We start from the raw sequence: 257753 nt of genomic DNA, 5'->3' as shown, positions 1-257753 counted from the left end.
ATCGCAATGAGAAGCATGAACACCACGACTAGAGACTGGCCCCTGCACAGCCGAAGACCCAACACAACCAAAAATACATACATTTAAAAAAATAATAATAAGGGAAAAATAGGAGATGGCTTCTTCCCTCAAGGAGACACGTCACTACCAGCAGCAGCACCACCACCACTGCTACTACTAAGCCTCACACAGGAAGTGTTCTCTGAGCTGAATTTCAAAGACTAGGTAGTAGTGCACAGGTGAAGAAGGAGGAGGCAAGGCATTCCAGGCAGAGGGAATAAACTCGGAGGCATAAAGTGTGGATTGAATGTCTGGTGTATATAAAGTATAAAGTAATTTGGAGATAGGAAATGATGAGGGAATTTGAAGACACGTTGTGAAGAACTTTATATCATGCTTAGGATATTGGAACTTTGTCTCCAAAACAGTGGAAACCTAGGTTTTATTCTTGTTCAACTATTTATATGCTAATATATTACTGTTATATAATAATGTTACAGGCAAAAACTAATTCTGACTCCATGTTGGAACTGTTTCTTGGACTTGCTTTTGTTGATTTTGTTTTTGTTTTAATTAATTAATTAATTTTAATTGGAGGCTAATTACTTTACAATATTGTGGTGGGTTTTGCCATACATTGACATGAATCAGCCATGGTGTACTTGTGTTCCCCATCCTGAGTGATTTTGTTTTTATAATTATACCTGAAGGCCTGCCTTAGAGAACCCTGCCCCTCTACTGGACTGTGAAAGTGTCTTTGTTTAGAACTCTGTCCAACTGTAGATGGCAGGAAGGAAGAAATTAATATACCCCCTGACAGAGGCTTAGGGCTTCCCTTAAGGCTCAGATGCTAAAATATCTGCCTGCAATGCAGGAGACCTGGGTTCCATCCCTGGGTCAAGAAGATCCCCTGGAGGAGGGTACAGCGTTATAGCAACCCACTCTAGTATTTTTGCCAGGAGAATTCTATGGACAGAGAAGGCTGCTGTCCATGGGGTTGCAAGCAGTCAGATACGACTGACTGTTTTTACTTTGTTTCCTCACCTCCCCACGTCTCAGATCTAAAAAAGAACCTTTAATCTAGACCTCCGACAAGATGGTTATTTTGAGATATTAGCCTGCCATTTTCTTGCTCAGCCAGCTTTCCCAAGTAAAGTTGTATTCCTTGCCTCAACATCTCATCTCTGGGATTTATTGGCCTACCATGCAGGAAGAAGAGCAGGCTTGGACTCGGTAACAATAATACAAATATAATAAATAATATTTTGTATGATCATATATAATGTGATAAATTATATAAATATTAATATATTTGTGTAACATTATTATATGAATTTTTTTTGTAGTTTGTTATAAAACAAGAAGGAAAATATCTACATACTACTTTTCTGGCCTAAGAAGTATTTTTCATGGAATTGAGCTCTTTGCTTTAGAAATCATGACTCACTTGCAAACAATGTGTTGAACAAAAGCAGTGCAAGTTCAGCTCAGTCATTTCAGTAACTGCTTATTTTTGGAATGCTGCTCCGAACATTTCAAGGAGAGATTGCTCTAGCAAGACCTGTACGCACAGTGGTAAGATATAGGCAAAATGCTTTTTACTCAGTAAAGTTCATGAAAAAAAAAATTCTTTTTCAGAGGAATGTTCAGTATTTCAAGTCAATTTGTACCATGTTTTATAGATTTACTTGGACCTTAAACTGTTGTTTTATTTTCTTTGTTTAAAAATTAAAAAAAATTTATTTGGCTGTGTTGAGTTGATTGCAGCACAGGTGAACTTTGTTGTGTCATACAGGACCTTCTGTTAAGGAGGTGCAGGGACTTTCTAGTTGTTACTCTCAGGCTTGGTTGCTTCACAGCATGTGGCATCTTAGTCCCCCGACCAGGGATCGAACCTGTGTCCCCTGCATTGCTTCCCTGGTCGCTTAGATGGTGAAGAAATCTGCCTGCAGTGCAAGAGACCTGGGTTCAATCCCTGGGTCAGGAAGATCTCTGGAGAAGGAAAGAGCAACCCACTCCAGTATTCTTGCCTGGAGAATTCCCTGGACAAAGGAGCCTGGCAGGCTTTCATGGGGTTGCAAAGAGTTGGACATGATTGAGCAACTATCACTTTCTCCCCTGCATTGCAAGGTGGATTCTTAACCACTGGACCACTAGGGAAGTTCCAAACTGTTCTTTTATTTTTATTTTATTTATTTATTTTTTTAAAGACAAATTTTTAAATTTTTATTATTATTATTTTTTTAATATTCACCATGTATTTTATTTTAAAGAATACCATATTTTTCAACAGCAGAAATCATTAAGTACAATAAAAATGGAAATTAACCACAAAATGACAACCAAAAGCAGCCCAGACTCTGTTATTTGGAGTCTGGAGATTTGAGGATGCTTTTATTCATTTATTTTTTCCATTTATTTTTATTAGTTGGAGGCTAATTACTTTACAACATTGCAGTGGTGTTTGTCATACATTGAAATGAATTAGCCATGGATTTACATGTATTCCCCATCCCGGTCCCCCCTCCCACCTCCCTCTCCACCCGATCCCTCTGGGTCTTCCCAGTGCACCAGGCCCGAGCACTTGTCTCATGCATCCAACCTGGGCTGGTGATCTGTTTCACCCTAGATAATATACATGTTTCGATGCTATTCTCTTGAAACATCCAACCCTTGCCTTCTCCCACAGAGTCCAAAAGTCTGTTCTGTACATCTGTGTCTCTTTTTCTGTTTTGCATATAGGGTTATCGTTACCATCTTTCTAAATTCCATATATATGTGTTAGTATACTGTAATGGTCTTTATCTTTCTGGCTTACTTCGGTCTGTATAATGGGCTCCAGTTTCATCCATCTTATTAGAACTGATTCAAATGAATTCTTTTTAATGGCTGAGTAATATTCCATGGTGTATATGTACCACAGCTTCCTCATCCTAGATGCTGATGGGCATCTAGGTTGCTTCCATGTCCTGGCTATTATAAACAGTGCTGCGATGAACACTGGGGTGCCCGTGTCTCTTTCAGATCTGGTTTCCTCGGTGTGTATGCCCAGAAGTGGGATTGCTGGGTCATATGGCAGTTCTATTTCCAGCTTTTTAAGAAATCTCCACACTGTTTTCCATAGTGGCTGTACTAATTTTCATTCCCACCAACAGTGTAAGAGGGTTCCCTTTTCTCCACACCCTCTCCAGCATTTGTTGCTTGTAGACTTTTGGATAGCAGCCATCCTGACTGGCGTGTAATGGTACCTCATTGTGGTTTTGATTTGCATTTCTCTGATAATGAGTGATGTTGAGCATCTTTTCATGTGTTTTTGTGCCATCTGTATGTCTTCCTTGGAGAAATGTCTGTTTAGTCTAGTTCTTTGGCCCATTTTTTGATTGGGTCATTTATTTTTGTGGAGTTGAGCTGGAGAAGTTGCTTGTATATTTTTGAGATTAATCCTTTGTCTGTTGCTTCGTTTGCTATTATTTTCTCCCAATCTGAGGGCTGTCTTTTCACCTTGCTTATAGTTTCCTTTGTTGTGCAAAAGCTTTTAAGTTTCATTAGGTCCCATTTGTTTATTTTTGCTTTTGTTTCTAAAATTCTGGGAAGTGGCTCATAGAGGATCCTGCTGTGATTTATGTTGGAGAGTGTTTTGCCTATGTTCTCCTCTAGGAGTTTTATAGTTTCTGGTCTTACATTTAGATCTTTAATCCATTTTGAGTTTATTTTTGTGTATGGTGTTAGAAAGTGTTCTAGTTTCATTCTTTTACAGGTGGTTGACCAGTTTTCCCAGGACCACTTGTTAAAGAGGTTGTCTTTTTTCCATTGTATATCCTTGCCTCCTTTGTCAAAGATAAGGTGACCATAGGTTCGTGGATTTATCTCTGGGCTTTCTATTCTGTTCCATTGATCTATATTTCTGTCTTTGTGCCAGTACCATACTGTCTTGATGACTGTGGCTTTGTAGTATAGTCTGAAGTCAGGCAGGTTGATTCTTCCCCAAACTGTTCTTTTAAAATACTGTTATGAGAGTCAGGTTTCTGTTTTTATTTATTTATTTTTAACTAAAGGATAATTGCTTTACAATATTGTGATTTCTGCCATACATTATGTTTTTATTTTTATTCAGCTGGCTTCCCAAGCATTGGTCTTGAGAATTCTGCACCTTCATTAGACAATTATTCCCTGGAGTATGCACATAAAGTTGTCTGTGCAAGAAACATCTCAATGGAAAACTCCACCCCTGGAATTTGGAAGATCTATCCTTTTGACTTTTGACGTGGGTGACCATTTGGAACCATCGTGAACACTTTGAGGGGCTCACACTGTCTAAATTGGGAGGGTATTTCTTGCCAGGCTTTTCCTCCTCATCTGTCTGCACCTCAGTTTCAGCTGCTTTCAGAAATACTTGTCTCTCTTTTTGAGATTCTCCCTAGGGTCATCGAAAGTAAATTTTAGAGTTGCCACATATTTCAAATCAGGCTTACTCCAGACAAACCTCCCAAATTTGGTGAAAATCAACTCAACCATAGTTGCTCAGTAACAGAAAACTAGAAACATGAGTTATAAATTTATTTTCATTACTAAATAAGAACAACAACAACACAAATTTACCTTAACAACAGGTAACAGAAGAACAACAAAAAGACAAAGAGAAACCTGAAAACAGAAGAGGGCCAGGGGAGAGGGGGAGGCAGCTATGGCAATCATGTGAGAAATGCTCAGGCCCTAAAGGACAGTGCTTTTGATGGGTTTATGTTCTTGTAACAGAGTGAGATGAGCACAGCCCTTAGCAGGCAGCCATTGCTGGCCTCATTACTTTGCACCCTGTTACTAGGCAACAGGTCTCGCTCAGCGCCACAGTGGGCCCTGTCCACAAGCAACCAACTGTCAGTGAGTGACCGTTAGATGTCCTGCTCAGCTATTGGTCAGTGCTGCAGTGGGCCCTGTCAACAAGTAACTGTCAATGAGGGACCATTAAGGAAGTGATTCAGCCAAGGGTCAGTGGTGTGCTGGTCATCAGGTAGACAGTGAGGTAAGAGGCAGATTCAGGCCTTATCCTGGAGGCCCTCCAGCTCACCCAGCCTTGGGCCAGTGGATGAACTGGAGGGCCCAGGGAACAGACTGGGGAATACATCCTGCAGGCCTTCGGGGCCCTCACTAAGGCCCTCCTCTAGCCTTGGCCTATGCCTCGAGGGGTGGTAAATCTCTCCCCCATCCCTGTCTCTGTGACCTAGTAGCAATGGTCGACTGCCTCAGTTGCAGTTCGTGAGACCTGGTCTCTTCCATTTGGGTGGCCTGAGGAGACTGAGGGACGGTTGGGTTGGATGCCTGGCTCCCTCAGGGATAACAGCTGAACAGGGATAACAGGGCGTGGGAACAGGCTCCTGAAGGAGCTGCCTCCTCTTAACCAGGACTGGCACCTTGGAGAGGGAAAGTTGGGCCTTGGGCCTTTGCCCTTTCTTGTCAGGACACAGAATAACAGAGATTTGCAGGAACATCATTACCTGACCATGACCCAACCTCAAGAGCAAAGGATCTGACACCAAGAAGTTTGCAACAACTAACCACACGCCTCCCTTAGCTTCTGCTTTTAAAGGGGCTTGATGAAAGCTTTCAGTAACTTCCAGATGGGAGGGCATGAGCCTCCCACCTTTTGTATGAACCTGTAATAAACCTTTCTCTGTCCGAAATGCTAATGTTTTAGTATTGATTGGCCTTACTGTACGTCGGGCACATGGACTTGCGATTTGGTAACATTCCCAAATTGGTCCTATATACCTCAACTTGGGCTCTGGCCCAGCCAAAGTCGCTTGCCTTACTGAGGAGGGTTCTTTTTCTGTTTGGATTCGCATGACTAACAACAAAACTGATGCTGAGACTGAAACAGCACACACTGTAATCAATGGCCAGAGAATGAGAAACAGTAACTTAGCTTGAGACTCAGCTTCTCAATCTACCTGATATACCATATATATAGGAGCGTTGAGGTAAAAAGAGGGAACTGAGTAAAGAGAAGGAGGAGGATTTCGCTGGTTGTCCTGTGGTTAAGACTCCCCCCTTACACTGCATTGGGTTGTTGGGATCTAAGTTCCTGCAAGCATGGCCAGAAAAAAAAAAAGAGGGAGGAATATTTATGACACATCTGAGAACAGGGATGTGATATGCTTGTGAAGACAACAGTCTTTTTATAACACTGGATTTCAGTCCTTCAGTGGGCTTGCTTGGCTGTTGCCACAGCAACTGTCAACTGTCAGATGTGTTATTTATCACACAAATATATTACCATGAACATATAAGGAGGGTCTACTGGAGGCTTTCTACCATCTTGGACCCAGTTGGTTCTAACAGATTTTGGTGGGCTCTTGTTTTTTTTTTCTGGTTTCTTCCTGTAAGATAACACTTCCCTGCAGCTTAGTTCTCTCAAGGAAGGGGGAGGATTATAGCTGAAGGCTAACAGCCTTGGTAACATTTGGAGAGGGGAAGGGGCAGATGTGTAGGAAATGTAGGGTGCAGAACTGGCAAGTTAAATGACTTATTATGAGAAAGAAGAAAAGAGGGAAGAGATTATTAACAGTAAGCACTTAGCTATGCTGAGCATTGAAGTAGCCTCTTTATATACATAGACACATTTAATGCGCCCACAGATCTCTTACTGAAAACTTGGCCTCTCTGTACACCGATGCTAAATCAGATCTTGGAAGACAGAGTTTTGGGGGAAGTAGAAAGTTACAGTGGCTCAGTCGTGTCTGAATCTTTGCAACCCTGTGAACTGTAGCCGATCAGACTCCCCTGTCCATGGACTCCTTCAGGCAAGAATACTGGAGTGGGCTGCCATTTCCTCCAGGGATCTTCCCGACCCAGGGATCAAACCTGGGTCTCCTGCACTGCTGGTAGATTCTTTACCATCTGAACCACCAGGAGAGAAGAAAAAGGAGAAAAGGATAGCCTTATTACTTTGCAGGCAAAGGGAGAAACCCCAGGTTTCTGACTCAAAAAACTACGTTTCAACCCCAGAGAACTTAATGAGGCTTTTTATAACAGTGGGTCAAAGGTGGGGTCTCAAGACTTCCCTGGTGGTCCAGTGGTTAAGAATCTGCCTGGCAATGCAGGAGACATGGGTTCAATCCCTGATTGGGGAACTAAGATCCCACATGACTTGAAGCAACTAAGCCTGCTCACTCTGGAGCTCAACTGCCCCAATTAGAGATCCCACATGACAATGATGCATGCTGCAACTAAGACCTAATACAGCCAAATATTTAAAAAAAAACAAACACCCCCCCACACCCCCCTCATCTTTAACGAGATTATAGGCTTCCCTGATGGCTCAGCAGCCAAGAATCCGCCTATAGTGCAGGAGATGCAGGAGATGAGGGTTTGATCCCTGGATCTGGAAGATTCCCTGAAGAGGGAAATGGCTACCCACTCCAGTATTCTTGCCTGGGAAATCCTATTGACAGAGGAGCCTGGCAGACTATAGTTCTTGGGGCTACAAGACTGCAAGACTAAACCACCTGACAAGATTAGGGTGTGAACAAGGCTCTGCACTCCCTTAATCTCAGGTGGTTGGTTTCCTAATCTTGAAGATCTTCTCTGGTCCCTTTAGTCTTGCCTCAGGTGATTTCTTGGCTGCTCCTCCCTTGATTAGCAACTGTTCTAATCTGCCCTTTGGAATTCAGGGAAGGTCATAATGGCTGGAGAAATGGCTCCCTACAAGAAAGGGGAGATAGAAAGGCCTCTATCCCTGGGAGATCCATAAGGCCCTACTTGGTTTCAGATCTGAGAGACAGATCTCTATTTCACAGTTGGGGAAGTAGGCCTAGGTAGGGCCTGATACTATTTCCCTACACGAGGCAGGCTGAGCCATTTGCAGTTAATGTGAGCAAATTTTGTGACAAAATCTAGGACACAAAAGCTGTACTTGCTTTCAGCATAATAAGGGCAAAGTTATTAGATGAGTTGAATAAGACCAAAGTCACACTGGGCTTCCCAGGTGGCACAGGGGTAAAGAATCCACCTGCCAATGCAGGAGACACAAGAGATCCAGGTTCTATCCCTGGGTTGGGAAGATCCCCTGGAGGAGGAAGTGGCAACCCACTCCAGTATTCTTGCTTGGGAAATCCTGTTGACAGAGGAGCTTGGTAGGCTACAGTCTATGGAGTTGCAAAGAGCTGGACATGATAGAGCGACTGAGCACACATGCAGAGTCACAGAATCAGAAGGGCACGTTTTCCTTGAGTACCAGAGGAGTTGGTCTGCAGAAAGAAATTAATTTTCAGGGTGGTGAATTATGGTAGACTTGAGGCACATCAGGCCCAAACTAACAATATCTCATCTTTGGGCTCCTATCCATGTCCATTATATTGGCCAGAACTCTGTTTCAACAGGAGTCAGCAGAAACAAAGTAGAAGAAATCTTTTAACACTCAAGAGAAGGCTGGCACAGAGAAAAATTTGCAAGCCTAAAGAATGGATTAGAGGGCTGGGTCTTCATTGTTCTGGGAGGGGAGGTAGGGTTTGAAGAAGATGGGGGAGGGGCCGTGGAAAGACTTGAAGGAGAGAATCTCTGCTGGAGGAAGAGGTCTTTTTAGAAAACTAGGGTAACCAGTTAGGAAACCTTACGAAACCTTAAGCAATGCGGTTGAGCTCCTCTGACGGTCCACGGGTGCACATTATCCAAACCAAGGACAGAAATGTCAGTATCTTCGTTACTGCATGTGATTTTGGGCTCCTCCTCTGGGCCTCCGGTGAAGAGTTCCTGGGTCTGGAAATGGCTGCGGCAGTGGTGGACTTTGGGTTAAGAATAACCCCCCTCCTTGGTCAGTGGATGGGCAGTGGTCCAGATGTCTACTGTGGACAACAGGTCATCGGAGGCACCAACCGGCAGACAAGACCCAGGCGGAAGCGACTGTAAGGCTTAGTCCCTTTTCCCCATTTCTGAGAGTGGCTAGAGAAGTAGGACACAAGGGGCTGTCGGTGTGGGGAAGGGCTGGCAGTTACTATTTGCTGATGAGGTCCTGAGATTCTGACTAAAGTTTGTAATTCCATAGCCTTCCCACTGTTTCTGGAGGGTGACTGACATTTCAGAATTGGGTTTGTGGGGGTGCAGGGAGAGAGGCAGGAAAAGGAAAAAAAATTGTGTTGTGGTGGTGTACTACACTGCTCTGAGACTTGATGCCAATGTTTCTCTAATCTTAGTGGCCAGAACCTGGGAGGAGCTGCTCTTCTAAAGCAGCTCGCAATTTTCTGACTTGTGTTTTAATGAAGACCGCTCTTTTGTGTTGGAGAATTCCTTCCCTGTACTTGAGGGGTCTTCTTGGTTTGGCAATAGCAAAGACCAACTTCTTTAGTGGAATGTACAGTTGGGACACAGCTGAAGTGACCTGTAGAATAATGCCGATGGTAATCTCCTTTTGAGTTAACTTGAGTTGGGGTAATGTTAGAAGGGCAATTATCTTCTGTTGGTTACCTGTAAAAATTGCTGAGAAGAGCGAAGAGATGAAATTTTGGGAAACAGGCTTTAGATGCTGCACTTTTTTATTTTTTACTGCACCGTGGGGCATGCAGGATCTTAGTTCCCCAAATAGGTATGAAATATGTGCCCTCTGCACTGGAAGCAGAGTCTTAATCTCTGGATGGGGAAGTCCCTAGATGCTGTACCTTGTAAGAGCCATTTCTAAATCTTTTCAGCTTTGCAATTCTCCTTTTATTCCCACATTATCTGTAACAGCCAGGTGTTAGATATATTTTAGGGCACTGTAGGAGGAGCCCGTGTTCACACTTAGAATTTGCTTCTAGCCTCTAGATACTGCCTCCATCTCCCTAGATCAGTGTGATGATAGCCACTGGAGGGTAGCTGGTGGTTCTGGGACTCTAGCGGGTGGCTTGCAGCAGAATCCAGGAAGAGTGTTTATTGAGCAAAGGATGATGCTATACTGAGGAGTGCCTATGTTGAAGTTCAAGCAAGTCTGAAGTCTGACCTTAACTGAATTGAGGATCAGATTAAGGATCAGGTGCATACAGAGACGGATTTTTGTAGGGCATAAAAACTTTTTGAGGATTCTCAGGAGTGTTGGGGGAGGGGACTTGCTTTTCCATTAAAAAGGATGGGCCTTTTTCTGTTGTAGATAATTAACCAGAACTAGGACCTCTAAAAAAGAGAGGGAGAGTAGTTAGTACTCCCTGCCAGCTCTGGGGGGACTAGTAGGCCGCAGGTAACTTTTCATCCTTAAGTTTCTGTGAAGCCTTCCTTGAGTTCTGTCCTTCACTTCCATAGCCAACTGTTTTCCTTTCTCTGGTTCCTACTGCACTTTGTACTAAAAATTAATTGAAGTGTAGTTTACGTACACCCAATTATCTTGTATTGTAATTTGTAATCATATCTCTCCCAGTAGACCTCAAGGGCGAGGGACTGGCGCTGGTACACAGATCGCGGTTCAAATTCCAGCTATGCCACTCTTTGACTTTAGGTAATCACTTAATCGCTGTATGCCTCGATTTCCTTATTAAAAATAGGCACAAAAAGTAAAAAATAGAAATGGGCACAAGGCTCCGCATCGCCTGCCGTTGCTGGGAGAAATGAAGGTGACTGCGTGTAAAATACCAGGCATAAACTATGTGCAAAACAAACGGTAGGGTAAATTAAAAGGGGAAAGGCTAGCCACTCCAGTATTCTGGCCTAGAGAATTCCGTGGACTGTATATTCCATGGGGTCACAAAGAGTCGGACACGACTGAACGACTTTCACTTTCAGTAGGGTAAACACTTGTTAATTAACGTGCACTTAAACGTTTACTGATAAACCCCTTGGGTTTCCAGGCCTGGAAGCGCTCGCTCTCTGAGAGCCCTCACGTGCGACCTGTGGGCCTTGTCCCGCGGGCAGCCTCAGGACTGGCTCTGCCCAAGAGAAAGCCCCGCCCACAGCCCTTATGATCTCGTGAGCGATTGGGCCAGGACCAGCTTACAGGTTGCTAGGCTAGGGAGGTGGAGATCTAGACTGCGCCTGCGCAGATTGAGGGCTAAAATGCTTTCCGGTCGGGCGGGAGGAGGTGACGTCAGGAGCGGGGGCCCGCCGGGGCCGCCTGTAGCCCTGGGGACGTTGTATCTGTGGGCTCTAGGATCGCGTCACAAGTCGGCGACTGAGCTGTGGCGGCGGTGGCCGAGGCAGCGAAGGCGGCAGCGGCGGCGACAGCTCTGGGGTTTGCGTCTCGGGGTGTGTCGGCCGCCGCTGCTGCTTGGGCCTGGTATGTACAAATGGCTGGTTAGGATTCTCGGCACCATTTTCCGTTTCTGTGATCGGCCGGTGCCCCCTGCCAGGGCCCTCCTGAAGAGGCGGCGCTCGAACAGGTGAGAGGAGAGGGGCCCGAGCCACGGCCTGGCTCTCCCCCTCCCCCACCCCGGGTTCGGCTGGCGTCGCGGTGATCCAGCCAGGCAGGCCCCGCTCGGCGGAAACAGGTAGCTGGGCGGAGGCGTTAGAGGTGCGGGTCGCGGGTGGCCCAGTGACGTAGTTGCTTCTCGGCGCTGTGCAGTTGCGACTCCTGATGATGGAACGGGCCAGTGGTCGGTGATGGTGAATATCTTTCTTGTCAGAGTCCAAGCTGGTTTCTATCAACAAATGGGGTTTTTATCATATTTTGCTGCTCTTAGCTTGAAAACTTTAAGTTGAAGGAATACTGTGTCTGTGTGGCTCATTGTTTACAAAACACACTCCCAAGTGTCATCTGTGCATAGTAAGTGCAGTTAAGGGAAGTGAACTTCATAGTTTGCGCAAAGCCGTTTTGACTACACTTAACTGTTCTCTTAACACCAAGACACAGTAGCTGTCTTGTTTGGAAGGCAACTGTCAGACTTTGCGTGTGTGTGTGTGTGTGTCTTGCTGGGGAGGGAGGGAGAGTGATCCTGTGCTTTAGCATTAGGGTATGAGAAAAAGGTACTTCATTTCTTCAGAAAGATCCCTAATCTATACTCTAAAAGTAAAGTTAAAATTTGGGGGAAACTAAAAGTTGTTCTTAGTATTTGCCTGTTGGTTTGTCCAGTTTCATAGTGTCTACGACCTTCTTTAAGAATTAATCCAGAGGGGCTTCCCTGGTGGCAGAGAGGTTAAAGCTTCTGCCTGCAGTGCGGGAGACCTGGGTTCGATCCCTGCGTCGGGAAGATCCCCTGGAGAAGGAAATGGCAACCCACTCCAGTATTAAAAAAAAAAAGAATTAATCTAGAGAATAAAATACCATACCAATTCTATACATAACCCCCCCCCAACTTTTAATGATCAACTGTTAACTTCATTTATTAAGCCCCAAGATCGTTAGAGGGTGGTTTCTTGGAGCTTGAGAGAACAAGGTGATTATTTACTCTGTGAGTTTAAGAATGCAGGTCATTGGTGAATTAGTTGTGAACTAAAAATTCCATCATGTGTTCCAGAGAGGTCAAGGTTTCAACATATTCTTTCTACCTTTCTGTAGGGTTGATACAAGGATCATTTGAGAACAAGTTGTAAAGTGCCTAAAATGATGCTTAGGGTATGTAAGGGTAGTGTTTATGTATTTTGTCCCAAGGGCCTTGTGCAGAGGCTGATGTGGATAGGCAGTTGCTACTTATTTATTGAATAGAGAAATGTTCATTTCCTCTCCCGGGTCCTTTATTATTTTTACTGCGAACCTCTACTGGTCAGGAAAACAGTGGCTTATAGATCAAAATCCTGTTCTTTACCACACATCCTTAATCTAAAATAACTTTTAAATGTAAACGATTTTTAAGTCCATCTTTAGAAAGATAATTATACCATGAACTTTTAACTCTCTTGAAGCATAGGCCCAAAAATTTTCCTGAATTTCCAAATTCTTTGTTATCACTAGTAATATAGTTTCCATGATAAAAATGTAGTTAAATATACACCTTTTTCTGGCTGAGAACTATCTTTTAAGGCATCTTGTCATCTTGTGTTTCCTACTTCTATGTGTAGTAGAAAATTACTTTCTCTTGGGGGGGAGTGTCATCTTTCAAAAGGAAATTATTCTTAAATCATTTCTGTAAAGAAAAGAAATAACATAGTCCTAAGCTTTTACCTATAATTCCTTTACTAGGTAAGTGATTTCTGGTCAGTTCCATGATTGTATTTTAGCCAGACTACAAGTTGTTATATAATAGGGAGTTTTGGATCTCTCTCATGTAGTTGAACCATAGTGTTACATCCTCAAATGCTAGAGGCCTACTATATCGTAAACATCAGTTGGATCTCGTGACAAAGTGAATGGAAGATGGTGTATGAATAGTAAGCTTACTTATAGAAATGCATGTGTGTGGATATTAATATATGCCTATATATCTCTCTTTTCTCTTTTTTTCAGCACTCTGTTTTCTGCAGTGGACACTGATGAAATACCAGCCAAAAGACCAAGATTAGGTATTAAATATTAATTTTAAAAGTTAGTTTTTTAAGTAAGAAAAATATATGTGTGGACAAATTCAAAAGATAAAAAGTACATACAGTGAAACGTAAGTCTCTTTCCTCTCCCTCTTCTACTCAGTTATCCTCTCTAGAGGTAACCAGCATTACCAGACACTTAAGTATTTTTCCAGATAAATGAGTCTGTGTTGAAAGTCCACTTCAAAATTCATAATCTTCCTATAAAGTAAAGGTCTTCAGATAGCTGAGTGAATCAGTTTAAGCTGTTGCCTCAGATTGTTTCCTTCTCTATATCTGAAGGACTAGACATCATTTGGTAAAAGATGTAGATTAGAGGGAAAAGGCACAGAGGACTACTATAGTAATATTTTCTTCTTTCTCAAAAATGCGTGTTAATTGAATCTACCTCCAGATGAGGTAAAGAGTGGCCCTGTCTGTGTTAAGATTTCATTTAAATCCAATGAGTGCTTATTGAGCCTGTCTTACTGTTAAGCAATGTGTTAGGCTCCACAGGAAATATGAAAATGAGTATGACAGGGTCTCTATTTTATGTACCTTAAAATTGTAGGGGGTGTCTGATTATATAGTGGGGGGTTTTAAGACAAGTATTATAAATAATACTAATGTCCATGAGGATATGATAAATGATACAAGAAAGGTAGTAACAAAATACTGTCCAATTTTCTTCTGGTTAAGAGTATCAATATATATTTGATGAAGGAGCTAATATGTGAGATGAGTCTTGAAGATGGGATATCAACAGAGAACAATAGGAAGGAAAAGCATTCTAGGCAGAGGGAACAGTATGGGAAAGTTGTGCAATTCAGGAAATAGCAAATAAAACTTAGGGGAAAAGTTGACAAAAGAGAGAGTTCAAAATACAGAGGGACTTTGACAGGAATTTATACTGAATTCATTAGGACAATATTCCCCAAACATAGGATAGCTAATAATTCACGAAATGATTTTAGGAGATCCAGCATTCATAGCATTAAGTAACATCTGAATTATGTTATAAACTATTCATATTAATAAAAATATTGCATCTTTTTCAGTTATTTTAATTTCTGATTATTTTAAGCAGAAAACATGTTAATTTAATGCTATTGTGTATTTAAAACTTGGGTAATACATGTTGTGTGCATGCCAAGTTGCTTCAGTCATATCTGACTGTTTTTGACCCTATGAACTGTAGCCCACCAGGCTCTTCTGTCCAAGAGATTTTCCAGGCAAGAATACTGGAGTGGGTTGCCAAGACTTCCTCCAGGGAATCTTCCCCTCAGGGGTCTCCTGCATTGGCAGGCGAGTTCTTGACCACTGGCGCCACCCAATTTTCCCTTTTTTAACAGGCCCAGCTAGAACTTTATATTGTGTTTTCATTTCATCATAAGGCAAGTGAGGTTTCTTTACATTAATGGTAGCAATATAAAGTAACCTTTTATAAATACATTTGTTTAGCCCCCGCCCAAAAAGAATCAATTTTATTTGTTTAGCCAAAAAAGAGTCAATTTTATAGAAAAATGTAAATAAACAACTGTATATGGTTAAAGATTTGATAGTGATAATGGAGAAGGTTCCTGCAATAATTTTGGCAGTTACCTATTTGGACTTCTATGTTAAAGTTCCCTCCCTCCTTGATTTCCACAAAATATAAAGATTTTCTGACTAGAAACTGTAGAAGGGAACTTCCCAAGGGGGAAGCAATGGGTAGCAGAGACAATACTTACTGGCAGAGCTTGTAAAGGTCTCTAGCAGTCCTGGCCACTCTCTACATTGATGGCTATTAAGCACCTCAAGTGGGGCTACGAAACTGAGGAACTGAACTCAATTTTAATTGAATTTAAACTTAGGTAACCACTTGTGGATACTGGCTACTATATCAGACAGTATGAATCTATTGGTTGCTTTGGAGAGAAGAAAAGGAAGGGTGAAAATGAGGAGGAGCTTGGAATTGCAGACTCATGATCTTACAGATGAAAGGGATTTGAAGAGGTCTATGTAGTGTAGTTTCAGCGAAATAAGATGGTCTCATCTTCATTTTACAGATGAAGTGGACCTTCTAACTTGCTCTCTCTTTTTTAATCTATGAAATCTTTTGACATAATTTTGGAGTACATTCAGATTTTGACAAAATATGTAGGAAAATATCACAGTACATTTTGTGCCCACTATTTATGTTAAGAGTACCTCCTGCCCTCTGGGGTCTGGATGGCAGTTTGGATGATAAATACCAATTCCTGAAGTCCTTTTTCTCCCACTTACAGCTCAGGAGAGTGTAATCCCTCAACATTATTAGAGGGTTAACCTGAAATTCTTTCCTGTTCCTAAAATGAGAAACAAGACATTTGCAAATTTTGGTACTTCTAACTATTCTGTAGTGACAAATTACTTAAAATTGGATTCTGCTTTACCTATTTAGCACACCTTTCTTGTTGTTTAAATTATTCACTTATCTTTCTGGAAAGTATTTTATATCTTGTATGTTCTGGAGTGCTTGATGTTTAAAAGCCACTGTTTCACTTTGAGGCTATTTTTCTGTGAAGCAGAATGTGGTTCTAAAGCACTCCAAGCTAGTGCTTTAGAATACCGTTAAATACCATTAATTAGGAAATAGAAAAGGAATTGTAGAAAACGAATCAGCAGTGTAGGAAGTGAGAAAGGGGTAGTGAGCTAAAAGGAGGAAGTGGGGAAAGCATTGAACTCTACCCCTCCCCCTTATTTATTTACTTACTTAGTTTGTAATCTTTATTTTTGGTGACAAGGAGGGATGAGCCTGAGATCTTTCATCACATCTTCTCCAGTATAGGCTAGCCTTGTTTCCATCATGGTTGTCTAGGAACCACGTATCTTATACTTCACTAATTTCCATCCTGAATGTAGCCAAGATAGAATAGGCACTAGGTAAGTTGTTATTTAGGTCAGCTGTACTGGTACTTGCCTGAAAAGTAAGGACAAATCAGTGAGTTAATGATAATGCTTCCTATAGAATTCTGCTATACCTAGTAGCTTTATGCTCCATCTTGTCTAACTTATGCCCTTATTTCTCTAGGAAAGATTTATTTTACAGTATATATTCTGGGGAATGCATTGCTTGGAAGTTGTCATTTCAGGCCTTTATTGTGTGTATGAATTGGTATGTAATTTGCTAGGTGATGATTTCATGCTTTTGTAGCCTCCCAGATACTTTACTAAAAAAACCCAAAATCACAATGCTGGAATTGCAGATATTCAGATATGAGAAAAATTATTTTTACAGGTACTTTTTTCTCTCAGTGGTTGAAGACAGGACTGCTAATAAAAATTGAGAGAGGCCTTTTCTAAGATACAATTTTTCTTTTGTTTGAAGCTTAACTACACTATATTTACATGTATATGTAATCTATATTACACTTTCCAGATTGCTTTATTCATCAAGTGAAAAACAGTCTGTACAATGCTGCCAGCTTGTTTGGATTTCCATTCCAGCTGACCACAAAACCCATGGTAACTTCTGCTTGTAATGGAACACGGAATGTGGTCCCTTCAGGAGAGGTCAGTGAGGATAAGGTTTCATTGGAGCTACCGATTTTTGTACTTAATCATTAAAGTTAAATTTTAGAAATAGTCTCTTTTTATGAATTAATGTGTAGAACGACTTCTTTCTGAAATGTTCATGTCTTAATTAGCCTTGATATAGTAATGAAATAATTAAAGGTTAAGAGATTATAGATCTAAAAAATGTTTATAAAGAGCCTAATTACTAATAGAGTTGACCCCTGAAGAATGCATGAGTTATGGGCCCCACCTCTCCACACAGTCAAAAACTCGGTAGTTGGCCTTCCTGATCCATGGTTCTGCTATGTCTGAAGTCTCGCATCCATGGATTCCCAACTGGTAATTGTGTAATACTGTAGTGTTTACTATTGAAAAAATCCGCATTTGATTGTATCCACGCAGTTCAGACTCTGTTGACCAAGGGTCAACTCTACATCTGCTTTTTCATTTGAGTATGTGTGAAGAATCTTCAATTGTTACTTTTTATGTCATTTTGTGAGTCTTCACAGATTAAACCTTTGGTCTAATTGATGAAATTTCTTCTGTAAGGTAACTAAATCATTACCAACAGAATGTTTTTTTTCATATTAAAACTTATTTAAATTCTAAGAGTTATTACAGAGGTGATTCTTTTTGATTTCAAGGTATTTTCAAACTCCTCATCTTCTGAACTGACCGGTTCTGGATCCTGGAACAACATGCTAAAACTGGGTGAGGTGGTCAAAAATATTTCTGTTTCCCATACCTTCTTCCACTTGTTTTCTCTGAGTTTTGGGAATATGAAAGGAAAACACTGATTTGGCTTTGGATGAGAGCATAGATATAGTCTCAACCATTCTAAAAAGCCAATAGCTTTCCTGTAGTATTGTCTTGGATTTACTGTTATGATTCCTATTTGCTTTATCAGTGTCTTTAATGTGACTTAGATCAGGGCTTATGCATTAAAAAGAAAAAAAACAATGTTACCTGAGCGCTTACTTTATGTTAGGCACTCTGCTAAATTATCAGGAATAACAAAATAATAAAACCTTTAGTAACAAAATAACAATAGTAAAACTTTAATAGCAAAGTAACAAACAAATAACAATAAAATAGCAAAATAATAAAACCCTGCCTTTGAGGGACATCATCTGATTGGGGAGTAACCTAAGGTTCCCAGTTCTCATAGTTTTGTGGATTAGGAATCTCCGTATCATCCTGAGACCCCCAAACTGAATTGTAATTATTTTATATATGATGTAAAATGCTCTGACGGGAAAAAAATAGGAAGAAGATAGAGTCCTGAAGATGACTGTGATCTGTGGTACACAGACAGGCCTGTAGAGTTTGAGAGAAAGAGGGAAAAAGCTTTTAGAGAAATTGTGTTCAGATGGTGTTCAGAAATTGTGTTCAGAAAATTGACATATAGAGGAGATACCAGATTTATGTTGTGTCTGAAGTGCTAGCACTATGTTTCTGTGGGTATGCAGAGCCTATTGGGAGAAGCCCAGGTATTCCTAGAGCAGATTTCTTGTGTAAAGAAATCCACAGTCTCTAATCTGAAACACTTGGAGATGTTTTTGGGAATTCCAAATTTTTTCTTTGTTTATTTAACATTACTTAAAGAATCCCAACAACCCCGCCTGCAATGCAGGACACCTGGGTTGGATCCCTGGGTTGGGAAGATCCCCTGGAGGAGGGCATGGCAACCCACTCCAGTATTCTTGCCTGGTGAATCCCCATGGACAGAGGAGCCCGGCAGGCTACAGTCCATGAGGTCACAAAGGGTAAGACGTGACTGAGCGACTAACACACACAAAAAACCCCACAGAATTGAACATTGATTCAAGTCAGGCTTTACACACAAATGAATGCAGGTCAGTTTAAGTTTTGCTGCTACTGACTTAAACAACTTCAGCTTTAATCTCTTTGCACTCCAAGGCCCGATAGTAGCTCCAGCAGAAAATGTGGCTGAAGTATATAGTGACCATCGCACAGGTATTGGAAACTTCCGGTAAATGTAGTAACATAGCAGATTTTCATTTAAAAATACTTCTGTTTTCTAGAGAAGAAGAAACAATTTTAAAAATTTACTCAATTTAACTAGATTACAAAGAGTTTATAATCATTGAATTCCTCATGCCTCTTGTTAGCCCCAGCAAGCAAAACCAGTAGAGCTTTCCTATGAATTATTACTGCCTACCTGAGAGCAAAGACGGATAAAACGCTATTGCTTTTCCTTTAACTTTTACAAAATTTGTGCTAGATAATAACAATTTGAAAAAAATAAAATATTTAGTTCTACAGTATAGACTGTTCACGGATTTTCTTTTCTAATGCATACTGTTCACAAGTTTCTTTGTGTTTTTCTTTTACAATTACAAATGGTTTTTAAAAATAGGTAATAAATCTCCTAATGGAATAAGTGATTATCCAAAGATCAGAGTGACAGTAACTCGAGATCAGCCACGCAGAGTCTTGCCTTCCTTTGGGTAAGTGTTAATTCTGCCCTTCTGTAAATGGAAACTTGGTAATTTTTAAGTGCTCATTCTTGCTGGGCATTTTCACTTTTATTCTGTTGTGTAATCTTAGTAAATATAAGTACTTTGTGGTTAGTAACTTGCCAAATAATCATATAGCTGATGAGAGACTTGTACTCAAGTATGGGTTACTTTTTCTACTGTATCATATGCCTATATAATTTTGAAAAACTTTTTTTAAAAATTATTTTTATTTGTAGGCATGCTGTGCAGCTTGTGTGATCTTAGTTCCCCAACCAGGGATCAAACCTGGGCCCTCGACAGTGAAAGCATGGCATCTTAATCACTGGACTGCCAGGGAATTCCCTTGAAAACCTTTTAAAAAAGAATTGTCACTCAAACTTTTTTTGAAGAATAATAAGCATCCAGGACAGTGCAGAAATCATGTGTGCAATGAACTATTATTATTCTATTAGTAATTTTCTTCTCCTATGTTCTTACTTTCTAGAGTTTCTGTTGCTTGGATATTGGACCTCAAGGATTGATCTAATATAATTTTTCTATATATTCTCTTTTGTTGTTATCCTTGCCCTTAAAAAAATCTTTTATTAAAAAATATATACATATGGTGTATACATACACATATATGCATGTATATATTTTTGGCTTCATAGTTTTTAATTTGTAAGCATCCTCCCCCTCCCTACTCCCCATGACTTTTTCTTTCTCCAAGCATTGAATTCTTAATACAGAACTGCAGTAACTTTTATCTGTCTAAGCTATTAATTATTTTAAAATTACTTCTCCTTGTTTTGCCTGCTTCCTTTGAATTCCTCCTCCCGCTTTGGTTTATTTTGGTCTTAGCTTTCTTATTCAAATACCTGATAATCCTTGGCTATCCACTTAAGTTTGAAAATGAGACACTAACTTTAAAAAGTAAGGCTCCCTGGACTTGGATAAATGGCTGATTATAGGGTTAGGAGAGATAATAAAAAATGATCATGGAACATGTTGTGCCAGCAATTAAAGGAGGCTTCAAAATCTAGGGACAGTTAAGCATCAAATTTTATTCATTTCATCTTTATTCGACAGGAATATAGATGTGTTAATAAATAAATACATTGTGAGAGGAAAAGACCTTTAAGCTGGATGCCAACTAATAAGTTTAGAAGGAATGATGGAATTAGAAAATCACCATCTTGTAACTATCACAGTAATAACTGATTTAATAACAGGGATCATCAGTTAAGCTGGAGGTAGTAAGTAAAAGTTTGATGGAGAAACCTGCCTGACACCACAACCAAAACAACAAAGTTTAAATCACCTACTGTGGGCACACTGACGTCTTGGCCTCCAGATACATTGCACTGAGCAAGACATCATCACCTACTGTAGTATTCCTGCAAAGATAATAATACGAATGTAATTACAAGAAAACTGGTTAAGCTGAAATTAAAGTTAATTCTACAAAACAGCAGGCCTACCTATACTCCTCATCTACTCTTCATTCGAACTCTTCCTCTAACCTGTGATTATTTAGAAATATAGAATTGTTTAATTTCCATATGTTTGGGCCTTTCCAGACATTTTTCTGTTATTAATTTCTAGTTTAATTTCATATGGTCAGAGAATATGATGTCAGTTCTCTTAAATGTTTTAACATTTGGGACTTCCCTGGTAGTCCAGTGATTAAGACTCTGTGCTTCCACTGCAGGCGGCATGGGTTCAATCCCTGGTTGGGAAACTAAGATCCTGCATGCTGTACAGTGCAGCCAAAATATGAAAAATAAAAATAAATTTGTTAACATTTGTTTATGTACTAGAGTATGTTAGTTTGGGTGTTATTCAGTGTGCATGGAGAAGAATGTATTGTGCTACTGTTGGTGGAGTATTCTATAAATATCAGTTACTTTGCTGATAATGTCTATAGGTCTTACTGATTTTCTGTCTGCTTTTTTAATGATTGATGAATATAGTGTTGATGTTTCGTGCTATAATTGTGGAGTTGATTATTTCTCCTATTCAGTTATGTTAGTTTTAGCTTCATGTATTCTGAAACTCTGTAGGTGAATAGATTTGACCTAGACCCATCAGTTGTTACCATTCTGCCTGTTTGCTTTATCATTCTGTGTTATATGTACATAATACTTTTTTCCTGATTCATTTGAGAGTACATCTTAGACTTATACCCCTTTAATCATAAGTACTTGACTGTTTATTTCTAAGAATGAGGACCCAGATTACCAAAATCAGAATATTTAACACTGATGTAATACTATTATATAATCTTATTTAAATTTCTCTATTACAGAGATTATTTTTTCTGGCCCACAATTCAGGGCAGGATCATGTATTATATTTAATTTTCATGTCTCTTTGATCTCCTTTAATCTAGAGCAACCCCACAGCCTCTCTTTGTAATAGCATGAATATTTTTAAAGAGTACAAAGCGTTGCTTTTATAGAATCTCTCTTAATCTTGTCTGACATTTTCTCATAATTTGTTTAAGATCATACAAATTTTTTTGGTAAAGATACTGCCTATGTGATATAGTGTCCTTTCTTTTTTTTTGGCCCTGCCATCAAGCATGTGGGATCTTAGTTCCCCAACCAGGGATCCCTCCCACGCCCCCTGCAGTGGGAGCTTGATGTCTTAACCATTGGACTGCCAAGGAGGTCCCTGTTGTGTTCTTTGTTAAATACCATATCAGGAGTAGTATGATGTCAGTTTGTTTCATTATTGGTAATGTTAGGAGAGGCAGGGTCTGTCCCCCAGCAACAGTGACTAGGTGGGGGTTTCATGGCTTCTGATTCTTTAGCATTTATTAATTTACTGTTCATTAGTTTGCTATTCAGCAGACACTGATGGAGTGCCTTTTGACTTAGCTCATGTACCAGGATACAGTGGTGAAAGGATGAAAGCTCTGTCTTCATGGAGTTTAAAGTTTAGTGTGGGTTGCAGACATTAAACAATCACACCAATACTTAATTACAATGGTGCCAAATGACTAAAGGAAAAGTGCAGTACCAGAGGAGGGTATGTAGTGTAATAGGGAGCTGAAGCCAGATTTGGAGTTGGAAAACTGGGCATGAGGAAGAAGGCAAAGGCTTTCTTGTGGCAGCCCTGGTGGCTCATTTTAATTTTAGTAGACATTTAAATTTAATAGACATTCCATCACAGATTCTGTGGTGCCCTCTGCTCCAGAGATTTGATTTTTGTGAATGGTAGTTGTCAGGAGCAAGCTTAACCTGAGACAGCTTAATCACAGGATGGCCTGGAGCTTAAACTCCAGCAATTTAAGCAGTTTGGGGGTAACTGTTTTTTCTTTTCTTATTTTTCTCAGTTTTACTTTGAGCTCAGAAGGTTATACTAGAAGACCAGGTGGCCGTCGCCACAGCAAAGGCAATCCAGAGAGTTCTTTAACGTGGAAGTCTCAGGAGCAGGTTGTAACAGAGATGATTTCTGAAGAGGGTTGCAAGGGCCTGAGGCGTCCTCATTGTACTGTGGAGGAGGTAAGGCCTTTAGTGTGATCTCTTTAAAGTAATTTTAGGAATTGGATGAGTATATATTCTGTGGTACAAAATTCAAAAGATATAAGTACAGGGACTGTAAATTTCCCACTCTCCCTCCTATATCTGGCTCCTGTTTGATACTTGTATGTATCTTTCTAGAGATATTCTATAGTCAATTTTCAGGTAAAAGAAAAGAAAAGGAATCATGTTAGGAAAAGATATGATTATAGATTTCTTTGTTTTTAGATGCCTGAATTATTCTAACTTGTTTCTTTCATAAGCTTTAATAACTGTGATTAAGTAAGGAATGTAAACGGTGTATGTCTTTTTTTCCCTTAGGTTTTCAGGGCACTTAGCATGATGTGTTCATCAGCAGTCTTCCTTTCTTTCTTGAAGTCTTCACTTACTTTGGGAGAATTTAGAATTATTCCTGTCTCTGGCATTTCCCCTAGACCATCACCTATTGTAATTTGCTAAATGGTTTTCTCAACCACTTAATTTAGTTCATCAAAGAAATACATATTTGGGTCCCAGCAACTCAGAATTGAATAAAATATTGTCTCTGTTCTCTCGGAGCTTATACATTAACTGTTGTAGTCAGAAAAAATGTAAGCAGCAAAAGCAATGGACCGCAGCCCTGGAGGGGGTTTTAAGGAGAAGTATTAAAGTGCTTTAATATCTCCTAGATGAGAAGTCGGGGACTGAGAAGATATATATATATGGGGATATACAGTCTGTATTCTAGAAATATTGTGAGGTAATATTATCAAGGACTTATTTATTGATTAAGTGTGATATAAGTTTAGATGGAAGAACCTGAATCCCAGATTTCAATCTTGGATAAGTATGTGCCAAGATACCCTAGGTGTTTAGGGGAAGATGATGACTTCAGTTTTGGAAGTTTAAAGTGCTTGTGAAACACGCAAGCAGGCATATCCCTTAGACTCCTGGATATGCGTGATGGGAGTTTTGAGAAGAAGACAGGGCTAGGGACACATTTATGAATCTTCTGCATATTGGTGTTTGATAAATCAAGGGAGTTGAAGAGATTACTCAGAGAATGTAGTGTGAGAAGAGATAATCTGCAGAACCATCAACAGTTAAAGGCAGGAAGAAGAAATAATCTACACCGGAGACTGAAAAGATAGTCTTCAAGAGATTAGGAGAATTTATTGTCCAGGAAGGCAAGTGAAGGTAGCAGGGTGATAAGCTGGAGAGGTCAAGTGACAGAAGGGCTGAAAGAGTGTCTATTAGATCTGGCCATAGAGGGTCATTGATGTCTTTGGTAAGAGCAGTTCCATTTTGGAAGTTGAATGTTCTGAATATGCAAGTGGATTATTTGTGCTGAGTTGGTTAACCCAGTTCTACTGTCAAAAACTCATATGCTATCAAGGTCCAGCAGATAATATAAATGAGTGAAATGGGCTAAAGTGAATAGCTCACCAACAGTTCCCGTTTGTTAATAGCAGTGTTTCAAAAGGGGCCAGATTTTGGGGGGATTTCTCTTTTCAAGTTATAAAATTGGTAAGTAAAATTAAAGGAGTTAAAAGAACACTGAGATAAAAAAAGAATGTGCTGGTGAATGAAACATTCATGAGCTGCATTTGGCCTCTTAGTCTTTGTTTATGATTTGATTATAGGTTTGATGTGCTAGTAGTTATCTAAATGCTTTCTTTTACTTAGGGTGTTCAAAAAGAAGAAAGAGAGAAATACCGGAGGTTATTGGAGCGACTTAAAGAAGGTGGTCATGGAAACTCTGTTTCTCCTGTAACTTCAACTCATCAAAGGTAAAGATGAGCTAACAAGACAAATGCTTTGCCAGACGACTTTTTTTCTTATTTTTGGAGAAGGGATTGTTGGGAAGGGCTTGTTGAAAAAAGAGATTAATACTGAGAGCCCTATTATTTGAACATTGTAACTAGTGATGGTTATATAGAACAGTGGTTTTACAAAATATAATTTTCTGTTAGCTTTAGAGTCCTTTGTTCAAGTGCATTCTTCATGAAACTCTGATACAGAAAAGTGAAATCATTGGTTGAAGTTGGGTTCCCAGGGAGCAGAGCATTTTTTCAGCCTCCCTAACACACATTTCTCACAATCTCTGTCTTCCTTTTTCCTCCTTTTCTCCCCTGCCTTTTCCTCCCTTACCTCCCCTTATTCCTCCCGCCACTGCCTCCACAGACACATTGTCCCTAAGGCATCTTAGTGGATGGATCTTAGCACAGTTGGAAACTCTCCCTCCACTCTGCAGATAAGACTAAAGTCACCCCAAGTCATAAAAAATGTTCCTTGTAAGACTGCATGTTACTTAAATGTGCTGAGTCCACCAAATAGTTGAGAATGGTAGAAGGGATTTATGTCTGGCCTTGTATTTCTCTGTAAAAAGGGGACAAAGATTATGTGAGCTCAGGATTGAGGTCTACTTGATAATTAATTCTAAGTGGTGTGAGAATACACAGAAGGGGATCCCAGAAGATTATGTAACAATAAGTTGAAAAAGTCACAAGACTGTCTAACTTGTTGATTGCAGAAATAACAAGGGATTATTTGGAAATTTTAACTTTGGTTGTGAACTTAAAAAAAATTCTCAGTTTAGTCAGTCAGAATGTTCCTGTTTTTTTCCATTTTGACTAGTCACTGTTGGAAGCAGCAGTATGAACTATTGGTTTTGTCATTTGGCTTCTAATGTGTTGTTTTGGGATGCACTTCAGTATATCATTTAAAATCTTTTATCTTATAACTTGGGTATTATCATTCTGAGATTTTTCAGTCAAGGTGGCTGTGGGCATTGAAAACATCCAGTTTTATGGTAGAGAAACTGGAGGTTAGATATCTTGGCTTGAATATTAGAATCAGGATCAGACTCCTTTCATCCTGGTCTCAGATGATGCTATATTGTGATCTCTCTCTTGTGAGTTGACATTTCAGGGTAATCAGTAACTCTTGTCTGGAGAAGTTTGCCAGGTAGAGACAGTGAATACTTATGATAGATTTTCCTTTTATATCTGATCTTCACTTTTTGTGTTTCTAAGTTCTCAAAGAAGTCAGATGGACACATTAAAGACCAAAGGCTGGGGGGAAGAGCAAAGTCATGGACTCAAAACAACTCAGTTTGTTCCAAAGCAATGTGAGTTCCCAGATTTAGCCCTATCTTAATATCCTTAATACATTGAACTTAGTTCAAAAGCATATAAAATTGAAAAATGACATACTAGTGAAAGATGGTGTACCAAACTTTAAAACATTATCAGACCCCAGGCCGTTGACTTACCCAGTACTAGTAGTTTAGTAAGAAAGTTATTTCAAGTTAAAGCTGATTTATAAAATAACCTCTTGGTTATTCTCCTAGCTCCTGTATTGTAGCATATATTTTGTGAGCCTAAAATTAGTTTTGTTGTATTCCTATATTAATATCCTTGTTTTTTCTCACTTGCTATTCACTAAATAACACTAAGTAATAGCTTACTAAATAAGCAGATGTTAGCCAGTTTACACTAAAGATTATATGTAAAGGAGAAAGAGATTTATGCAGCATTTTTAAGCAACTTAATTTGTATAAACAACTAATGTCTTTGGAATCCATTTTAGCATTTCAGTGTTAATGAGTATCTTCATACTTTGGAGACTGTAAGGTGAAATACTAGCTATAAGATTGATTAACAAAGGAAACACTTTTTTTTTTTTTTTTTTTTTTACCGTTCTCACAGATAGAGTTGTTGAAGCAAGGGGACCTCTGTGTTCAGTGAGAAGTGAAAAGAGGTACACGGTTCGGTTTATTCTAACTTTTCTTTTGACATATTTTCTTTCTTTCTTTTTTTGGCCGCACTGCTCGGCTTGTGGGATCTTAGTTCCCCACCCAGGTATTGAACCCGTGACCCCTTCAGTGGAAGCGTGGAGTCTTAACCATTGGACTGCAAGGAAAGTCCCTGACATTATTTTCTTACTTTATAAACTATATATAAGAGTAACCACATCTGTGAAACTGTGAACTCTCCTCAGCTCTGGCAGTCAGTCAGCATATGTGGGTATATAGGTAGCTTTTGTGTAAGATGCCCTACCTAGCTTGGGAGGGTGCCCTTCTCTCCTAGACATTAGGAGTTGGGAGGCATCAGTGAGTGCTGCTGAGATAAGACTGTGGGTGTGGTGGGTAGTTCTGGTGATCAGCGTTTCAAGTATATGAACTGTGAAGGCAGTTCTATGTGCCTTAGGATTTTAGATGCTGGTCCATTTATAGCAGAGTATGGTAAACTGTGGCCCAAATCTGGTCTGCCTGTTTGTAAGTAAATTTTTATTGGACACAGTCATGCTCATTCATTTACATGCTACTTATGGCTGCTTGTAAACCACAAAGTTGAGATGATATGACAGAAACCATAAGACCTGCAAAGCCTAAGATATTTATGAGCTGATCCTTTTTGGAAAAACTTTGCTAACTTTTGGTTTAGAGGACTATATAAACTCAAGGCAATATTTGTTACTAATTATTAAATCTTATTTCTAAAACTAGTTTAACATGTACCAGATTAAAATCATCCAGTCTGTAATTTCTCAGTTTTTTTCCTCAGGTGTTCAAAGGGGAAAATTTCTGATACAGAAAAGACAGTTGGAATCAGACTAGAAAATGAATGTGTAAGTAGAAACCTTAGTTAAATTTTATGCCTTTGCTTCTTTCATGTGACTTACATTAAAATTTTGGTGCCCGTGAAAAATAAGAAAGATGATATTTGATTTCTAATTCCATTATTTTGCTTGAAAAAGCAGCAAGCATTGAAGATACACACCTTTGGCTTTCTTCTAAGTTGCCAGATTTTTATCTCTGTGCAGTAGCCCCCTTTGTAAGAGAGATCGACTTGGCTCCATCTCAGCCCTTATCTGTGTTGCCCTGGCTTCTTTCGGAGATTTTTTTAAAACCGTACATCTTTGTGCTGTGTGTGCTAAGTTGCTTCAGTCATGTCTGCCTCTTTGCGACCCCGTGGACTGTAGCCCGCCAGGCTGCTCGGTTCATGGGATTCTCCAGGCAGGAATACTGGAGTGGGTTGTCATGCCCTCCTCCAGGGGATCTTCTGGACCCAGGGATTGAATCTCTTATGTCTCCTGCATGGCAGGCGAGTTCTTTATCACTAGCGCCACCTAGGAAGCCCATGCATCTTTAGGGAAAATATTTACTCAGGACTTTTCAGATTCAAGATTTTAAGATTTCATATTTACTTGAAACTGTTACACATCTTACAAATGTTGAGTTTTAAGCCAGCCTTTTCACTCTGCTTTTTCACTTTCATCAAGAGGCTTTTTAGTTCCCCCTTACTTTCTGCCATAAGGGTGGTGTCATATGCATAACTGAGGTTATTGATATTTCTCCCTGCAAAAACTTGATTCCAGCTTATGCTTCATCGAGCCCAGCATTTCACATGTTGTACTCTGAATATAAGTTAAATAAGCAGGGTGACAATATACAGCCTTAACGTACTCCTTTCCCAATTTTGAATCAGTCCATTGTTTTTATACTAAGAACAAGTTTACTTAGTATAAAAATAGCAGTGGTTTATTTTTATTTTTGTTTTTTTAATATAAAATTTTTATTATTTCTTTTTAGCTGTGCTATGTCTTCGTTGCTGTGTGTGGGCTTTATCTAGATGCAATGAGCGGAGTCTACTCTAGTTCTGGTGCTCTGGTGTGCAGGCTTCTTATTGTGGTGGCTTCTCTTGTTGCGGAGCAAGGCTGTAGGGCGCTCGGGCTTCAGTAGCTGTGGCTCACAGGGGCGTAGCTGCCCTGAGGTATATGGGATCTTCCTGAACCAGAATTCGAACCCATGTCCCACACATCGGCAGATGGATTCTTAAAACCACTGGATCACCAGGGATGTCTACCCGTGGTTTATTTTGAGTGATAGGATTATGGGTCCTATATTTTGCTTTTTTAAAGTTTTTCAGTATATCTTTTGACTATATTATTTTTAATTGAAATAAGAGAAGTGAAAATCAATTTTCTTGCTGCTGCTGCTAAGTCGCTTCAGTTGTGTCTGACTCTGTGCGACCCCATAGATGGCAGCCTACCAGGCTCCTCCGTCCATGGGATTCTCCAGTACTGGAGTGGGTTGCCATTGCCTTCTCCAAATTTTCTTGCTACCTCCTGGGAAAATGATGAATGTTCTGTTTCATGGTTTATAGTTGAAGTGTCCTGTTGTGAACCTAGGTCTTGAAGTTTTTATTCCCTCTTGCAGGGACAGGCAGATAACGCTTTTTGTACTTTACTCATTTGGGGATTTACTCATTTTCTTTTCTTTCAAAATAATGGTGCTGTTTTATATTTCATGTGTTATGTATGTGTATATGTACAAGTATGCAGCATGTCTGTAAAATATGGGGATTTTTTTAACCAGAGGAGGGGACTTCAGCTGGAACCCGACCTGTCTGAAGAAGTGTCAGCCCGACTCCGCCTGGGCAGTGGAAGCAATGGCTTACTCAGGAGGAAAGTGTCAGTGCTTGAGGCAAAAGAAAAAGGCTGCCCAAGCAGAGAGCGGGATAAAAGGATGGAGGACCTTCTTGAGCTCACGGAGGTATTGTTTCTTGTGTTAACCCAATAAGGGCATGTTTTTAAATAACCTTAGTTACTCAAGGCTTGAGTGCATGTTTTGTTTTGAGGAGTTTCTCCAGTCTAGGGAATGTATGTGTGAAGGAAATCAGGCCCAAGGGCGGGTCAGTTACTTGCTACACTGATCATTAGTGATCTGTAAAAGTGGCCTAAGGGATTAGATTAATTTCAGCAAATGTGAGTGGACAGAATTGTCACATGTCTTGGAATATAATGGTCTCTTTGTAGATTCTTTTTCTAAACTTAAAATATTTTGAGTTATATAGTATGAGTTTGACATTATGAAGGGATTTGTTGCAGTTTTTTTGTTTTTGTCTTTTTAACATCTTATTTACTTATTTTTGGCCATGCTGCACAGCCTATAGGATACCAGTTCCCCAACCAGGGTTGGAACTGAGACTCTGGTAGTCAAAGTGCTGAGTTCAAACCACTGGACTGCTAGGGAACCTCCCCTTCATTACAATGTTTGTCAAGTGATTATGGTTCTCTAAAATGCCCCTTTCATTGATCATTGTACAACAAACAAGTAAAAACTTGTAGAAAACAAGGAAATGAAGGTAGTTAAAAAATTCTCATTTTAAAAGTGAGCCCACATTTTGACTTCTCCATTGTTGTCTTAGCAGATTGCTATTCAGTGATTATCTGTTGAGCACTTATGATGTATTGGGCATGCAGGTGGAGAGAAAGATCCATAAAGTTGCAAAATTGTGTTTAGTGGTAGAGGAAGCAGAAGTGAAAATATTTGGATGAAAGTTTCTAGTTGGTTTGTAGATCCAGGCTTATAGCATAAATTTATGTGTATCTGTGTAATTTTTTAGAAAAATGATGCCATCTATTCAATAAGGACTCAGTTGCCAGGCTGCTGCCTAGTTTTCTAGTTTCTGGTTATTCTCTTCACATCAAAAATGGATAGAATGATCTCTTTGATGCCCTAATTTTATTACTTTGATTTTTTTAAAATCAAGGTTCAGGAGATAGTTAAGGAAAGCATGAAAATGCTTTGATAGTGTTGTGAAAGGAGAAGAAAGTTCTGGAGTTAGACACTTCTGGGTTCAAATCTTGCCTCTGTTTTTTAATCATCATATGACCACACATGTAACCAAAATTCCCTGAGGTTTACCTCTTCTATAAAATGGTGACAGTACTTTCCCCACAGATAGGGGTTAATGACGTACTTCAAGCATCTGGTACGTGTTTGGCTCATAGTGCTCCATAAATGGTAGTAGGATAATTGAGACTATACTTCAAATGCTTTTACCCAATAACTTTTTCTAGCAGCTGATAATTGGACTGGCATTCATATAACCATTAGTAAGACTGCTTTGTGGTCCTGAATTAAAATCTTTTTATCCTTTAATTTAGTAGGTCTTTGATAGTTTTTCTTAAGGGTCAGGTATTACAGAGATGAAAAGCTTTTTTCAACCTCAGACTTTCGGTATTTGATAATGGTTCTTTATTAAAGTAACAACTTCTAAAAAAAATAAAGTAACAACTTCTGGACTTTATAATTTAGGACATGGAAAAGGAAATCAGTAATGCTCTAGGCCATGGCCCACAGGATGAGATCCTAAGTAGTGCTTTCAAATTACGAATCACTCGAGGAGATATCCAGACCTTGAGAAACTATCACTGGCTCAATGATGAAGTAAGTTGTCTTTTTTTACCCCTTGGGCTATCATTATGCTTAACTCTTTTCTATCTGTAACATCGTGGTTTCTACACAGGAGGGATTGGTAAGGTAGCTTTGGTTTATCTAAAAGAAAGACATCTTAAACCTTGAAAAGATAGTTAATTCTGATTGTTTACTGCCTTTAATTAGCAATGTTTCACTTTTCTGCATCTGTGCTTTGTTTCATCTACATCTTCATTTATTAGTGACATTTTTATGAACCCTGGGTGCAAATGATGAAGGAAGCAGACAAGTGATCATTTATTTTAGATGAATTCTTATAGGAGCCTTTTTATTTTTTTCAATAATAAATATTTTGATCATTCTGTGTGCACTATATGTTTATTTATTTCATTTGAGTGATAAATATAAAAATTTGCCTACTTGTATCCTTACGTATTCAGCTAAAGCTAGGTCTTAATTCTTAACAGTTTTCTAGTTGATCATTTACCCAGCCATGCAGCCCCCTGCATTTTCTCCCTTTGCCTGCCTTCCCTCTTGCCATGACTCATGGCATATAAACACATTCCTGTAAAATTAGAACATTTCTGTTTCATATTATAAATGCAATATGTTTATTATAAAAAAATTAGAAAATATAGGAAAAGTGAAGGAACAATATTATCATTCAAAAGTGGCACAGGTCTCTTGTAATAATCTATAATGGAAAAGAATCTGAAAAAGAAAATTTGTATGTAGAATTGAATCACTTTGCTGTACATCTGAAACATTATAAATAAACTATATTTCAATTAAAAATGATTAAAATTACATATTTCTGTGAAAACAAAAAATGGCACAACTCAAAAGCAGATAAAATAACTATTGGTGTATTTCCTTCCAGTGAGCTTTTAAAAATTGAGGTATAATTTATGTAAAATTCACTTCCAGTTAATATTTCTGCATGTTTTATGTGTGATATAGTTACATACACCTTTTAGTTGTTGCAGAATTTCTCCTAGAGTTCTTTCTTTCTCTTGGCTCCCTTACTCATATGCCTCAGAAGTACAGTCTCATTCCTTCTTAATCCCTCCTATTTTGCACTGATCATTTTTTGCTTTCCATCTTCTGTCATAGATAGCTCTTTTATCTCCTGTCCCTTCCCTTAGTGTCTTATTTCTAATTCATCCTACAGGTAGAGATCGAGTTTTGATAATGTACTTGCCATATTCCAATGTTTACTCTCTTGGTATTATAGGTCATTAATTTTTACATGAACCTCCTGATGGAAAGAAATAAAAGGCAAGGGTATCCAGCACTTTATGCATTCAGTACTTTCTTCTATCCGAAATTAAAGTCTGGGGGTTACCAAGCAGTGAAAAGATGGACCAAAGGGGTCAGTCTCTTTGAACAGGAACTTATTCTGGTGCCTATTCATCGGAAGGTACATTGGAGCCTGGTGGTAAGTTGAGAGGCTTAACTGTTGGAGTTTGGATAATGACTGTTTTGTTAAAAGCAGGAATACCTCAGTAATATTCCAGGCTTGGTTACAGGCCACCACTGTAAAGTAAATATCTCAGTAAAGTGAGTCACATCAATTTCTTGGTTTCCCAGTGCTTATAAAAATTATGTTTATACTACACTGTAGTCTGTTAAGTCTGCAGCCGGATCATATCTAAAAACCAATGCATATACCTTAATTAAAAAATACTTTATCAATAAATACTTTTTATGCTAACCATCATCACGTGAGTCTTCAGTGAGTTGTATAATCACCTAGGAATGAAGAAATTCTCTTACATAACCATAGCATCAAAGACCACCTCACAGATCACTGTAACAAGTATAGTAATGATGAAAAGTTTGAAATGTTGTGAAGAATTACCAAGATACGACACAGAGACGTGAAGTGAGCAAATAGACACTTCCTGTTAACTCTTCAGTGTTAGAAAAATGACACTGATAGACTCACTCAATGCAGGGTTGCCACAAACCTTTAATTTGTGAGAACTACAGTATCTGCCAAACACAATGAAATGAAGTGTGCCTTTAATGAAGGTGACCCTTTTCTGTCCACCGAGAGTCCAGTAGTATATGTTAAAGGCATACTCTGCAGAGTCGCATCTTAGTTCTTTAATTGAACAGTTTTGAAAGCTATAAGAGTCTGTAGTGGAGGAGCTTTCAGTTTTAGTAGAAAAGAGTTTTAGTACACATGGGTTATTTTATTACTTTTGTTTAGAAGATGATAACAGGTTTATTGTACAAGTATAAAGAAAAAGGCAAAAAAAAAAAAAAACACCCCAGAATGCAGCTCATCACTCTGAAAGGACCATTAGTGTTTTGAGGAATAAATTTCTAGGCCTTTCTGTAGGAATAGAAAAATATAATTTTATAGGCATGGAGCTCATGTCATTTGTGATGTTTTATGAAAAATATGTTTTAGAAATCCATTCATGTTGGTACATATATTGATGTTTAAAAGATGCTTTTCTTTTTAGAAATAAAATTCTCCTTGTTATGGTTGTTTCTGGATGTTGCATTTTTCCATTATAGGCTATAGACCTAAGAAAAAGGTGTCTTAAATATCTGGATTCTATGGGACAAAAAGGCCACAGGATCTGTGAGATTCTCCTGTAAGTAAAGGCTGAAAGCTTCACTGTTGCCTCAGTATGCCCTTCGTTATGTGGTTGGTTCTGTTTAATCCTTGGAAGCTCCGGTGTACAGTAGTCTAATGTGTAGCGAGGGCTGTCTTCTCCATTGTTCAGGACTTGACTTGCATCTGTCTCTTTGTCTAAAAATAACCCCAAAATCAGATCTTTACTGAGAAATTTTATATAGTTGCATCATTGAAAACAAATTTGTCATATGTAAAATATATCTTGTTAGAATCCTACAATTTGAATTCGATTTCTCTGGGATTCCTACAACGTGGGAGACCTGGGTTTGATCCCTGGGTCGGGAAGATCCCCTGGAGAAGGAAATGGCAACCCACTTCAGTATTCTTGCCTGGAGAATCCCATGGATGGAGGAGCCTGGTGGGCTACAGTCCATGGGGTCGCAAAGAGTCAGACATGACTGAGCGACTTCATTTCACTTCACTTCACTTCTCTGGGGTTCATACACTATTCTGAATGTTGTAAAGAGCCGTCAGCTGGGGAGAATTAGTTCTGTCAATTCTTTTTTTTTTTTTTTTAGTTCTGTCAATTCTTAAGCCCACTCATTCATGTCCCTGTGCTTTCCATGATAGTTGGGTTCATCTCTTAGAGGTAATTTTTAAGTTAAACATATGGTTTGTAGGCAGCTATTTCAATAATAATTGCTAGAAACCTGCCTTTAAAGCATAGCCACTTATTAGCTGTGTAAAGAATAAGATAAGAATTTCACAGGGCGGAGGCAAAGCAGTGAAATGAGTGTATTTTGAACCCCTTATGGTCACTGGAAGCAAATGCAGGTTCCAGGTTTTAATAAGGATACTTTGGTAAGGAACTTGTTAAATGAATGACATGAAGAAAAGTCATTAACATTAATCAGTTCTTTGTTATATTATTTAATATAAAGATTCTTGTTCTATATAGGTGTTGAATAAAATACCCATAAGAATAAAAAATATAGGGAAGATTTAAAAAATCATAAGGTACACCAGATTGTCTATAAAGCAGTTATTTCCTTCTAGTCTTTTCTGCTAAGATGTATGTAAAATGTGTGTAAATAATACAGGTGCACATACATGGACACATATATTATCACATACTTAAAAATGTTTTCATTGGATTCATACAGCAGAGGTGCTTATAACATTATACAACAAAACTTTACTTTTATAACATTCATACTTTTGTTCCCCCTCTGTCTTTTTTAAAATATGTAAAGAGTTCAGCTTTTTGGGCATCTGAGGCCCCCTCCCTTTCCTGATGCCTTTAGTCCAGCTTTTGTATTTTTTTTCATTAACACCTCCCCACTCCAAATTTTTAAAAAAATTTTTCCATGACAAGAGAAAATAATGAATAGACTTTTTTGTTTTTTGGGTTAAGCTTTAGATTGCTATCTTCTCAGAACCAGTTTTCACCTCTTTGGGAGTGATACTACTGCTTCCTTGTAGAGCACATGCCCTAGTAGCACTTGTATCTTACATGCAGGTTAGCGTGAGAACAGAGATGCATAGGTTAAATTTGATATCCCTCTGGCGATTTGGATAAAATTAATTACTCTTAGTACTTTAGTGTATAATCACCTAGGAATGAAGAAATTCTCTTACATAACCATATGCCATTATCACATTTCAGAAAATTGACAGTCACTAATGTGTAAGATGAACTTCCCAGGTGGCACAGTGGTAAAGAAGTTGCCTGCCAGTGCAAGAGATGCAGGACATACGGATTTGATTCCTGGGTTGGGAACATCCCCTGGAGAAGGAAATTGGCAACCCACTCCAGTATTCTTGCCTGGAAAAATCCCATGGACAGGGATTTTTCCTGTCCATGGGGCCGCAAAGAGTTGGGCATGACTGAGCTGGGGAGCTTCGGTCCAAGGGGTCACAAAGAGTTGGGCATGACTGAGCACACATGCACATACACATACACATACATGATGTGTAATATAAGATTCATGTTCTGATTACATCAGATATCTTACAGCTTCTTTTCCCTAATTCAGGAAGTCAGTCAGGCTTCATGCATGTACTTAATGTCTCTTTAGTCTCCTTTAGTTTAGACTAGCCTTCCCTTTTCTTTTTTCCCTATAGCAGTGCCTTTTTTTTTTCTTTTAAGGCCTCCAGGCTAGTTGTCTTGTTTTAATGTATCTATTATTAGTGAGTAAAAGTAAGTTATAAATGAAGTACTTTTTTATTTCATTAGAATAAAATGTGTGCTTTAAAATGGAGTGGAGGAGAGAACTAGAAGAACGAACAGCAAATCATTAATAAAAAATATTTCCAGAGTGGTTATTATGAGGTCTTTTACATTATGTTTTAACTTTTAAAATATAACCTTGTATAATTTGAGAATGGTTCTCTGTTAAATATCACGGTGTCTTTGTAATTAGTATACTAGGTGTCTACAGGGATTCATCAATATATTTCTTTGCTGTTTTTTCAGTCAGTATTTACAGGATGAAAGTAAGACCAAAAGAAATATTGACCTGAATCTTTTAGAGTGGACCCACTACAGCATGAAGCCACATGTGAGTGATGATCTTTGTATTTCAAATACTTTGTTGCATTTCCTGTCAGTAGCATATTATTTTGACTTGGCTTTCTTCCTCCCCTTATTCATCCTTATGCATTCATTCTCCTGAGGTGTATGTCCTAAGAATGATCTACTTCTAAATCTTTAGAAATTCACTTAACCAAGATGTTTGCTTTTAAGCCTTGATCTTGTTTCTTAAATTATAAATGTTAAATATCTGATAGGATGACTCAAAAATGGAAGAAGATTTTTTAAAAAAAAGATGCAAGTCAGCTACTTTTCTTGGTTGGCATTAATGGGAACTTCACGTTCCTGTTCAAACCTTATCTGAGAAATTTGTATACTTAGATCTTAAGGGTTCCATGCTGTGAGTCCTCAACAATCAGGCGTGCTATTTGTGAATGTTCTTTGAATCTTGTCAGATTTGAATTTCATTCCAGGTTTAAAACTGCATACATCATTCAGTCCTAATGGCTCCTTTTTGAAGTCAGCTACATGAGTTCAATTTTAGCCCTAATCTGTGTGTAATGGCTCAGTTCTCTTTATCCAAAAGCAGTTTCATTTATAAGTTGAATAATTAGAAGAGTAAGTATTGAAATTTCCTGAGGAGAACACAGAAAAGAGTTTGTAGGATGAATAATTGTGTTCTGGAATGGAAAATGTAATAAGACATTCTTTGTAGTGGAATCTATAGTTCTCTGCATTTGTATAGTGGAATCTATAGTTCCCAGCATTCTGAGAGATGCTGGGCTCAGGAGAAAAGTTTGAGGTACCTTCCATATGTATGCATTTTCAGCCTTTTCCTTTTTACAGTAATACTTTGTATTTCCTTAAATCCAAATTGAGTTGTCATCTAGTATGTTTTCCAGCAGTGGAATTAGACTCACTTATACTTATTCTCCTTATGCTTATACTCTTGTGCTCCTTATAATTGACCAAGTGTGTAAGGGGCTGGCCAGCATTAGTTCAACACGAATTTGGGAATGTGTGAGTTTGCTTTACCTGGCTTGGAATCCAGCACCTTTGGTTTATGATGCCCTTGAGTTGTGCTTGCAAGCAGTAAGCTCTTTTGTTTTTTCAGGACAGAACTGTGCTCTTAAGGCAAGATTTCCTGATTGGTTAGAGCCTTTCAAGAGGCTTTTTCTTTCTCCTGCTTGCAGCTGTGGTGGTCCAAAGCAATTCAGTTCAGTCCAGTCGCTCAGTCGTGTCTGACTCTTTGCAACCCCACGGACTGCAGCAAGCCAGGCCTCCCTGTCCACCACCAACTCCCAGAGTTTACTCAAGCTCATGTCCATTGAGTCGGTGATGCCATCCAACCATCTCATCCTCTGCCTTCCCCTTCTCCTGCCTTCAGTCTTTCCCAGCATCAGGGTCTTTACCAGTGAGTCAGCTGTTCGCATCAGGTGGCCAAAGTGTTGGCGTTTCAGCTTCCACATCAGTCCTTCCAATGAATATTTAGGATTGATTTCCTTTAGGATGGACTGGTTTGATCTCCTTGCAGTCCACGGGACTCTCAAGAGTCTTCTCCAATACCACAGTTCAAAAGCATCAATTCTTTGGCCCTCAGCTTTCTTTATAGTCCAACTCTCACATCCATACATGACTACTGGAAAAACCATAGCCTTAACTAAACAGACCTTTGTTGGCAAAGTAATGTCTTTGCTTTTTAATATGCTGTCTAGGTTGGTCATAACTTTCTGTCCAAGGAGTAAGCGTCTCTTAATTTAATGGCTGCAGTCACCATCTGCAGTGATTTTGGAGCCCCCCAAAATAAAGTCTGCCACTGTTTCCGCTGTTTCCCCATCTGTTTGCCATGAAGTAATAGGACTGGATGCCATGATCTTTGTTTTCTGAATGTTGAGCTTTAAGCCAACTTTCTCATTCTCCTCTTTCACGTTCATCAAGAGGCTCTTTAGTTCTTCTTCACTTTCTGCCGTAATTGTGGTGTCATCTGCATATCTGAGGTTATTGATGTTTCTCCCAGCAATCTTGATTGCAGCTTGTGCTTCACTGAGCCCAGCGTTTCTCATGATGTACTCTGCATAGAAGTTAAATTAGCAGGGTGACAATATACAGCCTTGACGTACTCCTTTTCCTTTTTGGAACCAGTCTGTTGTTCCTTGTCCAGTTCTAACTGTTGCTTCCTGACCTGCATACAGATTTCTCAAGAGGCAGGTCAGGTGGTCTGGTATTCCCATCTCTTTCAGAATTTTCCACAGTTTATTGTGATCCACACAGTCAAAGACTTTGGCATAGTCAAGAAAGCAGAAATAGATGTTTTTCTAGAACTTTCTTGCATTTTGATGATCCAGCGGATGTTGGTGATTTGATCTCTGGTTCCTCTGCCTTTTCTAAATCCAGCTTGAACCTTGGAAGTTCATGGTTCATGTACTGTTGAAGCCTGGCTTGGAGAATTTTGAGCATTACTTTACTAGTGTGACGAGTGCAGTTGTGCAGTAGTTTGAGCATTCTTTGACATTGCCTTTCTTAGGGATTGGAATGAAAACTGACCTTTTCCATTCCTGTGGCCACTGCTGAGTTTTCCAAATTTGCTAGTATATTGAGTGCAGCACTTGCACAGCATCATCTTTTAGGGTTTGAAATAGCTCAACTGGAATTCCATCACCTCCACTAGCCTTGTTCATAGTGATGCTTCCTAAGGCCCACGTGACTTCACATTCCAGGATGTCTTGCTCTAGGTGTGTAATCACACCATTGTGATTATCTGGGTCGTGAAGATCCTTTTTTGTATAGTTCTTCTGTGTATTCTTGCCACCTCTTCTTAATATCTTCTGCTTCTGTTAGGTTCATACCATTTCTGTCCTTTATTGAGCCCATCTTTGCATGAAATGTTCCCTTGGTATCTCTAATTTTCTTGACAAGATCTCCAGTCTTTCCCATTCTTTTGTTTTCCTCTATTTCTTCACATGGATCACTGAGGAAGGCTTTCTATCTCTCCTTGCTATTCTTTGGAACTCGGCATTCAAATAGGTATATCTTTTTCTCCTTTGCTTTTCTCTTCTCTCCTTTTCACAGCTATTTGTAAGGCCTCCTCAGACAGCCATTTTGCTTTTTTGCATTTATTTTTCTAGGGGATTGTCTTGCTCCCTGTCTCCTGTACAATGTCACGAACCTCTGTCCATAGTTCATCAGGCCCTTTGTCTATCAGATCTAGTCCCTGAAATCTATTTCTCACTTCCACTGTATAGTCACAAGGGATTTGATTTAGGTCATACCTGAATGGTCTAGTGGTTTTCCCTGCTTTCTTCAATTTAAGACTGAATTTGGCAATAAGGAGTTCATGATCTGAGCCACAGTCAGCTCCCAGTCTTGTTTTTGCTGACTGTGTAGAGCTTCTCCATCTTTGGCTGCAAAGAATATAATCAGTCTGATTTCGGTGTTGACCATCTGGTGATGTCCATGTGGAGAGTCTTCTCTTGTGTTGTTGGAAGAGGGTGTTTGCTATGACCAGTGTGTTCTCTTGGCAAAACTCTATTAGCCTTTGCCTGCTTCATTTTGTACTCCAAGGCCAAATTTGCCTGTTACTCCAGGTGTTTCTTGACTTCCTACTTGTGCATTCTAGTCCCCTATAATGAAAAGGACATCTTTTTTGGGTGTTAGTTCTAGAAGGTCTTGTAAGTCTTCATAGAACCATTCAACTTCTTCAGCATTACTGGTTGGGGCATAGACTTTGATTACTGTGATATTGAATGATTTGCTTTGTAAACGAACAGAGATCATTCTGTCATTTTTGGGACTGCATCCGAGTACTGTATTTTGGACTCTTTTGTATTTTGACTATGATGGCTACTCCATTTCTTCTAAGGAATTCTTGCCCACAGATATAGTAGATATAATGGTCATCTGAGTTGAATTCACTCATTCCAGTCCATTTTAGTTCACTGATTGCTAAAATGTTGATGTTCACTCTTGCCATCTCCTGTTTGATCACTTCCAATTTGCTTTGATTTATGGACCTAACATTCCAGGTTCCTATGCAGTATTGCTCTTTACAGCATCAGACCTTAACTTCCATCAGCAGTCACATCCACAGCTGGGTGTTGTTTTGCTTTGACTCTGTCTCTTCATTCTTTCTGGAGTTGTTTCTTCACTGATCTCCAGTAGCATATTGGGCATCTACTGGCCGGGTGAGTTCCTCTTTCAGTGTCCTACCTTTTTGCCTTTTCATACTGTTCAATGGTCTTCTCAAGACAAGAATACTGAAGTGGTTTGCCATTCCCTTCTCCAGTGGACCACATTTTGTCAGAACTCTCCACCATGACCCGTCCGTCTTTGGTGGCCCTACACAGCATTGCTTATAGTTTCATTGAGTTGGACAAGGCTGTGGTCCATGTGATCAGATTGGTTTGTTTTCTGTGATTGTGGTTTTCAGTCTGTCTTTTCAGTCTGTGGTTTTCAGAATGTTTACAACATTCTCCCTCTGATGGAGAAGGATAAGAGGCTTATGGAAGCTTCCTGATGGGATAGACTAAGTAGTAGTCTTAGTTTTCTTGCTAGGGAAGAGAAGTCAAACTCTGCAGTGTTGAAATAGGTTAGTTGTATTGTAAGCATATTTCCAATTGAGCCACCCATAGCTCTTTTCAATATTTATAAATTCCCCTGAAACAGTTCTGACTAGAATTCGTATTCCTGGTAATACATCTTCTTTCACTTTGGTTTGTATGAGAGGTGAGAGATGGAATTCTCACTTTTCTCTTTACTTCTAAAAAACATTTTCTATGAGGGTCACATACACCATATCGTGGGTTGAGTTTTTATAACACATAAAGACTAACTGTGTTTGTGTGTGTGTCTGTGTTTGTATAATACCAGATTGAACATTGACCTTTAAAATATTGTTTATCCACAGTAATGTTTCAGAAAAGTTAAAGGAGTTTGTACTTGATGAAATTTCATCCCTTCCTCTCTTCTTTTTTTGTAATTATAGGAGATTCCTCAACAGTTGAATGGGAGTGATTGTGGAATGTTTACTTGTAAATATGCAGATTATATCTCTAGGGACAAACCTATCACATTTACTCAGGTGAGTGAAGACCCCTGCTTATCCATTTACTTGTTACTAAACAAGGTAAACTCAGAGCATGTTACCTCTGCTTGGCTCACTTTAAACTCTTAATCATGGTAGCTGTGCTACTATTCTTGCTGTAAACCTTGGCCGTAGTCCTGCTCTTGCTAACATCAGGTTTGTCACTGTATATTCTCTCTTTTATCCTAGTCGTTGGTGACCAGTGGGACAGTCTTCATATCTCTGAACTCCAGTGTTGACTGGTTCTTGAGTATTAATGATAGTTTTACCCAAAGAAGGAGGCATGTTAGAATATTTAATAGCATGGAGGAATCAGGCCTCTTGAGAACTTAAGCTGCAGGTTTAAGACAGAGCTGTGAATGTTTCTTTTCCCTTCTGTTCTGATAATTTTTGGTTCTCCATAGCTCTGCATTTGAGTGGAAATTCAAATATGTTGGGAACTGTTGAGAATTTATGTTAGTAATAGTGGATTCTCAGTCTTTTCCAACAAATGACAACCTCCTTTAAAAAATAGTTTACTTAAAAAAAAAAAAAGTTTGCTTTAACAGACCTCATTTTGATAGCTACCACATTGTATGTATTGAATAATAGGACTAATATTAATCCCATTCCAAGTTTTTGAACAGAATGCACTAAGGATCCCATGCTGAATTGATACAATTGGTTAACTTCAGCAGTTTTACTAAGAATAAATGTGCAGTATTTTTACTACATGTTTTGAGCTATTAAAATAATTTACAAATCCATGTGTTAAAACTTTTTAGGCCTCTCCACACTATTTTATAGGAAAATGGTATATCCAGATACTTATAATGAAATACCTCAAGAGTATAGACTTGATTTCATCAGAAGAGTCATAGGTGATTTTGGATTTGTCTTGCTTGTTGTTGCTTTGAAAGTTGGCCCATGTGATGATTATCAGTTAAAGCAGAATATTAAGCAAAGGATTTCATTTTTTGATGCCTCTAAATAACAAGGAATTATTTATTATTGGACTTGACATTTGAAGGAGAGAAGTTGCTACTTGAACAGAATTTGCAATGGAAAACATTTGATACAGCAGAAACTTGTAGGCTTGTTTTTTCTGTATTTAAATAGAGTTCATGTTTTTCTCATAAGAAAACAAAAAGCGTCCATTTTAGAATGGTTTGAAAATACATAAGTAAAAAAGTTACTTTTTTTGCTGCCACTTAGCTGTTTCCCTTTTTGGTACACATTTTTGTTATGAAGCTGTTATTGGACTCTTGTATAATTCTGCATCCTGCTTTGATTTTCCTTAATATGTAAAAATACTTAGGATACATACAATAATACATATTATAAACCTTCTTTTTTTATGGCTTTATAAATCTGTACCATGGGGTAGCACAGTCAAGGCTTACATAAAGAACACGATCATCCTACTTTATTTACATGCTACACCTAATGGTTGTTGATGCCCTGGCACTTTCACATGTAATGAATATGTTGCCTGTGGATTGTCTGCAGCACCAGATGCCTCTGTTCCGGAAGAAGATGGTGTGGGAAATCCTTCATCAGCAGTTGCTGTGAGAATGCCCCACCCCGTCTCTCCAGCTGCTGGTGGTTCTTTCATGGACGGACGTTTCCATATACCTCATGCATTGTGGGTTAAGAAGTCCCTGCATCACCTCTGTTCTCTCACAGGTACTGAGCTGTCAGAAGTGCATGAAGGCCTCTCTCTGCACCCTGGTCCTGACTTGGTGTGCAGCAGGCTGCTTGCAACCCTTTTTATAAGGCTGTGCCTGCTCAGAGCCCTGGACTATCAACCCACACAAGAACATACGCTAATTAATACTTTTTTTAAAAGATTTTTTTTACCCCTATGAATGTGGGAAGTGCAGAACTTATTTTATGATTTGTTTTTTCTTTATGTTTGTTCATGTGTATTCATTCACTCACTCATTTGCAAACATGATGGGCAGTGGCTGTTTTCTGCTGCTCTTTTAAAGTTAACTCTAAATTACTTGTTTGAACTATTTATTTCTGAAAGGAATGGTGATCAAGCTGCTGTTCCTGCTAAAGATCCTGAGGGAAGTCAGTGGGGGAGGAAGAAAGAGTTAATTAGCCTCTACAGCTAGAGCAGTAACTGCTGACTTGAAGCAGGAGGTCTTCTTTCTTTTGAGACTTGACAGTGCCAGGAGAGGTGCCGTGGTGTAGGGCTCTGGTTGCCTTTCAGAGGAAGTCTACACTACAGCATTGGCATGGTGTCATGAAAAAGTGGAACTATGGCCCAGGAACTCTGGCTATCTAAGTGTCTTCAGAAGAGTGTCGGAGTCATCCTAAAGAGACTTCCCTTTCTGGAAATGAGGTACTTTCTGGAAATGAGAGACTTGGCTACTCTTAAAACTGGATTTGAAGGAACTGTAAACCCTAAATCTTCATTTTGATCCCAAATCTGGTTGTGTATAAGCCTCAGATATGTAAGGGAAGGGCTGGCCTGAGCTGTTGATTTCAAAGGATACTGTTCAATTTAAAGCTGTTTTTTCTCAATGTTTTTTTTTTTTCCTTTATATGAAGTCGAAATTAAGTTTTGTACTCATTAGTACATCTCCCCATTCCACCCTTACTGAAATCTGTGCAAGAAAATTTAGTACTTGGTTCTGAGGTTGCCAGTTCTACAGTAATCTATTTTGCATATGAAAGTTTGTATTTAACTGTTTTGTTCATTAAAAACCTTACAGTGGTTATGCATATTTAATTTCAGGAAATTTAGAGTTGGTCAGAACATATTTTGCAAAATCTAGTGCCTAGTGTTGCTTTTTTGATGTAATAAAAGGTTGTCTGGCAGAACCTGAAAAGTATACGCTGAAATGATTTCTAACCCTTTTCCTACTTCCCACACTTGACCTAGTTCACAAAAGCAGGAGGTCAAACCGGAAAAATTGAGTGCCAGTTGTTGCAGAGGCATACTCTTGCAGGTCGTTTTCCCTGAGATGTGTAAAAGTCTTGGTATAGGACATGGGGCTGGTGGTACGGGTTGAAACTGCTGTGCCTACCTGGTGGTCAGACCAGAGGACGTGTGCTTAGGCGATGATGAAAGAGGGAGCCAGTTGGGCCGAGTCTTTCTCAAGCTGAGGCTGTTCAGAGAACTCTTCTCGCAGCCTCCATTCCTTTCCTGAGGCTGCTGGAACTGTGCCAGTGAGAATTGGGATCAGGCAGCTGGCACAGCCAAAAAAGGCCAGAGAGGTACTGGGTGAGCAATACACTGAACACCCACTTGACACTAGTAGGTTTCACCTGGAAATTTAGAGCCTCTGTTAAGATTTCCTCCATGTGGGGTAAATCCTGTTAGGAATGGCAGCCCAAATGAGTGATGCTGGGGGCTAATGTATTTGTATTACAAGTATTTGGAGTGGCTTCTTAGAGCAACATTCACTGATATTTCCATTAATGTGACTCTGCTGTTAATCTCCCAGGACATAAAGAAATTGATGAGAACAGAGTCAAGTTGAAGAATGCCATTCTTCTTAACCCTGAGTTTCTGAATTTAATAGGAGACACCACAAGCCATGCTCCTCTAGACACTGACATTTCTCTCAGTATGGAAACTTGTAGGTAATAGAATTTTATTATTTTCTTTTCTTTTTTGGCTGCACCCTACAGCATGTGGTACCTTACTTAGTTCCCCAACCACGGATCAAATCTGTATCCCCTGCGTTGCAAGTGTGGAGTTTTAACTATTGGACTCCAGGGAAGTCCTGGGAATAATACCTAAACAGTTTGAGGAATGCAGCCAGCTAATTGGTAGCACATTATTAGCATTAAAGTCAGTGAGATATATATATATATGTGTGTGTGTGTGTGTGTGTATTTATTTATTTATTCCAGTAGCTTGGGGGTCTGAAAGAAAAGTTGAGTGAAACATTGTTTTTGTTTTGGCATGCCTTGTGGCTTGCAGGATCTTAGTTTCCCAACCAGGGGTTGAATCCGTGCCCCCTGCAGTGGAAGCATGGAGTTGTAATCACTGGATCATCAGGGAATTCCCACCATTCTTTTTTTAGTAGGCAGTCTCCTAAAGATTAATAAACAAGGGAAAAAAACAACCACTGGTGAACACATGTCTTTCTTTGACCTTTGAGCTAGAAGGAGACTGGGGATATGAGGAAGATGTTTGGAAAGCCCCATATTCTGCCTCAATTACCTGAGGCTATTAGAGCTTCTCATCTTTCTGTCCTCAGATCCTAAGCACAATGTGGGGAAAGCCATGTTGAATGGTGGATGTTTGCCTGCGCTGTGAGGAGTTACTTGGTGCTCAGACCAAGGTGTGGGTGCAGGGAGAATGTATCCTTGGAGTTACACTGAACCTCAGATACAAATAAATAAATATGATGGAGAAATTTAGGTTTGTAATAACCTTAATACTACAGGTAAGCTACTGTTTAAACTGGCTTTTGTGAACTGATTGGGAACTTAATCTCTTTAGGATAGTTTCTTGGTACCCAATATTCAAACAGATTTTTGGTACTTGTTTGTAAGTTGGGGATCTGTGTGACTATTGCTTTGATTTTTTTTTAATTTACCTAATATATACAAGAAGGGTTTAGGTGTTTGAAATACATGCTGACTTTATCTGTTTACCAATAAGTTCTTCTCATTAATTCAGTGAGTTTCAAAATATTTTGATTGCAACCCATAGCAATAAATGTATTTTATATTGTGACCAGTACACACATGCACATATTTTATGTGATTATATATGGACAAGTTTTATAAAAAATATCTTTAATACATGATAGTTTTCTTTTTTTATTATTAATTTGTTAATCTATTTTTTGCTGCACTGGGTCTTTGTTGCTGTGCATAGACCTTTCTCTAGTTGCAGCAAGTGGGGGCTACTCTCTGGCTGTGGTGCACGGGCTTCTCATTGTGGTGGCTTCTCTTGTTGCAGAGCACAGGCTCTAAGGTACGTGGGCTTCAGTAGTTGTCATGTGGGCTCAACAGTTGACCCATGGGCTTGGTTGCCCTAAGGCATGAGGGATCTTCCTGGACCAGGGGTCCAACCCATGTCCCCTACATTAGCAGTCAGATTCTTTACCAGTAGACCACCAGGGAAGTTCCTGATAGTTTTCTTAAAAAAAAAACAAATTCTTTAATGTGGGTTGTATCTATCACATTGATTTCTCAACCCACTAATGAATAGAAATCCAGTTTGAAAAACACTGCTCTAAAATGAACTGATAGCAAGATGAAAATTATATTTAAAGCTTGAGACCACAAAAATACCATAAATATGGGGTTGTTTTTAGATGAATCCATCTGAATCTAGGGAAACAGGCCAGTTTTCAGACCCTCAATGGAAATATGTGGTGTAAGCAATCCTTGTTCTTCCAGGTTTTTACATTGGAATTCATAAAATACTTTTCAGTAGATGTATTATTGAGTCTATGTAGGTTGTTAAACAGAGGTTCTATGGCTCAGTGAATGAGTGTACCATATCTTTTTCTCCTGGGGATGCATAGCAAATGTAACAAATTAAGATCTTAACCTAGTGTGTCTGAAAACTTGGACATTGACTCTTCTCTGTGTGACACTTGTGGAACTGTTTTGTGGAATACAGTTTGGCAACTGCCAGAGAAGCAACATAGAGTTCTCGGAATCATATGCTTCAGATGTCCGTCCCGTCCCCCATCTGCCCATCGCACCCCACCCCCAGGCCCTCACCCAGCACACAAGTCTGTGCGCTTCCTTAAGGGCATGTGGTGATCACAGTCTGTGGTACCACTTAGTTTTCTTTATCTGTCACAGGTGTTCACAGTAGAAAAAAAAGCTACTGATAAAAGGTAAAGAATAAGAGTTCTGCAAACTCACCACCCAGAGTGAGTAACTCTTTTAACATTCTGGTGTATATCCTGAATTTTGGTATATACTCCTTCATGTTTGTATGAATAAATGTGTGTGTTGAACACGCTTGTGCAAGTAGATTTTTTTTTTTGTTTGTTATTAACAAATACGGAATCATACTATATATGTGGCTATATAACCCCCTTTCCATAGTTGCTGTGTAGTGTTCCAGTAAATGGTTATAACATAATCTGTTTAATTGACATTGTTAGACATACCATCTTGCAGTGTTTCGATTATTCTCTTATGAGAAATTCTTTGCACTCGAAGTTAAAATTGCATATATTTTTTTGAAACTCAGATAAAAATTACCCATTGGTATTTTGACTTTTCTGGCATAGGCTGATTGTATCTGTATGGATTTTAATTTTACAATATTTTTTATGTGTAGGTCTGGATAAGTTAATTCTGAGGGATTTCATGTCTCATTTTAGTGGACAATTTTATCTTTTTTCAACTGCTTTACCAAAAAAATTTTATTATGAAAATTTTAAGACACAATCATTACTACCTTTCAGCAGTTGATAAAATGTGTGGCTAATCTTGATTTACTTTTTTTTTCATGGAAGGGGGAGGGTCTTTAAAGTAAACATGTCTTTCTACCAAAATACTGATGTCTCCTAACATATAATAACTTAAAAAAAAAACCTTTGTAATTTTCACACCTAACAAAATTAGTAAGAATTTGCTAATAGCATTAATAGTTCATATTCAAGTTTCCCTGATGGTTCAAACTGTTTCCTTATATTCTTCTAATCAGGGTATATAGTCGGCTGAACGTGACACCCCCCCCCCCCCCGAACATGTGTCCACATCCTTATTGTGGGAACCTGTGAATATTACCTTCTGTAGCAAAAGATGTGATTAAAGATCTTGAGAAAAGGAATTTATCCTGGATTGTCTGAATAGACCCTAAGTGCAATCACATGCCTTATAAGAAAGAAGTAGGCAGTTTTGAGATGAGTAAGGGAGGCATTGAAATGGGCCTTGGCAGTGTTTATTTTTATACGCATTTTTAGGTGTAAACAAAATCTAGAAAAAGATACCCAAGAGTTAATGGTTGGCTGGACAGGCTGTGTTGCTTTCTAATTTATAAACTTGTGCTTGGAGTTCTATTGTTTTTTTTAAAGAAGAAACAGTAACACTACAGAACAGAGGCTGGAATGATGCTCCTGCAAACCTAGGAAGTCTGGAGCCACCAGAGCTGGAAGAGCCTTCAGAGGGAACCTGGCCCTGATGACACCTTCATTTCAGACTTCTGGCTCCAAAACTGAGAGAATCAATTTCTGCTGTTTAACCATCCATCAAATCTTTGGTAGTTAGAGCAGTCTCAAAACACTAATATGGGATCCAGTAAAAAGGACACCTTGCCGTTGGTTATTATATCTCTTGAGTCTGTTTCGTTCAGTAGTAATCCCTCTCCTTGTGCTATTAGTTATTAGAGAAATTGAGTGTTTCTGTGGAAAATCCCACTTCTAAATTTGGCTTATAGCTCCTTGGTGGTGTTTAACGGTTTCCTCTGTCTCTTGTATTTCATATAAACTGGTAGGCTTGATCTAGAGGCTTGATCAGCTTCAGGTTGAATTTATTAGGCAAGGGTCCTTCATTATTTGTCTTACTGTATTGCATCACATGATACATAATGTTTGTTTGTTCTACTTACTGGTGCTAAGATCTCTAATTCAGGCTGTAAGAGTTCCTATTCATCTTTATCCTCTTGGTCTTAATTTTTTTTTAAAACTTAATTGATGCTCTTTTATTAAGAGGTACAAAATGGTGATTTTCTAATTCTGTCATCCCTCTATGTTAATTACTTTGAATTCTTCTATAAAGTAAAAGTTCTAATCAGCTAACTTGGTTACCCTGAAATGTACTTCATCTAGGAAAAACATGATTTTAAAACAGTTCTTTATTAATATATTAGCTATATTCCCTGTGCTATACAATGTATCTATTCATTAGGTTGTCTTTTTTTTTAAAGGTTTTGTTGTCGTTGATGGTTTCCTTTGCTGTTTAAAATGTTTTAAGCTTATTAGGTCCTATTTGTTTATTTTTGCTTTTGTTTCCTTTGCTTTAGGAGGCATATCCAAAATAACACTGGCTCTGATTTATGTCCAAGAGTGTTCTGCCTATATTTTCTTTTAGGAGTTTATGGTTTCTAGTTTTACATGTAGGGCTTGAGTTAATTTTGAGTTTATTTTTATATATCATTTGAGAAAATGATCTCATTTTATGCTTTTACATACAACTGTCCAGTTTTCTCAGCACCACTTATTGAAGAGATCGTCTTTTCTCCATTGTGTATTCTTGCCTCCTTTGTTGTGGATTAATTAACTGCAGGTGTGTAGATTTATTTCTGGGCTCTTTTCATTCCACTGATCTATGTGTCTGTTGTACCAATACCATTCCCTGGTAGCTCAGATGGTAAAGAATCTGCCTGCAATGCAGAAGACCTGGGTTCGATTCGTGGGTTGGGAAGATCCTCTTGAGAAGGGAATGGCAACCCACTCCAGTATTGCTTGGAAAATCCCATGGACAGAGGAGCCTAGTGGGCTATAATCCATGAGGTCACAAAGAGTCGGACATGACTGAGTGACTAACAACTTGATTACTGTAGCTTTGTGTATAGTCTGAAGTCAAGGACCAAGATACCTCGGATTCTGTTCTTCCTTTTCAAGATGATAGGGATTGCACTGAACCTATAGATTGTCTTGGATACTATGGTCATTTTGACAATACAATAAGTCCACTGCATACAAACCTTCAAATGCAAACTTTCAAAGTTGTGAACATAGGCTCTCCGCCATCAGGCATGAGTGAGATTGCAGCTTGCCCTCCATCTTCTATTGCTGACTATCCTTCAGCTCTGCTGTCTCCCGCCTCCTCCAGTCTTGGCTCTTTACTCAGTGCCAGCTCCTGTATGCCAGCTGTTGTACTGCACTACTGTACTTTTCAAGGTCCTGTACTATAAGATTAAAAATGTTTAGTTTTGTATTTGTGTGTACATTTTGTTTAAAACTTTTTTTGGAGGGGGTGGGGTTGGACTGCACAGCCTGTTGGATCTTAGTTCCCTGACCAGGGATTGAACCCAAAGCCCCAGCAGTAATGGTGTCAAATCTTAACCACTGGACCACCAGGGAATTCCCCAAAACATTTAACTTCTTTGTTCATCCATTCTTCTCCTGTGTTCTTTGATCATCTTTGATAGGGCCATGTCATGTGGCTGGCTAGAGAACCCCAAGGGGCCCTGGGCTAGTGGTGGCTCTTGGGCAGAGCTGGGTTTAGCAGGGGTGGTTGCAGAGTCAGTGTTCCTAAATATCATGTTGGCTGGCTGGTGGGTGGGGCCAGTCCCTGAAATGGCTTGCTTTGGGTTCTGGGGTGTCTCAGGGCTAGTGCTGACCCATTGGGGTGCAGGGTTGAATCCTAGAGTAGCGGGCTGAGTAGTCCATGGTATCTCAGAGGTGGTGTTGGCCTTCTGATGGAAGGGGCTAGTGCTTGGGTCTCCTGGGCCTCTGCTCCCTGTTGGTGTGTTGTCTCGTTCCTGACAAGGCAGGCTGCGGGGCCCTGTGGTTCTGTTCCTGCCGTCCATCCACTGGTGGAGGGTTCACGATCCCAGAGATACTATGCTGGTGCCCACTCACCAGGGCATGAAACTGGATCCTGGGGTTAGTGTTGGCCCACTGGTGGGCAGAGCTGGGTCCCACATCTCTGCCTGCAGGGTCTTGAGTCTCATACCTGTATACTGGGTATGCAGGGCTAGGTCCTGGGTCCTCTGGTGGCCAGGTCCTGGGTCCTCTGGTGGACAGGGCTGTGTCCAGGGGCAACTGTGGGCTAAGGGGGTCTTAAGGCAGCCTGGCTGCCCATGGGTGGGGCTGTGTCCCCACCTGGCTAGTCACTTGACCTGAAGTGTCCCAGTACTTGTGTCTACAGACTGGTGGGCAGGGGTGGGGCCGGCTCCCGAGGCTGATAAGCTAGAATGAGGATTCCAGAATGGCACTTGCCAGCACCAGTGATCCCACGGTAGAAGGAGCACTCAGAGATGGCTGCTGCCAGTGTCTGTCCCCAGGGTGAGCTGCAGTTGCTCCCTACCTCTGCAGGAGACTCCAGGTTCAGCAGATGGGTGTGACTCAGGCCCCTTTTTAGATGACTGCTTCTGCCTTGGGTCTTGGAGTGTGTGATTTTGCGTGTGCCCTTCAAGAGTGTAGAGCTCTCCAAAGTAAGCTCCACTAACGTTCAGTGCCAGACATTCTGGGGGCTCATCTTCTCAGTGTACCCCTGTGTTGTTGAGCTTGATGTGGGGCTCACACCCCTTGCTTCTTGGGGAGAACCTCTGCAATTGTGATTAACCTCCCATTTGTGTGTCACCCACCCAGGGGTGTGGGTCTTGACTATATTGCAACTCTGCTCCTTCCTGTCTCGTTGTGGTTCCTTCCTTGTATCCTTATTTGTAAATCTTTTCTGCTAGACTTCTGGTTTCTCTCATTCATAATTGCTCTGTAAATTGTTATTTTGCAGTGCCCATGAGAGGAGGTGAGCCCAGTCTTCCTACTCCTCCTTGGCCAAGCCATATTTTGTTTTGATTAATTTTATTCTTTTTGATGTTCAAATTACCCCATTTTAAGTTCCAGTGTCCCTTTGACGGAATCCCACAAGTCTGATTTTGAACACTTCCTTCTTAATTGGTATGATAAAGGCCCATCTTACACATTTCCTGTCCTAGACCTGGAGATGGACATTTAGTAAAGGGTTTATTTTAGTGAGAAATTCTAGAGATCAGAATTTGGGGACTATTAATGCTGATTATCATTGGATTATTGGTCTTTCTAGGCCTTTACAACAGATTAGGAAATACTTGAAAGTTCAAATTAAGATTTTAAGGTTTTTTATTTTACACTGTAACATTAAAAATTTTGATTGTTAACAATATCAACATAATTATTCATCTTACCCTGTGAAATACAATAAGATAACTTGATGGAGTTTTTTCCTGAGTGATTATGCCATCAAGTTGATACATAGTTGGGTTTATTTGCTTTTGCTGTTTATGGATTTGCTTCTTGCTTATGTTTTTAAATTATGTAAGACATAAACATTAGCCCATGAGCAAAAGTGTGGAATAAAGAACGTTCACAGTTTTGCCTTTCTCTTTCCCTATGTAGATAATTTTGTTTTAGCTTCTAACTGTCCCCTTTAGGGGGAAAAAATACATACACACACACACACATTTGTATTTCTTTACACTAAAAAATCATATTAAAACTACTTAGGCTGATTTTTTTTTTTAAACCTAATTTATTCTTGATGTTACTCCTCATTCTTCTGTTCCTTTTACAGCTTCATAATAATCCATTGTTTCAGGGTGCTGTGGTTCATTACCAGTCCCCTCACGATGGATGTTTAGGCTCAATCTTTTTCTGTTACAAATAATGCTATATTGCATGTGCCTGCATGTGCCTTGTTCATGTCACTTTCTATTTCTGCTAACACATCATCTTTGGGATAGCTTCCTAGAAGTGGGATTGCTGGGTCAAATATCTAGCATATGTAATTTGCCAAATTTTCTTCCCCAGGAGTAGCATCATTTTATATCATGCAAAGCCTAAAATATTTACTCTTACTGTTTACAGAAAAGGGTTGTCAACCCCTGCCTTACAGCATTTCACTCCTTAGCATCCAGCCACCGTGTGGAGAGCATCAAAAGGGTAATGGGCTGGGCCCAGGAGTGGCAGAGACCACTTAAGCTCCCATTCCTTTGGCTAAAACTCAGCCTCATGTTCATATGGTACTGCTTGGGCAAACCAGGATACAGTCTGGGTGGGGGCCTCAGTAAAAGAGACTGGGTTTTTGTTTGCTGCTAGCATAGTACTACTATTAGCAAGTTTTGTTTTATTTATGACCCTTTCATTTTTTCCCCGCCCCCCTAACACAGTGTCCCCATATACATTTTACACATTTTTGGTCTTTGTTAACAAAATATGTATTTTGGAACTTTATTATTATTATAACTATTTTGCTTCCTCTCCAAGGATAAATTTTGGTATTTAAATTCAGTTTTAAATGGAGTTATAATTCAGCTCTAAATTTATGTTTACAACTTAAATATTTAATTGGTTTCATTGCTCACATCTAGTTTAAACATGAGTTTTATTTGGCTTCATTTTTAGATAGAAAAATTTTCATATACTTATTTACAAGAGAAATATAGAGTACTCTTATCTGAATCCTTGCATATAGGAATTCTTCTGACGTTTTCACACATGGAGAACTTGACTGGGTATAAAAATTCTTGAGCCATGGCCCTTTTTCTCCTCAAAACTTGCTTTCTGGCTTTTAGTAGTGGAACAGAGATATATGAAACTAGCTTTATTTCTGTTTGTTGTTTTGTAAGTAACTTTTGGGGAGGGAAGGGGGGTCTGTATCTAATTACAATTTTAGTTCTATCCAAAAGATATGCCAAATCTATCTAGATCTTTAGTTTTTGTATGGTTGTATTAAGAGGTTAGTTTGTTGATATAACAAAGGGCATATTAATAGTGGCTTAAGAAAGATCAGATTTTCTGTCTCACATACCAGTTTAAACCTAAGCAGCCTAGCACTGCTGGGGCAGTGGCATGATTATGGGAGCTTTCCTTGACACTGGGCTTTTGTTTTGTGTCTTGAGATGGCTGTCCCAGCTCCAGCATGGTTCTCACCTCCACATCTGCATTCCACCCAGTGGGAAGGGGGAAGTGGTGGGTGCATCTTGGAGATGGCAAGTATGCATTTTCCTTTTTTTTTTTAAGAAGTGGTTCCGTCAAACTAGACCATGCCATGCATTGAAGGTTTCCCATTCTAATTCTGTAAAGCCTGTAATTATTGTTGATTTCCCTTGCTTTTTGGTGTTTAGCTGTTTTTGTTGTGAGTCTGTTTTATTCTTTCTTGATGTTTAATGAGAAAGAGGCCATTTTTTACTTGGAAGTCTATTCTTATACGTCAGTTAGAATCAGACTTTGTTGTATTCAAATTTTTGTTTTAGTTGAGGAGACATGCCTCCAAGAGTCTATGAGGTGTACAAAGTTATTTAGCTGGTGTACTGGGCAAGCAGGGAGCAAATATCTGGGCCTGGGCTCCCTTTTTCTCCTGATGAGAATGTGAGACCTGTAAAGATCCGGTACAAAGTAAGGGGCACCCATTTCTGCCTTCAGCCTGCCCCATAGCAGAGTAAGCTTTCTTCACAGCTTCTTGCTGTTTGCTCTTTGCTGAGCAAGGCCTACCATGCTGATCAGCAGTTGCTGTGGCTTTCGAGGGTGTAGGATGCAGGAGCTGGGGCTGTATTCCTTCACAGTATGATTTTTCAGATCTGAGAGAAAGCAAGTCCTAGAGATGAAGGATGACTGGAGGAACTGAGAGAAGGGAGGACAAGGCAGCTGTCTTCAGGCATTAAGTAATATGGAGTAGGTTTGGTGTGTGATGGTTGTAGGGTGAGCAGATTTCCCACCAGAAGACAGATCTATGAGGCTAGGCTGTGCGTCGACATAACTGTCTGCCTTAGAAGTCGCAGTTCCCCGTGTTGGGTGACTGGGCACTGCCAACAGTTTAAAGGACACTACTCCTTACTAGGAACGTGGATCAAATTACCCCAATAGTCCTTTCCCAATACTGCTGCGCTGTGAATGTAGAGTTGAGAATAGGTTTTGCCAGGTTCAGTGAGGGTGACTGGAAGTAGTTTTATAGCTGTTGGAGGATCAGGGACATTCAGGAGTCACAGAAGTCAGGCAGTCTTTCATATTGGAAATGGTTGAGATTATAGATAAACTGGGATAGGGGTCAGATTGAGTTTGGTTTTACAGAGTTTGCCCTGATCATCAGAAGTTATTGGAGGCAAATGGGGATATTCTTCACTGTTTATTGTCAGCAACATCCCAGAGAGAAGATTAGATCCTAAAATGGGAGCAAACCAAGGACCCTGAATCCCTGCTTTTACAAGAGAATACAGAAAGATCAAGGTCAAGTTAGAATATTGTTTTGTTCCATGAGGTTTCAACCCTTGCCGGCCAAATCAGTCAGAACAAGAGCTGTTAAGAGCACTCATTGCTTCTAGAGACAGTGACTTTATGTGGCTGATGTGAACTAGAATAGAAAATTAACTCGCATATGGTAAGTCTTGAGTTTTTAATCTACCAACACTTTAAGGGGAATGTAGAGAGGAAATAAAAGGCAGCAACTGACAGTAAACATCAGGGATTCACTTGCAGTGTTGTTAAATATTAGCAGGTCAAAGAAATCTCCATTAGGCTTGAAATTAGACAGTGAAAGATTTCAATGCACATACAGTTTAGGTTCTGGGCTTCGCTCATCATCGTTCATGTGAATGTCCCTCCCCAGGGTGCATGAATTAAGACTATGCCAAATGCTTTCCATATTTCCTAAGTCCTTATCCCATCTTTGTCTACTCAATCACCAAGTCATTTACATCCTAGTTGATGCCAGGTTATCCATTTTCCCCTGCTTCCCTTAGAAAGTCCAGTGTTTCCACCCTTGCTTTCTGTCCTATCAAGATGCCTTCTGTCTAGGGCTTATCATTTCCTTTTTGAAACCTCTCCAAACGTCTAACTATTCTACTGATCCTTTTTCTTATGTTCTTAAGTTCTCCCTCTGTGCTGGAGTCCTCTTCTAATTTGCAAACAGCCTCTTCCATCCTTCCTTTCCATGGCTCCGTGTTGGAAGAAGCCAGATTCTCCAGAGAGAATAGGCAGAGTAGGAGAGAAACGAAGCAGGACAGAAGGGATGTTGAGGCCTACACACCACATCTCCTGAGACACTGAACACAGGGCTTCTGTGGAGGGCTGGGGTGAAGGAAGTACCTTGTCCTTTCCGTTGCCAGGCATGTTGTCTCTCTTCCTTTCCCTCACACAAAAATAAGCTCTTTCCCTGGCCAGGCTTAAAAGTTTCTTTAGGACAGGGGTTGGCCTTACATAGTTACTACACAGTCAGTATCCAGCCCTCTAGTTCTGTGGCTCTCAAACTTCAGTGCACATTGGCATCACCCAGAGAGCTCCCTGAAACACCCTCAGAATTTCCGACTCAAGGTAGATCCCAAGAGTCTGCATTTTCAAGTTCCCAGGTGATACTGATGCTGCTGGTCTGAGGACAACAGTCTGAACACCACTGACCTAGTGTAGCTTCTCCCTGAGACGGGCCTGGAGAAGCCGGCCTCCTCAGTGTAGTTTCCCAGTCCTGACAGCACATGCCACCCATTTCCCCACAGTCCCCTCAGGCAGAACTCGGCTGATGCCTAGGGATGGGCGATACTTAGTAAAATAAGAGACGAACACCAGGATCTGGTTAGCTGGATATATTTCTTTTTTTTTTTGTTTTTGTTTTTGTCACAGAACACTGTTTGCAGTAGAGGAAACTGGCATTGCAGTCTGGTGGTAAAATGGCTTGTTCACATAAACCAGTACATGTTCATCCTTTAGCGCAAAAAGCCCTAATGGCGCGTACCCTATTGAAATTCAGGACATCTCCAATATTTTCTCTCTCTGTTTTTCTTTGTCATTTTTTTTTTAATAAACATTTTCAAGGTTTGTCCAAAAGAAGGCCATATAGGTTCTTGGCTAGCGGAAGACAATTCAGAACAGTTGTTGCACACTTGGACTGTCACCTTCTCCAGGCTGGCAGTTGATATTTTTTTTTCCAACTCATTTTTATTAAAAAAATAAAAAAATGCTCCAACTATCAGTTTTACAAAATCTCTAAGGGAAACACAAGAGCAAGGTGCTGAGGTAAAAAACACCTGAGGTAGCTTTTTTTGTGTGTTTTTCTCGTTAAAAAAATCTGTAAATTTAACGCCCTGGGCCAACGACCTCGTGTAAATTGCTATTTTCCTCCATATTTTTTTAAAAAGAAAGAAATCATTTCGCTGAATATTGATGGCTTATACACCAAAATGTAAAAAGACAAAATACATTCTTTCTTTGTGGAATTTTTCTTTTGTTTGTTTGGTTGGTTTGATGGGTTCCTGTTTTCCTCTTCCAAAATGCTAGGACAAGTACCATTGACTCTTGTTCTTTTGAGTAACCAAGTGTAAGTTGAGGCTGGTTTGTGTGTTTCGCTTTTGTTCCTTTTGTGTGATGTGATACTCAGAGCACTGCTTTGCCTGGGGGGTGCGTAGATATGGGAATTGAGACAGAGGGATGAGGGAATTAAAAAGAATGGGGATGGAGAAGACGGGGAGGGAGAGGGGACGGGGGAAGAGATAAACAGAGAGAGACAGAGAATTATATAGCAGTATGCAAAAACCAGTTTAAAACCTGTGAAGCAAAGAGAAATGGGTGTGAGAGTTAGACAGGGATGAAGAGAGACAGAGTTTCCTCTTCAGAGAGACGGTATCCCTTCTGTTGACATACACAGGTGATCCAGAACTGCTGTGAGTGTCCTTTCGATGAGATTTCCCTCCAGGTGAATTTTGTGTGGGTGGCCTTGAAGTTCCTTACTAAACCATTAGACCTCCCAGAGGATGACTTTATTCTTTAAAGTCTAGAAAAGCCTGCTTTCTCTTGAAAAAGAAAAAAGAATTAATAATTGATTAAAAAAAATTGGAGTTAGTTGAGTTATTTGATATATTATTTCTAAAATATATTAACGCCGCAGGCACCCTGTGTAACCCACAGGCCACATATCTTAACATCTTTCCCTTCTAATATGTACATACATGTACAGAGACAATTTTCCACAAAAAGAAAAGGGTGTGAATTTTGCTTTGATTTGAACACGTTCACCTATGTTAGTTCAACTAAAAGGGATAGCGTGGTGGGAGTTGAGAGATCCGAGTGGATGGTGAAGTGGATGGCTGGGAAGCCTGCAGAGGCCCCGGGGGAGGCGGGAGGCTGGGCCTCGACACAGCTGCCCTCCCGCCTCCCTTCCTGCCCCCCGGATTCTCAGGGCCTCTGCAGAGCCCCTGGCGCCTCCGCAGACTTCTCATTCCTCAGGATGGTCTTTGGTTTGCTCCCGATCTGGCTGGCTGTGTTTGGTCTCATTCTGTCAGGTGTTGGAAGGGCTACATTCATCCGTTGTTTGCTGGTGCCTGTGGGAGCCTCACTTGCTGCGCTGTGAGGCGACTCCCTGAGGATATTTCTGCTCCTGCTGCTTCACCTGCTGTACAATTTCCCTGATCTTGCGCTGTGCAGTCTGCAGCAAGGGAGAGGAGGGGGGTGGGGGGAGAAAAGGAACCCAGTTCTGAGGACAGGCAGAGGGGAGTGGGAGAGTGGGCTTGGGACTTGTGGGGAGGAGGTGGTAACCTCAGACTCCCGGCAGGGAAAGTGTCATCTGGACTCTACTGCAGTAAAGTGGCAGAGTTCCCCACCCCCACCCCAAGGCTGCTAGGTGGAAGGTAAGAAAGTGGGATCCCAGGAACCACAACCAGGGCATCAGTGACTCAGGACTCTGCAGAGGTCAGACAGCATCGTCCCTCCTAGCTACACTCACTCCAGTGTCCAATGCTGCCCCCCACCCCGCTGCCTTCCTAGAGTGTGGTGTATAGCGGGGATATGACAGTCAATGACATGGGGAGAAAGTGAGAAACTGGCCCAGACACTAACTCCACCCTGAACAATGGAGAAAACACATGAACCCACACCAGCCCTGTCACCCACCCTGGCGCTCCTTTTGCAGGGAGAGCCCTGCCATTGAGACCTGTGCCCAGGGCTGGGAGGGGGGAGCCACAGGGGCGACGTAGCCGGTGACTGTAGGAGTCTCAGAGTGCCTGTGGGTCATGGGGCTGCGGCAGCGTCACAGGGCCTGACAGAGCATGGCATTGGGAATGTGGGCTCACACCCAGACAGACCTGGCATGTCAGTGGAGACTGCCTCTGCTCCTTCAGGATGGGGACTGGACTCTGCTTTGTCCCACCCCTACCCCATCCATAACAAAGCATTAGCAAGAACCAGGTCACATGATGCTGAGGGGCTGGCCCTTCTGACTGGACGAGCAGCAGCTGTGCGGAGCTCTGAGTCTTAATGAGGGGTGTCGTGCAGCAGAGGCGAGGAAAGAGAAACACGGGTTTCCTAGGATGAGCGTTTAACCTGTAACAGTGTCATTGTGGCAGCCAGGCTGGTCCTCAGGGTCCAAGGGTGACCCTTCCTGGTAAGTGACTCCCGGCAGGGAAAGGCTGCGACTGAGGCCTGGTCAGGAGGATGAGGGAACGCAAGAGCTTGCAGTCCAGCATTTGAAAGGCTGAACTGTACTCGCTTGATTCCAAAGCTCTACGCCCTTCCTCAGCCTCCTCTAGCAGAGCCGGGAGAGCAACAGTAAGCTGAGGAACAGTCGCCCCTGCCCTGTTCCATCTGCATGGGGGGTCAGGGCAGGGGCGTGCGCAGGGCCTGGGGCCACCCGACAGGTCACCAAGAGCTTAGAGACTTGACAAGAGATTAGCAGGAGAGACTGGACGCTCACAGCACAGGTACCTGACTGGCAAAGAAATGCCCGATAATTCTGACAATCACTTCCTCATTTTCATCTGGTGTTTGGTCACGAGGCACGATGACTTCTGCACTGGTTAAGTTCTGCAGTTCATTCACCTGTGGAGGAAGAAACCAAAAAACGTGTGACTTGCTTCATTGCAGTATCTCCAAGGCATGTCCGAGGACCTGGGTGGAACTCTGGTCCCTATTCTTTCCCGCTGCTGTGTGTGTGGGTTTCCAGGGGCAGGAGGTGGCTCCCTGTCTTCACTTCCCAGCTTGTAGCCCAGATGCAGCTTGTCTGGACTCAGGACCCTGGTTTTTCGGGGTCTGGCTTAGCACTGTGAATCTGAGGCCCGCAGCTCTGGATGATGCTGATTACGTTTTTGTCCTAGCAGAGTCAGGGGTGGGGGTCTGAGGGAAGTCGGGCCAGGAGACAAAGCCAGCTCAGAGCACACTCACGGTTTTGCCGCCCTTGCCGATCACACGGCCGGCTGTAGAGGAGGGCACTCGGATGTGGGCTTCCAGCTTCACCTCCTCTTTGGGATTAAAGAAGTTTTCTTCTTTCAGTTTCCCAAAGATCCGCCCCTGGGCCTGAGAGAGCAAGACATGTCAAACTGCTTTAGCAGCACTGCTGTGGGAACTGGTGAGTCCAAGGCATGGCACAACCCCAGCCCCATGCTCACCAGGGCCCGCTCAGCTGGCTCAGGTGGGCACACGCCTTCCACACCCAAGTGCACCTTGCAGACATGCACAGACACTCCTGTGTCTTCAGGTCTGCACACGATCGCACAGGGAGCTTTCTGTGTGTAGGGACAGGGTGGAACTACCTGTAGTCTTTGTATCCTGAGCACCTATAAATATTTGCTTGAATGAATTTGTTCAGGGAATTCTTAACTTCCTCCCACCCACAGTATGTTCATAAGTCTGTTATTAAAGGATGGAGGCAAGGGTGGTGGTGACAGAATTTGCTTTTTGAGATCTAATTCCAGAGGTAGTGTAGCCAAGAGCTTATTATTCTTTTTAAAATTTGAAGAACTTAAAAAGTATTTATTTATTTAATGGCTGCACTGCTCGGCATATGGGATTTCAGTTTCCTGACCAGGGGTCAAACCTGTGCCCCTTGCAGTGGAAACATAGAGTCTTAACCATTGGACTGCCAGGGAAATCCCTAAAAGGATTAAAAAAAACTGAGATATAACTTACACAACCTAAAATTCTGCACTTTCAAGTGTACACTCCAGTGGTTTTTAGGACATTCATTACGTTGTGCAACCACCACCACTCTTCAGAACGTTTCTATCCCATTCCCCCAGGTAAAACCCGTACCTATTAGCAGACAGTGCCAGTTCCTCCCCTCTAGTCCCTGGCAACCATTAAACTACTTGTGTCTGTATGGATCTGCCTTTTCTGATGTTTCACATAAATGGAATATACCATATGTGGCCTGCTGTGTCTTCTTTCTCTCACTGGGTGGAACGTTTTCTAGGTTCACCTATGATGTAGTGTGAGTCAGAATTTCACTCTTTTCATGGCTGACTGATATCCTATTATGTCATTATACCACATTTTGTTTATCCATCATGAGTTGAAGGATTATTGTCCTTGAACATTTATACATGTGTTTTTTTCTCAGACACATTTTAAATATTTTTAATATGAATTATATTTTTATAAATATGTTTCTTTTAGAAAACTCAATTTATAATTTTCCTAGGGGTGAAAAGGTAAAAACAAAATAGTGCAGGAGAAGGGAGACAGCTGGCAGAGTATTAACAGAAGGACTTGAGCTCACCTCCTCTCACGAAAACACCAAAATCACAACCAACTGCTGAACAACCATCAACAAAAAGACTGGAACCTTTCCAAAAAGATAATCTGCATCCGAAAACAAAGAAGCCACAACAAGATGGCAGGAAGGGTGCTGTCACAATATAATCAAATCCCGTACCCACCAGGCCACCCACAAACTGGAAACTAATTATACTGCAGAGGTTCTCCCAGAGGAGAGTTCTGAGCCCCATGCCAGGCTCCCCAGCCTGGGTGTCTGGCATCCCAAGGAGGAGTCTTCATAGCGTTTGGCTTTGAAGGGCCAGAGGCACTTGAGTGCAAGAGCTCCACAGGACTGAGGGCAGCAGAGACTCCACTCTTGAAGGGTGCACACAAGGGTTCATGTGCCCTGGGACCCAAGGCAAAGCAGTGACCCCACAGGAGTGAGTCAGACCTACCTGTAGGTTTTGGAGAGTCTCCTGGGGAGGCGGGGATTGGCTGTGGCCCACTGGGAATATTCAGCAGAGGCCCCAGGGAATATTCCTCAACGTGAGCTCTCCTGGAGGTCACCATTTAGTACGGAGACCTGGCCCCACCCAACAGCCTGCAAGCTCCAGTGCTGGGGATGCTTCAGGCCTACCAACAGGGTGGGAACACAGCCCCAGCAATCAACCAACACAATGCCTAAAGCTGTCCTGAGTCCACAGGCACCTCAGACATGCCCTTTGACATGGCCCTGCCCACAAGAGGGACAAGAGCCAGCCCCATCCACCAGCTGGCAGGCACCAGTCACTACCACCGGGAAGCCTATACAAACCCCTGAACCAACCTCACCCACCAAAGGGCAGACATGAGAAGCAAGAACTACAATCCAGCAGCCTACAGAAGGGAGACCACAAACACAAAATGAGACAGCAGAGAAGTATGTTCCAGACTAAGCAACAAGATAAAACCCCAGAAGAACAACTAAATATTGAGATATCGAGATAGGCAATTTACCTGAAGGTAGAGAAGAGACTACACATGGACATCACCAGATGGTCAATACCAAAATCAGATTGATTATATTCTTTGCAGCCAAAGACAGAGAAGCTCTATACAGTCAACAAAAACAGACTGACTGTGGCTCAGATCCTGAACTCCTGATTGCCAAATTCAGACTGAAATTGAAGAAAGCAGGGAAAACCACTAGACCATTCAGGTATGACCTAAATCAAATCCCTTAAGATTATACAGTGTAAGTGACAAATAGATTCAAGGGATTAGATCTGATAGAATGCCTGAAGAATTATGGATGGTGGTTCGTAACATTGTACAGGAGGCAGGGATCAAGATCATCCCCAAGAAAAAGAAGTGCAAAAAGGCAAAATGGTTGTCTGAGGAGGACTTACAAATAGCTGTGAAAAGAAGAGAAGTGAAAGGCAAGGGAGAAAAGGAAAGATACACCCATTTGAATGCAGAGTTCCAAAGAATAGCAAGGAGAGATAGAAAGCCTTCCTCAGCGATCAATGAAAAGAAATAGAGGAAAACAATAGAATGGGAAAGACTAGAGATCTCTTCAGGAAAATTAGAGATACCAAGGGAACATTTCATGCAAAGATGGGCTCAATAAAGGACAGAAATGGTATGGACCTAACAGAAGCAGAAGATATTAAGAAGAGGTGGCAGGAACACACAGAAGAGCTATACAAAAAAGATCTTCACGACCCAGATAATCATGATGGTGTGATCACTCACCTAGAGCCAGACATCCTGGAATGTGAAGTCACGTGGGCCTAAGGAAGCATCACTATGAACAAAGCTAGTGGAGGTGATGGAATTCCAGTTGAGCTATTTCAAATCCTGAAAGATGATGCCATGAAAGTGCTGCACTCAATATGCCAGCAAATTTGAAAAATTCAACAGTGGCTACAGGACTGGAAAAGGTCAGTTTTCATTCCAATCCCTAAGAAAGGCAATGTCAAAGAATGCTCAAACTATGGCACAATTGCACTCATCTCACACGCTAGCAAAGTAATGCTCACAATTCTCTTCAACAGTATGTGAACTGTGAACTTCCAGATGTTCAAACTGGATTTAGAAAAGGCAGAGGAACCAGAGATCAAATCGCCAACATCGGTTGGATCATTAAAAAAGCAAGAGAGTTCCAGAAACGCATCTATTTCTGCTTTCTTGACTATGCCAAAGCCTTTAACTGTGTGGATCACAACAAACTGTGGAAAATTCTGAAAGGGATGGGAATACCAGACCACCTGACCTGCCTCATGAGAAACCTATATGCAGGTCAGGAAGCAACAGTTAGAACTGGACATGGAACAACAGACTGGTTCCAAATAGGAAAAGGAGTACGTCAAGGCTGTATATTGTCACCCTGCTTATTTAACTTATATGCAGAGTACATCATGAGAAACGCTGGACTGGATGAAGCACAAGCTAGAATCAAGATTGCTGGGAGGAATATCAATAACCTCAGATACGCAGATGACACCACCCTTATGGCAGAAAGTGAAGAAGAACTAAAGAGCTTCTTGATGAAAGTGAAAGAGGACAGTGAAAAAGTTGGCTTAAAACTCAACATTCAGAAAACAAAGATCATGGCATCTGGTCCCAGAACTTCATGGCAAATAGATGGGGAAACAATGGAAACAGTGGCAGACTTTATTTTGGGGGGCTCCAAAATCACTGCAGATGGTGACTGAAGCCATGAAATTAAAAGACACTTGCTCCTTGGAAGAAAAGTTATGACCAACCTAGCCAACGTATTAAAAAGCAGACACATTACTTTGCCAACAAAGGTCCATCTAGTCAAAGCTTTGGTTTTTCCAGTAGTCATGTATTACATGGCTTTACAAACATGTATTACCTGGCTATTACAAACAGTGCTGTGATGAACCAGTAGTCATGTATGGATGTGAGAGCTGAGTGTTGAAGAATTGATGCTTTTGAACTGTGGTGTTGGAGAAGACTCTTAAGAGTCCCTTGGGCTGCAAGGAGATCAAACCAGTCCATCCTAAAGGAAATTAGTCCTGAATATTCACTGGAAGGACTGATGCTGAAGCTCAGTACTCTAATACTTTGGCCACCTGATGCAAAGAACTGACTCATTTGAAAAGACCCTGATGCTGGGAATGATTGAAGGTGGGAGGAGAAGGGGACGATAGAGGATGAGATGGTTGGATGGCATCACCGACTCAATGGACATGAGTTCGAGTAAGCTCCAAGAGTTGGTGATGGACAGGGAAGCCTGGTATACTGTAGTCCATGGGGTCACAAAGAGTCGGACACGACTGAGCGACTGATCTGAATCTACCTGAAAAAGACATTCAAAATAATGATAGTAAAGGATGACCTAAGATTTTGGAAGTGTTTGTTTAACAAAGAACTAGAAGATGAACAATAGCACAGAGGTGAACAATATAACTGAAATGAAAAATATACTAGAAGGAATCAATAACAGAATAAAGGAGGCAGAAGAATGAATAAGTGAGTTGGGAAACAGATTGGTGAAAATCACACTGTGGAACAGAATAAAGAATGAAATGAGCAAGTCTAAGAGACCTTTGGGGTGACATTAAGTGCACCAGCATTCACATTATAGGGGTTCTAGAGGAAGATGAGAGAGAGAAATGGCTTGAGAAAATAAAGTGATGAAAGGGAAAAACCTACAACAAAGGATAGCCAGCAAGGCTCTCATTCAGAATCAATGAATAAGTCAAAAGCTTTACAGATAAGCAAAAGCTAAGAGAATCCACTACTTTATAACAAAAGCTAAAGGAACTTCTCTGTGGAAAAGCCCACAACTAGAAACAAGAAAATTATGAGTGGGCAAGTTGACCAGTAAAGACAAAAATACAGTAAAGGTGGGAAATCATTCATACATAAATATGATGTCAAAACCAGTAATCATGAGGGAGCACAAATGCAGGATATTGGAAAGGCATTTGAAATTAGACCAGCAACTTGATTAAACAATGTTGTATATATAAAGACGGCTATGTCAAAACCTCCTGGTAACTGCAAACCAAAAAATCTATAATAAGTACACAAAAAATAGTCCAAATGCAACACTAAAGATAGTCATCAAATTGTGAGAGAACAAAAGAGGAAGGGAAGAAAAAAGACTTACAGAATCAAACCTGAAACAATTAACAAAACAGCAATAAGAACATACATATTGATAATTACCTTAAATGTAAACAGATTAAATGCTCCAACCAAAGGTGATACACACACACACACACACACACACACACACACACACACAGAGTGGGATGTTACTCAGCCCATTTAAAAAAATGTTTAGGAGTTTGGGATTATCATATGTCAACAAAGACCTCTACTCAACATTATGTAATAAGCTACATGGGAAAACAACCTGAAAAAGAATGGATATATGTATGTGTATAACTAAATACCTGAAACTAACACAGCATTGAAAAAAAACTGTACTCCAATATAAAGTAAAGGAATGCACTCCTCCAAACCCTTCCAACAAACTGCTATTTTTCCTCACACCCTGTGTTTATTATACTCCATCTTCAAAACCATGGCCAAGGGATCAGAGATGTTCCCGAGGGGGTGCCATCTGAACTGGGCACTGATAGTCCACTTTTCACAGGAGAGAAGGGAAGCAGGGCTCCGTATAGAGGGCACAGCCTGAAGGTGGGGAAGATAGGGTGGGTCGGAGACTACTGCAGGAAGAGAAATGGAGATAGGATGGAGCCTCCAAAGAAGAGCCTGAAGCTGCCTCTTGGGTAGCTGCACTTGCTAAAGGTCCTCAGCGCCCCCAACAGGCAGCCCTGCGCTCAGGACTGAGGGGGTTCTTGGCACTGACCTTGAACTGAGCTTCAGGTGGGCCGGTGATGATGACCATCCTTTCACTGACGTCTGGGCCTTCTGCTGGGGCGATCTGCAGTTCACAAAGCAAGAGGGAAACGCTGCTGCTCGGTGCTGTTCCCTGAGCCCCTTCTCGTGAAAGTGGGTGGCACCCCTACTAGCAAGAGATCACGGGACTCACGCCTTTGCACCCGGGACTCTGACCCTGCTGCTTCCACCCTGGGTCTTAGGAAAAATGACATTAGTGCCCAGTATCAAATTCAGGTGGGAAGCAGGTTACTAGTTACTGCCTGTCCCTGCCCCAACACCAGAAGTGACCAACCTCTTCACCAAGGAGCCCTCTAGCCCACCCAGGGCCAAGAGGCGAGGAAGGGCTGGTCAACAGAGTTCAGTCGGAGCCAGTCTGCAGGAAAGGGCATCCGGGTTCTCATTCTTGGCTGCCGGTGACAACTGGACTAGAGCAGGCGTGACTAGGACTGTAATGGCGCCTAAGCAAGCATGAGGACACCCTGGTTCCAGGGTGCTCTGCACACCCCTCCCCTCCCCACAGGTGGGAACATGGTTGAACCTGGCAAGCTGGAAACCTAGCTCTCACTCAATCTGACATTAACACAATTCAAGATGGACCAAGTATACATTTTTTGGTTATAGCCTCTTTATATATTCCCCATTGTAACAAAATTACTTTATTTATTATTAATTACTTTTATTAGGTCATGCTGCACAGCTTTCAGATCTCAGTTCCCCATCAGGGATCGAACACATGTCCCTTGCAGTGGAAGCTTAGGATCCTAACCACTGGACCACCAGGGAACTCCTGTAAAGTTACTTTAAACTGAGTTAAAAGTACACGGGGCATTTAGGGATGAGCCAGGTTAGCACACCAATGCACCTCATGAGGCCGTATGCACCATCCAGAGACACCATCCCCAAGACTGACCTGAACTGTTCAACATGAACGTGACACACCACTAAGGTGGTGTGTCTGAAATTACCGTCTCTGAACCACTGTGTCTGAGTCTTGGTCTCCCCTCAAAAGACCTCCGCCTCCACAGGGTTTAATTTACTTTTCTCTTAGTACACATCCTAAGCCAGGCTGCATCTGCAGGCTTCAGGGTCCTGTGTCACTTTCCCAGCTTTGCTGTGAAGATAGAGCCAAGGCCTGCTCTGACCTGTGCCCACTCTGGAAAGAGAGACCCTTCTCCAAGACCTCAAGGAAGATCCAGCCCTGACTACTTAGCGGTATGAGAATTAACGCTGAGACACAGGTCACCAATCACTGAGCTTCTTGGAGGATCTTCCCTCTGCTGTGGGCAGACTGCCTGCCAGCCTCCAACCTCAGGGCTGCAGCCTCAGCTAAAAAACGCAGATGTGTTCAGGGGACTGAGACCCTCCAGCAGGCTGCAACACAGATCACTGGTGAGGGGGCAGTCCAGTGGTTAAGATTTCACCTTCCAATGCAGGGGTGCAGGTTCGACCCCTGGTCAGGGAGCTGATCCCACATGCCTTGTGGCCAAAAGACCAAAGCGTAAAGCAGAAGCAATATTGTAACAAATTCAATAAAGGCTTTAAAAATGGTCCACATCAAAAAGAGAAAAAAAAAACTTAAAGAAAAAAAGATGACTGGTGGGAACCCCTGTCTCTACTTCTAGATCTGTAAGTGGCATTAAACCTGCTCTTGTGTGCAAGGGTCAATGAGAGTGATAGAGCATGGGCACAGTGGTTCCCAGCTCTTATCCACCCAAACTGAGAAAGGCTAATTCCCAAGTCGTGTTGACCCAATCAGTTCTCACAGCCACCTTGCTCCAGTTCTGAAAGAAAGTCATCTGTCCCCTACCCGGCATTCCCAGCCCAGCCTGGCACTCCGCAGGCAAACATCCCGAGAGGACCTGCAATGAGGACCCCATTCTATGACTGAAGCAAATGGGACACAGAAAGATGGGGTGACCACCAAGATCACGGGCGAGCAGGGCTGGAGTGAGGACTGGGAATTGTGTGTGACATTCTTAAACCTGCCATCCAGAGGCTCTGCAGGCTAAGCAGGTGATGAGGTCTCAGCTCTTGCCTGTGACGGAAGCATCTCGTGTGTGTACCACACAGTCCCAGCTCAGCCCACTGCCTTCCAGCACTGTGCTCCCATGTTAGTGTAAAGCTTGCCCCTGCCCCGGCAGCATCAAATGTGCCTCTAGGCGTGGCCCCTGAAGACCAGCAGGGCAGGCTGGGGGTGGTTCTCCAGAGCAGGTGAGATCATCACCTTTAGAGACAGATGCTGTCAGAGACGCGTCAAGATAAAGAAAACTAGCAAAAACCAGATCAATTTTAATAAGTAGGAAATGTCTAGCAAATGCTTGGCTTCCCTGGTTTCCTCTCTCTCCTGCTGCTCTAGAGAAAGCCAGAGCCCATTCTGTTCCCTGGCCCAGCCCTGTGGCCTCTGCCCAGCACAGAAGTCACACTACCACTCAGTTCTGCTGGGGTACCGAGCGACTGGGGCGGCTCAGGGGAAGCCCACGGGGTCGGTCCTTCTCTACTTACCTGCAGGCTTGCTGGAATGACTGGTCGAGCATTCAGAGTGCTATAGTGAGAAAACATTGGACCAGAGACAGGAGAGCCTGGTCCAATCTCAGGTCTCATATGCTTTAGCTCTGTGGCCGTCGACATGTCAATGAAACACTGGGCCCTGGTTCCTTAGGGGCAAGGGCAAGTGGAGAGTCAGCCCCGGGAGGTGCCCCACAGCCTGCAAGTCAGCAGAGCTGCTATCTAAGCCTTGCTGTGTCCCATTCCCTCTTTCCATCTCACTCTTCTCAGTGGAAATAGGATTTAATGAGACCGTTCTTCAAGTCCCTTCCAGGTGAAATTGTTTCTGTCTCTTGCATTGCATCTCAGACCACACACCCGACACCTCAGTATGCAGCCAGCCCAGTGGCTGTCCACGCCCTACCTGTCCCACATGGAGGGTGGGCCCAGCACAGCCTGTCCTACCTCAGCTGGGGTCTCACCTGCAGCACGCCTGCTGGGTGCTCCGCCACTGGTCACCCCCCACTCTCGGGCTCTCCTTCAGTCTGTGCACTTCGTGGGTGAGACCAACAAGGCCGAGAGGAAAAATGATTTACCTACATAACATTCTGTCATGGTCTCACTGCAGTCCTTGTTCTGTACCACTCAATGTTTTTTTTTTCCTCTAGCACACTTGCTGTGGGAGAAATTCCAGCTCTTTTTGGGGAGAAAGTAAGCATTCTTTCTCTCCAAATCATGAGACTTCTTGCTCGGAATTCCGGGTTGTCCCATGGCAGCGAATTATTTTACGTAACAACGGAAACTCTGTTTCCGAAAGTGTTTCATGAGGCTTGGGACGTGCTCAGCATTCTGCCCGTGAGTCAGCGCTGATAGCTGGGCTTGGAGCAGGACCAGGGCCGAATAATCCTCCCCTTTCAGTTTCTCTGACGACTCTTCCCGTTATGCTCTGGGAGGCAGGATGTGGGTATGAAACTGCAGCGACCTCGGAGCTCGGGCGCTGCGTGAATCAAGGGGCCTTCCTCCCTGACCCCCTGCTCAGTGTCCAGGCTGCATCTCAGGCTTTGTCACCAGCTTTTGTCTGTGGTTTCATCACTGCTTTTCAAAGAGCTTTTCATTCAAACTGTTTTGTTTCAAAGTTCAAGGGTTTCTGAAGTGGAGACTAACTAAGGCATCAAAGCACTGACAACTGCTGAGTATAAATTATCATTTCCCTCAGGCCCACAGTCCCTTCACTTGGGAGAATCCTGTTTTATCTTCAGGAGAGGAGGACAATGGTAGCCCAAGAAAGACTAGGTTGGCTTATGTGTTACTAGTATTTTTTTTCCTAATTCATTTTTGTCAGTTGAAGAAAAAAAGGAGTGAAGAGAGGTAAACGTGAGTACATATGGAAACAGTGCTGAGGGCAGGTTTTCTAGGTCCTCCAAGATTCTGCGGGTGGTGGTAAGAATTCCCCAGGATGGACACAAGGAATAAGGGACATGGGATAGGTGGTGGGGGTGGAAGAGGGTGGGACACGGACGGCTGTCAAGAGCAGCTTTACCTTAATGGAGGCCCCGGCGAATCTGGCCAGCTGTTTAATGTGCGCCCCTTTCTTCCCAATGATGGCCCCCACGGCCTGGGTCGGGATGAAGAGATTCACGATCTCCTGCTCTGGATACTGGAAGGACAAGACGAGACAGACGCCATCACTCCCCTGCGGGCTGCCTCCCCAGGCACTCACCATTACAGACCAGTGGCTGGGTGCGGCATGGGATTCTTTGTAGCCTGGGGCACTGCAGGTGGGAAGCTGGAGGGATGAACCTGAACAGCGGCCATACTGTTAATAACTACACTACAACCAGAGTGCAAATTTCTTTCGAGCAGCTCTGAATTCGCTGGTCCCAGTAAGCTGTCTGTTCACAGGCTTTCTGTGAAGTTCAAACATGAGTATCTCTTCTGTGTCTTCCTCCAAGGAATCAGCAGCTCGTAAGCATACCGGGCCTGAGGCACTTTATTAGTGGGAATGCAGAGCTGCCCTCCACCTCCTTGGCAGGAGCGGATGTTGCAGGGGCGATGGTTCACAATGAGACTAATTAAACCTGCTCTGACTGGGCCGCACAGGGCCAGCCTAGAGACATGGGCAAGGGCGTTGGGGGCCCTTGCAGTCCCTGTCCACAGAGGCCTGTGGGAATGACACAGCCCACCTGCTGGGCTTTGTTAAAGAACTGTGGAGACTGTTCTCTAGCCCAGCATCACCTCCCCACCCTTCCCCATAGCAGCTCCCAGCCACCCGTGGGACCTGTGGGCACGAGCAGGACGCTGACGGGGCATCCTCCCGTGCTGCTGCCCTGCCATCACTCCCGGGACGGCCTGGAGCCACGGGCACAGCATGTGCGCCGTGGGCGCGCCCTGGTCAGTCTGCCAAGGACTACCGGAGGGGGACAAGCGGCCGGCGGAACTCAACTGTGGGCACTTACGGAGTGATGATGCGGGAACGGGCCAAACTGGTGAGGGGGGTACAAGCTGGAGAAATATCCGGAGTGGGTCTGCAGCAGGAGAGAAACAGTCAGTCAGTGGGGCCCACGAGGCCGCTCACCAAACTCGGGGAGGCAAGACGCCCACACGTAGCACTGGCTCCCAGCACCACCGCTGCGCAGCCCTGAAGGCACACCTATCCCTCTGCAGCTCAGATCTCTGCTTCCTTCCCTGGCGGGGCCAAGCTCCGGGCTTCCCAGGAACCCAGGGTAGGGAACATGCACTTGCACTTTCTAACCTAACCTCAGGCAGAGAGGGCGGGCCAGTGGCTTCTTTTCTGAGGAATTATGAACTGTGGGTTAAAGGACTACAGGGTGCCAGGACAAGTCCAAGAGTTAGTCCAAACAAGTAAAGGTGTTCCCGGGGAAGTCAGGTCACTGAGCTCCCAGAGAATCTCAGAAGGAATGGAGTGATGGAGAACAGAGGCATTAACATGAAGCTGAGACAAGGGAGAAAATGAACAAATAGATACACACTGGGGGAGGGGAAAGCAGGGAACAGGAAAGCAGATGTGGTAGAAAAACACAGAGCTGTTAAGAAAATGGCATTCTTTTTAAAAGTAGCTGCTTTTTATTCAAGGCCTGTGTCCCAGGCAATGTGGTAGATCCTTTATTCATAAACTCTCTCAATCCTCGTCATAGTCCTGCTAGACAGGAATGCATCTACTTTTATATATTTTATGGGCAGAACGTTAAGCAGAGTCAGCAAGTCTATTTCACTGTGCTTTGCACATAAGACCAAGTATAATAAATGCTGACCTGCCTGTTACAGGAAGGAAGGTGAACACATGGCCCTGACAGGAAGGGAGGTGCACAGCTCTGGGACCAATCCCCAAGGCCCGTCTGTCTGGCAGTTGTCAGACACGATGAGGCCTGGAGTTAGGGGACCTAACTTCCATTTGAGGACCCTTGAATAGATCTCCTGGTATTCTCTGTCCCAGAGCACAACATTGCCTTAGGAATCAAAATGCGGCTATTCCGCTTTTTGAGTTTGGGCAGTGTACTTCTGACCTCAGGGGGAAAAGAGATGTGAACACGGTGGGGAGCTTCCCCCAAGGGTGCTTGGGGTGTCCACAGCACCTGCAGGAGACAGAAGCTCTGCCAAAGGAAGGGAGCTCAGTTCAGTTGCTCAGTCGTGTCCGACTCTTTGTGACCCCATGGACTGCAGCGTGCCAGGCCTCCCTATCCATCACCAACTCCCAGAGTTTACTCGAACTCGTGTCCATTGTGTCAAGGCATCCAACCATCTCATCCTCTGTCGTCCCCTTCTCCTCCTGCCTTCAATCTTTCCCAGCATCAGGGTCTTTTCCAATGAGTCAGTTCTCTGTATCAGGTGGCCAAAGTACTGGAGTTTCAGCTTCAGCATCAGTCCTTCCAATGAATATTCAGGATTGATTTCCTTTAGGATGGACTGGTTGGATCTCCTTGCAGTCCAAGGGACTCTCAAGAGTCTTCTCCAACACCACAGTTAAAAAGCACCAATTCTTTAGCACTAAGCTTTTCTTATAGTCCAACTCTCGCATCCAAACATGACTACTGGAAAAACCATAGCCTTGACTAGATGGACCTTTGCTGGCAACCATGCTGTAAAGCCAGCCTCTACTCACGTAACATGGAAAGAGGCTGCAGTGACAGCTCATGGCCACAAGAGGGGGTTATGAGATCAGTGTTCTGGCAACCTCCACTTTTGAAAGGAAGCTAGCTGAGTGGAGATGTTTGGCTCACTTGGCCTCTTTCTTGAAGAAGAGCAACTCCAGACTCTACTCTGCAGGTCCCAGTTCTGGGCCGTCGAGGGTCGGGAGAGAATCCCAGCAGCTTTTCTGCTCAGACAAATCCTTGGGGAAAGGATGCCTCTGCCCTCCTCTCACCTGGAAAGTTTTTCCTTCAGCCCTCAGCAGAAATAATTCTTTTGAATTGTGATTTGACCCCAAAATAGACAAACCACAAGGGTAGCTCCATTTTGGGTTTAAATACTCCCAAGACAAATACAGTATCAAATTTAGATCTACCACTTGGGTTGGGGAGGGAATGAACTGTAAAAGAATAAAAAGAACGGACTCCTCAGTCCCCGTTTTATTCATGAGTTACAGTTGGAAAACCACTGTGGAGAAAGAACCCTGAACACAGCAATCAGGAGCTTGTTTCTAGCTGAGGCTCTGTCCTTAGCTTTTGTGTCTGTAGGATGGTTCTTGGAGTCAGAAGCCCAGAAGACTTGAGTCTGAATACAGCTGTATACAACTGGAGATAATTTACTCAACTTTTCTGAAGCTCATCCACAAATGGATTTAAAAAGTATCTAGAGCTTATAATACTATTGTGGGAGTTCATTCAACTGTTGATTCATTCATGCATAAGATATCAGAGCAGAAGCACTGTTCTAGGTGCTGGGGACCCAGATACTAAGACAGAAAAGAGTCACTGGCACCATGGAACTTAGGTTCTACTGGAGAGGCAGACAGTGTATGAAAGAAATGAACAGGAGGACATGAGGAGGGGTAGCTGCTGAGGTGAGCAGTGGGCTGGTGATTTCACCTGGAGGGGTCTGGGAAGACTCTTGGAGGAGGTGACTTATGAGTGGGGACCCATGGAGGACATGGAGCCCTAGGTAAGAAACATTCTAAACAGAGGTCTTTGAGATACAGAGCTTTGGAAAACAGGAGAGGCCAGTATGGCAAAAATAACTGAGACAGAATGAGATATGATGGAGAGGCGGGCAGTGTGAGGTCATGCAGAGGTGGGCCTTGGTTTGGACGTGGGTTTGACCCTACGTACAACGGATGCCCCTGAAATACACTACATGGCACTCGATGAGTTCACAGGCATGGAGAATCTATCACTGGGCACCGTACGGCCTTAACTATTGGTAAATGAGTACTCATTTATCACACTTCCCATTCCCTCCACCCCCATGCTTACAGGGGAGGCCACAACCTCAAATGGAAGAGGTGCTTAGGCTTTATGATCAAAAAGTAACCTGTTGAATATATGTTCTCCTTAATGGGAAAGCAGGGTGCAGCCATCTGACAAACTGGGGCCCCAGAGTGGGACAGGTGGTATGGAACCCTAACTCTAAAATGGCAGCTGAGCTTACTGTCTCAGTTTAAAGGTCCTCAGCTATTTCATTTAAGAAGGCAATGGCAACCCACTCCAGTACTCTTGCCTGGAAAATCCCATGGGAGGACTCTGGTAGGCTGCAGTCCATGGGGTCGCTAAGAGTTGGACACGGCTGAGCGACTTACTTCACTTTCATGCATTGGAGAAGGAAATGGCAACCCACGCCAGTGTTCTTGCCTGGAGAATCCCGGGGATGGGGGAGCCTGGTGGGCTGCCTGCCGTCTATGGGGTCGCACAGAGTCGGACATGGCTGAAGTGACTTAGCAGCAGCAGCAGCTGCTATTTCATGAGGGAGAAGCAATTTTACTTTTGATGTTTCAAAAGAATTAGAATTTCAGATATGGGGGGGAAGAGATCATGCTGAAGGTGCTCCTGAAAGATGTGACCCCCAAAAAGAGAGGCCACAAGGCTGGCCACTATTATCCACTGGTTCATTTCAAATTCTTGGTTTGAGGGAAATTAGTATCATCTTCTATGCTTGACCATGCTGGGGCAGTAGGGGGGTAGATATCAAACTCTGGCCACCCGATGTGAAGACGTGACTCATTAGAAAAGAAAAGACCCTGATGCTGGGCAAGACGGAAGACAAAAGGAGAAGGGGTGGCAGAGGATGAGATGGTTGGATGGCGTCACTGACTCAATGGACACGAGTTTGAGCAAATTTCAAGGGAGAGTGAAGGACAGGGAAGCTTGGGGTGCTGCAGTTCATGGGGACGCAAAGAGCTGGACATGACTTAGTGACTGACCAACAACAAAAATGTATCAGACACACTCATGAACATTTAGAATGGAATTAAAGCTGGGCCTGCTTTTCCTAGAAGAACTACAGGGTCCTGAGTTCTAAGCTGTTGGGTACGACCATTTCGTGCATCATTTAGGTGATATTCTGAATCATAAAGAAATCATGGAGCAGGAAGAGAGAGGGGCATGGAAGGATCGTAAAGAGGCAAGGGTCAGGCATACAAAGTATTTTCAGATATATAAATAGCTTTAGTGTGATGACAGAGTGCTCTTACAAAGATGGCAGGCGCTCCTCCCTGGAACCAGGGACACAGACATGGGGCAAGGGAATGGACTTGGGCAGAGGGGCCAGAGTCATGGGTAGAGCCGCTCCAGGTTCAGAAGGTACACATGCTACCCCGGCGTCCAGTGCCTCCTTCCAGGCCCTGCCCACCAGCCCTGTGTGCTCTCAGAGGACCACCTCAGGAGCTGATGGGGACCAGAACTGGGTCAGCTAGAAAGAAGGGGAGCCAAGATTCGAGCACAGATCTCTATCTGACTCTGTGTCTCTAGATCTTAACCCAATGCTGCCCTCACATGGAACATTCCAAATTCACTGGTGGGACCCATGGTGTATGTTATGATAAGGCTGCCCAAAGGATTCTAATATGCCTTTTGCTGAGTTTAAGTATGTGAATGGACAATTAAAACTCACTGGACACATACAGAGAAGCAGCAGCATGAAAGGGGGAAGCAAAGCTAAGCAAGGCACATGACCTTGGTAAATTAATTCAGCAAAGAGGGAGAACTTTTAAAAAAAGTCTGATTTCTCAGTGAGCTTCAAGAGGGCAGTGCTTTAATATGTGAGTACACTGCTACGAGGAAAGCCAATCAGAGAACTAGATCGATTTTAGAAATTAAAAACTAGTAGAGTAAAAACTCAACAGAAGCCCTGTAAATAGTAGCATGGACACTCCCGGAAGGGCAGGCAGTGCACAAGAGGGTTAACTCACACAAAACAGAAGCAGGGACTCAGAAAGACAGGACAAGGAGAGTGAGAGGATTACTCTCTCTCCAGAAAGTGCAAACCCCAGAAGGAAAAAAACAGATCCAGAAGGTTTCCTGAACCAATGAAAGACCTGAACAGTCAGACTGAAGGGCTGACTCACATTTCTGATTTCCCAGGGTGAAGGTAAAATGCTTTTACAAAAAGCAAAAACTACAGGCAAATGAAAAAAAAAGTTTCTTACTAAAGAAAGAGGATCTGGCTGGTAGCAACTTATCTGAAAAGCAAAATGCTACAAGTATTACTTTAAGAGTTCTAAAGGAACTATGACCCTAGAATCTCTAACCATGCAGCTGAACTTTCATTCATGTGTGAAGGGCAAAAAAGGCATTTTCAGATATACAAAGGCTTAGAAATTATACTATTTATGTGCTATTCCTGAAAAAAAGTTATTTAAGGAAGTACTCCAGAAAAAGAAACAAAAACAAATAACTCAAGAAATGAGAAGATATGGAACATAAGAAACCATCTACAGTGAGCAGAGACTAGTAAAATTTAGCTAATTCTAAATAACTCTGAATTACGAGATTGTATATTGACTAAGAAAGAAAAGTTAATAATTTGGACTAAAGTTCCAGATTATTTCTAGAGTAATATAATTATAAAAATACATTAAACAAATATTTATTAGAAATAAAGAATTTTAAAAAGTCATAATCATAGTGGGAACAGTAAACTGCTCTCAAAATGTAATAAGTCATAGAGATAAAAAATAATTATATAGAGGATACAAGTCATCAATTAAAAGCTTGACTTTACAGCCATAAACATAACTTTTAGTCCATTAGAGAAGGTATATCTTTCCAAGATCCATGGTTTCCAAAATTTGATCATGCATTTGATCATCATGTGATCATGCAAGACCACAAAACCCAGAACTGTTCCAGTAACATTCTTTGAGAGGAAAGTATAGGAAACTACTGTAATATAATAAAAAAGAAACCCTTAACTACTAAAAAATTAAAAGAAAACTCCCTAATAAATTTGATTAAGGAAAGAGAAAACACAGTATATGATGTTAGGAGTGAAAAGAGATATTTATAAGTTTGAAGCTTTACAAGGCAATAGATTGCTTTGTACAACTTTGTATTACTAAGTATGAAAAGAGATATGAATACTTTTATAGGAGAATATAAATCAACAAAACCAAGTCAGAAACTTATAAGAAACTGAAAAGATTATAAATGATCTTTCTCCAAACGAAAGTGCTAGGCCCAGAAGTTTTATGGATGGATGGCATTAAATCTTCAAGGGACAGAAAATTCCTATATATTCTCAAATTTCCCAAGTATAGTATAAGTTGACTATCCTTTCAATTTAATCTTTTGAGGAAAAAAATAACCCTGGTGTTGACACTGTCAAAGATAGTATAAAACTACAGTAACTGTGGTGTAGACAAAAAGATGAATGGAACAGAATAGAGCCCAGGAATAAGATTCATGGGAATCTGGCATACAACAAAACTGACATTTCAAACTGAGTGATGCATTGGAAAAAAAATAACTGAATCCCTAGCTCAATGTACAAGTTAAGATAAACTGCCTATGAATTATAAGCAACAATCCCCCCAAACCTAAAAATGACTGTAAGAGAACATGGGAGGATATTTTATACTCTTAGATAGCAGGCAGCTTTTTCTTAGCACAACATCAAAGGCCAGAAGTCCATTACAGAAAACAACACTGATCTATCTTAATTCTTAAAATTTCTTCATTAATTCTGTTGAAGGAAATGTGAAAATTAAAAAGAAAAACACATTCCCTTTTGGTGTAATAATTGCAGTCTTACAATTTACCTCTTGATCTGCTCACACTCATATGTTTAAGGACATTCACTTTGACACTACTGGTAGCAGAGAAAGCCTAGAGAAAACCCAAATGTCGAAAAACAGCATGCTCAGTAGAAAAATTATAGTAATTTCACACAATGGAATTAAAAAGTCATTAAAGAGAATTAACTCTATATATGGAAAAATGCTCATAATAAGTGAAAAATAAAACAACAGTAATTCACTATATGTGGCACGATTCCATTTGTTTTTGAATAAAATGATTATATATATGCTCATAAAACATTTTTAAACATAAAAATATTATACTTCTGGGGAGTGGTAGTTGGGTAAAATTTGGGTAAGAGAAGGAAGGCTAAAGGGAAACATTTACTATTTACTTCATATAGTAGTTCACTTGTTCAAAAAAACCCTATTTTAAATTACTATGGCACAAGACACCACAAATAAAGCAAAGAGAAATGAAAAGCTGGTGGAAGATATTTACAACATGACAAATGGTTAACAGCCTTAATATGTAATTAGCTGTTATAAATCATTAAGAAAAAGATGGGGAGAAATGACAATAGCAGCTAAGATTTATACAGCAATTACTGTGTACAGATTTTTACTTATTTAATTACCCTCACAACAATTCCATGAAACAGAGAAGGACACAGAAATGCAAAGAGGCCAAGTCACTTGCCCACGTTTGTTAAAAATAACAAGTGATATAGTGCAGAGATTCAAACACAGGTTGTCTGACTCCATAATCTATACTGCCTCTCTACAGATTGATAGGCAATGGGTACAAAAAGACAATTAATTAGAGGGGGAGAAAAATGTCCAATAAGTCCCAAAGTGCTTATTACGAGTAAAAGATAACTCTAATAGTATCTTTTAAAGGATCAGATTGCAGGGCTTCCTTGGTGGCTCAGTGGTAAAGAATCTGCCTCCCAAAGCAGGAGACATGGGTTTAACCCTTTATCCAGAAGATCCCACACGTCGTGGAGCAACTAGGCCCATGCGCCACAGCTACTGAGCCTGAGCTCTGGAGCCTGGAAGCTTCAACTACTGAGCCCATGAGCTGCAAGTACTGAAGCCCATGTGCCCTAGAGACTGCTCTGCAACAAAAGCAGCCACCACAATGAGAAGCCCATACAGCAATGAAGACCCAGCACAGCCAAAAATAAACAAATAAAAAAATTATTAAGAAAGCACCAGATTGCAAGGAATAATTACATTGGTAGTGAGAGTATAGAAGGAAAAAAAAGTCTCTGTGTCACATATCAGATAAGAAGGAATAGTAGTACATTCTTTATGTATCAAAATTTATATGTTAATAAATATCAAAATATCAACATTTATATTTTTATAGTTATATATAAAACTTATATATTCTTTGGCTCAGCAATTCTATTTCCAGGAATTTATTCTGAGAAAATAACTGGATAAAATAATCATGATATATATCCAAGAATTTCCATTGTAGAGTGACAATTTGGAATATGTATCATCTATATACTTTATTATATATATATGTGTATATATACACATTGTATATATACCCATACACATAGATACACTAGTTATTTCTAGATTAAGAAAAAACTTGCACTTGTATCATTTGCTTCTTAAATACTATGCACGTATTACTTTTATAACCAGAAAATAATAAAAATGGTAATTTTCATATACACATGCATACATCAAAAGCTTCCAGCATTGGTGCCCCCAATTAATGCACGTGTGAGCCACCTATAAAGAGGTGCACAGGTCTCCTGACCTTCGGATGTTGAGAGCAAAAGCACTAGAGGTTTGTGATGTATAAAAGCAACCAAGAAGTACCCTAATTTCTTGAAATTTGAATGTCTAAGTGACAGAAAAGAAGTAATATTTTACAAGTATTTGAAGGCTCCCCACCACTCCACCCTACCCTGTTCTTCTCAGGAGGCCTGGGTCCACCTGGGAAGCCCTCAGGCCTCCAATTCAGGGTCTGGACCCTGCACAGGAGGGTAGCGATGGCCACCTCTATGCTCTCCCGTCTTCTGCAGCTGCCAGAGAGAAAGGTCTGCAGGAAGTGTACGTTGCAGAGTTGGGGCAACTGTGTGCTTCAGATTAGAAGCTAATCTTGATCTAAGGGCTCAAGATCAGAACTACAATGGCTTTTAACTTGAAAATATTTTCTTCAAAATCTGTTTTATAGAGAACAGAAACTATTTTCGTAAAACTCATTATTCTACTGTTTTAGTAAAACAATCTCAGATGTAAAGGATGTAAAGGAAACTTCCCAACTAGCAAAACCTATGTTCAAGTTTAGAAAATATTCTGCTATCACATGAAAAGTTCTCTTCTTGTTTTTCAGTTCAGGGATCTGCAAACTTTTCTGTACAGAGCCAAATAAATATTTTAGGCTTTGCATATCTCACGGTCTCTACTGCATCTACTCAACTCTGCCATCACAGCAGAAAAGCAGACAGACAATGCGTTTAATAAACATTCATAGTTGTACATATACACGAAAATAAGTGATGGGCTGGATCTGGTCTCAGACTGTCATTTGCTGAGTTCTCTTTTAGATGATCATTTTAGAAGAATTTTCTACTGTATTACATCTTTTTTTTTCTCCCACTATTTATGCTACTTAGGTTGACAGAGTAGTGTGCCTTTTCAAGTTATCATTGGTGGAGCAGTACCTATAATCTTTCTTTCAAGAAACGACATGTGTCTAAAGGCCAGTTCACTGTCCTGGGCTCAGTCATTCTCACATCTCAGCAAAGATGGGGACACACACTTCTCGAAGCTGTTCTCCCTCCTTAGAGTACCTACATGACTGTAACAGCTGCCAGTTCCCTCCTGCCATATTCCCAGCTCCCTCTGACACTAAGACAGACAGACAGACAGACAGACAGACAGACAGACAGACACACACACACACACACACACACACACACACGGCTCAATATTGGGCGCTATCCTTTAGCTTAAGATTGGGTGCTATCCTTTAGCTTAAGAGAAAATGTATATAACTCTAAAGAAATGGTATGGAGAGATTTAAAAATTACTAAGAAAAGCTGTATCTAGATCACCAGCCCAGGTTGGGTGCATGAGACAAGTGCTCGGGCCTGGTGCACTGGGAAGACCCAGAGGGATCGGGTGGAGAGGGAGGTGGGAGGGGGGACCGGGATGGGGAATACATGTAAATCCATGGCTAATTCATTTCAATGTATGACAAAAACTACTGTAATGATGTAAAGTAATTAGCCTCCAACTAATAAAAATAAATGGAAAAAAAAAATTAAAAAAAAAAAAAGAAAGCCTCGAGGCCCTCAGGCAACAAGCTGTTTAAAAAAAAAAAAAAAAAAGTTCATGGTATCTTTAGCAAAAAAAAAAAAAGAAAAGCTGTATCTAAACATGATGACAGAGTGTGTATGTTCTGTGACTAAAGATGTGGGTGCCAGTTCATTTCCGTATTTTGCTGGCAAAACAGCACACTGACTTCACCCTGTCTCTCTACAGCTAACCCAAAGAGTTACTCAGAATTCTGACACTGTGAGTGAAGCCTGCTATACCAGAGACCACCTCTCAAAAGAAAGAGGTGGTTACGGTAATGTTCTTCAACCTGATTCTTCCCATTTAAACAGTATGAACATTGGGAGAAAATTAGTTTTCTTAAAAAATAAGTAGTATGTGTGGAGAATGAGGGATGAATTAAAAAAAAAAGCTGTCAAGTATCCTGAGCCCTAATTTGGTAACATGTTGATCTTGAATGATGCTTGTGGATGGAGACAAGTAGAAAACACATAAAGTTCACGTTTCTTCTTCTGCTATTAATTATGATTCAAACAATAAATACTTACTGAGAATCTACTAAATGCCAGGCATTGTGCTAAGTGTCTAGGAATAAACACTGTGTGTGCTATTTTCTTTTAAAAAATTATTAATAAAATATAATGCACTTGAATCGTAGACCCAGGTTAGAATTTTATACATGAGTCATCTAGGTACGAAAATATATTTTAGTAAGTGAACAACACTCATGAAGTTTCTTATTTGCGCTAACAAATCTTTTTTTACATTGAACAGGCTTCTAGCTAATGAATTTGCTAGCAGTCTCTTTCTTTCCCAGATATGATATATACTATGTTTAAGAGCACATATTTAGAGGATGGTTTTAATCTGTCCATTAGGAAGAGGTCCTAAGAACTGTTGAATTCAGCCCTTATGAGCACGGCCTCCAAATGAAAGCTTTGGCTCTGATTCAACACAGCAGAGAAATGCCGCTGCCTAGAGGAGCATGAGCAAAGCCCTGAAAGCTGAGCTACTTACAGCGAAAGGGTGGTAGGGGGGAGCGGGGGGAGCTCCTCGGGGCCCTGTTGGTGGAGGCAGCACGGAAAATCCTGTTGAAAAGATGCCAAGTGCGCTGAGGTTCAACCCCGGGATCAGACTGGCTTGTTGCTGGGAATAAAAATGGAAAAAGAGTTGAGGGGCGGAGACCAGAGAGGCCCAGCTTGCCTGGGTCAACCTCCATCTCTTGTCTGGACGGCATCAGTGTCTCCTACTCAGCTCACCCAGGCCCCGTGGACCTCTTCCTCACCCTGCGGCTGGAGCGGGCTCTCCAAACCTCAACCTGACTGTGGCGCTCCTTTCAAAGCTTCTCTGCACATCTTAACACAGCCATGAGGCTCTTCCTGGGGACCCAGGCCACTTTGCCAGCCTCTCCTGCTAACCTTCACTCCCACCCTCCCCAGTCCTGCTCCTCTCTCTCCTCCGGATCCCCTGCACACATTGTCTGCTTTGCAAGAACTGTTGCTTCGTCTCCATCCTCGCTTGGTTACATCCTACTTATCATGTGGGTTTCACCGGAGCTTAGATGGCCCCTCCTCAAGGAACCTTCTTTCATCCCAAAGGCCTTAGCTCAGGTGCCCTTTCTGGGCTCTCCTAACACACTCATGTTCCCCTAAAACAGCAGGCATCACGTAGTATTTGAATGGCCTGGGTAGTTGCCTCTGCCTTTCAGACAACAATTTCCTCATGGACAGAAACTGTCTTGTTTAGTGCTGTGAGCTCAGTGCCTGGTACATAGTAAGTACTCAATAAATATTTGCTGAATGAATATGATTAAAACATGTTGGCTGAATAGTTCTTCCTAACTCTATCCAGGGAAAGATCAGACCCCTCATTAAGATGCCACATGTGTAAACTCTTATCCATATTTGGAATGGTCCACAACTTTGGCTTGTTTACCATTTAGCTGCCAGTTTCGTGATCATCTCACTTGCTCACTTCACATTTAAACACGGGGATGCTCACACAGGCTGCCCTTCAGAGGCAGAGGATGATGTATCTCCCACCCTGGTTTGTAACCCACCTGTCCTACCACTGCCTCCCCAATCACCGAGCAGATCTCTAACATTTTCTCTTTGCTCATCTGTGGCTCTAGGGTCACCCAGTAACTTGCCTTCTTTTAGAATATCTGGGATGGGAGAGTTAGGATCTTAGCCTTTATCCCATTCATGTGTGAGATCTAGTAATTTTGTTATTCACCTATCAATCCATGACTTCAGCACAGACGTGGATGAACCTAAGTGATACACATGCTCAGAGGAAGATGTTTGGAACACCCAGAGCCTCTGCAGCATTTCTGGATGTTCACAGAAAGAGTTTACCATAAGATATCAAGATCCCCAGAGAAGAAAATGAGATCAGTGGACAATACTTTGACAGACAAATACACACAAATGGAGGGGGAGGGAAGGTCACACCGCAGTCTTCTCCTCACCATGCTCACCATGCCCCGTAATTATCATGTGGTCCGCTAAGGTGGGACTTGGGGTGAGGTGGGAAGGGAGTACTGACCTGAGTAAGGAGGGCCTATGGCAAGTGCTACGTGAGGGGCCTGGGGCTGTGTTTCACCCACCCAGTCCTTTCTCGACATTGAGTCCTCTGTGAAATGCTACAAAGTCTGGGATTTTCTTCCAAGTCATCCCAGTGGGAGTGGGGACGTGGATGAAGGTTCAAATGAAGCAAAACAGGCCATGAACGGATAACTGCTGAAGCTAGATTACGGGCATATGAGAGTTGATCATAGTATCCTTTCCTGTCTTATATATGTTAAAAAAAATTATTATCATAAAAAAATGAAAAAATTTACTCCTCTGAGCTGAGTTTGTGCTTTTTATTAAAAAGACAAATATTTTTAAGATTCCTGAATGAATTTCAGGATGGTGTCTCCCCATTATAAAGTTGGAACCAGGTAGTAATAACAGGAAGGACAAACCCAAATCAGTCTGCTAGAATTATTAGAGTCGAGGTGGATGACAACATTTATTGGACAATCTGAAAGGACAGATCAGTGAGAGATGAAAATCAGAAGTTTTTTTAAAACTGGAAAGTAGCGGGGGGGAAAAAATCTCACTTTTCTAACATAACAGCTGTCTTGATTTTTATATGCAGCCTTCTAGTCATTTTGACTCATATTATTTTATATAATTAAAACCCTAGTTATATATACTTTTATATTAATATATTCTTTTCTTAATTAACAATATATCATAAGCAATTTCTGATTTAAAAATCTTCCAAGCTGTGATTTTAATGACTTCACACTATTCTGTCACGTGTACTTAGCGTATTTTACTAGTTCGTCTCCTGCTTATTCTAATGCCCTTGCCCCCAAGAAGAAAGGCGTAACTCTGTACTCCTATTCTAAAGTGCTTCTTCACTTTCTGAATGACAATTATTCTTAGAGAGGCTTGGGTCCTGCCTGACAACACATGTGAAAACCAGTGGAGAAGAAAGCAGTCAGCACTTACATTAACAGCCAGCATATCATTTTCAAAGGCCTCACGCAGCTTCTTCATAATCTCTATTTCGGCATTGGCACAGGCCTCAACTGTGCCCTTCACAGTGATGGTTCTTTCAGGGTTGTATATGCTCAAATCCTGCAAGCTGGCCACCAGGAAAAAGAGAAAAATTTCCTTTTTTCAAAAGGAAAAATAAAATCTCAGAAGGGTCACACTCAAGTCTTGGTGGAAGAGGCAGGAAGAAGATGGATACCCTCACCTCACACTGTGGCACAGAACATTGGCCATCTTATCTCAAATCTTTGCAGTGACTTAGATGCTATCAGTAGAGAAGGTTTGACTGGGAACTACTTATGCATTTGTTTTGACAGTGCTGAAGATAATTATATGATTATCTTACGATTACATTCCCATTTTAAGGAAAAGCAGATGAACGAGCTGGACATATCAAAATGCTCACATTCTCCATTACTGGGCACAGTTAATTGGAAACAAGTGGCTTACGATGAGATTGTTATCTTGGTCCCTGTCTCATGTTCAATCTTCTTCAAATTTCTGCCTTCTTTTCCAATCAGTCTTCCAACCAAGCCATTGTGGGCCAAGATCTTCAGAGGAATCTCTTCAGCTCTACAAGAGACACGCAACAATTTGACATTTAAGTTGAACACAACGGTTGACTTAAGAGCTATTGCTGTTGTTTAGTAGCTAAGTCATGTCCAACTCTTTTGCAATTCCATAGACTGTAGCCCGCCAGGTTTCTCTGTCCATGGGATTAAGAGCTATCACCCTCCTTATTTCTTACAAATAGAAGCTGTTTTTCTTCAGCTACCAAGTGGCCATGGGCTTTAGGAGAAGCTAGGTTTCTCACTAACTCTAGTGCATGAATTCTGATTAACACAAGCCAAAATCATGTTAATTTTACTCCCTTGTTGTGAGTGGTTGGAAATGGGTCCATGAGAGAGACTGGCCAATGAGGTATCAGAAGAGGTCTGTAGGGTGGCTTTAGGAAGGTTTTCCTCGCTCGTAAAAAAAGCACAAGGGATAATGACATCAGTCAGATGGTAGACTAGGAACAACAGGCCCTCCGATCCCTACAGAGACACCAAGTTGACAACAAAAGATAGGCTAAAATCTTTCTCTGAGAACTCTAGAGATCAGGGGAGAAGCTATACCACCCAGGATTTTATAAAACTGAAAAGGGATTCTAGCAAAAGGACTAAGAAGTTCTGTGGCATTTGGCATGCCTTTCATGCTCCTTCCCCTACACACCATAGCAAGGGGAAACTGGGAGGAAATCCTCCACACCAAGGCCCCTCCCCTGGGACAGAAACAAAAGACTGGACAATGAGTCCAACATTCTGGCTTGCCCGGGGGCTGCCTGAGAGATAGGTTTCTGTCTCTCCTAACTAAGGGAGCTGCCAAGCCTGGTGCCCGAGTCTGGAAGCTGCTGAAAACAGAGGTGTATAGTATGTTAGAGCTGCAGCTCCACAGTCAGAAGCCAGGAGGAGAAAGAAATCAGAAATGGTTTCAGAGGTCCTAAAACCTCCAGCCAGGCTGAATAGTGAAGGTCTTCCCCTGAACAAAGCCAGTATGCAAAGATTCTGAGAGGTGATTGCTTTTTATGATGCCTAAATTCCAGCAAAAAAATTATAAGCCATAGAAAGAAATAGAAACATGGTCTAATCAAAGGCTCAAAATAAAACTCCAGAAACTGACCCTAAATAAACGCAGATCTATGAGTTACTTGACAGACTTTATTTTTATTTTTATTTTTTTTTAAATTTTTATTAGTTGGAGGCTAATTACTTTACATCATTACAGTGGTTTTTGTTATACATTGATATGAATTAGCCATGGATTTACATGTACTCCCCATCCCAGTCCCCCCTCCCACCTCCCTCTCCACCCGATCCCTCTGGGTCTTCCCAGTGCACCAGGCCCGAGCACTTGACTTGACAGACTTTAAAATAATGATCACAGAGATGCTCAATGACCTAAATGAGAATACAAACAACTAAATGAAATCAGGAAGGTGATGTATGAACAAAGTGAGAATATCAACAAAGAAAAAGAAATTAAAAAACAACCTAACAGAAACAATAGAGCTGAAAAATATAACTGAAATATTAAAGGAATTCAAAAGCAGATATGATCAGGCAGAAGACAGACTCAGAAAACTTGAATATCAGTTATGTGAAATCATCAACTGAAGGGAGAAAAAAGAATTTAAAAAAAAGTAGAGACAGGATAATGGGCTTATGGAACACTATCAAATCGATCAAGAAACATGTCATTGGAATCACAGAAGGATAGAGAAAGAGACAAGGGAGAGAGCTTATTCAAAGAAAATAGGCAGAAAACTTTTCAAATCTGAGGGAAAAAACTGACATACAGATTTAAGAAGCTCCAAGAATATCCACCTGGGATAAACCAAAAGAGAATCACACTGAAACACATTATAACCCAGGTGTCTAAACTCAAAGAGAAAATCTTGAAAACAGCATGACAAAAGTGATTAGTAACATACAAGAAAGTTTCCATAAGATTATAGATGGATTTCTAAGCAGAAATCTGCAGGACAGAAGGGAATGGGATGACATACTCAAAGCACAGAAAGAAAAAAGCTATCAACCAAGAATACTGTATCTAGCAAAGCTGTCTTTGAAAATGATAGGAAAATTAAGACTTTTCCAGATAAAAGATGCGAGGAGTTCATTACTCCTAGACTAGTTCTATCAGAAATGCTAAAGGGAGTCTTTTAAGTTGAAATGAAAAGATGTTTAAACATACAAAAATTAATATACTATATTAACAGAATGAAGGACAAAACCCACATGATCACCTCAACTGATAAAAGAAAAGGCATATCAGATACACTGAAAAAAGTAAAACAGAAAGAAAAGTCATGGGCCTTTGAGTCTATGATTCAACTGACCCTGCAGTCATTCTCACATAGCAAGGACTTCTAATTATGTGACATCAAAACTGTTTCTTATTACTTAAGCCATTTGTTACATTTTCTGTTACTTGAGACCAAAAACATCTAATAGATGCACTACAACAGCCTCAAAATAAAGGGATGTTTGAAGAAGCTCCATTAGAATGTGACTTACAGAGGGCAGGATTTTTTGTCAGCTTTGTTCACTGGGACACAGAACAGTGCCTGGCACATAGTATGTACTCAATAAATATTTGGTAAATGAATGGCTAAGTGGTAAGGAATCTGGCTGCAATGCAGAAGTGGGTTCAATCTCTGGGTCAGGAAGATCCTCTGGAGGAGGAAATGGCAACCTACTCCAGTATGCCTACTGAAAAAAATCCCATGAACAGGGAGGAGGCTGGCAGGCTACAGGCCACGCATGGGGTTGCAAAGAGTCAGATAAGACCGAACATGCACATAAATGAATAAAAGGAAAGTTTAGGATCCCTCTTCACCTCCATCCTCCACCTCCTGCTCATCTTCCTCAGGGCTCAGCTGAAATGTCACTCATACAGGAAGGCCTTCTCTGAAATCCCTAAATCTCTTTGTCTCTCTGAAGCCTTGATTAGGGCCTCCAGTTACCTGCAGTTGTTTTCCACTGTAGCACTTATCATAGCTGTACTTAATTACTTACTGGTGTAATTGTTTGTTTAGCAGATGTCTCACACTGGATAAATAAAAAAAAAAGGAACTGGATCTTGTTCAGAGTTGTAGCCTCAGCCCCTAGCACAGTGCTCAGCATAATGCCTCATTAAAAAAAAAGTCACATTTCAAAGATATTCAAACTCTATCTCGGCTCTACATAAATACTTCAAAAATCCAATTTATATAGCAGTCTTTTTGATTCTTTCAAATATTGTAAGATGATGACACCTAATTCAAAGGACCAAGGAGGGTAACATTTATAAAGTTCTCAATAACTTGGATGAGAGAGGGTCTTCTTTAAATTAAGTCACAGCACTTGGGGGATTCCAAAAGTCCCACATAGTAAGTAATTCATAAGTAAAATGTTAAGAGTTCCTCATGAAGCCTAAGACTTTGCAATGTTTTTCTTCTAAGAACTACTCTCATCTCCTTGGTTTTGGAATACATTATTTGACACTGTTTGAATATAAATTAGTTTTATATTCAATTCATCACTCACTGTTTCCTTATAAAACTGCCACAATACATGCCTATAAGTAGATTTTGCCTTTTTGTACAAACAGCCTTTTTTATTATCTATTCTATTATCATTAATTTGTTTATAATACAAATTAATATATTTGTATTACTAAATTATACAAGTTACTATGAACTGTATTTGTCATTCAAATTGTACAACAGGAATCCTAAGCAATATTTTGTGAAAGAAATGGACAGGAGGAGATTCAAGAAAAAAGAAGAAGAAAATAGCCACTCAGATACCAGTTTCTACTATTTAAGGAAACATAATCCAAGCTTAAGAGTCCAAGGGGCTTAGAAGCAAAACCCTTTTGATGCAAATGTACTTTCTGAATCTGCCCCGTCCAATATGATGGCCACTAGCCATACACGTGACTACTTAAATCTGAATGGATCAAGTTAAAATATTCAGTACCTCCACTGCACTTGTCACATTTCAAGCACTCACCAGCAACACTTGGCTAGTGGTTATTATAGTGAACAGTGCAAATATAGAACATTTCCATTAGCACACACATTGGACAACATGGTTATATTCCCATCAATAATTATTGCCAGTGAGTGATGGAAGCATTAGGATCACCAAGAGAAACATGCAAGTAGAGAAACAGCCACATTGTAAACATAAAAGATCTATCTCCCATTGTAGTCTCTATGGAACAAATACCTGAAAATTAATCCTTCCCCCGCTCCCTTTAACTGAGAAATAAATTTACAGCTCTTTGAAAGCTTTCCTGGGTTAAATGAATGAGAACCTAATCTTCTTTTCTGTTGAGCGGTCTGTGCGTTGCATGCAAACTTACAGTTTGGTCTCATCAGCCTCTTTCTGCATGATTTCAAGAATCATGCGGCATGCTTCAGAGGTTCCCTCTGGGGTGGCATGGATGGTGACGGGCTTCTCTGCGGCCCCAGAGTTCTCCTTTCTGTGGATGTCTACCCTGCAGGAAAAGAATCAGGAGCCATAGCACAACGTCATCTGGCACTGGATCCTAGTCCCAGAAAGTGCTGCACTGGCCAATGTACAGCGGGGACACAGACAGACAATAAGTGTCATTAGCACGTTTGCAACCAATGCCATTCTCCAAGAAGGCAGCAAGCAGTGCAGAAGGTCTTGGGCCAAACCTGAATTCTCTGCAGCTCCACTTGGAAAGGAATATTTCTTACAGGAGTGCTATTGGACAAAGGCACCAAGCCAATGTGGTAAATGAAGCCAGTTTGGTAAATGAAGTATTTTGTGTAGTCTTTCAAATGATCTTAAAAGTGAGCAGGATAATACTGCACGTTGGCACAGTGCCAGTCTCTGAACTGATTGCAGCTTTTAAAAGCCATATGTTAATCCAACTCTAAACACCAAATTCAAGCAAGCTTTATATATTTGAGTGTGGATAGAAAACAGAGGCATGCCCTTTCTCTGCCTAAGTTTTTGGTTTCCTTGCCACTGGCAGCCTGCCTTCTTCCAGTCTCTTAAACTAATGGCTCCAAAGCTTGATGACTTTATCAGACTTCTTTGGGTAGTTGTGGCTCTATTTGTTTTTGTTAACTTTCAGAATCACGTAATTGATTGTATCCCCTTTTACTTTGGTTGTTAGAAAGCCCAAATCCAAGTTTGGGGCCTATTTCTAAAAAAGTAGGCACACACTTTGAGAATTAACTTCGCTTCTATTTAAACTTGCTACATTTATAAAGCCACTTCAAATAATATTTGGAACAAAAAGACATACAAATAAAAATCACTTTCTCAGGGAAGTAGACTTACAGGGATAAAAGGGGACTGATTTTAAAACAAAAGAAACATCACATAGTGTTTCCTCTGACTACTATCTTATCACTTCACTCCTATGATTATAAACCCTGGGATTCATGTAATTGCCCATTTTTTGGAAATAACTCAGACACTTTGAAGAAAACAGTTTTTTGTCTTTCAGGTTATAAAACCCTCGATGACCTGAGTAAAATGCATTAGGAATGTAAATAACTAATACTTGTAATTTGGTGCTTTGTAATTTAAGTGCTTTCACAATAATTATTTCATTCAATCTGACTGTCCTAATTCTCACACTACTCCTAGATTATAGAAGCTTTTGATGCTCAGAAAGCTTAAAATTTTTTCTAAGCTTATACAGCCATTAAGTGGGAAAACTTGGACAAGGGTCTTTGTTTTCAAGTGCTGTGCTTTGTTCATTTTATCATGCTGCGGTCTTAGGAACATACAAAAATCAACAACCTCACAAGTTACTTTACCCACTACAACTCCTACTATGGAGTCAGTCTCCTTAAGCAGACAGAGAACTAAACATAAGGCTAATAACGTACTTTATTTCTTGCTCAATGTAACAGTGACTCACCCGTTGCCTTTATGAAGCTGTTTGTGAGACTCCCTAGGTGGTCTCAAAGAATGACTATCACCCTGGGCTCTGACTCAGAAGAGGAGGCGAGAGCTAAGGTAAGTGGGTTCTAGGATCCCATAAAGTTCAGACCCATACCTCTGTTGTTTTAAAAATACGTAGATGTGTTCACAGGCATCAGAGAGCTTAGGAGAACAATTCGTGACTGTGAGGCCATTAGTACCTTTTTTATGAATTATTAGTGTTTCAGGTATGACCTCTAGGACATTGGCATGAAAGCTCATGAAGGCCCCTGGGTTCTGTGTTAGTCTGTTAGTAGTTCTGTTTAAAGAAGCCACTGTCCCATCCAGCACAGCCCCCCACTGCTGATGCAAGCAATAGCAACCTGGGAATGGCCGGGACCCACCAGCACTCAGGGGACCCCTCAGAAGGAAGGAAAGGAAGCCCCGGAGGCACGTACCGGGACTGGGTCTGCTTAGTGATGTTCTTTATGGTCAAGCCCTCCTTTCCGATGATGGCACCAACAAACTGGGTGGGGACCAGGATCCGCAGCGGGAAATCAATCTGTCTGGCCTGAGAAGAGCCCCCAGGGGCATGGCCTTGCTCCCGGGAAGAGTGGTCCCCACGCTGGGCTCGCTGAGGGGGCGAAGGGGAGCTCACCTCTTCATCCGGGATGTAGGAAATCTTGAAGGAGTAGTTCTCAAACTGATGCCCGCTTAGCTTCTCGATGGCTCTGAAATGCAGCAGGGGAAGTGAGCTTTGTTAGAGACCCACAATGCCAGGGTCAGTGGACCAGTTCATTCACTCTCCTTTACTAGTTGCCTACGAGAATGCCGTCCTCAGTACTGAGGACGCAGCTGTGAGCAAAACACACGCCATCTCTGCTCTTTCACAGAGGGTGGTTAACAAGTAATCACCAAGTATAGGTCTGGTCTGATATACAATGTGTTGTTCTGTTTTCTTTTTTAACCACTTAAGGCTGTATCAAAAACTCTGTAAATATCGGCATAAACTTGACTCAAAAATTTTAATTGTAATACAGTTATTACTGAAAATCCAGTAGTAGATAAGCACAAATGAGAAAAACATCCTAGTCTTTCCTATGTCTTTCTTAAATATATTATTATTTATACAAATGGATTAATATCAAACATACTACTTTATAATCCTTAAAAATAGTTAATACTCTAGTTTTCTAAGTGATTAAATATCCTGAAATTTAATTTTTACTGGTTAACATTCTATTGATTTGCCATCATTTTTGCAACATATTATCTATTGTTTTATTTATACACACACACACACACACACACACACACACACACACACACACACACTCTCCCAATGCAGGAGACATGGGTTTGAGCCCTGATCGGGGAAGATCCACATGCTGCAGTGCAACTAAGCCCACGCACCACAACTACTGAACCTGTGATTCACAGCCTGGGAGCTGCACCTACTAAAGCTTGAGTGCCCTAGAGTCTGTGCTCTGCCACGAGAAGCCACCGCAAAAAGAAGCTGGCACACCACAACTATAAAGCAGCTCCCACTTGCCACAACCAGAGGAAGAAAAATTGTGCAGCAATGAAGACCTCGCACAGCCAAAAGAATATATAAAATAAATTTTAAAAATGTTTAAAAAGTCAACAGCAAATGACTATTGCCTTGTTCGATGCAAAATTAACATTGTGAAAACTAGTGGTACGAGAATGGGTTAAATAAGCATTCATGGATGTGGAAACCTTGAAAAAAAACTACTAATTCTGGTGTGTATAACCAATATGAATATTATGCCACCTCCATAAAGCATGACCATGTGTGACCATAATTCTAGTTATGATGACCTGACAGGCACTTCATGGGCCTTCTACAAAAAGGAACTTGTTTTTGTTGTTGTTTTTAAAATATTCAATCCTATGTGTGTTAAGAGCCAAGCTCACAGTTAACCATCCCAGAAGCAATGTCGTCATAGTTGGGGTCAGGAGGTGAATGTGAATAGGAAGAAGAGTCCGAGCCAAGTACTCTTTGATGAGCCACTCCAAGATGACAATGTTCCCTTGGGCTGATGTCACAGGTGTGAACCCCCCCCCCCTCTAATATTCATAGAGGGAATAGGAAGTTTCAGCATTCATCCACTGAGTGTGGATAGAAACAGGCTTGGGCTTCTTCCTCATGGTGCATGGAGAAAGCTCCAGGTGAAAGTGGCTTCCAGTGGTTGTCAAAGCAGACTCTAGGGGACACAGCGTCAGAGACGTGGTGTCCTTTACTCCTGTTTCAATATACAGCTCCCACCTTGGTTTTGATGCCAAGGCTCGACATTTTTCAAGATAAAAATCTCTGTACAGTCAACAAACAGATACCCTGGTGTAAATTCCCTGGTGCTCTATGGATGTGTCAAAGATCTGCATTCCCTGGTGGCTCAGATGGTAAAGAATCCACCTGCAATGTGTGAGACCTGGGTTCAATCCCTGGGTTGGGAAGATCCCCTGAGAAGGGAATGGCAATCCACTCCAGTATTCTTGCCTGGAGAATCCCATGGACAGAGGAGCCTGGTGGGCTACAGTCCATCGGGTCACATGGAGTTGGACATGACTCAGCAACTACACTACTACTACTGATGTGTCAAAGATCTGCATCTTTTCAGAAAAGGTTTATAAACACAGGATTCAATGGAATCCAAAGACAAGCTCCCCCAGCATTCCCCAGCCCAGATTTAAAGGGAAATAAGCTAAATCCACTTACGTTTTAGCTTCTTCTCTTGTTGCATATGTGACGTTGACAACGGCAGTTTCTGTGTCTGTGTTGACTAGGAAAGAAGCAAAAACTACATTGTCATAGAAAAAAAAAAGCTGTAGCCCTCTGGCTCACTGTAAATAGACTTAGAGAAAAATGCACAAAAATTTCATTGTTCAAACTCTTAAGAGTTATTTGAATCTCTATATTCATGTGCACTCATAGTAATTTATAATCAATTGTATATACACATTTGTAATCAACTGTATATATAACTCAAAGCTATATTTTTCACTTATTTTATCAACACTTCTGCATGTGTATATGTATATGCACAGTTTCTTTGGATTTTTCATTTTTAATGTCTACATAAAATTGCAGCAAGCAAATGGGCCATGATTTTTGCCTAACCATTTCTTAATTGTTGACAAATGGTTGTTCTCAGTATTTGCTACTCTGAAGACTGTTGATAAAAATCACCACTGTTGCAAATACCACTTGATTTGTGTTCTTCTGAATTTCTTATTTTTAGTGTCATTTAAAAGAAAAATAATTGGGTAAAAAGAACATAATGCTTTTTAATGATTATTTTCAAATTACTCTCCTAGAAGTTTGTATTAATTTACTGTACCACTATCAGTTTTATCTGCTATAGTTTTTAAATAATTGGATATACGTATAAAATAATAAGCAAGTATTTTAATTTTAATTGTTCATTCATGGACAAGGTTGAACTATTACAATATTTGTTCCGCCTTGACTGAACTCGACTGTGTGAGTTAAATCTAGTAACCGTGTACAATGAATAAAGAAAACTGGCAATCCCAACCCACTTGGCTAAAGAGGAGAAGATATAAACTCTAAGAGTGGCTAACAAGGTATCACTCTTGTGAGTTGGATTTCTTTATTAATAACTGATGCGTCTTCTTCCCAAGTCAGGTGTTTAAAATGAATTCAAAAGGCAGGACAAAACTTTCTCCATCCAAGTCAGTAAACTTAGACCAAAAATATACTGATTTCCCCAAAACCAACAGACATGACCAAATCAAAATTTTTCCCATTAAAACATTTAAGCTATTAGGAGACTTGGAATTAACAGCATTAAGCAGAGCATTATTCAAGAAAACCACACTAGAGCTGCTTTTCAAAGTAATAATAAAACCCTCTAGTGCAAGGATTCTTAATTTTGAACCTATGTTAGAGCTTCAGGAATTCTATACTCACCCCCTCCACTTCCCTGCAAATATTCAAATCTGTGGGGACGTGGATTTTTCTGTCTTATAATTTCCATGTGATTTCCAAAAAGGTTAAAGGTCACTGTTATCCAATAACTTCAAAGTAGCTGCAGCCCTTATGGGGACGGATGCATACTCCTCAGGAAGGGACTGCCATTGAGACATATGGGTCACCAACACCGAACCCAGTCCTGGCCTCGGCCTCGGAGTGTTCGTGCTGCTCTCTAATACAGAGAGGTGCTCACAGGACTGCGCCTCTCAGTGCAGAATAGGGCATGTGCACCCACAACCAGCCTCTCTCAGTGCTGACACAGTGAATGCTACTAAGTCTCAGAGTTACATTTTGGAGTGCAACAGATGAGGCTGTAGACCCAAAAAGGAAGAAGGGGCTGTTTGAACCTCCTGAATAAAGCTACCCACTAAAAGTCTCAGATTCATTCGTATTTATATTTGTTCTTCAAAGACATCTGTCTTCAGGAAATCAGACCTGTGATTCTGGGAGGAACTGAACTCTATTCAAATACTTTATTTCACTGGACATGAAAGCTCTATAAAGATTCTTAAAATTCTCCTGCAGAATATTTTCCTGCTGAATCAGGAATTACCTATGAAACAGAACAAAACAACAGCCCAACACTTTCACCCTACAGTCATGAGGCAGCTAGAAACTGGGTGCTCTCAAGGGCACAGGTGCTCCTGGAGCTGTGGACGGCCCCAGGGACCTGGAATATTTCTTCCTTGCATGGCACTGTCTTGAGTTTATAACAGGGTCTTAGCTAGTAACTTGTACAGGTTCATGTCTGGAAAGCCATCTTGCCTACGACATCCAACTCTTACTAGAATGTCTTCCATTTGAGGGACATAACAAGAACTGAGAAAATAGAATCCTTATAAATCATGTCTTCTTTCTGGACTCTTCCCCTTTACCTAGGTGGGCCTACCTCCCACCTTGGGGATGGACAGTCAGCAGCATGAAACTGAATAATAGTATTTTTAATATTCATGGAGTATAGAGCATCTAATAATTACTGCTTTAAAAACTATTATATTAACTATACTAGCAGACAGACTGCATATGAGAAAATGCATTTTCTGTGATTTTTTTCCCTAAGTGAATATTAACAGTTATGTATGACTTCACTCACTGTCTGTAAAGGTAAATGTTTAAGAAAGTAAAAATAAAGTGGCAGGAAAAAGAATATACATTTTCTGGGGATTTACAACACTGTTCCCAAGACAGAGGCTAACAAATGAATACACACAAAAATCACTTGGAAGTGACTGTTTAAAATACAGTTTGTTTCATGACTTCTTCTCCCACAGAGTCTTACTTTGTAAAGCTGTCTATGGTGAGCCCCAGGAAACTGCATTTTCCCAAGCGCTCCAGGCGATAATGGTGTAGGAGTCCTACACCTTGAGAAACAGTCCAAGACATTAGGGATATGTTGTTCTTAACAGGAAGAGGAAAGTTGTCACAGTATAAATACAGTTACTTCCAAATGAATTAAGCTTCCCCCATTCTGACAGCAATTTGTCCAGTGCTTGAGTACATTACAGAGTATAAGAAAAATAGTCTGAAAACCATTCTTTGAAAAAATAGATATGGATAGACAGATACAGACATTTCTTACATACATACAGATATACAAACATACACTCTAGGAAGCTTGCTTCAGTGGAATTTAAACTTGTTCTTTGTCCTTGGATTTGACCCAACCTATAAGAAATAACAGGCAATATTCTTCTCAAAAGTCAACAGGCTAATTTCAGCACTTATTACCTTGCTCCACGTTCTCCACTGTCCCACACTGAGCCAAAAGTCCATCCAACACCTGAAAAAGAAGCTTCACTGTCAGAATTTCAGGTCTTCATAAAAAACGGTTAGAAGTGAATAGATATACAGTGCTTTCATTTGCTTATTGGCTCCCGAGTAGTCTGTTTACTAAGGAAACACAGCAGAGTTTTCTTAGTAATTGTTAACAATCACATTCATGATGGTTGGAGCCCATTTGCTTTTGAATTGAGAAGCAGACTAATGCACAAAAAGCACTTCTCCTTTCTGAAAGATTTAACCATTCTTCCATCAGTTTTCCTTTAGGGATCTCCTTATTTTATGAAGCAATGAGAGATGTATATGCTCAAAATTTTCTGCAGTAAAAAGTGGTGGTTTTTTTTCCCTTAAAGTAACAAAAATGTTAGCCAAAACATTCTATTTCCTTTAAGTCTATTTTGATTCTATTTGAGCTGGGGAACATGGGACAGTGTGCCTTTAAAAGAGGCAATAAGGCTACTCCTCATATTCTATCTTATTTCAAGGTAACAATATTGTAAGAAGTTTTACAACTCTGAAAATGTCTTAACTGTTATCCACAACTAATTAAAAATAAACAAAACACTTGCCCAAACTAACAGAGAACCTTCTATTCTTATTGATTTTCCATTTATTTTATTTCCTCCCAAATCATAACTTAGAAAGGTAAGAATTTTTTATAAAATCATGGGATAAAAATCACAAGCAAGGCATTTATTTTGTTTGGTTTGTCTGTTAGTGCTTGGTTCCTGAGGAGACAGAACACAAGGGATCAAAGTGTATATCCAGCACAACGAAAGGGATGACTCTGACCACAAACTCAGGGCCGGTCATTCCCACTGGGGTGCTGAAGAAGGCAAAGTCTGGGGACCTCTAATTCCTAAACGTGAAAGGGAACTATAAAAAAGGGACAAAATGCCCTGTTACTCTATTAGGAAAAGAAGACAGAGAGCAGGAAGATAATAAATACAGAAATGACATGGCCTACCTCCCACTGCAGGTGAGGAGGAATGTTTCGAATCTGAATTTTCCTGCTCCTGTAAATAAAAGCACAGACACAACAAACAGGTTTAATACCACACTTTCTCACTGTGTTCACGAAGGCCTCAGCAAGGGATTTTGATTGTGAATCAAGAACATCTTGTTTTAAGCTAATCATCAATTTTGCCCTTTAAGTCTGCTAGTATTTGCTTTACATATTTAGGTGATCCTATATTGGGAGCATATATGTTAATAAACATATATCCTCTCTTGTTTTAATCCCTTTATCATTATACAATGTTCTACTGTATAGCACAGGGAATCATACCTGACAACTTGTAATAAGCTACAATGGAATATAATCTGAAAAAAAAAACTCACACAAAAAAACTGAATCACTATGCTGTACACCTGAAACTAATGTAATATTGTAAAATAAAAATTAAAAAATGAAAAAAGAGCATCTTGTTTTAAAGTTTTCAATTACTTTGAAGAAAAAAATTAAGAACAAATCCAAGAAGTCTGAACAAGCTAAAGAAACAGTTTAGATGCAAATCTATCGTTTCAATTTCCTACCAAAACAGTTAGAATTTAAACTGCCATATATGTTATAATTATAGATTATTCCCTTTCTCCTCAAAATACATGGTCCTGCAACTGACCCTACCCTAAAAGGTACCTATGAGAAGTAAAATCACATATACAGTGGGTTTAAACAAGATCTTTGCTAACAATGCAGAATTTCCTTTTAAAAAATTATTTTTATTTCTGAATAGGTAATACAGTCCTGATTCAAAAATTAGGACACTTTAAAGAGGCAGTCCATGAACAGTCTTCCTCATTGCTTGTGTAACCTTCAGTTTCCTTATGCAAATACTAGTAAATACAAATAAACATTCCTGTTTTCCCCTTTTCTTAAAAAAATATTTGCATATTCTACACACTCACTGCATCTTGTTTTTTTCACCTAACAGTAATATCCTGGAGATCTTTCTATGGATACATTGGCAGAAAGAGAGCATTCTCATTCTATTTTACACAAGTTGGATGAACCAAAGTGCACTTGTGTGGGTAATAAGTTGCTTTAGTCATGTCTGACTCTTTGCGACCCTATGGACTGTAGCCTGCCAGGCTCCTCTGTCCATGGAATTCTCCAGGCAAGAATAGTGGAGTGGGATGCCATGCCCTCCTCCAAGGGATCTTCCCAACCCAGGGATCAAACCCTCATCTCTTATGTCTCCTGTACTGGCAGGTGGGTTCTTTACCACAAGCACACCTAGCCCAACCCTTTTGATGGATATTTGGACCTGCTGTCTTTTTCAGGCCTTGTTGAATGTGGGATCTTAGTTCCCTGACTAGAGACTGAACCCACACCCCCAGGATTGGAAGCACTGGACCACCAGGGAAATCCTTCTCCTGCCTTTTTACTCAGAAGATCTTTCTCTTTTTCCCAGACATCTTACTGGTCTGATAACTCTGATTTAGATCATTTCTTGTTTTTACCTAAGCTTTAAAATTAGATAGAAAAAAGAACAGAAACAAGAAGATAAGAATTTTTCTATCTATCTTTGAACTATATGTTAGATCTTGGAAGGAAAACACAGATCACATTTCAATATTGGCGAGGTCATTTCACTGGAAGGGTTTGGCATTGAGATCCCATAAAAATCCCCTTCGGGGGTTGCAAGAGTAGAGATGTGGCAGCCAAAGTGTGCCCCCATTACTTTCCTCTCCTTTGTGTCAGAGGTACCAAATAGCTGCTATATGCAGTCACAAATTTCTCCACCGCTTTAATCTGGGCAAGAGCCACAGAGAGCAACGTTACAATTCACACAGAAAGAGAAAGGAGAGAGACAGAGAAATACATAGGCAGAGGAAACAAGAAACAAACAATAAAAGATCTGAGGGGCTCCTGTTTTCTCAGATTGTTTTTATTAAATTAAGGGAGGGCCATCCCTCTCTTCCAGATCCCATATCCTAACTCCATTTTATTTTTAAAAAATAAGAATGCATTCATGCTTTCCCAGAGCTGCTTAAATGACTATACTATATAAGCCACTCTGTAGAATCTCTATAATTTTGTGTCAGGATAGGAAGGAGGAAAAAGAATCAAGAACTAATTTCTACTTCTGTGCTATGAAGGCTCATTTCTGACACTGCCTTTGGCAAGAGTTTATAATAAAATTGCTGACACCATCCCATACAGTGGCTCCATGGAATGCTCCACAAAGGATGTCACAAGCCTAACTATTTATAGAAAAGGCAGCATAATTTGCAGGAAAAATTGAGTATTTCTAAGAAAAATACTTTTGTTATCTCCAAGTATAAATAAACATTGACTCCAACTGCTAACCAAGAATTCAATAGAAATCCTATTGGAAGAAATTGTGCACAGACACAAAGATTTGAATAAAGACAGATACTAATGCTTTGTTCTGACAAAGAATGCAAATCATCTAAGTATCCACCATCAGGGAGATGAATAAGTAAATCGTAGTACAGCTATAATATGGAACATTATACAGCTGTCCAAAAGAATGAAGTAGACATATGTTCATGGTCATAGGACACTCATCTTAGAATATTGTAAGATGAGAGCTAGTTACAGATTAGGCTGATCCTATTTTACAAAAGTGCAAAACAAAACTCTATGTCATTAAATGTGTGTATATGCAAAGGAAAAGGTAGCTACAAACATTTAGTTGGCAAAATGAGACACGTACTTTTTGTTTTAGTTCTGGTTTGTTTGCTTTTTATAAAAATGAGAATGTGTTCATGTCTTATTTGCTTAAAAAAATTAACAATTAAAACTCCTACTATGGCTGCTTTCATGAATTGACAAGATTCATTTTTTTAAAGTATGCTGGAACCTGATTAAAAAATAAAGAAAACTCAAACACTTTACTTTCTACATAATTGCATTAGGTATCCTTCTTGGAATCTTATTTAACAGAGCATTAATTTATTTGGCAAACTTCTTTGTTCACAGTGTATAAATAATCAAATTCCACCCAGTCCAGATGATCCCAAATCCTAACTGAATGGGTCTAAAACAATGACATGTCATAATATCTCATGTCAGGACTGCACATCAGGCAATCAGCTGAGGAACTGGAATGTCCACTGAGCAGGGGTCTGGGAGAAAGCACCTCTAAAAAGTTAGTGTATCTCACCTCTAACCTTAGACCAGGATGGAAAGAAAAAGAACTGAGAATTGAAGAGAGAAAACAGAGCTCACTGCAGTAGAACCTATTCACCTGGAGCTCAGTCAGGTCACCTGGGAAAACACCCTGGGAGACTGTCTTTCTGGAACAGGAGTGACCAGGATCTTTGGGAGCTGCTGACTCTCCAGATGGCATCATCCAGACACTGTGTCATCTCGTCAGGGTACCCAGGATGCCCGACTCCTTTTCTCTCGGAAGGGATTTCTGTGTGCCCTTCAAAACCCAGCTCACATCTGCAGACAATTCCAGGGCATCTCCAGAAAGAGTGGCTTCTACGCACTCTTAAGTTTTTATAACAGTTCCCTCTATGCTATAATTACTTATCTGCTGGCACCGTCCCCTCTCTGGATTGGAAATTTCCTCAAGGACAGGCTTCTTGTTTACTGGTCTCCTGTCCAGCATGGGGCCAAGCACACAGCAGAGAAGGAGAACATGGAACTCTGGGGGCTGTAGAAGCACTGCTGTTGCCGGCAGTAGTCTACTTATGATGCTGTGGGCCTTCTAGCCCCACCTGGGAGAGCACAGGCTGTCCTTTCCTTCTCTGTCAGGGAGTAAAGAGGAGAGGGAGGACTTCTTTCCCCTCTTTCCTTTACAGAAGAAACCAGCATTTGGCTCAACCTTGAACAACATATGTGGATCTTTCTCCCTTGAAATCCATAAAAATGTGCCCTGCTCGCAAACAAGCCAAATTTACACAATAACTTAGGAAAGTGACGGGTTTTAAGAACAAAGTTTTTTAATTCCTTTTTTTAAAAAAGGAATAATATCATAGTTCCTTTATATTATAAATCAAGCTTCTCTACATATACATAATTGACATATCTTCTCATCCTTGCCACCCCCCAGAACAATTACAGCCAGCTACTAGCTGACCTGCTGGCCATCTCACATTTCTCTCCTCTCCCATCCACCCCACACTTGGCCACCAGTGACTTTCTGCTTCTGTCTTCTTTGAATGACTGTCACCACATCCAAATTCCCACTCATGACTCTGTTCCTGCCCTGTTCTCCATCTTCTTATCTTTAAATTCTCTTGCCCCAGGAAATGCTCTAACTTTGGACTCTTACCCTTCCACCCAAAATAATTTGTCACACCTGTAGTTTATATGTGTGCCAGGTCTGAGTCTTCAACACGCCCAGTCTTCCTTAAAAACAAGAGTAAACAAAGGCGGTAAGGAACATGAGTTTGAATATTTAAAAATTTTAACTGAAAGCAGAATAAGACCTGCAGTTAAGCCATTAATACAAACAGGCTCTTTCCCCAAGGCTTTAGGATTCAGGAACTCAGAATTTCCCACTTTTATATTCAAATAAGTCAAGTGTTACATGCTTCTATTTTTTATTCTCTACTCAAGTAAGAAGCTCAGCCTCTACAACATCCAGGAAAAGAATAATATAGCTCTACAACTCTCCTATTTGGCTGAGGAACTGTCCACTTTGATGGATTCTATATTCTAGGTGATTGGTGACAACAGTATACACAAGTAGATAATCAAATCTTAACTAAACAAAGAAACTTAACTGCAGCTCTTCTAAGGCTCTTCAACATGTAAGTGAAGCAGGATACTTTTTATGAATATGTTATTATCTTTGTGCTGTAGATGCCTAGAGGAAATAGAAAGCTCTGAGTGAATTTCAAATAAAACTAGATGTCCATTATTACAAATTTCAAGGACCTGGGGCAGGAATTATTTTGTATGGTACAATCTATTGCTTATAAGAGCTGGGCAATCAACTGGGGAAGTAAAATCATATTTAATTGTCAAGGCATCTCTGTGATTTTGAAGAACCACCCCACACCTATGTGTGTGTGTATGCCTTGCCTGCAAGTAAGGTGGATAATGCTATAGTTTTTAGGCATTTGGTCAATTAACCACAAGTCTGATCAACCACCCTGGGAACTCTAGCCCATGCCTTAACCATGCAGAGGGGCCTAAGTAGAGAAGAAAGTTAACATATATTGTGGAAATTCAGCTCATAGGATCTCAGATTCCATTTGAAAATTAGGTAAGCTAAGGATCAGAAGATCTTGGGAAAACTGTAGGCAAGAGAAGAAACAGAGGAAGCAAAAAGGATCCTATAAGAGTGCTTAGGGTGTTCAATGACAGATACTACCCAACGAGGTCCCATCTGTTTCCAAGCAATTGTGAGTTCCATCAGATGACACATGGTCCTCATTTTGGAAGGAAACCAAAGCACCATGGAACGTGTATTATCTGGAGGCAGGTATGCTAACTGACTTCAAGGACAGTGGCGGAGCCAAGACTGAAACCACCAGCACTCTCGGCCACGCCTCCTTCTCGAGTGCTATGGTCAGATTCCTCTGCATCCCCTGCCCTCATTAGTGTTTGAGGCACTTTATCTCCTTCCCATTCCTCATTAGTTCTAAAAGTTTCCCTTAAAACCTCTGGACATTCTGTACAAGGGACATCCTGTGCTAACTTGAACTAGGACCTAGGCTAGCAATGAACCAGGGAAGCAAATGAATCACCAGTGATAGTCATGTCTAATCTCCTACACAGCACTCAGCTGTCTTTTAAAGTAACCCCCACCCCAAACACACACACACAGGGTACAGGGCAGGATTTCTAAAAAGTCAGTAAAGTATGACAAAAACCACTACAATATTGTAAAGTAATTAGCCTCCAACTAATAAAAAATGAAGAAAAAAAAAGTCAGTAAAACTGTTAAAGTCACTTTGCTACTAAATTATTACGAATAATTGCATCTGCCTCTATGGAATCTTAAACATAAGTTATTAGAAAACCAAATGCTTTCAAAATAAAAACTGTTAAAAAGTGAAAAGGGCTTTTAGTCTTGTTTTTTTTTTAATGGAGAAAAAACATGTGATCAGAGTAAAGTCCCTGTGAATATTAGCAGTATTATGGGCCATCTCATAAAGGATTAAGTCAGATATTATTGTGGTGCCCTGCTGCAAAGGGTTTTGAGCCAGAAGAACTGCAGTTACAAACCAGTAAATTCCCTTGGTCTATAAACTTATGTCCACAAAACCATAAACCCCCAAGTGGCCCAAATATACTCATGCTTCATGAGAATTCAGAGAAAGGACCTCTTGAAAGTCCACTACTTGAACAGCACAGAAAAGAAATCAGGGACTATGATTAGCAATAGTTTGTAACTTATTCATTTACCTCTCAAAGAGGCCTTGACTTTTTAAGAGGTTGCTAACACAATTCTAGACTTCCTCATTGAGAAAAACACCAAGGATTCTTCATTGTTCTTTAAAGAGGTAGAAGGAGAAAAGAGTCAGTGCAATAATTAGATGATGATGAGATGTTGGTGAGAAGAGAGGTCAGGCTGCTACTCCTGGGCAAGATGGTGAAGGAGTCCCCCTAAGTGGGTCAGATACAACCAGTACCATCTGCATTAAATGACCACTGAATTTCATTCCAACTGCAGGGTTCTACAAACCTTTCAGGAAGATTAAAATCATCTTCTGTTAAAAGGAATTGGTATGCCTGACTGTAGATTGAAACCACCATATACCGTTCTAGTGAAGGAGATAATCACATTCCTCAGAGGCTCACTATTTTAGTTCTTTAAAAAGGAAGTCGATATCCAAAATCTCTCTCTTTGATTCATATTCAGTTTTGTAAAGGGGGCTCCTCTTACTGAAGTAGTGGTAAATGGAAATATTTGAACTGAAGGAAGACCAAAAATCTTAATACTTATTCAGGGAAAATACTTATTTTTCTTTGTCAAAGACATCTTTAGTAAATTAAAGCAAAAACAAACAACAAACAAAACCCCAAGCCAAAAAACCTGACACAGAAAAACTGTGACCAGTTTTATCAAAGTTTGTGTACAATTCCTTACAGATAATACCACCTTTCCCACCTACCAAACCCTTGCTAACTCACTTTGTGACAACACAGAGAAACAAACACAATTTTAGATCTAGCTTTACCAGAATTTCTCCATGGGCTTCATGGAACACATGCCCACCCTCCAAATTGTATTATTTCATGAGTTTATTAATGTTTCAGAGATACACCCAACATGTTCATCACAGTGTTTTTAGCAGAAGCTTTTCCCCAAACCACCACTACTTATGCTGTGTGTGTGTGTGTGCACACGCGTGTGTGCTCAGTTGATTCAGTTGTGTCCCCATGGATCATGGTCCACCAGGCTCCTCTGTCCATGGAATTTTCCCAGCAAGAATACTGGAGTGGGTTGCCATGCCCTCCTCCAGCGGATCTTCCTGACCCAGGAATCAAACCTGTGTCTCCTGTGTCTCCTGCATTGCAGGCGGATTCTTTACTGCTTGAGCCACGGGTGCTAAGAATCCCATTTAAGCCTCACCACTCCCCTGTGACGTACAGATTGTTATCCTCATTTTCAGGTAAGTAAACTGAGGTACTGAGGAATCCCCAGCCCAGTCTCACAGCTAGGGAGCAGTATTTTTGACTATGGTAAGTTTAAATCTTTGCTCTTAAAATGTAACTTGAATTATTAAACCACCAATAACAAAACATACATCTCACATATATATTTCAGTTCAACAAATCTTGGACAAGATGTGCCAACTCAAGTAAATCCTAGGAAAATGAGTCTTAGGAATAGATTTCTAGGTTCTCCCTCTCACTGTCCACCTCAAACTTCACTACAGTGGCTCATTCTTTGCTTCTTGAGCCTGGAAGGCTATATAGTCCATGCGGTCCCAAAGAGAAGGACATGACTTAGCAACTGACTAAACAGAAGCAGCAGCTTTGCTTCTCAGAAGAATTTGCTGAATATAAATGCCCCCTAGAGAGGGCACTAAAAGTATTAACTACTGACTCCTTCACAGGATCAGCTGACCCCTGGTTGATAGCTCTCCTGGCCCAGGACTGGGAGCTATGCATGCCTGCAAGCCTAGTAGGCCTTTGCTCATTATCACTGGCCCCAATCAGTGCTGTGCCAAACCTAACAAGGCAAGATAAAGAGTTTGAGAACCCTCCCTGAAATATGGATTGCTGAATGGAATCTCAGAAGTAAAGGACATTCTTCACCTGTGACCAAGTATAAACATGCATCTGGATTCAGGAGGATGAGATCTTGAGGGGTAAGACTGAGTCTCTGTGAGTGAAAGATCTCAAAGCCAGCTTACAGCTTTTCACGTAAGAACTGAAAGAACTGTGCTGTGATGAATATTCCAGTTAACAAAACCAAGCTGTGTTTCTAATGAAGTGATTAGTTACTCTTACAAGGCCCTCAATTCATTATCTGTAATTAAGAATAACCTGGATAAAACCAAATATTTACACATCATATTTTGAGCCCAGATTAAAATATATTTATATATACACACACACACACACACCTGATGCAACACAAATTACAATCTGCATATATAAATGTTATCCTTGTGCGGTGCAGGGTAAATACAAAACCATCTTTAAAAAGGCAAAGGGAGCCACATGCCTCATCACCAACACTTGTGCCATCCTTTCAGCATCTCTTCAATTCACTGTCAATTGATTTCCTGAGTTCTCCAAATAGCACTCAAATCTGTCCTCTTCCTTTACCTGCATCTTTTTTCCTGTGTCCATTTCCTGGAACAGAGCAGGTAGTCAGCATCAGTGAATTCACCAGGAGCATGTGTTGCTGACAGCTGGCTTCTTTCTCCTGGCCCTCTCCACCCCACAGTCTGTGTTCCAACTAGAAGAAGAACATATGATTCATGGAGGCACTGACTGGTCTTCAACCAAGTGAATTTCTCTCACTCTAATCTGCTTATCAGCTCAAGGCAACAGGCTGTTGACTGGAAAACACCAGGGAAGGTAGTTCCCGGCACAGCGGCCACTGCAAACCCTTCCTGTGATTGGACTGGAGTGACTCATGTGGAGGTGGTGTCTCTTCACTGAAGACAAGTACAATGGCGTGCCATGACACATTGATGAAACAGTTTCACAATTTAAAAAAAAATCAAGCCAGAAGCTGTGAGTCCTCAATGCCTGGGAGTGATAAACCAACAGTCATTTTACTTCTGAAAAGAAGGAACTACTCACAGCAGTTATAAAAGACTTTGATCTTATTCATTATGGTCAGGATGACTAAGAAAAATTCAGTGAATCTCTAATATAGCTCTAAATCCCGAGTAAGCAGAGAAAGGGGGGGAGGGTCCTCCCTTGTGAAGGAACTTCTTCTCTATATCAATAGCATCCACCATCTCAAACAAAAGGAACAGGTCACCCATGCTGAGGATTAGGTACCATGAACAATCCAAACCACCCATACCCACACGTTCCGACTGGAAGTTAAATACTGGACATTTTATCTGACTTGGGGGAATAGGATGATTTCTAAGATTAAACCAAAAACTGTTCTATATTCATTTAACAGATGTTCACTAAGCACCTCTTACTATAGCCAAGCACTTGTTTTAGGTTCTGGGGTACAGTGGTGAAAAAAAATGCCCTTATGCTGCTTATATTCTAGGGAATAAACAAAGACAGCACTGACCTCCTACCCTAGAACTCTAATTAATTTCAATAAAACATGTAGTTTCAGTTCAGTTGCTAAATCGTGTCCGACTCTGCAACTCCATGAATCACAGCATGCCAGGCCTCCCTGTCCATCACCAACTCCCGGGGTTTACTCAAACTCATGTCCATCGAGTCAGTGATGCCACCCAGCCATCTCATCCTCTATTGTCCCCTTTTCCTCCTGCCCCCAATCCCTCCCAGCATCAGGATCTTTTCCAGTGAGTCAGCTCTTCACATAAGGGGGCCAAAGTATTGGAGTTTCAGCTTCAACATCAGTCCTTCCAATGAACACCCAGGACTGATCTCCTTTAGGATGGACTGACTGGATCTCCTTGAAGTCCAAGGGACTCTCAAGAGTCTTCTCCAACTCCACAGTTCAAAAGCATCAATTTTTCGGAGCTCAGCTTTCTTCACAGTCCAACTCTCACATCCATATATGACTACTGGAAAAACCATAGCTTTGACTAGATGGACCTTTGTTGGAAAAGTAATGTCTCTGCCTTTTAATATGCTATCTAGGTTGGTCATAACTTTCCTTCCAAAGAGGAAGCGTCTTTTAATTTCATGGCTGCAATCACCATCTGCAGTGATTTTGGAGCCGCCCCAAAATAAAGTCTGACACTGTTTCCACTGTGTCCCCATCTATTTCCCATGAAGTGATGGGACCAGATGCCATGATCTTAGTTTTCTGAATGTTGAGCTTTAAGCCAACTTTTTCACTGTCCTCTTTCACATTCATCAAGAGGCTCTTTAGTTCTTCTTCACTTTCTGTCATAAGGGTGGTGTCATCTGCATGTCTGAGGTTATTGGTATTTCTTCCTGCAATCTTGATTCCAGCTTGTGCTTCATCCAGTCCAGCGTTTCTCATGATGTACTCTGCATAGAAGTTAAATAAGCAGGGTGACAATATACAGCCTTGACATACTCCTTTTCCTATTTGGAACCAGTCTGTTGTTCCATGTCCAGTTCTAACTGTTGCTTCTTGACCTGCATATAGGTTTCTCAAGAGGCAGGTCAGGTGGTCTGGTATTCCCATCCCTTTCAGAATTTTCCACAGTTTATTGTGATCCACACAGTCAAAGGCTTTGGCATAGTCAAGAAAGCAGAAATAGATGCTTTTCTGGAACTCTCTTGCTTTTTCCATGGTCCAGCGGATGTTGGCAATTTGATCTCTAGTTCCTCTGCCTTTTCTAAATCCAGCTTGAACATCTGGACGTTCACAGTTCATGTATTACTAAGGCCTGGCTTGGAGAATTTTGAGCATTACTTTACAAGCGTGTGAGATGAGTGCAATTGTGTGGTAGTTTGAGCATTCTTTGGGATTGCCTTTCTTAGGGATTGGAATGAAAACTGACCTTTTCCAGTCCTGTGGCCACTGCTGAGTTTTCCAAATTTGCTGGTATATTGACTGCAGCACTTTCACAGCATCATCTTTCAGGATTTGAAATAGCTCAACTGGAATTCCATCAACTCCACTAGCTTTGTTCATAGTGATGCTTTTTAAGGCCCACTTGACTTCACATTCTAGGATGTCTGGCTCTAGGTGAGTGATCACACCATCGTGATTGATTGGGCTGTGAAGATCTTTTCTGTACAGTTCTTCTGTGTATTCTTGCCACCTCTTCTTAATATCTTCTGCTTCTGTTAAGTCCATACCATTTCTGTCATTTATCTAACCCATCTTTGCAACCCCACGTCCAAGGAGTGGCGGCTGCATGGGCGCAGGAGGGCCAAGAGGAGCTACTCCACGTTCAAGGTCAGGAGGGGCGGCCTGAGGAGATACCCGTTGTCCAAGGTAAGGAGGAGTTGCTCTGCTTTGCTGGAGCAGCTGTAAAGAGATACCCCACGTCCAAGGTAAGAGAAACTCAAGTAAGATGGTAGGTGTTGTGAGAGGGCATCAAAGGGCAGACACTGAAATCATAATCACAGAAAACTAGCCATTCTGATCACTCGGACCATAACCTTGTCTAACTCAATGAAACTAAGCCATGCCGTGTGGGGCCACCCGAGACGGTCGGGTCATGGTGGAAAGGTCTGACAGAATGTGGTCCACTGGAGAAGGGAATGGCAAACCACTTCAGTATTCTTGTCTTGAGAACCCCATAAACAGTATGAAAAGGCAAAATGATAGGATACTGAAAGAGGAATTCTCCAGGTAGGTGCCCAATATGCTACTGGAGATCAGTGGAGAAATAACTCCAGAAAGAATGAAGGGATGGAGCCAAAGCAAAAACAATACCCAGCTGTGGATGTGACTAGTGATACAAGCAAGGTCCGATGCTGTATAGAGCAATATTGCATAGGAACCTGGAATGTTAGGTCCGTGAATCAAGGCAAATTGGAAGTGGTCAAACAGGAGATGGCAAGAGTGAACGTCGACATTCTAGGAATCAGTGAACTAAAATGGACTGGAATGGGTGAATTTAACTCAGATGACCATTATATCTACTAGGCAGGAATCCCTTCTAAGGCAGGAATCCCTTAGAAGAAATGGTGTAGTCATCATTGTCAACAAAAAAGTCCAAAATGCAGTACTTGAATGCAATCTCAAAAACGACAGAATGATCTCTGTTCATTTCCAAGGCAAACCATTCAATATCACGGTAATCCAAGCCTATGCCCCAACCAGTAACGCTGAAGAAGCTGAAGTTGAACGGTTCTATGAAGACCTATAAGACCTTTTAGAACTAACACCCAAAAAAGATGTCCTTTTCATAAAAGGGGACTGGAATGCAAAAGTAGGAAGTCAAGAAACACCTGGAGTAACAGGCAAATTTGGCCTTGGAGTATGGAATGAAGCAGGGCAAAGGCTAATAGTTTTGCCAAGAGAACGCACTGATCATAGCAAACACCCTCTTCCAACAACACAAGAGAAGACTCTACACATGGACATCACCAGATGGTCAACACCGAAATCAGACTGATTATATTCTTTGCAGCCAAAGATGGAGAAGCTCTACACAGTCAGCAAAAACAAGACTGGGAGCTGACTGTGGCTCAGATCATGAACTCCTTATTGCCAAATTCAGACTTAAATTGAAGAAAGTAGGGAAAACCACTAGATCATTCAGGTATGACCGAAATCAAATCCCTTGTGATTATACAGTGGAAATGAGAAATAGATTTAAGGGCTAGATCTGATAGAGTGCCTGAAGAACTGTGGACAGAGGTTTATGACATTGTATGGAGACAGGGATCAAGACCATCCCCATGGAAAAGAAATGCAAACAAGCAAAATGGCTGTCTGAGGAGGCCTTACAAATAGCTGTGAAAAGAAGAGAAGTGAAAAGCAAAGGAGAAAAGGAAAGATATTCCCATTTGAATGCAGAGTTCCAAAGACTAGCAAGCAGAGATAAGAAAGCCTTCCTCAGCGATCAATGCAAAGAAATAGAGGAAAACAACAGAATGGGAAAGACTAGAGATCTCTTCAAGAAAATTAGAGATACCAAGGGAACATTTTATGCAAAGATGGGTTTAATAAAGGACAGAAATGGTAGGGACCTAACAGAAACATGTCATTTACCATGTCTAATTGGTCCCTTGATCCAATTAGATCCTCAAGGAAAAAGGCCATTCCTGCCTTTTCCTCATCATATTCTTAGGTTTTAGCTAGACATGAACCCAATGTCCTTAAACGCCTGTTTCTGCACAGTATCCTTATACAGTACTTGTGGCTAGTAAAGAGCATCACACGAGTCCTCGTTTCTAGGCTCTGTGGGGAGGTTAAAGCTGATGCAGGGGTTTCTGTGCGGAACAGCAGTGGGACACATGCACTGCTGCCTTTCCTTCCCACCCAGCACCGCCCCTTAGTACCTCACCCCACGAGATTTCTTCTCCTTCTCAAACGGGAGCTCCGGAGAATAGAAGAAGATCAGAGGGAAAGTTCTGTCTCAAAATTTGGGAGAGGAGTCAGAAAAAACTTCTCACACAACACTAATAAAAAAATAAAATCAGTTCATAGCATACAAAGAATAACAAATCTGTGAAGGTCTTCAATATCTCAAAAAGTGCTGATATAAAAAGAAAGGAAAATCATTAGCTCTTAGAGCTAGTATTACATGATTTAATACAGTGAAACTTTAAAAAAAACTTCGAACAGCCAACTTTTTTCTTTTTTTTTTTTTAGGCCATGCCAAGCAGCTTATGGAATCTTAGCTCCTAGACCAGGGATTGAACCTGGGCCCTCAGCAGTGAAACAGCAGGGTCCTAACTAATTGGACTGCAAGAGAATTCTCCTTTTAAAATTCATTTTTATTTGATTGTCAAATAGTCAACTTTAAAAACAGATGAACGAATCGGGGAAAGATAGCATATAAATTACTCTCATTTTTAAAAGGATTCATTATCCTAATGAGGATTCCCCTTAAGATCTCTTTTCATCAATTCTGAAATAAGACAAACTAGTAGGGAGATAACTGCAAAAATATACAAATTTATAACCAGTTTTGAAAGACCAGACTTCTGCCTAGAGAAAATTTTCTAGTGTTGCTGACAGAAATGCAAGATTCCTTAGCTGTATCCTTCCCAAATTATGCACACCCTATCCCTACTCCCTACAGACCCACAGCTCTGACAGGTGACATGGACACATCAGTCACTCAGGAAATCTGAGGAATGAATGAATGTACACAACAGGGCTAACATCTCTGGCACTTAAACAGAGAATTCTTTCCAGCTGCTGATTCACATTCTCTTTTGAGTTTCCTGTCTCACAAAACATCTATCTCACTTGGTTCCAGACTTTTCATCACTTCCTCAAACCAGCATCATTAGCGGGTGGGTCCCAGCTAATGGGTGGGACCATTCATTAATGGGTGGGTCCCAGCAGGACTCATCTATGGGAAATTGCCTCTAGGAGTCAACACCTGACTCGAATAAAAGTGAACAACCTACCTGGCTCTGCAGGTGACCATGGGAGGTCCTGCTCCCACAACTTCAAATTTCTTTCCCTCTCTCTTCTCCCTTCCCTGGAAGCAGTGCACAGCTGCCCCCTACTTCGACCCTGTTGCTTTCTTTGCTGGGAGCTCTTCTACAGCGTGAGTGAGGAGGGAAGAGAGTTCAGTCTGTGCCCTCCCTCTAGCTGTTCACAGAGTCCCAGTCTTCTTAGCACTGTGATTAGCTCCTGCCCTCTCCTCCCCTCTGTCCCTCACCGAATCCCAGAGAATTATGAGAAAGTGCTCCATAAACTGTACTGCACCCTACACATGAAGGCATTAGGCTGATGTTAACAGAAGCACAGCACCCTCAAATTCATTTTCCCAGTTTTGGTCCTGATGTGCCCAAGGGAGCTGGTGCCTGGTTCTCCTGAGAAATGTGAGTGGCTCTGACTTCACCTGATGAGTCACAACCAGATAACCAATTAGAAGGCATCACACAGAGCCAGCACTGAACTAGGAGAGAAACTCCTGAAATGATGTCACTTCTGGATTCAGGCTCAAAAGGACCCATTTCAGGAAAATTTTGGAAGCTAAGACGTACAACTGGCAAACCGATGGATTCTTCTTCTCCATTTAAGAGCACCTTGTTTATTGTGCTGAAGTACAAGTACTTGTGTTCCTTGGTGGGAAATACAAAGTTTGTAATAGGTAAGCACAGATACTGGTGGAAATGCAAACACTTTTGTTTACTAATGTCCATGAGGTCTTGATTTCTTTCCTTTTTTGTGGCTGTGCCATACAGCATGTGGGATCTTAGTTCCCTGACCAGGGACCAAACTGGCACCCTCTACATCCCCTCATGGGAAGCTCAGAGTCTTAACCACCGGACCACCAGGAACGTCCCCATGATGCCTTGATTTCTTAGAGGAGAACAATAAAATATAAATTTAAATATATCCCCTGGGTTATCTAACTTAACAACTGCCCCCACCTCTAATAAAATATTTCACTGTTACCAAAGGCCACCATTATTTTGACAGCACAAGCAGCAGATGGAGATGTGCTGAGATGGCAACAGGAGACCACAGTTTGAATCCTGGCTCTGCCTTGGCAAGCTAATGGACAGATACTGGGCCAGTCATTGAACCTCTCTGGTTAACGCCTCAGACAGGAGACAGCTGAGACAAGATTACAAGTAGACAAGCTTCTTTTCAAACCCAAGATTCATTTCATTTTGGCAGCAAAACAAAACTGTCACAAAGAGAAGGGAATGAGCAGAAAGAAGAGGTGTCTCCAAGGACCTTAGGCTACAAACAGAGACTGAATTTTCAAAAAATCATCCCAATAAATTTTGCATTTTGTTTGCATCACAATTTTTAACAACCCAATAGATAAGTTAGCTGACTGAGTCCACAGTATTTTATAACAGAATGGTTTACAACCCAAAAAAGTGGATCTGTGACTCACTCTACCTGTATCACAACCCACCCCTACAAGCCACAGTTTATCCCGTTTCTACCCAAAGCCTTATGTTTATATTTTCACTAGTACCAGGATTACTCTTGTACAATCTCTGGTGTCTGGATTTTGAAGGTACAGTGTTATTTCCTGAAATTTACTATGAACCTATAGCGTTATTTCCTAAAATTTATTATGAATTTGCCATTGGATCACAGAAAAAGAGAGTTCCAGAAAAACATCTACTTTTGCTTTATTGACTACACCAAAGCCTTTGACTATGTGGATCACAACAAACTGGAAAATTATTAAAACAGATGGGAATACCAGATCACCTTACCTGCCTCCTGAGAAATCTGTACGCAGGTCAAGTGGCAACAGTCAGAACCAGACATGGAGCAACAGACTGGTTTCAAATTGGGAAAGGAGTACGTCAAGGTTGTATATTGTTACCCTGCTTATTTAACTTACATGCAGAGTACATCATGTGAAATGCCAGGCTGGATGAAGCATAAGCTGGAATCAAGGTTGCCGGGAGAAATATCAATAACCTCAGATACGCAGGTGACACCACCCTTATGACAGGAAGCGAAGAGGAACTGAAGAGCCTCTTGAGGAAAGTGAAAGAGGAGAGTGAAAAGCTGGCTTAAAGCTCAACATTCAAAAACTAAGATCATGGCATCCAGTCCCATCACTTCATGGCAAATAGATGGGGAAACAATGGAAAAATACTTTATTTTCTTGGGCTCCAAAATCATTGTAGATGGTGACTGCAGCCATGAAGTTAAAAGACGCTTGCTCCTTGGAAGAAAAGCTATGATCAACCTAGATAGCATATTAAGAAGCAGACACATTACTTTTCTGACAAAGGTACACTTGGTCAAAGCTATGGTTTTTCCAGTAGGCCGTCTAGTCAAAGCTATGGTTTTTCCAGTAGGCTGTCTAGTCAAAGCTATGGTTTTTCCAGTAGTCATATATGGATATAACAGTTGGATCATAAAGAAAGCTGAGTGCTGAAGAACTCGTGCTTTTGAACTGTGGTGTTGGAGAAGACTTTTGAGAGTCCCTTGGACTGCAAGGAGATCAAGCCATTCAATTCTAAAGGAAATCAGTCCTGAATATTCATTGGAAGGACTGTGGCTGAAGCTGAAACTCCAATACTTTGGCCACCTGATGTGAAGAACTGACTCCTTGGAAAAGACCCTGATGCTGGGAAAACTGAAGGCAGGAAGAGAAGAGGATGACAGAGGATGAGATGGTTGGGGGGCATCACCGACTCGATGGACATGAGTTTGAGCAAGCTCCGGGAGGTGGTGATGGACAGGGAAGCCTGGCATGCTGCAGTCTATGGGGTCGCAAAGAGTTGGACAGTACTGAGCGACTGAACTGACTATGAATGGAGTGTGAAAGTGTTAGTTACTCAATTGTGTCTGACTCTTTGTGACCCAAGAAATGTAGCCCCCCAGGCTCCTCTGTATATGGGATTCTCCAGGCAAGAATACTGGAGTGGGTTGCTATTTCCTTCTCCAGGGATCTTCGTGACCCAGGGATTGGACCCAGGTGTCCTGCATTGCAGATGATTCTTCACCATCTGAGCTACCAGGGAATGAATGGAGTGTAGGGCACAGCTAAGCAGGAGCTTGTCCATTTCCTACTGCTGTATATAGGTCTGTGGCAGCGACTGTGAATGAGGAGATGATAATTGCCTCCAAGGAATTCCACTGATGTCATAAGCCAAGATCAAAGCTCATGTTTCTACTACATAGAAACAGAGCTCTGGCTCATAATTCAGATTCTGGTTAATTAGTATCATACTGATATTCTACTCATTATTGCAGCTTTGATCAAGACAGCTCTGAAAGCCTATATTCATATTTTTAAAGTAACACACTTTAGCAGCAGGTGAGAGAAAGTTAAGACAAGCTACATGTATTAGAAAAGCAGCAGTGTTAGCTTGATTTAAAGAAAATACCACTAGATAATTGTCCAAGGCTCTTTTCAATTCCAATGGTCTAGGCAACGAGTGAGTGAGACTTCAAAGGCAAGGGGGACAGGTTGGGGTGATCTATGGTGAGACATCAGGATGAAAAGTGTCTATATTACATGGAGCTTTTCCTGATGAGTTTTATATAGTGATTCTGTATATCTCTGCAAATCTGGACACATATCTATCACTCAACTAGTTTAAAACAAATTAAGTTTTTAGAAATAAGTATGACATAGTTCAAAAGGTAACAAAGCAGAAAAAACATAGTAGAAAAACTTATCCTTTAGGCCTCTAGTTCTGATACGCTTCTAAAAAATCACTCCATAGTATTTTATTCAAAAGCATATACGTATACAGTAGAACCTCGAACACTGTGGAGTTAAGGGCACTTAGCCACGTCACCACATCCACTCTTAACACAGCTGAAAATCTGCCTATAACTTTTGATCCCCACCAAACTTAAGTTCTATAGCCTACTGCTGACCAGAAGCCTTACTAATAACAAAAACACATATTTTGTATATGTATATTTTATGCATTTATGACATACTTTTTTCTTAAACTTTTTTGTATTTCTAGGATATACAGTTCATCCGTGAGGTTTATTTTTTTCAAATTGTCACAAACCTCCTAAAAATTTTCCAATATATTTATTGAAAAAAATTCACAAAGAAGTGAACCCATGCAATTCACATCTGTGTTGTTCAAGGGTCAACTGTGTCTTCTTTTTACCCTGAAACAAATTATTAGTGCTCTGAATATGCTTTTTTCACTTGGAAATTGTGTCATATCCATACATGGAGCTGTTCTTTTTGATAGCTGTGTTAACACTGAACTTTATGACTGTATCAGAATTTATTCAACTGGTCTCCTATTGATGGACACAATGTTTCTAACCTTTTGCTCTTTCCAAAAAACCAAAAATGTTGTACAAAATAGCCTATCTAATTTTACTCAGGTGTGATATATCTTGGAAGATAAGCTCCTAAAAGTGGAGGGCTATTCATTTGTAATGTCCACATACAAATGCAATGTTGTTTCTTCACACATGAAAACACAGCTATCTCATTTTTTATTTCTGCCCTTTCACAGGTGAAAAATACTATCTTTTTCTGCATTTTAATTATGAATGAAGTTGATTGTTGGAAACTCCACAGAATTCATCCCTGTTCTTCATTGGTATTCTGACAGGCGACTCCTGATTTGATTAAATGCATTAACTTCACTTATTCAACAGACCCTCACTGAGTATTTACTATGTTGGACATCAGATAGACAGGTGAAAGGCCTGTTCCCCACCATGAGGAACTCTCAGTCTGGTGGGCAGATAGCCAGTATGCCCTGCACACTGTGCCGCTAGGAGACATGCCTGAGCCTTGGAGGTGCCGAGTGGCTGGACAGGCAGGAGGAGAACCTGGCAGGGCCCCCAGGGAAGGTGCTGCCTCAGCTGCAACCTGAGCAAAGGGGAGGGAGAGAGCGCAGAGGGGTCTGGAGGGCCTTTCAAATCAAGGGAATGAGGGGCACAAGGGCAGGGCGACAGGGACACTTAGTTTGAGAGGAGCAGAGAATGCTTTCCAGGGACCACGAAGGGCATAAACCTTTTGCCAAGACCCAGAAGCTGGAAGACAATGTAAACACAGCCATCAGCATTAACTTTCTTTTTAGAAGCTGTTTTCTTCTTAACTGACTCCCTTCCTTGGAGAAGACAGCACTGTGACCCTGAGAATTTGGGTGCAAGTATGATTCCATCCTTTCCTCCAGCTGTGTGCAGCCCGCCACCAGGGCAGCCTACTGATAATTCCTCACTTCCCTTTGACATGGGGCTGCCAGATACACTTAACCAACAAATGAAGTGCCGCCAGCTGAAAATAAAAGCATCTTGCCAACTACCATGATAATATTCTTCTGCTTCCAGCAGGTATTTACCACACCTCTTGAAAGTGTAACAAACAGATCTTTTAAATATATTAGGAGTGTTTTAGGTTAGTTAGTGGAAGGTATGATTAAATATCACAATTGATTTTTTAAATGAACATATTAGAACTTCTATTTAAATTCATATGAATAATGTCTCCATCAGTTAGACTACTTATTCTAATGATTCCTCTGCCCAACATTTTTTTTTTACTTCTTTTATCAATATTTTCTATTACATCTATCCAATAAACACTGACAACTGATTTGCCTTGGTCTGTAGTGCAATCTTACAAATATGCTATGTAGAGTAAGAATCTCCCTCTTTTTCTTCCATATCTTCTTCTTACATTTAACAGAAAACAAAACTCAGAGGCCTCTCCTCTGCCTCTTCTAATAGCAAAGAGCACAGCTCTCTGGGGAGTAGGCTGCTTTAGTTTGAATGCCAGGCCTGCTGGGTTGGCCACCATATACCCTGTCACCAACCCATCATTATAAGGGGCTTACCTCTCACCTTCTGTTTGAGGGTGGTGGTAGAGAGGAACAGTGCAGGGGGAACATCACCCTCGGCTGCTCAAGCTCCCTGGTCTGGTTAAGGAGAGGGTATTTACTCAGGGTCATGGAGATGCCTGGGGAAGCCAACCCCATCTGTGTTGACTGATCATCAGAAGGGGGACAAAGGGATATTCTTCATTTCTGAGTCATGTCTGGTTAACATTAGGTGCTAGGCTCAAAATTTCACCTTAACTGAGGGGCAGCTGCCCAAGTGGGCGAGGTTATTGCTCCTGTGACCCTGGGCTAGTGTCTTCTTCATTGCATTTATCACAACCTGCTATTTACATTTCTGCTGCCAGTCAGACTCTGCCCCACCGCTGTGCTGTGTTCATCCTACCATCCAGCACTTTTCTCTTCAAGGGATGATTACACACAAGTGAACGGACAGCAGGCATGGTTGCCCTTTAAGCCCGTGTAATCAGGCCTCTCATTTCAACTCACTATGGTCAGGTCATATCATCTGAATGCAAAGGGGCTGCTCTGTCTCTTACTGGGATTCCTGCAACCCTTTGATGGCCATCCCTTGTGGCTCAGCTGGTAAAGAATCTGCCTGTAGAGAGGAAGACCTGGGTTGGGAAGATCTCCTGGAGAAGGGAAAGGCTACCCACTTCAGTATTCTGGCCTAGAAAATTCCATGGACTGTATAGTCCATGGGGTCACAAAGAGTTGGACATGACTGAGTGACTTTCACTTTTGATGGCCATGGGGCTCTCAGAGGGAGCTCATTCCTGGGTGCTTGAGACCCAGTCATGGGCAGAAAGTTAGACTCGGCATCAGGACCACTGGGTGTGGGGCCACCACCCAGATATGTAACTGTGGCAAGTTATGTCATTTCTCTGGAGCCAGATGGCCTCTTTCTACAGTCCTTCTCAGTGTTGAGAGTTCTCCAGACCTGCTTGCTCTCTTCCCTCAAGGACAGCACAGATGCCTCTTATTCCCATAGAAAAGTATACAAGAACTAAGTTGTCCAAGCAAAAAAAAAAAAAAAAAAACTGTTGAAGAATTTCTATGTTGCGAGTGGTTTACTGTGAGAAAAGGACTCAGAAAAGTCTGAGAAATCTTCACTCAGTGACACAGATAGATAGACTTTAATCTGTGAGCCAAGAAAAATGGTTTGTAAAGGCTAGAAGAAAAGAACCCCATGGCTAAGAACTTGTAAAAACATCTACAACAAACAAGAGTTCTAAGGGAAAGACTATGAATCAGCAGGATCACAGGAGGTGGAGAGGGAGCTGAAATGGCAGAGAGCTAACCAGCTAAAGGGCAAATGGTGCAGAATGCCACTGCAGGAGGTGGCACAGGAATCCTGGCGGCACCTGGAGTCAACAGAGGACAAGCAGACACATCTTCATCCCAGGTCTGACCAATGGGGACAGTCTAGTCTACTATGCTGGTATTTTCTGGATGGGAAGTAGGCTCTAATGAGATTCCTTAGTTTATAAAGTCAAAAACTCCACTCTTGGGAGGGAGAGGAGAGAAGGAAATGAGAATGAACAGGAACGACATTTTCCACATTTTCCATTCCCTTCACAGATAGGTTTGCACAAGCTGCAAATGCAAAGAGGGGATGTAGACAGGAGCCCACCACCACAGTCTCTGCCCCCCTGGGGAAAGTGAAAGTGTTAGTTGTTGAGATCTTGTCTTACTCTTTGCAACCCCAGACTGCAGCCCACCAGACTCCTCTGTCCATGGCATTCTCCAGGCAAAAATACTGGAGTGGGTGGCCATTTCCTCCAGGGGATCTTTCCAACCCAGGGATAGAACCCGGGTCTCCAACATTGCAGGCAGATTCTTCACCATCTGAGACACCAGGGGAGCCCCAAAGCGAGGAAGACAGGTTAATAAAACCAACCACCCAACATACTGCCAATGACAAAACTGGTGCAGACTTTACCATCACAAAGCATTTTTACACACGTCATCTCATTTAATTCTGACACTGGTCAGTGAGCCAGAAAAGAACTTAAGTAACTTGCCTAAGGTCACTCAGCTGTGATGCAATAGGACCCATTACAGAAATTTCACTGGTACTTTTGTCAGAACTGTAAGAGAGATTCTGAATTTACAGGGGTCCCAAGGACAACAGTGCCCATTCAAGGGATAGGTCTGATGTTAGGTGCTTTACCAATACCACTTCAGTGCCTAGAAGAGCCCCACACTTGTGCCCAGCCAGGCCCAGAAAGGCCTGACTTCTATTTGCTCTATGAATGAAGCTGGGATTTCTGTTTTGCAGTTGGGGAATCTAAGGTGAAGTCAGGAATATGAACACAGGTCTGTCTGATGCCCAAGTGATTAGTCCTTTCATCTTGGCAGTTTTTAGGTGGCATACAAGCCACAGAGTTCCATGTTTGCAGGGAGTGAGCAAATACAGCAATAAAAGCAATGCATCACCTTTCATTTATTTTCTAATATTTCTTTTTATATCAAGGAAAAACTCTCAGTCTGAGGCTGGAAGTTTTTAATGCCTCTCCAATACTAATCCTCCTGCTTCTTAAAAAAAAAAAATGTGTTAGGCTCTGAACCTTTCAACAAGCAACAGTAGCTAGAATTTAAAAACACCACATTGTTTTCAGTATACTGCAATTTTGTGTTTTTGTTTTCTGACCATGCTGCACAGCATGTGGGATCTTCAAACCCATGCCCCCTGCATTGGGAGCGTGGGGTCTTAACCACCGGACCACTGCGGAGGTCCTGTCAGTATATTTCATTTTTATGGTTACTTTCTATTTACTGCAAATGGTACTGTTTTTTCAATTATATAAATAATACAAAGTTTAAGAGTGAACTTTGCTGTTGCTGTTGTTTCAGTCATTCAGCCATGCCCCATGCTTTGCGATGTCATGGACTGTGGACCTCCGGGCTTCTCCGTCCGGCGGACTTCCCAGGCAAGAATACTGCAGTGGGCTGCCATTTCCTTCTCCAGAGGATCTTTCTAACCCAGGAATTGAACCTGCATCTGCATTGGCAGGCAGATTCTTTTTTTTTTTTTTTGGCAGGCAGATTCTTTACCACTGAGTTACCTGGGAAGCCCAAAGTAAACTTCTAGGTTAAGTTTTTTTTTAAGGGAGACTGTTTTAAAAGATAATATTAAGTAGTTAATGGTGCAGAGGGTAGAGACAGTGGCAGAAAACATGAAGGCAGTACACAAACGGCTGAGATTTGGGAATGTTGCTCTGTGTCACACCGGCCCTCAGAACACAAGTGCTTCCACCCCATTTTGAATCAGTGCTCCTTTGTGGGTAAAGTAAACATGAGAAGAATGTTCTCTGGAGCTCTTAACTCAGGCTTCAAGACTCCCAGCTGGTCATGTCCCAGACATGATCTCCCACACGAGCTACACTAATGAGTATCACGTATTCAGGCTGGCAGACAATTTTATGAACAGGTGTCAGGAGTGGGTATTAACAAGCAGGTGTTTGACTAGGGCAGGGGTCAGCAAATATGCCCTGTGGGCTACATCCAGCCCAAAGCTTGTTTTTGTTAAGAAAAGTTTTATTGAGACTCCAGTATGGTTATATACTGTCTACGGCTACTTTTCCACTAGAATGGCAGAGTTGAGAAGTTGTGACAGAGACCAATCAGACCACAGAATTTAATATACTTACTATCCTGATCTTTACCCCCACCCCCCACAAAAAGGCTGCCCACTAGACTACAAGTGCCAGGGTAACATCAGAGATAATGGTCTTGCATCTTTTGAAGTCAAGAACCACCCTTATGGGGAGTTATTCTGGGTCTCCCAGTCCTTTGAAACTTATTGGCCTTCGAAGCTTAAGGGAGCCGTGTTCTTGGGAAACCAGGGTGTCCAGTCATGCCTTGCAGGTGGTATCAATGTGGACCATGATAGGATTGTGATGGTTAGAGATGAGCTTGGGTGGGGAGAGGAAATAGCAGACTGTGTTTGGTTAAGAGAAAAACAGGGCATATCTCCTGGGGGGGGACTGATGAATACTAAGTTGGGACAACTGCAGAGGTCTTATTTTTTAATAGGGCAAGGAGTTTGTGCTAATAGAGTAGGCTATGGGAGATAACTGCAGGCATTTGAGCAGGGCAGTCATTCATAATTCCACTTATTCATGAGGTAGAGATAGTGGGGATTGACAAAGCTCTACAAAACTATAAGATACTACCTATCTTTGACTAACAATAGTATAAAAAACAAATATATGGGCTTTACTAGAATAAAGTATTTTAAAAGTGGCTGTCACTAGCGGTCCAAGGATTCGCTGCAGCTATAGGCTCAACAACACCTATGCCAGCTCCTTTCATGTGCTTCACCTCAACGGCATAGACATTTCTACAGGTTAAGCAGAAAGAAGGCAGTAATAATCTTGAAGTGACCAAGAGTGCTAACTGGGTGAAGGCTGGAGTATAAAGAAATGAGTTTTCATTTTTTTTAACTTTTGCTATGTGAAGTTTTAGTTGTGGCACACAGACTCCAAAGTGTGCATGCTCAGTAACTGTGGCGTGTTGGTTTAGCTGGCTCATGGCATGTGTGATCTTAGTTTTCTGATCAGGGACTGAACCTGAGTCCCCTGCACTGGAAGGAAGAGTCATAACCACTGGACCACCAGGTAAGTCCCAAAAGCGAGCTTCGATAGAGACCAATTCAAATGAGAGGAGTAAGCTGTACTGGAGCCCAGGGCCACTGATACATACTTAAAGGTAGTGGTGCAGGTGGGGGGCAATGTATAGTTTTTGTTAATTTCCACAGTGAATCAATAAATACCCTCACCATAGCTAATTTAAATCTACTAAGTGAAGTCACCCAACAAAAGCTGCCAAGAGATGCACACAGTTGGTCCTCCAGCAAACCACTGGGAGCCAAGCATGTTGCTCCCAGCAGCTCTGACCTGGATGATGCGGGAGGTGCTGACAGGTCACTCTGATGTCCTGCTGCAATCACTGCTCCCGTCCAGTTACCAAGGGGCCGAGACCTTACAGCTGACATTCTCAAACGGTTCTGGAAGGACCTCAAGTTTCAGATTTCAGAACAACTTCATTCTGCAGATAAGAAAACTGAGGCTCAAAGCTTTAGAACTGCTCACCTGGGGCTACATGGCAGGGCTGGGGTTGGGCTTTGTACGACCAAAAACAATTTCTGAAACCGAACAGGGTGTAACTGTAGTGTGAAGAGGTAGTCCACAAACGGTCAAGCCACATCAAAGTACAGCTGATACAGGGCTGGTAAATTACTCTGAGGATAGTCTGGGCAAAGAAGAGAGAAGAAAGGTCACCAGGAAAGCATCAAAGCTCTGTGTGTGTGTGTGTGTGTGTGTGTGTGTGTGTGTACACGACCATGCCCACATGCACATGTGAATCGGCATATATCACAAAGCACTACCAACTGTCATCTCCCATGCACTGCCAATAGAACAAGATGCCCCAGGCATCTTATTTGAAATAACAAAAAATTAGTGTGTGAATTTTAGCCCGTTAATGTCACATATAAGAGGAAAATTCATATGCTTTTCTCCTTTCAAGTAAGTTTTTTTCCTCTTATTTATTTATATTTCTTGGCCACAGCATGGGGCCTTAGTTCCCCGACCAAGGATTGAACCCATGCCCTTGGCAGTGAAAGCATACAGTCTTAACCACTGGACCACCAAGGAACTCCCCTGAATTTCATTTTTAGGGTTAAAACCTTTAATTTTGCTACATGCTCACCCTAGCAAACTTTATTGGCAATCAACTCCTCTAAAAACTAGTTTCCTTCAGACTAATAAAACTCTGCTGATCAACTGAAACCTCAAGCAAGCCTCTTGCACACCTGTCCTCCTCCTTTCTGCCCCCCCACCGCCTCACCTTCATCTGAAAAGACATGAACACCCACCAAGCAAGTTCCCTCTGACATCAGGACCAACAGACCCAGGGGGAAGTTCGCCCATGTTAGCTTTTCCCTGACTGCTCCTGCTTACAAAGAATGCTCCTTTGGCAAGTCAGGGCAGCCTTGTGGTCTGTCTGTGAGGCGCTTTTCTTCTGGGTGGCAGATAATGTCTCTATTTACCAACCGTTCACTCTGCCTCCTTGGCAGCCTCTGGAAACTTCCAGGCAGCAGTGTTTCAACCCCATTTGTTGGGGGTGACACTGAGGCACAAGAAGACACTGTTAGGATATACTACCGGAGCACAATACCAGATGAAAGCTTCAAGGGTTATTTTTAAAAACTAAAGCAACTGCAACAAGAATGGAATCGCACCGTTTAGACAGCACTGCCTTTCTTCACACCTCCTTCACCAGCCAACTGTGAAGTGAACCTCTACTGAGGGGCAACACGGGCAAATTTAAGCTTTCAATTTTGTCATTCTGCGCTTTCTGGAGGAGGGAGAGTGAGCTCGGAAATAGGTGATAGAGTGGGAGAGTGGAGACAGGAAGTGAAGTGAGAGGCTTGTATGATCCAGGCTGAGATAATTAAACTAAGAATAATCAACCTGGTGGAAGTTGCATGGAGACTCCAGAAATGACCCTCAGCTGTGCTCATAGCTCACTGCAAGACCACAGCAGTGACCTCGGGTCTGGCAGGTAGAAAACTCAGACTGTATAATTATATAAATATACACACAGATACATAAACACATATACACATGTTTACATACATAAAAATATATATACATTATTATATTTAATTATGTAATTATAATTGAGTTACAAGAACCTACTATGTTAGGATGTTTTCAAGATCAGGCCTCATTATAAGGGAAAACTGTTAGCCATAAAAATTGTTTTGTCTTGCCCCCAAAGGGATATGGCACTCTGTCTTTCTTTTGCTAATTAAGAGTTGAAAATTGTTGAAATGTTTCTTGTTGGCTAAACTGGAGAGAAGGCAATAAAATCCAGTGGAGACTTTGAGAATTAGGATCCATTGAGGTTTATGTGGGAAGGAGAAAGGCTTCGTGGACTGTGCCCGTGTTTATGATTCCATCAAGTCTAGTCAGCCACAGCCCACCACCAAGGCATAGTCAAAACTGTGCAAATAACCAAATTTCTATCCCAAATGATAACACTGGGTCATATTTTCAATAGACAGAATTCACTGCTTAGCTCCACAGCAGTCTACATTCCAAAGCTTATCAGTGAAAATTATCTTCATGTGGTATTAGTAGTGGGCAGGTCCTTAAGGAAACCCCTTCATCTCATAAATAGAGGACACTGCATTCCAGAGAAGTGATTTGTCCAACGTTTTCTGGATGAGAAGCCACATCTTCTGAGTCTCAAGATCCATGAGTCTTCTTCCCACCCTCATGTCTCTGTTGGCAGCATCCAACCCAGTCAATGCATTAAAAGACATAAAAAGCACTGGTGCTCAGGCAGCATGCCAGCCTCCTGAGGAGGATCTGAGGGTCTTTGATATGCCCAACTCTTAACAGGCACCAAGGGCTCCAAGATGAATGATGCACAGTTTCTTCCCAGCTGGGGCTCCCAGACTTGCAAGGGTAACATGGAACTAAACAGCAGACAAATACAGAGTGGAACAAAAACCATTCCAGAAGAATGTACGAGAAACTGTGGGAGCTCAGAGGAGGGGCCAAAACCTGCCTTGAGGATGGTGGGTAGGAACCTGAGCTGAAAAGGCTGAAAAGAGAGTCAGCACCATCAGGTAGGGAAGGGGGACAACTGACATCCACCCTGCAGAGAACACTGCATGAGCAAGGGTGGGAGGCAGCCCAGGTGAGCAGGTTCAGGCCAGGCAACCCCAGGGAAGCCAGAGGAGCCAAATCCAGAAAGAAGCCAAACTACGCAAAGACAAACATCTGTGACTCTAAGCAAGGCTGCAGTGAGTATCAGGTCCAAGCAGACCTGTGCTGGAGCTGGGGAGTCCTGAGTGGGTGCTGGAACCAGATAGGAACCAACAGTACAGAAGATGAAGAGGGCCTTCCCGCGAGCCCAGCCCCAGCCCGCAGAGGCAGACACAGAGAGTCATGAGATCACCCCCCCTAGCTTGTCCTGTCCACTGGGGCCACGTGAGATCTGAGCACCAACCTGGCTGGAGTCATTGGCTGATGAGAGTCTGACTTCCTTGAGTTGTGAGCCCTCCGGGACGGAACTAGACAAGTGGGGCGGTCAGAGTCTAAACTGAATCTCATTCCTGGCAAGGTTTCTTAATTCCTATCCTCTTTTCCCTCTCTCCCTCCATCTGGGCACCCTGAGAGAAGTGGAGACAGGACAGCCTGGAGGTTAAGACTGGCAGCGAAGGTTCTGCATTCAAACCCCACCTGGTTATTTACTAACTGGGTGACCATTGACAAAGCTGCATTAAGCTTCTTGATTCAGTTCCCTCATCTACACTCATAATTGTTAGATTAGACGAGAACACACAGGAAGTCGTTCGACACCTAGGAAGTGTCCTGTAAATGGCAGGTGCTCTCGTATTTAAAAGGTAAGCTGGCTACCATACTAAAACAGGTGTGACAAGCAACAAGGATTTATGTATAGTACAGGGAATTATATTCAATATCTTATAATAACCTATAACAGAATCTGAAAAATAACTGAATCACTTTGCTGTATACCTGAAACACAGTACTGTACATGGACTATACTTCAATTTAAAAAAACCACGTAAGCTGGGCCATATTTTAAAGGAACTCCCATGTCAGGCTAGACTTTGTGATAGATATTGTTTTTCAAAGATGACAGCAACAAAATCACTCACATGCTCTTCTTATGATGTGATTCCCTCCTCCCACAAGATACGGGGTTCTACGTTCCCTTCCCATGAATCCAGACAGGCTCATGGCCACAATGAAAGGGACAGTGTTATGGCTTCTGAAGCTGGATCAAACTCTGCCTCTCTTGGGAACGCATGCTCTTGGAACCCAGCCACCATACAGTAAGGACGCACAAGCAACCACATGGACAGACCACTATTCTAGCTGACATCCCCACTGATAGCAGCAACGAATCGCTGAAGATGTGACCAAGTGAGCCCTCAGACATCAAGTCACTCCAGCCTTTGAATCTTCCCAGCAGAGGCCCCAGACATCATACAGCTGAGACAAAGCCAACGCGTTGAGCCCTTTCCAAATGTCTGACCCAGAGAATCTATGAACCTAAAACAATGGTGGTTGTTTTATGCCACTTAGTTTGGGTTTGCTACACAGCAACAGATAATCACAACGATTGTTTTAAGGCAAGAGGCGGCCATGGAAAATTTATGAGTGCTGAAAAGGCAAGACAAAGGTTTCCAGAAAATTAACCTGACTATAGTAAGCTGAGATTGGTGGCAGGGAGCCTTAGTAGGAAACCAATGATACAATATAGCAGGCTTTAGGGCTTCCCTTAGAGACTAGCCCAATGGATTAACCACTAAGCCATCACCCCTGGTGGCTCAGCCGTATAGAATCTGCCTGCAATGCAGTAGAGGTAGGTTCAGTCTCTGGGTCGGGAGAAGGAAATGGCAACCCACTCCAGTATTTTTGCCTGCGAAATCCCATGGACAAGGAGTCTGGTGGACTACAGTCCATGGGGTTGCAAAAAAGTAGAACACAACTTAGTGACTAAACAACATGATGCAAACCTGAATACTGTAAGGCGGGGTTGGGGGCGGTGTGTGTTTATAGGAAACAGATTAAATGTGAGGGTTCAAGAACAGAGACTCCAAGGTTTGAACTAATGGTGGAACCTCTAACAGAATTAGGCTAATCCAAAAGGGGACTAATTTTTTTCCTGGTGGGCAGTAGGGAAAGAGGTTTAGAAAATAAATTCCATTTAAAATATACTGAATCTGCATGATGTTAGGATAATCCAAGAGGAAGTACCAAGCATGAAGGTAAAAATTAAGGGCTAGAAGTTGAATACTAGCTTTGGTGAAAATCTTGAAGAGGGGTGAGAATTATCTCCAAGATTATGCTGAGAATTGGTCTTATCCTTACCCTGTGTTTAGAGGAGTGAGAGATGATAGGGATCAGGTTTGGTGAGTCACAGAGGCAGGATCCTGGAGGTAGAACATCACAACCACACTGTGGAAAAGTGTGATGACTGCTGATGCCAGTTGCAGAGGAGGAGTCAAAGGGACAAAATAGTGAAGAAAAAAGCAGGAACTGAAAAGGAAATTATGAAGGGATCGAGAGTCAGGGGAGAGCATCTCTGCTCCAACCAGAAGTGGAATCAGGCGCACACAGTGAAGACTGAAAAGACATGAGCTTGCTCAGCGCATCATAGAGACAATTTCCTTTGAGTCTGCAAGGGAAATGGATGGGAACTGTCAAAGTGAGATGGTGAGGTGCACAGTTCTAAGGGTATAAAGTGGGTCCTGGAGCATCTCCACAACCTCACAAAGATAAAGCAGAGATTAATTACCCTAACACGTTTTGAGTTTCCTGGGATCGCACATCTGACACCTATCTTTCAGCCTTTCAGAGGAGCTGTTCTTAGCATTTGTTGAACTCCACAACATTCCTGCAAGGCAGATACTATCACTGGGTGAGGAAACAAAGGCCACACAGCAAGTCAAAAGCGGAGGCAAGACGAGAACAGGACCTGCCTTCCGTGCGGGGAAGGCCAGTTGGCTGGCTTCCTTTTGTGTCAGTAATAGGTTCTTTGATCTGTAACACGGAAGACGCTTGTTTCTGGGGAGGTTGTAAAAATAGATTCATTAACAACCATAAGGTACTCTGAAACTCACAGAGGGGGATATGGGAAAAAAAAAAAAGCCACCCACATTCTAGAAACAATAAAAGAAATTCCAGGGACAATGGGGATTCTAAGAACACTGAGGGAGATCTGGGCACTGAGGAAGTCAGTGTGAGCAGTAACCAGGAGGGAACGGCTGCATGGGGAGGAACCTTGGAGCGGTGGCCCTGCACCAGCTGTTCCTCACACATCTTTCTTCTGTCTTTTCACTTCGGGCAGACATACATGAGAGGGACTGGACTGGACTGGACTGAGACTCTTGGCCTCAAAGACAGAGTAGCTCGGAGACTCCCAGGCTGAGCTGTTGAACAAATGGGTAGGGTTTCCCAGGTGGCTCCGTGATCAAGAATCTGCCTGCCAAAGCAGGAGATGTGGGTTCAGTCCCTGGGTTGGGAAGATCTCCTGCAGAAGGAAATGACTACCCACTCCAGCATTCTCACCTAAGAAATCCTATGGACATACATGTAAATCCATGGTTAATTCATTTCAATGTATGACAAAAAACACTGCAATGATGTAAAGTAATTAGCCTCCAACTAATAAAAATAAATGGAAAAAAAAAAAAGAAAAAGAAATCCTATGGACAGAGGAGGCTGGTGGGCTACAGTCCACGAGCTGGACAAAAGAGCTGGACACAACATAGCAACTAAACAACAACAAAAACATGGGGCAGAGGGGTTCTTGACCAGAGCACCCCAGGGGTCCACAGAAGCAGCAAAGAGGAGGGGTTATGGTTTTGTGAATTGTTACTTGAAATCTCTGGAGAAGCAGCAGCATCATAGCTCTTCCAGTACCACATCTAACTTTTCCTAAAAACTTGAGTGTCCTAATAAAAGTAAAAAGGCAATGATGACATGGTTTGACTAGTAGTTAAGTCCTTATTCTAAATGAACAATGACGGAGTTTAAGATAACTGAAGGGGAAGGTAAGAGATATCTACTGAGTGCCTACCATCAGCTATCTCACTTATATCTCACTTAATATTCACACCCACAAGAGGTACTGGCAGCCCCATTTTACAGAGACGAAACAGGCTGGGAAAGGTTCAATCCTTTGCCCAAGGCCATAGTGCGGGTTCACGACAGAGCCAGGATTTGAGCCCTGACATGCCTCATTGCAGAGCTCATGCTCTCCTCTGTGCACTGCTCTGCCTGCCTCCCAACAGCTACAAGTTCAACATCAGTCAGGTCTGAACTAATGAGATTTATTGTACTGCCCAGAGATGGCTGCACCTCAGAACAGGAGAATGTGTAGGGAGGGGCACTTACATAATGTGCGCCTGGACTAAGCTTGTGATTCACAAAAGCAAGAAGAGACCAGGACGGATTCCAGGGTATGAGACTTTGTGTCATTCCTTCCTGCCCCAAAGAACCCTCACTCAGAACTCTCTGCCTATGTTCCACCTGCACTCCAGCTATCTCAAGGACCCTCACTGCTCCTGGACCTCCCCCACCACTGTCATTTCATCCAGCTAACTATCCTTTCTCCACTCTTTCAGAGTCTTGACTCAGTTGGCAAGGGAAGCCAGTCTCTGCAAAGTTGTTAGTTAACACATTACCCCTTCTAGCACACAGGTTTTCACTCAGGTAATAGGTACTTTACCACCATAAGGCTATAAAGGAGGAATTACAATGGTGGCCATCTCAGGCATCCTGGATGACTGACAAAGGAGACAATTTCTGCACAAACCTTGCCTCTATTTCCCCAGATAATCAACCTATTAACTAACTAGATATTACATTTTACCAACACCCACCAGCAGGTTAACTATTAGGCAGGTTACCCAATCTAATCAGGCTGGTACTGTTATTACACCCATTTTACAGGGACCAAACAGTCACAGGCTCAGCATCTTCCCAAAGTCACACAGCTGAACAGCCACAGAAGCAGGATTCAAACGCAGGCCATCTAGACTCTGTGCCATGCTCTTCACCACTAACCCATACAGTTCTCAAAGTGTGATTTGCCAAGACTCTTTCAGGGGCTCCACAAGGCTAAAACTCTTCCTAACAATACCAAGATGTCATTTGCCTTTGCATTGTGTTAATATTTGCACAGATGGGGCAAAAGCAATGGTGGGTAAAGCTGGACCTTTAATGCAAATCAAGGCGGTGGCACCAAACTGTACTAATAATCATTGTATTTTCACTGTTATGTACAGCTATTTATATTAACATATGATTACTTTATTACTGTTATTTTAAAGGGAACTAATAAATACATTCAAACTTTCTTAAGTTTTAACTTCAGATATGAGAAATATCAAAAGCTCTTCAGCATCCTCAATAATTTAAAAAAATTTCTTTTAATTGGAGGACAATTGCTTTACGGTGTTGTGTTGCTTTCTACCACACATCAAAATGAATCAGCCATAGGTATACATATGTTTCTTCCCTCTTGAACCTCCCTCCCACCCATCCCACCCATCTCTCTCCTGTCCTGGGAAACTCCTACTCTCCTTGAAGGAGTCATATTGCAGTAGGTACTCACCTCTGCTCTCTGCCTCCAAGGTGGGCTGTCACAGAGCACCAGGTTGAGCTCCCTGTGTTACAGAGCAACTTCTCATCAGCCACCCCTTTCACATACGGTATATATACCAACGCTACTCTCTCAATTTGTCCCACCCCTTCCTGCCCCGGCTGCATCCACATCTGTGCTCTACATTGGCGTCTCTATTCCTACCCTGCAAATAGGTTCACCAGTACCATTTTTCTAGATTCCATATATGTGTGTGAATACATGATATTTGTTTCTCTCTTTCTGACTGACTTCACTCTGTATGACAGGCTCTAGGCTCATCCACCTCAGCAGACCTGAGAGTCCTCAGTAGTCTGTGAGAGCACAAAGGGACTCCGAGACCAAACGTTTGAAAAATCACTGTTGTACAGCATGAGATCTAGAAGCAAAGAAGCCAGAAGAATAGACCATGCAGCTGCATCACTCTCCAGGTGAAAGGGCCCCACAGCTGCCATCATGAATGCCATGGACTTTTCAGCGAGTAAGTTTCAAGGATCCAATTTCTCATTAGGCTTTATGGCTTAATGAGCATTAAAGATCACTCTCAATTCCTTGCAGTTCCTAGAGTATACTTGTTCTCTCTCCTGTCATGGGAAATTCCTACTCTCCTTGAAGGAGTCATATTGCAGTAGGTACTCACCTCTGTTCTCTGCCTCCAAGCACCCACTATACCTTCTTCTAAGCACTAGGCTCGTGGTTCAGATGTTTGCTTATGTGGCTCTCTGAGGCCTTGAAAGCTAAACTTTTGACTTAATTCCAGCACTCTACTCAGTACTTGGCATACAGAGTGAAACTTAAAAAAAGATGTGTTCAATGAATAAACCAATGAACTCCCCACCAAGCACCAAGCAATGTTCCAAAGGCAACCTGACTTTCTCAGGGGAAGGCGGCTGCTGGCCAGCCAAGAGGAAGAATGCAGGTTTTCTGAGTGCTTCTCAGTATGTTATTCAACTGACACTGACTCCCTAGCAAGTCTGCTGTTAGTTACATCACTGTAAACTGTACAACCGAGATGAAATTCAAGGCAAGCTCCCCCTGCATCCTGCCCACACCGAAGGGCCCTTTCTCTGCAGACCCTGGCCACCCTTTGTGATACCTGTGACACAGCTCTCTAAAACTGACAAAATGCTTTTAATCTGCCAGGTTTGAAGAAGCAATTTTGAGTAAAATGAAGAACATATAAAGCCAATTAGAAAATCATCGCTGTAGCCTGAACTGCTATATGATCAGAGACTTCATAACTCAATTAGAGAAAAAGATTTTCCCCCCAAATTTTAATGTAAGCAATGTGTGGGAATAAAGGATGTTGAGTCAGATAATCCCCTGTGAGAATTACACACAATACAATGTGTATAAGTTATGAAAAATGTCCACATAGCTCAGGATGTTACAGCTTCTCTCTGGAATGCTGCTACTGTCCTGTTAACCCCCCTCGCCGCCTCCTCAACGCCCAGAGTTCTCTTATCCTGTTGTTCATCCTGCCTCTTCCCTCTCTTTTGCTCTCCCGAGTTCAGCTGCTTCCTCACTCTACTCACCTAGGAACTGAGGCTAGACACAGCTCAGACACAAGACACATCGCAGCCTTCTCGGCTATGCCAAATTAGGTGACCTCCTTACTTCATTATTCCTACACTGCCAGAATGCTGGACATCACCTATTCTCATCCCCTTATTTTACATAAGGGGAAACTGAGAAAAACGATGTTAAAGGACTGACATGCCATACTTCCTCAATATATTTCTGTATGTTTCAGGAAAACTGATGCCAAGGAAAAAGGGGGTGCCCAAGGGTAAAAGGAGGAAAGGGACTGAGGCATGTTTAAGACTGTTAGTATCCATTCAACACTATTTTTCGAGCATTTACTCTCTGTTGGGTGCCAGAGGCTCTGTGTCAGCACAGGCAACAGAGAAAAGCCTAACTGTGTATTAAAAATTTCGGAGAGGGCAATGGCATCCCACTCCAGTACTCCTGCCTGGAAAATCCCATGGACGGAGGAGCCTGGTAGGCTGCGGTCCATGGGATCGCTAAGAGTTGGACACGACTGAGCAACTTTACTTTCATGTTTCACTTTCATGCACTGGAGAAGGAAATGGCAACCCACTCCAGTGTTCTTGCCTGGAGAATCCCAGGGACGGGGGAGCCTGGTGGGCTGCCGTACAGATGTTAAATCAGAGGGGAAAAAAGTAAATACAAATAGCACAACGGAAAACAAAATAAATACAGTAACCTAGGAAAATAGGAAACCTAGGATGCAATAGGCTCTCCATGGATGCAACAGGAAAGAAATGGAGGAAAGCATAATACATATATTCAGATTGGAGAAAAAAATTCTATCATCTTTCAATGCAAGGAAAACTGAATAAAAGACTAAGCAATTTATTCACATTGCAATTTAAGAATTTGCTGAGAAAGATTACATGCATTCACTATTGAGAAAGAATTTCTGGTGACAATTTTTAAAATCCCAAGATAATAAAATACAAGTACTTTTCATAAAACTCCCTTAACCCCCTCACTTCACCACAAGAGGGTGCACAGTTCCTTATTAATCCAGTAACAAAGTGAAACCCTCAAGTTCCCCCGCAGGGCTGCCCACCTCTGCTCAGGGACCTCTCTTCCCTTCCCCCGAGCCTCAGGAGTAACGGGTATCTGTATGGACTTGAGTAGGTTAAACTGCTTTCGCCCACATCATCTCATGTAATTCTAACACCATCTCTATTTGGGTGGGCAAAGTGAAAAGTACCAACCCCACTTTAAAGTCACTTTTAAGTCACTCGGAGGCAAAGTGACTTAGCCAAGGGCAGAGTAATAATAATCTCAGAGCCCAAAATCAAATTAATGTCCCCTGATTCCCAAATCTTATATACATGCCCCTTAATTCCCTATAAGAGCATAATCAAAACCCATGCCTCAATCATTCCATGCCTCTATCAACCCATTCTACTTTTTCTGAGCAAAGAATCATACACGAGATCAGGAAGCCTTGCTCACCTTTGCAGTCTTAAAGCTCTTTTTTTAAAAGTGTATGTTAACACCTGGCAATTACTTTTATGGGTTTCCAATGAGGTGAGAAGTACGCTGACACTTGTCTACAGTATTCCAGGCAGCATTAACACGGACCAGAATAATTTTAAGTGTTGGTTACAACAGGAAAATTAACTGTAATCTCAAATGTCTTTGGCCAGATCTTAAGAGATTCAGACTAAATAATTCCACAATGCCCTCTCTCATAAGAAACACTATATAGTGAAGGATTTGGGCTTGGCAGCCAGATTGAGTTCAAGTCCAAGCCCTGCCACTTACTCTGTGACCATGGCCAAGTATTCCAATCCGAAGCATGTCAGTCTCCTCTCCATTCTGCAGAGAGCAGCACCCACGTCACAGTTTAATAGTAAAGGTGCAGCCACCACAAGGAATAGCACCCAACACAGTAAACTATAAAAGGCAGTCCTTGTTTCAAAAGGACAGATAAAATAATTACAGTAATTATGAAGAGAAAACATTAATTTTATGTGCTTTGTCACAGTAGAACTATATTTTATGTATATGTATACTCAAAATTACATGTAAATCATAAATATGTATTATACATATTTTATAAAACTTATGAATTTTTCCCTAGCTAAAAAATTTTGACATTTTGATTCCACTTTTTTGACTTAGTATGAATAGAATGCTATTTCTAATTTAAAAAATAGATATGCAACAAGAAACAAAGGTTTATTGTGTAGCACACTGTATAGTCAATATCTTGTAATAACCTATAATGGAAAATAATTTTAAAAATAATATGTGTATGTATATAACTGAGTCACCTTGCTGTGTACCTTAAACATGTTAAGTCAACTATACTTCAATAAAAAATGTATATTAGGAAAAAAATACATGTAAATCCCTTAATAATCTATGTGCACAGCAAATTATATCTTGAAGAATTTAGAGCATAAATATAAGTTATTAAGGAGTATACAGTCTCCTACCTCTGCTTTTATGACACTGCGTATCATATCCGTGGTTAATTCAATGCCAAGTCTGTGTGAAGATTTTCATCTCTTCACACAGCAGAGGGAGAGGAAACCTGAAGACCCAGGCTGTAGTCACCTCTGCCACTAAGCAGCATCCTCCTAATTCTACACCCACAGCTCCTAAATATCTCCAGAATCCACCATTTTCTCTTCATTCCTATTACCAAAAACAATAACTCACCCCTTATCATCTTGGGCTCCTAACTGAACATGGGAGGGGTCTCAAGAAGTTAGTTAAATAAGTGAATAAACGGGGCTGCGAAGAGTGACACTAAAGAAAAAGACTGCAAAAGCGGAGAGGGGGAATTAGTTCACAGACTACATACCTCCACTTTGCTTTTTATTTACTTTTAAAGTTTTTTAAATTGAATTTGTTACAATATTGCTTCTGTTTTATGTTTTGGATTTTTTTTTTTGCCATAAGGCATGTGGGATCTTAGCTCCCCAACCAGGGATTGAACTCATGCCCCCTGCACTGGACCACCAGGGAACTCCCCATATCTCCACTTTGTTAATGCAAGTCTTAGCTCAGCTGACACGGTAAGACGCTGGGCTGCCCTCAGAAGGTTTTCTTGGCGGTAGTGTCACAGGACCCTCAGGGACCCCAGGTCACCTTTTCCAGTCCTGTTCAGTTTGCCAGGTAAAATTTAGCAGGACACTAGGCTGCTGGCTCCTACAGCCGGCTAAAGCCACTCTGGCCCCTCCAGGCCTAAGGTGGCACTGGGCCCAGCCTCAGGAGAAGTCATGTGGGCTTGCAGGGAGGTGGCTCCTTTCAAGGGCCCCATAGACCTCTGATCCACTCCCACTCCAAACATCACCCTCCTTCTCTAGGCTCTACCTCTAAATTCCTGCTTAGTTTGGATACCTCTCTTGCCTGATGCCTGTGGGCAGAGATAATTCCATGGCTCAGTTCAGTCGCTTGCTCAGTCGTGTCCAACTCTGCAGTCCCATGGACTGCAGAACACCAGGTTTCCCTGTCCATCACCAACTCCTGGAGGTTGCTCAAACTCATGTCCATCGAGTTGGTGGTGCCATCCAACAATCTCATCCTCCGTAGTCCCCTTCTCCTCCTGCCTTCAATCTTTCCCAGCATCAGGATCTTTTCCAAGGAGTCAGTTCTTCGCATCAGGTGGCCAAAGCACTGGAGCTTCAGCTTCAGCATCAGTCCTTCCAATGAATATTCAGGACTGATTGCCTTTTGGATGGACTGGTTTGATCTCCTTGCAGTCCAAGGGACTCTCAAGAGTCTTCTCCAACACCACAGTTCAAAAGCATCAATCCTTCAGTGCTCAGCTTTCTTTATGGTCCAACTCTCACATCCATACATGACTATTAGAAAAACCATAGCTCTGACTAGATGGGCCTTTGTTGGCAAAGTAATGTCTGTGCTTTTTAATATGCTGTCTATGTTGGTCATAGCTTTTCTTCCGAGGAGCAAGCGTGTCTTAATTTCATGGCTGCAGTCACCATCTGCAGTGATTTTGGAGCCCAAGGAAATAAAGTCTGTCACTGTTTCTATTGTTTCCCCATCTATTTGCCAAGAGTTAATGGGAACAGATGCCATGATCTTAGTTTTTTGAATGCTGAGTTTTAAGCCAGCTTTTTCACTACCATAACACCAATTTCATGGCTACATCCCAATGAAAGGTGACTACCTTTTATGCTTTGACCTGGGATTCTATTTGATGTCCCATGTGGGGGATACAGCGTCATACACACACACACAATATATGCAAAATCATTCTCCATCTGTGTAATGGCAATGTCTTACTGCATGTGCAAAGGACTGCCCTACCTCCTAGGCTCCCTCAGGAATGTTCTTGCTTGCTTACTCAACAAGGCTATTATTTTATAGTAGAGAGGCACCTCTGTCTATCTTGCTCACAACCTGCAGGGGGCACCATGCAGGGAGGAATCAGTCACCTGACAGCAGTTAATCAGCTAAACTCTGGGTTTTAATTTAGGCTGCAGGCAGAGTCTCTACAGGGTTGGACTGCATCATGTTAGGGATGTGCCTGAGTTTGGCTTCTACAAGATTGTAACAAGACTCTTTCTTTTGACCCCGATATGCAAAACCATGCAATCAGAACTGGGTGACAAATCCATGCTAGGAAGGGCCATGATCTCAGCCATCAAAATTAGAACTGGAAAAGCCCTCCCCAAATGTAGGCAGGAGAGCTCAGTCATAAATGCCTCCTATACAGGGGCTTTAGATACTTCTCTTGGGATTCAAATTTGCAAGCTAACAAGTCTTTCCATGAAAACAGCTTTTTGTGATGTTTAGCATTAATTTTTCTCTCTTTTTATATACTGCTTTGATTGGTTCTAAATACATATTCTCTTTCCATGATGTTTACATCCTTCACATTCTTAGGGACTGTTATCATATCCCCTTTAATCATCCTTTGGCCAAGCTATACATATTTAGCTCCTTTCATCTCTCCTATGTCCTTCTTTCCAACAGTGTTGGCTCCTCTTTAAATTCCTTCTAATCTGTCAACATCTTTCTGGAACTGATGCACACTCTCCCTTAATAAACATTCTAGGTACTTCTGGTTTCCTAAGAGTTCTTCAAAAACTCCTATGACATACAGAATATTGGAGCAGAAGTAAGTAGTGGTAGTTCTAATCCTAGTTCTCCTCCAATCTTCAGTAGTCCTTTTAGTAAAATAAATGAGAGTAAGACCTCTTCTGGTTTGATCAAAAGAACTCAAAACATAAAATCACTTTTCAGATTTTAAATTACTGTGCATGAAGAATTATATGCATGTATTATTTGCATAATTTACAAAGCACAAAGAAAAATAAATAGGCTTGGAGACAAGGGTGTCAAATAATAGTTGTTAAATCTAGTTGTATCAGAGTAAGGCTACATTATTCAATGTATTTGGTGCTTTTTGCTTCAATTTAAGAAATTCATTTATTCACTAAAGTATTTACTGAACATCTACTATATGCAAGACAACAGCTTGCACGATTTGAGAGAAAATAAAACGAGGACTTTAAGAAATTATCATTATCATCCCAAGTTCTTATGAACTCAGTTCTTGGTTTGGATCACATAAAATCTGAAAGTGGTTGCTGCTGTATCTTTATTTTTTTGAAACATAATTGACATATAACCTCTGTAACTTTAATTACACTTAATGTTACAATGTTGGGATGATTTCTTCATTATTTCTTTAGAATACATTATAAGGAACAGAATTACTAGGTCAAAGTGTGTGCCCATATTTAAGCCTCAAATTTCCAAATGGTGTGCCAGAAAACAGTGTGCCAATTATACTCTCATCAGCAATGCATGAGTGTCTCTTACCACACCATTGCCAACACTGGGTGTTACCTTTTTTGCCCAATCTAATGGGCTGCTTTTACAAATTCGAAACAAAAACAGAAGAAAATCTACACTTCATTTCTGCCAACACAAAATATCTCTAGTTGGCATATATTCTGGTATTGCCTTACAGTACTTAAGGGTTCGGTAGAATCTTTGAGTGCTTATTACTTTCCAGGCAATATTGGGGGTTAGACAAAGGTAAAACAGACCTGGATCCTGCCCTCAGAGGTCTCATCGTCCACTGAAAAAGACGAACACCAACAATTACAGAAACTGTGAGAAGTGTGCCTTTCTTGCCAAGTATGTGTAAAGTACAAAAGCAACCCAGAAAAGGAAACCAGAAGCAGCAGAGAAGAGTCAGGGAGATGTCAAGGAAGTGGTGACGTCTCAGTTGGGGTTTTGAAGGATGAGTAGGTCTGGACCACAGAAGGAAAAACAAAGGAGAGTAATCCACACAGAGGAACCTACTGTTGGCCTTTGCACCCAGTATCATCTCCCAGAAAATGTTTTATTATATAAAGTTTTAGCAATTCAGATTTAAGACTCATGGGTAGTTTTTTTTCCATCTATGTCATCTGCAGCTATATTTTTGTCCATGGAAAAAGCAATCAGCAATCTTCCTGCTACTTCATCTAACAACAGAGGGTGTGAGATTACCATATTTCCTTCACAGATGACTTTATTTTACTAAAAATGGGTAGGAAACCATTTTGCTGAATACAAACTTTAAAAATTAGACTGTCAACTATAAGATATTAATGAAAGAAACTGAAGAAGATACAAATAAATGGAAAGATATTCCACGCTCATGGATTGAAAGACTTAATATTGTTAAAATGTCCATACTACCTGAAGCAATATACAGATTCAACATCTGAATCTCAATCAAAATTCCAGTGGCAAAAAAAAAAAAAATTCCAGTGGCATTGCATTGCAACTAAAGATTCCACATGTTGCAATGAAGATCAAAGATCCCACATGCTGTAATTAAGACCCAGTGCAGCCAAATAAACAGAAATATTTTTAAAAATTCCAATGGCATTTTTCACAGAAATAGAACAACCCTGAAATCCATATGGAGTCACGAAAGAATCTGAATAGTCAAAGTAATCTTAAGAAAGAAGAACAAAGCTGGAGGCATCACATTCCTGATTTCAAATTATAGTACAAAGCCATAGAAATCAAAACAGTACAGTATTGGCATAAAGACAGAAGCATAGATCAATGGAACAGAATAGAGAGTCTAGAAATAAGTCTACAAAGATATGGTCAATTACTTTACAACAAAGAAGTCAAGAATATATAATAGGGAACAAACAGTCTCTGCAAGTCTCTTCAATAAATCATATTGGGGAAACTGGATGATCAAATGCAGAAGAATGAAACAACCATATCTTACACCACACACAAAAATGAACTCAAAATAGACTAAAGACTTGAACGTAAAACCTAAAACCATAAAACTCCTAGAAGAAAACATGGGCAGTATGCTCTTTGACACCAGTCCTGTTGATAACTTTAGATCTCACACCAAAAGCAAAAATAAACAAGGGGGACTACATCAAACCAAAGAGCTTCTGTGCAGCAAATAAATCCATCAACATGATGAAAGGCAACCAAATGAATGGGAGAAAATATCTGCAAATTGAACATGTGAAGAGGGATTAATATGCAAAATATATAAAGAACTCATACAACTCAGTAACAAAAAAATCCAAACAATTCTATTAAAAAATGGGACAGAGGATCTGAACAGACATTTTTCCAAAAATATACAGATCAAACAGATACACAAAAAGAACATCTTTTCTGTTAATGATGCTAATGACAAATCCAACATATATCATTATAGAAATCCAGATCAAAACCATAATGAGACATCACCTCTTACTTGTTTGAATGTCTATTATCTAAAGACAAGAAGAAAATGTTGGAAAAGGGAACCCTCAAGCCCTGTTGGTTAGAATGTAAACTGGTGCAATCACTATGGAAAACATGAAGTACATATGATCTAGTCATTTCATTTCTGTGTGTTTGCCTAAAGAAAATAAAAACATTTATTTGAAAAGTCATCTGTACCCCTAAGTTCATATCTTGACTATGTACGATAGTCAAGATATGGCAACAACCCAGGTGTCTACCAACAGATGAACAGATCCAAGACAATATGGTATACACACATAAACACACATCACGGAGTATTACTCAGCCACAGAAAAGAAAGAAATCTTACCATTTGCAACAATATGGATGGAACTTGAGGGCATCATGCTAAGTAAACTTAGTCAGACAAAGACAAATACCATATGATTTCATTTACATGTGGCATTTAAAAAAACAAAACAGAAAACCAAGATCATAGATACAGGGAACAGACTGGTGGTTACCAAAGCGGGGAGGTGAGCAAAATGGGTGAAAGGGATCAAAAGCTATGAATTTCCACTCATAAAATAAGTAAGTCATGGGGATGTAATGTATATAGCATGGTGACCACAATTCATAATATTGTATTATGTATTTGAAATTTTCCAAGAAAGTAAATTTTAAAAGTTTTCATCACGAGATTTTAAAAAATTTTGTAATTATATATGGTGCTGGATATTAACTAGATTTATTGTGGTCATCATTTCACAGTACACTACCACTGCAGATGGTGATTGCAGCCATGAAATTAAAAGACGCTTACTCCTTGGAAGGGAACTTATGACCAACCTAGACAGCATATTAAAAAGCAGAGACATCACTTTGTTAACAAAGGTCCATCTAGTCAAGGCTATTGTTTTTCCAGTAGTCATGTGAGAGTTGGACTATAAAGAAAGCTGAGCGCCGAAGAATTGATGTTTTTGAACTGTGGTGTTGGAGAAGACTCTTGAGAGTCCCTTGGACTGCAAGGAGATCCAACCAGTCCATCCTAAAGGAGATCAGTCCTGGGTGTTCATTGGAAGGGCTGATGTTGAAGCTGAAACTTCAATACTTTGGCCACCTGATGTGAAGAGCTGACTTATTTGAAAAGACCCTGATGCTGGGAAAGATTGAGGGCAGGAGGAGAAGAGGACAACAGAGGATGAGATGGTTGGATGGCATCACCGACTCAATGAACATGGGTTTGGGTGGACTCTGGGAGTTGGTCATGGACAGGGAGGCCTGGCGTGCTGTGGTTAATGGGGTTGCAAAGAGTCGGACACAACTAAGCGACTGAACTGAACTGAACCCCTACATATGAACCTTCAAGTTGTGACCTTTTCAAAGAGGGAAACGTGCTTTTGCATGTCCAGTCACGAGGGGCATGAGTGAAATTGCAGTGTGCTCTCCATTTACTATTGCTGACAACCCCTCAGCTCTATCATCTCCCACCTCCTTTCTCTCCTCCAGTGTCTCTCCTCCTTCTTGCCTGTTCACTTGATGCCAGACCCTGTACGTCAGCTGTTGTACTGTACTACTGTACTTTTCAAGGTACTGTAAGATTTAAAATGTCTTATTCTTTGTGTTTGCTTTTTCTGTATCATTTGTGTGAAAATATGTTATAAACCTATGATGATACAGTCCTATATAGTCAATTGTGTTAGTTGAGTACCTAGGTTAACTCTGTTGGACTTATGAACAAACTGGACTGATGAACACACTCTCAGAATGGAACTCATTAGTATGTAGGGGACTTATTGTATATATAAATATCAAATCACCATTGTACAAATATCATTCTGTACTTGAAATTAATATGATACTATGTCAGTTATACCACAATTTAAAAATTAAATGTAAGATTTAAGAGGATCTTTAATCCTTTGTTGTTGTTGTTCAGTCATTAAGCTGTGTCTAACTCTTTCCACCTCGTGGACTGTAGCATGCCAGGGTCCTCTGTCCTCCACTAACTCCCAGAGTTTGCTCAGACTCATGTCCATTGAGTCAGTGACCCTATCCAATCATCTTATCCTCTGTCACCCCCTTCTCCTCCTGCTGTCAATCTTTCCCAGCACTAGGGTCTTTTCCAATGAGTCGGCTCTTCATATCAGGTGGCCAAAGTATTGGAGTTCAGCTTCAGCAGCAGCCCTTTCAATGAATATTCAGGGTAGATTTCCTTTAGGCGTGACTGATTTGATCTCCTTGCAGCCCAACGGACTCTCAAGAGTCTTCTCCAGCACCACATGTCAAAAGCAACAGTTCTTCAGCCCTTGGACCAATTCTCACACCCATACATGACTATTGGAAAAACCATAGCTTTGACTGTACAGACCTTTGTCTGCAAAGTGATGTCTTTGCTTTTTAATACACTGTTAAGTTTGTCATAGCTTTCCTTTCAAGGAGCAAGTGTCTTTAATTTCATGGCTGCAGTTACTGTCCACAGTGATTTTGGAGCCCAAGAAAATAAAATCTGTCACCGCTTCCACTTTTTCTCTTTATATTTTCCATGAAATAATGGGATTGGATGCCATGATCTTAATTTTCTAATGGTGAGTTTCAAACCAGCCTTTTCACTCTTCTCTTTCACCCTCATCAAGAGGCTCTTTAATTTCTCTTCACTTTCTGCCATTAGAATGGTATCATCTGCATATCTGAAGTTGCTGATATTTCTCCCAGCAATCCTGATTCTAGCTTGTGATTCATCCAGTCTGGCATTTTGCATGATGTACTCTGCATGTGAGTTAAATAAGCAGGGTGACAATACACAGCCTTGTTGTACTCCCTCCCAATTTGGAACCAGTCTGTTGTTCCATGTCTATTTCTCCCATCCAAGTACTAACCAGGCCCAACCCTGCTTAGCTTCCGAGATCAGACGAGATTGGGCACGTTCAGGGTGGTATGGCCATAGACTCCATGTCTATTTCTAACTGTTGCTTCTTGATCCTCATATGAGTTTCTCTTTAATCCTTGAAGGTCCTTAAATAGTTTCTCAAGTAAGGTGGGAAAGTATACCAATGAGATAAATAACTTTTCTTTCTATTCCCACAAAAGCAAATCAACAGGATCTACACAAAATCCAGCTTAAAAACAGTATAAGAATTTATTGCATCAAATCATTTTCAAATAATAATAATAAAAAACACCTAAAAGCTGCCCTTTAATGTGCTTTCACATGTCATTAACAGCAGATATAAACACTCCTGTCTGGGATTTAACAGTTCTGAAAAACATACTTATGTGGCATATGAATTTCAGCAGTGCACTTTAAAGTGGGGGGGGGGGGGACAATTGAAACTGTACTAGTTAAAAGTCTCTAACTTATACTAAAATTTTCAAAGCCCAAAACACATCTCCAGGTCACTAATCGTCTGGTGTTTAAATACAGAGCAGAAAATCACATACAAAGGGGCCCATAGTCCCTTATAACTTATAGAAAATGCCTTACTGATTATTGATTATTTTCTTTTACATTCAAGCCTTTCAAATTGTGCTTATGGCTCAAATATCTTCCTAAATGCTTTGTTATCAAAGACAAACAGATCTTTCCCTGAACCTAAACGACAGCCTGGCTTTCTCCACCACCTGCTGGAATGCACCTGAGCTTGGCTTAATCTCTGATGCTGCGCCCATGATGGACACAGCTTCTCCAGTAGGGAGCTGTAGGGGAAGGCTCTGACCCGAGCCCAGGTAAGCAACCACATGGAGCTTCAATTTCTGTCCAGCCCCACGTCATAGCCCAAATCCCAGCTGAGGTGCCAGGCCATCTGCCACTGAGCCCAGGATTCACACGTTAAACCTATGTTCAGACATGGAAAATGACCAGTTGTCCCACCTTTATTAAAAATAAAGATACCACCAAATTGGTTTGTTTGGCTTTTCTGTACCCTTTTCTCGCCCCAGTTGTAGGAATCAAATGGGATACTCACACACAAATAACCACATATGCCTGCACTATTTCTACTGACTTGAAAAATAGACCTCTTGGTTTTTTTGTAAATTTAGAAGGATAAAAGTCACATAAGGTAAAAAAACAAAATATGTACCTATTAATAAGTTCACAGTTTAATCAACAAGCACCTACTGTGTGCTGGTCTAAGGCTACAGAAATGAATGACTCATAGTTACTGTTTCAAAACATAGTCCAGTACAGATTAGCACCATTTTTTTCCTTTGTATTTAATTTCTATCTGTTGGGTTTCCAATAGAACTAGACTAGGCTATTTATTAATCTGATAATTTATTTCATATCAGAGTTATTCAACTTTTAATTACAAGCATAGTCATTTGAAGTCTTTTTTTTTTTAGTTATATGCTAATAAGCATAATAGGTTAAAATTGAATGCCTAGTCTGTGTCAAACATCAAACTAAACCATTTCCTGTATATTATTAAGAACAATCCTTTGAGCTAGCTGTTCTTAGCATAGTCTCTTCACAGGTGAGGAAAGCAAGCTCAGAGCTTTAGGTGAACCCCGCCAAGTCCTACACCTTCTAAGAGGCAAGGCAGTGTGTGTTGGGTCACTCAGTTGTGTCCGACTCTGCGACCCCATGGCCTGAAGCTCACCAGGCTCCTCTGTCCATGAGATTCTCCAGGCAAGAAAACTGCAGTGGGTTACCACGCCCTCCTCCAGGGGATCTTCCTGACCAGGGATCGAACCCGCATCTTTTATGTCTCCTGCATTGACAGGCGGGTTCTTTACCACTAGCGCCACCTGGGAACGTCGGTAAGGGGCAGAGCAGATATAAACTCAGGTCTGCCTCACCAGAGCTCAGGCTCTTAACTGGCAGGTTTTGTGGTCTCCACTTACTATCTGTCAAGATCAGTTACAAATAGAATTCTTGAATATTTTCTGAAGAAATGTTCTATCAAAGGCAAAAGGGCAAAATATTCCAACAGCCTCTTGGACATAAGTTCAGAAAACTGTTGGTTTGCAAACATCTTACCAGCCCACTGAGTTTATAAACCTAACAGTAACAATATGCCAACAGAAATACAATTGTGAATGTATTAATTATAAATTTCATTTATTAAACTTTAATCACAAGATCCTGGACTTTTTTTTTTTTTTTTAAATTATATCAGGGGAAAGCGCGAACACAGTCCCCCACTATCACAAATTATGCAGTCGAGTTTCCCACATTTGGGGAAATAGCAGGGGTCAGCACATCCGGAGTGCAATGGATAAGCCTCGCCCTGGGAAAACCACCTTTGTGATCATGGTATCTCCCCTGCCAGGTAAGTATGGACTTATTTTTTAATTGAAGGATATAGCTGATTTACAGTGTTGTGGCAATCTGTTGTACAGCCAAGTGACTCAGTTCCAAGATCCTGGACTCACAGACTCAGCTTCAATTCTTTCCTATTCAGGATCCATAGGCTAATGCGTCTGATAAACACATAATGAAAGGATGAACTGGTATCGATAGCAAGTGGCACTCTATACCATGAATAACTGCTATTTGTTTGAGCCTAAAATTCACCCTGGACAGAATCCTGGGCCCCATGAAATTGCAGATAAGGAGGACTCATAACCTAGAATAGAAAGCCATGGGAAGATTTTCAAGAACCCAATCACTAGGATCACAAAGATAACAATCGTTAGCTCTGGCTTTATGGGACGTTACCCCTACAGTCGCACAGGTGCTGTACTCAAAATGGCCCCCCGGTACTTCATTTAATGCTCTCCTGTTGCCATGCAGAAATTTTTACTATCTTGTCTTTGAATCTGCATTTTGTAAGTAAAGTCAATGAACAGTGGAGCACGTGTGAGCAGAAGGGATACATGTAATGTGTGTGCTGCCACTCCGTGTGCCCCTCTTTACACTGACCATTTGTGATACCCTTCAAGCGGAGAATTCTGGTGGACCCACCACATGTGGGAGTTCGGCAAGCCTCAGAGCAAGTACGAGGCAAGCACACGATGTCTACGTCTACAACAGTAGTAGACGTGAAGCCTCAAGAAGTCACATTTTCCATTGCAACCAGAACTTGTTGGAACACAGAAAGAAGGCAATGGCATTTTAAGAAACACAAATGACCAGTGGATCCTACGGTATTACTTTCTTATGCAAATCAAGCACTTACACTGAAAGTATGTGTCTGATGTAAAAAGAAAGGAAAAGATAGGGCAATCCACAGTCCCTTTTCCATTAATCCTACTATCAGTAAGTCAAAGGAAGAGTACTGGTGGAATGCAAAATAAACACAGCTGCAGCTGCATGAGTTTGTTGCAGCACTTCCACTGCTCTAGTGAGAGCAATGTATGAGCTACAAAATACAAACTGCAATTTTGGTGATTTCACATATGAGTTGAATGCTCTTAAATTTGCATTTTAAACCTGCATTGCATGATATTAGAGTGAACAGTAAAATTCATAATAATTATGAAAATCTTTAATTTTCCTTTACTTAGAATGACATTAAGAGGCAAATATACCATGACAAACCAAGATAGAGAACATGAACAAAAGGATAAAGTTTTATATTTTCGTACTTTTAACAACACTTTTTCCCTGTTTTTTTTTTTTTTTTTTTTTTTTTGATCAGGAGATCCTATACTTTCGTTCTGCACTTGGCTCTACAAATTATATAGCAGCTGTGACAACAGTAACAGGTGAAAAGATTAAATTATGATTAATTCATCAACTGCTTCCAACTGAACTTCAAGAGGTGAAAGACTAGATAATTCAATAATAAAGCTAAAAAAAAAAAAAGAGTAAGTACTACTGCTTGGAATTCTGAGTTTGGTGAAATCAACTCATCAACACATACACACAACCTCCTTTCACCATATGCAGCAACCCAGAGTATTCAGTCTGAGACGGAAGAAAGAGGTTTTACATTAAGTCACCAGTACTTCTCCCAGTGCCCAAGACAGTGCCTCCGGGCTTTCCTGCAAGGGAAGGGCATGTGGATAGGACAAGCGGTACAAATGACACATTTTCAGTGCAAATCTCTGTGTGACACACGCAGCCTCAGACCTCAGCGATGACTTACTGCTCATGTGCACCTGTCACACTTGGCACCTCAGAGGAGACAGAGCCCCTTGTGCTCGATGGAGGTTTAAAGATTTAATAAGCACAGGCACTTTCACATATAGTCTTATTTTATTCTTATCATAGCCATGTGAAGAACTCAGGAAAAGAAGATTTTTAATAACATTTTTATTGTCAGTGTTTCAATGACAAAAGTAATGTTGCTTTTAATGTTCCTGACCTGGGTACGGATGCCATGGGTATATTCACTTTAGACTCATTCTTTAAACTTATTTTGGGTGTTTTATGTACTTTTGGGTATAAGAGTCTTTAACAACAACTGAAAAGTAATAAATGTTCAGTGCAGGAAATTAGAAAAGACGGCTAAAAACCTCCCACAATCCCATCAAAGGAAACTGTTAACAATTTGATGCTTTCCTTTGTTTTTATAAAATTGAAATCCTGTTTTTCCCTGACGTCTCTTTTTCAACATACCGTATCTTCACACAGCATTAATGACTCAACATGGTATTTCTTAGCTAAGATAAACCCTATATATTTAACCAATTTCCCACTGTTGGATTTTCAGGTTGTATCTAACTTATTTCCAAAATTACTAGAGGGCACTCCTCTCTCTCTCAGGGAAAAGGAACAGCTTGTGGAGGCTGACAACCTTACCACCGCTGTGTATAAAGGCAGGACGAGCTCACCAGGTCAGAGGCTTGCTCCTTTCCACAAGCTGCTATGCACATCCTCTGATCAGGGGGTTTATCTTGACAAACCAAAGGGGATAACAGTGAAAGGTGATCAGTCTGACCCTTACCCATGAACTCTCTTCCACTAAAATGGGGCTCAGTCCATCAAGTTGCGGGTTAAGATCACGAGGGGTGCATTTCTGTGGTGTCTGGTCTGAGATGAAGGGCCCCATCACTGTCCCTCTGAGGTGTACTGCCCAGGTCCAAACAGTTCCTTGGGAGGCCAGGCAGGGAGAACAAACTTTTCAAAGGTACAAGGTTGCAGGGTTCGAGGTTAGTAGGGAGGTTCTATAAATATTTACTGAACAAAACTCTGCCTGTTAACTGGTGACACAGAGCAAGGTGTGGTTTTCCTTCCCACCCCCGGAGGCGGCTGGGAAAGCTGGTCTGACAAACTAGTGGGAAGCACTGCCCAGCCAAGATGGAACCAAGAGACACAAGAATGCTGAATATGATTCAGGAAATGAAGTGAGTCCAACCATCTTCTGCCTGCCTTCTCCTCTGAGCCCCCACAACTCCCACTCCGAGTCACTGAAGCCGGAAACCATAGAGGAGAAGACACTCATAAACAAAACACTGGCCACAAAAATGAGAGCCTGGAGGAGCTGACCAAACAAATAGCTCTGGTTGCAGTACACAGTTTAGCTGTTTCCCAACAGGTTGAAATATCACTGGCACCATTTAATACTGCAAATGCCACTGGGTGGCAATAAAAATCATGAGCTGTGGGAGGCTGCACATAGAAAAAAAGTTTTAGCCTACCTCCGGTTTGGTGGGTGGTCTGAAAGTTTTCTTTTTGGCAAGGCCATGTCCATTCCTTTAGAATCCTAGCTAGCTGAAGCAGCCAAGAACTGAGGTTTAGGAAGATGACCTTCCTTCAGGTAGAACCACAACCAGATTGTCTAGACTTAAGACAATCTTTCCTATCACGCAAGGATTCCTGAGACAGTGATTCCAGAATCTACTAAAAAACACAAAGCTGTTTAGCTACAGTTTACTAGGAAATCCGCCTATCATCCCCAGTCAATTCTAATCTACTCCTTGATTCTAAAAGAAAATAGCCCATTTTCCACATAACATAAAATGTAGTCTATGTGGCACAATAAATTTTGCCTGGGGACATCCTGAGGCAGTGGGGGCCTTCAAAGGGATAGGAAGCTATCTTCCATATCTGTTGAAGCTAATGTGCACCTGATTACTCACAGCAACTGTGGACATACAACCTGCTGGCTCCAGACATCAGTGAACTCAAAAGTGCGTGCTCCCAGTGGCAGAGCAGTGTTCTGCTGTGGGGCTGCTTCTCACACGAGCATCACATCCCCCAGCATCAGCAGAGGGTGATCAGAGTAATGATGACTCTTACTGTCCTGAACTTTGGGAAGTTCAGCTAGAGTCTAATTCAGAAGGATTAGCCTTTTTAGCACTGAAACCCAAGGTTAAACTGAATGTCTCTCTCTCCTGGATCAAAAAAAAGAGCCAGCTCTCATGAACATGGGTATGAGGCATGATTTGATTTATAAGCTCTGTGGGCCTCTATATAGGCTTCCTAGGTGGCTTGGCGGTAAAGAATTCATCTGCCAGTGTAGGAGATGCAGGAGACGTGGATTCAACCCCTAAGTTGGGAAGATCCCCTGGAGTAGGAAATGGCAACCTACTCCAGTATTCTTGCCTGGGAAATCCCATGGACAGAGACTGGTGGGCTGCCGTCTATGGGATTGCAAAGAGTCAGATATGACTGAGCACACACATATGCATACATGCACACATGGGCATCTATGAGGAAGACTGTATACAGAAGTGGAGTAGAAGTGGGGGTATAGCCAGCAAAAAACATGTAGCATATCATGCAAGTGGGACTTCCCTGGTGGTCCAGTGGCTAAGACTCTGTGCTGCCAAAGCAGGGGGCCCAGGTTCAATCCCTGCTCAGGGAACTAGACCCCACATGCCCCAACTAAGATCCAAAATGTCACAACTAAAGATCTCGAAGGCTGCAATTAAAGACCCAGGGCAGCCAAATAAATACACAAATATTTTTTAAAACATTATGCAAGCAAGATACCTATTTATTGATAACTTTTATTTAGATTTTCACTTAAATGATAGATTCTCAAGCTAGGGACGCCTGTAGAAATTACCTGAAATGTTTTGAGAGAAGAGAAAATACTCTGATGTTTGGAAGCAGGACCAGAAAAAGAATCTCTTTGATGCTTTAAGTTGAAAAGTTAGGTCCATAAAGATCTAGGTATCCAAATGTGGTCAGGCTAAATTTGAGTGTGGGCTGTTTCTCATTCCTGGCCTGCCTTCTTTTGGACGTGTGATTGGGCAAAAAGCAAAATCAAAAATAAACAAAAGCAAAAACCAGGCAAAACACAGAAATAAGTCAGAGACCTAGAAAACTCCAACATTAATAATTTCCAAATCACTAGAAGTTAGGGATAATTATCCAGCTATGTATCAATGGGATCACTATGTTTTAACATTCTGTGATTCTCATGCTTCCAAAATTATCTGCTTACTTGTAGCTTCTAAATTACTATTTATAAATAGGTACCTTTTTTCTGCTTTGAAGAAATTTAAATTTAAAGATGCTAACATTTATGTTTTGGTACAGTCATCATCTTAGAGATCTTCGGTATTTACAGCCTAGGTGCTCTATTCTTTCAAACTGAAAAAAAATCTATGGCCAACTTTAGTTTAACAGGTTGGGAGTGTTCCAAATGTAATCATGAAAGTTTCCTTCCTGTCACTGTTTCAGGGAGTCCTACTCAGCCTGCTCTCAGCAGCAGCAAAAAAGGCAGAGGAAGGAACAATGGGCTGGCATAATGGAGACACTGTTAAAAGCATGATGTCCTTCCTGCCTGTCTCAGGGTGTCAGTAAACTACAACTGTTGTGCTTGAACACAAGAGGCAGCAACTGGCAAATAGAAAAATACACCACAAAGCCTGCTGCTCTTACTATTATGGGCAAACAGCAACCTTGTCAAGGATCAGTTTTCTACCCCACTCCCCTCAATAATAGGTTATATAGAAGCTCTCTTCCAAGTTATAGAATTTATTTCTAAAAATTCCCAACCAGAAAATTCTAGACGGGCAGTAGGAACTGGAAAGGCATAATATGTAACAATCATGAGAGGCAGAACTCCCCAACTCTTTGATTTAGGGCATACGACCGTCACCCCACCCCAACGTCCCCACACAGCTTGCCCTGTGACAATCCTGTTCTAAAGCGCTGCTGTCTCCACACACTTCAAAATTCAGCCCCATGTGTATCCCTGTCCCCTAAGTACTTGACACACAGAATTCCAATGTCATTGGTAACCTTGGAAATTCAAACACTTCTCTTCTCTCTCTTCACCATGAAAATTATTTTAAAATATGTATAGTAATTCAAGAACTTCTCCCTTTTCCTGCCTGACTATACTGAGAAAGGTATTTAACCTAAACACATACGTACCAAGGCTGTGTTGTAAAGGCTAATTACCTATTAGTTTATTTATTAGACTCTTGGCATTAAAAATGTTAGGAGTGAAAAAAACAAGAAATTGGGGTCAATACGTGAAGACTCAACCCAGAGAAATAAAGACATATACTCAATTACTGATTAGATACTGATGATGATAATGCATGCTATAGTTCATACTTCAAACAAGCAATTATCATTGATGTAAGAAGTGTAAACAGTTAATGAATGGGCTAATTACTTTTCTGATTGGAGACTGGCCTCTGTTTCTCACACAGACTGTGACAATCTATCTAGAATCTCTATGGGTAACTCCTGGGCCACTTCCTCCCAGGTGCATATTGAAAAATCTCTGAAAACTAGTAAAACTCTGAATGCAGATTTATCTTTCAGGACCATCACTTCTTTCTCTGGGTAACTCTGAGAAAAAACTTCAAGATGTTTTACTAACCAATGTGGGAAAAAAAAAATTGAACTTACAATTGGGCTTGGAATTAGCCAGGATATGATCTCTCATTGAAAGGCAAAGACACTACAACAATTAGCAAAGTTGCAGTGTGTTAAAAAGGTCCCTGACATCAAGCCAAGAACATGAATTAGCTTGGCTCAGAGAGAAAGGAGCCTGTTCCTGAGATAAATCGGCAAGCACACATCTTTAACAAAAATTCAAAGGACACCAAAACCACAATGGCATCTTGGCTTTTATCCCTCTTGGTGATTTAATAGGTGACTCTAAACTCTTCAAAAGAGGGGACTACATCTTAGCTCTGTTCCTGTGTCAGAATCCCCAGGAGAACTTGTTAACACAGGACCCACTTACAGAGTTTCTGAAGCAATAGATCTGAGGTGGGCCTGAGAATCTGCAGTTCCAACAAAGTCCATAGTTGATGGTAAGGGGGCTACACTTTGAGAGGCATGTCCTGGCTTCTATATTACATGGGGTGTAAAGGAGAGAGGATGTTTACCTTTCTGTGGAGAACATCACTTCAACAGCACTGGAGGGCTGTACTGTGGAAGGATCCTTCAGGAAACGCCCACATTGGCCCACACTTTGCCTTTTATATTGGGAATTTATTACCTGTTGGTCTTTAGTCTACGTATTATAAGCCTCTCTGAACTTTGAGACCTTTCAAAGCAAAGGAGAGCAACTCCCAGAGCCTAGGAACCATCTCACCTGGGATGACATGCAGCCCATCCCCTGAAAGAGGCACCTGGGTTCAATTGCTGGCTCCTTCACTTATTACAGTGTGAGCCCTTGAGCAAGGTAATTAAATTCTGAGCCGCTGCCACCTTACCTATAAAATGGGAATCAGAACAAAAATACCTACAACTCAGAGCATAGCTGGAAGATTTCGATGAAATAATACAATATCTAAAGCTCTTAGGCAAAAGACTAAGGCAGAGAAAACTCAGTGTCAATGCTATCACACCTAGTTTTACTGAGGATGTCTAGAGTTCTCTACCCAGATCACTTATAATCCAGGAACTGTTCTACTGACAACTACCAGATACCCAGACTTTTCAACATGATGCCAAGATAGGAGGGAGATCTTTCTCCCAAGAAAACATCATGCACAGTTCTTTTGGATCCCTTGGCCCTCCTGCCAAACTTGTATCTTTGCTCCAACCCAGACCCTCCGTAAATGCCAGTGTAAGAAGTCTATCTGGAGTACTTTTACCTGAAGTCCTCTAGGTGCCCTAAATGAATTCACCACTCTTCAAAAACCAGGCTTTCTGAATAAGAGAAAGGTGTGGGCCATCATTAGTTTAGCCAATCAAAGATAAATCACCATAGCATCTGAACACACACACTTCCTTTAAAAATTATGGAATTCAGTGCACATTCTCTTTTAAAAACTTTGTTTCATTTTTCAAACATTTTTACTATAAAAGCAATAAAAATAGAAAAGAAATTGGAGAATTAAGACTAGTGATTTTATCACAAGATAACCACAACTGATGCATGTTATGGGATCATACTATTTGTTATTGTTATGTGATCTTTCTCACTATATTGTATGCTTTTAAATTATATGATTTTCATTTTTTATTGAAGTATAGTTGATTTACAATGTTGTGTTAGTTTATGATGCACAGCAAAGTGATTCAGCTACATATATATTTTTCCTCTTTCAGATGATATTCCATTATAGGTCACTACCAGATACTGAGTATAGCTCCCTATTCTACCATTAGTACCATGTTGCTTTTCTATTTTATATATAGGAGTTTGTATCTGTTAATTCCAAACTTCTAAGGAATCCCTCTTCCCCATTCTCTACCCTTTGGTAATCTTAAGTTCGCTTTCTAAGTCTGTCCTGTACAAGTTTATTTTTTTTAATATTCTTCTATAACATTAGTTCTAATGGCTGCAAAAGGTGTCACGACGTGGTTCGGCAATAACTTACTTAACCCTTTGGCGTCTTTTCTCCCACAAAGGCCGTGTGTGTGCTGAGGGCCCAGCAGGGGGAACGTACATACTGTTCCCCATCACTGGGCCATGAACAAGGACAGAACTGCTGGACTCATAAAGCTAAAGGAATCTTGCAAACTGACTTAATCAAAGAAAATCATTTAAATTAAAAATACTTCTATTAGTTTTCTACACATTCTAATATGGAAGAGCCGGTGGTCCACAAATTCCTTCCCTTTTTATACTCCAGTGTAGCTCATTTTCCCCCATTTTTGTTTTAATGAGAAGTTCTGTCAATGAAAGTAAATCAGAATATACTTTATATATTTTCCCCAGGGTCTGAGCAGTTAAACCTTTTTTTTTTAATAAAAAAGAGGGGAAATCAAGACATGTAAGCTATTTACTATGCTTCAATCCTGTATTCACTAGAAGGAGAATGCAAAGGGCCGAGACTGGTGGGGGAAATAAATTTAAGTCTTACACTGTACATTCAAACTAACTAATGCTGTTAAAGAATCAAAGATCCTGATTCTTTGGGCTCACGCGGCAGTCACCTCAGGAAACACCTACAGCCGTGGCCTCCACGATGTCACTCCCGAGGACCGCCAAGCACCTGCAGAAGTGAACTCTGTGCCCCTGCCCCCAGCCCTCCACGGCTGTGCCTCTTGCTTCTTATTTCTCTCTGATTGCTTCAAAGAATACATCCTCCTCCCATCTGGAGAGGACCAACATTACTAGGAAAGCTGGAGAGACGATTACACACACACATATTATCTAGAAAGAATCAACTCAAATATCCCTTATAAAAGTTAAATTATTTTTCACTTCTCATAGTAAGTCGTGCCCGGGAGCCCTTGAGGGTCTATCATGGTGTCACATGCAGAAGAGCCAACTGCCCCGTGAGAAGAGAGAGCAGGGCGCAGCCGTTCCATCCCACTGCTAAGCAGACAGTTCCTCCTGATGCACCAGTGCCTCAGCAGTATCTCCTCAAACCCACCTCCCTCTTCTGACTCCCATATTACATCTAATAAACCAAAGCGGCCCTTCTCCTAAGATCCCCAGTTCAGGATCACCGGGCCATCTTTGAGGAGGACTCTTCCTTACCTTCACATCCAGACACTAACTCAGTTTCTTCTCTTTTCACAATGTCTTCCACCTGCCTCGTTCCTTCAGCTTCCTCAGCCAAGACCCTAGTTCAGGATTTATTATCCACACACCTAAACAAATCCGTAGCCTCTTAACTGGCCTCCTCACCCATCACTCCACCCCACACTTGTTTTGATCAGCCCTCTCTGCCAATAAGACACTCAGGGAGTTATAGAATAGAATTTAAATGTCTTTGTCCAGCACTCAAGATACTCTGATTCCAGCCATATCTCTGGCCTAGCAAAACTGGTCTATTCTATTCCAGGGACATATTTATATATGCACTCTTATTTCCAAACTATACTTGACACCTTTTTCCTGCATTTGGAATGTCCTTCCCACTTTTTCATTCTTCTTTTCCTTAAATTTTATTCATACTTGAGTGTCCAGCTCAAATTTAACTTCTAAGAAGCCATCAAAACATCAAAAGCTATTGATCTCTCTCCTCTGCATTTTCATTCATTCAAAAAACATTTACTAAGTTCTAACAGCATGGCAGGCACTAAGCTAGTTATTGAGTATAAGGAGATGAAAAATAAAAATCCATACAGACAGGGTTCCTACTTTTATATTTCTCTCCCTCCATGAGTCGTATCTGCACCAATTAGACATAAACCTTTGAGAGGCTGTATCTCACATGTCTTTATTTTTTTACTCCTTTAACATTCCTATCATAGTGTCAGGCATGTCACCAAATGCTCAGTAAATCTTTGCTGATTGATTTTTGACTAGTACTTATGGATGCAATCTACCTACACACATTCCCCCTGACCTGCCTGTGACAGCAGTCATTTATACATCTAAACTAAATGGCTCATAACCAGAGAGGCTAATATTTGTTAACACTATGCTCCAAAACCAACAGGGCTAACTGGTCACTTGACCAAGAACAATAATTTTCCTTCCCATAGAGAATGCAAGCAGTTTGCCTCATCACTGAGTGCACTTTGTCAAATCCTGATGCAACAGCAAAAGGCATCCTTCTGAATGAACAGGAGACGGTACAGGTGCTCTCTGCCTTTGCATGTCTAGGCAACAAAACACAGGTTTGGTCAAGGATTCTCATTCATAGATGCCTTTGACAGTCCTGACAGACTCATAACCATTTCATCTCATATAAATTTAGGAGATATGCAAAAGATCTGTCAAGCATCCAAAATATGCATCAATTCAGCCAATATTTACCAAACACCAAGAAGAGGCAACACACTTTACAGGAAAAAGCATGGGCTTTGGAAGTAAGAAAACTTGGTATTGAATGCTAGATTTACCACTAACTAGTTGTGTAGAAAGACAACTGACCTTGCTCAGCTTCAGTTTTCTTCTCTGTAAAACAAGGTTAAGGTCACCCACCTCACAGGGTTGCTATGAGGATTAAATGAGATAATGCATGCAAAGTACTTGGCACCGATAGGTTCATAGGTAGAAAGTTGTCGGTATGGTCAAAGGAGAAAAATAGAGCAATGGTGGTATTTAAAGCACTGGGCTTCATGCTTAATTTGCACTGCTGTATAGTCAACAAGACAAGCTCAAAGACAACCTGACTTAGTGACATAAATAAGATAAATACAAATAAATGTATCTCACACCTTGGGACTATGGGTCTGTCTTTAAAGTCTTTTTTATTTAAAAAAAAAAGTTTACTTTTCATTTATTTTTGGCTGTGCTGGGTCTTCATTGCTGTGCGGGCTTGTCTCTAGTAGCAGCATCTGGGGGCTATTCTACAGCTGTGGTATGCACACTTCTCACTACAGCAGCGTCTCTTGTCACAGAGCACGGGCTCTAGAGAGTGCGGGCTTCAGTGGTTGCAGCATGCGGGCTCAGCAGCTACGGTTCCCGGGCTCCAGAGCACAGGCTCGACAGTCTTGGTGCACGGGCTCAGCTGCTCCACAGTATGTGGGATCTTCCTGGACCAGGGATCAAACCCATGTCTCCTGCATTGGCTGGCAGATTCTTTACCCCTGAGCCATCAGGGAAGCCCCTGTCTTTAAAGTCTCAAGTAATGTGCAATTCAGGTGTTTCACAGACATCAAAAGCAACATTATGCCAAAGTACTTAATGAAGTGAAACACTCTCCAACTACTATCATGGCATAATCACTTAGCGCTTTCGATTCAAACTGTTTTGGTGGATGTAAGTCAGTGGTAGAACATTCGTGTGTGTGCCCAGTCATTCAGTCGTTTCTGACTCTTTGTGACCCCAAGGACTGTGGCCAGCCAGGCTCCTCTGTCCATATTTTCCCAGCAAGAATACCAGAGTGGGTTGCCCACTTCCTCCTCCAGTGGATCTTCCTGACCCAAATATCAAACCCACATCTCTTGCATCTCCTGCACTGGCAGGCGGATTCTTTACCACTGCACCACCTGGGAAGCCCAGTAGAAGATTTGACTGCACTTCAAAGTTCTTTCACCTATTTTACCTTGGGCTAAATGGCTTGTACGCTCCTAGAAAGTCACCGTGGTTCCAAAAACCAAAGTTGGCTCTTTACGGAAGATAACACTAGGGATCCAAAACTAGTCTAAGACCTCAACTTCAGGGCAGGCCCCCACAAACGAGTACACACCTACCTACCATACAGTAGCCGCACAAATGTGTGCTGAACATGAGTTTCTGTTACAGTGAACCTGTACCTCCAGTGTAATGTAATACCTGAGATACCAATGCAGTAAATGTTTCTATAAAAGAGAATTCCGATCTTGAGAATCAGAGAAGGAAATACAAATGCCCAGCTTCAATTTCCCCTGAGAACAGAGTACTTGGGGAAAAAAGTACTGAAAGAGAAGTTGGTGTTCATTACAAACATGTGCCACTGTTAATGTGACCCCCTGGACCTACCCCTTTTTCAGCCTCAGAGATGAGTCTGCACATGGTTTCATTTGTGGGTTTCTAGTTCATACCGGAAGTCAAGGATAAATGTTATTCTTTAGCATCTTGCTAAAAATTTAGCTCTCCACCTAAGAAGATCTTACATAAAGTATTTTTGCACTCAAATCCCAAATTAGGAGACAAAGAAATCTGAAAGGGGAAACTACCCTTTAGAGAAAAGGAATAAAGAGTTCTCCTCTGCCTTTCTGAAGAGTGGCAGCTATTCCTTCCACCACTCCACGTCACAGTATCTGAGAAGCACAGGGAAGGCTGAAAAAGCTGTGGATGACCTTACTAGAATTTCATGCTTACTTATACATGTGACTTCAAGCCAGTACCCAAGCTTCCAATCTCTCAGAAGTCACCCATAAATCAGCAAATGAGACAAGTGCTGCAAATAGCATAATTTCTCATGAGCAAGAACCGTGGCTATGTTGCTAGATTTTTTTTTTTTGTAGTTAACAGAGAATGGTAAAACTGTTTCAAGAGTAAAGAGATAGTATAATGAATCCAGCTTTAGTTATCAATATATAGCCATTCTTGTTTTTATCTACAGCCTATCCAATGGATTTTTAAGCCAGAATTCATAGCAGTTTTTAGAAATACTTCAGTATGTCTCTCTAAAAGATAGACTTTAAAAAATCACTACAATGTCATTATCATACATAATTCCTTTACAGCATCAAATATGTTCAAATACACCCCAATTATCCCATAACCTCATTATCTTTTTTACAGGTAATCAAAAACTGAATGTTCACAATGGAAAGAAACTTAGAGACTGCACTGTCCAATTCTACCTAACATGATCCCACTCCCCACCCACCCTTAAAGAAGTATTTCAGCTGTGACACTGCCCTGGAGAAGAGATGTGTGCATTTTGTGGAAGACATGAATCTTAAACTCATGAGCTGATTTTTTTTCCCCCAGCATGTTATTTTACCATCTTTTATCACTTCAAATTAAAAAATTTAGAAGAACAGTTTTGTTGACATATAATTCACATACCACACAATTTACCTATTTGAAATGTAAAGTTCAGTGGTTTTGAATCTATTCACAGGGTTATGCAAGTATTACCACTATCTTTAAAACATTTCCACCACTCTAAAAAGAAACCCCACACCCCTTAGTGGTCATTCCCCATCTCCCCTTCCCCAGTCCCTGGAAACCACCAGTCTGCTTTCTGTTTCGGTGGATTCTGCCTTTTCTGCACATTTTTACTCTGTACTATGCGATTTTAAAATTGCCTGGGGGTCTGTCTGCCCCTCAACCAAGGCAAGAACTGTTCTGGAAGGTACTCGGGGTACCTGACACTCATGGAAACAAGATTCCTTAGCTGGGGGCTCTCCCTTTCCCCCCTAATTTGGGATCTGAGGATCAGCTGTTTCTTTTCATTTTGGCTGTCAGAAAGCCCAGAGGTGAATTTGTGGCCCAACTTTTAAACCGTGTAGCATATTATCATAAACATTTCTCTGAACAATCTTTCCCTCCAACCTGAATTTTCCTTTTGTTTTGTTCATATGTTTTTGCTTATATTTCAAGAATTTTTGTACTTTATCTCAAATACACCTTTGAAAGAAGGAAAGACTTAAATGCATTACACTTTTTTTTTTTTGTAGCATTACACTTCTTTTCAGATATTCTGGTAATATTCTATCATATCTTAAAAGTCTAGGAAAATCTCTCCCATTTGGCTGATTATTTTCTTTTGAATGACGGATGCTTCGGCTGGCATTTAAAAAAAATACTGTCCTAGGACTCCTAATAAAGGAGAAAAAAGGCAGAAAAGGTGACGTGAGTGAGGAAAGTTTAATTCCGTACATACAAAAAGAGGTCTAGGGTGTGGGGGCAGTTCTATAAAGAAAAAGTTGGTGATTAAATGGTTTAGAGAACTAAACGTAAGTTTGATGGTCAGGGGAAACAGAAAGAAAAAGAGAGATGGCAGGTATCACCCACTCCTAGGATTACAGCATTCACTAAGAGAAAGGGGTGTGTCTCTGTACTTAAGAGACCAAGAACTGAATCTTAACTGCTAGACATATGATGCATCATCCCAATTTCAAGTGCTGGATATTCAGCACATTTTACTTGGTGGTATTGATTGTTTTGTCTTGCCAAAAGAAAAATATTCTGGACCAAGTTAACATTAAAATTCAGGCTTTCTGGGACTTCCCTGGTAGTCCAGTGGTTAAGAATCGACCTTGCAATGCTGGGGATGTGGGTTCGATCCCAGGTCAAGGAGCTAGGATCCCACATGCTGTGGAGCAACTAAGCCTGAGTGTTCACTATGAAGATCCCATGTGCCGCAACTAAGACCCAAAAAAGAAATACTAATTAAAAAAATAAATAAAAATTCAGGTTTTCCCAAGGAAAAGTTGCCTGGGAGGATCTCACAGGCAAAAGACATTAATCCTTCCCTTCATAGAGTTCAACAAAATCCTTTCTGCACCCAGGAATGCAATGATTAATCAACTAATTTCGACCCCAGGTTTGTTTATATGTTCCAACCATAAACATTAATTGAAATAATTCCATTGCAGCAGTATCACACTGGTTTAAACACTGCTGTATGACAAAATGCAAGCATGTTTCAGGACATGGAAGCACAACCTGACAAAGCAACGTTACCTGTGTTAAAGCCCAGGGCACACACGATGGAAAACGTGTTACTCGAGGCTGCCCAGCTACTTGACAGCGAGAGCAAGGGATGAGGACTTCCTTCTCCATGTGAGAAACTACAGTAGATATTCCACCTTACTTTGCAGTTTCAGAACAGTTTGCATGAAGACAAATTTACTTGTTGGTGTCTCTCTGCTGTGTGGGAATTTAGGTTTAACATGTGAAACAGAGACACGCATGTGAGAAATACCATGTCTAAGAGTTAAACATGTTTTTGATAGCACTTAAATAGGGGTCAAATCCCTTGAAGAAGCTTTGCTATAATAACAGAGGTGATGGAGGAGGAAATGGCAACCCACTCCAGTATTCTTGCCTGGAGAATCCCATGGACAGAGGAGCCTGGTGGGTTACAGTCCATAGGGTCGCACAGAGTTGGACATGACTTAAGCGACTCAGCAGCAGCAGCTAACAAAGCCCCTATTTCTTTCATCCTCTTCAAATGTTCATTCTGCAGACACGCTGTAGGTAATACTTGTAAAAAAAATTTTTTTAAGTTTATTTTTGATGGTACCCTGCCTCCCAGACCCTCTACCCTACCTTCCCAAAAGAATCACAGAGAAAGGAAAGAGCAGCAGGTGAAATTTTAAAGTTTGTGTCAGGTAAATGGGAAACCAACTTGATTTTGCAGGATTTCAGAGAAGATTCTTGTATATACTGGACATTGCCTCTTCTGGCTTATACCACAGTGGAGTGACAAAGTTAAAACTTGTAACTGGGGGTGGTGGGGTGGCATGTGATTCGGTCACAAAGAAATGTGATGTGGACTGCATGAATAAAATAGGTGCTTTATAAGGAAAAAAAAAATAACGGAGGTGAACATGATAACAGAACTAATATGGGCTGTATTCTATTTCAGTTACTGCTCTAGGGGAAAGCAGCCTTTAAGACGGGAAAAAATGACTGGGCAATTTGAGATGCACAAAGGCTATTTTTAAAATAAAAGCTAACAGGTAAAGTTTATCCAAGTGTTTTAAAGTACATATAGCAAAGACAGATCTGCACCAGCTCTTCTCATCAGCAGAACTCTCCCATTCTTAATGATGACAATCTCCTGGTTTCTTCAACAATATTATAGCAAGAAATTTACAATTTCTAAAGAAAGGCTAAGAAAATTTCTTAGCCTAGATTGTGGATTCTCAATCCCAGATGCACATTAGAATCACCTAGATGGCTTTTTCAAACAGCTAACCTACCCACCCCCACCACCCAAATTCTAATTTATTTTTTCTCTTTCTTATTTTTTAAATTATGAAAGCATAACACATTTATGGGAGACTTGAAAAATAAAGAACAAAGTTACATATAGTTACACTGTAATTACAATTATTTTTTAAATAGCTAAATTAAGATTTTTTAGTTGGAGTTTCAATATCAAATGCTCAAAAACAGAATGAATATACAGAAAAATAGAAGGATATAATAGACCTGAGACACACCATGAACCAATTCAACATAATTAATATTTATACAATTTTCACACAACAGTAGGATACAAATTCTATTCAAGTTCCCAGAGACTATAAACTAGAAGACACTGGAACATAAACAGGGACATAAAACAAGGTGCAAAAATTTCATGATCTAAAGGTACTAAAATCACACAGAATCTAATGTCACTGCAGAATTCTGTTAGAAATCAGTATCAAAAGACATTTGAAAATAAACTACATCTTTTCAAGTGCAATGTGACATTTACCAGACATTTACCAATAGAGATCTTTGACTAAGCCACTGAAAGCCTCAATAAAGTTAAAAGGCTGAAAAAACAGAGGTGATTGCAGAGAAGAAAACATTTAAATGAGAAATTAATATCAAAGATACTTAAACCCCACGTACTTGGAAATTAAATGTCCACCTTTAAATGATGGGTGTACCTAAGAAGCCATAAGAAGGAAAATTAGAAAATATTTGTAACAGAATAAAAATGAAAAGAGAGTTCACCAGAATTTGTTGCATGCAGCTGAAGCTTCAATTCAAGTGCAATTAAATACAATGTGGAACCAAGAGTCTAATTTAAATGGTTTGGGATTGAGCCCAGGAATGTGTATTTTTTAAAAGTTCCCCAGTGATTCCAACGTGAGCCAGCATTGAGAGTCAATGGTCTACAGAGATGCTTCAAATAAGCTTTTGCTTCCTTCAAGGCTGAATTTTCTCCATGCAATATACCAAAAAGGTTCTACTTCAGTAGGACCCTAGTCATTTAATCATTCCAGATACACCTTCAATATTAGGGCTTTTGCATTTTTCCTGCAACCTAGTATTTATGGATATATGCAGCACTGTATTCACAATGTAAGCATCATATTTGTGTTTGTTACTATGTTACAGGCTTAAGCTCCAAGTTTGTATTTATCTCCCTCATTTATTAGGTGATATCAGACAGCTTTAGTCACTGTGCTCAAAGCCTGTGGAAGCTGCAAAGATAAAAAGTCACTCTTGTAGATATACCTGCAGTCAAAGAACTTAAAATTCAGAATGGAGATAAGACAGGTGTGTACAACAGTATGAGTTAGAATATAAAGTCTATAACAGACATCCAAGATGTGCTAGACCATGCTTGCTCAGCTGCAGAACTCAAAAATATTTCTGAAAGATGTATATGAAAGTGATAAGTTATCTCTAGGAAGTGACAATAAGGATTTTGTTGTTTGTGGTTTTTTGTGTTTCCAAGACTTTTACAAGACCATTTGATGAAAAATACAATCCACAGGGTCACAAAGAGACAAGACTGAGCATGCATGCATGCACAGACACCCTCTAAAGGTGAAATCAGTTTGAAGAATGGAAAATCCACAGGTAGAAAGGGGCATAAGAAAGACAAAGCGCCAGATGCATTTGGTAACATGAGTGGCTCTGTTTGCTATAACTTGAAGTGTAGCGGAGAAAGAATAGGAGGTAAGATAGGAGAGACTGGAGTAACATTGCAAAAGCCTTGAATGTCAGGGTGAGGGAATTTATTAGCAACTGGGAGCCATGGAAGGTTTTTAAATGGTACTTTTTATCATTATAAAAATAACATTTTCCTTAAAAAAAAAGTATTATACCTTTTTTCTTTTTAAATTAATTTATTTTTTAATTGAAAGATAATTGCTTTACAGAATTTTGTTGTTTTCTGTCAAACCTCAACATGAATCAGCCACAGGCATACATATATGCCTAACCTTTTGAACCTCCCTCCCATCTCCCTCCCCATCCCACCCCTCTAGGTTGATACAGAGTCCCTGTTTGAGTTTCCTGAGACACACAGCAAATTCCCATTGGCTAGCTATTTTACATATAATAATATAAGTTTCCATGTTACTCAAACTCATCATTGACAGATGAATGAACAAAGAAGTTGTGGTAAATATACACAATGGAATATTACTCAGCCATAAAAAGGAACACATTTGAGTCAGTTCTAATGAGGTGGATGAACCTAGAGCCTATTATAAGGGTGAAGTAAGTCAGAAAGAGAAAGATAAATATTATATTCTAACGCATATATACGGAATCTAGAAAAATGGTACTGAAGAATTTATTTATAGGGCAGCAATGGAAAAACAGACATAGAGAACAGACTTATGAACATGGGGAGACGGGAGGAGAGGGTAAGATGTATGGAACCAATATTATACCTTTATTGTAAAAATAACTGGCAAAGACCCCCAAAGTAAACAAAAATCACCAGGAAGCAGCTCATCACCAGGAGAAAACCACTGTTAATATTTTGGAAAATTTCCTTTCAACCTTTTCACTATGTATATAGCTCCAGAATATTTGTGAGCAGGAGTGTGACATCAGCAGGGCTGTGCTTTAGGGAGGCTAGGTTAACAGGTAGCTTACATACAAAGTGCATTTTCTGGGAGTGGAAGTGACCAGCTGAGGCTCCCAAGCACACAGTCACTGTTTGCCCTTGCTTATATTTCTGTACCCACACAAGCCAGAAGAGAGGCTGCCTATTTAGGGCAGACCCACAAACACGTCCTGTGGAGCAGCTTCCAGAGAGGGGAGCCCAGGGTGAAAGCCTAGGGGTGGGCACCCATAACGGCATTCAGCAAGGCAGAAAAGAACTCAGTGGGGGTGGAGAGAATGTTCTTCAAAGTATCCTCAGGTTTCCAGGAAAGGAGGTCTTTATCACAGGAAGAACGAAGGGAACTTTCCTAGAGACCATCCTCACCATGCACTGCTTCCCAGTAGGGAAATGCCTAAAAATAGGCGATTACAGCATCTAGTATGTGATAATCATATTACGATAAAACAGCTCAGGGTATGACAGCTACTGCCTATTAGTCAGAATTCATGTCGACTCTGAGATCACAGCTTCCAGAAGAAGTTGACCTGTGTCAAAATTCACTGACAGGCGTAACTGGCCAAGTCAGTTCTCACAGCTCTCAGCCTTGCCCCCTCCTCAGAGACAACAGGGCTCCATGCAGGAGCAGAGGCCAAAAACGGGAAGGAAATTTGCATGCCATTTCTACCCCCACGAGGTGTTTATTATTTTGCTTCCAAAGAGGCTGCGTCCAATGTTTTATTCCTCCCCCTTCTTCCCTTTGCTAATTTTAACTCAATTTCCAATTAATATTTTTCAAGCGATAACTTCACTAAATTCCCAGTCCCTCCTACCCCTGTTTATGACTTAGGCATGAACGTAAGCACAAAACATCTTGTGATGGCCTCAAAATAGAAAGCAGGTTTAAAGTTTTATTTTTCTGTCCCAAAGCTGCCAAAGCTCTGGGTGTTTTAACTTCTGCTCTACACACTGTTTTCTCCCTCTCTCCCACCCAGCTATATTTAGTAAAGCCCAAATAAAAGGGATACAGGCAAAGCAAAATTAAATATAGTTTCTTTCAATCAGTAAACCCCGGAGTTAGTCTATACGGCTGCAGCTAAGAAAGCAAGGCTCATATCAACACACGTATACTCATGATGTGCACTGTCCTTCAAAGGTGACCACAGTCTCACCCATTTTGACAAGTGGCAGGTGCACCCAGGAAGGTAAACACACCTCCTCCCTGCCTCGATTTCCAACCACTCCCTTCCCTTCCTCCCCGCCATCTCCCTACCCCCACCTTCACTGCCACCCCCATCTTACTGCTCTCTGTTTTTAGGTATCAACATATCTACACCACCCTCTACTTTCTGCCCACACCTAGAAGGAAAGGAGATGGGTACATTTAAATGAATGAAAGCACAGAGAAGTACTTGGGGGACAGAGAACTTCTAAACGAAGCTGGCTCAGACACTCACTGAGGTTAACTGTTGTAACACTATGCATTTTTACCTCATCTGATTTACTTAAAAACGATCTCAGGCTTCTGTTGATTTAAGGAAATTCTTTGGGACTTGTGAACAAGGGCAACATTCTGTCTCCCAATACAAAGAATGAGCCTATAACAATAAGATTTTGGGGGGTAACTTCCAATCCACAAGGCAGCAAACCTAAAAATCTAAATATAGAATATTTCACAGAAGGGAAGAGGATGGGTTTGAGGAGCACGGTCTGTGGAATGGAAGGGTAATGGCACCAAATGCAACTTTAGTTTTTTCCATAGAAATACCTGACTGCCCTCTGCCTTTCCCTAAACCAAAGGACAGGACAAGAGAGAAGTGCACAGGTTCTAAGAAAAACCTAATGGCTGGGTAGCAAATCCGCCCTTCACAATGCTCTCACTTTCCAAGTCCAATCTGAAAAGCAATAAAGATAGTACACTATCTAGGCAATATCATCAAAGAAAGCCTGTATTTATTTGCTACTATATTAAGGGGAAAAAACCCACAACTGTACATTTTAAAATATTTTAAGGGACTTCCGTGGTGGTCAGTGGTTCAGACCCTGTGCTTATCACTGCAGGGGGCATGGGTTTGACCCCTGGTCAGGGAATGAATATCTTGCATGCCACATGGTGGCAAAATATATATACTGGTTGTTCAGTCACTAAGTCGTGTCTGACTCTTTATGACCCCATGAACTGCAGCACGCCAGACTTCCCTGTCCTTCACAATCTCCTGGAGTTTGCTCAAGCTTGTGTCCATTGAGTCAGTGATACCATTCAATCATCTCATCCTCTGTCACCCTCTTCTCCTCCAGTCCTCAATCTTTTCCAGGATCAGAGTCCTTTCCAGGAAGTCGGTTCTTCACATCAGGTGGCCAAAGCATTGGCGCTTCAGCTTCAGTCCTTCCAGTGAATACACAGGGTTGATTTCCTTTAGGACTCACTGGTTTGATCTCGTCAGACTGTTGCTAAGTTATGTCTGACTCTTTGTGACCCCATGGACTGCAGCATGCCAGGCTCCTCAGTTCTCCGCTATCTCCTGGAGTTTGCTCAAATTCGTGTCCATTGAGTCAGTGATGCTATCTAACCATCTCCCACCCTCTGTCACCCCCTTATCCTACTGCCTTCAATCTTTCCCAGCATCAGGGTCTTTCCAATAAGTCAGCTCTTCCCATCATGTGGCCAAAGTATAGGTGTCTCAGCTTCATATTATTCTTAAAATATGTATTTATATTTCAAGTATAAAAATCATAGAACAGGAGTTAGCAAATTATAGCCCATAGGCCAAATTCAGCCTGCTACCTGTTTTTATACAGCCTGTAAGCTAAGAATGTTTTTCATTTTTTAAATGGTTGAAAAAAATCAAAATAATATCATTCTATGACATGTGAAAATTATATGAAATTCAAGTTTGTGTCCATAAATAATGTTTTATTGGAACACAGCCACATTCATTCACTTACATACTGTCTGTGGCTGCCTTTGCAGAGTTAGACAGGTATGAGACTATATAGCCTATAAGCCAAAAACATTTACTATCTTTGTTGTTGTTCAGTTGCTAAGTCACATCTGACTCTTTGCAATCATATGGACTGTAGCACGCCAGCCTTCCATGTCCTTCACTATTTCTCAGCATTTGCTCAAACTTACATTCATTGAGTCAGCAATGCCATCTAACCATTTCATCCTCTGTCGACCCCTTCTCCTACCCTCAATCTTTTCCAGCATCAGGGTCTTTTCCAATGAGTCAGGTCTTTTACTATCTTGCCCTTTCTATAAAAATGTTGCCAGCCACTGGTCTAAAGATATATCTGGGGTGTGAAAATACCTTTCACTTATTTCATACTTGATAGTTTTTCCAGGTACATTCACACTCATTACTTTTATCTTTACTCCAAGCCTTTGAGTTGAATAAGCAGGAATTACTATCTCCTCTCTAGAGATGAGAACACAAAAGTTTTAATTTACCCAAGGTCATATTGCTGGTAAGTGGCTAGGCCAGGGCTAGACTCCCATTTTCTGACCCTCGTCCAGAGGTGTTCACATTACACAACTCTGCCCTCTTGGATGTCTGCCAACCATGGCTAACCAAACTCTTTTAAAACATTCTCTCCATATTTGAGAGTTCACCATAGTGTAAAATCCTTCCTTCCTAAAATAGGATCCCAAACACTACACTTCTTAGCACCACTTCCTGCTAGGGTAGAGACATATGAACGTGGACTCAGCGGTTTCTTGTCTTGGCGGAGGCAGCTCTGGAGGAAGTATAGTGATGGTGGCAGCAGATCTTGTGGCAGACCAATTCAGTGGAATTCCTGGAAGCTCAACCTGGAGTTTGTTTCTTCATCTTGCCCAACAATTCCGTGCTCTATTTACTCACCTCAGTACATTCTTTTATGCCTAATCAAGCTCCTACAGTTTCTATTTTCCAGAACTAAGCTAATGAGCCAACACAATTTAGAAGAAATCTTTCTAATACTATTGATGATGTTGTTGTCCAGTTGCTGTCATGTCCAACTCTTTTGTGACCCTATGGACAGTAGCCTGCCAGGCTCTTCTGTCCATGGGATTCTCCAGGCAAGAATCCTGGAGTAAGTTGCCATTTCCTTCTACAGGGGATCTTCCCAACCCAGGGATTGAACCCATGTCTCCTGCATTGGCAGGTATTCTTTAATGCTGAGCTACCAGGGAAGCACTTAAAATACTATAGTGAGTCCTAAAAACTTCTGGGACAACTTCCATCTTCACCATCTTCCAAAATACAGTCTTATTTCTATAAGATATTACCCAATGTAACTCTTAAAACCAGATTCTGTGGTGGTCTTCTCCGGCGATCCAGTGGTTAAGAATCCACTTTGCAATGCAAGGAATGTGAGTTCGATTCCTGGTCAGCGATCTAAGATCCCACATGCCGTGGAGAAACTACTGAGCCCACACACTCTGGAGCCTGTGTGCCACAACTAGAGAATTCATGCACTGCAGCAAAGATGCCACATGCCACAACTAAGACCCAACACAGCCAAATAAATAAATAAAAGGATTCTTTAGTTAAATAAATAAAATTGGAAAATACCACTTATAGATTTCTTTTTCTAATTTTTATTATTTTTTAAAATTTTTTACACACTTTTTATTCCTATGTGTACATGCTCAGTCGCTAAGTCATGTCCAACTCTTTGTGACCCCATGGGCTGTAGCCTGCCAGACTCCTCTGTCTGTGGGATTTTCCAGGCAAAAAATACTGGAGTGGGTTACCATTTCCTTCTCCATAAACTGATTTCTTTATTGCAGGACTTCTCAGAGCCTTGATATACATTTCACAAATCTCCAAGAAAGAGACAAGTATACAACATTTGAAAAATTTATTGGACCACTGAACTATTTTTAAATATAATACCTCACCTGGATAGTAATACATTTGGGGAAATACTAGTCAATTGTAATCCTTTACCTAGAAAAAAAATTATAGTTCTAAAATAAAAAAAATAAGACCTCTGAAATGAGAAATCTGGCTCCAGAGGGTGTTAAGAGTAAAAAAATACTTTCATACACTGCTGGGGCCTGGTATGTATTTTTTATTAGCATAAAGTTTTTAGAGAGCAATTTTACAATAACTAGCAACAGTCCCAATATTCATACTTTCAACTCAGTAATTTCACTTCTATAACTTATCCTAAAAAAATAATCTGAAAGGCGGACAAATCTCTGGTCCTCAGTTCTTATGTATGCCTCTGATACTTCATGAAAAAAGAAAAACGGCATGCTCTGATTGGAAAAAACACAAAAGAGGGCTGCTTCATTTTTCTATTCAGGTGATAGAAAAAAGGATTTCCTCTTTATAATTGAGGGAAGAGACAAAAGTGCTTTTATATTCTTAGTTGCATTATGACACTATATAAACATTTATTTAGCCTCTACCTTCTGCAGAAAAAGGAAGAAACTGAAAGTTTAAAACTTTCCCAAGAATATCTCTATTGTTAATTAAAACATCCTAGACCAAATAGACACACAGTATCCCCATAAATGGGGCAGGAAGAAGAAACCTGGGTAACACAGATATGTAGTTAAGATGTGCTAAGATGCTGAGCTAACCTTAAGGTTGATGACAAACCACAAATCTTTGGGACACATTTTTTTACTCTAGGATTCAGATTAACTTGGTAAAGATCAAGAAAATGATGATGAAGAACTGTATGTTAAATATGTATGTTATATTAATCTAAATACTCTTTAAAAGATTAGTTAATGTTATTTAATGGGCTTCCCAGGTGGCTCAGGGGTTAAGAATCCACCTGCCAAGCAGGAGACTCGGTTCGATTCCTGGCTTGGGAAGATCCCCTGGAGAAGGAAATAGCAACTTGCTCCAGTATTCTTGCCTGGAAAATTCCACGGACAGAGGAGCCTGGAGGGCTGCAGTCCATGGGGTCGCAAAGAGTCAAACACAACTTCCCAACTAAATAACAACAATGTTACTTAATTCATTTATTAATTATATTTTGTATTATTGTTTATATTTAGCATATATACATTACTACCAATTTTATTTATTGTTATTTTTAATGTTTATTTGGCTGCATCAGGTCTTAATTGAGGCACAAGGGATCTGTGTTGTGTGATGTGGAATCCTGCATTCCAAAGCATGGATGCAAAGCTCTGGCGCGAGCTTGGGAGCTGTGGCACGTGGGCTCCCTGGTTGCAGCAAGCTGGCTGCAGTGTGTGGGCTTAATTGCTCCATGGCATGTGGTATCTTAGTTCCCAAACCAGGGATCAAACCAATGTCTCCTGCATTGCACGGTGGATTCTTAACCACTGGACCACCAGGCAAGTACCAGAACTAGAAATTTTAAGTGGAGGATTAAAAAACCTCAAATTCAGCAATTTGTAGGTTCAGATCATGTGACTAAGGCAGCAATGCCCCCTAGTGGTGGAGCACCACACTTTCACTTTGAGGTTTTTGACAGATGAATAAGCATCTTTAAAAGGTCAAATCCACAAAAATAAAGGTATGAGGACTCAGCAAACATTTCTAAGAACTGGTAACTCCTAATTGGTGAGTGCCATGACCAAACAAGGGTATACTCAGTATTAAAGCCATTCCTTGATTTGCTCTCAAGTCCATTTTACAGATAGAGAAACCATGGCCTCGAAAGATTATGAATGACTTTGTTTCAGTCACAAAACCACACGAACCAAGATGGCTACGTACGTCTCTGCCACGCTTACTGCCTATTAGGCAGAACCCACAAAATAAGGATGAATGAACCATCTTTTCTTATTTTATCTCTAACAAAGTGTCAGTAGCAGCTGCTACATTTTTCTTTCCAAATTCAGCCCCTGTGGGCCTACACAAACCGCCTAAGGTCCAGGTACCCCCAGAAGGGAAGGGATCCCCTTTCTCCATGTCCTTCAGTAAGTTCAACAGGGAGACTGTCTCCTGCTTAGGCTCAGATGCCACAGGAACCTGTGTCTCACAAGAGGGGAGGCAGTGGTAGGTATATAAATTGATATCAGAAAAGGAAGCCTATATCTTCGCTCTGCAGGAATACGACCACAGGTTAGAAGTCAGGACTGGTCAAGGAGGGCCAGCCAACCTCAGGAACATATCTGGTAATTTATGGGTAACTCTCTAGTTCTCTCAGGGAAAGTGGGATGTGGTAAGGGAGGCAAAACCAGAGAAGAGAGACCATCATGATGGCCTGAGAAGTAGTAGTGGTCTATATTTGCAGAATATTTTATGTTGCAAAGTATTTTCACAAGTATCTCATTTGTTCCTTTAGTTATGACCCTGTAGAGAAAGTCCGATTTATTCCAAGGCTACAGATTAAGAAGAGATGACTCTGAGAAGCTGAGTGGTTTGTTTGTATAACCTGGCAAGTTAGCAAACTCAAGACTCACCCTGAGGTCTACTGTTTCCCACAGCACCAGTCACATCCAAGTGAAGGTGGCTTAATTACCAGTGAATATAAACTATGAGAGGAGGGGAGCTCCAACAGGCAGTCACAGAGCAGGAAAAAGACACTGGTGACACATGATATTGTGGAAAGGTTTTCAAAGTCCAAGAAATAGTCACAGAAATTAAAAAGCAAGGAAGCCAGAGACCATTTGGAACAGGGAAAAACAAACCTCTGTAAGTTGAAAAGAGACTAAGGTAACCACTATATTACAATTAAAATACATTCCTTATACTCTCTGTAATAAGCAGAAAAATGAGAAATCCATTTTTAGAAAGACTGCTATCCGAAACTGCTAAAACATTTCCTTAAGGAGGCAAACTTTCCCCCTTTCAAAACCCTTCTGGATGACCAAGGTTCAGGCTAAAGTCTTCTCAATAATCTCAACCAATGGGTCAATCTCTTTCTGTTCTTCCTGTGCTCCCATTTTTCCTTCCATTTACTTACAGTTTGAAGTAGTCCTGTATTTGGAGTTTTTAAGATGGCATATTTCAAATCTTATGAGCTAATTTGCATTGCAAACCCCAGTCTTCACAATGAAAGAAAACAATGGAACTGAAAAGCAGCCTATAATAGTCACATAATAGCCTATGACAGTTTCTGAGACAGTCGGCAGCTCACACTGCACCCCACACCTTCAGGACCAGCTTCTTCATCTCAGGGGTGGGCTCTTGGAGGCCAAGCTTATATCCTGGAACCCTGTCTCTGTGACCATACCCGACTGATTAGGAGTAGACTTCTGTCCCACACAGCCAGTCAGAAACGTCTCCAGAGCAATTCCTTTTGCTTAAGCTAGCCTGATTCTGTCTCTATGACTCGGAACCAAATGGTTCTAAATCACACATTTCATGGATTTACTTTCTGCTTCCCTACGTTGAACGGTTTGCTCAAGTGTCTAAAATAACGCTTGCTGTGCTGTACTTAGCTGCTCAGCTGTGTCCGACTCTTTGCGACCCCATGGATCTTAGCCCATACTAAATATTCAAAAAGTTCGCAAAGTAATGCCTACTGTGAAACCTTCTTGGTTTTTTCCCATCCTAAGTTTTATTCAGTGTATACACTCTATTTGCTTAAGGGAAGTCTCAGTTCTGCAGAGTCTGGTCTTTACCACACTTCCACAGTATCTGAAAGATTTTCGATTTCATCCTTTCCCAAGGATCTATTCTCCCTGCTTCTGTTGCTGAACCTCATCTTCCCTTTGTACATCAGCACTTTACTACTCTGTTGCATAGAGTGCACTGCGTTACTATCACCATAATGGGATAATCTCTTCATTTCTCTTTCTTCCCTTCTCCTTTATCCTTCCAAAGGTCTGCTCTCAACAATGTCACTGCCCAGGCCGTCTATTAATGAATGGGCAGAAGACCTTGCTCCTGCTTCACTAGCTCCAGGATTTAAATGATGTCAGCAAGGGAATAAAGAGGTGCTCCGGGAAGCCTGATGACTCCATTATGGACCAATCACATTCCCAAAAGCAGCAAAGCATGTGAGTGCTACCCAGGAAGCAAAACAATGTCATACACCTCCAAATTCCTTTACAGAAATTAAAAGGCAAAGACCAGAGAAGCATACAAACTGCAAAAAGACAGCTGACCAAATCTTTATGCATCCTAGATACCATTTCAGCTTCTGTAACTGAGCCATTTAACTGCTCTGTGTGGAGATCAGTAAAAAATCATTGGTCCTACTTCTCTACATTGTTAAGGGAAAACAAGCACTACTATAACACCTAGATTATAGAGGTTGAGTTTCTGGTTAAGATACAATGATCTATTGACTTTTAAGTGACTTAAAAATGCTAAATAGCAATTATTCCTATATAAAATCCAAGTCCAAATCACAGATTTAAATGGAAACGTGATTTTTAAAAAAGGATACTTTTTTTGAAGTAGAACATTTCCCCAAATATATGGCACTACGATTCAGTGTTTATGTCTAAAACCACTTAGTTTAAAAAAAAAAAAGAATAAAACAAAATAGACTTTAAATAAATTTAAATTCCCAGCATAAAAACTAAGTTTGGGAAGCCAAGAAGAAGCTTATTTATAAGGTGGAAAGAACTACCATCACAAGTAGATAAGTGAGCAACTGGCCTCGTCTCTATGGTTTCTTAGAATTCCTTTTATCACCTCTTCTTTTCATGCCAACTTCTCTTCCTTGGTTTAATTTCTCAGTGTAATTCCTTAGGTTTAAATAAACTTTTTTTTGTATTGTGGAACTCTTAACTTAATCTCACTTTCGTGCAGTCTGAATAGTATTTAAAAAAGTGCTCCACAAGTCCTTTTGTGTCAAAGTTGAACGTGTTGAGCACACTCATGTAGGTGATCTGACCAAGGCAAATGCTTTTTCGGCTCTCATTCACCAGCTCGGAATTCTTCTCACTTCTGGTCCTCCCTTCCAGTAAGTCCTGACTTTGCTGATTAAGGGGAGAAACAAATCTCTTTGGATGGGCTGGGGTGAGAGCTGCCTGCCACTCTCTACCTCTCCTTAATACAGTGCTAAACAGTTTTCTGGAGGAGCTCCAGAATGTGTGCTTTCTAGAAGAGTAAAGACCTGTAGCAGCATCTATATGCCAGTTCTCACAGCTGGAAGAGTGTGGAGGGTTCAGAGCAGAAGTGAGGGAGCCTGTGATGCAGAGCTTACACGATACCACTGACATTCACCAGGTTTCCCCTTGTTTTCCTCCACTTCTGCAAAATCACAGACTAAGACAGTAAAAGTGACTTCAAGAAATAACTCCTGGGCAAAGCTCTGCCTTCCCACAGATAAACAAGTAAGTCTCAAAGACAGCGTATGTGATGATGAAGAGGGAGCCTGGATTTAAAGCTTGGCTTCACCACTTACTGGGAAACTCTAGAAGTTACTTAAGCTCTGTGCCTCAGTTTCTTCATTTGTAAAACAAGGATAATAACAGAACTGACTGTACAGGATTATGCAGATGTTTCATGAGATAAAACACATAAAGCATTGAGAACAGTACCTGGCATGTAAAAGCTCACGTAAATGATGGCAGTAATAGCTGTTGACGTGATTACTATCACTAGTGTTGTTTTCTAAAAGAATTCCAAGAATTGCAATGCCTTCATTCAGCAAACATTTTAATGAGAACCTATTATGTGTGCCACGTATATGGTGCTCAGTACTGGAGACTGAGACTCGAAAGGTGCCGATTCAGATCTTCGAATAGCATTCAATCAAATGTGACAACATATTACAGCGTGGCTATGACAGACAGCAGTATAGAATCTTAAGAAGAAAGAAGCCTGGAGAGGCTTGAGAAAGGGAGAAGGAACCAAACCTTAAAAGGCAGACTGGAGGGCCCCAAAGGAAGAGGAGAGGGAAGGTCATTCTGGGCAATGGCAAAACATAGGACTAATAAGCTTAGCAAAAGCAAGTGTATGAAAAGGCTTAAGTAACCTGAACCTTAGCCTGAAGATAAATGTGGATCCTTGACTTTAGGACAAAGGATCGGCTGGAATGGGATGAATAAGTGGGGAAGGAGACTGAGTGGCGATTACTCCAAAAATAAAAGCCCCTAAGTGGGCAAGGATATATTTAAAAAACTCAAAGTATCTTACAGAAAGGATGGAGCAGGGAGAGCAAACTCCCCCAATATTTAGCAGTTAAAACGGCTGATCTTACTGATTAGATGTAGAGGATCTAAGAATGGGAAGAGTTAAAAATCAACCAAAACAAAATTATTGACTGGGGTAATGGGGGAATGGTGGTGCAACTGGAATCCAGGCAGAGAGGGTTTTGGGGAGATTATGCCAAGCTTAATCTCAGCAAAAGACTGAAGGCAGAGGAGAAGGGGGTGACAAAGGATGATATTGGTTGGATGGCATTACCAAGTCAATGGACATGAACTTGGGCAAACTCCGGGAGATGGTGAGGAACAAGGAAGCCTGGCATGCTACAGTCCGTGGGGATGCAGAGTCAGACATGACTTGACGACTGAACAACAACAATGCCAAGCTTGTTTTTGAAGATGCTGAGTTGAGGTACTTATGGGATATTCAAGTGGTGCCATGTGGTATGAGGGAAGTCAGAAACACAGGTGTGCATCTGTGAAACCGGGTAAGGGTGGAAATAGAGAGGAGCCATTACTGCTCAAGGTTCAGCCAAAGCCACGGAGAAAGAGAGAGGAGTGGAGGTGACCAAGATGGATGGGTCAGGAAGATGAGAGGACAGGAGAGAAAGAAAGAGCAGAAACAGACTCAAAAGCTGCAATCCAGACCTTCAAACAGCATCCAATCAAATGTGATGATATATCACCAACATTTTCTCAGAACCGTCGCACTATTTTCATCCTCATCAATCTTGTCAATAACAACTTTTTCAAACATTCCAGTGTTCTTTATTTATATACCACCTGTTTCACAAATATTTGAGGCAACTTAAGGTAAAGACACACAATAAAATAGTGAAATAAAAATGAAACAAATCAAAGCAAGGAAATATGGTATTAGATTAGAAGATCCTACAGAGGCAGGCTGGGGGAGAAAATGGGATTAGAATACAATTATGCAAGCCAATGGTGACTACAGAGTTGTTACAGTAAAGGTGCAAGGTTGGCTGTGAGCTTTCTAGTGGCCAAAGTAAGAAAAGAAATAGTTACCTTCATAAGAAGAAAGTATACCCTTCCTCAAGAATACCTGATTTGCCCGACTGCCCAGTTAAAAGGCAAATGGCTCCTACTCCACCAAGTTGTTCCAACATGCAAATACTCTTCCACATAGTTAGATTCTCATTATCAGGGTGGAAAGATATTAGGTTGGCCAAAAAGTTCATCTAGGTTTTCCCATAAGATATTAGTGGAAATCATATTTCCATTAATATAAATCATATTTCCATATGATTTAATATCTTAAGGAAAAACCTGAATGAACCCTTTGGCCAACCCAATAGAAAGGGGACTGGACTAGAAATCAGGCTACCCAGTTATTTATAATACTGGTTCTCCTGTTAATCGCCAATCCAAGGCAAATCATTTAAATTCTTTGTGCCTCATTTTCTCAACTATAAAGCAGGTGCTTTCACTGAGCTAGGGTCAACCAACACTATAGCTTTTGTGCTGTCATTCTCCAATCCAGCATATCTTGACAGACATCACTAACTGATCACAGAACTTTTTTCTGCTGAATCCTCAATAGACCTCAAAAATCCTGCTCAACAGTGTTCCAAGTACCCACCAATGAATCAACATGGGCATTCTGACCCTAGAGCTGCTTTGAAGTGCCTCCAGTGCTGTTATGCCATCAGACACACTACCATGTAATAAGCATGATCTCTATCATATTTTGTGGTATCCTCTCTGAATGGGAAAGGCTAAGGGCAGGGGGTTGACTACAGCTACTAAGATATGGAACAAAACTCTTTTTGGATCTATTTTTAAACTTCTAAAAATACTCTGATATATTAAAATTAAAACTCACACAAGTCAAAATACACCACTGATTAAAATAAAATACTTCCAAATGATCCACCAAAGGAAATCTAGGAAAGGTGTAACAGCATGTACCAAAATGAAAATCTTTAGAAGCAACTCAAGTTTCAAAGAATCTTTATTTTGTTCTATTTCAGAATTTGTATAATGAGCATTTCTGCAAAATGCTCTACACAAAAGGAGAGCAAATAGTACAATAAATCTGTGTGCCCCACCACTCAGTTTATGCAACCATCAACATTTTGCCACATGATTTAACTTTAAAAGTCAAGCCTTGGGTTTCCCTGGTGGCTCAGTGGTGAAGAATCCACCTGCCAATGCAGGAGACAGTTTCAATCCCTGAACCAGGAAAATCCCACATGCCATGGAGCAGCTAAGCCTGTGCCCCACAACTACAGACCCCATGTGCCGAAACTACAGAAGCAGGTGTGCCCTAGAGACTATGCTGCACAAGAGAAGCCACCACAATGAAAAGCCCACACACGGCAACAAAGAGTGGCCCCTGCTTGCTGCAACTAGAGAAAAGCTTGTGCAGCAACGAAGACCCAGCATGGCCAAAAATACATAAATAATTTTTTTTTTAAGTCAAGCCTTCTGGGATTACAATTCACATTCTTATGGCAAAAGACTGCTTCCTCCAGAAGCATACCCAGGTATATGCATTAAGGCATGCACACACACATTCATTACAAAAAACAACTTTCAGACAATATGGGGAAACATGCTAGAGTGATATCTGTCCTCTAGATTCCTGCTACTCAAAGTGTGGTCCCTGATCAGCAACATCAGTATCATCTGAGAGTTAGTTAGAAATGCAAAATTTCAGACCACATTTCAAATTTGCTGAGTCATAGTTCACATTTTAATAAAACTCCCAGGTAATCTGTAATATGGCTTAAGAAGCACTGGTCTACTCTAGACCACCACAACTGTCCTCTGCAAAGCTTTTCTTAATTAACTGACTTCAGAGGAGCTGGGCAAGAAACTGAAGCATGAAAAATAGTGTCCATTTCACTTGGGAAGGCAATTTGCCATTAACTACTCAAATTTAAAGGTATATAATTTATGACCTAGTAATTTCAATTCTCAATACCTTTACTACAGAAATAGTCACCCATATGCTTAAAATAAGATGTCTATCACAGCCTTTGGGGGGGGATTGAAAACAACGTAACTGCCCACCAGTAGGTGAATGGTGAAACAAATCAGTACAGAACAGTCGGCAGACACTAAAGTGAATGAACCAGACCAGAGAAAATTCTCCTAGTCATGTTGAGCGAAAAAAGCAAGTTGCAGAATATTCCACTTAGTATAACAACATTTGTTTAAGACAACAGAAAAACAAATGTTTCATTATGTGTTTTCTCTGGATACATATAGGCATATGTAAAAGAAGAGAAAAAAATCTGGAATGACAGATATCAAAAGGAAACAGAGACTACAGCTACAGAGATGAAGAGAAGTGGGATGAGGAGTGGAAAGTTAAAGGAGGATTATAATATTTTACCTATTTTCTTATTTTCTTAAAGAGAACCCATTCATGTATCTATCTACGTGTGGGACAAATATTTCATAAGTGGCTATGTGATTTCTTACACCAAATGAGTTTATGTAGAGAAAATGCGGTCAGATAGGGTACAGAAAGATGGATAGAAAGTATAAAGACATTTGACAAGCTGCAGGTTTTTAGAAATGAGTTTTGTGTGCGTGGGCCATTTTCTCTGTTTTCTATAATACATGCAAACAGCTGGTATTGAGCTTAGTTTGCACTATTTAAAAATGTCTCCAAAAGTGGTATATTCATTTTTCTCTGTATTTTTGTATTTCTTTCATTTGTTTATGATCTGAGAAAAAGTTATATATGTGATTGTTCCTATTGATGCATATTCCAGGTTCCTGGTTCAACAGACAATGATGCACACCAGCTAAATGAATAACTCACAAGCCTATGAATAATAGGTTTAAAAAATCCTAAGTAATACACAAAGCACATATTGTCCTGAATTTATAGCTGAAGAAACAGGCTCAGAAAGGTTGAGTGATGTACCCAAGGACCCTCTAGCTAGTAGGTGGCAAAGCTGAACCTTGGCTCTGACCTGCTGATTCCAAGTCCTCTGTCCTTTCAACTGTACCATATTTGTCATGTCACCATTCTTAAATATGATACTTATGTACACTTCTAGGCAGTTTTTTAGATAGCTTCATATTGAAAATTCTCCCGAGAAATATTAGAATTCAGTAATGTACACTTTGGGGATCTCACATCTGATTATTTGAGTTTCTTTTCCAATATCTTGCCTTGACAAGCCCAAGGAGATAAGACTGAATAACGTACTACCGTCCTAGTCCCATCATGAAGTCGAAAAAGGATGAATTCTAACTACTCTGAGTTTAAAAACCCATCTGTTCTAATTTATAAGGGGAAAAAATAGTATAAAAGTAGACAGATACTATACACCCATCATCTTTAAAGATTACCATAGTCCATGAGGAAAATCCTAAAAGAGAGTGTAAACTGTGTTACAGAGTAGAAGGGAAAGGGAGAATCCAGTTCTCTAACCTTAATAAAGTGAAAGTGAAAGTCGCTCAGTTGTGTCCAACTCTTTGGGACCCCATGGACTATATGGTCCATGGAATTCTCTAGGCCAGAATACTGGAGTGGGTAGCCTTTTTCTTCTCCGAGAGATCTTCCCAATCCAGGGATCGAACCCAGATCTCCTGCACTGCAGGCAGATTCTTTACCAGCTGAGGAAGCCCAAGAATACTGGAGTGGGTAGCCTATCCCTTCTCCAGGGGATCTTCCTGACTCAGGAATCGAACCGGGGTATCCCACAATTCTTTACCAACTGAGCTATTAGGGAAACCCCTCCTTAATAAAGGAAAGTGACCAAATACCTGAAAGCTTTTCATGGGAAACAGTCTCAATCTGACTAATTGGCTTTGTGAAGTTAATTTTTTTTTTAAAGTGTGAAGTTAACAAGGTTAAAAGCTCACACTGGACTTTAGATAACAAGATAATACAACTGACTTCTTGATCCTCTTAAGCACTGTGGCTAGAGAGGAGCTACTCTGGACACACATGCATGCCTCTATTTATAGCAGCGAGCACCAAGTCTGATGGGAAAAGTTCCTAAACCATTTAAAAATCAAACTATTTTAAGTATCTCACAACTTTCTAAGAATTTTTTTTTGTTTGTCTTAATATTGTTCCCAAAAGTTGGATCATAAATTGTATGTGTGTGCTTCTGCACGCATGTGTATGTTTACTTTTGAGAAATGTGCAAAATGAGGTTAGTGGGTTTGAAGCATTAAAGGCTCTATGGAAAGGCTCTAACCAGAGCTGCGTTTGTGGGATAAGGTCCTGGGGGCTCATGGTATGACTAAGAAATGAATTTACTGCCTAAAAAGTACTTTTTTAAAAAAAAGAATCAGGCAGAATTTAAATATTGTTAAAAAACATGAATCAAGTACAGCTCATTTCAAATATTAGGCATATTTCCCATAACCATTTAAAACATATACATACTGACTCTGGGAACTTGCTAAATTTAAACCCTGACTCAGTAGAGAAAGACAAGTCCTTCCTTTTTCTTTTGCGGAGGGAAGAATGGGAGAGATTGCCCCAGTAGAGAGGACTTTTAAAAACACCCTCTATGTGCCAAGAACTTCACATGCCAGGAACTTTTTAATTACGTAGAGAATTACTAGCCCTCCCCACTTTCTTTTGAACACGTAAAAACCAGTTGAAGACATTTAAGACCTGCTTGAGATCACAACTAATTTCGCACATTGGTCAGTTTGACTATCCCTTCTCTCTATGACACTGATACTCCACCAGGCCAGCGGCACCATTTGTTTGCATTGGACAGTCCTAAAAGAGGTTTTACTGACCATCTCATCTCGGCTTGGAATTAATCTTTTGATCATGTCTTTCTCTAATGTGCCATGTTTTTAAAGGTCACACTCATTTATACAGAAAGTTACATTACCACCCACTAATTTTGAAAAAGAACCCTTGAAAAGGGCTTTCCACCCCACCATGGCACTTACAAGGTGGTCATCAAAAAATGGTTATTCCTAGTAATTTTATTCCATCATTGGGAGCTCAGAATGTAAATTAATGGGCACAGCTACACTGGTCTTGTCTGAAAATAGCTACATGACTAACTGTGTCCACATAGTGACTAGAGTAAGTTAAAATACAAGTCTCATAGGTTGCAGAAACTCTGTAGAGGGGAGCCTCCATAAAGGTTGACCAGGACCCCAGGCTGAGGGCTGGGAGGGAGAGGTCACTGGCTTTATAGTTTGGTCACCAAACAGCACCCACCTGAGATTTCTACCACCAGTCTTGTTGTGATTATTGTTTTAAATTTTATCTTAAGGAACACATATGAAGAAGTTATGCAGTAGGAATTAAGCACCTGTCAGCTGTGGGCCTTGTGTTATCAACTGGCAGGCCTGACTCAACTAGTAATTGTAATTAATTACATAACTTTTAGTTCACATTTAATTCCACTAAAATGCCATGGTGAAACTAGGCCATTTATGAAGGTTTATGCATAAAAGGACAATGATCAGGTTAAAGGTTATCATACATTTGATTCAGATTTGAGATTCACAAGATACTTAAAATAAACTAAGAGTGGACCTTCTTGTTCCATGAACAGCAATAAAAATAAAGTGTACCCTTCACATATATAGGTTCAGAACATCTGGATTCTTACTGAAAACAGACTGATGCCTTTGCTCTGGGAAGGCCATGAAAGGCCTAATTCCACCCCAGCCTCAGCAGGGAGAACATGATAGGTTTTTCCAGGACTACAGGGAGCCCTGTGGAGGTGAAGGGCTTACAGTGGTGGGAAGACTCAGGGCTGCTGAGATTGCAACCGTCAGCAAGTGGCATTCTCATCCTTGAAGGCAGGACAGAGGGTTCTCAGAGAGCCCAAGCTAGCCATTGATTACAGACTCAGGGACATGAACCAGGACTGTCACTTTGTCACTATAACCACAGGCCACTGCCTCTGCACCTGGTTCTTGGTTTACATCACTTTATGCGGCAATATCTCAGTTTTCAAGATCTGATTGGCCAAAGTGGCTAACACCTGTCTGTGCAACAGCTCAGCCCTGCTTCTCCATCTAGGATATAAGTCATCCCAGCAAATCAGAGTAGTGGGCTCAGGGTACAGGATGAATGTAGTTCATTCTTATGGAATGGCAATTCCAAGTAAAGTTTTAAAACATTTTTGATATGTTTATACTAAAGCAAACTCATACATAGTGGGGTCACATCACCAGAAACAGAAATGTTAAAAAAAAAAAAAAATACAAGAAGGGACAAGTTTTGTGTTCAGAGAGATGACTTTGGCGGTTTCCTCCCCATTCCCCTGGGGAATGCTGGTAGAGACAACCCACATTGGTGAGGAACACTGGCCGGCTGGATCTCTACACTGCTTCTTCAGGGTCTAGGCTGGAATGGAAGCTCCCTCTCCCCAGACACTTTCAGCTCCCAGCCCAGCAGGAAGCATGAATCCTTGGCACTGCCTCTTTCGTTATCCTCCACCACACTATGCTCTAGGTCAACCTCAGGGCTGGGCATGACTACATCAGGACTGGCTAGGCTGTGAAGACTGTCCAGGGCACCGAATGCTGTCTAAACAGCCCCTTGTTATCTATCATCATCTAACCTTGCAACAGTGGTAGAAAAACAAAGTGGTACTGGGGATCAAGGTGAGACATGAGGAACTGTATCTACAGGAATGAGTGTGTGAGTGACAACAGTTGGGACGAGGAAAACTGATAGAAAAAACAGAAAAAAATGAGGCGTGTGCAGGAACAGCAGCAGCACAGCCAGTGCCAGAAACACAGTCGCTAGACACCCCGTCACAGGCTAGGCACTGGGGACACAGGATACACAAGTCGAAGCCCTTGCCTGTGAGGTGAGATCAGGATGACTTAAGTCTCTGACATTTCAGTGGCTGCTATCAAAATCTGTATCTTATAAATCCAACTTTCTTTTTCAGGCAATACAATGATGTATCTGTGCTTTCTTTCCAATTTAGAGCTGGCTTGATGGTAAGGAGCCCATCCCCATGGAGATGGGGATTAGAGGTCTTTACACTCCAACACCTACATTCATTTTATTGTCAATTACGAACATTAAGAAAAAATAAGAATAAGAAGAATTTCAGTCTAATAAGCAAGAAGCATCTGTCTGCTATAAGAGAGATTAATCATTTGACAAACTTCTTAAAGGTTAAAAAGAGGTGTTTTTTATTTATTTATTTATTTTTTAAGATTTCCAGTGCTGTAGGGTTTGCTGTGAATGCGATTTCTGGACTGAATGGGCCACTGAACTGGATCAGAAGTTTCATTCATTCAACTATGCTGTAACAAGTTTAACGGATTGAAGAAAATGTTCTAGATCCTCTGCTAAATGCTAGAATACTCAGAGTCTATTAAGACATATGTCCTGTCTTCCAGAATTTAGTCTCAGGCAATGTTTTGCAAACCTTTTTTCATTACTGCTCCTGTAATGAGCCTAACTGTGTTGACATTTGCTCTCACTGCTCCTCCCTGCCTCTCCTCCCCCAAGAAATGTTAATGTCAGAGATACACTATACATCTGTTTATATATTGTGGTTCTTTGAAAAGCTGCAAATTATATAGTATCTAAGATTTCTCACCCTCCAAAGACCAATATCACCCCAATTAGGAGCAATATAGCCCCATTCAGAATTCCTGTATACCCCCCCATAAGATATGTGGAAGGGTATGTACACACACACACACATTTTAAAATGAAACCATTGAAGGACTCCATGATTTTTAAAAAAGGATATGGGATCTAAAACAGGGGTCAAAAAACTTGTTCTATTAAGGACCAGATTGTAAATGTGTATTTTAGTTTTTTGGGGCTAAACACTGTCTTTGTGGCATATTCTTCTTCATTTTGTTTTCGTTTGATTTGATTTTACAACCCTTTAGAAATAGAAAAACCTTCCTTAATTCAAGGACCCTACTAAAACAGGCTACCAGCCAAATCTGGCCTGTGGGCTAGAGTTGCTGACTCCTGATGTACAGGGATAACAGCTAACATTTTTTGAGATCCTACCATTTATTAAAAAGTAACTGTTTGTAGTATCGTGGTTGCCAGGAGCTAGAAGGAGAGAGAAAGGGGGGTTATTGTTTAATGGGTATAGAGTTTCAGTTTTGCAAGATGAAAAGAGTTCTGGAGATGGATGGTGATGATTGGTTGCACAATACTATGGATGTATTTAATACCACTGAATTGTACACTTAAAACTGGTTAAGAGAATAAATTTTACATTGTGTTTATTTTACCACAATAAAAAAATGGTAATTTTTTTTAAAAAAGTTTAACTTTCATGTAATACTCACCCTAAAACCATATAAAGTAGATATCTTCATTTTATAACTAAAAAATATGAAGCTAAAACAGCTCTGACAACTCGCCCAAGTTACAAAGCTGGCAACTGGAGTGCTGAGGTTTGAATCCTTGCCTGTCAGTTTAAAAGGCTGAGCTCTTAGTCATTCTCACCAAGTACTCCTTTTATTTCTTTTCTCCAATAGATACCATATTTCAAAAGATTTTATCTGCTAAACAAACATCATTTACTAATAATTTGTTTTGTTTCTTAAACAGTTCTCCTAAAATACATATCTATTGACAATCAGAGCTTTAGATCCATTCATGGATCAGTCCATTCTTAAAAGAAAAGCTCTAAAGTAATATGATTTTATCCAAAACTCAAAGAAATTTGTTGCTCTAGGTAGCCTGCCTAGATTTTCCCTTAAATTATATATAAAGTCCATGAGGGGATTTTCCTTCTGTTTCACGCCACCATCCTCAGTTCCTGAGACTGGGTGCAATACTTAGAAATTCAAAGAAATGCTCACACTTCCTTATGTCTAGGTCCTTTGCATTTAGGAGACCTCATGTTCACACTTCCTTACATCTGGGTCCTTTGCACTTAGGAGACCTCACAATGTATTTCAAACAACAGAAGGCAGATGGAATCAAGAATCCCTTTCAGTGCCCAAGTTTTCTGATTCCATGCCTCATTATTTTGGTATTCATTTAGTCAGTCAACCATAATTCTTGAGCACACACTATAGCACACGGTGCTAGTCTGTGAAAACACAGAATAAAATGGAAGAGAAACCTAAAGTTCATTTGGGTTATAACATCCAGAACTGGACAAAAACAACAGAAGAAAGACTTGAAAAGATTTTCAATAAATTACGGAAAAAATTTTACCCAGTTGTTGAAACTGAGTCCCACATGAAGTGAAAAAGCAAAACATTGTTATGGTTGCCTGTTTATAACAATTCTCTCATGTCAATGTCTGTGTGACCTCCCTGGGCAAGTGACACAAGCCTACCTCGTTTGTCCTCTTGGCTGTCTGAACTGTCCTGGACATATAATCTATGTCAGTTCAATCAGAAATCTTCCCTGGGGGAAAGGGATTCTGTTTCTTCCCAATCCCAGGCTGTAAAGACATCTATAGATTGGCCTCAACAAGGGTACCACCTTCCATGCAGAGGAAGCCCATCTGCAGTAAGAAAAAAATGAAGCCAACACTAAAAGACAGAAACAAAAGGTGGAGAGAAAGCACGGAGGAGCCAGAGATACACAGCTGTGTTCAAGTCCCTGGTTCTCCATGTCCTTAAAACCCACTTTATCCAGCTCATCCTGTAGTGTGGTTAAGTAGGCACAACACTTCACTTCATCAAGCTTAAGCAAGTTTCTGTTACCTGCAACCAGGAATCTTAACGCATGGGCTGAGGAGGCTGCCTGACCTGGAAGGACCAGAGAAAGTCAGCTAAAGGTAACCAGCTCCTTGGCTCACCCTGGGCTGCGCCTCATCCTTCCTCCACCTGGAGTTTTCAGCTGAGAAACTAGGTTAAACCTCTTTGCTATCAGGTGTGCTCAAATCTCTTAAACAGGCAGATCTGGCATAATGTACTGTAAGTATTTTTGTTTTTAGACAGAAATGAGTAACCCAAAAATCCTCAAACAGAATTACTTTTATCTTGAAGGCCCCTTTACATTTTATAGAGCATCCAGAAACAAGTGTGAAAAAAGGCTTCAGGCTATACATAATAAAGAGCTTTCAGGGAACTGTTAAGAACATAATCCCTCCAAATAGCTCATGTAAATTATATAATCTGTGGAAAGAAATCTTGTACCACAAAGAGAATGACAAGAAAAGTTTCATTTTCTTCCAACCCAGCCACCAACCCAATCACCCTTTATTTTGCTAATTTTGTAGCATTATCAGTTTCCATACCTTTCCTTCTCACGGCTTTGTTTTTGTCCCCATATGAAACTAGATGAAACTATTCACCAATAAATACTCTCAATTTTACCTAAGACTGGCGAGCTATGAATAAAAACAATATGCAACTAAATTAATCACCAGGCACAAGGAAAAGCGATCTGTCACCCTAATAGAAAACTCAGAAACAATTTATTAACAGAATATTCAGGAAAGGTTTTTTTAAGTATCTCCGATTACTACTTTAAGAGTTTAATAGAAGGTAAATAAGAATTACTCTCTAATCAAAGACTGTGTAACAGCAAACTGCCCACATCATGTTTTTCACTAGTTTATTTTTAAGAACAATTCTGAATAATTGTAAAACTGACTTTTTCATCACTGATATTCAGTGTAAGAAAAGACACTTTGCCACCAGAAACATAGGCTATTCCAAAGTCAGTCTATGCATTTCGAGAATAGCAGCAGTTTACAGAAAACAGTCCCACCAGACCCAGCTAAGCGCCCTTCTGACAATGGTCAGATTATAAACTCTAAGAGAGCAGGCTGTGAAATTGCATTGGTCCACTGCTCTGGTAGCACCTGGCACATAGCAGGTGGTCAACATGTGTTTAGTGAATAAGCAAATAAAGGGATCAGTAAGTAAATTCAAATTCCAGTGCTAATAAAGAGCTCAACATAAGAAAGTTGTTATGCAACTGACAAAGAAGAAAACAGAATGTAAAAGTTTCTCTCTTAAATTCAACCTAATTCATCAAGTACTGAGGGGCAGGTCCACTGTGCCAGGCACCGAAGTAGCAACTGCCGACACACAGATAAAGAAAACGAGCAGATGCATGTCAGAGCAAGCCGACATCACTGAGAGGCCCAACTTTCACAGGACCTATCAGCTCACGAGGAGGTTCACCTTCAGTAGGACTACCAAAGTGAGAAGAAGGGAGAAAATACCATGAGAAACTGAAGTGATCTTTAAGTAAACTTAAGTATCCTAACTAGCCATTACAATGTAAGCCTTAAAAGCATACAGTATCACACAACCTATTCCCATAACATCATTTCTATAGAATGATACATTTCAACAGGGATACTGTAGTTCCAGGAACAAGTTCCACATTCCTAATTCTTCTCCTTTCCTCCCACCAGAGCTTTGCTCAGGCAGAGGTGCAGGGCAAGAGAAGGAATAAAGAGCAGCTTTAACAATGAGAGTTTTTCTAGAATAGGAAAATAAAAGAAGGAAAGATGGGGGAGGCTGTAATATTCCTATATACATATAAATAATATGGCTCATCCATGTGTCTGAAGATGGGAGTGGCTACAGCTTTAATTCTGAATCTCACTATACCCAAGTAAACTTTCTCACACTGAATTTCACCTACTAAATTTATTAGTATTATTGCCATCTGTTTGAATGAATGATCACATGGACAAAATCACTCATAAATTATTACAAATCCTGTTAAAAAGCAGATCATCACTTTATTGGTTTCAGATACCATCAAACTATGACCCCTCCAAACACACCTGATATACAGAATATCTAGCTAATTTTGGAATTGAGTATCAGCCTGTCCTTCCAATACCAAAGGTAAAAAAAGAGACATTATATTCATTTAACATAGATGTTATCAAAGTTATAAACAGTGATTCTCTAAAAACTGCAAGCTCTTTCTTCTATCCATCCATTTACTGATGGAACACCAGTTATGGGTCATTTACCATATAAGCCTTAGGAAAAAATATGGGGCTGGGGCAGAAGGGAGGGACACACAAAGGGATACACCCTCAACTAATAATATCAAGTGGTATTCTTTCTATTTCTTATCTCGTTAACGTCTAACTGAATGACTAATGAGTACTCAGGAATGGGAAGAAGAAGATAAACGCCAAGTCCTATCCCATAATAAATTACAACAGAAGTTAAAAGTAAATTAAGAGTCACTATTACTTATAAACACACAGGTACAAACAAAATGTCACACCATAGGCATTCCTGAAAAACCATAAATTGACCTACAAAGAATTATTCAGTTTAGTTGCTCAGTCATGTCTGACTCTTTGAGACCCCACGGACTGCAGGATGCCATGCCTCCCTGTTGATCAGCAACTCCCGGAGCTTGCTCAAACTCATGTCCATAGAGTCGGTGATGCCATCCAACCATCTCATCCTCTGTCATCCACTTCTCCTCCTGCTTTTAATCTTCCCCAGCATCAGGGTCTTTTCCAAGTAGTCAGTTCTTTGCATCAGATCGCCAAAGTATTGGAGTTTCAGCTTCAGCATTAGTCCTTCCAATGAATATTCAGGACTGATTTCCTTTAGGATGGACTGGTTGGATCTCCTTGTAGTCCAAGGGACTCAAGAGTTTTCTCCAACTCCACAGTTCAAAAGCATCAATTCTTCGGTGCACAGCTTTCTTTATAGTCCAACTCTCACATCCATACATGACTACTGGAAAAACTATAGCTCTGACTAGACAGACCTTTATAAGCAAAGTAATGTCTCTGCTTTTTAGTATCTGTCTAGTTTGGTCATAGCTTTTCTTCCACGGAGCAAGCGTCTTTTAAGTTCATGGCTGTAGTCACCATCTGCAGCGATTTTGGAGCCCAAGAAAATAAAGTCTCTCACTGTTTCCCTTCTTTTTGCCATGAAGTGATGGGACTGGATGCCATGATCTTAGTTTTCTGAATGTTGAGTTTTAAGCCAACTTTTCACTCTCCTCTTTCACTTTCATCAAGAGGTTCTTCAGTTCCTCTTCAGTTTCTGCCATAAGGGTGGTGTCATCTGTGTATCTGAGGTTATTGATATTTCACCTAGCAATCTTGATTCCAGCTTGTGCTTCATCCAGCCTGGCATTTCACATGATGTACTCTGCATGTAAGTTAAATAAGCAGGATGACAATATACAGCCTTGACATAATTCGTTCCCAATTTGGAACCAGTCTGTTGTTCCATGTCCAGTTCTGTTACTTCTGTGTGTGTGTGTGTGTGTGTGTGATAAAGTTTTATTAAAGAATAAGAGGTAGAGAAAGTTTCTGACATAAACATCAGAAGGGGGCAGAAAGAGTGCCCACCTGTTAGTCTTCAGCTGGATGTTATATAGCTACTGCTGCTGCTGCTGCTAAGTCATTTCAGTCGTGTCCGACTCTGTGCGAACCCATAGACGGCTGCCCACCAGGCTCCTCCGTCCCTGGGATTCTCCAGGCAAGGATACTGGAGTGGGTTGCCATTTCCCTCTCCATAACTGTTACTTCTTGACCTGCATACAGATTTCTCACGAGGCAGGTCAGGTGGTCTTGTATTCCCATCTCTTTCAAAATTTTCCACAGTTTGTTGTGATCCACACAGTCAAAGGCTTTGGCATAGTCAATAAAGCAGAAGCAGATGTATTTCTGAAACTCTCTTGCCTTTTCTATGATCCAACTGATTTGGCAATTTGATCTCTGGCTCCTCTGCCTTTTCTAAATCAAGCTTGAATATCTGGAAGTTCACGGTTCATGTACTGTTGAAGCCTGGCTTGGAGAATTGTGAGCATTACTTTGCTAGTGTGATGAGTGCAATTGTGCGGTAGTTTGAACATTCTTTGGCATTGCCTTTCTTTGGGATTGGAATGAAATCTGACCTTTTCCAGTTCTGTCACCATTGCTCAGCTTTCCAAATTTGCTGGCATATTGAGTGCAGCACTTTCACTGCATCATCTTTTAAGATTTGAAATAGCTCAACTGGAATTTCATCACCTCCACTAGCTTTGTTCACAGTGATGCTTCCTAAGGCGCACTTGACTTCACACTCCAGTATGTCTGGCTGTAGTAAGTGATCACACCATCATAGTTATCTGGGTCATGATCTTTTCTGTATAGTTCTTCTGTGTATTCCTGCCACCTCTTCTTAATATCTTCTGCTTCTGTTAGGTCCATACCATTTCTGTCCTTTATTGTGCCCATCTTTACATGAAATGTTCCCTTGGTGTCTGTAATTTCCCATTAGAACTATCAGGTTAGTGCAAAAGTAATTGCAGTTTCACATTGTTGAACTTTGCCATCTGATATTAGAATACAACAGTCCATGGGGTCCAAAGAGTAGGACAGAACTGAGTGACTAACACTTTCACTTTTTCACTGGAAAACATTCTTAAATAAATGTGGCTATGTTATATATCATTTTGATGTGCATTTCTCACTTTATGCTTTTTTGCTGACTTATTACTTGCTGTTTATTTTATATTTATTTTAGACTATAGAAATGATTCCCCCCCACCAAAAAAAAAAAAAGAAAACAATGACAGACTTTATTTTCTTGGGCTCCAAAATTACTGTGAATGGTGGTTGTAGCCATGAAATTAAAAGACACTTATTCCTTGGAAGAAAAGCTACCACAAACCTAGACAGTGTATTAAGAAACAGAGATATCACTTTGCTGACAAAGGTCCGTCTAGTCAAAGCTATGGTTTTTCCAGTAGTCAAGTATGGATGTGAGAGTTGGACCATAAAGAAGGCTGAGCACTGAGAAACTGATGCTTTCAAAGCTGGAGCAGACTCCTGAGAGGCTCTTGGATAGCAAGGAGATCAAACCAAGCATTCCTAAAGGAAATTAACCCTGAATATGCGGTCCATGGGGTCTCACAGAGAGTCAGACACAACTGAGTGACTTCACTTTCACTTTTCACTTTCATGCATTGGAGAAGGAAATGGCAACCCACTCCAGTGTTCTTGCCTGGAGAATCCTGGGGATGGAGGAGCCTGGTGGGCTGCCATCTATGGGGTCGCAGAGTCGGATGTGACTGAAGCGACTTAGCAGCAGCAGTAGCAGCAGCTTCACTGGAAGGACTAATGCTGAAGCCGAAGCTCCAATACTTTTGGCCATCTGATGCAAAGAGCCGACTCACTGGAAAAGACCCTGATGCTGGGAAAGATTGAGGGCAGGAGGAGAAGGGGTCAACAGAGGATGAGATAGTTGGATGGCATCACTGACTCAATGGACATGAGTTTGAGCAAACTCTAGGAGATAGTGAAGGACAGGGAAGCCTGGTGTGCTGCAGTCCATGGGGTCACAAAGAGTCAGATACGACTTAGCAACTGAACAGTAAGAACAAAGAAATGATGTTACACAAAAAGCAAATTCAAGTGATATTCTTATTCGAGTTCAAAATGAGTCATAAAGCAGAGGATACAACTCGCAACATCAACAACACATTTGGCCCAGGAATTGCTAATGAACGTACAGTGCAGTAGTGGTTCAGGAAGTTTTGCAAAGGAGACGAGAGCCTTGAGGATAAGGAGCATCAGTCAGTTCAGTCACTCAATTGTGTCTGACTCTTTGCGACCTCAGAGAATGCAGCATGCCAGGCTTCCTTCTCCATCACCAGCTCCCAGAGCTTGCTCAAATTCATGTCCATCAAGTCAGTGATGCCATCCACCATCTCATCCTCTGTTGTCCCCTTCTCCTCCTCCCTTCAATCTTTCCCAGCATCAGATTCTTTTCCAATGAGTGAGTTCTTCACATCAAGTGGCCAAAGTATTGGAGCTTCAGCATAGTAGCCGACTATTAGATGTTGACAAAGACCAACTGAGAGAAATTATCAAAGCCGATCCTCTTTCAACTACACAAGAAGCTGCTGAAGAACTTAACGTTGATCATTCTAGCATCATTCGGCATTTGAGGAAAATTGGAAAGGTGAAAAAGCTCGATAAGTAGATGCCTCATAAGCCTACCTTTAATCAAAAAAAAAAAAAAAATCCTTTTGAAGTGTCTTCTCTTATTCTACCCAATGAACCACTTCTCAACTGGATTTTGACATGCGACAAAAAGTGTATTTCATACAACTGGTGATGACCAGCTCAGTGGTTAGACCTAGAAGAAGTGCCAAAGCACTTCCTAAAGTCAAACATGCATCAGAAAAAGGGTCATGGTCACCGTTTGGTGGTCTGCTGCCTGTCTGGTCCACTACATCTTTCTTAATCTGGCAAAATCACTACACCTTAGAAGTACAGTCAGCAAATGAGATGCACTGAAACGTGCAATGCCTGAAGCTGGTACTGGTCAACAGAAAGGGCCTAATTCTTCTCCACATCAACACCCAATCACACATCACACAACCAGCACTTCAAAAGCTGAACGAATTGACCTATGAAGTTTTGCCTCATCTGCCATAATCAACCTGACCTCTCACCAACCGACTATCACTTCTTCAAGCATCTTGACAACTTTTTGCAGAGAAAACACTTCCACAACCAGCAGGCGGCAGAAAATGCTTTCCAAGAGTTCACTGAATCCTGAAGAACAGATTTTTATGCTACAGGAATAAATAGACATTTCTTGTTGGCAAAAATGTGTTGATTGTAATGGTTCCTATTTTGATGAAAAAGATGTGTTTTGAGCCTAGTTATATGATTTAAAATTCATGATCTGAACCACAATTACTTTTGTACCAACCTAATAGTAGTATCAGACTCTTGTGATAGTTCCTGAGCCACCTAAGACCATCTTACAAGCAGCCTATCGCTCTTCCTCCTCTATCCCAGCTAGAATACTCTACTGTTCTAACACATACAGCCACTGAGGAATTGTTCTACTGTTTGTAATGGTTGTCACAAACATGGCTCAATCGTCACAAAACTGTTCAGATCTCAGCTTTACAGACAGGAAAGTTACAAACAGGGCCAGTGAGTGATTCTACTACTTCCTTCTTGAGTTGGATATAATCTTTCAGTCTAAGTTACTAAATAGCACAGTTATATGCCCTCCTGTATTAAGAAGTATGGTATAGCAGAAAGTCTATAGGCTTTGCAGTCAGATCTAAGTTCAGATCTAAGGTTTCTTGCTGATGGCCTTGGGAGAGTGACAATCTCCCTGAAGCTCAGTCTCCTCTTCTGAGGAATAAAGTTGCCATCACTTGTTCCACAACACTGTGGAGTGATGGACAATAATCCACATAAGCAACTAGCCCAATCTATTGCCTCTATTTTTCATGCCAGGTCATCTACACCTCCGCTCACTCAACACATCCACATATGTTACATATGTAACTTACATATGGTAAGAGAGAGTGTTAAAGGTAAGTTTCAGCCCGTCAAGTAGTCTGTGTGTGCTTAATAAAAGCAAAGTTCCAGTCTATGTGAAACCTAAGGGGGAAGAATAACTTGGTACCAAACTATATACTCCAAAGCCAAAAAGAAACAACTCAGCCTCTGACGAATACCATTCTACCTTCTGTCTCTACAAATCTGACTGCTCTCAGTGCCTCATATAAGTGGAATCATATAGCATTTGTCCTTTTGTGACTGGCTTATTTCAGTCACATAATGTCTTTAAAGCTCATCCATGTTGTAGCATGTTTCAGAATTTCCTTCCTTTTTAAGGCTAAATAATATTATACTGTATGGATACACATTTTGTTTACCCCAGTCACACATCAATGGACACTCAGGTATGAGAACCTTTTCCACAGATTACTGAAAATAAAGACAGATTGGAAGTAATGGCCCCCATCTTGAAGGCAGTGGTAAAGAAATTGATTTCTGATGCCACAAGGGCTTAGTCAAAAGTACTAAGAGAAACAGCCCTAAACTCTGGGCCGGTGTCAAAGTAAGTACAGGACCCCAAGATATAGCTCTGGAATCTGACAGTCTGTGGAGTTCTGGTCCTGGTTGCAGAAAAGTGAGGCAAAATGGACCAATTAAAATGCTTGCTGTATTTTCAAATATGCCTGAGACAAGGGTTGGCCAGAACGAGCTCTGGAGAACTGGTCTGCCCTCATATCGCAGGTGTACCAGGCTCCTTATCTTCATAAGCAGTTGTTCCTAAACAAGCATTTCTTTGCTAAGGACCTGAACACTCACAGAATTTCAGAGCAGGCAAGAAGGCTGGAGATGGACCAGCCTACAGCCTCACTTTACTAATGAGAAAACTAATGGCCAGATGAGAAGGTCACAGAGCTGTGTAACAACGGAGGACTAGACAGAACCCGGCTCAGCATTCTTCCCACCTGACTCATCTCACCCAGGTATCAGTGAACAGCCAGAGTTCCCTTCCTATCAACGTTTGCTTGTTTTTAAAGCTTTTCAAAGGCTTGACTTTGTTGAGAAGTCACCTCATTTTTTTTCCCCAACCCATTTTTTATTGTGATAAAAAATTCATAACATAAAACTTACCATTTCAACCATTTAAAATGGTACAATTCAGCAATATTACAATTGTAATACAATCGCATTGTTGTGCACCCACCATCACCATCCATCTCCAGAACCTCCCGTTTTCCCAAACTGAAACTCTATATCCATTAAACAGTAATTCCCCAGCCTGTGGAAACTACCATTCTATTTTCTGTCTCTATGAATCTGACTTCTGTAAGTGCCTCACATAAGTGGAATCATACAGTATTTGTCCTTTTGGATTGGCTTACTTCACTTACTATATCTTCATTCATCCATGTTGTAGCATATGTCAGGACTTCTTTCCTTTTTAAGGCTGAATAATATTCCATTATATAGCAATACACTGTGTATACAGAAGCACATTTTATCTTTTCATCTGTCAGTGGAGACCTGAGTTGTTTCCAGCTCTTGACATTTGTGAATAATGCTGTTATGAGCGTGAGTGTACAAATATCTGTTCAAATCCCTGATTTCAATTTTCTGGAGCATTACACCCAGTAGTGAAATGTTGGATCATATGGTACATCAGTGCTATTTTGAAATGTGGTCTCTCTCAAAGGAAACCAAGTAGAGACTAAATCTTCTTGGTTGGTGAATTTAAGAAAAATAAAAATTACTGAATATTTTGTTCCTGAACTTAGCTTTACTTAAAAAAAAAAAATTTTATAAGAAAACTTTTGGAGGTTATGTGAGCTAGAGGAAAAAGCACAGCAATGATACTGAGGAGAATGAATTTCCAATGTAACATTTTAGACCTTTCTGAGCATGAATTTCCACAAAGGAAAGAGTGGTCTAGATAATCCCTAAGGCCTATAGATTCTGTGAGTTGTATGAATCCATGGAAAAACTTACTTAGAAGATTACTATATTTCTTAATCATTCTAAAGTTTTCCTTCAATTTGCTTTGAATTCCTAACTGTATTAGAGCTTAAAGAACTGTTTCGAGTTCAGAACTTAGTATATTCTTGGGACAAGAGTTCCAAGGGCAGTGAATAGAATAATTCTGAGCTACCAAAAAAAAAAAAAAAAAGAGAGACTAATTTAATATAATAGGCAATAATTTTCTCTAGTAGTACATTTATTTGATAATTGCCTTACAATTTCTAGAGTACAGTACCTGTATAATCTGCGTCACTGTGGCTTAACTTGAGTCACTGTGAACTGCAGTCATTTTATAGTAGTTGATATAAAACTATCAACGCACACCAAGTTCAGTATCAATAGGGCATACCTGCCAAGAAAAGTTTGCTACAATAGTTTGGTCAAGACAACAGTTCAGTTACTGAGCAACCTACCATTACCAAGATATCCCTAATTCACAGTGCATTAAATGTATTCTGAGTGAAAACGCAGACCTGGCTGCAGGCAGGACACCAACAACATGCTTCAAATCCCATCCATTCTTGGTTCTGGCCCAATGACCCAGACTGCAAACTTTTTCTTTCCCTGGGAAAGACTTGCAGGGTGAGAAATGTATTCTACCACCACTTTCCCCAGACTCCCAGAAGGATCTGCTTGAGCATTCATCATGAAGCAGGCTTTCTATTCCAGTGGCAAGAAGGCAAGATGCAGATAGGATTCCTCATGGCTGTTTCATCAATGTTTCAACTACTTAAAATAACTTTCATGGAAAGCTTACTGGGTACAATTATCTATGTTAACCTATTCAATCCTTCCAATCCTGTGAGTTAGGTGTGTTCATGTCACATTGCAGGAAAAGGAGATGGAAGCTCAGAGAGGCATCCTGTTGAGAGCCACAGGGGCAATAAGGAGCCAGCCAGGTTGGACTGGGTCTTCTGGCACCAAGTTCAGTACTGTTTTCCACCAAACGCCTGCCCAGACTCTCACAAGCCTGTGCCAACCGGCCAACCCAAAGAGGACATCTGAAGTGCCTCTCTTAAAGAGCATGCCCTAATGACTGAACAATGAATTTGTGGCTTTTTGGTCAAATGTGAAGTGTACTGATCACATCACTTACTCTTTTCCCCACATTTCTGCTAACAGCAGAACTGTGATGGAACTAAGGTCAAGAGAAGGAATCCTGAATCAGTCCGTTCATGAAAAAACACTTTTTGGGGACAGAAACATTCAAGTTCTCACCACCTGCAGCAGGAGCACACACTACTGACTCCAGGGAAGGCTACTGGAGGAAAAAGCATCCATTCAAGACTTCCTGGGACATCTTTAGAGGCAGGTTATCCAAATCTTTCCTCCCTAAATTCTAAATGCACACACAAATAGTGTTCATATTTACTACATAAGAGAGTCAGGAAAATGCATGTCTTACGACCCCATGCATTTTTCTGTAGCACCAAGATCCCAGGGGTGATGCTAGGTTGTGTACTGATGCTGGTTTTATTGGACTTGAAGCATAATTTTATTATCTTACATGACCATAGAGGCTTATAATTATTGTATTGTTGATTTTATGACATATTATTGGTCCCATCTATGATTTATTTATGCCAGGGCTTTAATCAGGAAGTTAACACCCAAATATGACATTGTTCCTGTGGGAAAACACCACTGACTTTAAAACAACTGCTTGTTTGAGGGAGTTTTTACTAATGCCATGCCATGAAAAGTGGGGACTACCTGCTCAATAAAACCCTGACAAAGCAAAATATAAGTTTTTCTTTATCCAACTTTTAGGAGAAAGAAGCATTACTTTGGATTTATGTTTTAAGCAAGCTGCAGAGGCTAATATGGGCTTGCCAGGTGGCACAGCAGTGAAGAATCAGCCTGCCAGTGCAGGAGATACAAGAAACACGGGTTCAATCCCTGGGTCGGGAAGATCCCCTGGAGAAGGAAATGGTAATCCATTCCAGTATTCTTGCCTGGAAAATCCCATGGACAGAGAAGCCTGGCAGGCTGCTGTCCATGAGGTCACAGAGAGTTGGACACAACTAAGCATGCACACTCTCAGAGGCTAATATGGAGTAAATTCCAAATTTTTGCTCTATGCCCTACATCAGTGGTTCCCAACTGGCTACACATCAGTATCACATGAGGGCACTTAAAAAAAAAATTATGTTAGTCCCCACAATAGACCAACTGAATCAAAATTTCCAGAGGTGGGCTAAGGTACTATATTGTTAAAACATGAATGTCCAGAGTTCAGAACAGTTGCCCTATACCAGTGGCTCTCAAACTTGAAAGGGCATCACAATCACCTAATAGCCTTATTAAATCACAGGTTGTTGGGCTCCAGCTGGGAATTTCTGATTCAGCAGGTCTGAAGTGGGATGGAAACTGTGCATTTCTAACAAGTCCCCACGAGATGGGCCAAGGGCTGTACTGAGAATCACTGCCCTATACTTTCTCCAGTTGAACAATATGAACAGTTATTCTAAATAAATTTTATTATAAAGATAGAAAATTTTAGAAAGATTTTCAACAATACAAGCCAAAGAAAATGATTTGCTATTTAACCATCAAATAAAAAAAAAATCAGAATTCACTGTTATCTGAGAATTTCAGTTACTGAAGTTAAACCAGGATAAAATCAGACCCAGTTCCATTCAACCATGTGTAAGCACCTTCCATGTGGTGACTGGGTACACACCATGAGTAAGCCATTCCTTCCTTCCTAGAGCAGTGAACAGACCATCAAACAGGACTGCTGTGCACACAGCTATACAGTCACACACTAACAGCGGAAGTGATACTGAGACGGATCATTTCACAAGGACTTGGGGGAGCTGGACCCAGAAGGGGGCCTTTTAAAAAGCTGAATCTTCAAGGGGATCACCCACCTGCCAGTATTCACTGCCCATAACACATTTTACATTACTGGGGCACTGAACTCCCTGCCCTAAAAGACAGAATTTGGACTTTGTCCCCAGGCATTATTGTAGTGATTAGGAACTACAGGCTAGTTTTACTTTGAGGCTGAGGCAGGTTCTGTGGTTTATCTACCTTTGTACTTTTTAACAATTAGCCTAGCACCTCATACGTAGGTGTTACTGAATACCTGGGAGTAAGTGACTTAAAAAATATAATCTGGAAAGCAAACCTAAAGATCCCCTGGGGTGCATACAGGTAGAGAGGGGAGGTCAGGTTCAGACCACCAGTCTAATTAGCATCCTCATTTCAGGCTTAACACATCATAGGCATTTAAAAAGTCTTAACCAAAAATATTGTATTATGCTAATGTATTAACATACATTAAGCTAGCATTAGAATGGTTTGCTTCTATAGATTTGGAAAGAATAAAAGGAGAAGACTTCTCAGAGTACAACTCACTAATGAAGGGACTGAGGGCTGGCTTCTTTTGTACCCTACACTCTATGCGCTGCACACTGACTAAATACATAGCTGTTTTAGTTCAAGTGAAGCTCTTCCGAGATGAAAAAATTTGTTGAATTCCTAATGAGACTCAAAAACGTTTTTTTAAATTAGCCAGACATTATTTGATGATCAGCAGTTGATTCAGCTGAGGTAATTGAGAGCTGAAAGGCAGTCAATTTCAAAACCCATATGCAACCTCACCAACTAGGTACAGAATCTCACCAATATACCCACCAACCAGATAAGCACTATCAATGAAGTTTAGGTCTCTGAAGACCCCTGACAGAGAAAATCCCCAGAAATAGAAGCCTTCCTCAAGATAAGAACACTTTTTTGTTGTTATTGTTGTAAGAACTGAATGAAATAAATCAAATTACATGCTGAAAGTAATGACAAACCTAGATGCGGTATTAAAAAGCAGAGACATTAGTTTGCCTACAAAGGTCTGTACAGTCAAAGCTATGGTTTTTCCAGTAGTCATGTACGGATATGAGAGCTGGACAATAAAAAAGGCTGAGAGCTAAAGAACTGATGTCTTTGAACTGTGGTGCTGGAGAAAACTCTTGAGAGTTCCTTAGACAGCAAGGAGATCAAACCAGTCATTCCAAAAGGAAATCAACGCTGAATATTCACTGGGAAGGACTGATGCTGAAGCTCCAATAATTTGGCCACTTGATATGAAGAGCCGACTTGCTGGAAAAAGACTGATGCCGGGAAAGACTAAAGGCAGGAGGAGTAGGGGACGACAGAGGATGAGATGGTTGCACGGCATCACCAACTCAATGGACATGAGTTTGAGCAAATTCCAGGAGATGGTGAAGGACAGGGAAGCCTGGCATACTGCAGTCCATAGGGTCACAAACAGTCAGACACAACTGACTGACTAGACAACAACAACATGTTGAAAGTACCCTTTGAAATGCCAATGTAGTAGGAGTTAGCAGACCCAGGCTGTCTATCTCCCACTAGAACACAGCTCCCAGGCAGCCTCTTCTACTAACAGCTGAATACTGGAGGTTATCACTCTATTTCAGACAAATGCAGCTTGATAGGCTCAACCTTCGAACTCTTCCACAATACCTTAAAAAAAAAAACACTAAAATGTATTTACATTTTACCTTTAAAGGATAGTACAGAATCAAATGGCAAATGATCAAATGTAAAACAGCCCCCAGTTAAGTACTGCTGGTTATTGAATTCTTATTGGAGAATATTTCCCAAATGAAAAAAAATCCAAAAAGAGGTACTTTCTTCAATTTTTCTAAGTAGTACTGGATTGCCATGATTCAAACTGAATGCTTTCTTTTGAATGGATAGATTTTCAGCCACTTTCTATTATGTGAAAGTTATGAAGGCATCATCCTAAATTCTTCCAAAAAAGGTAGTACCCACATATTAACTATCTGCATCCCAAGGGCATTGAAAACCTAAAAAAAAAATCAAGATTTCAGCTCACTGAATAGTGAAATATTATTACCACTCATCAAATAGTGAAATGTCATTACCTCTAATTGTAATAGGACAGAACTAGAATTTATCTTTTCTTTAAAAAATAATAAAAGACTAAAAAAAAACTTAAAAAAAAGAAAGGAGTGCTTACTTAACAAAAGAATCAATGTAAAAAAAAAACAGAATCAATGTAAACAAAATCAGAACAGGTAAACTACTCAAGAGAATAAGCTGTTTAAACACATTTTGGGAGTATTTATATATAACTGATATCATGAATATAATTTTCCCTAAGCAGCAGCATTCAATAAGAAGGTCTAGTAGGACTGCTCCTCAGCAACATTTTGTTAATTTATTCAGGTTACCATTCTTAATTGAAAGTAATATAATTTTTTAAAATCTACCTATTCTGAGTATTCTATGAATTATCATTCATCTTTCCCTTACCTGAATGAGTCTGAATTGATGAGGCCTCAATACATTTAATTCTAACCATAACCTCAGGTCAAGAATTGAACAGCATCAACCAAATTCAGAACTGATACCACTGATATTTTCAGAGAGGAGGATCTGATGTGTTTAGTTATGGAAAATGCCCAACCACATTCATGCTACAATGCACGGCTCCATGGCTCCAGGCTGTAAGATACCTCCATGAATATCTAAGGTCAAATGCCGACTGCACTGGTCCATAAGCATTTCTGAAAATCTAGGAAACATGTGTGTTTCCATCCTCAAGAGCCTCTCCATGCACCCAGGACCACTCAGATGAGTGGGGTCCTAACTGAACTCTGGACAGCTCCTGTGGTGAGATGTTCTGTAGACAGAGACCCCTGTGTATTTCTGTGAAATGGCATCACCAAACAGGACCTTCTTTCCCAAATGCTGCTTTTCTTGACTTGAAAAACAAATCAACCGGAAGGCAAATTAAGAAGGAAAAGCCAAGATCATCTGAGACCTGAGTGAGTCACCTGAGGGGGAAGGAGTTCAGCCTGCTTGATGGTTTCTGCTCCCTGACCCCCAGGATGGGCTTGTAACAAAACGTCACTGAGGAAGAATGAGGAAAAAATACATTTCTTTGGGTACATATCCACAGGAAGTTAAAATATTAAGGAAATCAACAATAATAAGAAAGAGTGTAGATTTACATGTCATAGTTGCTCCTCTGAGCTCACAGAATTCATATTCATGCTCACCTTTAACCTCCTAACACTTGAAAATGATAAAAATCTGAAATAAATCTTAAACTCAGCCTCTCCACTGAAGATAGTTGGGGTGTTCTCTCTTAGCTCTTCAAAGAAAAAAAAAAATTAACACTGAAATCATGACTATTTTATGGGAAAAAAATGTATCGAAATTTTTAACTATGAAGAGGAAAACAACTCAGAGCATAAAAAAGGGAGCAAAGTAGGCAAAGGATAATAATAAATTTTGATGGACTAGTATATATAACCTGTGTAGAAAATTTTGTATTATATTTACCACTAGTGGTTCTTTAAAACAATATAGAAAGCACCCATCTTTCCAAAAGAGCAGATATTCCCAAAGGACTCAGATATTCCATAAGCCTCAGTTTGTCCAAGTTTATAAGGAAACAACCAACATAACTTATCTTTTTTATTCCAAATTAATTTTATCAAGTTTTTAATGTTTTGAGATTTGACATTGTTAAATATGATTTTTTGGTTTTTTTTTTAAATTAAAAATTTTTTTATTCACATATAGTTGATTTACAATATTGAGTTGGTATCAGGTAAACAGCAAAGTGATTCAGTTGTATATGTATATTTTCAGATTATTTTCCATTATAGGTTACTGAATATTTTCCTTTGTTTTATACAATAAATCCTCAAAATAAATTTTCACTTCACATTAACTATCATGTTATCAAGACCTTTAAGAGAAAAGATTGAATGTTTTATGGGAAGTATATGCAAGTAGAGTAAGCATACGGAAGTAAAGTAAGCACTGAGATTCAATAAAAATTTAAAGATATGACTATTCAACAAATTTCTTCAAGAAATAAATGTATAACAAAGGCAGGTACCAAAGATCAGAGGGCCTGCTGTTTTGCATTTTTAGTGGGGAAGAGAACTAGTTTGTCTGGTATCAAAGTGACCGCTGCATTTTGCCTGAGAAAGATTTTCTCAGATTTGGTATAGTAAATAGCATATTTCTTAGAAAACCAACGATTTTAAAGAAGGGTAAATATATTTTCCTCTTGTAGACCATGGCTAACCACAGCATGGCACAATTTTGGAGAAATAAGACCTCACCCAGTTACAAAAATAGCAAAAAGGACTCTTGCTTCTGGCAGAAAAGTGACATCTTTATTGATAGTACAAGAAGAGTGTTTTAAACTTCTCAATTTGGCTTTTTTTTTTTAAATCAACTCTTTTAGATTAAATTGAAAGGGGAAATTAAATTGTGTTTTATAAAATGTAAAGTAACTGAAATCATTCTTCAGGAGAAAGAACAGAAAGAGGCATAAAACAAAAAGAAAAGGAAACAACTCAAGTTAAATACTGAGTAAGTGACCCTGTCTTAAGTACTCTGAACAATCTGGGTCTCAGTTTTCTAATCTAAGAAATGAATATAGTAGTAGTATCTGCCTTTCTCACCCTACAAGGTGTTATGAAAATTAAAAAAGGAGTATAAAAGGCATCAATAAACTGTAACTGTTATTACTGCCGTTTTATAAGGAATTTCAGTTTTACTCCAAAAGGAGTTAATCAAAAATATTAATACAAGGGGATTATTCTTTTCAGTATAAGTGCCAAAGCAACCAAGTCTCTCTTTGACTTGCTGACTTTTCCTGATTGACTTAATTCAACCCTAAAATGTCTCTGATGATCTCTAATTCTTGGTATTCACCTTTTGAGTAATCCCTTCCCTTTGAGTGTGGACAGAACTACAGTCTTGTATCTAACAAACAAAATAAGGCAGAAGTGACAACGTGCAAGGCAGTGACTCGGCCATAAAAGGCTGTGTGGTGTCACTCTTGCTCGGATTACTCACTCAGGGAAGCCTGCTGTCGTGCTGTGCACAGACCCACGGAGAAGCCCATGCTGTGGGGAACGGAGCCCTCCAGCCCACAGGCACAAAGACACTGAGGCCTGCCAACAGCCCCAGGAGGGAGCCTCGCAGCAGATCTTCCAGGCCAGCTGAGTCTTCGGATAGCTACAGACCCGGGTGGCAACTTGACTGCTATTTCACAAAAGACGCTGAGCTAGAACAACCCAGCTAAAATGCTGCATGTTTCTGACCCTCAGAAAATATGTGAGATGATAAACATTGGTTGTTTCAAATTGCTAAATTTTAGGGTAATTTGTATGCAGCAATAGGTTACTAATACAGAGCATCTGACAGCATCTTGCTTTGCAATTAACATTTAAGATCAGTCACTACCTTGGCTATGGATTATCTTACCCATTGGTAAATCCTGTCATTTTTGTACTTGTCAGTTTATTCCACAATAACTTTCGAGGTTGACAGCTTAAACTGATATTTGATTTACTACATAAAAAAACACACCTTAAGTTTGATTCTTGTATCCACTTATTATCTTGCAATAGGACAGCTGCTTCTGTTTTTATCAAATAGGTTTTTCTGTGATTCTCAGCAGATTTTTAATGCAATTTGGGTTATACAGAGAAAAATCTACAGGGAAAATTGTATTTTCATGTAATCATACTGAGTTTAAGATTAATCTATTTTTACTTTTTTTTTTAAAAGACTGATATGCAAAACTTATTCTGGTTCCACCAAATCTAGATCTTTGCTTTCCAATATTCATTTTGTATCTTTGTGCAACTGCTCTTTTACAGCTCAACTCAGTTTAAAAAGATTTCATACCTAAAATGCCCATGAAGGTTTCATTCTAATTAAGCCAAAGAGTAAGTCAAAAGTTTGAAAATTCCACTCACAAAAAAGCACAGTCTCTGAACTACTATTTCCCCCACCCTGTTTGAAAATAAAGAAGAGGAGAAAAGGAGGGAGGAAAAAAAGTAAATTATTAATGATCTTATTATGACTTTAATTTTAATTAATTCATTCAAAAATAATTAATGAGCAGCTGTTTCCAGTATTCAAGGCATTCAAGATGCAACAGTGGAAATAAAAAATAAGACCAGATCTCACGGTACTTGAAATTTTTAAAATTCAAAAGACCAGCCCCCAAAATATAGTTAGCTATTTTTTTGGAACTGATGACTGTTTAGATCCATCACAAGCAAGGAGAGTCACTTAAAACCCTGAATTCCCAGATTCTGTATGGGTTATACAGATGACTTGCTAACTTTTGTTTTTGGAGTGAGGCATTTAGTTCCAGTACAAATTTAAGGTGAATAAATGGAGAGATGCAATATTTGTAATTTTTTTCTGTGTCAAGCATGTTAATACATGGTTATATAAACTACATAGTAACATTAATTATTTAGTATTAGAATCCCATTTGACAGCTGAAATTGAGGCTCTAAGATAAGATACTAGTAAGCAACATGGTTGGGGTCTAAATTCAGTAGATTTTGATTCCAAAGTCCATATTCCACCTACCCCTTGATGAGTTGCGTTTTAAGCTCCAATAAATCCTAAGATCAAGAGCATCTACAAAATTCCCTATGAGGAAAAAAAAAATCTCCTCTTAAAACTATACTTTAATTCTAATAATTATATCTAACTTAAATTTCAGTCTTGCATCAAGTAGCTGCTTTCAGAGTATCTCTACTTGCATATCTCATATGACATCAAACTCAATATACCCAAAACTTGATTTCCCTCTTAAAAGCTGCTCTCCCCCCAAGATTCTTTTTACCATGGCATCACTTTTCCTATCACCTCACAATTCAATCAACTGACGTGTTACCAAGCTGTCCACTCCACTATGAGATGTGCGTGCTCAATAGCTTCAGTCATGCCCCACTGTGTGACCCTGTGGACCGTAGCCAGCCAGGCTCTTCTGTCCATGCAATTTCTCCAGGCAACAATACTGCAGTGGGTCATCATGCCCTTCTCCAGGGGATCTTCCTGACCCAAGGATTGAACCGACATCTCTTAGGTCTACTTGCATTGGCGGACAGGTTCTTTACCACTAGCGCCACTTGGGAAGCCCTCGCTCCATCATGCCTGACCATAAATGACTTGCTTACAACGTTCTCCAAAACAAGTGCTTTACCTAACTTGGTGATCACTAGAGAGCTATTTCATTATGCACATAAATTACAGAACAAAAAGATACATTTGAAAAATGCTAATTCCAACTGTCAGAGTAGTTTTTTGTTTTTCAGTTTTTTAAAAGGTCCCTTAGGCAATTGGCAGTTTTCATTTAGTCTGGCCTTAATGAGTATTTATCATACCTAGGGCCCAGAAACAGAATCCATACGGCCTTCAATTTCCTCAACTTAAACACCAGAAAGTGCAAGAGTCACCAAAACATTTCTCAAACATATTTAAAAACACGTCTTTTTTCACCACCAAATTTTCCTACTAAGTACACTCTATGCTTTTAAAACTACATGTCTTATATCAGATGTTGGCTTATAGGCAGAACTCAAGTTCTTATTTTTAAAAAAACTTTGCTGGACATACAAGAACTGTATTTTCTTAGGAAATGGTTTAAACCATTATCTATAGTTTGCCCAGTGTTTAATTGGAGAAGAATTCTGACCGATGTGGAAACATGTTCCTCCAATTACATGAGAAAATAGAGGTTTTTTCCTAATGAATGTGTACTCCGAAATACTATACAAACTTATGAGTGTCACATATTCAGCATATGTACATTCTGTATTTACCAAAAGATTTTAGATGGCCAAATATAACAGAGACAAAATAAGATCACTACATAAACACTATAGGGTGCTCCATAAAATGCAGAAAATATTTATTCCTGAAAAATAAACTAAGGATGGTTGCTCTGAGACCTAATTTTAGTTTTGAGCTTTCAAATAGCTACCATCATTAGATAAGAGACATACGAGTTTATCCAGTTTATCAAGAGAAGTACTTTTCCCTCTCATTCACAGAGAGCCTTAAGGGTAAGAGATATTAGACATAATGAAGTGTCCTCAACAATACTTTCGCAGAAGATGCAGATTTTCATGTGGCAGAAACTGCAAACTGGCAACCCATGAGCCACATTAACCTGCTCTCTTCTTGACTCTCACAGTGTCTCCAAAATTTTTTCAATGGTTGAAAATTTTAAATATTTAAAATAAGAACTCTGACTTTGACTGTAGCTGACTAAACCTATGCCTCCTATACCCCATTAGGCCTCTTATACTCCACAGAACTCCTCCATGCTACCACTTATGTCATTTACAGACATCTGAATGTGGACCCTCATAAATACAGTCTTAGAACAGTCTTACTATAAAACTTGAGTGCGTAATATGAAATCATCAGTCTTTGAAGACCAGTCTACAAGAAGCCAGAGTGATGAAGCGCAGGGGCATGGAGGAGAGCTCAGAGGGCAGTGTCCCAGTCTTTCCTTCAAGACTATAAGGACTTGGCCCAAGACTCTTTGGCCACAGGTTAAGAAATCACTGAAATATATATATATATATATATTTAGTAATATCTTGTTTTTGAACAAGAATCCTACATGCTGGACTGACACTGAAGTGTGTGTGTGTCAGAGTATAATGGCTCATGTCCCTTCTGATTTGCTGGGCATCCATTCTGAAAAGTGAAAGTGTTATTCGCTCAGTCCTGTCTGACTCTTTACTACGCTATGGACTGTAGTCCACCGGGCTCCTCTGTCCACGGACTTCTCTAGGCAAGAATACGGGAGTGGGTAGCCAAGTCCTTCTCTGGGGGATCTCCCCAACTCCGGGATCAAACCTGAGCCTCCCGCACTATAGGCAGATTCTTTATTGTCTGAGCCACCAGGGAAGTCCAGTTCTAATCAGGTGAAGGTATTCTGACGATCACCTCTGTGTTCACGGAACCCAACATATAACAGATAAAAGTAGAGCTGATCGGCTTGAAAAAGGGATAGAAAGGCCATCTTGTTTGGACCTCCCAAAGTAGAAACTTGTTCTTGATGAATGAGTGGGTCCTATGTCACCAGATCCTTCACTCTTCAAAAGTCAGTTGACACTAACAGCTCTGCCAAGAGCTAGAGTACAACCATTGCCCAAGGAGCTCCCTGCAAAGTTCCTGAAGGGCAAACAATCTGTGCTGTGGATTGTAGAAAAATCCATAGATTTAGTAGTCTGGCATGCAGTTGGCAAAGCAAACATTTGTTACTAAAGCGAAAGTGACAGGAGATGGAAGGCCATGCCACAGGACTCAGAAGTAAGGGAGGCAGAGTCTAAACTTCCTCAGGAGAGAGCTTTGCATCTGCTAGACTACCTGATCAAGGAATGAATGGACTCAAGGCTCAGAATTACATACTATGGGGCAGATACTTCTCAAGTGTTTCTTCAGGGCAGCAACCCCCTTTTCTAAGCCAATGAAAATGCAAAACAGCAATGAATGCAGCTGTCTCCTGATTGAAAGGTAAGAAGCCAGAACCCCAGGTACATATGTCTACCCCCTCTTCCCATAAATTTGGCATCTCCTCAGAATCCTAAGGCTCTGTGGAACACACAGTTAAAAGCACTACTGTGGGGAATAAAAGATGTGACTTGGGCCTCGAAATTTTTTAAGGCAGGTATTAACACCGTGGGGCTCCCCTGATGGCTCAGGGAATCTGCCTGCCAACGCAGGAGATGTGGGTTTGAGCCCTGGGCCAGGAAGATTCCCCTGGAGGAACAAATGGCAACCCACACCAGTATTCTTACCTGAAAAAAAATCCCATGGACAGAGGAGCCTGGCAGGCTACACAGTCCATGGGGTCGCAAAGAGTTGGAGGCAATGGAGCACACATGCACATATTAACACCCTGACCATGATTATTACAAGTGAACTAAAGCCACAAGTCATTTTCAATATCAAAATGACTGTTTTGAAATCACTATTGAAACAGATACATACAGCAAATCATTAACACAAAAATCAATGAACCAAAGAGATAATTCTTCCCTGGCAAATCTCTTAAGATGTATAAAGAATTACATAAGAACCAGCCACCTGTGCTCAGTCCTTTATAACTCATAACAGAGTCCCTTTTTAACTTATCTACTTCATACACCTAAATCCCAGTCTTCTTTTCAAATAATGGAGCCACCAGCACCTTTGTCATTTCAAATCTTTTGTGAAGGAAAAAAAAATCTAAATTAAAAAAAATAAATTAAGCAACCAAAAAAATATATATATTAACCAATAGCAGTTCTTTATTCCTTAAAAAGGAGATTAAATCCTATATTAAGAAAAAAATCTGAACTTAAAATCTAGTTTCTAAAGATCCTTGATTTTCATCATCTTTAGCAGCGACACAATTCAGGGAGTTTTAAAGCAGTTAGTTTGTAAATTCAGTGTCCACGATTTGAAGACATCACCATCAGTTTGAAGAGAAGAGGGAAAAGAGTGCAGCTGGATCCAGGAGAAAGACCATTTATGGTCTTTATGGTTATTTATGCATCCATATATTTTTTTCTTTCTGTTCTTCAGTGGTTATTGCTGTTGTTGTCAGTATATCTTTTTCTATACAAAGAATAAATACAAATACACTTGGCGGGGGGGGGTGGCCTAAACGTTCAGCACTGAGAAATCCCTTCCCAAGTTTTCAACCCCTCACAAAAGCCTACAAGGACTGACCCCCACGACCACTGAGACCCTGAAGGAGCCTGTCTGTGACACATTCCCAGGAAGCATGAGCCACAGAGCCCACACATTCCAGCATTTTGAGCAAGCACACACACGCCTCCCCACTTCCCCAGAGTCTGCCAGTGAGGGGCACCAGGCTGGAGGCAGGCCGCACACCAGGCACCTTCTAGCCCGGCCCGGCCCGGCCATCCCCAAGGGCCCGGCCATCCCCAAGGAAATGTAAAAGGGAAGGAGAACTCAAGAGAGGGAGGAAGTGGCCAGTACAGGGCCTCAGAGAAAGAAATGCAGACCAAACATATACTCTGAGAGGTTTTAAAACATCAAAGATCAACTTGTGTGAGAGTCAGTCCTGCTACCGCCCAGTGGAATCACTTAAGTCTCCCACCCACCATCAGTACCAGTCTTTGCCACGTGCTCTGAAATTCCAGGAGTGTAAAGTTCTGTCATCTAGGTTTCCATGGCTGCCTGTACACTTTCTCCCTTCCTTCTCTCTCCCCGTTCCTCATCCCGCTTTCCCTCCTTCCTTCCTCCATCCCTCCCTTCTTTCTCTCTTAATAACTGAAGAAGTTAAACTCTATTTTTTCAGTGTTAAACTGTTTCATCATCTACCTCCAACTCTCATATAAAGATGCACAAACACTTATACTCCAAAACCTTATCCACACAATGATGAGACAAAGCATCCATTTTTCAAATATTCATTGTTAAACTCACAAAGATCAGGAGAGACTAAAGTAAACAGTCTCCACATTAACAAAAACTATATAGCCTATCCTCACATGAACTTTTTTGAAATATCCTCTATTTCATGAGTTGGTTTAAGGTTAAACTGTCCATGGAACCACCCCTCAGTGAAATATATTTTGCTTTATTTTCTAAGCGAAAGCACAAAAATGAAGATATAAACATGGTATTGAATTTTTTTCTGATAATACTCGATTGATAAAAGCCATTATTTTTTTACTTCATAGTAAATTTTTTTCATGAAATTATTCTTATCAAAAAAGCACCACCTCTATATCTAGAAAGCAGAATTCTTGTGTATCTCATTGCATTGGTAGTATAATTGTATCTCAAGTCCTATATACTTAAAAGTCACGAATGCATAATATATTTAAGTAGTGTATAAAAAAGAACATACAACTCTTTCTACTCCCTGTGCTTTCACTGACTTTTTCATTGTCGAAAAGGTTTAAAATTTTTTCATGTTAGTAAGATGAAAAACTTTATGGAAGACAATTTGCAAGAATACTGTATTTCCTTCTCCAAATCATAGATACTTTTTAAATATACAGATAAAAAATGAAAGCAGGCCACACTTTGTGTAACACTCTAGGTCCTACGCAAAAGTCTGAGTGTTTTTTTTTTTCAGGATTTAAAAAAGGTATATGAGTCAAAGGATATAAATACAGACCCTCCTTCCCCTTCCTCCCCACTGCATACATAGTATGCTTTTTACACTTAACTTTCAGCCACAATGATTTTTTAAAAATTTTTTTATCTTTATGTAATTACTAATGCCTCTACTATAGGACTACCTCAGGAAAGTTTCTTCAAATTATGACCTAATACTTTTAGTTGTTTTTCAGTTACATTAAATTAAAACTATACTAAAGGTCAGTCCTTTATCTTCCTCAGCATATCTGTTGTATACATGTAAATTTTATCTCTAATTCTGATTTAGGAAATACATACAAAATTACTCTATAACCTATGCACACATTATGACAACTTCCTACTTTATTGCTAGGCTACTGTTACTGTATACAAATTAGATAAAGGTGAGAAAGGGTAAGACAGCCACTGCTTCTTTGAAGCAGGTTTGGGTGGGTGGAAAGAGGAGTTGCTGGGGAGTTAAAAGTTTTACAGCCCTATCTGTAAAAGGTATGAAAATCAGATCTCTCTTGGCTGTATACAGTAAGATACAAAGAAGGCCTAGTTCAATGCCTAGCGCACCAACTACTCCGTATTAGTTACCTTCTTCCTTTTCCCCATCTTCTGAGTCAGGATTCCACAGAACATGCAACACCCCACCCTGGACTCTACTAAGTTAAAGAAATGAAAAGCCTGAGGAGTTGGAAATCATCTTCTTTCATTTACTTTTTTCTTGATAATTCCTTCCTCCCTCCACCACCACCACAAATATGACAGCACACAAACGTTAAAGGCAGCAAGAGGATAAATGCAGGTAAAGTTTACTGCTAAGGGGAAATGGACTGTTCTTCATATGCTTAGTTATTTAGTATGTTTTTGAGTGATATATCATTAATGAGGAACTCAGGGACTTTACAGATGCTATTGTATTAACGTTCATTTCACCCCCACAGGAAAGGCCAAAGGCCACACTCTGTACAGAAAGAAAAGCAGAGAGAGACACCAAATATCAGGAAAGACTTGGCAGCTACCAGGAAAACACTTCAACCGAAAGCAGTCCTGCCCTCTAGCAATGGGTTGGCTGAAACCCGGGAAGAACCCACCCAAGTGATTCCTTGAGCCTGACTTTCCTTTACCATGTGGCACAGAGTCTTGACCAGACTGTGTGGCTCAGCTGCTGAAACCTCTTTCTCGGCAATGTCCTGTTTCATAACACAAGGAATGCAACCACTGAAAAAAGCAATGTAACAACAACATCAAAATCCAACCTGCTTGGTCAGGCATACCCCACTTCTGTCTATGGCCAAGCATGGTGATGCTGCTAATAATGTTTAAAGTGACTTCTGTTTCTAATTTTCCCTAAAAACTGTAACAAAGTACAGATCATTTTGGATTGATATAAGAATAAGATCGTTGCAAAGGGTGATTCACAAACAAAATCTATATTTATATCTTTCCTGCACTCTTGAATGGCAACCTCTGAACCTATCACTAATAACACTTTCAGACAACTTTAACTAAACAAAGTGAATGGAGGTGACGCACACTGGACTGAGAATCAGAAGTTCTAACCCTAGCTCTACTATTTAATAGCCATGTGACTTTAGGCAAATTATTAAATTTCTCTGTGACTAAGTTTTTTCATCTAAAAAATGGAATAATATTAACTGCTCTTCTTCAGATAATTATTATTTAGAATAAATGAAATAATGTTTTGAAGAGGCTGGGATATCATCAGTATTACATGGATGGAAGATATAGGCACATAAATAAACATCTATCTAGTATTAATTACATGTCCATACATGGAATCATGAAATTACCTTTCTGATCACATTTAAAACAAAAATTAAAGTCTAAGCATCCCCCCTAAGGCAAATCCTCACATGCTGGTACAGATTAATTATATCATAAGAAAAACCAAAAATATCATTCACATTGCAATGGTCCCATACAGATTTCCCTGGTCATTAGGTATTACCTAACATTTTCTTATAACATAGATAGATAGAAGATGTCTAAAACATGCATCAGAACTCTGAATTTTCATTTACTGGACATACTGAAATATCTATTTTATGAAATATTCCTGATAATAAGCAGAATGGGAAAATTCGAACTAAATCTTCACATTTTAAGAAATAAAGCATAAACAACCAAGAAATCCAAGAATAAACAAATAAAATGTATCTCCAAAATGTAAGCTTATTATTTAGTGAGAGCCAGAGACTTGGAGAAGAAGCGTATCTATTAAATAGTAGTTATCACTTTGGATTTGACCACCTGCTATTAATGCAAAAGTACCCATTTTCTCTAGATTATTCAACACCTCAACATGCCATCAAATGCTAAACCAAATTAAGGAAACAGTAATTATATTTTCCCTCCTCTCTGGAAGCCAAAGTAACAAAATCTGAATTTTCCTGTAAGAGAAAATAATTTTTCTTCACTATTTTATGGAAATACCAGACTAAAGTACATTATCAAAACAGGAAAAGAAAAACCTTAAAAATAATGCTCTGAGCACTCTGCAATTTTGCTGCCCAAAATAGAACCCATACAGTCTATGCCACCAAATGAAAATTACAAGTTTGTAAGCATGAAGTCAAATTATAAAGTAAAAGGTTTTTTAAAATATTTTAATAATGATAAATGAAATACTGTTATATTTACTGGTAGGCATTTGCTGTTTATTTGCTGCTATGTTTTCTTCAATGATAGTGTTTTGAATGACTATCCAAACTAACTTGAGCTTGAATTTTCGTGTAAAAAGAATGAATCTTGACTAATAAATTATTTGGACATGTTTTCTTAAACAGAACTGTCCCATTCTTCAAATTAAGAAGCTAATCATAACTTCTAAGAAATTATGCTTCTGACTAAAATTTTCAGAAAATTAGTTTAAAAACTGGTTTAGCCAACCCCACCCCTCTCTTCTCCAATACCAAAGGACACTGAAGACATTTTGGTGATATTTAAACAGAATTTTTAAAAACATAATTTTGAAGTCTACAATTCAACTTTTTAACAGCCTCTAAAGAAACCAGTTCAATGCCATGCTTCTTCTAATGAAACTGATTCTCTCAGAGTACTTTTGTTACACAAAAAAATACATTGCCTTCCACAGTATAGAATTTCTAAATGAAAATACATATTCAAATCTTGAATTTTCTACAGAAAATCAAAGCCTACACAGAATCACTTGCTAACTCTCTTATTGAGAGGGGACATCTGAGCAAAAGTGAAGGACAGAATATTTAGCATAGACCAGTCCTTCCAGCAGCATGCTCACTGAAGAAGTCACTACAGGTGACTGTGCCCTGGCTTCCACAAGGTTAACCACCTGCAAGAGTTATGGATCAGGCAAGCACATTTCACTCCACTTGACTCCATTTACCACAAGGTTCAAACACCTAGCAATTTTCATGTGCCTTGTCAGGAATGAAAAGCAGAACATTTGTTGCTCAATTAAAGATTTCTTCTTCTTCCCTCTTGATACCATCTCTGTCTGAAACTACTGTCTTCCATAACACACACACACACACACCCACCCACCATGTGCACACACCCCACTGAATCACAGAGATGATACACTTAAGCTCAAATAATGTCCTGTGACAATGCTATCCAATTGCTCATCTACTTTTAAGGATTTCATTAGCAAGACTTGGAAGAGTGATTCAGCAATAGACAGCAAATATGTAAAAAGTTGAAGGTATCAAATATGTATAAATCTTACAGAAATCTGATTTTCATAGCTTTACTGACTTTTAATAAATGTGCTCAAATTACTATCCTGTATATACATTTCAATGTCATTTACATTCACCCATTAAAAGTTGGAACCACCACAAAATAAAAATTTACTCAAAATAATAGTGAAATGTTGATTTTGATATCTATTGGTTCTAAATATTCAGTGTCCTTTAAAATTTTTCTTTTTAAAGAAAATATATTGTACTTTAGATCATTACATATAAAAAGTGTTATACAAATATTACTAATCTTCTCTCACCTTCTCTATATAAATGATAATCTCAGGTTAACATAATAAGAAAACAAAACTCTGAGACCATCACTTACCAGTCTCTTATATCCAGCCATAAGTACAAAGAAACACTATTATTTAGGAAAACACAATTTGGCAAATGTATTACATATCACAAAATCGCCTTTTAGAACTAATGTTTATGTGTTTAGCCATTTAGCACTTTTATAAATCACTACAATATAATTTAAAATTGATATAAATTTGACAAATTGGAAAATCAAGCAGTATATAACATCTATTTTGATTTGTAGATTTCAATGGTTTTTAATATTTAACCAAATAATGTAAAAATATTAAATGACCAGTCTTTTAAAAACACAAACTAGAATTTTAAACCTGAATTATCAAGTAATTTTTTCTTTATTGCTTCTATTTTAATTTCAATACTTATCTCACAAAGGTCACAGAAATGCGTAATTTTATATGGCATGACCTAGAACTGTATGAAAAAAATTACTAGCCTTTTTTTTAAAATGAGAAGCTAAATGTCGAACTCAAAAACAAATCATAAGTAACCTTTGAGTCTTATATGTATATATGAAATATCCACACATGTAATCTATACAATTAAATCCAGGCATTAACTTCTAATTCAACAAATTCTTGAAATGAAATAGGGAAACATGTGATTTTAACCTAATGAAGTCTTTTCTGTTGCTACAAAATTAAAAATTGACCCATCAAAAGCCTTTGTTGCAGGGAGGGCTTGAGGTTGGGTGGTTGGTTTTTTTTTTCTTTTTGGTATTTAATTCAACTAAACACAATGTAGTACATACAAGCAAAATACAATTGAGATACTGTTTTCTTTAACATTCCTATAGGAGACCAAATTCATTTGCATTGGAGAGAATACAATTACTGATTTTTAACTCATGAAAGACAAATTCATAGCTTTTTCCTACACTACCTCAGTATTCTCACCATCTCAGTGAAAGCATGTCTAGCACCACTTAGTTACTTCCTAGAAGTGGGCAGAAATTGCATTTTTAAAAGTTTTGTTTCTCACAGAATCATTCAACTTTAGTTACAAAGCACATTCAGGTAAGTATAAGTCTTAGCTCAAAACAATTTATGCAATATGTGTGTGTATTTGTGTGCATGTGTGTAGACACAAACAGCATATAAATTTTTTTAAACTAAACTCTCATCAACATCAAAAATGAAATTTCTATCAAGGAAATTTCCACAACTTTTAAAACCCTTTGTCAGTTTTTTCTTCTTTAAGAAATCTTTGATTCCTATATACTACCATGAATAGAGAAAAAAGAATCGAAGATTTTTATTCAACAGAGCCCGAAGCCAACTTAGAAAGTTAAGAAAAATAGATGGTTTGTACATGGTTTACTTTACAATAATTTGCATTTAATAAGAATGAAGCACATGTGGCAAAAGAAAAGAGTTTTCTACTTCTGAGTGACCCTGAGAAAATAATAGTATCTAGTCTGTCACAATAACAGCACATATAAAATGATGCTAGAATGATATTTAACAAAAGATCCAATTGGTAAGCAAATGGCATGCCAATGTTTTCATAACTTAAGATAAAAAACATCCCCTCCCAAGTATCATTAGCTTAAAAAAAATCTATCTGGAATGTAGTTGTTAAAAGTGATTCCTGAGAACAGAAAGAAATCAGAACAACATAAAGAAAAGGAGCACTCAATTGCAGAATGGTTCTTTAAGCAAGCAAGCAATGAGGATGAACTGTTTTCTTCACATTTTCACTTCTACTAACACAAAAACCACATATAGAACTGACTTAACGCCGACAAATGTACTTTTAACTTGTTAATTTTCATGGAAGTGCAACAAAAGAACACCAAAATAGTCACCATATAACATAAAAGCTTTGGTTTCAAATGTCACAGTACCCTGTTTTTGAGAGTCCCCACCGTGGTGGAGCCCTGTATATGAGAACACACAGCTGCCTCCTCCCAGGAGTCTGAGCTCAGTACACAACACCAGTCATCACTTATCTCTCCCTTAGCCTGCAGTACCAGTAACTAATTTCTGCATTTTAAACTAATAAAGGAAAGGAAAAAAAGATTCAAGCCATCCAATCAGAAATGAAGCAACCCTCTACAGCAGCAGCTTATGCATACATTTGGTATGTCAGACGTCTTCAGTGTAGTGAATCACACATAGCGTATTTTAATCTACCTCCTAGGTATTTCGTATCACCCACAATGTTCAAAGAAATCATGTCCCAATAGGGCTGTAAAAGTCCTAGATAGCTCTTTAATTAATACTAAAAATTTGGGACAAGCTTTTAATTCTAAACTCTTATATAAACACAACAAAATCATTTAAATGACCCTCCAGCTAACAGCAAATAACCTCTGCATTTTGAAAGGAAAAAGTTAAAAAGTAGTATATTTGTGAGAAGTTTCAAGAAGATGTTAATTACTTTAGATAAACTAGTATTTCACTTACATTGCCACACTAAATAATGCTCTTTGCAGCATGAAATGAGACACCAACTAACCAAAGTTAAAATTCTACTGATTTTTCACTAACTATAACTCCAAAAAAGAACTCAAAACAACTATACAGTCAATAGAATTATATATTTACAGAAACACAACCCATCAAATATTTTGGGTGGTTCTTTTAAACCTTGTTCAATATATTCATCCAATATTCAAATGTTATGAGTAATTCTAACTTACAATAAATAGTTAATATATCAGAAAGCTCGAACTTAGATTTCTCAAGCCCCCCAAAAAATTTTTAAGTATACAAATTTAAAATTCTTAATTGAAAAACCTATCAGTTGCGCATTACATCTCTTCCTAGCAAGAAGTAGCTTAATGCTACACATGAAACTGCAAATCATAACTTTTGCCTCTTTTTTTAAAGGTATTAAGTAGCTCTCTGATATGCCACTGGAATCACTGGTAAACAAAAGATATTTTGTTGCTTAGTTAAAACATACCTGGAAATTTGCACACATTTTTAGAAACCCCTTTAACAAAACATCTATGTGTTTAAAAATTAGGATAGTTTGTTTCAAAATCTATTCAATTCTGGCAAAAATCAAGTAAATGGTTACACTGTTGAGAATCACAAATTGTAAAGGTGGTAAGTCAAAGACTGCACTTAGAGTCTCCAATTCAGCTACTTAATGACTAATGGTGAAGAAATGTATGTGAATAGGATATAAACTAAGTTACGACACATAGGAGAAAAAAAATTCTAGAATGAGTAATAAAGGGCCCAAATTTAAAGTCCACAATAAACTTTAAACAAAGATGTTCTCCCTCAATCTCTCCTCATAGACATTCTCATGTAAGCAAATCACTGTGGAGAAATCCAACCTCCACAAAACTTTTTACTCCTTCATTAACAACAGTGCACTTAAATATAATTATAAATTTCACACTGATATTTGTTTAGCCTCAAACGTATCTTAAAAGCAACAACAACAACACGCTCAGAAGCAATATTCAGTAGTCCAGTGACTAAAAAAGTCTGGCTTTTAACTGCCATCCAATCCAAACAACCTTCTTGTTTAAAGCGCTATGTAAAATATCGACCCTTAACTGAATTATTTTATTATTCAACATTTAAGCTATCTAAAAAAGAAAAGTAATTAATCGCGAAGTTTAGTTAAGCAATTTAGCTGACACAGTAAATATTTACTCTTAACATCTCACAGGAAGTCTTGACAAGCATTTGCTGCCATTGTGCTGGGGGTTAGGGTGGGAGTGGGGGGGGGGGGGAGGCAAGTTTTCATAAACAAGTTAAATGGTCCCAGCAAATTTAACACAGCTAGTGTTCGTCACCCCCACCCCCAATAGGCACCAGATATTTTCCAAGTACAGTAAACACCTTATATAATGAAAGTAAAAAATGTAACTTTCTAAACTATTTTATCTCCACTGACAAAACAAACAAAAGCCTCTTAAAAAACTATATAAGCACATTAAAAAAAAACACACACCTGAATGTATTTTTACTTATATGTGAGACCAATCACAAAAAAACTAAGCAAAATATATTTACCTGAGCTTTTTGGAGACTGAGTAATCAACTTCCATGATTTTCCCATGCAATTCCACTTTACCTTTAAAACAGAAATTAAAGCACTCAGAACCTTGCTGTGATCAAACCGGCGGGGGTCTAGGAGGGGCACGCAGAGAACTCCACGCTCCGGTTCCGCCTTCGGGCGCCCTCCAGGGGTCTCCTACCCGGCTCGAGCTGGGGAAACTTGCTTCCCAGTGGGAAAAAAAGGTGGGCGCCGCGTTTCGCCTCGTTCCCCGAGGACGAGGTGGGAAGGGTGCGAGCCCGGATCCCGACCCCAGGTAGAGCTGTGGGTGGCATTACCGGAAAAACAAATTTAATAAAGAGCGGCGCCAATTTGAAAGGATGAGCTCATTTGAAACTCAAGCTGCAGGGCTGGCGCGGCCCCGCTCCTCTCCGGGCCCCCACCTCTCCATTCCGCTAACCCGGGCCCCGAAGGCTCCGCTGCGCTCCCCCCTCCCTGCCCTCTTCCCCCGGTGCCCCCGGAGAGATGCGCAGAAGCCCCCCGGGGTCCGCTTCGGCGAGAGCCGGGTCCCCGCCGGCTCCGGATCACCTTGGCCTCGCCGCCGCCCCGCCCCCACCCCGCGCGCTGGTGGGGAAGGGGCGACGGCCGCGGGCAGAGGCTCGGGGGGCGCAGGCTCGTGGCCTGGGGGCGAGCGCGGCTCCGAGCGGTGCGTGTGCGAGAGGAGAGTTGGTGAGTGCGCGCGCGCGCGAGTGTGTGTGTGTGTCGCGCTCCGTCTCCCGTCTGGGCTCCAGCGCTCTCGCGGGCCCCCCGGTCGCCTCTTTCTCGGTCCTCAGCCCGGGCCCCCACCGAGTTGAGACAGGGCACCTCGTAAAAAGGTGCTTCTGGCCGAGCGGGAGGCGGGGGGACAGGCGGCGGAATGCCCCCAGCCCCGAGTTCTTCTCAATAAAATCGGACAAAAAATTCAGAGAAAAATAGGAGCGCTTGAGAGACGAGCGAGAAGGGAGTGAGGTTCGGGAGAGGACCGAGAGAGATGTGCCGTCGTGCAAGGGCTGGGGTCGGGGGACTCCCCGAAATCTCGAAGGGGATCGTCAGGGTGGCGCCGAGGGGGTGCCGAAAGTGGGGGACCGCGGGGCGACCTGGGGAGGGGGGGCTCGAAAGGAGAGTGCGGCTCAGGGGACGCCAGAGGGCGAGAAGTCCTGGGCACGAGGCACGGGAAGGGGTAAGGTCCGGTCAAGGGAGAAGGAGATGGAGGGGTTTTTTTTGTGTGGGGGGGTCCCTGACAAAGGGGGTGACGGGAAGGTCAGGGAAGAAGGGGAGACGGGGGGCTCTCTAAAGATGGGGGTGGGGGAACTCTGGGGAGCAGCTCGGGGAGCCGGGGAAACTGGGGGTCCCCGGGAGAGCGAGCGAGCCTCGGGAACCCTCGGGGCGGCACGGGGGTCGCCCCAGGACTGCGGCTGGGAGGGCACAGGGTGAGTCCGGAGCTGGTGGGGGGAGGGGAGCGGGCCGTCCCAGGAGCGGGCCGGCGGTGAGAGTTGAAGGTCTGGTGCGTGGAAGTGAACGTGAACGCCGGAGCCCCCGCCGGGCGCCGCCCGCAGGGCTCGGCCTCCCTCCGGGCGCCGTCCCGGCCTGAGCAGGGCGAGGCGGGGGGAGGGGGACAGCGCCGACTGCTCACCCGAAAGGGTCTCGATGGCGCGGATGGCCCAGTTCTGGTCGGGGTAGTCCACGAAGGCGTAGCCGGACTTGAGCAGGACCTGTCCCGCCAGGGGCAGCTTCCTGTCCCCGAAGAGCTGCCGGAGGTCGTCGGCGGTGACGGCTGGGCTCAGGTTCCCGATGTAAAGCTTGTTCATCATCCGTCTCTTCCCCGAGAGCCCGCGGCTCCCCCGGCCCGGTACCCGGCGCTCCTCGCCTCCTCCGCTGCCCTCGTCTCCCCTGCTCCTCCTCCGCCCCCCCTCCCCGCCCTCCGCCCGCCCGCCACCCACCCCCACCCTCAGCCTGGCTCCCCCCACCGCGGCCGGCCGGGCCCGCCCGGGGGCAGAGGCGGAGGCGGGGACTCTGTGCGGCTGCCTCCTCGGGGCAGAGTCCCGGGCCGGGCGGCGGCGCGCGGACAAAGCGCTCTCTCTGCCTCCCTCTCTCTCCCTCTCTCTCTCCCTCTCAAGGCGGTGGCGGGAGGAGGAGCAGCGGCGGGCGGCGGCAGCGCACCCCGCGTGTCTGTGTGAGAGTTTGTACGGGCGTGTGCGCAGCCTAGAGTGAGCGAGCGAGCGCCCCCTCCCCGCCCCGCGCCGCTGCGCCCCTCGCCTCGCGCCCCCGGCGCTCCGAGCGCTCCGCGCTGGCTACCCCGGCTTCTGCCCTGCGCCGGGCAGGCGGAAGCGGGTCGCGGCCCCGGTCTGGGGCTCCCGGACGCCAGAACCCCGGGGCGGGCGCGGCGCGGAGGCCGGGCGAGCGGCGGGGCGGGGAAGGCGCGCCCCGGGCGCGGGTGGGAGTGCGCGATGGGGAGCGGTTGGGAGCCGCAAGGCGTGGGAGGGCGAGGGGCTGCGGGAGAGAGTGGAAGGGGGTGTGCGCAAGGTGGACCGGATGTGAGGGCGCGGCTGCCGGGCCGGCGGGAAGGTGTGTCTCGGAGGTGAGAAGCGAGGGCAGGCTGGGAGACCACAACTTTCGCGGCGAGTTGGCCGAGTCCGGTTCCCTGCGCGTTCCCCGGCAGAGCGCTCGCTCGGAGACCCGCTCCCCATCCGGCTCTCTCGGGCGACCGGGCGGCGCGTGTGGTCGAAGGAGCGCGGACGGGAGTCTGGACGCTTGGGGGCCCGGGACTGGCCGGGCCCACACGAACCTTGCACCCCGGGGAAGTTGCTCCAGCCCCGGGCCTCAGTTTCCCGGACGGCGAGGGGAGAAGGAAGGCCAGAGCGGAGCCACGTCCCCTCCGCCGGCACCCGGTGCGCCCGGAACCCCGCGGCCGGCGGCAGCCTGACGTTGGCAGCTGCTCTCTATTCTGGGAAGTGCCTAGGGCTTCCCGAGCGGCCGCTGCGAAGCCAGGTGGCGGGTGGGGAGTGGGCAGGGGCTGCGGCCGGCAGGACCGATGCTCGCTGCTATGCTTCGAGGCCGGGTTCAGTACCCCTTAACTCCCGCTGGGGTGGTGGGAGGCGAGGGTGACTGAACGCGGAGGCGCTCAGGCGGTGGAGGAGTTCCCCGAGCTTTGGGAAGGGCCGGGAAAGAGGTCCTTCCAAGCGGAGGAAACAACGTGACCGACGGAAGAGGCTGGGTTGGGATGAGAGCAGCCCGAGTCGAGGGGCTACGGAAGGAGCCAGACAGACTAGAGACCGGTTGCTGGTTCCGGGGCCCGCCTGGAAGTCTAGTGGTTAGAGCCTGATCCCAGCCAGGAAATGAAATTCTACAGAAAAGAAAAAAAAATGGCAGGATTCAGAGGCGAAGGAGCGAAAGAAGATTCCAAGATCGGCACTACTGGGCGCCTTGGGAGAGGTGATGGTTTGACCATAGAAATGTGCATTTTTTTAAATTTATGTTGAGAAGGTTAAGGGTTTCCTGATGGAGAAACCACAAATGTAGGGATAGTCTCCTGGCTGGGTCGTGAAGTACTGTCTTTCTCAAGCTTTCCTGTTGACCAAGTGGATGGGGAGGCAGCACGGCTTCTTAAAAAACAAAAAACACGTTCTCTGGCCCCTTCCTTTGAAGACTGACTGTGAGCCTGGATTTTGTGTTTTCTTCTAAGTAATCCCAGGTGATTCTTTTCTGGGAAACACCGGCCGGTGAAGGCCTTTTTGGATTAGGATGCAGACCTCAGCTGTGTGACCTGTATGTAGTGTTCCAGCAAGTCTGAGCCTAGATTTCTTCAACCATGGAGAACAGGATACAGGGACCAACTCTTGGCTGTTGTGAAGCCTACACAAAGGATAACTGAGTAGTGTGAAGACACAGTGGACACATACTTAATGCTGTTTCTTTCCTTTCCCCTGGAACTCCCAAGCTTTAAAGTACTGCCTTGTGGGGAAGCATCTCCTTAAATAGTTGTCTAGAGTAGAAAATGTAATCTTTCTCACCTAGGTATTTGCAGTTATTTGAATTCTGGCTTTGGTCTCAAATATTGACATATTTCCTCTTTTTAGAAAAGGAATTGGAATTTACCACTCTTGGAGTTAGGAATGGACTTTGCTATTGTTTCTCAAACTATTAGATAAGTATGGATGCTTCCCTACTAAAATGTAGTGGAGAATCACAAATGAAAACTCCTGTGTGTGTAGAAACCTCAGCAGACTAGAAATTAATGATCGTCTGATTATTTACACAAATATCCCTAATTGGTATCATCACCTTCATGCTATTTGCTTTACTTTACTTCCAGTATTTCAAAACTGCCCTTTCTAAAAGAGAAACAAAAGTGGCAGGGATAATTGGTCTCTTAAAGGTTAGTAAAACTTTTGTTGTATAATATTTTCAGACATTGTGAATTCCTTGGACCTACTGCAAACCTCCAAACAATGTAGCATGGATTCTCTAGTAGGTAGCAAGTATCTAAAGATTCTTCTGTATTTTGTTATCCGTAAGTGCTCTCAGATAATTCTTGTCTAGGACCCACTGGCAGATAGAAGGACTTTTCCTATTAGGATTAGGACCTCAGCTGCATGTCCTGTAGTGATCCAGCATCTCTGAGCCTAAGTTTCTTTATCCACAAAGACAGAATAAAGCAACCAACTCTTGATTGTTGTGAAGGCTACACAAAGGGTAATAGCAAGTATCTGTAGAGGTGGCTTCTGATGAAATCTTCTACCCTGTTTCATGAGATCATGTTCATTTTTTTTTTTTTCCCTGAAAAATAACTGGTCTTTGCTGTAATTTGTGTGTTCTGTCCTGCTGGTGATTTGTAGACATGGTGCTAGAGAAGAGCTTGAATGGTAAGTGTGGTAGGGGATGTGTTGCTACCACACTTCTGATTTGTAGCACCTGTAGTTTGTTACCTTACAAGGTAGAGTTGCTTTTTCACATCATAGAGAAGGGGACAGCCTCTGAATGCAAAATGGAAATCCAAAAGTCATTGCAACTGCCTGACAAAAGTCATTTTCTAACTGTTTTCTCTGAGTTCCCATACCTCCCCCCTTCCCAGAGAGATGAACTGGAGATTGATCTGGGCTGAATTTAAGCTTAATAAGCAAAGATTTTATGAATGTTTCACTGAGGTCAGAAGTTTGGAGAAATTCTTACATTAGGCATATTATTTCTAAGAGCATGTATTGAACTTTTCCTCAAGAATTCCAAAACAGTAACAGATCCCCATGGTTTTCCAGTAGTTCTTTTGGGCAGGATGGTGGTAAGGTGGTTGGGACAAGATTTCTTAATGTCACTTTTCAGGCAGGAAAACTGAGGCTTACAAAAACATTTTTTTCATCATCATACTGAGAGCTTGAAACATGATTAGCAAACATATATTAGCCTAACAAAGAGCTCATGAAGTATTAAGGTTTCATCTTGACTTTCATGACAAATATTTAGTTCCTGGGCAGAACACCTTCTTATAGCATCACTGTGATGATCTTGACTTTTGGAGTCTTAAAAAAAAAAAGCCACAGTGGAAATATGTTCAACTAATGTTGGTGATCACTATCACCAATGGTTCTAGGTAATCCAAGGATTTGAAAGAGAAGAAAAGGAAGCCTCTTTGCTGGAAGGCTGGTGGATTGCAGGAGGAAATTCGGTGTTTGATAATACAGTTTTAGTGGGGTCAACACCTGCCACCAGCACCTGTCTGCTTGTTGGGAATGGTTTCGTGGTGGGAAAACACTGATTAGATACTTTCTGCTGAGTTGGCAGAAGAGAAATTGTTTGACCTTAGTTGAGTTAATTCACCTCTCTGCACTTCAGATTCCTCATTTGTAAAACAGCTCAACCTACTTTCTCACCATAAACTCTAGCTCCCCTGTCCTTTTCATACTTTCCAAATGCTGGGCCATTTCAGAGCTCTGCTTCTTTGTGCATACTGCTCCCTTTCCCTGGACTATGTTTCTTCCCCTGATTTTCTCTTCTGACTTGACCCCAGGATACACATAGCACTGCCTTTATACAGATAAAAAAGTCTAGTGGTGATACCCCTGAGGTGTACGTTTCAAACCGGTGGATTTTATGGTTCATGAATTACATATCAACTGTAAAAAATTGTATGAGAAAAAAAGTCTTTATGAGATCTTAGTTTTTCATCCTATCACTGGGATCAAACCTGGCACATAATAGGAACCTAAAAGGTAATATTTGTTGCATAAACAGTTATCTGAGATTTGCTGTAAGGATTAAGTGAAAATACATTAAGATGGTACCTGTCTTGCACAGCACTTGACATATAGCTGGGAGAAATGTTCACTTTTCACCTCTTGTTGAATTCATTTATTCATGGCATTACACAGTCTTAGGCACTAAGTTTCCAGAAATGGATAAATATCATCCTGTTCAAGGAGTTTATCATCATGGAAGAAGCAGATGTATAAACAGATTATAGTCTGGCATTAGAGATGCCCCAAAAGACTTTGTGAGCTTAGAGGAGAGACCATCTCATTCAGCCTATCAGAGAGGGAATCACCATGGAAGAATGGAAGTTGGAAATGTATTTTGAAGTATAAGTAGGGATTTTCGAGGAATGGGAGAGAAAGTGTGTTCTAGATAAAAGGAATAACATATGCAAAGGCACAGAGACAAAAAAGCATCTGCTCCACACCTAAAATCAAATACTGATTTTCTCAAGAAGCTTGAGAAAAGAACAGAGAAAATAATGCCAGAAAAACAACAAAAATGAGAAAATTCCAGAATTAAATACATGGAACTCCAGATTGAAAGGATTTACTAAAGTCCCAGCACAAAAGCTCCAGAACAAAATCACACTGTAAAACTTGGAACCCACTCAAATTATGAAAGCATCTGTGAGTAAAGAGGTCACATAAAAAGGATTTGGAAAGAGAATGGAAATGTATTTCTAAAACAAAGGACTCTAGGAGGCAGTATAGCAATGCCTTCAAAACCTAACTGAAATGATTTCCAGTCTAGAATTCTAAACCTAGTTAAGACCATCAGTTGAAAAGATATGCAAGGATTCAGACATGCCTCCATTTGGGAGGAAGCTACTGGAGGTTCAGTGCCAGCAACACCATGAAAGAAGAAGACATGGGATTTGGGAAATAAGGAATCCAACCCAAGAGACTGAATAGAAAATCCAGAATGCCAACAATGCTGCAATCAGAGAGCAATCAACATAGGCTGGAGCAAGAGAACTGGTGGATTGGAAAATGAGGACTCAGGGAACAAAGAATGGAACTTATGTATGAAAGAAAGTGTGTTAGTAACTTTTGTGACCCATGGACTGTAGCCTCTGTCCCTGGAATTCTCCGGGTAAGAATACTAGAGTGGGTTGCCATTTCTGTCTCCTGTGAGTGCATAGTAATAATTTCTGATAGAATGGCAGGCACATTGGAGCATTTGGAAAAAATCACAGGTATATGGAAAACTAGATAAATGGAAAAACAAGGAAATCATTAACTTAGGAAAACACATGGTCATACTAGAAAGGATCAGTGGTCATAGGCTCAACAATGAATATATTTGTACAGTCATAATTTAAACACACTGTATTATCCAGACTGCAAAGAGAACTTAAGAATCAATCATAAAAAGACAACAATTAAGAAAACAGGAAGGAACCTGAATGAGCTAATTCAAAGAAGAAGCTCAAATGAACAGTAAGTTTAACTGGGAGAAGTTAAAACTATTCACAAACAACAAATTGACAAAAAATGTAAAATGATGATGAGACAAGGTATTGGTGAAGGTTAGGAGCATCAAAAACAATCATCCACTGCTGGCAAGAGTATACATTGATACAATTACTCAGAAGAACAGTTTGTCAATATCTAGTAAAACTGAAGACATAGGCCCTTAGCACTCCCTGGCAATCATTCTTCTAGATGGCTTTCTGTTATATCATCTCTCTTCACACTCTCTGATGCTCTTCATCCACTCTAGATCTCAGCAGGTAACCTTGTTTTTTACTTCACTGAGAAAATAGAAGCAATCAGAAGAGCACTTCAACAAATCCTCACTAGGTCTGTCTACCTACCTGCACCCATGCCCATAGATTCTGCCTTCTCTCCTGTTACTGTGGATGACTGTGCACAAAGAGGGAAAGACTAATGACTTCCAAGAAAATGAACAAATGTGCATGTCCTTTGGCCAAGCAGTTTCTCCTCTGAAGAACTACATGTGAACCAGGAAATATACAAGGTTTGTTGTAGCACTGGGATAGTGAAAACTCAAATGTCCCACAGACGGAAATGGATTTTTTTTTAAATGGGCGTATAGTCATAAATTGAATATTACACATCAAGCCAAAAGGTATGCATGTTATTTGTTTCCCCTGGAATTACTGGTTTTTCCCTCTCTCCTGGATGAAATACATGAAATAGGCTACCTGTATCAGTTAAAACCCACTCCAGTCTTGCATGGAGAAAAGAGCCTGGTAGGCTACAGTCTCATGGGATTACAAAGAGTTGGACCCTACTGAGTGACTAGTATACACACACCTCAGTTAAAAACCAAAACATATCATGCTGAGTAAAAAGTTTTTGCAGAAGGAAGTATTTAGGATACCATTTCTAAAGTTTGAAAATGTGATAAACCAATTCATACCTGATATGGATATACTTGTATAGTATAAATGTATAAATATGCCCAAGAATGACAAAGTTTAAATATGACATAATGATCTTTGCAGAAGCTCCAAACTTGAAATAATAATCACTTCTTGGAGGATAGAAAGGGGACTAGGAGATGGAGGGGCACACATGGAATTTTCATTATAACTGGTTTTTGTTTTTTAAAGCTGGGTGGTAGGTAAATGGATGTTTATCTTTTTTTTTTTTTTTTTTGCCTCTTCAGTAACAAAATTTTTGTTACTCTATCTGGCCCAGAATGATTCTCAAACCAAATTAAGCATTGTAATCATCAGAAGAACTTTTAAAATACAGATTCCCAAGAGACACCACTCGGACTCCAAAATGAAAATTTCAAAGCTGGAACCCAGGGATCTACAGTTTTTAAGACTAAAAGTTTTTTTGGTTTATACATACATATACTTATGTATTTGTGTACACACATATATAGATTTATAGTAGGTGTAAAAGTAATTGTCGTTTTTCATTGTTGAACTTTGCCATTTGATACTGGAATACATCTTTAAATGTGGTTATATTATACATCATTTTAATGTACATTTCTCTCTTTGTATTTTTCCTAGTGACCTATTACTTCCTGTTTATTTTGTATGTATTTTAGACTATAGAAGTGGTGTTAGAAAAAAAGCAAATTTGAGCGATTTTTTAATTTGAGTTTAAAAGGGTCATAAAGCAGCAGAGACAACTCGTAACATCAACAACACATTTGTCCCAGGAACTGCTATGAACAGTGCAGTGGTAGTTCAAGAAGTTTTGCAAAGGACACGAGAGCCTTCAATATGAAGAGTGTAGTGGCCGGTCATTGGAAGTTGAGAAAGACCAGTGGAGAGCCATTATTGAAGCTAATCCTCTTACAAGTTCATCAGAAGTTGCCAAAGAACTCACTGTCAACCATTCTATGATCATTTGGCATTTGAAGCAAATTGGAAAGTGAAAAAGGTCAATAAATGGGTGGCTCATGAGCTAACCACAAATCAAAAAAAAAAAAAATCATTGTTTTGAAGTGTCTTATTCTACACAACAACAACAAACCATTTCTTGATCAGGTTGTGATGTGTGGTGAAAAGTGGATTTTATATGACAACCGGTGATGACCTGCTCAGTGGTTGGACCAAAAAGGAGCTCCAAAGCACTTCCCAAAGCCAAACTTGTGCTAGAAAAAGGTCATGGTCACTATTTGGTGGTCTGCTGCCTATCTGATCCACTACAACTTTGAGTCCCAGCAAAACCATTACATCTGAGAAGCCTGCTCAGCAAATCGATGAGATGCACTGAAAACTGCACCTGCAGCCGGCAGTGGTTAAAAGAAAGGGCCCAATTCTCACATGTCACACAACCAACGCTTCAGAAGTTGAAGGAATTGGGCTATGAAGTTTTGCCTCATCCCCCATGTTCACCTGACCTCTCACCAACCGACTACCACTTCTTCAAGCATATCAACATTTTGCAAGGAAAACACTTCCACAACCAGCAGGAGGCAGAAAATGCTTTCCACGAGTTCATCAAATGCTGAAGCACAGATTTTTATGCCCTACAGAAATGAACAAACTTATTGTAATGGTTCCTATTTTGATTAATAAAGATACATTTGAGCCTAGGGCTTTCCTGGTAGCTCAGACGGTAAAGAATGCACCTGCAAGGTGGGAGACCTGGATTTGATCCCTGGGTTGGGAAGATTCCCTGGAGGAGGGCATGGCAACCCACCCCAGTATTATTGCCTGTAAAATCCCCTTGAACAGAGGAGCTTGGTGGGCTACAGTCCATGAGTTTGCAAAGATTTGGGTGTGACCGAGTGACTAAGCATAGCACAGCACTTCGAGCCTAGTTATAACGATTTAAAATTCATGGTCAGAACCACAATTACTATTGTACCAACCTTATATATAAACATATATAACATATATATAATGTTGAACTTAGAGAAAATTTGCAAGAATAGTACGAAGTAGTCCTATAAAGCATTTATGCAGATTTCTCAAACGTTAATGTTTTACTATATTTCTTTAATCCTTTTCTGTGTTTCTCTGAACCATTTGGGAGTAAACTCCAGACAGGATGTCCCTTTTTGTCTAAGTAACTTCAGTTTACATCTACTTAAAGAACAGTCTTTATATAACCCCAGTGTAATGATCAAAACCAGGAAATAATACTCTTATCTACAAACCTTATTCAGATTTCACCAGTTGTATCAATAATGTGTTACAGCAAAAGAAAATCCCAAACTTTTTGTTGCATTTGGCTGTTTTGTCTCTCCCTTAATGTGCGCAGTTCCTCGGTCGTTCCTTGTTTTTCATAACATTGACTTTGTTGATAGAAACAGGCTACTTATTTTGTAGTCAGTCAGTGTTAGTCGCTCAGTCGTGTCCAACTCTTTGCACCCAGTGGACTGTAGCCCATCAGGCTCCTCTGTCCACGGGATGTCCCATGCAGGAATACTGGAATGGGTTGCCATTCCCTTCTCCAGGGGATCTTTCCACCCCAGGAATCAAACCCGGGTCTCCCACATTCCTGGTGGGTTCTTTACCACTGAGCCTCCAGGGAAGTTGGACCATGTTCCTCAATTTGAGTTTTTCTGATGTTTCCTCATGATTAGATTCAAGGTATAGGTTTTCTTGCAGGAATACATAAGTGATATTGTGTATTGCATCAGGAGGTGCACAATGCTGATTTGTCCTATTATTCACTTTGGTGATATTAACTTTGCTCATTTGCTGAAGGTAGTGTGTGTATGTTCCCTGTTACATAGTTATTAAGTATCTCTTGGGACAATACCTTGAACCTATACAGATACTCTGTTACTTAAAGTTATGTATTGCTGATTCTTGACTAGATAAGCATTTTTATTATGGTTGCCAAACGGTGATTCTAATATCATTCCTTTTTATTAGTTGACTTTCTACTGTAAGGAAGAGCTTTTCTTTTCCCTCCTCCACCCCAGACTAATAGATTCTTATTTTATTCAAGGTGTTATAAACTTACTGTAATAACAGATGTATTTTGTATTATTTGTAAGTACTTTGATGCTTAGACTTAACTAGATTTGACCAGTGAGAGCCTCTTCAAGCTGGCTCATGGCAACTTCTGACATTGTTCCATGTTTGTACTTTCTCTGTTCAGTGTTATAATCAGCCATGAGCCAAGGAGCTTTGTACTCCTCTAGCAAAGAACAGTGTTGAGAAACCAAGATCTGTGTGCCAGATACACTCATTGCTACTAGAATATTGGTGATTTTAGACCCTGACAGCCAAAAGAGCTAGGAAATAGATTATGTATGTAAATATACACACAGGTTGATCTATACCTGCCTATATTTACCTGTTTATATTTACCTATCTATCACTGTGTGTATTAAAAAATCACAAGTTCATACTGATACCTCTGGTTCCAGTTCATTTTTTCCTCTTTCCCACTTTTCTTGTTTGTAGCTCTTCTTTAACTGCGAGAAACCTGGCTCCCATTATCCACAATATATTTACTTACTTGATCAATCCTAGAGTAAACAGAATTGCTAACCCACACTTCTGGGGTCGGGGGGAAGGCTATAAACTAGGCTTCTAACTATTATCTAGTATTAGCTTAGAGTTCTGTTTAGCCTGAGAATATGCAGCCCAAATAGTGTTCAAAAGTCACTTGTTTTATTTCCCCTTTCAGTATTGGTTATCTTATTCATTTGAAATTTTGTTAGTTGGTACAATTTAGTTTTTCCCTCCATCTTTGTTGATTTTTTTTCTCATTTTTTTGTTGTTGAATATGTAAAAATCAACATGGTTCCAGAACACAGAAATTACAGTCAAATGATTTCCATCCCTTCCCCTTCCTTATATTCTATCCAGCCCATCCGTACACAGTCCCTGAAGGTACCCAGTCTTTTTAGTCTTTAGTTTATCTTTGCTGTGTTTCTTTTTGCACAAATGAACATATACACATATGTTTTCTTATTCCCACTTAAAAAGAAAATAGAATATTGCTGATACTCTCTTGCACTTTGATATCTTCACTTAATGTATCCTGGAAATCATATCAGTCCATGGGGATCTTTCTCATTCTTTTTTTTTCTTTTAACAACTCCATAGTACTCATTTGTCTCATATATATGCATCTCAGTGACCTCTAGTATTTTTTAATTTTACAAACAGTGGTGTGAATAACCTTCATGTGTGTATTTTTGTATTGTTGGAAGTTTATCTTCAGAGTAATTCTTAGAAATGGGATTGCTAAGTCAAAAGAGTATATGTGCACATACATGTGTATTTTAAATACATTTTGTGAAACTTTCCTCTGTAAAGATCATAGCAGTTTGTATTCACAATAGCATCATGTAAGAGTGCAATGTATACAGCCTGCCAACAAGGTGTGTGATTATATTCTTAACTTATGGCCTCTGATTGGTGAGAAATGGTATATCAGTGTAGTTTTAATTTGTATTTATCTTGTTATAAATGAGAAGGAACTTCTTTTCATGTGTTTAAGGATTATCTTTATTTCCTTTTTTGGTACCTTTTCTGCTTATGTCTTTTGTCCATTCTTCTGTTGGGTTTTGATCTACTTTTTGCCTTAATTTTTATGAGTTACTTAAATATTAAGGATGTAAGCCCTTTATTTGTGATAAATGTTATAAATATTCTCTCCCACATTTTAATTGCCTTTTAACTTTGTTTATGGTGTTTTTTCCCCCATGCAATGTTTTATGCAATCAAATTTATTAACATTTTCTTTTATTCCATTTAATGTGGAGTTAGAGTTAGCAAGCCTTCTCTACACCTATGTTAAAGAGGAATTCACTCATTTTTAAAATAGGACTTGTGTGGTCCTATTGTGTGGTCCACTTTTTTATTTAGATCCCTGATGCATTTGGGGTTTATTCTTGTGTATGGTATGAGGTATGAGTCTAATTTTACCTTTTTTCCCCCCAAATAACTAACTAGTTGCTCCAGTAGTAGTTATTTAAAAATCCTTCAGCCCAGGCATTTTGAGATGCTACCTTTAGCACAGACTAAAGTTTCCTATATATTTCATTCTATTTTTGGACTTTTTTTCCTACTGGTCTATCTGTTCATGTGTCCATACCCCACTGTTTAATTATAAAAGCTTTATGGTATGTTTCACATCTGATATGGCTAGTCCCCCTTATAGCTTTTTCTTCCTTCCTTCCTTCCTTTCTTTCTTTAGTTTTTTTTTTTTTTTTTTTTTTTGGCTTGTTTTGTTTTACTGTTTTCCTGTCCTTGTTTGTTTTTCCATATGAAGTTTAGTACCGACTTGTCAAGCTTTGTAAAAAGTTGTTGGTATTTTATTCAGATCAAATTACATTATAAATTAACTTAAGGATAACAGGCATCTTTATGATGCTGAATCATCCTATTTAAGAACAAAGGCTGTCTTTCCACTCACCAGTCTCATTTCATAAAAAGCACTGGGTTCTAACTATGTTGGAAAGAGGAGTTGTGGAAGAGCCAAAAATCACTGGCCTCAATAGGAAGTCAATAGATAATGGCTAAAATTGGTAAGTTAATGAATGGTACAGGCAAATTAGTTAGAAATATACAGATAAATGCCAAGGGAAAGAGTTACAAGAGTGAGAGGATATTTTTTTTTTTTTAATGAGGTTTTAATAATAAGTTAGTCAAGATCCTGGTAGGAAACAGATGGCATGCCCAATCAGGGTGGTTGAGAATCTTAGTAGAAGTACTGTTCAGCCGTGTGGGTGGGGTTAAAGGACACAAACAGAGCCTAGTGCAGCACTCCGCCTCTAGCCGCAACAGGGAACCATCCTCCACTTGCCCTAAAGAGTGATGGGAGGGAGGGACAACTTAATGGAACCCAGAGAGCTGTTGGAGAGGACTGCCCAATCGAAACCTTGGACTTGAGGGGAACACAGTCACTGCTCACTGCAGCATGACAGGGTGACAGCGTAACAGGGAAGGAATAATTATCATCTCACTCATCTCCCACTCTTCACAGTGTCCTCCAAAGCAGAAGGCAGGGGGCAAAGAGCCCATTGGTGCCGCTGGTAATGGGCAGCCTCCAGGACACAATAGGAAAGGGAAGGATGAAGTGTGGATTTGGAGGGGCACATGGAAGGTATCCAAGGAAAGCTGACATGTATTTTCCCAGGTGGCATACAATAAAATAGCAATGAAAACAACATTCGTCAGTGACTCAGTGGTCTAAGGGAACATGAATCAAATATTCATAATAAAGTTTGAAAAGGAATAAATGCCTGAAGAGGGGTCAAGAGTGTTCCCAGGGAGGGAATCCTAGATGATTCTCTAGAGGAGGACATAAACATTTAGTTCAAAACATTCATGTCAGCAGAAACACCACGAGCCTCTTGTTTTACAATTGAATGTCCACTATTGGTACAGTAGCCTCTCAAACTCATTCTGTAAGTAAACACTTCCTTCCTGCTCACAGGCCACAGAAGTCTTCAGTTCATGGTTTCTAATTTATACTGCATTTGGCTTCCTTGATGTTATATGCTGTCTATACTTTTTGTCTCCCCCCACTTTATTCTGCTCCTCTGAAACAGGAAAGCTTTGTGAGAAGTGTTGTATTGAAGTCAGTAGACCTAGAATTGAATTTCACACTAGCTGTGTGACCTTAATAAAGTTACTTAGCCTCACCTAGCCTCAAATCCTCTCTGCAAAAGGAGAATAATACCTATCAGGAATTGCTGTGAGAGTTAAAGATGCTGTATGCTAAGGACCTGGCACGCAGCCTGTCACTCAGTAGATTACAGGTAAGGATGTTACTGCCCCACTGCAGGCTGTGCTTCCTCATGCTATTTTCTTGACTTTGCCCTTTAGATTCACTCCAATGAGAGTTGCTTTCCTGGCAACTACTTGAAACAAAAGTTTCTGAACAGAAAGGATCTTAGCAGTAATCTGGGTCGAGTCAGCAAACGCAGGGGATTTGGCCACAGGCTTCCTGATGGATGACCACCCTGCCTGCACCAGCAGAGAAGTCAACATGGTTGAGCGCGGAAGCTGCCTGTTATCAGAAGATTGGTTGATTAGAAGAAATCTTTTCCTCGAATTAAGCTGAAATCACTTTTCCCACTACTTAGAGACTCAAGAGCATCTAGAACTAAAAGAAATCTTCAAGCATGCCAGCTTATTTTATGAATGAAGAATGTGAGGTTCGGGGAGGCAGGGCAGGGCGTTGCTCTTTGTGGTGCTACACAGAGTAGTCTCCTCCCCTGCCATTCAGCGTTATCAGCCAGCATGCTTCCCAGTTCTTTTAGGTCCTGCCCCCCAACCCTGCTGCCAACTCACTCAGCATGCCCCTGCTTCATCACTCTGATCACCCACCTTTGCATATGCAAGTTTGTGATGCCCAGAACTAAATTTGATTTTTATTGTGATCTGGTCTAGCCAAGTAAAATGAGACTACATGAAATCCTGGGCAAGGAATGACCACTAGACCTAGAAAGTCCAAGGACTTGAGTTAGACAAAACCAGAGGACACTTACAAAAACGGAGTTGATTGTGGTTGCTCAGTCCTATTAGGTCCTCTTCATTGCACACTTAGAATTTGCCTGCATGCTTCTGAAACATCTGTGTCAGCTCCAAAGAAGGTGCTCAGGAATACTAATATCAATTTATTTTTTTATTTTATCCAAAGAATGACTTTATTACTGATCATTATTATAGAGGAAAAATATTTTGATTAACATTCTTGTGACCATCTCTGTATACACATACACATAAGTCATAAATGTACTGGAAACAGGCATAATTTTATACAAACCAATTTTATACAACATACATGCCTGTTATTTTGTAACATCCTTTTTTGTGTAACATCTTTTTTCTTAATATTTTGTAGACATCTTTATCAAAGAACTTAAGTTCATTTTTTAAAAAAAAATTTATTGGAGTATAGTTGATTTACAATGTTGTGTTAGTTTCAGGTATACAACAAAGTAATTCAGTTTTATATATATATATATATATATATATATACACACACACATATATACATTTTTTAAGGTTCTTTTCCCATATAGGTTATACAGATGATACAGAATATTGATAGGTTTCCCTTGCTATACAGTAGATCCTTACTGGTTATTTATTTTTATATATAATAGTGTGTATATTGTTAGTCCCAAGCTCCTAATTTATCTCTTTCCCCCACATTTCCCCTTTTGTAACCATAAGTTTGTTTTTGAAATCTGTGAGTCTGTTTTGGTAAATAAGTTAATTTACATCATTTTAAATTACATTCCACATGAGTGATGATATATGATATTTGTTTTTTGTGATAATCTCCAGGTCCATCTATGTTACTGCAAATGTCATTATTTCATTTTCATGTGGCTAAGTAATATTCCATAGTGTATGTATGTGTGTGTATATATATACCACATCTTCTTTATCCATTCTTCTGTTGATGGACATTTAAGTTCCTTTTGTGTCCTGGCTACTGTGAATAGTACTGCTATGAACATAGGGGTGCATGAATCTTTCTGAGTTGTGGTTTTCTCCAGATATGTGCCCAAGACTGGGATTGCTGGATTATATGGTAATTCTATTTTGAGTTTATTTGGGCACCTCCATACTGTTCTCCATAGTGGTTGTATCAATATAGATTTAATTTTTTTTGTCTACCAAATACACAAAAAAGAAGGGGAGAGTGGAGGTAGGGGAAGTGTAAAAAACACAGGTTATCCCCAAACTAGAGTTGTTAATTAATAACATGCCCAAATAAAGTATTAGATTTATCACATAACTTTAAAATAAGCCTAAGCAGAATTTCTCGAAGTCCAGCATTGTTCATATTTTCTGGTAATGTTGATAGAGAAGGCACAATAAAGAACTGCCTAGTACATAGTAACTAAAACTGGTGAGTCATTTTGTTCAAAGCCAGAGAAATTACCTCTGGTTCTTAAGCATTTCTAGAAAGAGGAAGGAGGAGGCATGGCTGAAAACTTTACTGTATTGTCCAACTGAATAATCCTCAGAGAAGTTCTATGTTTTTATGAAATTGCTGTAGTCACCTCCATATTAAATATGATGCCATTTGCCTCAGCAGTTTAAGATCAGTATCACATCTGGCCATTGGTTTTTGAGATTTTCTTTTCTAAATCTTAAAAATCCAGTGACCACTGATATTAGAATGGGTAGGATAAATTATAGTTTTAATGGGAGATAGCTATACCTCAGGCACTTCTTTTTTTTTTTTTTTTTTAATTCACCTATATAATCTTTTCTCTGTTTTAGACAAATTGGATACATACCCTCCCGGATAATTAAAAAAAAAAAAAATTACCCTCCCGGGACTTCCCTGGTGTACCAATAGTAAAGACTGTGCTGCCAATGCAGGGGGCATGGGTTTGATCCCTGATTGGAAAACTAAGATTCCTACATGCCGGGCTGCTGCTGCTGCTGCTGCTGAGTCGCTTCAGTCGTGTCCGACTCTGTGCGACCCCATAGACAGAAGCCCACCAGGCTCCCCCGTCCCTGGGACTCTCCAGGCAAGAACAGTGGAGTGGGTTGCCATTTCCTTCTCCAATGCATGAAAGTGAAAAGTGAAAGTGAAGTCGCTCAGTCGTGTCCAACTCTTAACGACCCCATGGACTGCAGCCTACCAGGCTCCTCCGTCCATGGGATTTTCCAGGCAAGAGTGCTGGAGTGGGTTGCCATTGCCTTCTCCACACATGCCGGGCAGTTCTACCAAAAGAGTAAAAAAAAAATCACCTCCTTTATGTGAAAGACATCTTTAGCAAGACCAGAAGTGGTCTTCGGAAGCAGCTGATTTGATTAGCTAATTACTGTCAAAAGAACAGTAAATAAGTACCACACAAAAACAGAAATTGTTTTTGTCAGAAGTTTGCCATTATTCAGATGGACGGTTTTAAATAAAACACATGGAACTGCTTTAAGAAATTTTTTTTTATGTTTGTTGCTATTTTTAAAAGAATGATTAATAGCTATTAGCAGCCTTCACCAGGTCAGTGAAATAAACAAATAGCTAATTCCTGCCACACTCTCTTAGGTAATTTGTCCAGGACTCATGCTGGATTCAAGTGACTGAATGCAACAGGCAGGGCACCAAGGAGAATCTTTTCACTGTGCTCCAGTCTGAGGAGGGGGGTTTTTGTGCATTTCTGTAAAATACCAATTTGGTTTTGGTTCAGTAAAGTAACTGTACTTTGTGGCATAATTTGAATTGTTTCTTAAAAGACTAGTTTATAAAATCTTATTGCTATCATAAATGTTATTTATCTTAGAAGCAAAACTTTTTTCTGTGATAAGACATCCTCAAGTTAATCATGGAAGTCAGTGGGAAATATGATTCAGTTTTAAAATTAGCCTTATGCCCAATTCTATTTAAGCTTTTCATCTGGTCTGACAATGTCTTCTGAAAGAAGGGAAGAGGATGAGGTTGAGAGGGTAGTTACTGTATCTACGAGGTTAATGGTACTATTCACTTTAACAGTTCTCTGACTTTCTGAATCCAGCAGTAAAGAATTCTGAATTGTCCAACTCAGTTATTCCTAAAAACTATTGCCAAAAACAAAAGGTGCAATGAATGGTGACCAAGATGCTGCTTTTGATGAGTGACCAAAGCAAGCTTTCAGAAGTAAGTTATTAACTCATACCAGAAACAAAAGAATAACCACAATTACAGGGTAAACATTAATTTGGTGTGGAAAAGGCATAGCTTTAGAAATAGAAAACCTGGAGTCTAGTCCTCACCTCTTCTTCACTTTAATGAATTTGGGGCAATTCACTTAATCTCTGATTCTCAATTACCTGCTGAAGGCAGAATGCTGGATCTAATCACCTTGTAAGGATGATTAAGTATTAAGATCTATTAGCAGAATTCTTCATGAGAAAGTAGCTGTCTTTGTTTCAGGAAATACCATCATAAGCCCCTAGGGCATAAGGGCTGGCTAGAGCTCAGGCAACCAAAAAGAACCAAAAGTCTACACTTACAGAAGCAGGAAATTAATTTTTCTTGGTGGCTGAGTTGGGAAGAAGGTACTCCTTTATAGGTTGGAGTAGTGAGAAGAGGAGGGGGCTAGGAGATTAATGGAGTAAGGGCCCTGCATGGGATAAAAGCCAGTGAGAAACTTCCAGTAGGGAATGATCAAAAGGACAATTATGAACCAGGAAGCCTAAAATGTCATTTTAAGTGCTTTGTGGTGTAATGGGCAATGTGACCCTTCCTCGAGACCCCCACATCTTAGCAAACTTGAACACACTAATGATTTGTGTGAGTGGGGGTTTGTTGAAAGCAGAGTAAGGAACCATATAGACACATTGGGGAACAGAAATGGTCTCAGAAAAGCCAGAGTGAGAGGCAGAAAGGCACTCTGAAACAGATACCCTCATGATTCAGCAGAAGGCTTAGTAGAACTATATAGACCTCTGCTAGGCACAGTGGGGCCCAAGCCCATCTGATCTAGAAACAATGGGCTAGCAGAGCCCAGCTGACTTCTGGGTTTCCCTAATGATAGGGAGGGTGTTTATACACTACCCTCTGAGTTCCACTGCTAGTTTCATCTTCAGTGTTTTCACCCTCTACATCAAGAGGGTGAAATTTTAAGGGGTGATTTCAAAGTCTCATAGGATTGCCTCTGTGTGTCTCCCATATTTTAATTAGAACACAGGCATTTTGTCCTAATATTTTCCCCATCAATATGTTTCTTAAGCCTCTTTTATATTATTCTATGTTACTTTCTAGCTTGAACTCATTTTATCATTTTGTTTCTTTTCCTCTCTTTCTTAGAAATGAATTGGCAGAAATTCTGGTTTATTTCCTATTCCTCTCTTCCATTTGTCGTACGATTTTTCTTTACCTGGATATCTTTGAAGATCATTTGCAAGCCTTCCTTAGCTTTGCAGATGGCTTTCTATAAGTGCTAGTCTATAGGACATCAACTTTAGCATGTTGATCTAATTTTCATTAAAATTAGATCATCTTTCATATCCAGAAATTTTATTGCTTCCTCCAACTTCACTTTTTAAAAGAAATTTATTTTTAAGTGTTCCACATTTGTTCTGTGACACTGCCACATTCTCACTCTAAGTGAAAACAATCACTTTGGAGTTTCATCTAAAAGCATTAACTCCTAAAGACTATGCTAGTGCGAGAATAAATTAGTATAACCTTTCTGTCAAGCAGTTTGGCAATGTACTACTTGTCAAGAGCCTTCAAAATGTTTATACCCTTTGCTTCAGGGATCACATTTCTAGGAATCTTTCCACTGGAAATAATCATAAATGTGGTCAAAGATTTATGCATGTTTATTGCAACATTCTTTATTTGAGATAGTGACAGATGGAAAACAACCTGAATGCCCAGCAAAAGGAAAATAGAAACACCCATATGATAAAAATTATGCAGCAATTTAAAAATTATGCTTTTCCTTGAACTGGCAGTCAGTTTCAAACATTTGGATAACCACTCTGAGTGTCCATGATTTCTAAGATGGAAAGCCAGAATGGCTTGAGTCCCTTTAGGAATTTAACCCTCTCCATTGCCTCTGAAAATCAGCCCATTCTGATTGGGGAAGATTTCTCCCCAGAGGTCCAGCTCCAAGGGTTTGGTCTTTGAAAGCCTGGGGGCCTTCAGAATCCATGTTTTTACTAAGGTTTCCATGTGGTTCTTTTTTTTTTTTTTTTGCTCTCCTGGGTCTTCGTTGCTTTGCATGGGCTTTGTCTAGTTGCGGTGAAGGGGGGCTACTCTCTTGTGGTGTGCAGGCTTCTCATTGCGGTGGCTTCCCTTATGGAGCATAGGCTGTCGGTGCACAGGCTCAGCCGTTGTGGCTCTCGGGTTCTAGAGTGTGGGCTCGGTAATTGTGGCATACTGGCTTTATTGCTCCCCGGTGTGTGGGATCTTCCCAGACCAGAGCTGGAACCTGTGTCCCCTGCATTAGTAGGCAGATTCCTACTGACTGTGCTACCAGGGAGTCCTCAATGTGATCCTGACATGAGCAGTCTGAGACACCTCCTCTTCTGCCACCGTAAGGGCCTGAACTCTGAAAAAGACTGAGGAGGAGAGGAGAAGGAATTGTTCTTTCAAAAAACTTTATGATCTGGCAAAACATTTTTGAAGTATAATTTTTTTAAACATGGTGTTATTCCAAATTTGTGGGGGAAATTAATATATGCTTAGAAAAAAAACACACCAAAATATTAGTAGAGTTTAAATCTGGGTGATGGAATTGTGAATAATTTGTGGGGAATCATGATTCAGAGGATGAGGTTGTTTTCTCAGGTTCTCATAGCCAGCAAAGTGCTGGGGTAAAGATTCAAACCCTAGTCTACTTGCCTGTTAAGTCTAATAGCTGCTCACTGCTACTTAGATTGGAAAACCATATGTAAAGTGCATACACACACACACACACACACACAAATATTGTACCCTAAGTGTGGTGGATTCAATTATTTGTCCCAATTATTCACTGTCCTGTAGGAGTGTTTTACATTTACACCCTCACTGTATGGCCTTATGATGGATAGAATGTATTCTGCACACCTTGATTTTGGGCTTAAACATGTGACTTGGCCAATGGATTGATGGTAAAGATCTTGACAGGGAAGGCTTAAAATGTGCCAGCACAATTGGGCCTTTCTCTTGTGCTCCTGTCTGTTGCTTTGTGAATAGTATGTTTCAGGTAAGCTGTGGTCCAAGGAGAATGAGAAATAGTAGACCCAACCTTTCCTTAAAGCTTTGCTGAAGACACACAGTGAAAAATAAATGATTATGGTTTTAGGTTGTTGGATTGTGGACTTTTATTATTTTATGTAGAATTATTAAGGCTGATGGATATGAAATATGCAGATGTTTGTATTAAGTCACAAAGCTGAATCACTTGATATGTCAGTTTAAGTCCAAATTTGGTTATGTAAATATACAGTCTACAGGTTCTCACCAACTGGGAAAAGGATAAAACAAGACCTTTCCTGATCCAGGGATTGAACTCAAGTCTCCTGCTTGGCAGGCGGACTCTTTACCACTGAGCCTTTTGAAGGGACATATGAGACCTGTGTTTTCTTTCTATAAGAGGGATCTTTAAACTGTTTGCTACTATTCTTCACATCTTTAAAGTTATAGAACCACGTTGAAGTCCTGAAAAATCTTTCTGATCCCAATATTTTGGGCACTGATATAAGTTAAAGGCTTACGCTTAAAAATCCTTGTGCATTTTAATTTTGTGGTACATACTTATTAAAGATTGTAGCTAGTTGTATTTTGGAAATGATCTTTTGCAAACACTGACTTTTGTGTGTGTATGCAGGTTACATTAACAAGAACTGAGGTGATTTCTTTAGACAACTTCAGATTTCACTAAATTCTTAAGACAGTTTATAGATTTACTTGTTTTTTTTAAGGAAATATAAACCAAGACAATTTATTTTTTTTCTTTATAGACATCATGAAACGTATGGTGCAATAGCCCTACTTTTGGTGGGAAAATATACAGCCATTCTGGTGAAGCAGTGAGTAGTGGTATGAATAGCTTATACCAAGTGTCCAGGTTGAGAATTTAGGCCCTGAAGTAGTATGCTTGAATGATTGTGTTGAGTTGTGCATATTTAAAACACTTAAAAATATTTTTGATTATTCTGCTTACATCCAAACGTGTTGATAAAGAATTTCCACAGTAAAATAGCGTAGAGATGAATGCCAATCACTTTGACCCAGGCGGCTTTAGGACAGCCAGTGCTGTACTTGTATATATATTGTATTGAGAGTGAGCTCTTCATTGCTGGTTGGACTGCAGTGATTTTTTTGGAAGTGATTAGTTATTGAACATTAAAAGTCTAGTTTGAATGTGAAGAATCTTGTAATATCATAGTATTGAAAATGAATTCTATGGACTAGATAACTAGATGTGTTACACACAAATTATGCCAGGCATGTTTTATTGGAGTTGGGTCTCCAATAAAATGAGGTTAAATTTCAGCCTTTTATGTGTGAATAAGACCATACTTCACTGTGTACGGTCTTAAAGCAAACCTCTTGATTGAACTAGGTTTAATCTTCCTAAGATCAGCTTTTCTGTGGGGGACCATTAAAGAATTTGTGTTCATCTTCTCTGTTATGGCTGACTTAATTTCACATTGATTAAAAATGAAAGATATTTTTAGTAGTTAACTTGTGCCTCTGAGGTACATCCTTGTTTCTTGATATTTATTGGTCCCATTCTATCTTAATTCCCTCATTAGTTCAGGCACACCAGTAGAACAGAGCTTACTTTAGTGGCAGATCATGCAGGAAAGTGGAGGTTAAAATTATACTCTGGATGGATTTAATAGAGAATGTTTTGGCTAAAATCTTTTGGGCAGTTTTTCTCAAAACAAATGTGCTTTAAGATTCCTGAGCTTCGCTCCACCAATTTGTTTTTAACAAGCTGATTCTGATACAGATGATTCTTAGAGCATATTTGGAGATAACTGACTTTGAGGGGTAGTTTTGCCAAGATAGTAGGACTGTAAATTTGTTAAACCTGTTTCTAAAGTTATTGGGTAATTTGATTGGAATGTAGTTACAAAGTAAGCAATACATGGGCCATTTGGGTGGCAGATCCAGATCCTTTGTGTAGAACTGGTAATTAGACTTGCAAATTGTTCCTTAAGTCTGGTTGCCCACTAGAAGTTTAAGAAGTCAATTTTTGTCTCTTTACCTTTGGACCAACTGACCTTAACAGAATTGTGGGTTTTTTAGCCTTTTAAAACACATAATTCCTATAATATTTGACATCTCTTTTCTGCTTATTCCACCATCTAAGAAGGCCTTCACTTTCATGCATTGGAGAAGGAAATGGCAACCCACTCCAGTGTTCTTGCCTGGAGAATCCCAGGGACGGTGGAGCCTGGTGGGCTGCCATCTAAGGGGTCACAGAGAGTCAGACACTACTGAAGCGACTTAGCTGCAGCAGCCTCATCATTTGATATGAGAACTAGTCTCTAATAAGGAGGGAGAAGTTCATATAGAAATGCATGACATTCTGAGGAGAAAAATAAACCCCAAACTTCTCAAGTCTAGAATTGGGAAAAGCAATCAGTATGAATCAGGACAGAGTAGGGATGAACAAGGTAGAAAAGAGAAGAAATAGAATTCAGAAGGAAATTCTTTTCTTTTGAGACATATAAACACATTCTGCATGTCACAAAGCCACAGCAAAGGTATGCATATAAAAGGTAGAAGGTTCTAGGTTCAACAACCTTTGAGGTCAGAGCTGGAAGGCTCTGAGACCGAGTCACTGTGGGCAACTTGTATGCGCTTTAGAAAACTATGGCTTAGTCTGTGAACTGTAGCTATGCAGTCCAACCACTGATCCCACATTTATGCCCTCCCCACTTTTTTTTTTTAACAAAAATAAGATCATACTTCTTTTGATCAACTGTATTTTGTAGTATATAATAAACTATTTTCCAAATCACTAAATTTGTTGTTGTTCTTCAGTCACTATGTCATGTCCGACTCTTTACAATCCCATGGACTGCAGCCTGCCAGGCTCCTGTGTCCATGGGATTTCCCAAGCAACAATACCAGAGTGGGTTGCCTTGTACTTCTCCAGGGCATCTTCCCAGATCAAGGATCGAACCCACGTCTCCTGAATTGGCAGCTAGATTCTTTACCACTGTGCCACCTGGGAAGCCCCAAATCACTAAACATTCTTCTATGATTTAGTTCTTAATAGGTATAAAGTGGAGAAGGCAATGGCAACCCACTCCAGTATTCTTGCATGGAAAATCCCACGGACGGAGGAGCCTGGTAGGCTGCAGTCCATGGGGTCGCTGGGAGTCGGACACGACTGAGCGACTTCACTTTCACTTTTCACTTTCATGCATTGGAGAAGGAAATGGCAACTCACTCCAGTATTCTTGCCTGGAGAATCCCAGGGACAGGGAAGCCTGGTGGGCTGCTATCTATGGGGTTGCACAGAGTCGGAAACGACTGAAGTGACTTAGCAGCAACAGCAGCAGCAGCAGGTATAAAATATTCTTTTATGACACAGCATCCTAGGGTGTACTTAGGATAAGAATTAAAGCAGATAGAAATACCATCTCCCATATTCTGTCCTCTATAATTTAAAAAAAATGTTAACACTGTCTTTTTTAAAATATGAATTTTTATTTAAAGCAAACAGATGCTAAATGAAATTTCCAGAAAGTAAGTTTATTGTAGGAGAGAAAAATCAAAGAAAATAAACTTATTTCAATCAAAGCAATGAAATAAATTAAAAAGTTAAAGGAGATTCTCTATTAATATTTTTTTTTTTTTTTTTTTGAACTTTAAAAGAATTTTTTTTTCCATTTATTTTTATTAGTTGGAGGCTAATTACTTTACAATATTGTAGTGGTTTTTATCATACGTTAACATGAATCAGCCATGGATTTACATGTATTCCCCATCCCGATCCCCCCTCCCACCTCCCTCTCCACCCGATTCCTCTGGGTCTTCCCAGTGCACCAGGCCCGAACACTTGTCTCATGCATCCAACCTGGGCTGGTGATCTGTTTAACCCTAGATAACATACATGTTTTCAATGCTGTTCTCTTGAAACATCCCACCCTCGCCTTCTCCCACAGAGTCCAAAAGTCTGTTCTGTACATCTGTGTCTCTTTTTCTGTTTTGCATATAGGGTTATCATTACCATCTTTCTAAATTCCATATATATGCGTTAGTATACTGTATTGGTCTTTATCTTTCTGGCTTACTTCACGCTGTATAATGGGCTCCAGTTTCATCCATCTCATTAGAACTGATTCAAATGAATTCTTTTTAATGGCTGAGTAATATTCCATGGTGTATATGTACCACAGCTTCCTTATCTATTCGTCTGCTGATGGTCATCTAGGTTGCTTCCATGTCCTGGCTATTATAAACAGTGCTGCAAAATATTTATGAACAGAAAAATATGAAGCATGAAAATTTTACACATTGCTTATGTCAATCCTGAAAATTATCCTAAGCTTATGATTCAAAATAAGAATAGTCAATATATATATAATGGAATATTACTGAGCCATAAAAAAGAATGAATTTGAGTAAGTTCTAGTTAGGTAGATGAACCTAGAACTTGTCATACAGAGTGAAGTAAGTCAAAAAGAGAAAGACAAATATTGTATATTAACACATATATATGGACTCTAGGGGGCTTCCCTTGTGGCTCAGCTGATAGAATCCGTTGGCAATGCAGGAGACCTGGGTTTGATCCCTGGGTTGGGAAGATCACCTGGAGAAGGGAAAGGATACCTAATCCAGTATTCTGGCCTGGAGAATTCCATGGACTGACTGTATAGTCCATGAGGTCACAAAGAGTTGGACACAACTGAGTGACTTTCACTTCACTTCATGGAATCTAGAAAAATTGTACTGATGAGCCTATTTGTAGGGCAACAACAGAGATGCAGACATAGAGAACAGACTTGTGGAAACAGTGGGGGAAGGAAGGGATGGGACAAATTGGGAGAGTAGCATTGAAAAATACATTGCTGTATGTAAAATAGATAGGCAGTGGGAATTTGCTGTAAGATGCAGAGAACTCAACACGGTGCTCTGCGACAACCTAGAGGGGTGGGACAGGGTGGGGAGTGGGAGGGAGGTTCAAGAGGGAGCAGACATATGAAGAACTATGGCTGATTCATGTTGATGTATTGGAGACACCAACACAACATTGTAAAGCAATTATTCTCCAATAAAAAAGAATGGTCCATAAGTGTGTGGCTGAATAACTCCTAACAAACTCAATCTTCCACAGGTCACTATAAACTGGACAAAATGCAAAAGCACAGTTATTTTGGAGAGGAGTCAACATTCAGGGAAGAGGAACATCAGGATAAGTTATCCATTTTCAAAGCTTTTTGCCATAAGAGAAGCCACAGTCAGCACCGCACGGGGTAACTAAAACAGAACATTTGCTGTCTTTCTAGTCTAAAGCACCACAGGATGAAGCTTAAGGAAACCCCAGGTGCTACAGAGTGGGGAGTGGAATCTCAGGAAAGGGATAGTCACAGAGGGAGTACTCTTAATTCTGTGTATAAACTATGGCCAAATCTCTGGTTGACTCCTGAACCACATGCATATGCATTGGACAGACTTGAGCTCAGAACAAAAGAAAAAATTGAATTGACATTTGAGCGACCATCCAAGAGATAGAGTTTACAGTTCAAATTCAATCAAATTAGCTGCTGGCTAAAATACACAGGCATACATTCTCTCTCTCTCTCTCTCTCTCTCTCTCTCTCTCTCAAAATACAACAAACTCCAGAAACTTTACAACATAACATTTGCAAAGTTCAGGATACAGTCTGAAGATTCATTCTCAAGAGAAAAGGCAATCAACAAAGACCAACGGTGAGAAGACTCAGATGCTGAAATTAGCACGTGTGTGTGTGCTTAGTCGCCCAGTTGTATCTGACTGTTTGTGCCCCCATGGACTGTAGCCCTCCAGGCTCCTCTGTCCATGGGGTTTCTCCAGGCAAGAATATTGGAGTGGGTTGCCATGCCCTCCTCCAGGGGATCTTCCCAACCCAGAGATCGAACCCAGGTCTCCCGCATTGTGGGCAGATTCTTTACCCTCTGAGGCACCAGGGAAGCACAACAGTACTGGAGAGGGCAGCCTAGCCTTTCTCCAGGGGAGTTTCCCGACCTCAGAATTGAACTGAGGTCTCCTGCATTGCAGGCGGATTCTTTACCAGCTGAGCTACCAAGGAAGCCCTGAAATTAGCACTGTTGTTGTTCAGTCGCTCCGTCATGTCCAATTCTTTGCAACCCCATGGACTGCAGCATGCCGGGCTTCCCCGTCCTTCACCATCTCCTAGGGCTTGCTCAAACTCTTGTCCATTGAGTCAGTGATGCCATCCAACCATCTCATCCTCTGTCATCCGCTTCTCCTCCTGCTTTCAATCTTTCCCAGCATCAGGGTCTTTTCCAGTGAGTCAACTCTTCTCAACAGGTGGCCAAAGTATTGGAACTTCAGCTTCAGCATCAGTCCTTCAAATGAATATTCAGCTTAAAAAGTATTCAAATATCTAGAAGAAAAGGAGAAACAGAGAAACATCAAATTGAAAGAATGAACAAAAGGTAGACTCTTCCTTGGTTTCCCTTTGCCATGATACCTCCATGGCCTGGATGTGCCAAATTTGCTAGATTAATTTTTCCAGCCCACTGTGTGTACTGTGTGCTAAGTCACTTTAGTTGTGTCCAACTCTTTGCAACTTCATGGGCTGTAGCCTGCCAGGCTCTTCTCTGTCCAAGGGATTCTCCAGGCAAGAAGACTAGACTGGGTTGCCATGCCCTTCTCGACGTGTCTTCCCGAACCAGAGATTGAATCTACATCTCTTACGTCTCTTGCATTGGCAGGCAAGATCTTTACCACTAGCACCACCTGAGAAGCCCTCTCCAGCCCGCTAGTATTCTCCATATTTAGTTTTCTCCTCCTTCCTCCCTGGAGAAGGAAATGGCAACCCACTCCAGTACTCTTGCCTGGAAAATCCCATGGACGGAGGATCCTGGTAGGCTACAGTCCCTGGGGTCGCAAAGAGTTGGACACGACTGAGCGACTTCACTTTCCTTCCTCCTGGCTCCCTCTCTTCTCATCCGCCAGGGATACCTTTCCCAGAGTCCTTCACCAGGCTAAGTCCTAATTTTTCAGCTCTCAGCAAGGTGACACTTCCTGCAGAAAGCCTTTCTGGGCCAAGTTCTCCCTCCTGTGTGTTGGTCCCTTGCACCACAAACATCCTTTATTAATTCACTTACCTAGCTTCTCTGAAATTTCTGGTCCAGTACTTCTATTTCCCTAGGCTGAACTCCATGGGGTCAGGGGCATGACCTATTTTACTTACTCTTCTATCCATGGCCTGGCTTAGTGCCCAGCATAGAGTAAATGCTCAGTAAACATTTAGCAAGTGACAGAAAGAGTGACTATATGAATGAGTAGAGAAGGAAGATACTGATTTTTCTGCCAGGGATTGAGTCCCTATATTGGAGAGATGCAGTCACAAAAAAATAGGAGCAAGGGGACCTGAGGGAACAAACCTGTCAGAAGCACTTAAGCAGTGCATGCTGGCATGAAAGAAGACCAAGGTATATTATTAAATGGAAAAAGCATAGGACAGTGTGGGGAGTATGCTGCCATTAGTGTCATGTTAGCATAGGGTACTTCTTGAAGGAAGTACAACAAGTTTGCAACAGTGATTTTCATTGTGGAGGAAGGAAAATCTTTTCAGTTTATACAGTGTTCATGTGTTGCTCATAAAATAAAAAAACAAAAATAGATTATGGCATAAAGACTTTGTATGTATGTAGTACTAGCCACATTTGGAAAAAAATAAAAAAGAATCTACATGCTTCTGTTGGAATTCTCCAGAGAAATGGAACTGAGTGGGGAGAAAGGGAGAGGAGGAGTGTGTGTGTATGTATGTAAAGAGATTTATTATAAGGAATTGGCTCTTGCAATTATGGAAGCTGACAAGTCCCCAAATCTGCAGAGTGAGTTGGCAAGCTGGAGGCCCAGGAAAAGCTGAAGTTTCAGTTTGAGTCTGAAGGCAGGAAAAAGGCAATGTCTTAGTTCAAAGGCAGTCAGGCAGATGGAATTCTCTCTTACTTAGAGTAGGGTCAGTCTTTTTATCCTATTCAGGTCTTCAGCAGATTGGATGAGGTCCACCCACATTAGAGAGGGCAATCTATTTTTGTCTGTTGATCAGTTGATATATTAATCGCATTTAGGTGCATTAAGACTCAAAGTAATGTTTGAACAAATATCTGGGCACTCCATGGCCCCATGAAGCTGACACACAAAATTAACCATCACAATGTCCTACAATAGGTAATGGAGTATAATGCAGGAATTAAAGTGTCAGTTTTGAAGGCTAGCGAATGAGAGTATGGTAGGAAGCTAAGTGGAAGAATAAGGCAAAGAATACTAGATTGTACTTAAAACTGCAACTGTAATAAATGTGCACATATGTATTAAAAATGGGAGCAAATAGGAAGAAACAAAAGTAGCTTTTGTACTTTGGTGAGATTATGGGAAACTGTTTCCCTTAAATTTTTCCTTAAACTTTTCAGTAATTGTTAAAATTCAAGAAACCAGAAATCCTAGGTGTAGCAGTTTACAGGAGAATGGAGTAGTAATAAGAAACAGTGTCTGACACGTTATCTGTACTTAGTAATGAATGAATGAATGAATAATAGTGACCAGGGCCTTCATTTGGTTCCCTAGAAGTAGATCATGAGACAAGGATTTGAGTGCCAAGTAGTTTACTTGGAAAGTAATCACTGAAAGGGTATAGAGAAGTGAGGCTGAGAAGGGAAAGAAACCAATATCAGATGCTTTGATGAGAAGGTACCACTGACAACAGCCAAGCCACAATCCACTGGGGACCTCTCGGAGAATATGTAAAATAGGCTTCAGTTTGTCTTAGAGAGCAAGAAAGAAGTTTTAATATATCAGCTTACATTGATCATTGGTTGAAAGGCCTGCATCTAGGGGCATGAACTTCTTGGCATTTCCAGCCTGCCCCAAGCAGGAGTTGGCAAGAGAAAGCACCCAGGTAGAGAGTCACAGGTGCTTGCCGTGAGAAGCCATTGATTGAATGGGAACAATGAATACTAAGGGCACTCAGGTGCGGCAACTGCAAAGTTGGCTATTATTGAATATTTAGCATAATTCGGGCACTTAGGGAACGTTTTCTCTAATCCTCACAACAGTTTTACATGGGGATTATTATTAGTTCCATGTTTCAGGTGAAGAAACAAGGTCAGAGAGGTTGTGGCTTAAAATCATGCAGGCATTTATGCTCTTGAATCTGGGGAGGGCTTGTGAGTTCTTTAGTCACAGGGTCTGGCAGAAGTGAGACTGTGTAACTTCTAAGGCTAGGTCATGAAACTGACAGAGGTCATCCTAGAATGCTCACTCTCAAGGTACCCTCTCTCAGAGCCCAGTCACACACCGTGAGGAATCCATGCTACATGCAGAGGCCACAAATGATCACTCTAGCTGACAGATCCCACAGAGCCCAGACTCAAGTCATGGGGTGGCACCAAACATACCAGTGTAGAAACCCACAGAAGATCCATCTCCCAGCCATATGAGTCTCCTCTCACTGAGGCCCCAGACCTTGTGGAGCAGAGACAAGCCATCTCTGCTGGGCTGTCTCTGGATTCCTGACCACAGAATCCATAAGCAATAATAAAATGACTGTAATTGAGATCTGATCTTACTGCACTGTGGTCAGAAAAGATGACTGGAATGATTTCAATTTTTTTGAATTTACTAAGGCTAGATTTATGGCCAACGATGTGATCTATTCTGGAGAAGGTTCCGTGTGCACTTGAGAAAAAGGTGAAGCTGATTGTTTTGGGGTGAAATGTCCTATAGATATCAATTAGGTCTAGCTGGTCCATTGTGTCATTTAAAGTTTGTGTTTCCTTGTTAATTTTCTGTTTAGTTGATCTATCCATAGTTGTGAGTGGGGTATTAAAGTCTCCCACTATTATTGTGTTACTATTAATTTCCTCTTTCATACTCGTTAGCGTTTACCTTACATATTGTGGTGCTCCTATGTTGGGTGCATATATATTTATAATTGTTATATCTTCTTCTTGGATTGATCCTTTGATCATTATGTAGTGTCCTTCTTTGTCTCTTTTCACAGCCTTTAGAACAGCTTCGAAACATGTATATTATCTAGGATGAAACAGATCACTAGCCCAGGCTAGATGCATGAGACAAGTGCTCGGGCCTGGTGCACTGGGAAGACCCAGAGGAATCGGGTGGAGAGGGAGGTGGGAGCGGGGATCGGGGTGGGGAATACATGTAAATCCATGGCTGATTCATGTCAGTGTATGACAAAAACCACTACAATATTGTAAAGTAATTAGCCTCCAACTAATAAAAATAAATAAATAAATAAAAACATCAGATGGAGAAAGACAAAAAAATAAAATAAAATGACTGCAGTTTCATACAGCAATTGAATAATCACAGCAATACCCATCAACACCTTTTCAAAATTATCTCTTTGGCAGGTGTTTAAATTTTTTAAAAAAGGTAGGATTTTATGAGCTACAAATAGAAAAGGAGAAATAACTTTTAGAGATCCAATGAGAAGAATGACTTTAAGACCTGTCCCTGAGATGCTGAATAAGAAGAAATCTAACAGAGCTGAATTGTTGTCTATTCATGTTGACTTTTCTCTTTGAAAGAAGAAAACCATGTCATGATCTACAAAATCACCCATACTCAGAATTTCCATCTTATCCCTAAACTGTAAAGATCACTGTAAGAGCATTGGCCATCAAAGACCACACACTGGAGAATAAAGGCAAAGATGTAGAGATGCAAGAGTTAACTGAATTTAAACATTAAGAAGTGGAGTGAGGGGACTATAATATTGTAAATATAACCCAGCCTAGGGCAGTATTTTTCAAATTGCAGGCCACAATCCATTAGTAGGTCATGAAATCAAGTTAGTGACTCTCAACCAGTTTTTGTTTTTTTTTTTTTTAAATGAAATAGAGTATACTGGAATATAATGAGATAGAAAATGCCAGAGTTCCTCATAAGGGGGCTTAGCAAAAACTGTGCTTATTGTACCAGTCTTCTGCCCAATTGCAATGAGTGGGCATAGAGAGAGGGGTGTGATAATGTGCTTTTTTGTTTCATGGTATATGATGGTCAGTTTGACTGTCATCATAAAGGGAAGATTAATGTATAGTTGCAGGTAAAGTTGAAGCAGAGTTTAGAGTAGTTTTATTTATACTGTTGGCAAAATTGTTGATACTTTCTAGTGAATTTTAGATAAAAATTTTGTCTGTTTTTCAGAAACATTTCAATGCAACATATTTTATTTGTGATAATTGTAGAATTTTAACTGAACTCGTATAAAATGCTTTAAAATTGATTATTTAATAGTAAAAAAATGATGAAGTGGAAAATACAGAGACAAGTTCAGACATAATGATAGATGTAATGGTTAATGGATCAGAATTATCTTGCACTAATTTTTCCATAGCTCATCCACATCATCAAAGTTGGAGGCTTGGAGTTGGTGAGAGACCAACATGGGTTCCCTTGAGACGTAGACATGGATTCCAGCTTGTTTTTGCTCTTCCTAATTGTCAGCCTCTCTGACTTCAGGCCCAGCACCAGATGCAGGGGCAATTGACTTACACAGAGTGCTTAACCAGCCCTTCCAGTTCTGTCGGGTCTAAGTCCTATCACAAATCCCTTATATCACACAATGTGGTTTTGATTTCCTGACTGTACCCTAACAGATACCCCTCCCTTGTTTCTTTTCTGTTCTTTTCTTCCCTAGCCGTTCAGTTATCCTGCAGAGTTTTCCACAGTCTGGGTTTTGGATTTTGTTCCTTGGGCCGCTTGCTGGTGTTTGCCATGTTTCTCTGTCCTCTTTGGAAGCAAAAAAGTGTTGGTCACTCAGTCGTGTCTGACTCTTTGTGACCCTAGGGACTGTAGCCATCTAGGCTCCTCTGTCCATGGAATTCTCCAGGCAATAATACTAGAGTGGGTAACCCTTCCCTTCTCCAGGGGATCTTCCTGACCCAGGGATCAAACCCTTTATTTCCCATAAACTGGTGGTTAGATCGGAAGGTCTGATCAGATTAAGGTTCATTTTTTTTAAGGGGAGAGTCAAGATGTAAATAGCAGTTGTATATTTCTATCAGAAGTTAAATAATTTCTCTCTCTTCATGCAATGTTAGCAGTCATTGATGATCAACATCAAGACCTATTACATTGTTTGCAAAATAACAATATTTTATCAATCTTACTTATTAGCTGGAGTATATCCATAAAGAAATTTATTGACTCTTTATTTACACTGAGGTACAATTTGTATAGGAAATGGAGGGATAAATGGTTTTCTTTTTTTCCCCTTTAATTTACCAGATTTAAAAATAATGGCATGGTTCCCTAGCATCGTCCAAAAGTGACCGACAAGTTTTGTTTTGTTTTTTAAGGATTATTATGAACTTACGAACATATTTGAGGAATTTCAAATAATTGCACATATTATTCTCCTGGACATTTTTGAGCAGTTGGAAAACTTGAGACAGTGGTGCCTTTGATGGCTTTCTAATTTCCTGACATGTTTCGAGCTCAATTTGCATATTTCCTGTTCCAGATATGGAATCAATCATTTCTCCAAAAAGTTCTGGTTTCTTAGGTGCAAAATGGGTTTTGGATCTCACAGTCTGGGTAGGGTGCTCACTGATGCTTGCTTGGGGCTTTTTGTTTTAATTAGTTGTTTTTAGGCCTTGCTCTTATGGCATTTGAGTTCTTAGTTCCTCGGCCAGGGGTCAAACCTGTGCCCCCTGCACTGGGGGCAGAGTCATGACCACTGGTTAGTGAGTTAGTGTTAGTGGTTAGTGACTCAGTCGTGTCCACCTCTTTGCAATGTCATGGACTATAGCCCTCCAGGTTCCTCTATCCAAGGGATTTCCCAGGCAAGAATACTGGAGTGGGTAGCCATTTCCTTCTCCAGGGGATCTTCCCAAACCAGGGATCGAGCCCAGGCGTCCTGCATTGCAGGCAGATTCTTTACCATCTGAGCCACCAGGAAAGCCCCTTACACACTGGACCACCAGGGAAGTCTTGATTGGGTCCTGTTTTAGGTAGACCTTTCCAATGGATATAGGTCGGAGGTACTTTTTTTGTCTGCACTACCAGGGAATTCCTAAGCACTGTGTTTTGTTTTTTTTTTTAATGATAAAATATATCATGAGTTCATAGGGATATTTCTAATTCAAATTGAGGACTACAGGAGTTTTATATAATCTTAACTACCTTAATCTATTTCTCCTTTTTTTCTCACATTGAAGAACCAACATAATCACTTCTTTGCTTTACCCCACAACACACACACTACTGTCTTAGAATAACAGTACTGACACTAACACAAACATTATGATTACTGAAAACAGTTTAAGATTTTTTTCTTCCTTCTCTTTTCTTTTTGTCCTAAGGGTATAGCCCACTAAGAATATACACTCAAATTTTATCATCTTAAACTCATTTGAAATAATTCATATTTGTATGGTTATACCACCAACTCAATATACAGTTAGGTTTATGTATTTAATTTTGCTTTTGACTTTCAGGGTTTGCTTTTTGAAATTACATATTTTCTAATTATGTAAAATGTTTACATGATCTCACAGTCACATGTATCAAACAAGATGTTCATAAGAGTTTAGCTTCTATCCCTGTTTCCTCTATCTTTCCCTTCCCTCTAGAATACCATGCACACTTTAAAAAAAACTTTTCATTTTATATTGGAGTAGAGTTGCTTAACAATGTTATGATAGTCTTAGGTGTATAGCAAAGTGATTTAATTATACATATACACATATGTATTCTTTTTTAAATTCTCTTCCCATTAGGTTGTTACAGATTATTGTGCAGAGTTCTCTATGCTGTAGAGTATGTCCTTGTTGGTTATGCATTTTAAATATAGCAATGTGTACAGGTCAGTCTCAAGCTCCAAAACTATCTCTTCCCCCTGGTAACCATAAGTTAGTTCTCTAAAGTCTGTATGTCTTTCTGTTTTGTAAATAAGTTCACTTGTATCATTTCTTTTTAGATTCCCAATTCTCTTTCTCTGTCTGACTTCACTCAGTATGACAATCTCTAGATCCATTTATGTTGCTGCAAATGGCATTATTTCATCCTTTTTAATGGCTGAGTAATATTCCATTAAATATGTGTAGCATATCTTATTTATCTACTCCTCTATTGTAGATATTTAGGTTGCCTTTGTGTTGTGTGTTGGCTATTGTAAACAGACATGCACACTTTTTTGGGTTGCTTTTTTGCTTAATAATATGTCTTGGTTTTTACTCTGTAGCAGTATGTAAATACAGTCCTCATTTTTTTTTGTACATTTGCATGGTGTTCCATTATATATATATATATATATATATATATATACTCTAGGTAATCCCACCAGTTCCCTCTTACTGGATATCTGGGTTATTTCTAGGTTTTTTGTTGTTGTTTTTATAAGTAATTAAATAACCGACTTTTAAAATACTCCCAAGCTTATTGGTTGTCATCAGGGAAAGTACTGAACAGACTATACAAACCTTTATATGAGGTTTACAGTTTTCAAGTCCCACTCTTTCCCAATTTTTGTTTTTGTATTATTTATTTGGCACTTCTCTATATTTTATGTATTATATTAATAACATTATTATTAATTTATTATTACCAGTACTAATAATTAGTAACTAATAATTATTAGCAAGTACTATTAATAGTTAATGTTAGGGTTATTAATAATTAATACATCAATGTGTTGTATATTAATAACAATTTATATAAACTTTGTTATACTTTTTCTTTATCATTCATAGCAAGAATATATGAAAATTTTCTTTCTTGTGTATATTTGTCTTAGGTCACACTGTGAAAATGTATTTCTTACTGTGGTGATGGGGTTGCTCAGTTGCTAAGTCATGTCCGATTCTTTGCAACCCCATGAACTGCAGCAGGCTTGTCTGTCCTTTACTATCTCTCAGAGTTTGCTCAGATCATGTCCACTGAGTCAGTGATGCTATCTAACCATCTCATCCTCTGTCACTCCCTTCTCCTTTTGCCTTCAATCTTTCCCAGCATCAGAATCTTTTCCAGTGAGTCAGCTCTTCCTGTCAGGGACCAAAGTATCGGAACTTCTTCTTCAGCAACAGTCCTTCCAATGAGTATTCAGGGTTGATTTCCTCTAGGATTGACTGGTTTGATCTCCTTGCAGTCCAAGGGACTCTCAAGAGTCTTCTCCAGCACCACAATTTGAGAACATCATTTCTTCAGCACTCAGCCTTCTTTATGGTCCAACACTCACACCCATACATGACTACTGGACTATATGGACCTTTGTCTGCAAAGTGATGTCTCTGCTTTTTTTTTTTTTTTTTTTTTTTTTTTTTTTTTTTTTTTTTGTCTCTGCTTTTTAATACACTGTCTGGGTTACTCATAGCTTTCCTTCCAATGAGAAAACATCTTTTAATTTCATAGCTGCAGTCACCATCTGTGATGATTTTGGAACCCAAGAAAATAAAATCTGTCACTGCTTCCACTTTTTCTTCTTCTTTTTGACATGCAGTGATGGGACTGGATGACATGCTCTTTGTTTTTTGAATGTTGAGTTTTAAGCTAGCTTTTTTACTCTCCTCTTTCACCATCATCAAGAGGCTCTTTAGTTCCTCTTCATTTTCTGCCATTAAGGTGGTATCATCTTCATATCTGAGGTTGTTGATATTTCTCCCAGCAATCTTGATTCCAGCTTGTTATTCATCCAGCTGGGCATTTGACATGATGTACTCTGCATATAAATTAAATAAGCAGGGTAACAGTATACAGCCTTGTCATACTCCTTCCCCAGTTTTGAACCAGTCCACTGTTCTATGTCTGGTTCTAACTATTGCCTGTTGACCTGCATACAGGTTTCTCAGGAGACAGGTAAGGTGGTCTGGTATTCCCAACTCTTTCAGAATTTTCCACAGTTTGTTGTGATCCACACAGTCCAAGACTTTAGCATAGTCAATGAAGCAGAAGTAGAGGTTTTTTAGAATTCCTTTGTTTTCTCCTTGATCAAATGAATGTTGACAATTTGATCTCTGAATCAGTCAAAAGGCACATAATCAAAAGAGGATGGAATATCCATAAGTATGAAGTATTGATAATTGAGGATTTTTTAAAAAAGAAATTCTCAGCCCTAGCTTTTCGGAAGCTAGAGATGCCAACCTTACTACTGTAAGAGGTCTTGTCCTCTGTTCTGGCTCCAGGCTGGGTATTCTGATGTCAGCCCTTCCAGGTTCATGCCCTTCCCCTAACTTGGGCTCTGATAGCCTAGCTCTTGCACCCCCTTAACATGATTGTTCTTGTCACCCATTTGGCTGAAGAA

At 40.7% G+C, this 257753-nt stretch overlaps 2 protein-coding genes, 2 long non-coding RNA genes and 1 other non-coding gene across 10 annotated transcripts; 3 read left to right on the top strand and 2 right to left on the bottom strand.

The window, feature by feature from the left end:
• The first annotated feature begins 4674 nt into the window (after positions 1-4674).
• LOC110122986 (uncharacterized) lies at positions 4675-5684 on the top strand. Its single transcript, XR_002309386.2, has 2 exons — positions 4675-5020; positions 5456-5684. It is a non-coding gene; the product is annotated as an uncharacterized lncRNA (long non-coding RNA).
• Positions 5685-11047: 5363 nt separating this feature from the next.
• Positions 11048-44146, top strand: SENP2 (SUMO specific peptidase 2). Of its 3 annotated transcripts, none has more exons than XM_070466274.1 (17): positions 11049-11333; positions 13334-13389; positions 16790-16923; positions 17571-17637; positions 19307-19397; positions 22729-22897; positions 24581-24684; positions 25930-26024; positions 26746-26816; positions 27464-27526; positions 29277-29453; positions 31002-31133; positions 32356-32559; positions 33651-33730; positions 36191-36275; positions 41229-41324; positions 42816-44146. In XM_070466274.1, exons 1-17 carry the CDS (start codon positions 11233-11235, stop codon positions 42876-42878), a joined length of 1788 nt encoding a protein of 595 aa, XP_070322375.1. In that variant the 5' UTR covers positions 11049-11232; the 3' UTR covers positions 42879-44146. The 3 variants fall into 3 exon arrangements, with proteins under 3 accessions (XP_070322377.1, XP_070322375.1, XP_070322376.1); XM_070466275.1 differs by lacking the exon at positions 26746-26816 and adding an exon at positions 26605-26656 and having other exon boundaries at positions 11050-11333; positions 27463-27526; XM_070466276.1 differs by lacking the exons at positions 25930-26024; positions 26746-26816 and having other exon boundaries at positions 11048-11333; positions 27463-27526.
• A 12364-nt stretch (positions 44147-56510) lies between these two features.
• Positions 56511-221075, bottom strand: IGF2BP2 (insulin like growth factor 2 mRNA binding protein 2). 4 transcript variants are annotated; one of them, XM_070466279.1, is made up of 17 exons: positions 220824-221075; positions 219169-219229; positions 97989-98037; positions 96971-97022; positions 93965-94028; positions 91883-91955; positions 91683-91795; positions 89681-89815; positions 85238-85360; positions 84743-84878; positions 82257-82385; positions 71203-71271; positions 70287-70403; positions 66231-66305; positions 60089-60220; positions 59633-59746; positions 56511-58358 (listed from the first exon to the last, which is right to left on the bottom strand). In XM_070466279.1, exons 1-17 carry the CDS (start codon positions 220999-221001, stop codon positions 58266-58268), a joined length of 1713 nt encoding a protein of 570 aa, XP_070322380.1. In that variant the 5' UTR covers positions 221002-221075; the 3' UTR covers positions 56511-58265. The 4 variants fall into 4 exon arrangements, with proteins under 4 accessions (XP_070322380.1, XP_070322378.1, XP_070322381.1 ...); XM_070466277.1 differs by having other exon boundaries at positions 91683-91955; XM_070466280.1 differs by lacking the exon at positions 82257-82385 and having other exon boundaries at positions 91683-91955.
• LOC110134036 (uncharacterized) lies at positions 129217-147588 on the top strand. Its single transcript, XR_002312946.2, has 3 exons — positions 129217-129432; positions 131903-132114; positions 147443-147588. It is a non-coding gene; the product is annotated as an uncharacterized lncRNA (long non-coding RNA).
• On the bottom strand, positions 145976-146139 carry LOC139034946 (U1 spliceosomal RNA). Its single transcript, XR_011487514.1, has one exon. It is a non-coding gene; the product is annotated as a U1 spliceosomal RNA (small nuclear RNA).
• Positions 221076-257753: the final 36678 nt, after the last annotated feature.

The sequence above is a fragment of the Odocoileus virginianus genome, chromosome 4 (assembly GCF_023699985.2).
Source record: "Odocoileus virginianus isolate 20LAN1187 ecotype Illinois chromosome 4, Ovbor_1.2, whole genome shotgun sequence".
Lineage (NCBI taxonomy): Eukaryota > Metazoa > Chordata > Mammalia > Artiodactyla > Cervidae > Odocoileus > Odocoileus virginianus.
The sequence above is the reverse complement of the archived record's forward strand: the minus strand, read 5'-3'. Positions and strand labels throughout refer to the sequence as shown.

Bases quoted from the DNA above. Each gene is read 5' to 3' on its own strand.
- SENP2 (XM_070466274.1), top strand. From the start codon at position 11,233: ATGTACAAATGGCTGGTTAGGATTCTCGGCACCATTTTCCGTTTCTGT. The intron at 36,276-41,228 runs GTGAGTGATGAT...TTGTAATTATAG, and splicing joins ACTACAGCATGAAGCCACAT to GAGATTCCTCAACAGTTGAA. The intron at 41,325-42,815 runs GTGAGTGAAGAC...GATTGTCTGCAG, and splicing joins AACCTATCACATTTACTCAG to CACCAGATGCCTCTGTTCCG.
- IGF2BP2 (XM_070466277.1), bottom strand. From the start codon at position 221,001: ATGATGAACAAGCTTTACATCGGGAACCTGAGCCCAGCCGTCACCGCC. The intron at 98,038-219,168 runs GTAAATATATTT...TTTTATTTACAG, and splicing joins TCAGTCTCCAAAAAGCTCAG to GAGCAGGAAAATTCAGATTC. The intron at 94,029-96,970 runs GTAATAAGTGCT...CTTCTTTCCTAG, and splicing joins AGTGGAGAACGTGGAGCAAG to TCAACACAGACACAGAAACT.